The 243793-nt window shown below is 38.8% G+C and overlaps 4 protein-coding genes across 5 annotated transcripts; 3 read left to right on the top strand and 1 right to left on the bottom strand.

Annotated features, from left to right (window-relative positions):
• Positions 1 to 3235: 3235 nt before the first annotated feature.
• On the top strand, positions 3236 to 5483 carry SELENOK (selenoprotein K). 2 transcript variants are annotated; one of them, XM_036391307.2, is made up of 4 exons: positions 3236 to 3286; positions 3838 to 3928; positions 4686 to 4766; positions 5387 to 5483. In XM_036391307.2, exons 1-4 carry the CDS (start codon positions 3268 to 3270, stop codon positions 5481 to 5483), a joined length of 288 nt encoding a protein of 95 aa, XP_036247200.1. In that variant the 5' UTR covers positions 3236 to 3267. The 2 variants fall into 2 exon arrangements, with proteins under 2 accessions (XP_036247200.1, XP_054372075.1); XM_054516100.1 differs by having other exon boundaries at positions 5387 to 5474.
• A 2497-nt stretch (positions 5484 to 7980) lies between these two features.
• On the top strand, positions 7981 to 16506 carry ACTR8 (actin related protein 8). Its single transcript, XM_036391237.2, has 13 exons — positions 7981 to 8172; positions 8346 to 8516; positions 9345 to 9455; positions 9746 to 9850; positions 10497 to 10670; positions 11199 to 11292; positions 12081 to 12213; positions 12547 to 12700; positions 13227 to 13322; positions 13878 to 14018; positions 14442 to 14706; positions 15003 to 15166; positions 15830 to 16506. Exons 1-13 carry the CDS (start codon positions 8050 to 8052, stop codon positions 15971 to 15973), a joined length of 1875 nt encoding a protein of 624 aa, XP_036247130.1. The 5' UTR covers positions 7981 to 8049; the 3' UTR covers positions 15974 to 16506.
• A 3672-nt stretch (positions 16507 to 20178) lies between these two features.
• On the top strand, positions 20179 to 32497 carry CHDH (choline dehydrogenase). The gene is made up of 8 exons (XM_036391020.2): positions 20179 to 20258; positions 22904 to 23701; positions 24105 to 24256; positions 27016 to 27145; positions 27894 to 28028; positions 29160 to 29302; positions 30103 to 30205; positions 30788 to 32497. Exons 2-8 carry the CDS (start codon positions 22957 to 22959, stop codon positions 31204 to 31206), a joined length of 1827 nt encoding a protein of 608 aa, XP_036246913.1. The 5' UTR covers positions 20179 to 20258; positions 22904 to 22956; the 3' UTR covers positions 31207 to 32497.
• Positions 32498 to 35714: 3217 nt separating this feature from the next.
• Positions 35715 to 204383, bottom strand: CACNA1D (calcium voltage-gated channel subunit alpha1 D). The gene is given in 50 exon segments (XM_036391279.2): positions 35715 to 37909; positions 39349 to 39414; positions 39416 to 39670; positions 40328 to 40449; positions 43143 to 43306; positions 44255 to 44404; positions 45285 to 45311; positions 45606 to 45970; positions 47477 to 47593; positions 56971 to 57101; positions 62524 to 62625; positions 63655 to 63757; positions 64886 to 64982; positions 65087 to 65214; positions 66392 to 66551; positions 67601 to 67692; positions 68075 to 68140; positions 68868 to 68996; positions 69412 to 69450; positions 77687 to 77770; positions 78101 to 78184; positions 83575 to 83685; positions 84367 to 84525; positions 85663 to 85864; positions 86540 to 86686; positions 86946 to 86998; positions 87164 to 87271; positions 87724 to 87811; positions 88917 to 89023; positions 93065 to 93124; positions 95984 to 96113; positions 97606 to 97750; positions 98465 to 98534; positions 99131 to 99200; positions 99885 to 99999; positions 100976 to 101096; positions 102639 to 102846; positions 102991 to 103216; positions 103800 to 103960; positions 105532 to 105558; positions 106249 to 106336; positions 114275 to 114444; positions 124225 to 124328; positions 136581 to 136777; positions 137587 to 137739; positions 139080 to 139222; positions 142909 to 143048; positions 199268 to 199373; positions 201848 to 202166; positions 204277 to 204383. Coding segments are annotated over 50 exon segments (6540 nt in total). The 5' UTR covers positions 204314 to 204383; the 3' UTR covers positions 35715 to 37615.
• Positions 204384 to 243793: the final 39410 nt, after the last annotated feature.

Here is a 243793-nt window from a genome sequence, read left to right as displayed (position 1 = left end):
CTAACGTATGCCAAACAATTAAGACAGCTTTTACAGATAACAGAAACACACTATATGCCCTAGCAGGCCCCAGAGAACACATTCAATGCAAAACCTTTTGAAGGAGAGCAGGTTTACTTAGATATGATAATGTCTGGCATTTAAACCACTCTTCAGCATTTCAAGATGCCATTTTCCCCTTCAAATATTTATCTTTTCAGTCTTTAGAGCATCTCTCCCTGATTTTCTAGTACTATCGTGCTAAACAAATCAATACAAGCAAATTTTTGTGTGCAGATAAGACCAAAATCACAGTAGAAGACTCTGACATCAGCTGAAGCCTAGGGTCACCTGTAGCTGATGCACTGCCCTGGTCTGTGGGCTAAACAGTCTGGCAAAAAAGGCAACATTCACATCTGTCTAAACAAATCCATTTCCCTGGTTAATCGTTCCTTTTCATTTTAAAGATACCACAACAGTATAATAACATCATTGCTAGTATCAAAAAGTAAAATCTAGGAGGTGGCAACACCTATACGAAATCTGTAGGTGTGCTTACAAGCTACCTTTACAAAGATGATTTTAAAATAAAGGAAAAGCAGTGGAAAAGGATAATCCATAATGTGAGCACTTATTCTTCAAATTTCATTGTATAGAATTTTACTTTTCCTAAGAAAGGTAAATATTTTTAAAGAATTCAGAAAAAGAAGAAAAACATGCCAAGGTAGGCACTCTGTGTGCGCACATTCACAATCCAGACTCATCAGGTACAGGAAAAACCAAATTCACATGCACTAGCAGAAAGCATAACAAGACAAAGGATATTTGCCTTAAACCAAAACACAGACAGAGTCTGAGACTGCTTTTGCTTCCTCTACCTGACAGATGCAAGTATATCCTCAAGAAACTACATAAGTGGGAGAGTAAGAAGGGCAGTTCTATTTCAGGCTTTGCCATTAACTTAGCACATAGGTTTGAGGACTTGATTTTTATTTGCAGTTGACCCATGTCACAATCATTATTTTTGCTATCTGCTATATTTCAAAAGGTCACTATTACATTCATTTATGTTCACCTTTTTTTCATTTCTACAAAAAACCAAAAAGCCAATTGTTCCACTAACAAAAAAGGATGTTTGCTATCCCACTAATTGGGGGAAGTATGCAGAGTTGGAGAAAAAAAGGAAAAAAACCACGATAAACATTTATTTTAGACACCTTGTTACTGTCACAGCAAACATCACAGCATATCTCACAGTTAAGAAAGCCACCATACAGAGTATCCCCATCCACGTTCAGAAATCTTCAACACACACACAGTAACACCCTACCTCTTCAGAGAGCTTCAGCTGCCTGCCCATACAGAGTAACATCCCCTCACTTCAGGAGGCTGCAGGGGTCTCCCCTTTGTTAGCCCAGCCTTTTATCCCCTCCTGTTGATGCACTGCACCTGTGTGCCCTCTGCTCCCTTTGCTGGTTGGTCAGGGCACCCCATGGCTCGTTACCCTCAATGCTGCTCACCTGCTGCTCACAGCTGTAGCCCATTGGGGATGATGAGGCTCAGCCACAGCCCCACTCCCAATTACCACAAACTCTGCACCTACACATTACAGACACTTTGCTAATTGCTTTCAGTTGTTTGCAAGAGTTTATTCACAGCCATCGAACATTTATGAACACCTGTCAGGAGCAAACAATTTCTTTACTGTGGGACAGCTGCCCTGTCAGAGATGCTGTATTACAATTCCACATTCAGAAAACACTCTTCTGTTATTCTCTCTTAGCAAAGGACTTTACCTCATCATCATTAGGAAAAGACAGGTGTTGCAAAGGAAATATTAAAGTGTTTTTACATATTTTTTTATTGCTGTTTCACATCAGAATTAACATCCCTTCTTTATTAGTTCAGCTTAAAAACTCAGAGAGAGAAGGTATTCTATTAAACTTGCCCATAAAGCTGTATAGTTACCCCCAATTTTACAAGCATGTATTCTCCAAGAAAAGGAATGCTAGCCAATATTTGCAGAGCAAGGTTTTTATAAAAATAAAATAAATTAAAAGAAATACTCAATTTAGGGTTGAACATTCCTACGAATATAATGTACATAGCCACATACTTGTCATTAAATACAGGGCATAAAAGTTCCCTTTGGAGAGAAATGTTAACTCATTTCTGCACTTGGTTGTACTTCTATCATTACTGCAGAAGGCGACTAGGAACACTTCGTTTTTATGAAATCGTGACTATTCCAACTCCTGTTACTATCACTAAACACAGCAAAAAAGCTCCAACAGCACTGGAATGATAAATTATTATTTATTTTATTTAACAAAAAATAATATTTATTTAAATAATAATATTATTTATTTAATAAATAATTTAACCAGACCCGCCCTCCTCGGAGGGAGGAGCCGTTCCCTGAGCACCGCCTGCCTCAGGCCGGCTCCGTCGCGGCTGCCGAGGGGTCCCGGTACCGTAACTGTGAGGGGACCCCTCGTTAATAACAGCGGCTGCCGAGGGGTCCCGGTACCGTAACTGTGAGGGGATCCCTCGTTAATAACAGCGGCTGCCGAGGGGTCCCGGTACCGTAACTGTGAGGGGATCCCTCGTTAATAACAGCGGCTGCCGAGGGGTCCCGGTACCGGGGCTGTGAGGGGACCCCTCGTTAATAACAGCGGCTGCCGAGGGGTCCCGGTACCGGGACTGTGAGGGGATCCCTCGTTAATAACAGCGGCTGTTCAGGGGTCCCGGTACCGGGACTGTGAGGGGATCCCTCGTTAATAACAGCGGCTGCTGAGGGGTCCCGGTACCGGGGCTGTGAGGGGACCCCTCGTTACCAGGGGCACTGGGAGGAACCTGGTTAATAACAGCGGCTGTTCAGGGGGACCCCTCATTATCCGGGGTGCCGAGGGAAAACTCGTTAGTAACAGGGCTGCTGACAGAATCACAGAATCACAAGGCTGGAAGAGACCTTCAAGATCATCGAGTCCAACCTGTTCCCTGACACCTCAACTAAACCGTGGCACCGAATGCCACCTCCAGGGATGGTGACTCCACCACCTCCCCAGGCAGACCATTCCAGCAGGGACCCCTGGATAACAGGCGGTCCTGAGCGGGACCCCGTTAATCTCAGGGGCTGCACGTCCGTGCCCTGAGGCCAGGGGACGGAGAGCCCAGCACGGCCCCTGAGCCGCTCCTCCGCGGGCGCCGCCGTCACCGCTCGCTGCCCATGCGCGCGGCGGCCGCGCAGGCGCAGGGGCGGGGCGGGGGCCGGGCCGGCGGGCAGCCATGGTGTACATCTCGAACGGTGAGGGGCCGGGGCCCGGGGCAGCCGCGGTGTGTGTCTGCAGCGGTGGGGGGCCGGGCCGGGGCCTGGGCACCGAGCGGGGGTACCGGGGCTGCGCTGCGCGGAGCGCCGCCCCCAGCGCCGCCGCTGCCGGGACAGCCGGGCACGGGTCTGGCGGCTGCCGGTGTCGCGTCACCCCGCGCTGCCCTGCGGCCTGTGGCCGAGCCTGGTCTGCTTCTAAAGCGGATTTGGGGACTTTGGCAAGTCCAAGTCCGTGCTGCAGACACCGGGAGCGTCACACGGCAGCACTTGAACCGCTTACGGGGAATCAGACTCTGCCTGGTACTTTGTGTGGGTTTTCTGGACACAGAGCTCCTGTGGCGGTGCTGACCCCTTTAGCTGACGTACTTGGGCAGTAACCTGCAGAAAATGAAACTCCCTGCCATGAAGTGCAGTTTCACCATCCCAGCTGCAAACTCTGGACTTAGCAGATCTGGTTTTGTGTAATGCACTGTTCAGTGTCACACACTGAACATCTTGTATCTGTTATGTTACATCTGTATATGTTACAGGACAAGTTTTGGATAACCAGAGTCGGGCTCCCTGGAGGTTGTCATCTATAACAGATTTCTTCTGGTCAATAGCAGATTTTGTGGTTCTGTTGTAAGTAGAAGTTAATTCTTTCGGTGAGCTTCATTTTAGATTTGACAGAGGTGGAAGTTACACAATGCTATCAGTAACACAACAATAAAAATATTATATTTACTCTCTAGTATTCCAGATGTATAAATGCTTTACTACAACTATGTGGTTGTGTTTATTAAGCACAGTATCCTTAACAAAAAGTGCATGAAAAGTGGTTATAACTTATTGGCATTTCAAATGAGTTTTCTTACATTTCATCTATTTTGATACTGCAAAAAGAAAATACACACTTTTGTTAAAAAGCATCTACTAGCTGTATATAAATAATTGGGCTGTTTGGAGAATTTCTACTGGTGACAATAGATTCTGACTACATAAAAGTAATCACACAGTAAACACAAATTTGGATCAAAGCCAGTTAACAAACACAAAGTTCATGTCGTGTTTTCAACAGTTCTTAGTGATTTCAGTTATAAGTTTATACTTTATGCATTTCTTGCATGTTACCAAGAAAATTAGATTTTATAATTTAAAATATATAATATAATTTAGATTTTATAGTTTAAGCTTCACTGTAATTTGGAATTATTTCAGATTTTAGTTTCATATGTAGGAGACAAACTGCCAAGATTTAAACACCAGTGATCATGAGAGGATACACTGTTCATTCCTGAACACTACTTACTGGTTTTCAGCCATTTCTTACCTTCCAATCAAAATATTCAAAAACTATATCCAGCTGTCAATTCACCTAACCATTGTTTTAATTTTTCAGTTTCCAGAGCATTATTCAACCAGATTTAAGAAGAAGAGGCTACACATCTTCCTCCTATTCAGGATACCATGATGGAAGAGGGTATTTTTTTCATATTCACACTAGTTTTTCCCCTATCTTGGTGAAGTGACATGAATCTGAGTAGATTACAGTTGTGATTTGCATTGAATTGGGTTGTACAGGAAGGCTAAAATGGTTATCTGCACTATTGTTGGTAACAGCTGCAATAGCAGTACAGACAAGCACTCTCTGAAAATATTTTTGAAGCCTACCTAGGAGACAAGATATATCGTTAAAGATAAGACGATATATATATATAGACAAGATATATTGTTAAAATTTTATTTTCTTAGACATGTTTGTACTCAGCATTTGACTTGCATTAGTGCAGTCATTTCTTGCATTACATTACCTAAAGTAAAACACTAGTTTAGGGGTGTCATTTCTATGAACACTGCAGCCTAAGTGTTTTGTAGGACTGTCTAAAAGCATCTGTGTAAAAGCATCTGTGGCCTTCTCACATCACACAGCAGTAATGAAACAGGAGAGGATTTTTGTGATAGTGGGGTTGGGGTTTTCTTACAGCTTTCCAGGTGAAACTCAACTTTAGAGATTCAGACTTTTCCACTACTGACATTTAGAGACAGTTATTGTATTTCATGTTGAAAAGTTTAATGAAGGTAGAATTCCTTTCTTTTCAGGCCTCCAGCAAATCCTCGCCGTAGGATGGGCCGAATAAATCACTGGGGTGGAGGCCCCAGTCCACCACCAATGGCTGGAGGTGGATGAGGAAGGTAATTCCAAGTCTGCTGTATCCTGCTTTGAAGGGTTTGAGGTTTTTTTTAATAGCAGTGTTAATTCAGGGTTAAGGTAGAATGGAGTGTTTTTTCCTCCTGCTGCACAAGTTACCAAAACAGGAAAATAATCAAAATTTTTCAATAATAAAAGAAATAAACGTACTTCTAGTGAAGGGGAGAAAAAGCAGGGGGAAGGGATGTTCAAAAGGATTTTCGTTTAGGAATGGTGGGCTTTCACTTTTAATTGCACAGAAGTTGATGGACAAAGTGCAGCAAAGATTTTTGAGCACAGCTGATAAGTTATTTATAACTTCTCATTTTTTCGGCTGCTTATTTAAAGATCAGATTGTTAGAAAATGATGCTTTGTTTGCATTTCTAATAGTTATATGACATGTGATGGGTTTTGGTTAAAGTTGATATTTCTCAACAGAAAAGAAAGAAAAATATAAAGTTGTTACAAGACAGTAAAAATGGTTTTTTTCCTCCATTACAATGATACAGCCATACCAATCTTGAATTCCAATAAAGTATAAAAATCAGAATTGCTTAAAAATAGAGGTAAAATTAAAAGAGGTTTTACATTTCTTACAGCTGCCTGATATTTAATTCTGTTTAATAATTAGTTTGGCTGCTGGGAGTTACAGCTGACACTGAGTGTATTTACAGTATGGTTTCATTTACTTTAAGACTTAAGTAAACAATGTTTGTTTTTGATCAGTCACTCCTATTGTTACTATAATAAAAGTTACAAGGAAAAAAAAAACAACCCATGCCAGTGGTTAATACCTGTAAACCTTGTAGGAAAAAGTTCATATACCAGGAAACACAGACACCAGTATTTCAGTTCACTGGAACAAGGATAAGCTTCTTCCAAGTGGGAGAAAAACCCCAGGAAGTTGTGGTGTTTTTTTCTTGTTGAGTAGACAAAAGGCCAGCAAAGACTGTGGAGATGGCTTTTGGTTAATCACAGCAATGTGTAACCTGCTCAGAAATAAAGCTAGCAAGTCTTTAGCATGTCTCATTTAGCTAAATTAAAAGCAATATTATTTAAAATTTTTTACTTAATTTTATCTCACAAAGAGGCCTCTTTACATGTACTGTTACTGCTTTGTCTTTCAGGTAAACGCCTGCTGAAGAGGCAGGCACAAGCATACACATCAGCCAGATGAAGAGTTTAGTGGTGGACCAAATGGGGATGTGTATGCCTGACTGGAAACTGTTCTGTGATAGAAGCAGATCAATGAAGTTGTACTGGGAACTCCTTCCTCAAGGATCCGGTGTAACTGAACCACAGTTTCATTAAATATATGTTTACTGTCTAAAGTCTTTGTATAGTTTCTGAACATTTTACTGTAGTTGCAAAGTTGTAAGTAAATTATATTTGGCTTGTCACAAGGCTGATTTTCTCATCATTTTTAGAAACTGAAGAAATCTGAAGTACAATAAGCCTTCTGCTATTCAGATGAGAAAAAATACATATTTATAGTTGATAGAGATGGTCCCTCAAGAGTCAAAGCAGCAATTCCTAAGAGCTTTTATACTCACACTCTCTGGACAAACACTCTGCTGTATTTTCTTTCTATTAATGGTACTCTAAAAGCACTTCAAAAATGCAGCGAACAAATTACTTTGTTTTACAACCCTTGCTTCAGTAAGGTCCATAATGGTTTTTATAACAGAAACACCTCTTGAAAGAGCTTCATTCTCCACTATAAACTTATTGAAACGTGTAAAAACATTTACTGTACAAATTTTGGGGTTTTTTTACAATAAAAATAGGTGTTGTTATTATTACATGAAGAAAAAAGAGGTCAACTCAAATACTAACAGCTCTCCCAGAGTAGTTATTTTCTTTCAAATAGTAACCATCTTTTATCTGATTTACCCTTTTTCAGGATGGGAGTTTCTCATTGCTCTTGCACTGAATGTATTCCTTAGCGGGAATTTAATTAGTCCTTAGCGGGAAATTAATCAACAATGCCCCTCAATTAACAAGGCACTCCAGCAGATACCACTCCTACCTAACACAAAATTCCTCTCTTTTCGACTCGGCTGTACAACAGCAACTTTCAGCCTTTAAAAACCACATCTCCCCCAGCTGCAGTCAAACATCCTCTCTGCACAGTTTATAAAGGAGCTCGCTGCCCACAAACAGGGAGGCCCTTACATGGTCAGCTCCTCACAGCTGTACCACGCACACCAGCTGCACTACAGTCTTGGCATAGAGTATTTTAAGCTGCTGGAGGGCCGTATGCCCCTCCTGCAGCCCCTCCTGCAGCCCCAGCCCAGCTGAGAGCGTTTGGTTGGTGCTCCACCAGACCCGCGGCAGCAGTAGCAGCGGGGCTGCTCCCCAGGCTGCCCGTGCCGCTGCCGGGCTCCTCAGCGCCGGAGCGGGAGCCCCGCACTCCACTCCAAGCGGGGCCATCCCCGGCAGCGCGCGGGAGCCGCCGAGCCCCTCCCGGTACCTGCTGAGGGGCGGTGCCCGGCCAGGGCCCGCCCGCTTCCGCCCCGCGCCGGGCTCGGCGCCGCTCGGGCCCGGCAGACGCGGCTTCCGCCCGGCCGGAGCATGACCCAGGCGGAGAAAGGCGAGGCGGAGAACGGCAAGGACAAGGAGCGCGACCGGGAACGCGAGCAGCGCGGCGTGAAGCGGCCCATCGTCCCCGCCGCCGTGCCCGAGTCGCTGCAGGAGGTGAGGCCCGAGCCGAGCGGCGGCTGCCGGGCGCTGCTCCCTCCCCGCTGGGGCGGGCCCGGCCCGGGCTCGGCCTTTTAAAGGCCTGCGGAGGGGCGGTGTGGAAGCGCCGGGAGGGCCCCAGGTGGTCCCGGGGGCTCGCTCTGATTCCGTGCTCGTTGTGCCACTTTCAGCAAATACAGAGCAACTTCATCGTGGTGATCCACCCCGGCTCCACCACCCTGCGGCTCGGGCGGGCCACGGACACGCTGCCCGCGGGCATCCCGCACGTGATCGCACGGCGGCACAAGCAGCCGGGCCAGGCGGCCTACAGGGACAGCTGGCTCCTCAGGGACGGCCTCAATGTAAGCGGCCCCGCCTCGCCGGAATCCGCCTGTCCATCGCCCGTTCTGCGGCGGTTTGGTTTGTTGTGTGGTGCACTTGTGCCTTTTATCCTTCATGGTTTTCCAGAGGAGAGAACAACTCCGGTCAAACTTCTTTTTCACCCTTTTAAGGACTGTAGATGCCACCTACTGAAGTCAGTAGGCTTGGACCAGTCTGTTTGCGTTTTATTTGATTTGTTTTCAATGAACTAAACCTAAAGAATTGATAGGTTGAGGATTTGTACATGTTTATTTCCCTGTGCTATGGTCTGGTACCACAGTCAGTATTTCTTCTGATGGCATGCCAACAGTAGGATTCGAATCAGACTTTTTCGTTTGTGAATGTGTTGGTTACTAGTGACTTGGGTAACACAGCAAGTCATTTCAGTGCAGCCTGGTCACAAGACATATGTAATAATCTGAATCTGTAAAAATCGAACTAACCTCTCTAATTTTAAACATCACCGTTTAATAATTGAGATCTGTTTAAACATTTTTGCTCCTACTTCATATGTCTGTAGTTAAGTAGATAATGGCCTGAGCACATCACTAGAGATGAAGTCCAGTGGCCACTAAAAGCAGTTAAAAGATTCAAGTTGATTTGAATAGGTGTTGGGAACTCTAATATAAAAAATAGTTTCTTTAAAAATGAGCATAAGTCCATTTTGGATTGTACAAACATCTGTCCTTTCTACTGTCCATCAAAATTTAATTAGTAATGATTTCATTGTTTCCTAACAGCTTCAGTACTACCAGTATACAGACATGGTTTGAAAGTATTTACATTGCATATTTGGGGTTTTTCCTTAGAAACCTGAAAGTACTGAGCAGAGACAAAATGGCCTTAAAATGGTGGACCAAGCAATATGGTCCAAAAAGATGTCGAATGGAGCGAGGCGCATACCGGTGTCACCTGATCAGGTAACTCATTCTAATAAGGTCTTAATAAATTGTTCATCCACACAATCCTTGGGTGAGATGCTATGCTTCAGTGGACAAGCATAGATACCCTTTCTAGACCAAATATGGATAAACCTAAACCAAATATGGATAAGTGTTATTGTGCTACCTAACTCTGAAAACATGAGAAAATTAAGATTATAAGTGTTTCCTCGAGGGCTGGGTTCAAAGGGGTATTTAATTTTTCTTCCATGCATAAAAAGTGACCGGTAAAATATTTATCAAGAGGATTTGGTTTGGTTACATTTCAGGCCAGGTCCTACAACAGACAGATGAGGCCTGCCATTTTGGATCACAGCTCTGGGGCCAAGTGGACAAACACATCAAATCATCCTGAATTTTTGGTGGGAGAAGAGGTAAGATTGATTATCCTGCTCAGTGAGGCTTTGTGTGTTTTAATGCAGCCATGGATCAGTTGCAGTCTGCTATAAGTTAGCATGTACTGAAAGATGTGTAAAGCTAACCAAGTAAACTGAGAAACTTACTGTGGAGGAACTGAGTATTTTTTATCATTCAGCAAGACAAGAGGGTTTCTCCCATTTTGTTTAACAAGTATCTTGGATCCCTTGCTACTATAAATCAGTGTTTTTGCAGGGAGTAGGTGAGAACTTCACCCATATGGCATAATTCAGAGAAAAGGCAAGAAACTGATAAAAGTATCCCTATATGGAATTGCTGCTGAGTAACTTGATAGTTGTGGGTTTCAAAGTGTTTAAATTATTTTAGTTTCTAATATGAGGTAGTGGAAAAATATACCTTTATATTCACTAGATGTCTGTGAGCAAAAACATTCAAACAATTTAGACTATGTATTTGCTGTCTTTTTATCTTAATGGTTTATTATCAAGCCCTTTTACAAAGAAATCAGCTGTACTGCTGTTACATCAGTCTGAGCTCTGCAATGTCTTGTATGTGCTTCTGAAACACTTCCCAGTTGTTTCTCATTTTGTTACGGTTTTTTTTGGGAAAAGCAATGCCCAGGATGTCATCTCTCACTTTCAGGCCCTGTATGTTAATCCATTAGATTCTTATAACATACACTGGCCCATTAGAAGGGGGCAGCTGAATCTCCACGCTGGACCTGGTGGCTCCCTCACTGCAGTACTGGCAGACCTGGAAGTTATATGGTCACATGCAATACAAAAATACCTGGAAATACCCCTGAAAGACCTAAAGGTGAGCTGTCAACAGCACATTTTTGTGCTGTGGGCTGTATCCACTTCTCTAAGTGTTAAAAGGGAAACAACTTGCTGGTATTGGTAGCCTCTTACTGGTGCTTTCCTCAATAAATACCTTCTTTCTGCTGGTGAGCAGGGTTCCCAAGACTTCATCTGGAATTTTGTCCATGTCTTTAAGACAAAAGCTGTTGATAAAACCTCTTAACATGGATGTTTAGAAATCCCATTATAGACATTTCAGTCTTAGTCTTTGTTTGGGTGGTTTTTTGTTGACTGTAAAGGAGGCACCTGGGGAAGGACTGCCTAATACTTGTGTAATTACTTCTCCTTGCCAAGTAGGTGTTTGTCTCATGCCTGATGTACATTTAAACATTTTAATGGCTGTAGACTCTTGGCACTTACTTAGAACCTACTTTTTCAAGTATTAGAAGCCTTCCCCTTTCCTAAAATTTTGATTTTTCTTTTAATAAGTTGTATATCGAACTTTATTGGAGAGCTGGCTTTAATTTACTCTTCTTGTTTTCAGTACTACAGATGCATTTTACTAATTCCAGACATCTATAATAAACAACATGTGAAAGAACTGGTAAATATGATCCTAATGAAGATGGGCTTCTCAGGTAAAATCCATATGAATCAAATACTCAATGATTAATTGCATAAGATTTTAATTTTTTTTTCCTTTTAAGGCACACTTTTGCACATTAGTCCCAGGTTAGCTGGGACTAGCACCCTCATCTTTTGCCAATCACATAGCCTGTCTCTTTTAAAGGGGCAAAATGGTTGGTTAATATTGAAACAAGTTTTTTGGTTTACTGTTATGCATTCCAGCTGTGGGCTTCTCATTCAGCTGAGGTAAAAGCAGCAGCAGTCTGAGTTCTTAAATATTTCTAAAATGCACAACTGTCCAGAAGGACAGACTGGAATCTCTGGTACTTCCCAGGTTTAAGTATGGGCTTGGGACACAAATGTACTCTGTAAAGGTGGATTGTAGGGAAAACAGAGGGTCAGATTGGATCATATAACTACTTAAAGACCTTATCTGAAATACTAATAATAATGCTATTTGAATAAAACCAGAAAAAAATAGGAAAACACTTTATGGACATCCAGTAACCAAGACCCTGCACTACCAGATTAAAAAACTAATTGCAGTTTGGAGATAATACCTTTAATTTTGTAGAAAAAGGATCATTTGACCCCGCCCTTAGCTTCTTTTCAGGACTTTTAAAGCCTTATCCAACAAAAAAAAATCTTTAAGTACCCCCCACCCCATCTTCACTAAATATACAGGCTTTCAGTCAGGCTAGTTGTAGATCTTGAAAAGACATAAAATGTCCTTTAAATGTCAGCAACACGACTGTAAAGTTTGGCATAACTTTAATACAATTTTATCTCATGTTGCTAGGAATCATTGTACACCAGGAGTCTGTCTGTGCTACCTTTGGAAGTGGTTTAAGCAGTGCATGCATTGTAGATGTGGGAGATCAGAAGACAAGTGTTTGCTGTGTAGAAGATGGTGTTTCCCATCGCAACACCAGGTACCTTGGAGTGTGCAGAATTATTAGAATCATGGACTTATTTGCTTACTAAAAATTTGACTTCTAAAAGGAGACAAAATTTCTATAAATATAGGGGTTTTCCTGCTCTGAGGCATTTAACAGAGACAACTGTTACAATATGAACCTTAAAGAATTATCTTTAAAAGAAGAAAACAGGCAGAACTGATCATAACCAATACTGTGTTCTGCAAATCTGTGGAAGTAATGATTCCAACATGTCTAAAATACTCTTAGCATTCCTCTCCCTATTGCTGCAGTCAGCCTGTATTTCAGCAACTACATAAAAAGATCTTTTTCTTCTCTGTGCTTTAGGCTGTGCCTTGCGTATGGGGGATCTGATGTCTCAAGGTGTTTTTACTGGCTTATGCAACGAGCAGGATTCCCATACAGAGACTGCCAGTTAACTAATAAGTTGGATTGCCTGCTGCTTCAGCACCTAAAGGAGACATTTTGTCATCTAGATCAGGTGAGAAGGGGAAAATTGTGTGTTATCCCAAGTAATTTTTTTTTTTCTTTTACAGAGTGTTACTCTGGGGAGCCTTTCTGTGAGTCCAAGTTAATTGTAAATATTTTACTCAGGAGAATACTGGCAAAAGTAGAAGCTTTAGACTTGAAATGTTTGTAACTTGGTTTATTTTTCATCTAGCTGAAAGGAATCCTAACCCTTAGAAAGATAATTTCTTTGTTCTTACTGCTGAAAGAAGCTGGTAATAGTTGCATACTTGCTGGTTTTCAACTTCAGTTCTGTAAGATCTGCCAGCAGGTCTCTTCTTCCTGCAAAACTCTCATTGCAGAGGCTTAGGCATGTAGAAAGCTGTCAGGCACATCATAGTATGTGAAAAGACTTAAAAAAACCTCAAGAACAGGTAAATAAAGTCCATATTAGAAGAGAGTTTTGTTACTTTTTGCTGTTTTCTGTAATTAAATAGATTACACAGCTTGATAAACATAAAAGATAGATACCTTTTTTTTTTGTTTGTTTCTTACCTTAGGATATTTCTGGATTACAAGATCACGAATTCCAAATTCGGCATCCGGATTCTCCAGCTTTATTGTACCAGTTCCGATTAGGGGATGAAAAATTACAGGTGATTTTTAAATTCAATTACAACTATAATGAGCATTCAGACTCAGAGCCTCAATTTGTATCAGTCCAGTGCTACTAAGCCCATCTGATTTATGGATTGTTCTTAAACTGTGCTTGTAGATAAAATTAATTCCTATATGGATGGGTGGGCCTAATGCAGAACTGGTGGATACACAAGACTTTCTAAGTAGCTTTAGCCACAATTCTTGTTACCTCATCTAAATATGATAATTATCCTTCAAGTGCAAAGTGCAAAAAAAACAGTAATTTTGCAAGTTTTTCAGCTCACCGTTGAATTTTCTAATTTTGTAACAAACGACATTGGAGTACTTGTTTATCATGCAATGCTAAATCTGTAAAGAAACTTGTGTAGTTATTGGGATATTTTTTAATTATAAAAAACAGAAGATACTTTAGTATTTTACAGACTACCTGGAAGAAAACCACTTCTATTTAATTTTGAATTGTGAGAAAAATAGAACAAGACTTCTTTTTTTCTGCAGTAAATGCCATAAGAAGGAATACTGTAGTAAAACCATGCCAAATCTCTCCTCAGGCACCCATGGCTCTGTTTTATCCAGCAACCTTTGGAATTGTTGGACAAAAAATGACAATTTTGCAGCACAGGTCACAAGGTGATCCTGAGGATCCTCATGATGAACATTATCTGCTGGCCACACAAAGTAAGCAGGAGCAGGTGTGTGATTGCTGGTTTTATTTTTCATGAACTATCATTTAATTGGGGAATTAAATGAGGACTCATTTGCTCATCTCAGAAACCAGAGTTTCTTACCTCCGTCTGAAGTATTAAAGAATAAATTTAAAGTAAGAAGTTACAAATGCCTAAACAATTTTTTAATTAGAATTTTTTAATTTAATTAGCATTTTTCCAGTCTAAGAAGGGATCCCTACATTATGGGATTGAGCAATCAGATGGAGTTCAAAATAAGCCCTTACTTAGAACATGAGGATTAAAGTGAAAATTAGAGGAGGCAATAATGCAGGGCTTAACCTTGCTGTGCAAAAAGGTGAAGGGAAGTACAATGGTGCTTAGTTAAATCTTTGTACTGGTCTGTAACTTGCTGTGACCTTTTTGCATTTTGGTTTTCTCATTTTTAAGTCTGCAAAAGCTACAGCCGACAGAAAATCTATGTCAAAGCCTGGTGCATTTGAGGGAGAGTTGAGAGGCCAATCCTCAGACATTTCAGAGAGGATCTACCCACAAGAAGTGGAGCTGGGCTCTTCCCAGGGTGACTGTATGATACCTGGCAATGATTCAGAGGAGCCTTTAACTGCACACATGTCCAGGAAAACTGCTATTTCTCAGTTTGAAGGCAAAGCCTTGGGCCTGGACAAAGCCATCCTTCATAGCATCGACTGCTGTGGTAAGAATTACATTTGTACCAGTCTGTGAAATAGACCTCAGGGTGGGTTTATGAAACTCCTGTATTTCACCAAAGAAAGATGTGTCTCTAGGTTTTATCATCTGGAGAGTAGCTACACTGTTTCTTATGCTTGCATCTCTGTTCATGTTTCTTGTGCTATGTATCTAAGGAATAGAAGAAGAATTTTAAAAGCAAACATCAGTTTCTATCTGGTTTGACTTGCACTAAATTAATTGTAATGCAGGCCATAATAACTTTAAAAAACAGATGTATTTCTATATATTCATTCATTCCAGCATCTGATGATACGAAAAAGAAGATGTACAGTTCCATCTTAGTAGTGGGAGGAGGCCTTATGTTTCATAAAGCTCAAGAGTTTCTTCAACACCGAATTCTCAACAAAATGCCACCTTCTTTCAGAAGAGTTGTTGAAAATGTTGAGGTCATCACAAGGCCTAAGGTAACTGTTAACTGATAGCTAAGTAGATAGTAAACTATGATTGGTTGAAATCTTTGAAAGATTAAAAGAAAAAAGTTCTTTTAAAATCCCAGAGTAGTTGAATATCTGAGATGTAAGGGAGCTTTCAGCCTATTTTAACATAGCACTGGCTGGTTAGGGACAGGGAGTTAGAGGCAAAGCCAAGAGTGTGACTGGTGCAGATCACTGAAGTGTTTTATTAGCTCAAGGCCCTATTCTTAAAGAAGCAGTTAGTACTGGCCCATGAAGGTAACCTGTCTCCTCAGCAAGAAATTGGGATTTGTTTTATTTTTTAGTACTATATAAAGATAATAGATAAACAGGCATTGAGATTAATTTTCATTTGGCATTAATCAGGCAAAACTTGTAAATATCCTTCCATCTATTTCAGAGCCTCCATTACTGAAGGCAAGATTTTCATGATGTGCTTAGAAAGCATCTTAAAACAAGAAGTGACTTCTTAAAGCATCTTGAATATCAATTAAATATTTTTATCTCACTGCTTTTTCCTGGGTAATACTGAAAAACTTTTCCCCTACCCCACCAGATTCTAACTAGTGAATAGTGTTGGAAAATAGGATACAACTTTGGAGAATGATGCAGAATGAGACCAATGACTGTGTGCAATGTGTGTTTTGAATTTAGGATATGGATCCACGTTTAATAGCCTGGAAAGGAGGGGCAGTTCTGGCCTGTCTGGACACAACACAGGAGCTGTGGATATACCAGAGGGAGTGGCAGCGCTTCGGTGTCAGGATGTTACGGGAGCGAGCTGCCTTTGTGTGGTAGTGGAGGGGCTTACAGAGGAACCTGTAGGGACTTAACTGAAGATTGCTTTCCCCAGTGCACATGAATTGATCTTCTGCTGATAACCTATTTTTTGTATTTTATTAATATTAACTTCAACTGAGATTTTTCTGGACGTGTTGTAAAAAACCAAAAGACTTACTGAATTCATTTGACTTCAGCTACCCTTTGTCTTTTAAATTGTATGCATTGAATTCTGCATACAGGGTACCACTGTCATCTCCAGAGTAACTATATTTATATTATACAGGTAATGTATATTAAAATTGCACGATGTAGGAACTTATGTGAGAGATGTTAAGCCAAGATTCATTCCAGAAACATGTACACAGAAGCAACGGCTGAAGAGTGCAGCTGTGGGTTTAATGTAATATTCTGATTGCTACTCTGATGTTACCAGGAGATGAGTTGTTATATAAGTGATCATTTGGGTAAAAGTGAAAAGAAGAACTACAACTACAGTCACTCTTTGTATTTTACTTATGTAATAAATTATTTTGTGGAAAGACAAAGAATTTGGAAGTGGAGTATTTTTTTCTTGCCCTGTACTTATCATCAAAACCTCTTAGTTTTTCATTATCCATTGTAGAGTCCACTTTTTTCTTTTTTTTTTTTTTTCAAAAATAAATATAATATACCCAAAAGACCTAGCTGCAGATTTATACAGCCAGCACATCTTGCAGTTCATTCCACCTGAGGGCAGTGAGGCTGCACTCCTCAACCACCCTGCAACACCAACCAAACCTGGTTTGGTTGAGCAGCTGCCTTCAAAACCACAGGACTGGTTTGAACTGAAATCTTGAGGCTGGAGCTTTCTGAACAAACTTGAGAGCATTCCTATTGCAATAATACCTAAATGGCAGTCTCTTTCATATGACCTTATCTAAAAGGATGCTTGCAGCAAAACTACAGAATACAAAAGCTCAAGAAGGTGAGAACTCTTACCTCTGTCTGAGATGGCAATGAGACACAGTCACAAGTAAAGCAGCAAGGAGAAATCACTCACATCCTCCAACTGAATGGATTGTGAGGAGCTCTAAAAGAGAAAAAAATCACTTTGAAACAAGTCTCTAAAAGCTATCATCAGTTATCATAATACCAATATATGGTATGTATGCATTTAATTATTTGTATATTAATAGAATTTAGAGAAAATGCACACTGATTTACTGCAATAATAATTTTCAATGTCCCTACAGTGAAAGTGTGCTAAAATGCAATGCAAAATGATTAATCATCAATATTACAGTTGTTGATTACTTAATTTACTTCATTTTCTTTCCTACTTTGAAAGAAGCAAGGCATATCAGTCTGAGTCTGTTCCCTGCCAATTCCTCCCAAGTCACTGGAATGTACCTCCCCCTGCAACATGACGCCTCATCAATCATCATCTCATCTCCTCTCTTCCTTTTTGTTTGGAGTTTTACCCTGAGCAAGAGCTACAAAATAACAAATTCCTGAAGCACAGCATTACTCTAGTAAGCATAAAACTTAAGAGGAGGAAGTAAAAGGCAAAATTTGCCAATGACAGTATATATAAGTCACCTAAGACCAAAATCATCTGCATCTTGACAGGATTTTAACATCCAAACATCCGTATAGCCAAAACATTCATTTTCCCAGATTTTTGCAAACATCCAGGGGAAAATCTACTGAATATACCTGATAAATACTGTAACAGGAAACAGTGAGTAATTTCAGCTTAGTTTGCAGTGAATACTGACTTGAGAATGGTAAATATTCAAGTGTCCATGCATTAAAGAAACAGCAAATTCACCTGCACAGGAGTCTCAAAATTTCTGTTTAAAGGCCATGTGTATGATTCAGTTGCTAACAAAGGGGTGAGATATCATCATCAATTTCTAGTCTGCAAACCTGTGAAATGCCTGTAGGAGCCCTTACAATGAAGTGGAAACTCCTCTGTTTTTTCACATTCCAAACAATGAACTTAAAATCTGTGCTCTACATCTACCTCTATTTACCTGCTGAAATGGCTCTGTTACTTCATGAAACTTCTATACTCTTATTTAGTGCATGTTTTCTAGAGACTTTTTATTTGCTTACCAAATAACACCATTGAAAGTGTACAAAATTTTTCAACACTGCAAGCACACATCAGTTTGGTTTCAAGAATTCTTAATTGCTGCAAAGATTAAAGACCACTTATATCAAGTACACATTTACTCACAGTTCCACAGGGAACAATTACTCTTTTCCATTAATGAATAATTATTCAGAAGTTTGGAATGTGGTGTTTGAGTGTGAATAACCAATCACCCAGAGACTGTCCATTATCTACTTATCTGATTAAGAACAAAAACATGAACAAGTAATTAAGCTAGAAAATTATTAATGGTTCAATACATTCTGAGAAGAATGGTAAGGAAGGACATGGAAAAAAACCCAGCATCTGCAAGCAACATCAAAGATATTGCAGCAAAGACCATTGTCCTTAGGTGATGTCAGGAAAAAGTACAAGATGTCACAATAATCTTGGTTTGTCTTCATTATATCAGCTTTGTTCTGCCATGAGTATTCTGAAAGGGTAAACAAGGCTCCCAAGATAACCCTCCCAGAGTGGCACTGCCTCTTCCCACAATACCAATCCCTGGCAATTTCTCGGGGAATTTTGAGATACTCTCATTACCACCAGCACGTTTTAATGCAGTTCAGTCTACAACGAGCATGCACTACATTAGCATATACTGGAGATATTCAGAGGAAAAAGCCAATAGAGAAGTAACTTATCTGAGTTCTGTTGTGGAATTATTAGTTCTTCTGCCTACCCAGCGGGAAACTGTTCAGAATTATGATTGAACGCACACTTTTCAGTGATACAACCAAACCCGAGCATCGTCACTGCTGAGGTAACAATCAGTCAGCACGGGCAGGCCCGGCGGGACAGCGCGTTTGCTGCTCTCACTTTAACCGAGGCTTTCTCCTGGGAACACGCATTGCACGGGTAAGGATCACAATCAAAGGCATTGCACAGGTAAGGATCGCAATTAATTAAAGGTATTACACAGGTAAGGATCACAATTAAAGCCCCGAGCTGCAAGTTCCAACTCGGCTTTCAGCTTCGGGCACTGCGCCCAGCGCTCATCCATACAGAGATATCTCCCGTCAGCGCCGGGACGGAGCGAGGCACGGGCACAGAGCGGGGACACCTGGGGTGTCATCCCCAGCCGCCTTACAGTTCCCAGTGCTCCCACTGAAAGCGTTTTTGCAGCCGAGGGTGGGGAAAACGTTTCTTCCTGCCCCGCTAAGAGCGGGGTGAAAAACTTGCAGCGCTCCGGGAAGGAGCGGGGTGGGGTCGCCTCAGCGCGGGGCTGGGTCTGTCCCGCGCCCCGGAGTTCCGCGGGGGAGCTGCCAGCCCTGTCCCGGTGGCACTGGCGGAGCTGGCAGCCCCGTCCAGGGGAACCTGGCAGCCCTGTCCCGGTGGCACTGGCGGAGCTGCCAGCCCTGTCCCGGGGAACCTGCCAGCCCTGTCCCGGTGGCACTGGCGGAGCTGCCAGCCCTGTCCCGGGGAACCTGGCGGCCCTGTCCCGGTGGCACTGGCGGAGCTGTCAGCCCTGTCCCGGGGGAATCTGGCAGCCCTGTTCCGGGGGAACCTGGCGGAGCTGCCAGCCCCGTCCAGGGGAACCTGGCGGCCCTGTCCCGGTGGCACTGGCGGAGCTGCCAGCCCTGTCCCGGGGGAATCTGGCAGCCCTGTCCCGGTGGCACTGGCGGAGCTGCCAGCCCTGTCCCGGGGGAATCTGGCAGCCCTGTCCCGGTGGCACTGGCGGAGCTGCCAGCCCTGTCCCGGTCAAGCAGCGCAGCCGCCCGGAGACTCCGGCGGGATGGGCGAGGCCGAGGACTTCGCCCGCTGCCCCTCTGGGCGCTTTCCGCTCTTGCACAGCCCGCACAGCGGCCAAAGGGTGCATTCCGGCGGGGAAGTCCCAGCCGTGCTCCTGCCCTGCCTCCCCGCGGACTCTCCCGCCGGGGCCCCCGCGCTCCTGGGACCACCCCGGGCTCCGCCCGCCGGGCTGGGCCGCGGCTCCGAGGGTCGGCGGCAGCCCCCGCACACCAGCGGCCTCCCCGGCCTGGGCTGGGACAGACGCGGCCTGTGGGTGCCCCGTCCTGCAGACAGCACCGGGACAGAGCCATCTCCCTCCTGCTCGGGCGGCCGGGCGGGAGCGGCCGCGGTCCCGGTCCGGGAGCCCCCAGAGCGGGGTCGCGGGCAGCCCGGAGCTCACAGACACGCTTGTGCAGAGGAGGAAGCGGCGAGGTAAGTCGGCTTGAACACTTTCAGCCCTGGAAATGAAACTCACCACGATGTTTTTGAAAGTGAATGAACTTTCTCCGTAGCAGGAATGAAGGGAAAGTTAGTCCAAAACATTCTGCAGCAGATACATTTAAACCTGTTACACTCTCTGGAGCAGGGAAAAACAAACAAAGAAAAAGCAAGATCTGCTTTAGCCCGAAGAGCTCTTCCTCCTGCCCTGCACAGTCAGGCCTGACAGCATTCGGTGGCAACATAAAGGGTTAACATCTTGACAAAGCCCCATTGCTCTGCTACATTATGTGTTGGCTGTGCTGTGAACATCTCTGGGAGAGGGCCATGATTTCCATCTGCCAGAGAGAATATTCTTGTTCCTCCTCTGTCAACAGAACAGGGAGTAAGTGTTTCAGGCACTCTCCTTTTTTGTTTCACTCTCCTTTTGTTTCAGGATCAGTTTAGAAGAAATGGGGTAGGATAGTGCTCATGCAGAGGGACCACTGAAAGAAGAGAGTGGATGTGAATCAATGTGGCAAAAAGAATTGTGCATTAGAACTAGTATTTATTCCATTAAAACTAGTGTTTTAATCTATTCAATCAAAACATGTGTGCTAGAATTATATTAAATCAGACTGACTTAATTTTTGACCTCTGCAGTTCAGAACTCAAAGGCACCAAGGTTTGTGAATCATCTACACACTGACTGCCAAAGTCACTTCACTGTTATGGCCAGGACACTGCTGACTGACTTCACTCCCAGCTCTCTTTGCAAGACAAAAATTCTCTCAGGTGTTGTTCTGCCAGTCCTGTTCCATTTGAAGTAAAACGTCAACAAAATGCAAAGAAAACTACTGCAACATTTAGAAGAGTCGGCCACAAAACTGTACTTCCCTACTGGGACAGAGTGTCTTTTCCAGATTATCAGGTCCCAGGCCCGTATTCTGTCAACCCCCCCCACCAAAGTGGTGCTCCTGGATCAATAAAGTCCTGTGGCCCACCAGTTCTGCAGGTTAAACACAGATATTGCAAAACCATAACCCTCTTTCTCTCAACCAAAACAAGTAAAAACCTCCCTACCTTTGCACCTCTGCTGCTGCATCACAAGAAGCTGGTAAACCTTTTTCTTCAAGAAAGAATCCTTTAATAGACTTCACCTGCAAAAAAAAACTGACACATCCCCATCTCCAGCTGGGAACAATTTCAAGTTTTCCATGTGAGGAGAATCAGCTGTGTGAACTTTAGGCTCAGACATATCCCCAGCATCTTTGTTTTTTTTTTTTCTTTACAGAATGAATTGTTATCCATGGTTGGTTGTTCATTCACAAGTTTTGGGGTTTGTACAGCGCCAAACAAGTTTATTACAAGTTTTCCTAAGGAAAGTTTATTACAAGTTTACAAACAAGTTTATTACAAGTTTTCTTCCTTCAGAGAGTTATGCTTCTTCTAATCTGTTTCCCAAGAGTAAAGGAACATACTTTTGCAAATGAATGTGTATAAAATTGAAATTGTGCACGGAAATTTTTAACATTTAGCAGCAATTTACTCCTAATTTTGTTACAGAGGATTCAATGTATTTCAGGAGAATTCTTGCTTATCTCTCTCAGCTGGGCAGTGCTGGAAGAGATAAGTGTAGTGGACTCTGGATAAGCTGCTGTCTCTAGAATGCAGAACAACAGCTTAGACTGAAGTCATGGGCCAGGGAGAAATATTATTTACAGTTAAAGAACACCCCACTTTACTAATTGTTTAGACCAAATGAAATGGTTTCAGGGGGAGGGAGCAGGAGAAATCCTTCAGGCTGGCCAGTACCTGCAACACACAAAAAAATCTGGCATTGAGTCCCTGTGCCCAAACCAGTGCAGCACAGAGCTAAACCTGTGGTACTTCCAGGGCTCACAGGCTTCACTGAAAGTAAAAAATTTGCCATTCTTACTCAGCCTAAGGAGCTGGTGGTATTAGATTGTAACTGTATTTAGAGTACTCTTGCAGGATCTAGGTTTGGTAGCAAGGCAGAAAGGCACAGATGAACAGATTTTGCCTTTCCCTGTGTTAGGAGACACATGCAAATTCAGCAGTTATCACATTAAGGATAGCTGGAAATGAGTTTTTTACACATTTGTTTTGTGGAGACACTCTCTGGCAGAATGTGCAGTGAGCATACTCATCATTTCCATTGTGAATTGCCTTGTGTGTGTGATATCACTGTCACAGACTCACAGGGGAGTTTTTGAAATTGTTGTTGTTCTTAAATTCTTGCCTCTTAGAGGTGGACAGAGAGAGACTACAAGGAATGCAAAAGTTTCTGCCTCTTCTGGGTTTGGCAAATACTTGAAAATATTCATCTGTCTTAGGAACCAGAAGCAAATCAAAATCAGACTACATATAATTTCGGATAGTACATTTGACTGCTGCATAGACTGACTAAAAGAATAATAAGACTAAATAACAATATTAAATTAATTAATAATAATAATAATAATAATAATAATAATAATAATAATAATAATAATAATGTTTACCTGTTTATTGCCATTGTTGTTAACTTTTTGGGTAGTGCAAATGGGTAAAGCATAGCATTGTCACCTGAAAATGACTGACATTTTAGAGGTAGTAATGCTTACATTTTAATTAGTATCTTTGGGTTTTTTTCCTAGGGTAGACCACTGGATTTTTGTCAGAAATTCAGCAAGAGTGACTATCAGTAAAGATGTCATATTTAATGAAAGGATTTAAATGTCACAGTTCTGTGATGTGCAAAGTAGCAGGAAGCCTGTTTAAAGCACACACGTTAAAGAACACATTCGGCATCAACGAACAATTCAAAATTTCACGTGCATCATCCCAGCTGAGCTCTGAAAAGACAGACTCTTATAATTACATCATCGTGGGGGCTGGCTCAGCAGGCTGTGTGCTGGCCAACAGGCTGACAGAGGACCCGCACAGCACCGTGCTGCTGCTGGAAGCCGGCCCCAAGGACACCCTGCTGGGCAGTACAAGGCTGATGTGGAAGATCCACATGCCTGCTGCCTTAACGTACAACCTGTGTGATGAGAAGTACAACTGGTACTACCACACCACCCCGCAGAGGCACATGGACAGCCGGGTGATGTACTGGCCCCGGGGCAGGGTGTGGGGCGGCTCCTCGTCCCTCAATGCCATGGTCTACATCCGCGGGCACGCCGAGGATTACAACCGCTGGAGCAGGGAGGGGGCTCCGGGCTGGGACTATGAGCACTGCCTGCCCTATTTCAAGAAGGCACAGACACACGAACTGGGGCCGGATCAGTACAGAGGAGGGAATGGCCCCCTGCACGTGTCAAGAGGGAAAACAAACCATCCTCTCCATCAGGCTTTCCTGGAGGCTGCCCAGCAAGCCGGGTATCCCTTCACAGACGACATGAACGGGTACCAGCAGGAAGGCTTTGGCTGGATGGACATGACTATACACAAAGGTAAACCAGAAAGGGTCCTCGAGTAATGTCTATTTCTGACCCAGAAATAATGTTGAAATATGGGCAGATAATCTACACTGAATGCCATTTGAATCTTTAGGTTACTGCCCAGCTATGGCACTCTGTATTTACACCCTATTCATCTCTTGCTTGCTATCAATCTACTGTGCACTTCATTGCAAGTTGCATTGGTAGAAAAGTCCTGATTCACAGTTAATTATGTCATTGTGAAATTTGTTGTGTTAAAATAATATCTTTAATTATTATATCAAATCACATTTGCTTTGAACTCTATAAACTCTATGAAGACTTTCCCTCTGTAGGCATCCTGGTGGTTATTGGCCAAAATCTGAAGCGTACTGAGCATGACTGTTTTGATGTTTAATGTAAATATACATTGTAGGTCAAAGATGGAGCACAGCTAGTGCTTATCTTCGCCCAGCCATATCACGCCCAAATTTCTCAGTTGCAGAGAAGACACTTGTAACAAAAATCTTGTTCCAAGGAACAAAATGCATTGGTATTGAGTATGTGAAAAATGGGCAAAGGAAAAAGGTAAGAGATTTTCAATTTTAAGTATGAGAGGTATGAATCAAAGCTAAATTATATATATTTTTTTTTAAAAAGTCTATTAAAAATGGCACTTTACTGAGCAAAATGTTCTCTTTTTTCTAGAGGTTATGTTGTTTCTTACACTATATGATTCCTTGCCAGTTATTTTGCAGTACATTATATATTCCAGTTGTATTGATTTAGAGATTAACTTCATCATCACATTTCCATCTGCCAGTGCTGAGGGGACAGGCCATAACTTGATGTTCCACAGAGTGTTGTGTAAGACTGGAGCCTATGGTGCAACCATGCCCTGTCCCAGCACATTGACCAGAGTGCTGCAATGGGGATGTTTCTGAAAAACAATTCTGGCAGAGGAAAATCTGTAAAAGCCAGATGCTGAAATCTGAATTGCTCAAGGGATAGATGACAAATCTTGCCTTATGGTTGGCTGTGGAATGAATATGTCTCAGTTTCAGTCCAACTCCCACTGAAAATGTGATTGTGTGGAAGGAAGCTTGAATTGTTATTACAAAATTCTGGATAATGGGCTCATTTTATGCCTCTTTCAATCCATTGAACTTTGTAAGACCCACACCATTCTCACTTCCCTTAACAGCTGATTATGGATTAGTCTGTAACCAGGATATTGCCTAAAAGGGGTTTGTATGCTAATAACTAAGATATTTGGTCAGAAAGGACTATAAAACAATTACAAAATGTAATAATAATATCTAGAGGGAGCTGAGTACAGATCTAGGTGGTTTGAGTTCAATAACCCTTATAAAACTCAGCAGCCAAGTTCTGTGACTGAGCACCTGCCAGAAGTTAAAATGCAGTATAAATAATCTGTTCTTTGATTTTCTAAAGCACAGATCAAATCTGTTGCTTTCTAAGTGGATTGGAAATGATAATCATTTTACCAATATGAAACAAAAGTTGCAGAACCATTAACTGATTTCATAAGCTATTAAATTTCTGCAAAAACAGTACTTCTAATTGCTGTTCTTGTGCCATTATCAAGTTCAATTTTGTTGAAGAAAGTCTTGAAAACCCAATTACACACGATCAAAGACTTTCTGAGTACTGGACCATTTAATTGCAAAATTCTTCAATTGCTATGAATTTTCATACATACTAATATATGCATGACTTCTACATAGTGAATAATATATGTTTATATCATGTATTGTAAAAAATACATCTTCATAGTATTTCCCTTCCTTCTTTCCCCCTCCCCTCCCTCCCCCAGCATCAAAACTGCAGGATTAGTATCTGCTTTTACTTTCTGGAATATTTTATACCTGTCAGGATGGAAGAACTAATAATTTTATTGCATTATGACCGTCAAGATGAAGCAATTGACTACATTAAAATGTTTTTCTTTTTACAGTCTATTTTAGATATAATCTCTTTTACATCAGTCATCAGCAAAATGAAAAGATCATCAAACCTGATTCAAAAGTTATTCAGAATGTATTCACCAGCCAATGACTTGTTATTTGTCTAACACTGAAGTCCTAGAGATCTCCCAGGACTCCAGTAAAAGTAGGAAAGGTAGACTGAACATTCCTGGAGTTTTTAAGTTCAGAATCAAGCAGAAAAGTATATTTCTAATTCGTATTTCATATAAAGGATGAAAATGTTTTAATGTATTATAGACTAACTCAAACAAAAGTGTATCAGTCACTTTTTCCTCTTAGCATGTTAGCTGAGACATTATGAAAAACTGTGTGTGGGCCAGCAGTAACTACAGTGCTGACTTTGCAGGGGGTTTAGACTGAGCAAGCACCATTTGAATGCTGCTCTGGTACCAGTTCTGTGTGTACCATAGAAAATGTAAATAAGTAAAATAAGTTTGTATAACATGCAAAATACAGCTCTAAGTATTGATTCAACAGGCTCTGATACAGTGTTTATTAGTCTTAACATGCTAATCATTGCCCAGAGCAAAGCAGTAACAAATACAAGGTAACAGGACTGGCCATCTGTTGGCCATATTGGATGAATAGTGTCAAAATGCTTTTTATTATTATTACACTTGGATGTTACTGTAGCAACATTTTGCCATCTTTCTGTATAGCTGAGGTGTCACTCAAAAAGGACAAGGTTCAAAGTTAATATGCATTAATCTGTTAAAACTCCAAGTCAAAGGTAGAGGAATAATTTAGCAGCCTGTGTCATGACCAGCTCAGGGCTCAGACCAAACCATTTGATAAAAAAACTGTTAGCAAAACAAAATTCAATCTATGCCTGCTACTATTTTAACAGTAGTGCTTTAGTGAATGGTGGGGGGGAGGACTACCATGAGCTAAGAAATCAAAGCTTAGCCTTGGTTGAATTTAAAAAAAAAAAGCTCTTAAGAATTTTTGAGCTACCATGTCTGTGAATTCCAAATCTTCCTTAGGAGTTCCAGTTTTAATTTATAAAGGGTTACTGAAAATGGCAGAGAAGCTTAGCTGCCTGATCTGAGTGCCACAGGTACTATTCCCTGGCAAGGACAGGAGCTGAATGTTTCTGTGCCATACAGTTTGAATGGATTGTAAAGATGGGAATAAATACAGCAATGATCAAAGCAAAAGCTTGATTACTTCTCTCTGTGGAAAATTCTGGCAAGACAGGAGTACATTGAAATGAGGAAAATGTGAGGGAAGGGTGTCTAATCTGGATCAGAACAGCATATTCAAACAGCAGCCCCTGATGTTGCTTGCATTCAGCTCAGGCTTTATAATGTTAGGGCTTTTGTGCTCATTTCCTTTTAGGTTTTTGCCAATAAGGAAGTTATTTTAAGTGGAGGTGCCATAAATTCTCCCCAGCTGCTTATGTTGTCTGGAGTTGGAAATGCAGATGATCTAAAAAAACTGGGGATCCCTGTTGTTTGCCATCTTCCTGGTAATTTTTTTTCTTTCTTTTGTCTTCCTATGGATGCAACAGAATGACAATTAAATTAAATTAATAGTGAAATAAAATTTTCTTTATGTCAAGTTGTGTAGACTGAAACACATGTTGAAAACATGTTTGTTACAAATCAGTGGAAGATGTATTGATTTTATACAAATCAGTGGAAACATGCAGTGATTTTAGAACTAAGCAACAAACTCCTACTCTTTCTTCACCATATCTGACAATGAAAAATGCCTTTCTGAAGGCAAATTTCTATAGTTAAGCAGCACACTTGTCATTAAGAGTTTTGAATTAGTTTTGATCCACTACACATTGTGTAAACTCCCACTGTCATAAATATTCAAATATAGAAGAAATAACATGAACTTTTCCTTAAAGCTAAGGAAGTTAGCACAGTGTTTAGAACCAGTGGCAATTTTAGAACAACTGATATATCTGCCATTTAAATTTCTATTTTCAGTCCAGTTATGTATGTAACTAGTATTGTTATTCTAGTTATATATGTAACTATTTTCATTCTAGTTCTGTTTATGTAAAACCTTATTCTGACACGAGCAAAAGGCTGATGTGACTCGTGGCCTTGGTCTGTGTCACCACTGCCCTTGTAAGAGCTTGGTTTAGTTCCCACTTAAGATGTTCTCTCCTTGAAACATGGTGGGTAATCTTTCTGTGTGAAATAACATTTTCTTTCCTCTCACTTTCTTCTCCCTCCTTCCCTTCTTTCTACCCCCTGCAGGAGTAGGCCAGAACCTGCAAGATCATTTAGAAGTGTATGTCCAGCAAAAGTGCACCAAACCTATTACTCTATATAGTGCCCAAAAGCCACTGAACATGGTGAGGATTGGTCTCGAATGGCTTTGGAAATTTACAGGTATGAAGCAAAGTCTGCAATCATTCTACCACTGACTGATTTAGAATTATGACAGCCTTTTATCTGTGAGTTTTATAGGCTGGGAGCCTTGATATATAATCTTTTGCATGCTCTGAGAAATAACTGGAATTTGCAAATGGATTTGAACTACTTCTTTTCTTCTGTAGCAGAATATTTCAAAGCTTTTATATCTTAGGTAATGAAGGAGATTATTATTAACATTTCTATATCTAATGCAAATAAAAATTCTACATTTAAAAATCAGTGCTACTAAGAAAAGCTATTGAAAAAAAGATGGAGAAAATATTCTATTTTAAATCAGTGTGATGTCAATAAAAGTATGTTATTGAACTGACTTCTGTATAACTGTCTCAAAAGAATTAGTTTGTTGCTCTGATCAGAATCCTTTTGCCCTGTAAGTAAATGTGAATTGGTTTTCCTTATAATGACACATGAATTTTACAGTACCTCAGTCATAAGTTGTACCTTACAAAGAATCAGTAAATATAATCCTTGATGGCAGTTAAATAGCTTGGTCAAAGTTAATCTCTACATCACTTGCTGAATTTTTTTATTATTTGGCAACTTATTCTGGGTATATGAGGCTTTTTACCATGCAAGTAAATATTGAGGGCCAACCTACAGTTTTAAACAGAAGTGAAAATAATATAAGGCACCTTGCAGGGCTTTCATCTTTCCCTTCAGGGCAGGCACTGCAGATGGCTCTGCCTGTTCCATGTGACTGATGGGATAACTGGAGTGCACATCACAGAATGAGCAGTGCAGGAGCATCAGGATGTGCAGCCAGGTCCCTCCACACCTGTTAGGACCCAAATCTGCTTCTGGAGGTAGAGCCTTGGCCTGCCACTGAGATAACTGTAACATCCCATTCTCAGATCAGTGGGATTTCCAAAGTTATGCATATTTACATTTATCCAGGAATTAAAAGGCAGATGAAAGTGGTGCACAGTGCCTAAACTACAAGCTGCTCATAATGGATTTGCATTCCTTGCAATTAACGCTGTACAAATCAATTATTCATGGTAGTGCATCTACAGGTTAAAAACAAGTAAACTTGTTGCTCTTTGGAGGTATTTTAATGGCATCTTCTCCCTCCTTTACACTCCCTAGGTGAGGGAGCCACTGCCCACCTGGAATCTGGGGGTTTCATCCGGAGTGAACCCGGGGTTCCTCACCCCGACATTCAGTTCCACTTTCTCCCTTCCCAGGTGATTGACCACGGTCGGGTTGCTTCCACTATGGAAGCTTACCAGGTGAGGCAAAGAGAATATTCCAGTAAGACTTTGTAGCCATTAGCAAGGAGGTTTATGCTTCATTATAAATGTTGATAATTTGGCTATATACTGGAAAATATTTTGTTCAGTATAATATGAAATAGACTACTTAACCTCCTTCAGAGGAGAAAACACAGCCTTGTTATTTGATATTGCCACCAAAATTATCTTGGCTTTTATCTCTGGGAAAGAAGGCAAGTATTGAATGAAGTATTCACTCTACTGAAGTGCCCTAGTGCTGTGGGTTAGGACACAATTTTGCAATGGAACAAAACTGTTCCTCTGCAGTTGAGACAAAGGTTTAAGTGAAAATGTATAGAAACACTCATTTATTCACTGGCAAAATCCAAGCCCCTTTTTAGACTATCATCTTAATCCAACACTCTGAGTATTAATTCTGGGGAACTGTCACTGAATATACATGTTTTTCCTCACTAATCTCCTTCCTTCAGAGACAAAATAGTTTGATCCAGTTGCTGATTATATTAGAGAGCTCTGATGCTACTAAATTGGAATGGTTGTATTTTAAATGAAAAGAACAGCTGTGAGTTGATGTGACAGGCATATTTTCTCCCTGTAATGGAACTATATATTTGCAAAATAATTATATAAAATGGAAAAATGCTCAATGGTATTTTCCACTATATATTTGCTGAATTTGTAAAGTCTGTCTAAATTAAAAAAAAAAAACAAAAAAAAAAAAAAACACAAAACCAAAAAGCAATGCTGAATTTGGAAGTACTGGAAGTAGACCTGATGGGTTGTGTTGGGTGTTGCAGGTCCACGTGGGACCCATGAGGAGCACAAGTGTGGGATGGCTGAAGCTCAAGAGTTCAGACCCAAACGACCACCCCATCATTGAGCCCAACTACCTGTCAACAGGTAATTGCAGCCTCTCCTTGCTCTCTCAGATTATTTCCTGCCTGTTTCAGGAGCTGATTTTTGTACCTACTCAACACCAGTTCAGAAGTGCTGGTTGGTACATTATTACTTATTTCCATTTATAAAAGTTAACTAGTATGAAAAGAGCTGATTTTACAAAGCACTGTGCAAGCTAGAAGGAATTTCCTGTTGGGGATGAAGTCAGAATTCTCAGAATCTGCTGTGTCTTGCTGTTTGTTTCATCACCCTCTCTGCTTGTGAAGGAATTAATGTATTTTGCTCCTTTGTGCTGAGAGTATTTTCCTTTTCCTAGATAGTGGGCACAGCAAGATAAAGTGCAATTCCTCATAGTTCATATCTTCCATTTTGGGCTAGTGCAATATAAGCAACAGTTTTGTTCACAGTGAATGTAAATATCTGTGACTTTAAAAAATATTCTTCTTTATCATGGCTTTCAGCAACAAGTGAGGGACTTTCCTTCCAGCATTTTTTTTCACAATGCTGCTTTTTTCTGTTTTGCATTCTGTGTATACTGTTAAATTAAATGAGTACTTACAATTTTCTCATTTTCTCTCTCTACAGAAAGAGATATTTGGGAATTCCGCCAGTGTGTCAAGTTGACCAGAGAGATCTTTGCTCAGAAAGCTTTTGAAAAATTTCGCGGGCCTGAAATTCAACCAGGAAATCACGTTCAGTCTGACAAAGACATAGATGCTTTCGTAAGGCAGAAGGCTGACAGTGCTTATCATCCTTCCTGCACCTGTAAAATGGGTCAGCCTTCAGACAGCACTGCTGTAGTGGATCCCCAAACAAAAGTGATTGGTGTTGAAAATTTGAGAGTAGTTGATGCTTCAATAATGCCCAGTGTTGTGACTGGAAACTTGAATGCCCCAACTATCATGATAGCAGAGAAAGCTGCAGATATAATTAAGGGCCTGCCGTCACTTCAGGAGAAGAATGTTCCTGTATATAAGCCCAAGACCTTGGAAACACAGAGATAAATTAATATTCTCATCCTTTCATATCATTTGCTATTTAGGCTTTCATCCACATGTTGGTATCTCATACTGAATATGCCAGCATGATAAATATCATGCAAAACAACATATCCTATTAAAATAGCTATTAATGTTAATATTTTTTTTGTATTAGACTACCTACTGGTCTTTTTTAATCAGCTGGCCTAAGTTCCTTTTTTAGAATCATACAATATGCTGAGTTTCATGGGACCAATCAGGATCATTAAGTCCAACTCCTGGCCCTGTGCAGAACACTCCAAAAATCACAAATTTAGTTAAATATGACATTTTGTGGTAAATTAAAATTTTCTGTTGAAAATAAGCTGTTTCTAAATGCCAACAGCCAGAAATGCCATGTGACTGCATGAGGAATGGAAGAGATTACTGTGGGCCGTTCTGAAAATGATTATGTTATTTGAAGAATTTTAACTGCTATGAGGATTTTACCCAGGAAAACAGCTAGTCAGTAATCACCACATCCTGCAGAGAATTGTCAAGCAAATGTAAGCACTTATGCAATTTCAAATTCAAGAGCTGAATTCGTTTGTATCAGAATTCTTAGGAAAGGGAGGAATCTGCATGTGCTCAGAGTTTGTCAAACATGACAAACATTTCCTTTATGAAGGGAATGCACGGTTTACAAATCCCACTCAAATTTAGATTTCACTGAGCTCATCAGCCTCTAACTGTAGAGCATTCAGGGAGAAGACATACAGTGTATTTATCAGAACTTATTTTTCTAAAAATGCAGAGCTGGAGTTGAAATTTATAAAAATCTACTGGGAAAATGATATTCCTCTTTGTTTTGATTTCGATTTTTTTTTAATAAAGCACTTAGTAGAATTCTGCTCACAATTTAAGCTGATGTAGTTTTACCACTCTAGCAGTCAGAGATCTGCACTTTGTATAACATCCTTAAAGTGATTGGTCTTTGCTCAGATGATTGTTTGCAAAAGATATTTATCAGTAAATATTCTGAATGGTGCCTTGATATCACTCAAATTTTATTTAGAAAAATTACAACCAAACTATATTTAAAATGAAATGTTACTCAAAATAACTGTATAAGGTCAGTTATTGATGATATGAGGTCTTTTTAAATTAGAAGCAAATATCTTATTCAGTGAACCAATGCTATATTCTAGTTAGGATTTAAATCTATGCTTTTTTAATTTTCAGATGTGTAAGGTAAGATACTTGAGCTTTCATGGCTGTTTTTGGTGTCAAACTAACTTTCAGGTATTGATTAAAAAAAAAACCTAAAGAAACTGAACTCACTGAAGGAAATTTATTCCATTGATTATTTTGTATTTATTAATTATTCCAAAGTAACTTCTCACTAAGCAGATGTCAAATCATAAAGTCAAATTTTCTGTAGCCTAAGATTGCTCAGGACTTGTGGCAAAGAGAATAAACATCTTTTCAGCAAAAATTGGAATTTTACACAATTTTAACAGACTGTAGAAAACCTTGCTGAGTCAGATGTTGGCTGGAAGGACAACTGCAGATGTTTAAGGCAGATACTTGTACCTGCTGCTGCTCTCTAAGGCACTGACTGGAAGCTCTGCTGAAGGAAAGGACTTAATTCCTTAGAGCATCTGCATAAACACGAACAAAACCACTGAAGATGGAAGATAACAGCAGTGAACTCTGCTCCAAAGGGAGACAGGTAAACCCTTTCTATGTATGTGATGCATTCTTTTGAAATGAGGGGAAGAACAAGAATATTTCACATCACAGGTGATTGATTAGCTGAGTTAAGGAGACAATTCCTCTGGTGAACTCTTTGAGAAAAGCATGGACTGGGTATTGTGTACCTCCTCATGGCAAATAATTCTTTTTCAGCACTTATGCTTGTGAGATTTTTCTTTAAGGGTATTCAGTGAGCTCTAGTGTCATTTGGAATACAATAAGGATATTTGAAGTTATATATACTGGTAAGACTTACCACAGTCCTGTGCAGTTGAGAAGGGAGGCAGTTTGGCAAGGTGAGACACTGAAGTTCCTGCATTTGCAGATTTACAATGTGGGTTTCCACTCCAGGCATGCAAGATGGGAATTGTTATTATGCAACTTCAGAGGATTAACTGGCCACTGGCTTACATAATTTACCACTGAACATGCACAGACCTCTCTGCTGTTATGCCAAGCTCTAAAACAAGGAGTAAACGGCAAGGTTAGGTATTCATGTGTCTTATGCTCATTGCTGCACTGAGAAATCAGATAATCAGGCATTTCTTCTGAAACATCATCATCTTTTCTTGCAGTTCTAACCATCCACAGACACCTTGCAGATTCCTCTCTTTCTAAACACTTGAACATCTTCATTGCTGTGAGCTGCAGCTGCTTTACTAATTCCAGCTTCACTGCTATCGAGCACCGAGGCTCCCTCATGAGATTCCTGTGATGCAGTGCTGGAGGGTTTGTTGCCCTGGGGAAATCTTAAGTAGCATCAATTTACCATTAATTTGTCCTGTGTTGTACCTGGCTGCTGTTATTTAATTCCTGTTAAAAATTTTTGTGACTTCCAGCAGAGTCAAGTCTGCCAAAGGGTTCTTAGAATGGGTCTAGGTTATTCTGATATATCCTGTGGAGCACTGGCAGACTCACAGCTGCAATTAATCATCCTTTACATCTTACTGGACTGCAGAACACAGGTTGTAATTCCACAGTTTTACCTATTTAACAAAATAATACAGTGTGATTATTCCCAATTCTACCCAGATATAAATTCTATAAATATGCAGATAACATATTATATGTTCAAAACCAGTTAACTGTAAAAGCTGTTTAATTCAAGAATTACTAGACCTGCCAGCATGCTTGGACCAGCAATGGTACTGCAAGAGAGAACACCAGCATCTCCTTGGAAATGGCTTGCTGCAGATGCTCCATGCAGTTGGAGGTCTCTGGCTGGGGACAATGAGATTAAGAAGGAAAAGTGACCAAAAACATTTCTTTTGCACACACATTTCAGCTCAAGTTTTTTCAGTATGAGAAGTGATTTTAAAAGCAACACAATATAGCAGTTTTTGTAAAATTGCATGGTATTCAATTTATGTAAGATTTTGTACACCACAACCTTAAAATCCTTGCCAAGTGCCCACTGTCAATTAGTCTGCAACCAAATTAGGCAGGTATAGGAACACGGGAAAAGTGGGCTTGTAATATGCATTTTCTATAAAATAAATGTAAAAATGGATTTTGAGAAATAACAAAAGCATAAATATATTAAATTATAGAAAGTATAGATATATCATATATAATTAAATAATAATAAAAGTAATTAAATACCTTTTATATTATAGTTAAAATGAAGAGGGAGAACACAAGCATATCTTATTACATTATTACAATTTTTAGTCTTAATTCTTCTGTCAGCCAAGCTCCCAAAAAAAGACTCTGTTCAAATATGAATATATGTTATAGATTCCTTTTTTCAGTGAATTTTCTTCACTGTGGAATACTTACCAGTCTTTAATTCTTTACTAGTATTTTCTCTCATTAAATACATATATAAACAAATTTGGACTTTCATAAATGATGATTTAATTGTTGAGAGAACTTCTAGGTTTTTTGTACTACTTACTATGATTGGTAGTATTCTAAGGGTGCCAATTACCATGTAATTATGCATATATTGATTACTTGTTACCACATATTTCTGTAGTAAAAGCAAACAAGTATTCTTTTCATCTTATACAAATGTTCTCCCCTAAGCCAATAGCTACATCAAATATGGTCTGCAACTAAATTTCCTTCATTGTTTATTTTTGCAAACACTTCTCTCATAAAATTTCTTATCTACCTTAAAGAGTCTCTCATCACACTATTAAAGGCTGAGGACTAAAAGCATGAAAATACAGTGAGGTCAGCATATGGTTTTCTGTCTCTTTGGAGAAAGCACTCATTAAAAATCCTGTCACTCTGCTCAATCTGCCAAACCTGATGTGCTATCAAATGTCCATGCTGGATAAAATACAATTCTGAGATTGTTTTCCTCCTTTTTTTTTAAATTCTAACATCAGTTGCCTTGAAGGTGGTTATAAGAAGTGGCTTTACCACAGAAGGTAGAACATTGAAATCTACTCATTGTTACTTCACAGGGATAGCTCCATTTTGGCCTCCCAGATTTTGTTTTTGTGAGCTGGAAAAGTGTAACAAAGTGAATATTGCTGGGTAACCTGCCCAAGAGCTTCCCAATACAGCATGGAAAGTTTATTTAGATGTTTCGGGGTATTTTAGTCAAATTTTCCAAATCATTTCCATAGGTCTTTCTCTGGAGAAGTAGTAATCCCTTTTGCACATGAATACTCTGATTGTTTTATTTCTTTGTGGTTAACAGCAACCATTCATAAAAGACTTGAATGATGTGACACTGCAGACTGATACTCCATTCTACACATTTACTCCCATTCTTATAACATGGCAAATTGAATTTAACCTTTGGAACTTCTTGGTGAAAAAATATTAGTAAAAGGACTCCCAGGTATAATAAAATTATTACACAGTTTTATTTTGAAGAACATTTTGCATTTGTTTTAATACAAAATGATGTAGGTCAAGAAATAATTTACAAACCTTTAAGTTCTTATCCTGGCATTTGAAATAAGAACAATTTCAGAGGAAGTCTGTAAGCTATTCATAGGAAACTGTCATTATGTACAAAATGTTTATTGACATGTTTTAAACATCACATTTGTAAAAATGTGAACTGGATTGCTATCTAGCATAGGAACTACAGGTAAAACCTGATAAGATAACTTGTCAGAACAAGTCATTGTTATCCAGTGCTAACAAAATAGACAGTAGCTTTCAGGGTGTTTTAATTATCCTCCAAGGTCATTTCAGCCTCAAAGACATTTCAGGGTTTTACTGCATTGTGAACAATATTGAAGCCCTCTCTTGATTGCATAAAAATAAATCTTTGAAATAGTACACATAGAACAACAGAAAGGTAGAGGCAATAAAATAATATATTTTTCATATCAAGGTTTTTGGTTCTGTGTAGAATCATACTATCACATTTCTTCTCTTTCCAAGCAGAGAAAATAGTACTGAAGTAAAGCATTTTCATTTACCTGTGAAGTATTTTCTGCCTCAGATAATTTCTGTGTCAATTTAGGTTATTTGTCAAAACTTGTTGTCTCATGACCAGGAACACCCTGGCATGAACTTGCCAAGGTTTTTGGGTTTTTTGCATCAGGTTATTACAAAAATAAAATTAGAGCTTACTTTTCAGTCAAAAAAAAAAAAAAAGGGAAATTACTTTAAATTTTTAACCTTTCCCAGTATAAGACTGAGTAGTCAATGGTGCATCCCTTTTGCAGAGAGATTCTTTTGACTTAATTATTTTTAAAAAATCTGATCTGTTGCCAAGTTCACACTTGACACTTTATCCCAAAAAGAGATTTACACTGAGAGGTGGCTCTATTTAAATATTTATGCTATAGATCTATATATTCCAAGTAAAAATACTTCTATCTAGAATTCTGTGGAGAGTTACAATAATTAGGGTCCATAAATATTGCTGCAGTTCAATTACGGTACAATAATTACAAAATATAGAACATCTCTTTACAAATACAAATCATTGTATATTACAATTAATTTACAATATTTTCTACTATATAATTTTTAGCAAACTATCTTATCTAATTCTACTATAACCTGGTTGCAAGTGCATTAGTAAGAATGCAATTATTCCAGTATATTTTGCCCTTAACATGATAGTCAGAAAACAGACCATCTGAATGATATTTTCCTATGTAAACTGATGTTACATATGACGGATTATTCTTTATATAACTTCTTTTTCCAACAATCTCTAACAGGTAGAGCATGACAAATCATATTTTAGAAGAGCATTAAGAAAAGAAATTAGGAGGCAAGTTTGAAAACAATGTTAGAATGGATATGCAATGGTAGCTGATATGCTTTGAGCACTGAGGTAATGACATTATTGGTTGTCATCACTCATCTCATGTTGCTGTTTCCCACACAATCCTGTGCCAGACCTATAGAGACATTGTCACTGAAAAAATCCTGCTCTACTAGGAAGGACAGCAGCACAAGGTTGAAAGACAGGCAAGATATTACACCTCAGAATCCTGCTCTAGCCCTCAAAAAACTGATTGTCACAATCTGCTTGGTTTCAAAAGAACCTCATTCCTACAGAGGAACTGAAGATTCCATGGGAGGAGACTTGACCTTACTGCAGCTCTGTTCACATTTCGGCAACCTGGAGATAATAAATTTATTAGTTATGGCTTCCTTGAGGTGCGACATCACTCGTACAAAACTTGGATTGGTTATTCACTCCAGCTAGTGCCTAGCATCTTGAAACTATGAGGCACTTTTTCTGTTATTAGAACATTTTCCTTGCTAAATACTATAAGCTTGTAATGCATATCATTTCATCAGCTAAGTCTTCTTCGTATCGTCCCGTTTCTGGCTCTTCGTCGCTGTAGCCAGGACCAAAATCTTGAAGTTCATAATCTTGTCTGCTTAGAATTGGAAACATATCCCCGTTGGTCCCATTGCTGATATTCCCATTGAGAAGGTTACTTGCTGCACTCTCCATCTCATCAATAGTCATGTCACATGCATCAGCAATCTCGTGTTTTGTAGCCGAAACAAACTTAGGGTCCTTTGCATACCTTCCTAGGCCTTCAGATATAAGTACCTGGCAGAGGGAAGGGGGAGAGTGAGAATTTCAGTGGAATTACAGAACAACAGACAGATCATAGCATTGCTCATTGATGAAAGCACTAGAAACCCCATGCTGAATCACTGGAGCAACCCCCAGCCAAACTCTACAGGTAAATAACAATGAAATAAACAATGAAAAGACTCCAAAGAACACCATGATGTGTGATAATGTAAATGGTGCTGCCGTACATCTGGCACTTCTCCTTAGAGATCTGGCAGTAGTCTTTGCTGAACATCAGTCATCATGCTGATACACTAAAGACAACAGTTAATATATCTCAGATGGTGCAGTTAGAACAGTTGTCTGAAATACAGAATTTTGTATGTTCTTGGTACTTTAGAGTACATGGAAAAAAGATGTTGAATTCCCATTTGCAAAAACATAACAAAATGTGTTATAGCTCCCAGCAATGGAAAGGAAGTGATGGATGGAAGCTACAACATTAACTATGATTAAGAAATGCTGTACACACTTTATCTTCAAATCTTTTTTAATATAAAAGGGAATTCTTAGCATTCTTTAGTGAATCTACAAATCAATCCTTGCAGTTGTTATTCTCCTCTCTGCATTTAGTACACTGATTCATGGAGGTTTTGATCTTTTATTCAGATTACTGCAAAAATGGGGATTTATTTCCACAGAAACAACAGAGAGAACAGGCATATGCACAATCTCTTCCTTATTGCCATTGTGGAAGGACACTTCAGAACTGATGCCCATCTAAAAAACTTAAATTTCAAAATTCTAAAGTATCTTTAGTTCTCTGATTAATCTCTCACTAATGTGAAGATCTGGAGTCATGGCAGTTATGAATAAATTCCCCTCTTTAACTAAAACCACTTTGTGGCTATAAAACTAAAAATCCATTTTCATAGCGTTGATGTGAACTTGATGCCTTGTGAAGGCTGACCTAGAACAGAGACTAGACAGAGCTAAAGAATGAAGTAGATATTTATTCAAAGACTGCAATGGATCCACCTTGGGCAACACCAGAGCCCAGCCAGGGCTACACCCAAGATGAACCCAAAATGGACAACCGGTAAAGGGGTCTCACACTTTTATAAGTTTTGGTCCATTTGCATATTGAAATTAATTATCCAATTATGGGTTTGGTTATGAAGTCCCATCCTTCTTGTTTTTCTCTCTTCAGTCCATGTTGTTTATGCTCTTGGCCCTGAGATATGGGCCACTTGTCCTTGGTTCCCAGCTAGAGAAGGAATGTTTTGTTTCCCTATTCTGTGAAGAGACTATCTCCTAATATGAAGCTCAGAAGTACACACTAAAGCAGTACAGAATCTAAAAACTATAAAAGCTAAAACCTGAGGCATCAAACATAATTCTGTGCTTTGCAGAGTTAACCCAAAACCTCCCAGAGGCACTCTTGGCTGGCTCAGAGGCCGTGCAGCACTCACCGCCTCCACCAGGCTGTCGGCGCTCCTCTGCTTGTCGCTGTGTTTGTGCCGCAGGTCATTGGGCACAGGTCAGGCTGGCTGGGGTGAACGTCCTGTAGGAGATGTCGGGGTCATCTGTGTACCAGGAGCTCCTGTGCAGGGAGGGCAGGCTGCCATTCATGTGCTCTGTGGAGTCAGCCCTGTCCACCTGGATCAGAGGGGTGTAATAGGGGGAACGCTCCCTGTTGGGAGGTGTGGCGGGTGGGGTGGCCCAGGAGCGCGTTGAGCGACTCGGGGAGTGTTTATGAGCTTTGCTGGAATCCAGACCTGCCACAGCCATCACCTGGCAAAGGGAAGCATTTTAGAAGTTAGTGATTTCAGATGCTCAGTCATACTCATTTCTCACTTCAGCAGTTAGCTCAAACCAATTTCTCAGGCAGCAGCTAGGCAAAGTCAACATCTTCTGATGTGTAATAGAGGAACAGGACTGAAATTGGTAAATTGAATCAACAAAATGGTATTTTTTCCATTTTACTCATATCACAAAATCTTTTTGAATATGTTAATATATTAAATAAATATATATTAATAAATAAATATATATTAATATATTAAAGAAAACAAAATAAAGAAATATTCCTTCTGTCCAGGACAGGATAGGAAGCTGTCAGCATTTTCCAAGCTGGGCACAGAGCCTCAGAAAGTGTCTGAGTTGTACTTGCAAATTGTCACAAATGGAATTGAGATAGGCAAACATTAATAGACAGCTGCTGTATTATGCAGTCCTGGTCAAACTTTAGGGCATGAGCACTTTGTGAGCACTCGGAGTCCAAGGGGCAGGCTACTCATTCTGTGTTTTGTACAAGGTAGATGTTTGAGAAGCCTTGGGTCTAGCAATGAATACACCAGTGCTGCTTCAAACAACAGTGAAAGTCAGGAGTGAAATGTAGAGGCTGGAAAGATTTAATTCACTGTTGGTTAAGGAAGAGTTTGGGTTTACCTGCTGTTGCATTAAGTGAAGGGGCAAAGCCGTGCGATGGTGAAAATTAGGAGAGAGCGGGATGTCGTCTTGGCTACTTTGTCGGCGGAGGCATTCGAAGTTAAAGGAAGATCGTCTGTGTGCTACAGGGAAACCATAATTCATTAGAAAAACAAAGTATTTTTCCTCAAAGTCTATTATTTCCAGAATTCCAGGGTGAGTGAGCTGTGATACAAATTAAAACAGATCCTCCAGTAAGAAAGAAGTTGTGCTAATAGAAGCAAGTGGCAGGTTATAAGATAAAGGACAGATTAACCACATAAGCAAAAGCAGTCTAAGGTGGAAATCATAGAAGGAACCTAACATGATAGAACTGGAAGCATCTGTTTCAGGAAACAAGCAGCTGACTGCCTCACACTGATGCAGCTGACTGGCTCAGACTCTCAACTGCAGAGTTTTGCCATAACCTGCTGTGACTTTCTTCTTCCCTCCCCATGGCTTCAAGCTCTCCATTCTAATAAACCAGATTTCCCAAAGGAAATATGAAATCTGCAGTTCCTTGGAAGCAATATGCAATATGTAAAACCATATCCAAGTCAACTCAGGTTGTCAATTCCTGATGGTTATTCTGTTGCTTAGCACAGCAATCATCCACGGTCTCTGCTGTTATGTGCACATTCATGATAGAAAAAAAAGTAGAAATTTGAACTGAATCAAGATGTTTGGCTAATGTGGAGATGTTTCAGCTGACCTTGTTGAAAGCCTGCAGAATGATGGGAAGCACGTGGATATCATTCCCCTCTGCCAGCTTCAATGCTCAGCGAGCCTGGATGCTGAACTGCAGCTGGAATCTAGATCCAGTCTCACAGCTGTAAGCACTGGAGTGGGACACTGGGGAGAACATGGCTGTACCAAATGCCATGGAGTTATGGCACCCCACAGTTAGTATCAGACACTTCATGCTGGTTGCTAAGAAAGAGCCACTGAACTAGAACAGGCACTTCCACGAGGTCATTCTGTCTAACTAAAGCAAACTTTGTCCCTCTCCCTTATCTCTATGGCAAATCCAAACAGAGGGATGTAAGCCTTAGCTTCTGATCCTCATATGATAAAATGTCCCAATACCAAAATGTATAGTAAGCAACCCAAAAAGTCCCTTCATCCAACACAAGACACTTCTTTGCACATGCTTCCCTGCAGAGAAGAGGCTGAAAGAACATCTCATTTGTTCCTCAGTACACTTCTGGAAGCTGCTCAAATACTGTGGAGATGAGTTTGGCATAGAAGCATCCAGAAAGCTTGCTCAGAGCTCAATTTACTGACTGCAGTACTCAGCCAAGGCACTGGATGTTATGTTCACTTGGACTGATTCAGATGCTAGCAGGAGCTGTTGAGTGCAATGTTGCACATTCTTTTTTTTTTTTTTTTCTTTTTTCTTTATAGTGTGAAAAAATCAAGGCTTCCTCCCCAGGCCAAACAGCCCATACACTACCTACAAATAATAGATTTGAGGTTCTTTTAAAATCTGCTCAGATACTGAGCTGCTAAAAATCTCTCAACTCTTTTCCTGAATATAAAATAAATGGTTATGACAGGAGGTCTGACACTGATTGCTCTTATGACATTACATTGGTGCAAGTCAAGGACTTCCTAAATTACCCTTACGCAACTTCGATCAGAACTATGTCCTCTTATCCTAGAATATCAAATAATCTTATCTAGTACCTTAATCAAGTTTCCTGTAGATGAGATAAAAAGCATCATTTCCTCTAAATAAATTACTGCCAAACACTGTCATTTAAACTTTATCTCCAAGACTGCAGTTAGAGGAAACCTTTAACCCTCCACTCAAAACATTTTCATGGGCAGACCCAGGACAATTTTTATATGAAATTTTTTCTCCTGCAATCTGTGGAATGGGTATAAAAAGCACCTATCTATTTCTTTGGCTTAAAATTCCTCTGTTATCAGAGAGGCTTGTAGAAAGATGTACAGGGGTCTCCTTTCACAGTCTCTCCTTCATCTGATGTGCTTCCCTTCTACTACTGGAAGACAGACAGCAGCTTTCTGTACCCTTCAGTACTGTTCAGCTGAGTTATTCGCTCTCTGTGGTGCAAGACTCATTCTGCCCCCTGTAACCCCTAAGGGCAGAAAGCCAAAAAGCAGAGAGCATTGCCAGTCTTATAAGGAGATGAGTGCCTAAAGTGTAGATCCAGTACTGGCAGTATTGCTGGAGAATGCTACATTCATTTTAGAAAAATATATTTTGCTGCTGCCTTTTATCACAGCTTTCTGTAGCTTTAAACAGTCTAAGACTGTACCTCAGATATAAAATTATCTCAATACACTTGAGAATCTCTGAGACAAGAAAAAGCCTTAAAAAGACGTTGCTTTTGCACTCAGAGGTCAAAGCTCAAACCCAAGAATTTTGAGTCTGTGCCTAGTTTCACCAGAGGATTAGCACTGCTAATCTCTGCAGTATGGCCTGGAACATACAAAGACAGGATCGTAAGATAAGAACCAATACTGTTCTTGAGATAAGGAAAAGCCAAGGGATAGATACAAAGAAGAGAAGAAATGAAAATTAAAGAATCAGGGAAAAAAACATCTGTTGACAATGCTAATTCTATCTATAAATTGAAACATCTTCTCCCTCATAAGAAACACAGAATTTTAAGCATCATTCCTGAGATAGCAGAATAAAGTACCAATGTCAATCTGAAATAAGATGCTTAAAATCCAAGTTTAAGAAAAAAAATCCTTTTTAAACTGGAATCTGTCTGAATGTATTTGAATTATTTCAGATTTGCAAAGCAATTGTCCTTAATGTACTTACGTGGTGGTGTTGGAGGTAGCAGCCGTCTCCTAGGAGATCTTTTTGTATCATAACAGATCTGTGAATCATCTTCCTCAAAAAAACCATGTGGGTGATGGTAACCTTTTGGTCTCTCAAAATCTGATTCATGGCAGTGATATCTACAGTGATAATCATATCTATGCCTTCATTAAAAAAATAAAGAAAATATTCTTTCAGTGAGTTTTTATAAGCAGTTACAAAATTAGTTTCCTTCTAAAAGATTTTCAAGTCTACTTTTTCTCCAGCAAGAGAATTAAACACTGCATTCTGTAATGGCACAACTCAGATTTAAAATTCAGTTTCTGTAGGATTTTGAGAGGGCATATACTTCTCTAGTCAGGTCAATTCTCAGGTTAAATTTTTAATCATGTTGTATTTTCAATGAATTTATTCTTACCAGTACAGGCAAAAATGTAAGATCTCAGTCACACACTGCTTAAAAAAGTAAAATAAATACTCTCTTCTACTCCTGCCATGCTCTCTTGACAGCCCTGGCTAAGGTGCAGAGCATAGAAGTTCAGAATGGATTTAAGCCTCTTACATTCTGGATATTCTCATGTTTAAAATCAGATCTTGAAAGGGTGTTACTTGATGCTGACTGTAATACAACAAAAAAAAAATATTGACCTGGGAATTCTGTAAAATTTAGCTTTCATGCAAATCAATGGGATGCAGATTATGGCGCCAATCTCGCCAGAAATCAGCTGGTGAATGTAGCCCATATAGCAGGAGGAGGAGGAGGAGAATTCAGCATGTCTGGCACTTTAACATATCCACTTATGGATCTAAGATAAAATGGCAATTCCTCTACTTCTGGGCTGGACTTGAACATTTTTCAAAAATGGACAGAAGTGGAGATTATATTTGAGATGCTACTGAATGTAGTCAGTAGAAGGGAAACATTCTCTCTTTGGAATACTCTCCTTTCCTCATCATTTCCCATTTCAGCAGTTGTGGAGCATTAATTTCATTCGAGAATTTGCAGTGTGAATGTGCTTAGTGAAGCCTTTACATCTATGTACGTAAAATACCAAAATATTTTTGCACACTATTTTATTTAACAAATATTTTTATTTAACAAATATCCTCACCTGTTTCCTGACAACATACTGTCATCTTCATAATATTCTTCTCCACTGTAATAGTCCTGCTCTGCCAGATAATGATCATCATTGCAGTAGTCTTGCACTTCGTGTTCTTCCCGGCGAATGGTCGGACGGCGCCCGTCACCAGTGTCAGACCTGGAAGCAGCAACCAAATAGGAATTTTTATTCTATTTATATCAATTATGTATTGTTTACAATGTTCTTATTATTCAATTCTTTTAATGTTCTTCAAGGAGGAGAAGAAAAAGACAAGCATTAACAACTCTCTAGTTCAGGATGTGGCGTTACAGCAGTGCAGTTCAGAACGTGAATGATGTACCTGTTTCTTAAAGATGGCCTTCCTTTATTTCCTTCTGGTACAATAGAAAAGCAATAAAAAGATGCTCAGTGAAATCAAATACAATCAAGACTTTTTATATTCTATACATTGTCATTTGGAAAAACACAGCCTCTCTCCAATGCCTGAAGTTTGACAAATGGCTCAAATATTAAGAAGTTTTCACTGAGGTATTCAAAAAGAAATCTGAAATGGGTATGCAAATCTAGACATTAAAACCACCACTGAGCATCCATTTACCAATGCACTTTAATTAAAACAATAGATCTTATATTTTAAGAAGTGCTTAGAAAATATTCAGACAGAAGACCAGGAAAGATTTTGGGTTCCCTATAAAAGGAACTGTACACATTAACATTTATCAAAGCTAACACCAGTGGTTTTCCAGTCTTGGTAAGTCAATTTTTAACAAGGGCTACAATCAGGTGTGATCTTTAGCCTGTTGAAAACTGCAGAAACCTGCTTGGACTTTCAAAAGGGCTTAAATAATTTTGAACTTTAACAAAAGTTTGTCCTTTTAGAATAGGCAGTAAAAAAATAGACTTAGAAATTGTCACTTGAGTTACTGAGCCTATGCATTGTTATACAGTTAATTTAGAAAAGAAACAGGAAAGGAGAGGAAAAAAAAAAGAAAAACTCCCTGTCCTCTTCAATTATGTCAGAACAATATCAACTCACCTAATATATGTTTCATAGTAGCGTGTTCTATCCAGGTAGGCCACAAAAATGAGAAAAATATTTTAAGAACAAGTCATTTAGAGAAACTCTTTGGTGATTACAATGTCTGTGCTGTAACTAATGATTTCACTTCAATGACAACTGCTACTTTCAAACCCCAGTAAAGATTTATGCATTTCCCATTCATCAGTGCTACATTTTAAATACAGCTTACACATTGGTAGGCAACAGAAATGAAGATTCAAATTAATTTCACTTAGCTTAAGTTTCTTATAGTGTATTTATAAGTTTATTTAAAAACAAAGGCATATTTAAGTTTACCTCCTACTGCTTGGCCTTCTTCTCTTCTCATGGTCAGCCCTGGAGTGTGAGCGGTAACCGTTCTCAGATCGGTGCTCACGATTCCCAAAACTTGGGTGTTTTCCATGGACTTTGGACACGTTGGCATTATTGAGATTGGCATTTGTTGAGTTTGGAACATGCTTTCCTACTGAGTTGTGGTTATGATGGTTGTGGTACACAGAGTTTCCTGCCTGATGGTACATGTTTTTCTCAGGATCACTTGCAGAGGGAATTGAAGGCCGCTGGACGTGTAAGGGACGGTGTGTGGTGTTGATTTGGTGAAAGGAATCTCGTCTGTCACTGCTAATGTGGTTTATGTGGTTGCCAAAGAGGGCACCATTCCTCTGTTTTAGGGGAAGAGAAAGAAAGAATTATATCAGAAACCTTAACAGAACATACTCTTGACAGTGACAACTTACTTTTCTCTCCTACATGCATAGAAAAGTAGCAATTCAAGTAACCTGTGATCTTTCTTTCTAATTTTATGATGCTTCAGATGGGATCTCCTGGAGTGACAGAGATGTGATTGTGGTGATGACAATATTGTATTTCAGAGTCAAATCAACAGTATACTGTGATCATTATTCTTTTCCACCCAAGTAAAAGTGACATATCCAGCTTTCTCCACATTTTATTACGCAGGAGAAACCTAGATTCCCATAAATAAACATGCACCAGCTTCCTCAGAAAGAGATGTGTTTGCTTAATTTTTGGGAAGGCCTTGGTGAAGTTCTGTGCTGCTCTCCCAGGGCACGGGTTTGCAGCAGGAGTCACTCAGACAGGATGGAGTGCCATGCAACAGCTTGCAAGCAAATCCCAGGAGGGAACATTCAGCTCCAGTGCTTCCATTCTTTCTTCTCGCAGAGGTACAAGAAAGAGTTTCTGTTTATCAGCCCTGGGAGTGTGATGGATGGTGAAAGAAAGGATGAGGTGCTAAGGTATGACTGTGACATGCAGCTGTCTTGGACACCTGACCCAGGTTAGGGAGCCTCCCTGTCTAGCCAGGTGTGGGTCCCAGATGACAGCAGTCTGAGTTGCAGCTCAATCTAGAGAAGACAGGAGGTAATGATGGTTGGCAGAGAAATGCATCTACTGGTGGCAGCTGAGGCACTGTCTCCAGTGCCACATCCTCCTTTTTTCAAAGGACAGTAGCAAGCTATGGGGCTTCTGCTGTAATTCCTGCAGAAGCATGATTTTACATCTGCTTCTTCTGAAATGATTGGGAAAAAATGTTTCCTTGCTGGCTGAGAAATGGTTTGCAGACTGCCTCTGATTATAACACCAAATTTACATATTCACCATTTAGGACTAAATAACATTAAGAGGAAACCTAATTTTTTTTCTGATTGATTCTTATTGATATCCCTCATGGGATTGGAAATGGCATTTTATTTAGTTGATCTCTGTGTAACCCCGTGTATTCAGTTTTACATATGCAGCTCCGTGTCTGTTGAGGTTTGCTTGCATAGACTTTCATTCTCTTCTTCCTATCTACCACTGCAGAGGTTAAAACCGGTTTTAACCTTGCCTCTATCAAAATTTGAGATGGCAAGGTTCATACCTTTTGATAGGATTTGCCTAAGAAAAAAATAAGAATTCGTGAGAAAGAATTAGGGGCAGGAGAAACATCCTGCAGGAACTGCTTCCTAAATTTATGAAGAAATGCAAGTGTCCTGATACTACCATTTTTATAGATGTATACATAAAATATCATTATATATAAAATATTTCTATTTTCTGATTTGAGGGGTTTAAAAGTATTACTATGTTATTTCATATTCAAGGACAAGGTCATTCTTTACGCTCATATTATACAAAAAACAATTCACATGGTTGTGTTCTGACATTACTTTATAAACATCTTCCTCCTCCTCTGGATTGTTTTCCTCTGGTTCATCATCTTGCAAGTCACAGGAAATAGCTCGGCGTATTTCTGGGCCAATATCATGAAGTGTCCTTAGTCCTGCCTAAATCAATGACAACACCATAATACATTAGGAATGCAAATTCTTTTTTGCTCTTTAATTACTGGTGTTAAAATTATTTTAAAGGACAGTTAACAGTTTTTGTTAATACATCCACAGAGGATGTATTCAGCTGTAAGTTCCTTTACTGATATTAACAAAAAGTTTATATATTCCAGTACCACCCTGGTAGTACTGAAGTGATCATGTCTTTATTATCACAGTGTAGATACTGACTAAAACACCACTGATGTTTATGTACCCCTATAGAAGAAAAATTAATCTTATTAAAAATCGGCAAGAACTATAATAAAATGCATTTCAATGAGATGTATATTTAATGTTCAAAACATGTTTGCAGCCTGTGTCAACAAAGGAAACACAAGGAGATCTTTGCTATAGCAACAGCAATTTTAGCAGAGCTCAGATGGAAAAGAAAGCAGTGAAATAATTCCAGCTCATCTGCACTGCACTGTGATTTGCAGATATTTGGTTTAAAGCTTTAGTTTAGGACAGAAAACCATTGAGTTACAGCAGCAGAGACTCAGTGTACACCAGTTCAGATTCCTCTCAAGTTTGCTACCACAAGCAACATTTAGGAAAAGGGATGAAGCTGACACTGCCCAGGGCAGACCTGCACATCAGGGAGGAGAGAGACATCATACCCACCCCAAGAGCTCAGTGCTTTGCAGGCCTTACTTCAAAAAGGAGAAAATTCCTCCTGATTTAACTCTGCCTGCTATGATCCCAAGCAAGAGTAACAATCTCATTCTTCCCAGCAACTTCCTTTATCTCCTCAGGTTCAGAAAAATCCAAGATGTGTGTGTTTAACCCTTTACCACTACACATACACTACTAAAAATCCTGCACAGCGCTTGGCTCAATTTTTGGTTATAATCTAAAAACCTGACATTCTTTTTTAACATTTTTTAAGGAGATGTGAGGGCTGTCCCAGCACAACACTGACATTGCACGTTACTTGCCCTGGGGTAGCACAAGGATGTGCAGAGAATTTTGTGTTTCAGAGTTGCAGAAGGAGCTGAGAGACCCTGGAGGACCCCAAACATGGCTTGGTCTCATTCATGCTGTTTCCTCACACACTCCCAGGAGCACACCCAGAACTGCTCAAAACAGAAACAGCTTTGCTGAGGAGAAAAATGGCATTTATGCAGTGTGGGCAATCAGAACCTGAAAGGGATAAACCAAAAAGCTTCGAACTTTAATGGGGTAGATTTACTACAGGCTCCACTTCAGGTTTCACTCACTCCAGTATTTCCCTTCCTGAAAAAGGTGCCTGACTAATCACATTACCTACATCTATTTGGCAATTCAGTTTTCCTCCTCAGGGATGAACTTTGAGAGTTATGCTATAATTGAACAAGGCTCTAAAAATCATTTACTAGTGAGTTAATATACAATACTTCATGAATACATTGTGCTTTCTCCCACTTGTTATGCTAATTGCATAGTCAGAACCTCAGCAAGGTTGCTAATGTCATCATTTTGCAAGGTGCTAAAGGAAAGTAAAATTAACACTTTAAGTACAGCTATTCAAGTGGAAGATCAGAGGCTTCTATTGATTTAGCAGAGACAAATGCAGTATTTATTTACTAGAGGACTGCTATTATATTTTGGTTAGTGACTATTCGATAGAAGAGCCACTTGCATTTCACACTCACTACCTGCTGACTTTAGAGCAAAGAGAACAAGAAAGAACAAAAAATCCTCAACTAGCACATGAACATAAAAATAAACTGAGCTTAGTATGAACAGAATACAATTTGAAAACTGCTAAAATAAGGTAATTAGCATCCAGAAAAATACCTGAATAGACCTACACTACAACACTGAACATATAAGATACACATAATAAGAGACACAGCAAAGTCTTGATTGTCCTGAATTATTCTTGCTGGAGAAGCCCATCTCTCAACTGTGGCTGAGTTTTCTGCTCTACAACTGCACAAAAGCTCTGAGTTTTCAGCCAGCCCAGGCTGCCTTTGAGCTGAGCCCTTCTGTGAACACAGCACTGTCAGAGAGCAGCACCAGACAAAATGTAACTCTGACAAAATCTACTAGCTCAAACTCCTGTCTGCCAAATTGTGACAAAGCCCCACAAATATATGCCTGGAAGCTGAGAAAAGCCACGTGTTTGACAGCAACACACTGAATGGTAATTTAATTTTGATTACATTTCCAGCTGCCTTCTGGCTTACTTCTTGGTGAATTACCTCTCCTTTACTCCAGAGAAAGCCAGGCACCCTTTATCATCTCATCTCTCTCCAGTGAAACTCATTTCCAAGTGACAGACCTCTTGCATTTACACAGTCAGCAGTGGAAGAAAGAAGCCTGGATCACCATGTACAAAGGTTTATGTTTATCACACCAAACCCAGCAGATTTATTCACTCTCAGCCAGCACTGAAGCTCTCAAGCAACACCAGTCTACAGAATTGAAATATTCCTCAGTTTGCTCTAATGAATGACCTACAATGATTTTGTGAACTCGCTCCTGAAAATGACTACTCCCACTCACTGTCTCATCTTACCTGGTGCAATCCAACAGCATCATAAATAATCTAACATTATATGGGGAGCACCACATCATGATACAAATGCTCATGCTGATCTCACAGTGATAGGACAATTCTTCATTAGATCAGTCAGTTAAAGTAGGACTGATATAAAACCACAGGAACTGGTACTTTTATGTCAGTAGGAAAATCCCTCCTTGGAACCTTAATGAACACTTAATATCTTCTGCAAAGACTGAGGCAGCATGGACTGATCAAACATTTGACTTCATATTCAAGCACTTCAAAACCAAAGATCTCTAAAACAAAAGAGTGCACAGAAACATCAAACCAACCTTCCCCACACCTCTTCTTTGGTTTACAGGGAAGAAGTGTCCTTCAGATACACATTCTCTACATAATATTGCACATTTTAGTCTACCCAGCAAGAACCCTGGTGACAACGTAACACACAAGATAGCAATGGGAGCACTCCATGTCCTCCATTTTTGAGGTTTTAAAAACTGCTACATTTAAATCAGAGATAAAAGCAAAAGCTGAGCAGATGGGGCTTTTCAAAAAAGAGAGCCTGGATAGTGAATTGTCTACCCTTGCCAGAGGCGTGCTTGTTTCTTTTTCACAAGGACTGCTAAAGTTCTTAGGAGGTGGTTATTGCCCTACCTAGACCTTCATAAGACTTTTATTACATACAGAGATTCAAGATGTGCCACATTCCTGAAGCATCATGTTTTAATGACTTTTTAAAAAATCAAATTTGAGTGTTATAGAGGGATTGCTTCCTCACAGTCCTTGAGCACAGCTCTACTGTTCTACAGATTTCACTAGAAGTTTGCAAAAGAAGTTATTTCTTGTTCAGACACATGGTTTATCCAAAATTTAACTTTTGATTCCTTCTTTGCTTCATCTTTTTTCCTTGTAGGTGAGAGAAAGATGAGAAGTATCAGTCCAAAGGTTTCTCAGCAAAGCAGTGACACATAGAGTGCTGAACAACATAATTACATGAGAGACCCAAGCATGTCTTTAATTAGGCTTTCCCATAAATGCCCAGAATGACTGCAGATGAACATGGTAATTCTGTGCAGCTGTGCTCTGGAGGCACAACAGCACCTGCAATGTTTTCTGGATGGCATACGGCATTGATAAGCAGTGCTGGGTCCTAAATAGTATCTCAAAAGACAATGACTGATGCCCCTGTCTCTGACACACCAGTGAGATGACACAGATGTGTTTTCAAAAGTAGAAATAACAGAAATGTAGGAGTTCCTCATCCTCAGTGAGAAAAGATATCATATGACCAATAACTACCCCTAGACAGGTTATTTAGAGATTTGCCTTAAGAGGCTTGAAAGGCAACTCACACCAAACCATCAAAACATTTGGAAGTTAAACATGTAAACATTATGAAAAGACTGCTTTTAAAAAATGCCAAACAGATTTTAAGTCCACTTCCCACATCTACAGTATGCATAAAAGAGTAACACCATTTTAAATACATGTCTTATATTAAGAAATCCGAGTCTAATGCAAGACTCCAGTCATGACTTTCAGAAAAAAGACCTCAAATGCTTACAAATACTGGAACTACGAAAAATCCTTTTCCCTGTACCTAAATTCAGTCCACAACCACTTTCAGGTATGGTCCAACCTATATATAGATGCAGTTTAAGCTCAGTTTAAGAAGTGCAAGCACACTACCCTTATTTAAATAATATCATTGTCATCTACATTATTTCCAGTGCTCCCTTTTTGAGGTGTCCTAGAGTGGTACCAGGAACTGGAAGACACTGGCAAACTTTGCTTCACAGACAGAGCAATGATATTTATGTATATTTCTATATAAACTCACTAGAACTGGAAAAAAGCAGTCTACAGAACATGAATACTAAATGCTTAGGTTTTCAGAGCTTCACAATCCTGGAAGCCTGGAATGATGCTAAAAACATTCCTGTAAACCACTAGATTATAGGTAAAGAACATGTTTTTACTATCTGTTTATTTTAGAGCAAAAAAAACTACAAAGATTAATAAACCTCAGAGCTACATTGACACTTATAAATAAACAGAGGTTAGTATGAACAGAATACAATGACAGAACTACTTTTAAAAGGAAATAAGCATGCAGAAAAATAGCTGAATGACCTACACTGTAGCAGTGGACATAGGAGACAAAGTGGTCAAGCCTTGATTGCCCAGAGTTCTCCATCCTGGCAGAGCCGGCTCCCAGCGCTGCAGCTGCACAAAGGCTGCCAGGGCTGAGCCCTTCTGGGAGCACCACAGGAACATCAGAGCACAATTAAATGGGACTTGAGCAAGAAATTAACCCCTCAGCTGATGCCTACCAGAGGGTTTGGCTTTTTCTTTTTCTATCACCATTTACTACAGGGTTAATAGTGGTTGTAACATTTGCAGAGAGAAAAAATCATGATTAGTTTAATCTGAAACATGTTTCCAAAATCAGGCTCAGGTCAATAAATCAGTGCTTTTATGTACCTGGGATGTGAAAGAAAATATCCTTTAACTTTTATTTCTGTGTATTAACAAAGAGGGCTATACATAAATAAATATGAAATATGGATGTGTTACATATATAATACATCTATATACAGATGTTACAGTAAGTGTTTTCCATAGGAAAAATAGTGCAGAATTAGTTCATTCCCTCTCTGTGCTAGATGAAAGTAATTAAAATTGTTCATGCTTCGCTTAACATCTATTTTACTAGCAATGTGACCACTGTTTGGCTCAATACAAGTTTCCATCATTACACAAAGACATCCCTTTCTGACCCAGAAAATATATTTGTGGTTGCTGCACAAGTATCAGTCAATAGCACAAGAAAGGCAGTGGAAACCCTTTTTGTTGGTGACCTCAGGGCATGTGTAACATCACAAAAACGGCATAAACAGGTGACTCAAACTGGTCACCCATCATTTCAGAGTCTCTTGTTCTCTGGCCTTCATAAGGGTGTGAATTCCCCTGGGTCTGCAGAACACAAACTGTGGTGTTCCCAGGGATGCTGTTACTGCAGCTCTGAAGATAGGTTTGGTGATAATATGCAAGTTTAAACAAAATGCTGGTTTTCATCTGAAGTGTCCTTTTCTGAGTGAGGAGGAATTTGAAACTTCATGGCAGAAAGACTTCCTTGACTTACCAGCATGAGCAGATAATCACCCCCTCCTCAGTTTCTGGGCTGCTGCCTCCCCTCTGACATACCCAAGCAGCAGCCCGGGTTAGGCTGACAGCCAATGCTACACCCTTGAGGAAAACCTGAGCTCTAGAGGATAAAAATCACCCTGAATGAAGTCACTGTGGAGTAAGAAGAGGAATCCCTGCCTGCTGCATGCTCTGGCATACACAAAGCAAATCCAGTTCTGCAGGGAGATCTGCTCTGATTTTCTTACTCAACCCAAACTTCCATTCTTTCTTCTCCTGCACCAAACACAGCTCAAATCCAGTGTCAGAAGAAGCTGCTTTCTTTATTGGAGTTGGGTGGAGGTTCTGGCCCCCAGACATGAGGGGGCTGCCAGGGATATTCTTGTGACACGGTTCACAAGTTTTGGGTTCATATAACCAAACAAAACTCAGACAAAGGATGCAAGTTTCATTTCCATTTATTTAAATGCCTAAGTCTCAATGGCATAAAACCCCTATTCTGTGTATTCTAGTGTTCAATCACCCTGAAATGAAATGCTCTGGGTGTCTCTCTGAAGATACCATCTAACAGTATTTTCACCCATGCTCCTTGGTCATTCTGCCTTCCTGAGTGTGCGGACTGCATCTTTAGCTAAGTCATGTGGCTTCCAAGGGAAGATTTATTCCCACACCTGCTGAAACAGAACTTATTAAAACAACTACTGTAGGCCATCAGAAAGCCTGACTGGACTTCCTGGACTCACAGAATTTTACTCTATGATATGCAATTCTCTTAAGCTAACTAAAGACAGTGTGGATGGCTCCCTGTCTTTCATACTACACTTTTTCTGGAAGTGCTTTTCTTGCAGCAAATGTTATTTTTATGACCTTGAACTCTAGTTGTAATATTGTGGAGATTTTGTTTTGCAGTCCTAAAAACCCTCGTGATCTTGCATGTAAAAGTTATTATTCTGCTTTTCTGCCTACATACATGTAAGTCATTCTATCAGAGACAGCAGCATAAGAAGTATATGTTTTTAAAAGTTTTAGCTAAAGGCAAGGCATCCAATTTAATATCCTAGATTACAACTAAAGGATTAGTTAAAAAAAAAACCCAAAGTGTAATTCCTTTGGAAAAATAGGACCTTAGGCCATTTGACATTTACAGGATTTCCATTCAGTATCCTCAAAAGTACTGAATGAAATTATTGTAAAAACCCAGCCTCCTGAGCATGAGGAATAAAAGAGGGCAAAGGATTTATCTATATTTTAAAAAAGGCAGTTTCAGTCTCATAAAACAGGTAAAATGGCAGCATCCATTAATGTTTTCCCCAACAGCTGTTCTTTGAATTAAAACACAATAGATTCTGTCACCAGGAGCCTTCTGTCTCACAGGAGCTGTTTACTCTCTGAAGGCAGGGAAGTGTGACACGGCCAACTGTAGGAATTTGCAGGATTATAAAACTGTAACTCACCTCTTGCTTCACTCAAAGGTTAGGAAGGGGCTGTAAATAGCTGAAGAGAATGGCAGATTGTTTTCTTCCTCTCTTGCAAGAGATAGGAGATAAGGAAAGCCAGGCTAGATAACGCAGGAACTGCAGGCTTTATTAAATCCTTAGGAACCATGTTCTTCACTAATCAACCAGTTCATTCACCCCAAGAGAAAGTCACAGGTATCAGCAAAAGTACAGGAGCATTTATGGCTCATGTGGCTTTTGATACAAACTGAAACAGGTGGCATTGCTTTTATCTGCTGGTTTGCTTAAGGATTTTGCAGTTCTGATATCCAGCTCTGTTTTAAAGCTGTATCCTCATATAAGTAATTATTCTAACAGACACAGCATTAGGACCTTGAATTTGACATGCTGCAGCTTCCAGTTTAAAATTATATTATTCATTTATATGCCTGACTGGGTTTTTTCTTCTACTACAGGTCTCAGGTCTCTTTGAAACAGTGTTTCCATTTTTATTTGGTCAATCAAGTTGAGTTCCTACTGATTTGTTAGAGAGACAAAAGCAGAAAAGAGGAAGATGGGAAAAAAGAAAGCAATAATTTCCCCACCTACTAGCCTGGGTCATTTCAATCCCATTGTTTTAATCAGAAAAAAAGCTCCATGCCTCAAATCCCATAGGTCTTTGCAGATTTCTAGTGGAGATTCATGATCATTTTTTTAACTGAAAAATATTTGCCTAATAAGAGAGGAAGAGCTGAGTCTTTCCAGTTCCATCTTGCCCTCAGTCATTGAACAAGAAGCAGAGTCTGATAATAAACAAGAGAGCACACTCACATTTGACAGCTCAGTGGTTCTCTCTATTTTGTTATGTGTGCAATTTCAAAAACACAAGTGGAAACCTGCAATACTGAGGCTCAAAACCAACTTTGACCTCCTTCTGCTCAAATGCTTCTGCAATAAAGAAGTCTGAAAAGTCCTGCCCAAAAGTCCAACATCTTTCACTGCCCTCTCAACTTTTACAGCCTTTTTATCAGATCCATTACCAATAATTTCCTCTTCTTTCTTGTATGCAAATACAGTTAATACATCCCTGCCAAGCCATGTGGGCACAAACCCATAGCAAGGACTGCGGTGAATCCTCCCCTGCCTGTTGCATCTCTTACACTTGTGGTGATTTGGAACACAATGGCAGTCAGAGCTGCCAGCAGAGACTTTCTCAGGAAATGGGAATGAAACACATCACCCACTTAACACAGCAAAGATCATTTTGCTAAACTGAAGTACAAACCAACAGGGTTTTAACAAACCAAGTTAACACAGTTCTCCTCTTTTAGGAAGGGATTTTCTAAACATAGTCCTAAATTTTGGCATTAGAACAAAAAACTATCAGAAACAAATATATTTCTAGTTTTTAGCAAACTGCTAATCATTAACTGAAATTCACAAAGTCCCAATCCAATAAAAATGGTGCAGTGTATGATGTCTGGAATTATTTGAGAACAGCTTTCCATTTGCCTGTTTCAAAGTTCATTCTACAAAGGTACCAGTGGAAAGAAGTTGTCAGAATTTGCTCTTTAGATCACATGTACTCTATGGACTGCTTGCTGCAGGCCTGTTGAGAGACAGAAGGCCAAATCTATTGTCCTTGTTTCCATGTGATAGCTTGTTTTAAGAGATAGACAGAAGTGTGTGACGTTAATGCAGTATGTTAATACTTCCTATGATATAAATTCATGGATGAAAAATTCAGACTTTGCAAATAATAAAAAATTAAGAATATATTTCACCATATCATAAGTGGAAAAGAAAAAGAAAAATGAGAATTAAGAAAAATGGTACTGTATAAAAACCTAATTACTATGAGGTAATGCACAGTAGGAAGTTCCCTGAGAATGGGCTTGTAGCATTTCCGGTACACAAGGAATTGAACAGTTAAAGCAAAACAAAGAACATAAATGATAGCTCAGAACTTTATTTATCCAATATGCAATCAGCAACTTTAGACTGTGATTTACCTGCTAGACTTGCTAAGAAATTTCAAAACTATTGCTACTGTTTGAGTAATCCATAGAGAATAAGTTTTTGCACTTACCTTGTTATAGACAGAACAGCAGGATTAGCTTTTACTTTTCTGATGGATAAGGGCCAAAAGTGTCCCAGCTAAATAAAATCCTGGCAGCACTGCACAATCACCAATATTCATCTACCTGCTATTTCAAGCAAGCTCACAAAATGGTTAGTTAAAAACATAAAACAATCACCTGCAGGGCAATGGTGGTGTTCTTCGCAGGATATTTCCCCACCAGTCCTTGTTCTTTGCGTTTCTTGAATTTCCTAAAGTAGTCCTGTATCAGGAAGGTGGCATAGAACTTCCCCACGGTTACCTCATCATCTAAATGAACAGACCAGACAGATCTCTCCCAAGTCAGCACATTGATCAATAGCCTGTACACTCACATCTGATTTGGGGGGAAATGTGATGGGTGCAACAGGTACTATGCTTCCAACAATGGAGCCCAGCAGGGGCTCAAAAGCAATGTTTCAGCAAGCAGCTTTGTTCAGTTAAGTGAACTCATCCTAATAAAAGAGAAAATTCAATACTTTACCAAGACTTGTGTACTTCTAAGTTTCTACCAAAACCATAAACATGTTTGTACATACATAGAAGCTAAGTACTGGCTTTAATTACTTAGAGTAGATAGATTTAATAAACTGTACTATGTCTGACATACATTGATGTTCATAAGAGTGACTCTGCCTTTTTTTGCCCCTGCTGAACCAATTTTGCTGGTCAGTGTATGTATTGTGTCAGTTCTGTAATGCTGAAAGGAAGTAACTTCCATCAGTGAATTTTATACAATTCAAACAACAGGCAAACAGCCAGGGTAGTAAAATGTAGCATTTTTACAGAGTCACTGTTGTGAACAAAATCCAAATTTGAACGTTTCCAAAGGCAGGTGCCTTGTGAGGACACCAGAATCTCCTGGTTCATAGCAGGTTGAGAATGAATGGGGCTGTTCATGAGTCCATTCAATCATTCAGCTGGGCAAGTTTGATCTCTCAGTGACTAATGCTTGCCAGAAAACTAGAAATAGTTTTCTATCCAAAAACATTGCTTTTGTTGTCACACACTTTTTTTTTCCCTAGAGTTATCTGACATGAAGTTCCACTCCCCTTCCTGCTGTACTGTTCAATCTCCCCGTGTTTTTCAGTATCCAGATGTAGATTTTGGCAACAGGATTTCTGGTTCCTGCAGCACACAAAGAGTGGCTGGTGTGGTTTAGGCATCAACTGTTCCTCTGTCCAGTCATGGCTTGACTGAGCATGAAAATCTAACAAGCCCAGATACATTTTAACATACCTCTATTAGAAATATGGGCTTTTTAAAAACATTTTATTAAAATAAAGAGTCCATGTATCTTATCAATAATATGTGCCAAGTTATCTCACTAAGGATAGTATTTGTAGCACATTTTTACCTGTAATAACTGGGGTTTGTAATTTAAGTTTACTTTGTTCTTTTAGTGATTTGCTCTCATCAAAGAGGGTCGGGAATCCATTCCATGGACAATACTTTTTAGATGTATTTTTACCTCACTGATAAAATTTATCTCAAAATGAAACCTCTACCATGCAAAATCAGCTCCTCTCATTATGAGGTCTGAAATGGGCTGTATGCATGTGAGAAAGCACAACAGGCTTTAACTACAGTGAAAATGCACCCAGAATGTCTTCTCTCAGCAGTTTGTATTTAAATATATCAAAACAAAAATAGTTACAATTGCTTCAAAAGATACTGGTTGGGAGACCAGTCTGTTGCAGAAAATATCTTAGCATATTAAAGAGCCTGCTCTGCCAAACTCCGACAACCCCTCAAGGGTCAGAGCCCCCCAGTTCCTGCCAGGAAAGGAGGAACTAGCAGGAAATATCAAAAACACCACACAAGAAAAGCTCACCAGCCTATGGATTCCATCTCAGCAATAAAAACCTTTTTCATTGACTCCATGAATCTCATTAATAAACTTTTTGTGAACATTTGCTTTGATGTTCACCTGTAATCTTCCTTTGCAGCTCTTCAGGAGACTAATGGAGCACTGTATTAGGATGAGATCTCTTACACAGCATGTAATGCAAACTTGCCTTCCCTAGTTCAGATAAATCCACTGATCTGCAACATAGCTCTGGTTTAGCTCCCCAGATAAGCCTTTCCCCATCCCTCAGACTATTTCATTCCGAGTACTTGAACAGAAATTTTAAGGAAGTGAGTTAGCAAATGGCTCCCAGAAGGAACAAGCAGACAGAAGTGACAGACTGGCTGTGACACACACTGCTGTGGTGGCACTCAGCATGGTCACATCAGGCCACCACACTGCCCCGCCACTGACTATGCCTGAGGTGACAGCACCTGGGACACACCAGGGCGCAGAAATGAAGGGCCCTGACTGGTCACTCTGAACATGCACCAACTCCCATAAGCACATCAGACAAAGGCACTGCCAGTTTGCTGGACTGTGCCAAAGGCTGGCTGTGTCCCCACGGTGCCTGTCCATGACACAGGCACAGTTTGCTGGACTGTGCCAAAGGCTGGCTGTGTCCCCACGGTGCCTGTGCATGTCACAGGCACAGTTTGCTGGACTGTGCCAAAGGCTGGCTGTGTCCCCATGGTGCTTGTGCATGTCACAGGCACAGTTTGCTGGACTGTGCCAAAGGCTGGCTGTGTCCCCACGGTGCCTGTGCATGTCACAGGCACAGTTTGCTGGACTGTGCCAAAGGCTGGCTGTGTCCCCACGGTGCCTGTGCATGTCACAGGCACAGTTTGCTGGACTGTGCCAAAGGCTGGCTGTGTCCCCACGGTGCCTGTGCATGTCACAGGCACAGTTTGCTGGACTGTGCCAAAGGCTGGCTGTGTCCCCACGGTGCTTGTGCATGTCACAGGCACAGTTTGCTGGACTGTGCCAAAGGCTGGCTGTGTCCCCACGGTGCCTGTGCATGTCACAGGCACAGTTTGCTGGACTGTGCCAAAGGCTGGCTGTGTCCCCACAGTGCCTGTCCATGTCACAGGCACAGTTTGCTGGACTGTGCCAAAGGCTGGCTGTGTCCCCACGGTGCTTGTCCATGTCACAGGCACAGTTTGCTGGACTGTGCCAAAGGCTGGCTGTGTCCCCACGGTGCTTGTGCATGTCACAGGCACAGCCAGGCGCACTGAAGACACGAGCACACAGGAGCTGCTGCCTGGCCAAGGGGAGCCATCCTTGGCTCTCTTTTCTGGGTCACACACATATAGCCAGGTACAGACAGCTATAGGAAGGCAGCTAAGCATAACTGACCACAGAACAGACAAATCACTAATTACAATTAGTGACAGCAGTCGCATTCTTTTCAAAACGAAGCTCTTGGAAGAGGCAAAAGGTACTAGGAAGCATTAAATGGATTTGCAGGTGGAGACTGGGAAGTTTAGAGAATGCAGGTGAGTCCTTGGTGAGTTTTCTGTATTTCTCTTACTCTCTAGTCTCATTCATTCATCAAACATTTGACTGATATTCTATGTTTTTGCAAAGCAGTTTCATCTTTCTGTACTGAAAATGTGTTGCTAACTATTAACAGTCTCATTGAGTTATAATAATAGTTATTTTATCAGTACTAAAAATTAACTGTTTCTCTCCAGTGCATCTATTTATAATCCAAGGGGGGAAAACATCTACTACATGGATTATTTTCATTCTGCTCAGCAAATAAGTGTTAAGGAGCCATGGCCTTGGCACACTAGGACCCAGCATTCAATAATATCAGCACAAGTAATACTGGAACAAACTGCTATAAACTGCACCTCCCAATAATTTTAAGTGTGAGTGATTTAACATATTGAATTTGAATGGTTATAATATTGAAGAGAATTCTCCATCTCTTGGGAAATTGTTATTATCAGCTGTCACTGGTGTTAATTCATAGACAATTTTCCATTGAATATTAAACATCAAAACTAATTTCTACTTTACACTAAGCTATTTTACACTCCTATGGCATATGACTGTAAAATAGCTGTATTCCTCTTTTTGTCTAGGTGGTTTACAATATTTTCAATTTTCAGGTAAATCATAACAAAGTATTCAGAGGAACAAAGTAAACTGGAATTGAAAACTCATAAATCTGCAGGAATTCCCAACACATTCCCATTTATACTCGGTTGCCAAAGCCATCCTATTTCCTATCAATTGAACACATCCAGGTTTTCAGCCTTCCAGCTACACTGAAGAGCTACATTTGCAGAATAAACATTTAGCAATGAATTTTAGTACAGCTGAAAATAAATACACAGCTTATACTCAGCAATGAAATGAAGCTGAAGTTAAGAGTGAATCACTAGGTGGGATTAGTTCTAGGAATGTCATCTGTACAGGTTCTTTGTCAGATTGATTTAGGCAGGCAGAGCTCGCTATTCTGAAGCATGCATCTCTATTTCAATAAAAATGTAGGGGAATAAAGTTGGCAAGAGGCAACACTAATTCCATGCCACCACCCTAAAACAGAATTGCTTCAGAATATTCGGAAAGACTCATAGTTGAAAGGAACAGAGGCTGCAGAAAAAGCTCAAGCACAGAGTTACAACAATAACAAAGCGATTCATCTATGCCATGCAAGCACTTAGGTGTAAGGCTAAAAACAACAGAGTAGAACACAAAAGTTGTTTTAAATGTGCAGTATCAGTTCCCCTTTGGAGAGTCAATTTATCCAGATTTTTGGCTTCATCCACACTATTATCCAGCTGCCACCCCACCAACAGGCTGGCTCCTCCAGCCACAGAGCAGCTGCTGAGTGATGCCAAGAGCAGTGCAGGCTGTGCTCCTCCTCCTGGCACCGAGCATCCCCTTCCAGGGCCAGGGGCTGGGTCTGAGCAGCCCTGGGGGCTGCCATAAGCTGTGAAGATACAATAAACTTCAAGAAACACCAGGGGATTACACTGAATCTATGGATTGGATGTCTGGGTAAATATACCCTGGCTATGAGTGACAGTGAGACAGATCCTGCACCTTTAAAACTTGAAAAAGCAAGTAGAAAACAGTCACCTAAACCTACACTACAGCGAATTAATAGAAATGTATATATTGAAAAAGGCTAAATATATATATATCAGAATATATATATTTACAAAGAGAGATATTGACATGTCATTTTATGGCACGTAAAAACATTTAATAAACGTGCCTTGTAGTTCTCACAAATGTTTGGTGTCATTAGAATTCAGATATCTCTTTAAATGGGCCACATTGATATCTCAGTCTTATCAGCATGATTCTGAACCTTTTCCATCATCTGTGGAATGGCTCTGGTTTAAACTAGTTTAACTGAGATAATTTAGCTTCTTGCTTTATTAATTTAGCAAATTTTTTTTGGCTAGCAATTTATTTTTTTCCTCCCAGAAGTATTCAACATATACAAGCAAATAAGCTTTAATGTAGCATAGTACAAAACATGATGTTTTGCTCAATGCATTGAAATCAAGCTAGTTTATTTTGCTGAATGATTTGAAATCAAGACTATATTTAGGTCTAATGAGGTATTTTTTTTCAAGCAAGAAAATAAGCATAACATTTTCCTTTCTCTCTCACTTGGATCTAAGTTTCACTTATCAGCCCTCTATATATTGTCTATTGCAATAGGATATCATTGTCTCAATATTTATTTTGCTATTTTTTTGCTATCCTTAAATTACATCATAATTGCAAAATTTAGCAGTTTTATTCCTTTGGTTCCTGACACTCTAGAAAGACCAACAAGCACAGAGAACAGCACACGGCAGAGTTTATCGGACTGACCGCCAGCGGGAGGGACAACTTGGTCAAGTAATTTCATGCTCGTTTTCTTCCAAATTTTCTTTATGACTGCTCTAAGTTCTTCATTGGCTTGCTCCAGGTTACCTGTGGCAAGGAAATGGCAAAACAGAGGATGGTAATTATGGTTATCAGCTGCAGTGAATGATCCTTTGGATATTAATTAGGTGTATACAATTAAAGACTGTGATAGAGATGCAAGCCCATGCTATGTGATGCAGCAACAATGCCACAACTAAAGAGAAAAAAGGGCACAAGACAGCAAATTCCTGGTGCTTTCAAATCCAGCTCTGGAGCAGTGCAGAGGCCAAAGGTGAGTTCCAAACTTTGGCCTCACTCTGTCACTCCTTCTGCTTAAATTGTCCAAAAAGTGATGACTTTTTCCTTACAAGCCACTTCTTCCTTGAAGCAAAGCTGAGCCTTTATTTACTTAATCACAGCAATTACTCAGTTGTACAGGTTTGAAAGTTCAAATAACTGAGTACTGAGCAGTTTCACCTCTTGCATTGCTCACACAGGAATGCCTGAGGGGCCTTGATCTAAGTTTGTTATTGCTACCAGAATGAAAGCAGTAAAAGATGGCAAAAAAACTTGAAAAATGTGTAAAAGTAGAAAGATCTTGAAACACCCCATTACCTTTTGAAGCCTTTCCCTCTTTAATGTAAATGAGAGAAATCTATTCAACCCAGTCAGAACTGGCCTCGACCAGACTGGGAATGTTGTTTTCAAGTGTGCAAAAGTTGCATCACTGTGGGATCCAAGGCTCTGAGCTAAAAGGCAGCGAGGAAGGAGCACCTTATTTGGGCAGGAAGGGAAATTCATTCATTTCTTGCAGTAGAACTCCTGCTATCCCAGTGCTGCACATTTTTATCTGACCAGATGAAAACATAGAATAATTTCTGAGGTATCTTGGGCTCTGGCCTCACTATTCCCTTCTTTTCATTTTCTAGCAAATCATTCCTACCAACAGTGAATACAATTCATGACCCAAAAGCAAATCAGATTCAGTGAGACCAAGGCAGCCCTATTCACATCCAACAAAAGAAATAAATTATCACTTTTCCTCACTGTGCTTTCTGACAAGGGCAGTGAAGGCTTTACAGTGAAGAACCTTACCTTCTGTTTTTATCTTTAGAGCAGTCCTAACCAAAGCAAATAAAGTAGCATTGAACATGACGGTCCCATCACTGTTCAGTGGCATATTCATGGCTACTAACCTCTGAAAATGAGAGAAGGAAAACAAATGCTGATGCTGCTTTCTTTGGGGAAAAAAAAAAACAAACTCCTGTAATGTTAATTTTTGAAAAGCTGATGTGTTTAAAGAATAATATTATTGAGAAGAATATAAATTATGCAAGTTCTTCAAAACAAAGTTGAGTTTTCCGTCCTACCTGTGTATAATATGCAGCAATTAAGAACAATATTGCTTCTTTTTTGATTTTCATTACATGTATGCTTATACATGTTAAAACTGTTCAGAAGATTTCTTGAGCTATTCAATGAGCTAACTTTCAAACACCGAAGCCCAGTTTTTGACTGAGTCCCACTGTGCCAGTACTAGGAACAAAAGCAGTTATTTGAGGGCATGCACTCCAGCTGCAGTCGTGTCCCAGGCTCCCCAGGGGTTCCTCATGCTCCATAAAGCACCAGAGCACCAGGTCTGAACTGTCCTAGCCCATTCATTCCTCAGTAACTCCTCACTGATGTTATGCCAGCTACTCAGAACTGCTGTGAAAGGGGCTTTTCTCGTTGGGTCAGTCCATCCTTGTGCCAGAGTTCTCCTAGAGCAGCATTGCTGTGACCCTGACTGCCAAAAGGACACAATTTCAGCTATCAAAATCTTTTCCTAATGTCTGACTTGGATTTTCTTCTATTCTAGTTTAAAAGCATTACTCAATGAATAATTGATGTTAGCATATAGACAGACAGAGGTTTGCTTTAAGTATGCCTTGTGACATTGAATTCCAGCCCAGAGGTTTACATGCCAACTTTACCTATTTAGAAAACAGATATACAAGGAATCCAAATGACAGCACTTTGTATCAGTCCTTCAACTAACAGGTTTGATCTTATTCCCAATGAAATCGCTAAAATCTCAATATCCATAATTCTGAAGCCATCAAATAATGTAACAATCATTCAGCTCCTTTGTATTGCATTTCAACTTTTACATTAAAATGCCATTAATCCTCATCAAAATTACACATTTTGCCTGAAAGATCCTATATAATTTTAAATTCCCATTAATTTTCTCTCTTCTCACTTGCTGCTACGTATTGTTACACACTGTTATTCACTCCAGCCTGGTCTATCACCTTGCAGTCAGACAGAATCAGGTGGAACCCACCTTGCAGGCCACTCGGTGAGGGCACAACTTGCCAAAACCAAGCGGTGGCTGAATCCTTCTCAGCAATGTCACCACATCAAGGTGCTTTATCCTTCCCCTAGAACAACACACATCAGTGAACAAACATCCACTCCCAAAATATACACCCTGCTCTGCTTGTTTTTACCAAATAAATGATGTCAGAGAAATGGTCTAACTTACTTTGCTTCAGGGTCATATTCTGACCATATTCTTTTGAATTCATCCAAGTGATGGGGGCCCAGAATAGACCAGTCACGTGTCAAATAATCAAAATTATCCATAATGACGGCCACAAATAAGTTTATAATCTAAAAAAAAATAGTAATTAAGAACAATCTTCCTTGATTATTTTGAATTTTTATCAATTCAATATGTATTACTTAAGAACTCAAGTGAATCAATAGTTTTTGGCAAATATCATCAAATACCGCTGAAAATATTTGCATTTAACTAAATGGAAGTCTATCAAATAATGACATAACAAGAACATGGTATTTTAGAGTACTCCATCTTATGACATAGGCTACAACACAGTTTTGTTTCTCTTCCTCGATTTGCCATATCCCACTACATCAAACTGAAGAATGGATTCAATGCACACATTATGACACAGTGTGTATCTCAGGAATAGGATTCAATTTCATGACAATACATTCTGTTAACACAGAAGGTGATACAGAGCAACAGAACATATGTTTACATCAGTTCACAGAATTTTGTTGGACCACTCTCCTTTTGCAAGGAAACAATTGCTGTGAATAGAACAAATTAATCAGCTTATACCAGACACCTGCAATGAGGAAAAACATATTTCAATTATTATTTCACAGCAAATAATCCATTTCTGCCACAGATTAGGGTGAAAGGTTACTGTTCACTTCTCATGTGCCACACATGAGGACACTTGTAGAGATGCAAATCCAAATTGCACTAAGTTTAAACAAAACAAACAGCATTACTGCTCAGTCGTGGGAATTGCAGCTCCATTATTAATGAATATTTAATGGTACCATTGAGAAATGCATGAAATAACAGCTATGAAAAGACTGCTAACTCAGCTCACTCAGCCAACCACCCTGCACATGTGTGCAGTCAGAAGAAGCCATCACCATGGGAATTTAGAATCATAGAGTAGTTTGGGTTGGTAAGGACCTCTGAAGGTCATGTACACCAATTCCCTGCAACAATCAAGGACATCTTCAGCTGGATCAGGCTGCTCAGGGCTCTGTCCAACCAAACTTTGGATATTCCCAGGGATGGGGGTCATCTACCACCCCTCTGGGCAACCTGTGCCAGTGTTTCACCACTCTCACTGTAAAAAATTGGTAGAAAATATAGTATTTAAGACTCTGTATGAGAAAACATAACCTTGCCAAAATATTTTGGATATGAGATTTTCAGTCATGTTCTCAACACTCTACTCTTCATTCAGAAGAAACCAAAATGCCAAAGCTCATTGCTGTAATAAGCACAAGCTAAACTCACCAAAAATGCACAGAGCATGTAAAAACTGATAAAATAAATGATGGCGAAATTGCTTCCACATGTGTATTCTTCCCCAGGATTATAATCAGATTCTGGATCACAGCGCTTTCCAGGCAAACATGCCAGCATGATTTCCTGCCAGGCTTCTCCAGTTGCACACCTTCATAACAGCACAAAGATAAATTCAGCGTTATTTGATCAAGATGGATTCAAAATGAATTCATTTGTTACATTCTGTACACATGTATACAAGCAAAAATGTGAAGACTATGAACATTTCAGAGAAGGAACTAATTAAAGAAAAGGGTAGAGCAAGTTTTAGAACTGACAAGCATAATCTGACATTGCAGACACATTTTATAAGATAATGTACTAAGGCTTGCATATAAAAACTGTAACCCCAAACTGTGATTTACAAGTTAAATACTTACTGCACTGGAGTTACACTGTGTACAAAAGCAGTGTTGACTATGAAAATCAGTCATAAAGTGACTTAGATCTCAGTGGGTGATGCCTTTGGTGCCAGGAATGTCCTGCCAGCTTTTCCAGCCAGATGAGTAACAATGCACAGGAGCTGAATTACAGAATCTCAGGCAAGAGACAGCTCCAGGTTGTCACCTTTAGAGGCATCCCTGTCCCATGTCATTCTCTCCTTACTCCAGGACATTTTGAAGCACTCCTGGCAAATGTTTGCCTTCTTCTTAAATTCTCCAGAGATGGAAATCCTATAATCCCCCCCAACCCTGAGGATTTAGCTGCCTTCACCATCAGGAAGCTTCTCCTATGGCTCATCTCATATTTCCCTTCTGCAAGTTCCACCCTCTCCAGCAAATGTAAAGAACAGTTTATTTCTTTATATTTGCAATAATTTTTAATTTCTTCAAGTTATCACACAAGTTGCACTTCTAAAGATACCACCAGTAAGGGCAGAGTCTTTTGCAGCTTTCCCCATGCTCAGGCAGGTTGATTCTGGGCTGTAGGCTTGGGCTGTGCCTGAGCGCTGCCCAAAGGAGGAGTTTCACAGGAGCTGGGAGGAGTTAGCTCTGCATCACCCCCTTAGAACCCTCTGTGCCAAAGGACACTCAGCACACAGCCACCAACAGGAGGTGCTCGTTGAGCTGAACTGATTCTCACTTGCAAACACATTTTGCACATTTTTCATAGATCAGTGAAATGGGATGTACTGAGTGAGAGTTAAGGTTTGCTCACCTGAAGAGAAGCAGCACAGCTTGGGGGAAAGTCTGAAAATTGTTATTTCTGTTTATTTGATTGTTGTCCCTCATGGCCACTTTTCCAAATACCTACAATAAACCAGAATTTTGACTCTCATTCCAGTGACCTGTGCTGTCAGAGGCTGTAGACCTTGCAATCTAAACTTCCTTCAGGATGCATGAAATTTCACAAAAAACTTTCATTATGCTTTAGATTTTTCATTATATATACAAGTGCAGTAAATTTATCACATAAACCAGGGAAAAAAAGCAGCACACCAAGTTCTTCTCCTGTGTCTTTTGGAATTTCCTGATCAAGAAAATCAAGAGCCAAATAAAGATTTTTCCATTACTCTGAAAGCTCAGCCTTACACATAGCACCACTATCAAAGAGATGTTTCAATAAGCAACTTAAGCAACAAGTCTCAGACACGTTGTACTGTTGTTTAGTGCTAAAAAAATCTTTAATTACCTGCATTCCAATGACAGCATAGATGAAGAACAGCATGGCTATCAGAAGGGCAACGTAAGGCAGGGCCTAGAAAGGGACAGGTGTCTTTTAATAATCTCACACCATCATTTCTATTTCAATTTGCAAAAGTAATTTCTTGGTTCAACACAGACTTTTCTAAGGTTTTTCTTCCTATGCAAGTGCTTAAAATGTTATTATCTGTCATTCTTAATACTTTGCTGCATGCAATGTGTACCAGCTTCATTGTCTTTTAAATTACTTCTGCCAGCAATCCAGAGGGAAGGATCATCTTTAGTGTTTTTAATTTTACTTTCATTACTGACTCTGACAACACAAAAATACTTTGCTCTATACAGTTAGAGTTTCATTAACTTCACATTCATCAGTTTCCAGAAGCAATGATTCATGTATCTATTTCACTTATGAAATTGGTTTCATGCAAAATATGTGTTAAATTCTTCTTTTCCAGTCATCTAATAAAAATGTGTGGAAGCATGAAATCTATGTATGTCAAACCTATCACATCTCTTTTAAATATGCCAAATATTTTTCCATAAGTACCATCAAAATCTCACAGTAACAGCTGATATTAAATGACAAAGAATGACCCTCAGACTCCCAGAAGTAATTGGTGAAAATAATTTTGGCATTAGTATGCAAATATATTTAAATATATCATTATTGATAATATTAACTTAAAAATATATTTTTGCATTCTACAGGGTATTGCTTCCTAAAATTTGGTGTATAAATGGCTGCAATTATAAAGCAAATTGAAATAACTTGTGCTAACCTGAAATGACTTGATAAATGTCCAGAGTAATGTTCTGATTCCTTCTCCTCTGCTCAGCAGCTTCACCAACCTCATCACACGGAAGAGACGGAAAAAAGTGATGGAGATGCGAGCGCTGTCCTCAGAGTTCTGAAGAGCATCAGGAGAAGTCAAACCAAATACAAACTCAAACATGCAACACTTCCAGAAAAACAACATAAAATGCAAAGGTGGAAGAGGTAAGATTTGGAAATGTCTCAAGAGCCTGTTCACCTTGATAACCATGGTATGAAAGGAAAAATTACATGCTGAAAACACAGGACCTGTAGAAATGCTTCACACACCACATGCATTTCCAAGTTTTCTGGTTTGTTAATAGGATCATATTGGGTTTGTTTGTAATAGACTCCAATAGAACACTGACAATGGATGCAAACCACTGCATAACACCTTTGCAGTCAGACAGGAATGAAAAATACAGAAAAACTTGGTGGAAAAAAAGACATGGTAAAAAGAATAAACTCAAGTATAGGTAAAACCACTGGGGTCACTTTACTGATCTTACCCCAGACTCATCAGTTGTGACTGTTTCAGTTGGCTTTGGCTTTAAGAAATTAAGAACATTAAATATTAAAATCAAATAAAATATAAAAAAAGTAAAGTTAGCTTAACCATAAGCAAAACTAAGAACATTTTAAATTTCTAAATGAAAATTAACATCTTTCAACTCAATATATGTCCTGAATAAAACATTAATTCCCTTATTAAACCATCCTCTTATCTGTTCATGTTGGCTGACTCATAATAAAAACTGCTGGTATAAAATAAGTTTAAAAGATTCAATGGAAAGTAAATACAAAATAAAAGATCTGCTCCTATGTAGGCCAAAAAAAGTTAGCCATCAATTTTCACAGGTTGCATGAAATCATAGCAGGAAGCTCACCTAAAACTGAAGAACAAAACTCTGGGGCCAAACTAGCCTTTCAAGGTGATTTTCTACTCTGCCCTTTTTGAAGATTAGTGACTCCATCACTGGAATCTAACCAGAGGCAAGTAATTTGTGTTTGATACCACAGCAGGAGCTCCCTGAGAGCAGAGTGAATTCACTGAGGTGACTCAGTGATGAGCTCTGGCTGTTGCAGTGGCCAAAAGGACAAAAAGGGACATCAATTTCTCAGCCCCACGCCCTGGGGGCTGAGCCTGCCCCAGCGGTGCAGGGAGGCAGCTCCTGAATTCCCTCCCTGAGCTGCAGGAACAGGATCAGGCTTGGAGAAAGGGATCAGGATTTGATTGATCCTTTTGGGACAGATCTGGGCAGCCCTCAGCAGCTACAGGGAGCAGAGAGGCTCCAAACTGTGTGTGCTGTGAGGAACATCTCACTTTTCTCCTTTTGTTCTCTCTGTCTGATTTTGAAGAAGCTTTCCTGAGAGCCTAAATGGTCACACACTTCTCAGAGCAGGCAGCAAAGCTTAAAGGACCAAAGTTCTGTGCTTGCTTGTGCAATGACAAACTTGCAGCAGCTTCTTCCAAAATTGGAGTGTCTTTAAAAACATTTATAGCACTAGAAAAAAAGGGATTCTGGATGTTAGATCCCAGTGATGAGTCTTACCCTCTTGCCTAAAATATCCTCCTTTTAAAGAGGCACCTTTCAACAATTCCTGTCACTCAGAGCAGCAATGAACACAGTGCCAGCCCAGAGCTGCTCCAGCACCAGCCACACTCAGTGCCACCCTCCACCTACTCAAATCTCACAGGCTGCTGGTACTCAAGATAACACTTGAGGAGAAGGAAGGGAAAAGAAAGGAGCTGGTTCTTCTGAAAATATGTTATGCAAACTTATTATGGTAAAGAAAAGCAACAAGAGGTAGTAGTTTTAAAAAATCAGATCATTATTAAAATGCTAATTGTGTTCTCTATTACTTTTTTCTTTAATATAAAGGCATCACTTGGGGGAAATAAGGTAAAAATAATGGTTTTCTAAACTATGTGACAGTTATGTATGGATAAATTACTGCCCTGCGAGGATATCAATATATTCTGAAACAAAGAATTTTTTAACTGTATAAAGGATTATTAATAAATTTATGCATTAAATTAACAAAAACCCAGATCTCCTTATTAAGGAGAGTATTTGTCAAACTGGCTGTAACATCTAAACTTTCTAAGAACTTATATCAAATAGATGGAAAATCCACTGCTAAGGGAAGACAACTGCTTCATTAGAAATTCTCTGTATATTTCAACAATTTTAAATAAAATCATCAAAATCTAATCAAGGAAAACTTCATTATCACAAACACCAAAAATGTCAAAATATCACAGATCATGGAAGCAATCTTGCAAAGCTGCCTACCTAAATCAATCCCAAACCTGCACCAGTGCACACAGATCCACACTGCTACTGATTTTAGCACAGAAAAAAAATCCTTTTAATCTGAAGCTTGAAAGAAAAAAGGTTTAATTACACCTTCTGCAGATGAAGCCTGAAATGTCATATTAATCTCTGGTGACTGACTCAGGTTGAGCTTGATACTTTCTTAAATAGTGAGCAAATTACTTAATTTGCTTTGGTATTTTGTATGATCAAAAAGTGAACATAGTATTTGACAGATAGAGATCAGATTAAATTACAGTCATCACAAATTGACACTAAAAAAAATGAAATAAAATTTTGGGGTTGGCATTTGGGAATTTTTCCTACTGTGTTTTATGGGAGGAGGATGGGGCCCCAAATAAGTTAGCATGAGTATTAGGATGGTAATATATAAAGGGATAGATAACACCAGAAAAAGGATACTTTGGTCCTTCATGTTTTCATTTAATCACTTTTCCAAATGCAAAATTAACGAGTTTGCATTATGACTTGGTTATGAACAAAAATATCTCAAAAGGAAAAGTCAGTACAAACAATGCTTTCCACATAAAACTCTCTAAGTAATTACTTAATTCTTACTTTTAAAAATGCAGAGGTCAGATTACCCAAACTATGTGATCAGCTCTACTGGAGCTGCTCTGGAATGATGATCCCTCATTTTATTTTTTGTCAGGAGGTCACTGAAGGGACTTGTGTTTGCACAGTGGTGTATGCCCAGGACTGCCCAATGCACACTCCCCTCACAAATCTCTCTTCCTCAACTTCTTTGGACTAAGAAGTTCCAATTGCCTGGTTCTGATGGCTGATCTGACGCTGCTGGGGTGTGCTAGGATGTCATATGCAAGAAATGACAAATTATGGACACTGGAAAGTGCAGGCCAGTAATGAAAAATAAAAACACTCTGTTCACAAAAAGCAAATTGTACAATAATGCCAAGGTGAAGATAAATCTAGAAACAAAGAACATGAACTCCTGAAACAAGAGGAGTTTCTCCTACTGAAGGTGAAATTGTTCATCACTGGGCAAGCATTTTGGATTTGACATCTTAGGGTGTATCTAATTTTTTATCCTCTTTGGCATTTCCCTCTGATAATACAGCAGCTTAGTTGATTTTACCAATACCAATTTTAATGAAGCTAGTGTAGTGATACACCACAAAAGAAAACATTATTCATACTCATTTATAAAGGAAATGCTCATCTGGGAGACAAAGTTAGTTAATGGTTACGTGTGTCCATCCAGCATGAAGCAATGCTCAGATCTGGGAAACTGAGATAAAGATAAGACAATCTTCAGCAACAATAACAGACAGACTGACAAAAACAGAGTGTCTGCTTCCTATAGATAAGAGAAAACCAGAGTGCCCAAGCACACAGCCTGATTTGCAGCACCAGAGACATCTCGTGCACACACACACCTAACAGGGTGGCACATTTTGATTTTGTACCTGTAGGGAAGTCTAAGAATAGACTTGAGACTGAGGGGGACAGGCTGAGCAGAGGGATGGTATCTGCTGACAATAAGGTAACTAAAATCACCTGTGGTCAGACAATCTACCTCCAGTCTCCTCTTTGCTCTCATTTTCCACCAATCATTCCAATGCTGCTTGGTCCCAAACGCTTTGGGACTGGCTGGTCATTACTGGGATTCTCTTGTCCCCCAAAAAGTGGAACTGTGTGATTCCTAAGATGGCAGGTGTGCTTCTGTCTGCTACAAGTCTGGCAATGGTCATAGCTGGAATAAATGGACAACTTCTGCTTTCCCTGCTTGGACTGACAGACACCCTGCAGCGAGGGGAGTGAGCACAGGCACTCCCCATGGCTCTGCCTGTTCTGTCAGCCATGGACCAGTCACACCCAGAGCCCAGGGCAGCAAAGCACTTCACAGCCAATCCCTAAATACTTCACATAGGCAGTGATATATGATTTTAATTTTTTACTTAATTGAAGTGCAACACAACAGTTTTCTTCCTCAAACAATCCCAATCCTCCAAAAAATATAACCAGTGATCAGCCTAAATTTCTGACTCACTGATGAAAATGTTTGCAACCTGCTACCAATTTTGGTCAAGTACTAATGCTGCTTATGAAAAATTTAGCACATTTCCTAAACAGGAACTCCTTGTTACACAAATGTTTGCAACAAATGTTAAAAATAAACATCCTGACTATAAAGAACTTCAGTGTCAAACTGTGAACAGTGTGAAACAGATTGGATCATGCCTTGGAAGCAAACTCTGTGCTTAAAAAAAAATAAACATGGTGAAAACCAGTGATGTTAGTAAATGGTGCTGGTCAAAAGCTTCTTTTTTACATATTGTGCCAAAGGGTCCAAGAGCATGTCAGAACAAATGACACATGATGATAATGTCCTCATCACCATAATTAAAGAAGGAAGCATCTGAATGACAAACACACATGATGACAATAGCATTTATAGCAAAACATTCAGGTTGCCAAAATATCTCCAGAAATGTGTGCTGTGAGTCCATGTGCATAAACACACACAATTTGTTCAGAGAATAGTTACTGCAATTCAGATGTGAGCAAGACATTTTCATTGTCTTATCAGTGCTCTCTATATTCCCTGTTCAACATGAACCAAATGCCCATAGACATTAAGTAATTAAAATTTTAAGTCAATGTGAGAAACTTCTGAAACTATTTTTTAAGTGTCTCTTCCACTGTAAAATATGTATTTAAGTTCTAAAGTCACAATTAATATTTTGTTATTATACTATAACTAATAAAAAATTATTTCTGGCTCCAAATTAGATATTACAACACCGCAGAGATTTGATATTGCACTAAGACTTGACACTAATGAAAGCAAAGCTGTATGAGAACACAGTTTTCTGAGCTACCCTTAAGCCTAAAAGAGAGATGTTTGCAAAAGTTTACAAAATCTATCAACAGTATCCAAAAATACAAATTATTAGCACCAACACCAACACCCAAGTTCTAACAAATGATAGGGGTGCATAAAGTTGTACTCAAACTAAATTGGACTGCTCTTGTTCAAAGTGGAATCCTGACTCTCTTACAGGAGGCAGACATGGGGCTTTACTCCACTCCTCCACACAAGCACAAGATCAAGATTTGGGGCAGATGGGTTTTCCTGAGGGGCTCAGGAGGAAGACATAAATGCTGTTCCTTTAAGCCCTATTTCAGCAGAAAACCTGAAGGGATTTTTATGTCAAGAATAAAATCAGTCCTATAAAGATGTCATTAATAATTTACATAAAAGATGAGGAAAGGGAACTCTCCATTATTTTCTCAACATTTTGGCAGCACATGAATGGTAAAAGAAACTTAAATAAAAAATGTGAATTAAAACCTTCACAACCACTACTGCAACAATGTGATCATGCTTCTGAGTCATTCAGTGTTGGTCATCCAAATGGCTTCTGAGCTGACAATAAGATCATTTCTATACAGTCAGGCCAGATTGAAACTTGTATGTTATTTCCTTTTAACAACTTATTTATTCAGATTTTACTTCCAATTTATTTCTCTCTCATTCTCATAAGTTATTTACCCACTCTCCCAGACTGCACTGACCACACTTTGTGTCTGCCAATCATTACTCTGCATTTTTAATTGAAAAAGAACCATTTCCATGACCACACAAGATCTTGCATGACATGTGAAAGTTTCTGAAAACAAAAGGCCACAGAGCCCAGAAGTAATTTTATAGGTTTTAGTAGTGATTTTAATTTTTTATTGCTACCACATGTATATTTACTTATATATACTTGCCTCTAAAAATTTCTAAAAATAAAATGAACATGAAAACCAATTAGGTTCATAAAAGAAGGAGGTTGAAGAAAGGGATATTAAATGAAAGAGTAAATTAAAAAGATAATAATAGATAACATTTTATTTCCAAAATATATGCTGCTCTGAGGTGGTTCATTTCTTGAATTGGTCACTGATCCAGCCCTTGGGAATGCTCAGCAATCCTGTAAATTGCTTAATACATTAACAACTGAATTCCACAGGCACCAAAAATATTCAAACTATAGTAATTCCCTGGATTATGTGAGAACAGGAGGTTTCTGGATCAGAAGAATCAGCCTCATGGAAGCATATATGTTCTTGTAAAAGGTTAAAAAATTAACAAAATAAAAGAGATGACATTTATTTTCCAGTATTTAATAGGAAATATTTGAATAATAACAGGAATTATTAATATGATATTTCAAATATTAATAGGTGGTATTTGATATTTGGAATATTTGAAATCAAGGCAGTTTGTACCTAGACAGTCCAATCCATTCTCCTGTAAAAACTGGGTCAGATGCATACTTGTGGGCTAGAAGAGCTCACTGGCCTTTGCACAGGACCTGAGCATCCCCAGCGCACTGTCAGGATGAGGCTGAGCTGTTTCCACAGCACAGGGCAATCCCATCTATGATCCCACAGCAATGTTTAGTTCACACTGAGGACATGAAATATTCACACTCATGTCTCCCTTGCACTGCTCAATCTAGATGGTCCTGCCCCTACAGTTAGAGCTGTGACAAGATCTGATTTTCTGCCAGTGCTGGTGATTTACCCTGCTCCAAATCAGCCCTCAAACAAGGCTGAGCTTCCTTAGCTCAAGAAGTTTCTATAGTGGGAATTTTCACAGGTGCTGTTTCAACCATGCTTGAAATCCCATCGGAAACAAAGTCTCATTCACATCTCAACAGAGATGTAGCTTTCCCAGGATCACTGCCAGCCTTAGATAACAAATACAGGTGGAATGGCACAATTCAGATTGCTGAAAAAATACTGAGGAAAAGATTCTGAAATATTGGATTTGGATGACAGAAATTTACACTCAACTACTCAAGTAGGAATAGTTCAGTAGAATCAAAACAATGAAAGTAAAAATCTAAGAAATTTCCCTGGACACTCTGCAACATTAAATGTTTCATGTTGAAAATCGGAAATCAAGGCCACAAATATATAGAAACCATAATAGATTCTCGACTTGCACAAACAAAGCACAGAAAAGTGGCAAGACCAGAAACAGACAATGCTTAGTACACAGAGAGTCTGCTGTGCAAAAGTAAAAGAAATCAAAGATGAGCATATTTTCTCTCATGAGAATAACATGAAAACTAAGAAATGGCAGTGCTGGTTGCTGACTGTGTTGTGTACTTATCTTGGACATCATTACTTGGTCTCCAGAATATTTCCAAGACAGCTGTGGGAATTGCTAAATCCCAGCGTTCTCCCCAGCTGACAGCTCAGTCAGAGTTACAAGGAGTAACACTGCTGAATACAAACACATCTGCTTTGGTCATGGAAGCACCTCTGAGCTATCCCTCAACCTCCTCACAGTCAAATACCTTCTGCAGTTATGAGGGACAGCTATTCTAAATGGTTGGTGCTTTTACTCTCCTCAAATACTGTGCTCACCTACACCAGTACTACTGGGAATGGAAACACTTGGGTAAATTGCAAACACTTGAGCTGTAAGTCTAAACGCAAAACTTTTCTGGGGAAATAAAACAAACCCTAAAGTAAACAAAACAGAGGGAAAAAAACCAATCAAAATAAATCAGAGGCAGCTTTTACAAATGAACTCCATGAAGAATAATTATACTTCAAGAAAAGTCTCAAAGGGACACTGCAGTTCTGGGCTGACTGACCCTCCCTGTCAGCTCAAGTTCCTTCAGTTCACAGGAAGATCCATCCCCACGGAACTGAGAAAAATCAGTCTGAAATCTAAAGGTCAGGATAAAGTTCTTCTGCTCCCATGTTATCTCATCACTCCTCCATTTTCTTTCCAAAATGTCAGTCAGTCATGAGTTTCTCACAGTTTAACACAAGACCAGGAAGCAACTTCAAGGTGAATCTGTTGCCCAAACACCTATTATGTGCAATGGCCATCAGACAAAATTCTGGTAAATTATGGAGTTTTCCAAGTACTTTAAGAGTAATTCAAACTTCCAAGCACTTGCTGCAGGATATAAAAACAAAAGGACTGGGGAAAATTAAACATTCTATTTTCCACAGCATGGAAAGCCTGACTTTCTATGTGGCCTTCTTCTGCAACCTCATGAGATATGAACGGCCTCCGAACCCAAAACTCTCACAGAAAAATAAATCATCATTTGTTAAACCAAGCCACTGAAAACTTACAGAATCTTGAATTATTTTGGTCACATTAGTTATTACAAAAAGCAATGGGCTTCAAGTAAGATAGAAACATAAGCTTAAATCCCTTTTTCTAAATATTTTCTGTGCATATATAGAAAAACAATTTTTATTGTCTCACTGTGCTGTGTGCAACTATACAAGTATATCAATAAATAACAGCAGCTTATACAAACGTCTTTATCAGTATTTTGGTCTTTGATTCCAGGCTTAAACATACTTTTATAAAAAAGGACCTTTTTGGGATTAAGTTTACATTTTCTGTATTTCTTGATGACAGCAATTACTTTTTAGTGCATGAACAGTTGCTACTTACATTAACTTCTGTTATAGCAATATCAACGACGCTACCAACAACAATTAAGGCATCAAAAGTGTTCCATGCATCAGTGAAATAGTGCTGTTAGGACAAGCATTCAGCAGAAAGAGAGCAAGAGAAAAACACAAACAGAAAAAGAGAAGAAAAGGACAGTGTTATAACACAGAAACACTCTAGGCTTCTCTGATGTACCACTATACAATCTAAACTTTCCCTTTCATAGCTAAAAAAGATTGGTAGAAAAAAAAGGCTATTTATTTCCCATATCAACATAATTGACCTATGACTGGTCTGTACTCAAAACTTTAGAAACATCAGATCAAAATCTGTGACTTGTCCAGATGATGGAAATAGTGGGGAGACAGAGAAAGAGAAGTAGGGACTGGGGAAAGTAAGCTGGGATATACTCACATCAGCTTCACTGAGAACGACGTCTACTATGCTGCCAATAACGATGAGGGAGTCAAACGTATTCCAGGCATCACTAAAATAGCCCTGAACAGAGCAGGCAGGGTGCAAACGTTTGTGATTACACATGAAATGTCAAATATTTGCATACTTCTGTTTAGTTTTGCATAAACAGAAATTAGTTAAACAAAACCTGTGGTCTAATGAGAAAACAAAACAAAAACCAAACAATATTGCCTACTGAAGGAAAAGCAACATATATGTGCATGTGTGTGTATATATATAATTATATATATACATGTACAGACACACACACAGACACACACACACTCTACACATGCAGAACACACCATCAGATAAGCACGATGCTGGCAAGCAAGCCATCATCCAAAATTGGCTTTGGGCTTCTAGCAAGGCTGAAATATTCTAACATAAATACCCTAATGAGGACAACAAGGCCCCTTTTATTATATTTCTGCAAGACCAAGCCAATTGAAACCTCCTTATCATCAAGGATTTTGTGATAGTTTTATCTAAGTGGCTGGTAAAAATATTCAAAGGGTCATGTCTCATCACTGGCTAAACATGCACAGTAATTAATGTGAAACTGTGCACGAAGATTAGAGAAGTGACTTAATCTTCTATTCATAAACTAGGTCTAATATAGGAACTCATCCCACATTTGCAGTCAGAGGGTGATTCTGTAGCCAGTGAAGCCAGTGAACCACAGCAACCTGAACAATTTCTTAGTGCTTTTGGTTGGTGCAGCCAGTCCAGTGTCTGAAAACTCATTTTAATCAACTGCTTCACCACTCTTCTGATGTTTTATGCCTTTGAATATATTTCCCACATGTGTGTTCCTGGGACATGGCTGCAAAGGGTTATAAAGGTCTATTATGCAATTAGCTGACTATGGGCATAAAACAGCATATTTGAGCAGAGGTTCTTCAGAAGAATCCTCCAGGCAGGTTCCAGTGTGGAACAAATCAAGATGTATCACAATTGTTAAGATATCTATGGAGACCAGAGGTTTCTGTAGCATGTGGCTTCTTCCTACTTATTATAGAAATCCAGAACTGCAAAAATTACTGAACTTGCCCTATACCTCATTCAAATGTATTAAAGTATCAGTCTACCATGACTAAGGAATGTGCATTAAATGAGAAAAGTTGGAATGTACATTTTGTACATGTACATTTCTTGGTAATTAATTTTAAAATACTAACTTTTCAGCCACTATTGAAGCTCTAAAATAATACATTTAGCAAGAAGTTTAAAATTACAAACGTGCTATTCTAACCTTATAGCTAGTTACACTTTTTATTACACTGTTTGCTCTAAGATAATGTTTTAGCTGAGTAGTTTAAGTTATTACATGAGTTGTTAGCAGAGAAAAGAAAAATCGGTTCCAAAATCGATTTTAGAATTGGACTGATATTTTTCTCAAGGTTTTAAACTGTTAGAATTTCTAGTAATTTCACAGTTTAAAGTAATGCACCTGAGTACATTAATATTTGAAAAAAGGCTTGTTTTGATTGGAAATTTCCTCTTGGAGACTATGAGAGAGCTGCTACAGTAGACAACAGCTCCACATTTTTGGAGAGGAAGCAGGGTCAGGAAAGGCTCATTATGTTTCTAATGCTTTCCATCATTCCTTTGTCTAAGGAAGGGGCTGAAAGAGGAAAATTGATCAGAGTATTATCTCTACAACTCTTTGCACTTCTCTGGTTCTTTGGGATCAACCACCAATACCAGTTTTGGGGCAAAAAGCCAGTGCTCTTGGATTTGGCCTCCTGAGGAAATGCCTTCACTCCTAAGAGCTCTTGCACAATTCCCTGCTGCTCCCTCCTTACCCTTCCTGCTCATGGGAACAAGCAATTCCCAAAGCTTTACTGAGAATCACACTGAATCACCCAACAATATTGAATTTTATAATCCTAATGAGATTAGCAGCTGCCAACCAATTAAAGGGAGCTGCTCTCATCATGTTCTTCCTGATCATTTGCACTCTTTATTTCTAAGCATCTTCCTTGATTTTAGAATAGCAATATTTCTATCTATATATACAAAAAATAAGAGACTATTGGCAAACAGCAAACACATAATCAGCACAATCCTGAGCTGTGCTATCCATCTTCCTCTACAATGGGAACCAAAACAGGTCCTCCAAATAAAGGATAATTTCAGCTACAGAAAAAGTTACTTTACTAGACATGCTACAAGATAAAGCACTGAAATAAAAAAATCACATTGTGATTCAATACAGCTAAAACACTTTACACACTTATTTATTTATTTTATGAAACCTTTTCCATCAGTATAGACAAATATTGTTCAAACTAATATGTAAAGCAAAAGCATACAAATAAACAAAAAACTAAGAGAAAATAAAGATGGTTTTGGAAAAGGGAGGAATGGACAAGTCACAGCAAATAAACATCATGCAAATAAGTTGTTTTCACCACTGCAAGGACCCAAGATCAATTCACTTACTAGCCATCTTTCCTTTTTTCTTACAAAAATCTGATGTAAAACGACATGGAAAATCATTACAAGTTTAAGCAACAACTGGCTACCAGGAGGCTGTACATACGGTCTGTGTGGATGGATAAATTTTGATTCCAAAGCTGTATTTTGTTTTGAATGGCACTGAACCATGCTGAGTAACAGATTTTAGAAAATGTGAGGAAAAGACCTGTTCTTTTAGCTTATATTATGAAAAATTTGCTCATTGAGAAATGCCGAAGGACAAAATCACAAATCCTGGGGAATAGGTAGGCATAAAGAATTAGCAACAAAATATCTTTCCAGACATCTACCACATAAATATTTTAGTTCTTTTAGTACTCTCTTGGAAAATTTTGGGGCCTCATTCTGCAAAGCCTTGTGATCCAATCTCCCAGTCAAGTGTGCCAGACACTCAGCATCACCTTTACTATGGAGCACTTCTCCAGGTTTTATGTATTCCAGAGCTGCAAGGCAGCCTGCAGTGCCTTGGTTTTACACAACACAATATCATAGGAAGAGCATCAATAATTTATAGTAGCCTTAAGTTTATATGACCAGCAAAATCAAAAGATCACCGTTTTCACAGGACTTTTGTCTGCATATTAAGGGGACACTGTCAAGCAGATGAGAAAAAAATTAACAGGTTTTTATCTATTCTTATTTTTACAGAGTTAGAGTTTTTATTTGATGCTTTGAACATCTCTGAAATAACTTTTTAAAGGCAAAAAATTAACAAATAAAACTTTATTCTGTCAGACTAGCCTAAGAGACCCACCCACCAGTGACATAGACATAGAAGAAATTTATCAGTCTTTCCTCATGGACCCTAAAGCAAAGCATTAAGTTTGGTTTCAGATTGTTCCTACTATTATTAAACTTTAATATGAGTTAAAGCCATTAATTGTTGTTTAAAACATGCATCTATTTTGAAATTTAGATTAAAGACATTAAAATTCTGCTTAAGGCTGCTATCTGATTTTTGATTATTAATGAACTATGTAATGTGTTGCCAATAGGTTTTGTTGCAGAGTATCTGATAATTTACACTCTCCAAAGAATAACAGGAACAACCTTAAATATACTTTATTCCTTCCTGCTCATTAGTCTCTTCCAAAAGTCTGATTATCATCATGCTCTTTAAACCTTGTCCTGCTAATTAAAAAGTTTAAGGTGTTCTGCACCTATGGGGGACCAAAATTCAGGAAAGGAGACCTTTCCACTGGCAGTGTCTGCCTTTCACACTCTCAGGGTTCAGATCCAGGGATGTCTCACAGTGAAAGCATCCAGTCAGATAGAAAGCATGTTGCAACAGAATTAAAGCTCAAATTGTACAGAGTCTTAGAGACCAGTTTTAACACATTGCATTTGCTAACAAGTAGGAAGCCCACAGTACAAATGGAGCACTGTGATTTGTACACTCATGATCAGACCACTGTGTTTGGCATTAGCTGCTATTTCTGACTACAGTCACAAGTGCATGGAGAACCATACAAGGATTCACAATCTTCTTTCAAAAAGCAGATGATAAAATGCAGCAAAGTCCTCTGTGCAAAACAAGGATATAGAACAGGAAATACAGATCAGGAAACACAACCAGCATACTCATGACACTGTGGTCCACACAGCTGAGCTATCTCCTCTGGGGCCTCATATTGTGCTATTTTTAATGTGAAACCCTTAGCATTTAAATAAGATAGCTGACACAAAAATACAAATAAATTCATTAGAAAAGTACAATGGACTGGACAGTGCAGAGCGAGACCACGGGAGAGCGGGTAAACGTTCACCCCGAACTCCACAGTTCACATCTCAACACCAGATCTCAAGAGATGGATCACTCCCTCACTTCTGCAGGCAAATAAAGCTGGCTTTAAACCAAGTAGCTCAGGCTGTAGAGCCAATCTCAGTACTAAATACAAGCTGAATAAATAGTTTGAAAGTCTGGAAAGCTGTAGTCCAGCTGCTGCAGCCTGAGCTGTGGGCAGCCGTGCCGGGAGCACAGAACTGTCCAGCTCAGAGCACGGATGGGGCTGCACAGAGCCAGGGCTGCTGCACACCAGCAAAGGGCACAGCTCTGCCAGCCCCTGGGCACATATCCTGGCTGCTTGAAAAGAAGGGCAATGGGAAAGGAAAAGTACCAGCCTTGGATGGTGAGAGCAGTAAACCTCAAATAGCTCATCTGTCTTTCTTCAAATTCCAAGTGTAGCAAGTGAGCACGTTTTACTCATTTACCTCACCCAGAATAAACATTAATTTCATTGTACTAAAAACAAATTTAGTCTGTTTGTTCATCATTAACTTCTGCACTTCATTAATGCAGTATGAGAACTGAACAAAAAGGCAGCATTAGCTGCCACAGGATAGTTTTATCTTTTTTTCCATTTATAGTTACCAGTTTCTCTTGCAAATCTACTTCTGAAAATGTGCCTGCATCATTCATATTGACAGTGTCCCTTTAAAACAAGGAATCAACCACTCAGTTGCCTTCTACCAAATATTATGTATATATAACTGAAAACATAAAAATCTTAAAAGCCTATTGCATATATAAATTATTTATGTGTATGTAATACTTGGCTGTATTTTATAAAATAAAGAAATTATTTTGCATTTTAGAATGGGAAATTATACTGGATACAGGTCTTTACTGGAGATTAAATTAGTGTCAAGTAATGAGTGTAGTATCCAGAACAGGAGATGTGGTAATGTTTCTAACAGGAAACGATTTATCTGATTTAGAAAGAGACATTTTTATTACCTGAAAATATTCCAGATCTCATCAACCACTTTGTTAGATTTTTCTGATATCTGCATTTCGTTCCCTGGAGTTACATTTCTATTATAATTTCTCTAATAGATAAAGGTGGGAAATGTTGATTCTTTTTGTTATTTGAATAATATACAACAAGTGTGAAACTCATACTTAACTCCTGTGGTGATGACCTAATTAAAGCATATCTTAAACTTACCTTGGGTTTGAATGCAATCAGTTTCAAAACCATTTCAACAGTGAACACTCCTGTGAAAACCATATTCATGATGTCCATGGCATCATTAAATAGCTTAGACTGTCCATAGTGCTGTGAATGAAAAATAAAACACTTACAAAAGCAAAGGCTTTAAAATGTGAACTGAAAGCAAGACAGCCTAAGACAAAGTTGACAAAAAAGCAGCATAGGAAAACATTTTCTGGTAAAATTTGTGAAGCACATCTATATACGTGGAAGATTAGCAGAGTCCCTGGTCAAGCATGGAACTGTTTCAATTTATTCTGTTTAGGCACAGAGCAGAACAAAACTCATTCCTTAACATCCTAAGGGAATCTCCAGAGAGAAAATTGTTCCCTCAAAATAGGAGTGTTAGATAACAACATTTCCCCAAACTTTATATGCAAGGTTTTAAAATTTCACAGGCTTGTGTCACACCTGCTTAGAGAGTCTGAAGTATGGTAGTCACAAAATAACACAGTGTGTAGGAGGTATATTTTTAAGAGGACAGGGTATGCAACTATACTGAAAAAAAGCAGAATGATTTTGTAAACTGAATTCAAGCCATGCTTTTTCTTACCAAAATCTGAAATACTAGGGAAAGAAAGAGACAACTAGAACATGTCACAGAAAACTACTGTGATCAGAAGTGCTTCCTTGAAAATTCTACTTCATAAAAAAATACAGGTTGCCATCATTTAAAGGCATTATCCCACCCATACCCTTCCCCTCAAGTTATGCCAACAGCTTCAAGAGAGTTTCTGCTTTTCCTACCTGCATAGCCAAGCAAAGGGTGTTCAGCATGATGAGGACAAACATGATGTATTCAAATCCAGTAGAATTCACCACATACCAGAACTTGTACTGGTAAGGATTTTTTGGAATATATCTGCGGAGAGGACGAGCCTTCAGGGCGTACTCTACACACTGCCTCTGAAAAGCAAATACAGCAAAAACTGTCAGACTACAACCTAGCAGGTCATCAACTGGGAACACAATCATTAAGTGAAAATTGTTAAATATAACTCTCAAAACCAGACTGTCTGCTTGATTTAGGTCCTTTTATTATTAAACAGAAGGAGCTCACCAATCCTTACTTGATTATTTACAACTGTATCTAACCATATCCTCTACTCAGCCACATGCAAAACTCAAATAATGCTCATGGAAATTCTAGAGGGTTTTGCCTTTATACACTAATGTATTATATTATGTATGGGTATAGTACATAGCAAGACTATTAAGTCATCTCTAAACCATGTTTTGTCTTTACTCCCTTGTCAACCACCAATGGACCTGCCTAGCATAAAACCCTAGAATCAGCAAAATAAATACTGAGGAGGAGTTAATTCTAATAGCTCAGTTAAATTGCCCAGCAAAATCACATATGTAGGAACATCATGGATTCATCTCATAATCTATTAGTGCCCAAAATCTTCAGGGCTGGGCCTCCTACTTGTCTCTGAAGGACTTCTTACAGGGCCTGACTAATGGGGCACATGGTGCAGAAAGAATCCTGGCTGCAGTCTCATGCTTGGCTTTCTTTAAATGAAGTCAGCCAAAAATACCCAAAAAATTGTGACTTATGAGTTTCTCAGTCAAAGGATTAAACAGTAAGTGGGGATAGATTTTTGTAATTTTAATCTGAATATCCCCAGTGAATTTCTAAATAAATGGGGGTGAGAAGTGGAACATTTTGAAAACTTGAACTTTGGACACTTTCAGACTATTTGGAACACAAAACTATTTTCCAGTTCTTAGTGTACAACTATCTCTGCCTCGGGGTAACCTGGCTGTATTCTTATTAATGTGACACCAAAAGGCAAGGTGCTAGGAAGCCAATAAGCTTAGTGGACACCTTTCACAACAAAAACACTGATGGGCTGGGCTCACAGAAAGGTACAACAACCTGAATACTCAGTTAAATAAATACCCAGATAGTAAAAAAAATTAATAAATACGAAGCTATGTGTTTGGTGCCCTCTTCTGCCCCAAAGCAGAAAGGATGCTCCTCATGCATAAACAAAAAAAGCTACTTTCAAAACTTAAGAATTCATTATTTATTTTAACCTGATTTTTGTCCAGCTCACAGTTCTTGTACTCTTGTTCTCCCTGTTCTTGGAATGTAACAATCACAAAACCAACAAATATGTTCATCATAAAGAAAGCAATAATGATGATATAGATGATGAAAAAGATGGAGATCTCCACTCTGTAGTTGTATACAGGTCCTACATTCTCGCCATTTGAATCAATGGCTTTGTATAGCAGCCTGAAAAACAAACAAAATTTTATCTTTATTACCATTAAAATAAAAATAGTAAAGGATGCAGACTCAGAGGACAGGTTTCAGAAATGGTCTGATGTTCACTGATGTCTTCTTCTATTTACTGATAGTGCTTTCAAGAATACAGAAACCAGAAGAATCACAGCACACTTTCTTATGTTCTTTTTTTTCCTCAAAGAATTAAGTTAATGACCCAACTTTTGTATTTTTCATTTATTTCCCCAAGTAAAATTTTCTCATTTAGGGAAATAGTGAGTGGCAGTTAGCTCTTTCTAGATTTCTCTATGAGTGTACTGCTGTCTGATTTTTTAGTAAAATGTTTACTGGAAGGCCTAAAACTTTCAAATTAGCTTTATTTAAGGGCCATTGATGGATAGGCATCTAGAATTGTTACTTCCATTAGAGCTGAGGAGAAGTTCCTTATAGCAAATGTAGCAAGACTGGGAATCAAACAATACCAAAAATTCACCTTTTCTTATTTTTCCTGAAATATGGGATAAGTGCCCAGATTCAGGATAATAGGTTTCTTTATTTCCTCCCTTTTTACACCACCACTTAAAACTGCTTTATTGCCCAAAAATGTCTGGTAAATGATAGTGAATTGTTCTGGAAAATGCAACTCTGGTAACAACACTGTGCAAACACAGAGAACCCACTCACGCTGGCCAGCCTTCAAAGGTGGAGACTGTGAACAGGGCCATCATAGCAGACAGGACATTGTCAAAGTTGAAATCACTGTTTTGCCAGACCCTCTCTTTGACCATGGGACTATCAACATCTCCATCCTTATAAACGATGTAAATCCCTCTGTGGGAAAGAAACTGGCATTAGTGAAATGCTGAGCTGACCTCAGGGTAACTCAATGCACCATTCAAAGCTGTTTCTTACATTGCCTCCTCATGTTTGCTTTATTTCCTTGCTAACCTGTGTTTTCTTGTGGGATTAAGATGACAATTCCAATTTACACAACCCTAAAGAGCCTGACCCAAGCACAATGCCTGCCCATGCACAGTTTAAGTTATTCAGAACAAAATGTGGCACATTCTTAGAGCAAAGATCTCCTCACCGGCATTCCTCGGGGTTCTGTTTGGCCTCATCAGTGCACTTGTAGAATTTTCCCTACACATAAAAAAAAAAGCAATGACAAAATGCAGAATATGCAAAATAAACGCTTTTATACTATGATTGGTTCAGGATGGGACCAGCCCAGTCCCAGCAGCAAACCACCAAGAATTCAATTCAGCTTTTCTGTTCTTTATGGACTGTAAATTCTGAGTGTCTTACCTTAAACAGCTGCACCCCAATACAAGCAAACATGAATTGCAGCAGAGTTGTAACAATCATGATATTACCAATAGTTCTAATAGCCACAAAGACACATTGAACAACGTGCTGGAAACAAAGAAAAAAATATGCTTCAATGCAATTTGTCACAGACCATATATCATAAAAGTAATTTCTGCATTCTTTTTAAAAATTACTATTTTTCTGGTGCCAGCATAATACCTAACACTGTAATTTGACAGGTTTTCTAAACCTGTCTGTAAGTTTGTTGACACAGACCCATCAGCACCACTGACTAGACCTCACATAGGCACCATGGATGAAGAACTGAAATGCACTGACAGGCAGTGTGTGTGGCAGCTCCTCCACACACAAACTGCTGTAACTGTGGGCAGAGCCTGGGCTGGCTAACACCAGACATGTTTAACAATCAGTGACTGATTTCTGCCCTTGCTCTGTGAACTTCTGCAGAAAATTTCTCTTGAGCAAGAATTTTTAACCTGAGGCAGGACTGGAGGATCAGGCCACCAAAATATAAATTAAAAAATAAAAATAAACACCTTAAGTCCTTTTGCTCTGTTTATTGCCCTTAGAGGCCTCAAGACTCTTAAAACTCTCAGAATCTTCACGACTGAGATAGCACTTGACCTAGAAGAAAAAAAAATATACCGTTACTGTTAAGGTAACTGGTTTATCACAGAATAACAATATCCTTGCAAATCCCTGAAATGTGAAATTTGAAAAAAATCCCTCCAACTAGAACTCTCAAGATATATTTACAAGGCTTTTCTTTATTCTTTTTATTGATTCTTTATTATTAGAAATAGTATTGATCTCATAAACACCATAAGAATAATTTTGATTTCTGGAGCAAATTTGGAATTAACAGCTTAGAAGCTCATCTAAGACCATAATGCAGCAAAATAGTCCCCACAGTATTTTCCAGTGTTGACAAGCTCTTTTGAAGACACTGAGTAAATCCTGTAAATCAATGAATCCTTCCATTTCCAACTAACCTCAGATGAAAAGATCTCAAATTACTTTGATTCTCTCTGTTTAAGTAGCTAGGACTGCATTTTGAGGAAATAAGAGTGCAGAGTGTTCTAAAGAACACCCTGTGAAACTGAAAGTTTGTGCAGTAGGAGGTCTGGTACCAGCAGGGCTCAGAGTGGGGAGCAGCTGCCTGACACCCTGCCCTGCTCTCCTTGAGTCACTAAGGCTTTCACAGATTATTATTAATATGGAAAAAACACCCAATGAATCAAGAAGTACATTTAGATTCTTTTACTCTGTTTGGTCTGACCAAACAAAATAAAAAACCTCTCTCCACTACCACTTACAAACTGATTAAAGCACAACTTCTCCCCCCTCAAACACTGTCTAGTTCCATATCCCTACAGGTCAACACTGAAAGACCAAGCTCATAAAATCAGATTGCAGGTGTGAGAATGGCTCAAAGGAAGGGATTTAAACCTCCTGCAGCTCCAGGAAATCCCTGCTGTACCAATACCAGTGTCGTGGGGCTCCTCCTTGCTCTCCTGGTAATTGTGGGAAGTAGTAATTTGTTTCCAACCCATATCAGTGATGAATTACAACACCCTCCATGGAAAGCACTCCCTCTTGCCAGCCCATCCCTGAGCACTGGCACTGCACACCCACACACCGTGGGGGAACAAAAGGAGCTGGAACACTGATTTCAGTATGAAACCCCCGAGCAAAAATAAACCATTCACAGGGTAAGTGTAGTACTTACTGAATCCCAAATGATACCAGAGAAACGCCCACAACCAGCAAATCCAGCAAATTAAAATAATTCCTGCAGAAGGACCCTTTATGAAGGAATGCTCCAAAAGCTGTCATCTAAAAATAGAATTGTTACACACTTAGTCTATATTTCAATTTATTCAAATTCGCATTTAGGCTGTTTACAAGACACTTGCCTGGAGTGTGAATGCATACAATACTATCTCACTTTCTAAAATCCTTTGAGATATAAAACAATCCCTCTACATACATTAAATCTTTTAAATCAGAAAAATTCTTCTCAAGCAACATCAATAAATATGCTAATTGTTTCTGATATCAACAAATGTTTTATTTTGTGTAAGAACAGATGAGGCTGAGATCATTACCCTGAATTAATTTGGCCTTTGTTAGAAAAAATTGCTACAAAAAACCATTTGAGATTTCCATGTTTACTAAACTGTAGGGTCCAAATTCTGACTCCTAATTATTCACACTATCTTAAGAACTGAAAAGGAGCTGAAAACATACTGCAAACACCCGAGTGCCAAAGCCAGTCCAGAAGCAGGACAAGGCTGTCCTTAGACAGCACTACAAGGCTATTTAGCTTTGGCTTATGGCAGACATGAGTGGCTATCTTGAAATAACCTGATAACCAATAGAGGTTTTGAATTCTGTCTAATCAGAGGTCCCTAAATTTTGCTGTTCTGTGGGGAATATCAAACGTTGCTCTGCCTTTTGGACTTTCTCTAATTTTTTTGTTTTCTGTCCCTATATTTAAATGAAAAAAGTTTACAAAGTGGATCTTGTATGCATCATTTGCAGGTTTGATTAGGAGCCAGTGATAGAGGCTCTATTAATTATGGCTCCAGCCAGAACCTGGGCAGATGGTTTTGGGTATCACAAAGCTGAATTTGACTCCTAAATCCATCAATTCAACTTCCTACCGTAACTGCAAGTACCAGTTAAAAAATGCACAGAGGAATCCAAATAACCATTAGATGCACAGACTCACCAGCTGAAGAGAATATTGCATAAGTCTTTCCATAGTTATGGATTAAGTCTGAAACACTGAAACTAAAAACTCATAACAAAAACAAGGATACCTCTGAAAAACACCTTGTAGCCAGTTCAGTCACAAGAATTCTAATTTCTTCAGCCTCAAGGTCCTCTTACAGAGCCTGAACACTGAGCTATTCCTCGTTTTCCACAGGTAAGAAAATTTGATTCCATCTAGGGAACATCCCATACTGATCGTGCATTTTAATCCCTTCACTCTCTATTCTGTTCCTGGAGGAGTAGGGAAGTGATTTTATTTCACTTCCCCTCACAGCAGATTGCTGCAGCTTTCAAGAGAGTTCCCAGTGTAGAGCAGAGCTACAGGCCATGGGCATCCCAGTGCACTGCATCCCTGTTCAGTGTGAGACTTTTCCAGGCCTCCTGCATGGCAAAGCACCACCACCAGTAAAGGCTGGACCTCTGCAAAGGAAAGATGGGGGGTTTTGGATGCAAAAATTAATCTCCTTATTCTGTTGTTAAGCCCTCTTTTTGGTGATCAAAATACTAAATATTCCTAAAAGCTAGAAGAGTAAAAATGCTAAAGCTTTAACCTATGCCATGGCATGAGACATATAACATAGTTATAATATAAAATTTCCATTAAACTAGCTCATTCACTTACAGCTGTACAGAGTACATCTAAACTCTGTTGGGAGCTGAACACAAAAATAAGCCTGAAAACCAAACTACCATCTATCTACAACTACCCATTTACATTGCATATGATAAGAGCAGCACACAACGTTTCATATAATAACTCCCACAAAAATTAGGTGCATAATTGACATTAAAGTGCAGGTGAGCTATATATCTCCCCATCTTCACATGGAGACTCGTATTTCAATCACCACAAATCCCAGTGGAAGAATTTTTTACAGCTCTCTAGTAAGTTTAAATGGTGTGGGATCAGCACAGTAAGGGGAGGGAGAAAGCACAAATCCCTAACCTGACCTTTGCTCTGATGTTTGCACCTTTCCCAAGTTGTCCAAACAGCATGATAAACTGAATTTCAATGTCATGCAGGGAGAATCCTCAAATGCTTTAAAGTGATGTTGCAGCTTTTCTGTTATTCACTTCCTCATTCATACCCTCAACACTGTGCAATGTGGAAATCCCTGCTTGAGAGCACAGAGAGACTTCTTACATGCTGAGAGTTATTCTGGTTTAGTGCTTGCTTTTGTACAAGTTTCTTCACTGCAGGTGATAATATTGCCTCTGCTTATCCTAATTTCAATTTCATCTCTTATTTTTTTGCCTGGAAATTAAGGAGCACTATTGTTCCTGCAGGTCTAGTTTTGAATTTTCTCCTTGCAGAGCACTCTCCTTCTGCACAGCTCGGGCACTGTGGGAAGCACAGCAGAGGACAGGGAGGGCCCCAGGCAAAGCAAGCAAAGCCAGAGTCTGGGACAGGTTAGCAAAGCAGGCAGGGTCTGTGTCACCTCCTGACTGGGCACATCTCTATGTACAGTTTATTTTCCTTTACATGTCAGTGCACTACAGAGCTACCTGGAGAAACCAAAGTCAGAAGCATCAACATTTTTGGTTGTGATGTAGCTTCTTGTTTCCTTGCAACCTTTACAATTCCAGATTTCAGCAGCCCGAGCTCTAGAGTTTCCTGCTTCCCTTGGATAACTCATAAATTGCTCAGTGCCAAAATCTCTTGCAGTTTGCAGGAATGTTGCTTTTCTTAACCCATCCAGTTATGCCTCTTTATCCTGCCCTTTATAATTCCTCTGCCTCCTAGAAAAACACAAATGGAACTGCAGGAGCTGGAGACCCTGCTGCTCAGAGCATGTGGAAGTTTACTGCCTTTCTTCTGCCACAGTTACAATGGTAACGTTTTTATGGCTTCCCAAATTCAGAGTTGGGAGCTAGTCTGATTTAATGCTTCAGGTCTTTTCAATGCTCTGTTCTCTCCTTTAGTTTGGCCTTTCTCTAGCAGCAAAACCCCTGGAGATTTATTTTGGTGTGGTACAAATAAGAATAATCAATTCTATAGCAAGCTTCTCACTGCTGAAAATGTGAAATAAGGGGATAAACATTAAGCCTGGGAGAAAATTCACAAGCATAAAAATAGTCTATTACTTACAGAACAGCTTATCTTGTAAACAGCCCAAATATTGCACCAATTAGTAATAATCAAATTGCATTGTGAAGAGTATGCACAGCAATATGAGCAAAAGCTGGGAGAAGAGATCTTGTTAAGCTTAATCCTCAACTGGAAATGCATAGTTTATGTACAGATTCTTAGTGTGCCAGCAATTTTTAAGTGTATAAATCAGGGCTACTCAACCAAAAACTCGAGGTGAGAATAAGCATAGCATGAAACATTTATGAATCATATGTAAATCTCTGAAAAAATACTTTGCCAATTTCCAATGAAAAATTTTACTTCCTTGTTCAGCATTTTGTTTCATGTGAATGCATTTTTTGGTTGTTTATCTTCTTTACCACAGTAAATCTTGTACATTGAATATCTGAGTAACCCCAATAGATATCCTTAATAATCAGTACACAAACTATACATTAAAATGCCAACTTTTGGCTCATGCATGGGTAATACATTTAAGCAAGCATAATTATGCCTGTCTGTGAATTTAAATGTATGCCCAAAATAAATGCAAACTATCTTAGTGTATAGATAGATAAATGCAAGATATCTTGCAAGTCCTATTGCAAGAAAATAGTTATCTACTATTTTAGCTCTGTGGATATAGTTCAGCAAAATAAATGAGAAATTACATGCTCCCTCCTTAAAAGACTGATTATCTCTTTCAGAAATGCCAGAGCAAGGAGAAGGAAAAGCTCATGCGCAGTGATTGATTTTTCCCTTTTCTGACAACTGTAAGTTTAAAAAGGGTAAAAAATGAATTATTAAACTGATGTAATGATAAAAAATCAGCTTCTTCATGCACCCAATGGTAAAAAAATAACCAATCAAACTATGAGGAACTGTCAAATAAAAAAAAATCCTCAAGTTTAAAAAAGTTTAGCTTTGATAGCTTAGAGAAAAGGCAAAGAACACTTCAAGGGCCTTTTCTTGGCAGGTGACACACAAGGAAAATCCTTTTAAACAAGCTTCCTTTAAAAACCTGTTACCTTCAAAATGATCTCAAATGTAAACATACTAGTGAAGACATAATCTGCATACCCTAGGATCTGGAAGGTAAACAAAAAGTTACAAACATTATTGCTAAAGCTGCTTTTGGGCTAACAAGGATCAATTAACAATGCATTACCTTTAACAGGATTTCAACAGTAAAGATGGCTGTGAAAGCATAGTCAAAGTAACCAAGTATCTGCAAGGTATAATATGTGCCACAGTAAGAAATCCATCTCTTAATAATTTTCACAACTTAGACCACATACACAACACCTGAATTAATCTAAGTAGACAGATGGAGGATTTAAACAAAGTAGTTTAAAATTCCAGCTACTGTGCAACAATTTTTATTTGCTTAAAAATTAAACAGATGCCACTGTGCTCAGGTATTAGATTTCTCTCCTTAATCATTGACAGGACCCAATAGGCAACAATTTCTTTCACTTCAGACTTTTCCTCTACTATCTTTCACAGATACTTTCTTCAGCCTTTAGCAGAGATACAGAATCTTAAACAAAGAATAAATACTTATTAATAATATCTGTGGTTTTTACCAAAGTATTGCATCACAAAATAAAACTTCAGTGGCTGCTTCTAAAGTGCAGATCACCCCACATTCTGCTACATTATATTGTTCCTGTATAGGCTTGTGCAGAGTGTCACAAAGCAAATTAATTATAACCAATCACTTAAAATCAGCACCACATCCCCTTTTCCTTGAAGTGGGAAGATACAGCAGTGATTTATTTGTAGGAAATCTAAAAGAACCCACAAGAGTTGCACAGTGCTATGAAGTTTCTGAGAGGATTGTGGCTGTGGGATTGACCTCAGTGCACAAGAACAGCTATTTCAGAAAAACCCAGAGCTGTGGCCACATCACTAACACCTAAATCAGTGAACTGCAGGAGGCTGGGAGTTTAGTCTCAAGGATCCAGCAATCCACCTGGCCAACAGTTGTGCACAGAAGTATCCTTCCTGCAGTTCAGCAACTAACCAAGTGGGAAGGAGAAATAAAATAAAAAGACAACACACAAAAAATTAGTCATAGATCAAATAAGAACAAATAATTTTCCCCCCATATTCCGTTGAATATCCCCATCCTGCTGTCCCTTGGTGTGGCTGAAAAAATAGGCAAATGTTAAAGCTATATGACAAAGATTAATAAGTAACCAATTCGCTCCAGACTTAAAATAAAATAAAAAATTCTTAAAGGCATTCCAGTTTCTAAACTTTCATTCTGCTGCTGACCTGGCTGATGGAGGGAATGTGAATCCTCAAGGCAGTAAAAAGAAAATGAAGCAGGCCTGGGGCATGTGAGAGTACTTACAACAAGAGGGCAACACCTTCCTCAAATCCCTCACACATTTTGTCTGTGTCCCAAACAGTAATAATCTTTTCAGTTACCACACTCTCCACTTACATTTTCCTAATGCTTCTCTAGTTACGAACACAATTATCAGCCCTTGAAGGCATTTCTATAATAACAATTTCAGTATTCTCCACCAGCTCTCTCTTTTTCCTACCCATTAGTGTGATTTATTTATAAGATTCCATTGGTCCAGCTTTGTAGATAAGGGAAGCACACTGCTCTGCTGAATAGTGCATGAAGAGTGTCTTTGTGCTTTGGCCTCTTTTTACCTCTGGAGAAAGTTTTAGCTTTTTGGTTTTTACTAAACTTACTGGAAAAGTGTTCAGAGAACGCCAACAGCCTAAAGAAGATTTTCATAGGTTGCACCAACAGCAGCAAGAACCAGAGAGCAGCCTCAGCAGGGCCACCTGTCCTGCAGGATGCAGAAGAGTTTCTCTGTCTCTGTGACCATCTCTACAGGTCATTTTGTACCTAAAACAGGAAAGGGCTGGAAGTTCTGTCAAAGCATCCCCAAAGTCCCCATGGACCACTACCAAGCTGCACCATCTCAGCCATTTTCTACCTAATCCAAAGCAAACCCAACTCACAAGAATATGAGAGTCTTGCTATGAATGAAGTGCAACAAGGCTAAAAAAGTCCATGGTCATGAGAGTGGATTTATTTTAGTTTCTCTGTCTAATAATTGTTCTTTTGAGTAACAGTTAAGTCTTCCACTAGATGAAGCACTTAAAATGTGCTTAAACAAATTCAAGAATTTGTTTTGGGAGAACACAGGTATTTAGTCCCCACATAAAACTACCATTTTATCTATTAATAAAGACACTACTGAAATTAATGGTTTTTAGGCTGAAATGGCTTCTTTCTATGAGTCAAGGCAAGAGCTGGGCATGCTCTGATCCTCCTCTAACACATGAGTGTAGAGAAAAGTGAGATTTATTGAGTTTCTGATGCAGCCAATCAAGAACCCAAATATTTTTGAGTCCAATGTGGGGGTAACTCAAGCCCCTCAGAGTGGCCACACAAGCTTCCCTGAGAGAGGAGGTAACATCCTCATGAATCCCTACACTCACTGACAGAGGGATCATGCAAGTGCCCCAAGGCCACAGAATAGAGCCAATGAAGAGAGGACATATCAGAGTCTGTTCCAAACATGATAAACAGTGATAATTTTAACTGGCATTTTTAAATCAGCATCAAACCCTGTGAGGTTCAAGAATTGCACATCAGTTACTCCAGCTGCAAAGTAGGGAAAAATATGAAAATTATAGATATTATATTCAGATGGAAAATATTTTATCCTGATATATTTATGGTCACAGAAAAACCATTATGTAAATAATAAAAATTTTTAATACTGATGATGTTCCATCACTAAAGTTAATTGTCTTTAAAGATATATGCTTCTTAGAGCAAAAGGAATATAAATGTATAGCTTGAAAAAGAAGAAGGAATGTTTTTTAACATGAAAATTAAAAACAAGGCACTAGGTCCAGAGGATTGTTTTTGTGAGAGTGTATTTGGCTTCAGATAAAAATGAAGGGCTTACATTATTTCGAAAAGAGTGGCTGCGAATTGGATCTTCTGCTGCTAAGGAAACACTGCTCAGCATGATGAAGACAAGGATGAGATTGGTAAAGATGTGGTGATTGATAAGTCTGTGGCATCCCACTCGAATTCTAAAGAGGAGATACAGAAATACACCATTTTTGCACACAGAATTCAGCAGATGGTTAATACACAACATGTTTTCTGTTACTCTGCCAGCTCTGATGGAACAGGCCAGCAATCAGCAGCTAGAAGCAATGAAAGTCCTGAAGCCATCGGTCTGATTCCTTAGAATGTAAACAAATCCAAAATCCAATTCACCCATAGTGAAGATGCACTTAAAGCCATCTGGGAGGGGCTGGTTTCTATTGGGTTGTGAACACCACGAGTTGCAGTGCTTGTAGCTCTGTGCACATGCAGTCACAGGTCAGAAAGACCAAGGCTAGATAACAAATCATCCCAGATCCCCAGTTCAATTTGATTCTCACTGAAGTTGTCATAATTACTCATCTTGAGAGATGCAGCTTAGGCTGCAGATCTCCTTGTGCTGCTTAGTACTCAAATCAGAATCTCCATGAAGATTTTCTTATAGAATTACAGGACATGTGGGTGTTGGAGGCTCCAGAGCTGTCAGGCTTTAGCCACATGACATGAAGTGTAACTGTGCATATGCTTAGAGTCACTGAGCCCAAAGTAATCACAAATACAGAGCAGGTCTGGGATTAAACTGACAGAAAGGCAGGATCAGGTTCATAACTGATTAACAATGAAGTTGTCTAAATTCTGATAAAGACTCAGAAGGTTCTTGGCTAAAATTTTTCCTCCTGTTATTAAGTAGATGATTGGAGTGTGGTGTATCTTAGTTAAGCAAATTGGCCATTTTAGACCAAGAATGCATAGTGTTAGTTGAAGCTGAAAGCAATTTGAAATGTTCAACAAACTTAATGATTTTGCATCCAAAACATTTTATCCTGATCTCCTTCTAAATTTGATGGCCTCTACCACTGAAAGACAGTAGTCTCTCATGCCAAATAAATATTAAGGACTTCTACTGACTAGTCAAGCTTGCTCTCTTCAGCAGGGTAGAACTCCAAATGCTCTGGAGTTAGACTAAAGTGGTAAAATATTCCACTGCCTCCCCAAAATCCAACTATTAGAGTTCTTGTTTTTTTGAAATAATTTGTCTTTATCTTTGATGCTTGTTTGAATCTGGGAAATGCTGTTACCCTAAGAAGAATATGTGCAATCTTTCTCCTACATTTTTTCTGGTTTCTCCTCTGCAAAGGTTACTAGGGTTACTAGAAATTCTGTCTCATGCAGATGATCTTTTATATCCAGTGACTAACATAGTACATAGATAATACACCTCAAAGGGTACTTTGCAGACATGTGAGAACTCAGACTAAATGTACAAAATGCTATTATCTTAAACAGTGGGAAGAAAAATAAGATATTTTTCAAATTCTTGTCATTTACCAAGTCAAACAGAAAATTTTAGCAGGGAAGCCAATCTCTTTTTGTTGAAGACACTAGATTCCTACTCCTGGTCTCCCTAGAAGGAGGTCTGTTACTTCACTGCTGAACCCTGATGTCTAAACCAATATTTTTCAAAGTCATATTTACGGGTTGGTGCTGCTGAAGATGAAGAAGGCACTCCCTTCAGGGATAGGTGTTATCTTCTCCTTCATGTTGAGCTCTGATATCCTACGGGGACGTGGGCCTGCTGGTACCTCTGGCTCATCCTCCTCATCTTCTTCATCTTCACCTACTTTAGATTGAACATTCTTTTTACTATAAACTAAAAAATATCAAGGTTTTGTTCATAACAATACAAAAGCACAGCTTGTATGAGAATACACACAGGAAATACACCTTCATAGCATGACTCAAAAAATCTATAGACCAATATGTGAACATCCAAATGTTGTCACAAGCTCGCAGAGGGTGCTGTGCACATGTGGGTGTGTGCATGAGTGCATTTACTGGCTTTGCTGGTCCTGAGCAGCCTCACCTGGGGACTGCTGGAGCCCCAGTTCAGCTCAGCCCTGTCCATGCCTGAGCTGAGGGCTGAGCTCTGGGCACTGGGTGAGCACTGTGTGCTCAAAACTCAGGACAGAATTCTGTGCCATGCATCCAGACAGAACTGATTTTTAGATAAGTCTGTTCACTAGGCCAAGGAAAAATTGACCAATCATCAGCCCTGGAATGTCCTCTTTTGCCAAATGTTTCAGAGAAGTTTAGAATTTTCTCCCATCCAGATAGTGTTACCAAAACAGTCCTGAGGCTCACAATATTAACTCTCAAATGCTTCTTCTACTGTCTAGGAAGCTGCAGAAAAAGATAATACTTAGGCCCATTTATCCACTGATAAGAGAGCACAACTTCACTGGCTTCAAAGGAATTGATTTAATGTTCACTAGGAGCAAGTTCAGGATATTTTAGCAAACAAACTTACATGTGTTTCTAGCTAGTATTCACATACCTGGTACATCACAGGGGGGATAGGGATCTTTATCCTCATCCTCCCCTTCTCCATATTCACCAATTGTCACCTACAGCAATGAAAGGGATGCACAGAAAGAAAAATAAACTTTAATATAGAGTGCAAAGCCCACAGAAAGCAAACCAAATACGCCTCTGAAGTCAGAGAAGTGAGTTTTCTGAAGCAGATTAACTCTGAGAATGTAGGAGAGGTGACATTTTATTACTAATTTTTCAAAAATTATTTTTCTATAGTATCCACATTTCTCTGGCTGTGTTAATCACAATAAGAATAGAACCAACACATTTTGATAAAGTCTATCAAGAATGAACATTCTAAGAGTTTATCATTCACTGATCTCACTGGACTTATCAAGCAAAATACCTACAGGGCTCTTAAGAAAAAAAATCACATTCTTCTAACATTAATAATTTTGTTCTCTAAGAGTTTTCCCCTCTCAGGATATCCTGGAACCAAAAGGATTTCTTCTGGTTTAAGAGACACTGTGAGGATGCAAAGCATCAAAACTAAGTTTCCCTTGCCTGGAAAAAAACGTAGGGATGATGGGCTCACAAAAGGAATTGTACCACGCACAATACAAAGTACTCCCTAGCAAAAATCAGCAAAATTGCTTCTTAGAAAAGACACAAGTTTTAGGATAAACACCTTACTATCCTTGGGCTTCTTCTGGTCAGCTTCTGACTTCTCGCTCTTTTTATTTTCCAGACTCTCCTTTCTATAAATCAATACAATAACAATTACAAAGCATGCCATGTAAAGACAGACAATTTTAAATGAACTATACCAATTCTACAAAAAACTGAAAGCCTTATAATAAAATATTCAAAATATTTTGTACATCTGTAGGTATCAGAGCAATAAAATCTACTGCATTTGAATGCAATGATCCATTTAAAAGATTATTATTTTGAATATAATTCCAGAGGCTAATCCCTGAAACATTCAATGCATGATCATTACTCCTTTCTAGAGGGATAAACTGTGCCCTTGGACTCATACAAACAACTTTCATTGACTTCAACAGGCTTGCACTGATTTCAAAAGAAGGTTTTCTACTTGTCTATATAAGGCTTAGAGAACTGATTCCACAGGGAGATGTGCACTGGCAACAACAGATAAATTCTTGTGCTAATTGCACAATAAATCCAACTGTTGCAATGTTTAAATATCAGTTGGTTTATCACTACATTCTTAATTCACCCCAATTATTACCTAACTTTTATCTAAAATTTTACTCTTTGTCTATTATTTTAGTGTCTAGACAAACCCTTTTATTTTTTTCCCAAGTCCAGCACATTTTGAAGTTGGTAAAGACATTCATATAAAAACATCCTTATAGAAGAATTCAATACCCTCCTCCTTCCCTCTCCTGCTGGTTCAACATGCCCATCTATTTTACCTCGCATTCTTTTTCCTTTCCTTTTCTTCAGCTTCTTCTTTCTGAGCTGTATTTAGACTTTCAGCATCTGCCAAGTTATCCACAGCAATGGCCAAGAAGACATTTAGCAAGATATCTATTTCAAATCATTTTAAGGACATTATGCCTTACCACACTTGTGTGGTTTATTATCAGCATAAACACTGACAATGTGAGAGATATAAAACACATGTTCCCAACCTACAGCGTGGAGGTTTGTGATGCTGGAGTGTACTGCAAATAACAGCCATTAATGGACCAGTCTGATACTGGCTGTAAAGTGAGCAGAGATCCATTAGGGTCATGGGTTTTAAAATAGCAGAATGCTTGGGGTATTTTTTTAAATAAATGAAATTCAACTTCATGCTAGCCTGAGCAAGTCCATGAATATGAAATTGTCTATTATATGTGAAGACTGTCCAGGCATTTTGAAAAATTCATTTTTATAATGCACGGTCTTTCATGTCTACAACAATCTATATCAAATTCAGTTCTTCAGTCCATATCAGTTAATCACAAATACTGATACAAATACCATGTAGTACAGAAAATACAATGTTTTTGCCCTTTCATCACCTCCTGACCTTTTAAGAGAGTGGCAGTAGTTTGTTTCTACGTGGGGCCAAGGAGGCATTTCCAGATCAGTGAGGGCAGGGAAGGGGCATGTTGCAGCAGATTTTGTGCCAGCTGTGCCAGGGTGTGTGCCCTGGTCCCTGCCCTGCAGAGGGTCCCTGGCTCACCCTCAGCTGTGCCAGAGCTCAGGGCTGTGCCAGGGATGGATGGGGAACCATCACTGCCCACGGGCTGGGCTCCCGCCCTGCTCTGCCATCACACACAGCAGCAGGGCACAGCTCCCAGGGAAGGAAGAAAGAGAACATTCTCTGCTTTCTGCTTGGTGGTGGCCAGAGATGGCCTGGAGATCCTGCCTCTGGTTCCTCAGGGAGCAAGGAAAGCTCTGTTTAAAGGTGCAGAGAGCCCTTGCCCGTGGCCATTGACCCCCTCCCAGAGGGATTTTGTGGATGTCCCTGGCACACAGCCCCATCAGAGATGTTTCCAGCCAGTGTAAAGGATACAGTTACCACAGATGAAGAGGATAATGAAATATATACAGACGATCATGCCTGAGGATGAGGGACCACCGTACGCCATTATGCCATCATACATGACAGCATTCCAGTCTTCCCCTGTTAGGATCTAAGGAGCAGATATTAGGAGATTAGTAGTAACTCAGCACCAAAAGTAAACAGAGAAACACATTTCCTCTGACCACACAACACACTAACTTTCTGTATGCATAAAGCAATACCATGTTCTTTTCATGCATTGTTTTAAAATTCCCATTTAAACCTCTCCTGAAAGCTTGGGTTTAACTCTCACAGCTTTTATTTTGTGCTATGCATTTATATGACTGAACTTCAAAGGCAAAAATAATAAAAAAGAAATTCTATTGAAATTTTACTGATCTTGGCATGCCAAGGTAAGAGCCCTGGTTTTCAGTAATGCCACTTATGTAGCAATGCCAACAAACGTCCACCACTTAAAAATCAAGTTAGTATATGTTTTAAGGTTCTTTTTTTAAATTCTGGCCACAAATCTGTACTATGATAAAAATTCTGAGTATTGCAATGCAGGCTTTAGGGACACTTCATATATTTCTAAGTAACGTCTTGAAAATTATGTGTTCCATCCTGAGGAAACATGCAATACTCACTCTCCTTCCAAGCAATTAAATGGTTGTTTAAGAAAATAAAATGCATGCCATTTTCTAAAATTCTTTTTTGGGGAGCTAAACTTATCCAGCTAATTTTCAACCAACAGGTTGATTGCTCCTGAAGGTCTTCTAAAAGTGAAGGAATCTACATTCCCTTGAAAATGAGGCAGCCTAAAATCTGAATGAAATCTAACTCAGCTGAATTGCAAAGGTAAGCCTTAAGTTTTTGTAGGGACAATGTCAGGTCAAATGTGAACACTTTAACCCATAAAGAAACGTCTCATTAATATTTCCTTATCTTTAAATCAAATGAAAGATTTTCTGCTTGCTCTGGGAAAACACCAGATGAGACTTCTACCAAAGTGACAGAAGTTGACACCAAGGTAAATCTTGCAGGGTCAGCTTTAACTCTCACCTACAATGGCTGAAACCAAATATTGTGGTAATGTACACAGCCAAGTGTGAAAATGGTGAGCAAGATGAAACCAAATAGCCTAATTGCAGTATCCAAATTGGGAAAAAATAGTTTTAAAAAAGCATCACAAATAAGTGAAAAGTAAACTCTAAGTATGCCCCTACCACTTCACTAGTTTGCCTTCACTAGCAGACAAGTTTGCCTTAAGATTTTAATAAAACCTGGTCTCTAAAGAAATTAATGCTTATTTTTATGTTATAGTGATATGACCCCAATGTAAATGTTACACACCTAATAAGTTAAAGAAAATAAATTGATCAAAATAAATATAACATTCCACCTCTTCTTCTAGTCATGTGTTTGATGGAGAAAGGAGATTTAACTCTGTGAAGTAACACGACAGCTATGTTGCATAGATAGATCAAAGAAGATATGAAACAAATGGTACAAATGGTGCAAAGTTACCAGAGTACTGAATTTAATGAGAAGAATGCTACTTAAAGTAAACTGAATAAATAGTATTCATGATTTCATTTTCAGGCAACATGATCACTTAAACAGTTTTGTTGATCAAAGGTAAAATGTCTCATACGGGATGAAAGAAAGTTACCTGGAATACAGTTAAAAGGGCTTGTGGAAAATTATCGAAGGTGCTCCGTTTTGTTTGAGTTTCATCAAAATTAAATTTGCCTCCAAACAGCTGCATTCCAAGCAACGAGAAGATTATGATGAAGAGGAAAAGCAGAAGCAACAGTGAAGCAATGGACTTCATTGAGTTTAACAAGGATGCTACCAAGTTGCTCAGGGATGCCCAGTGCCTATAAATTAAAATGCGTGTGTTAACACACACCAAAAAAACCCCAAACAAAACAGTAAAAGAGCAGTGCATGATGAAGTATTACAAAACAATTGCTGATCACTCTTCAGTTATCCTTAGAATTAGCAGTATTAGATAATCTTACCTTGTTACTTTAAAAATACGCAGGAGACGAACACAGCGAAACACTGAAATTCCAAGGGGTGACATAATTTCCAACTCCACCAAAATGGTTTCAACAATGCCACCACAAACAACGAAGCAATCAAAGCGGTTAAAGAGAGAAACAAAATAGGCCTGTAGGCCCAAGCTGTACATCTTTACTAACATTTCACAGGTGAATAAAGCCAGAAGAACTTTATTTGCGATATCTGGAACAAAATATTAAAGAAAAAAAAGATTCTGAATTGCCTCATAGATTCCAGTTTTATTTTAACATATCAGTACTATACTTTCTATATGAGTTTGCAGCTTTTTGCCTAAAAAGGAAATACTGGGTTTTTTTTATGTTGGACTGTAGTTGATGCTTGAGTGGCAAAAGTTACCCGAGGATGTAAAGCTTCCTGCCAGCTATAAACTATTCATCTTTCCAATCTGTTGTGCAGTTCATGGTTCCTCAGCTCACAGCTTGAGTCCACGCTGTAACTTAAGCAACCAGCCCACAGCAAGTCCTGCTGTGCCAGTTCCCACTTCCTCCTCATCCTTCAAGCACAGTTCCACGATAAAAGTACAGATATTTACAATTTAGCATTGTCAGGTGTGTGCTGCTGCATTACTCAGCTCTGTTACAGCTATGGAAATCAAACATCATATTCAGTCATTTCTTTTCTCTCTCTCTGGCTGGGCTGAATATCCTTCAGACAGCAAACAACAAAATGGCAAAGTACAAAAGTAGCCACTGATAGAACGCAACCACCCATAGTCAAGACCAGGACAAATAATTTTTGACTGTACCTTGGATCTGGGTCAGCCAGTCAGGTTGATTGTAATGCTCTGATGAGATAGTTAACGTGTTCAAAAAGACCAAGACAATTACAAGCCAATAAAATGTGACAGATTTTACTGCAGCCCTACATTTTCTTCTGTTAAAGCGGTTCCAGCGACGCCAGCGTCGACTGAAAGTTCAAATAAAAATAAATTTATTATTATATGGAAAACACATATGAACTTAAGGAGAGTGTGGTTTTCTTCTGTGTAGAAAACAAGTTCAGTTGTGTTTGTGTGAGCAGGTGTATTTTCATAAATATGTGTAAAATACTTCAACAGCTGTGTAAGTCATCACCAGTTGCAGATTAAGGACTGCTAACGTGTTATTCCTTTTTTAATATTTCCTTATAGTTTTTTAAATGTAAACCACAACATTTGGAGACTCCAATTTCCTGTGACATAATTAGATTAAGCTGCATTTAACATTTCATTGGGTAACAAAGTATAACTAGCTTTCCAAGGCCCCATACACTTAATAGCAATAAAGAAAAGTCAATGAATCAACTCAGAATTCAAATTAAATTCAGTCTAAAAATGTAGGCTTTGAGCTAAACCACAAAGAGAATTCTGGGAGGATTAAACAGAATAGGAATGCTGAGGTCACCTTCTAGAAATCTACCTATAACATCAGAAACCTTCTTTAGTAATTCCTAGAGATTTCTACTGATGTGCACTGAAATTGTGTCAGTGGGCAAATGTCCGTGAAATAAAAAAGAGTGACAAGCTGAGGCTGTACCTAGATATGAGCTGGATTCAAAAGTGAGGACATATCTTTGGACTCATAAAACTAGATTTCTCTGCTTCACTTCTGGGAACTCTGTTCAAGCATTAACTAAGTTTTCTTTGTGCATCTTAAATTTGTACTTGTAGTAAAGGAAATCAATACTGGTTTCAGATATCAGTACAAAGACGTTTCAAGCCTTTGCAGTATTCTAACCATATAAAGGAAAAATATCCTGTCCTGCCCTAAATCAACACAGAATTCAAGACATAACATTCTTATCTTGCCAATCCCCTGCTCTAAGGGCTGTCCATGGCCATCAGCGGGATGCCTCATTCCCTGGGTAGGTTAAACTGACTGCTCTTACACTTACAGAACACCCTAACATTGAAGTCCATGAGACAATAGAACAGCACAAAAGAATACTGAAGAACAACAATGGTGCCATATTTTACTTATAAGACTCACAAGCAGGCTCAAACTGCATAACTCCAAGCTTTCTGAAGCCTATGGGGCTATTTTTTTATTTTCCCCAGAAAGATGTGTGGAGCCAGTGATAGTAAAGTATAGTTAACTGGTATATATATGAATGTGTATGAATAACATGGGCATACATAAACAGACTACAGAAATAAAACAAAAATTCAAAAAGGAGAATAGCACTAAATTTCTCCATTAGTTTGATACAAGTAAAGGCATGCTCCCAAAGATTTACTTCTATTTTGACTTGTAGTGCAGCAGGTAGGCAAGCTTGCAATGAAAAGCATTTTCTATTTTGATCCAAAGGCATTTTGACATTACTTTCAAAACAATATCCTTGATAAGTTATGGCCTGACTTACTTTGTGCTCAAACTCAGTGTACTGACATTGCAGAGTAACATTCCAGAAGCTGGAGTGAGGATCAGCCCAGAAGAGTGAGAATTGGACCAAGATTTTGCATTTACCTTAGAATGAGATTATAAGAGGAAAATACTGACCTGAACTTGGATTTTGAGATGGTTTGACTAGAAGAAAAGGAAAATACATTTTTAAGAATGGGGAAAAAATAATTAATAAATTCATTCTCTTTAGAATTTTGCATTGGCATTACACATATATAAAACAAACTTTTAATAAAATGCATCATGAATGCTGAAATTCTTTTGTCTGTTATTTATTTTCTGAACTACTATTTCAAAAACATTACAAATTTTCTTGGTGAAAGAAAGGAAAACTCCTTTAAAACTCAGTAAATAAACTTTGAATAAACATGTAGGAGCTGCCTGGAAGTCATGAATAACTGAGCAAATAAATACTGAATACCATGGGTTATAGAAATACTCTCATATATTCAGTTATTGTCTAAAAAAATACATGTTCCCCAGGTCATACACAATTTAACAGAAATATTCAGTTTTCCATGTCATTAGAAACTTCTATTCTTTTCTTATAATTTGGACAAAAATCATATTTTACAAAAGCTTTCAGGAAATCACCATTCCACTCCAAGCTGAGTTGAATTGCTTTTTACCACCTTAACCTGAGAATTTTAGGAGCGCTTTAATTCTCTTATCATTGGTGGAATATCAAACTCCTGTGTGTGCCATACAAAGCCTGGCTATTTCAAGGCACTTTTGGCTAAACAAACAGTGGGGAAATAAAGACCCTTGGAAATGCTGAGATGTTCTGAGCTCAGCTCCCAGCCGTGCACTCACCACAAGCTCCCGCAGCACGCCGGGCTCTCCCCTTCCCCGCTGACGTTCTCCGTGTTCACTGACTCGGTCTCGCTGGTGGGCATGCTCGCTGTGGGGACACAGAACTGCCTCAGAGCCAGCCCCACGCAAGGCATGGCACAGCTGGCATCTCCTCACCCATGGCAAGAGGGCCTCCAGCTCTGCTGGGAGCTTGGACAATCTGAGGAGTTGTAGATGAAGTCAGACACTTCATCAGTCCTCCTCTCTCACCAAAAGGAAGCACGTGGAATTCCAGAGAGAATGGTGCCTTTTTTATTTTTGTCGTTTCTTTTTAGTGATTCAAGGTAATTGCTTACAATTCACTGCAGAGTATAGAGCACAGGAAGTTTGTACAAAGAGTATGCTACCCCAGCAAAGAAATTAAACTGAGCTAGATTCTGAAACTTTTCCCTTTGAGAAGTGTTCTGTTAGCACTTTGGAGGTGCTTTTCTGTTGAAGTGCTATTAAAAGCTCGCTGATTCCAAGAAATATCATCAAACTTCTGAAAGCAGGAACAATCACACCGTGGTCACACTGACCACTCTTTGCTCTTACTGACATTGTGAATTATTGAGGCAAGATGCCAGAAGGTAAATGTGCCTGCAGATACTGTGTGAGCAGCAGGCAGGAGCAGGGATGGAGAATGGTCCTTCAAAGCATGATGAGAATTACCACTAATAAAAAGGGGACAAATACATTTGCCACAGAGTCAATTACTGCACACAGAGTGGATCAGTACTGAGTGGTTAGCAATTGGAGCTGATGGCTTTTTAGACAAAACTCATTTTCAGCTGGGTCATCACCATTTGTCTGCAAATCAGCTGAAATATAGAGGGAGAACACCTTATGTCAAAAAGTGTTAGGAAATGATAAACAGCCAAAGTTCTCAGTGCTTCTGAGGGGAGAGCACTACTTCCATGTCTGCAAAGTGAGCGTGAAAGGAAAACCTCAGGAACAAGAAAAGGGTAAATTAATGTTGCTGGTTTATACAGTAGAAATACCATTTAAAGTAGGAAACATATTAGAGGTGCAAGATGCACTGAAATTACTGTAAAACAGCAAGAACAAAAGAAAAACAGAGCATTCTAAAGGTATTCTGGTGTGTACCTTCTACTGTTTTGATGTTTTGCTTGGTTGGTTTATTAGGTTTGGTTTGTTGGGAAGAGTTTAAGCCAATGTCTGTGAATTGAAAGCACTCAGAGCAATACACTGCCAACTTCTGATAGGGAGATCTCACTATTTGATGATATGAGATTTAAGAATCAGACCCTGAATTTTCTGATTTGTGCACAAATCAGGCAAAGAGTGATAAGTGTTAGGAACAGTCTCTCTGCACAGCCTCCATACTGCCTCAACAGCGACATGAAGACAGAGGGGAGTGGGAAGGGCTGGTTTGGTTTCTGTGCCCATCAGTCCCATCCAAGCTGGAGACTGGCAGGTCTGTGCAGGCCAGGTACTCAGCTACTGCTGAGAATCTGTCCCCATAAGCAAGTCACTGTTATATGGAATGCTAAACAGAGTGGCATAACAAAGAAAGATCCAAAATGTCCATGCAGGTGTTTGAATAAACAAAGCACTTCAGGCAGTAAGCACAGCAAAACCTTCTTTCACAAGGTTCTTCTGTTCTGATGTTTCTTTTAAAATATTTCTGTAATGACTTTATATATTAAAACTCTCTGGTTAGCACCTGCAAGTGTCTCAATTCTAATATCATACCTCCCTTTATAAATCAGTTTTAAAATAATGAATTTTTCTAGTCCTGTAAGAACTTCACTGCTTACAGTCAGAGTTCAAAAGGAATTTCACTCAAAAGTAAAGAAAACATTCTTTGATGTTCAAATTCAACTATTAAAATTTCAAAGGGTTAAAGAAAAAAAGAATCACAAATTTATTTCAAGCATAGTCTCAGGGCTTTAGAACTAAGAATATTTATTTTTAAATGCCAGTTTCTTGTGAAATAACTATAAATATATATAAGTATACCCTGTCTGGTAAAGAACTGAACTGGTTGCCTTGTGCCAGGTGACTTGAATGCTGTTAGAAAACATGGCATTACAGTCACCTAATGATGAACATTTCAGCACTTGTGATGAGCAACTGCAAAATAAGAGTGCTGAAGTCTTGTTTCACATATCATTAAGAGCTGCCAGGAAAACACAACTAGGCCTACTTCCATGATTATTGCATATGTGCAATGTGTCCCATGCTTGTATTTCAAATTTATCAACCCTCCTGTCCCCTGGAAGAAAAGGTACCTAGAATCCAATGCTTCATAAAGTGTCACTCCACTGAGTGACAAAAAAGCTACATTTAATGCAAGTAATGCAAGTGCATGTAAAAGTGAAGTACTGTAATTTTAACTCAAGTCTACCCTGACTTTATGTGTTAGCCCAAAATAAGAAATACCAGCCCCTTTTGAACACAATTATTTGAAGAAAAACAAAGTAAGAATATCTTTGTCCCTACTGAAGGGAATGTCAGTTCTGTTAATTATTAAATACATCAGAATGTTACTGTGTTTCAGACACCACAGGGCTCTTGCTGCATCTCTATCAGTGACTTGCAGGTGCTGTATTACAAACAGAAGAGGGAAAAAAGAACCAATTCACATTAGAAACTCAGCTGCCATTATACTGTAATTTATATGTCAAAATTGGAACTCGACAGAAGTACTGAGAAAGGCACCGTGTGGAAGTCCAGCTCCAGCAATGCCAGCAAGTCATCAGGTCTTTAGGCAGAAGAAAAGAGCAGCACTGCATGTCCACATCCACTCTGCTAATGCAAGCAACCTGCCAGATCCCAAAACAACTCAGCTCCATGGCCACAGCTCCATAAGGGCAGGTGGTGTCCATGAGGCAAACACAGCACACAATTTTGAGAGACTTTTGAGAGACTGATCTCAGCAGGGTCAGCTCTGAGATCTGTAAACTGGCAACCCAGTATTGAAAGGAAGATGCCAAATTTTTGTCTTTCCTTTATTCACCTTTTGCCCTTATTTTACTGGCATTCTTCTGGAAAGATTATCTAGATTTCAAGATCTAATAATCTCCTCAAAATCAGCTAACTGGTTTCAAACAAAAGAATGCTTGCATTAGACAAAATAAGCAACCCATACAGCATGCAGCTTAATACTTTCCTGAGTGGATAGAAAACAGGTCAAATACATCAACTACTACATTTTGCTTCTATGGATAAGAATATAACATGAGAAAAACAATCCATTGTATTCACAAGGTACTCTATGGAGTTTCAGGCTTTGGAGCAGGGATTTCCAACTCCACTCCAGGATGTAACATAACTAATGCACAGTGAAGAGCAAGCCACTGTCTATCAGCAGTGTGCCCTTGCCAGCTAGAGTTGGAAGAAATAAATTCCATAATCCTGAAATACAACAATTCAGCATCACTGTAGAATCCAGAAGCAGGCTAAATTACAACCTGAATTACTGAATTGTGGTTTCAAGTATTAATGTTGGAAATGTTTTCCTCTCTAATGTAAATTATTAAAATCTTAACCTGAATCAACTTCAACTGTGCATTTTCACACTGGTGCACGTTGGGCAGCCTTGTGGTTAACTGTGCTGAAGGAAAAGTGCTGCAGAAGTGGAGTGATCTGCACAGCTCATCAGTATTGGCTACTGCAGAGAATCTTGGCATTATATTAAACTGGCAAAATTTTAGATCACTCTTACAAAAAATTACATGTTCTGTTTGCGAGTAACAGCCAACCAATTCCTTGAATTGTTGGTTCCAAAATTTTCCTAATTCTTTCTCAAATTAGTACATGAATTTTCTGAATCCTTTTTACCAAATCTTTGAGGTAGTCAAATGGGAAAACTGAGTGGGAAAAAAAAATCCCCAAAGTGGCAACATTACCATTGCAAATTCATCTCAAATTTTCCCAAGTCTGCTGTATGCCCAGAAAACACTTCAGAAAGAAGTGGCACTATCTCTTCTGACTGTGAAGCTTCTTGGGGTAAATTCAGTTTAAGGAGAGTCTGCTTGGAAGATGTTCTCCATGATAGTGTAGCAAGATATCTTTTTTCATAGTGCAGATTTAATGTTGCTGTAGATCATTCTTATGGGCTCTCTGTTTTTATAGGCAGCCCATGGAAAAGCAATATAAGGCTGGCTGCATAGCAGTGGAAAGAGAGCAAATAAATTGGGTTTTGTTATAGTAGCATCACTGAACCAACCACTTGTAGCCTGAAGGATGACACTGAGAACCTTGGGAATGTTCTACACACATGTTGCTTTTAATGGACATACAGGTAGAGGGAATACAAAGAAAAATATTTATTGTGGGGTTTCTAATCCAGAGACAGTCTAAGCTTCAACTCCTCAGATCAGCATAATCATCTCAGAAAGAAATAAACTTAGGCCATTAATCTGCACTTTGGAAAAACCCTACTCACAAAAGGTGAACCTGCCCTGCCAGGCAGAGGAATCCAAGTGAGTGTCCCTGAGTTTGGGATGCCTCTGACTTGCAAGGTCAGGCACCAGCCATGGCACAGCAGCCACTGCCAGCAGGTGACAGCAGGTGCCAGGCAGTGCCAGGCTGGTCCTCACAGACATCAGAACCTGAATCTGCTCATTTAAGGGCTAGTTCAAAGTAAAATTGCCGTCTCTCACAATTTTTATAGGAAAACTATTTCAGCAGGCAGAGCTGAGTGAGCTATCAGACAGTGATAGGTATATATCTACATGTAACAGCTGCACAAACAATTTCAGGCAGACTCGGTGTTTGTACAAAACAGGCCCCAGCAATTTCTGACTTAGAATTCTGCATTCTCTAAAGTAACTGGATGAGAGTATCAGCCTCAGTTTGGGCCACAATAGGAATTGTTAGGACAGCAAGAAATCCAGTTGGTCAAATAACTTAGTTGCAGACAGCACTAACACTGGATCTCCTAACTACTGCAACCGTGCTCATGTCAAAACAGGACATTTGCCAGTATTAAAACAGGCAGATTCGAAAATAATTATCATACTGTAAACCTCCATCTTCATTGTGGGTGGGGCAAAGTAAAACAAATTACAGAAACAAAACCATCAACAACAAAAGGAAATACAGTAAAAGCTTGTTGTGTTTTGTTAGATTCTACATCATAAGTATCAAAAGTAAATAGTAAGTATTATCATGCTGGTCTAAGCTTACACTATGATGGATTACCAAACTTGTAAAATACTTTTATTACTTTCTTCATGCCTAAATTTAAAACACACTTTTGATCTGGGTTACCTGACTTCTGAAAAAGAAAACCTATTCTTCAAGAACAGCCACAGACAAAGACACTTCAGGGGAAATGTGAATGGATTAAACACTCTGTTTTAGGGAGGTAGAGCAGAGCACCTCTATTTCAAACATGCACTTCAACCAGGAGGAAGGTCTGCATGCACAAGGGTTCCATGCTAGAGGGCTGTGCCTGGGTTACAGAGAAATGCAAACAGTCTGTGCTCCCGAAAGCTACCACATCCAATGCAGTATGGGCACGAAAGAGAAGTTCAACTGCAAATCCGAGCACGTTTTACCATGTTTATTGGAAGAACGGCCAAAGCAGCTAAGTCTGCTTTTCTTCTTGTCTTCCATTAAGTCAGCCAGTGTAAGCCCTGGGGAAGCACATGTAATCCCAGCAGTGACGCGGGAGGTGGCAGCAGTCGCAACGCAAAAAACAAAAACGTGTCCGTACACACAACACAGGCAAGGTTAGGCAAAACAGACTGACATCACCGGCAGCACAACTGTCACAGCTAAACCCCTCACCTCTCCCAGCTCCTCGCATTCTGAGCTAAATTCGCAGTGCTTTGAAGGCAATGGAAGGTTTTTTTCGTTGGCTTCAGGATAATCAATAATAAAGACTTGCAACTTTCACTAAAGGCATGTTTACAATTCTAGTAATTAAAAGGTATTCTGTTATTCAGCAGCATTGAATACCTGCCCATTATCAGCAACAGAGACATACAAATGCATAGGATTTATAAATAAATTACTTAATTACTTCTCTGATTAGAAATGTTCAAATGCTGGGGAGCATTGCAGGAACCTCAACTACAATTTTAAACAATTACGTGAGAAACTATTAATCACTGATTTAATCATCTTTGAAATCTCTGCCTTTGCCTGCCATGGAAATCTTGTGTATCCTAAAGCCAGAGCTCTTCTACATCATTGAGGAGCACCATGGTGTTCATCCATCTCCATAAACCAGAAGTAATCTGATCATCCAGAGGTTTAGATATTCAAAGCAGGGACACAGTTGCCAAGAAGCCTGAAAATTATTATTTTGACTATCTTGGGACCCAGCTGTACTTCATGCTTCAAAGATGGCTCAAGAAAAAAACATCACCAATATATTTCAACTAAATTTATTACCTAAAAATATCTGAAATGCAAGAAGGTGGGGCAACTCGGTAACCCTTCCTCCTTTACAGGCTGTTGCAGTTGATATTTACATTGAACTACCAAGCCACATATTTAAGGACATGTGCATAAATCCAGGAGTGCTAGGAGATTGCCTATTCACTGGAAATTTCCACACAAAAGCATATATGTCTGCCTGAAATCAAATTCTTGGTATTTCCCTTAAAGCTCTTTTAATTACCTTCCCTCTATTTTCACTCTGTAAGTCTTCTTTTAACTTAGCCTAAAATTATGCCTAAGTTAACAGCTTAGACTTAAAAGTTCTTTCAAACTCAGTAGATATGCAAAGTAATTTTGCATATTATCTGTATGACCTCAAAGCTGTTTAAGGAATGCCAGAGCAAATGGGGTTTTTTTGCAGCCTGTTAACAGACATCCAATTTGAACAGGACAAATAGGGTTCCTGGGATTTCACCTGTAAACCCAGTCCACTGGCACCACAGCTGACAAGCCAGTCATCCAACACTCTCAGCAAACTCAGCATCACCTAAAATTCTACACAGCAGCCTTATACAAATGTATTTACTCCATTAAATGTGTCATCTTTCACATCTCAGGCTTAAGATTTTATACTAGTACTCAAACCCAGAGTTTATACACTCCTTCCACACATTAGTAGCAATAACTAAGTATTGTGAAATCTGACTTTTTTTGCTCTGTTCTAGATAAAAATTCTATTTGTGCAACATATTTTCCAATAGACATAAATTATTCCTTTCCAGTGGTGCAGGAATCAACACAAACCCACTATTTCCCTTGCAGCCTCTCATAAAAGCAGTGTCCTTCCAGTCAGTAACACGGTCCCATACTCCCATACTTTGCTTTTACTGTGAACTAAAGGACTCATAAAATTCTGAAACTCAAAGATTCTGAAAAACTACTCCTATCACTGCAATACAGAGAGAGTATACTGTCTATCATACTTCAATATCAAACTACCAGATAAATCACCTGGTTCTAACAGCCTACTGTTAAATAAACAGTTAAATAAACATAAATTATATTTGTTAGTGTCAAGTGAAAATCCCACAAGATTTCATTTATTGCACACCCAGTTAAGACAGGTTGTAAAAAATGTTCTCTATTGTATTCTGAATATCAAAAAGAAAGACACAGAATGTTGTTTTCCTACTTCAACAACAACAACAAAACATCCTCAGTTTTAGCACAAGGTTATTTCTTGACTGTAACTTCGGTCATATTTTTAAGCACTTTATATCATTATTGTTTTCCTTGCATGCACCCACAGGAAAACACATTCTAAGGATTTACAATAAGACTTGGTGGCATATGGCTTCTCTGCACTAACTCTTTCCAGAACACAAATAAAGCAAAGTTTATAAGTCTCAGTAGCGACTGACTGCAGACAGTGATTCATACATGGACACCCCGAGCAGAATTTTGTTGTAAGATTCCAAATTACCTTCCATGACTCAGCATCTCCATATTGACAGACAATTTTTCTGCTAACCAACACTTCTGCAAACTGGGAAAGGGAAAGCACTGTCCAGGCTGCCTTCCCTGCAGTGCAACACCCCCAGGAGGAGTCAAAGTGTCCCCACAGAAGTAGAGAGGAAGGAATACGTACTGTTCCTCTTGCCTTCTTCATCAGCCTCTTCATCATTCTCAGGGTCAATGTCTTCTGCCTGGGTAATCCAGTCTAAATATCCCTTCAGGTCTTCTTCAAGCTGCTGTTTTTCACGTAGCTTCTGGAAGTCCCCTCGGGCCTTGGCTTTTTCTCTTTCTTTGGAAAATTCTCTATCAAATGCAGATAAAGCAGAAAAAAAACACTGATTGACAAACTCTTTGGCATTTTAATCAGTCTTGACACTTCAGATTAGCACAGTGACATAGAAAATACACCAAAGATTGGGGTGCTGCTTAGAAAACAAGGTAGAGGTGCAAAGAAGTCATGGCAAATCCCTACCACCTTACATCCCAACCTTCAGAGCTTTTATGATTTAATCAAAAATTAAGCAGTATTTTTGACACTTCCCATAAGGGAAGAGTATATTCTTCTCATTTAATTACTGTTCTTCTATACAAATATCTCAAAATTTCTTTTATCTACAAATAGAAACTAGCTTGCAATAATGAAGCTATTTCACATGTAAGTATTAAGTTTCAGTGAAAAGCAAATTCTGGTTTTAGAAAAGCCTGTTCTAAAATCCTTCCTCTCCCGGTCACAGTTCATTTGCCATGTCCAAACATACAGAATCCCCCTACTGGGCTCTCCCTTAACAATATCACACACAGGTTCCTGTGCTGTTGGAAATTTGCTCCCTGCAACAGGACCTAGAAGTCCTCACAGATCAGAAACAGAAACTTAATCCTCTATCTCACTGCCCCAGTCTCAAGACAATGTATTGGACTGTCTATCCAGTTTAGTTCATGACTGGGTTCAATCTCTGAATTGTCATGGAATGATAATAGAAATAATGAAATCATGCTCTTTGATGAGGAGATTGAATAAAATGGCCTCCTAAGGTCTTTTTCAACCTGAACTACCCCAAAAATCTAAGATTTCCTGAATGACATATGACTCAAGACAACTAACAAGTATATTCTATGTGCTCCCCCCCAACATCTCACATGCCAACATTACTACAACTTTTGGTGTGATCCACAGCTCCAAATGAGAAACCCCCTCTGCTACAAGGACCAACACATTCCAGTTTATCTGAGTATCAATATGTAGTGTTAGGGGCAGGCAAGGATCTTTTGGATTGTATTCTAAGTACACACAATTCAGTATTTAAAGTTAAGCTTGTTCTGAGTAACATGATAATCATTGAAGGGTTGGGAGGGACCTCAAAGCTCATCCCATTCCATGTTCCTGCAGTGGGCAGGGACCTCTTCCACTACCCCAGGTGGCTCCAAGCCCTGTTCAGCCTGGCCTTGGACACTTTCAGGCATGTGGGAGCCACAGCTTCTCTGGGCAATGTGTACCAGGGCCTAACCACCCTCACAGGGAAGAATTTCTTCCTAATATTGATATAAACTGCCTTCATTCAGTTTAAGCAGTTTACCCCTTGTCCTATTGCTACTCACATTAATCTTACAACAGGGCTGAAGTTAAACTTTAAAAAAAGGCTAGAGCAATTTCATTTTCCACGAATTTGCAACTCCTTGATTTATTGGAAAATTTCACTTGAAGATATTCCCTAGCTAATATGCTCTTAAGGGGAAATGTATTGAACCACTCAATAATACCCTTTCTCGAGTGGAAAATATTATAAAATTCACATAAGACAAAAATATTTTAAGACAGTCAAACAATTAGCAATAAAAATATTGCCCTAAGAAAGCAGAATATAATAAAAGAAAGTCTCCAATTTTCAAAATAATATTACAATTTGGTGATATACACTGTTCGTTTAGAATTACAAAGACATAATCTCTCCAGGGGACATCTTATTTATTTTCACTAGCTGTTTTGGTCTTTAAACACGTCAGAGAAAAAATTTAGTATTTAGATGACATCAGTAAATTTAAGTGTTAAGCTGTTTACATACAACTATGGAGATGCTGGAGGTTTTTTAATGTTATGTTGCAGAAGTTCCACAGCTTTCTGCTGCAAATGCTAAGAGGCAGGCACTGCATCTTTTACAGCTGAGGACTTAATTCAACAGCATTTCAGCCTGGCACATGGGGATCATCCTGCTCCATCTGATGGCACTGTATTGAAGCTGAAGAATGCCAGTGCTTGCATTTGCTACCCTTCATCTCCCATCCAGGACCAGACCCTGCAAGAGGCCATCTCCTCACAAAAATGCCAGTGAGAGAGAGAGAGAGAGCTCTAAAGATCTCTCTGAAAGATAATCACTCTAAAAAGTAACCAGAGTAATTCCACGAGTCAATAAGAAACTGTTTGGGTTAAGGAATGCCAGGTTTAAGCTTCTCTCAGAGAGAGGATTAGAGCCTGTCCTTTCCACCTGATTGAGGCAGCATGCTCATGAGTCACTTCCCACAGGCAGGATCTCTGGAGAAAGCTATCATGGCAGAGGAGGAAATGAGAAGTAGCAAGCCTTGCTGGCTTTTCCTAAGCATTCATGTGTTTTTCATTTAAAGTCCTTCAGGTATTTCTCATTAATTCAAAGGAGATGTGATGCGTGAGGGTGAAGTAAAACAAAAGTTGCTGTTATTATATAGAGTGAAGTGAACGAAATAATTTTTTAATTAATCAGCTGGCAAGGCTGATACTTTGAACAGAACTTCACCCATGCCTGAACTGCTCTTTGACTTCACATTAAAACAGCTGCATGCAGAGAATTAAACCTGGTTTTTATATACACAGCTGATTCTGACCTTTCCCTTTAGTACTGCACAGAAGTCAGATGCTGCCTTGCTACAGGCTGCTGCCATTTATCAGTAGGGGGAGATGCAAGGGTGCTCATTTCCATGATATTTAAAAATTTCAATTTTATTTTTAAAACTTGACTGTTTATAAGGAACTATAAAACATGAGAAAGCAATTTTCTTCAGGGGAGGGATGAATCTGGCTCTATGGTATTTTTTTTCTATCACATCCAAAATGAAGGGACATTCCCTCAGACACATATGTACAGACTTCTTTTAGGGGAATGCCATGGATAAGAAAGGAGAATTTAATAGAATCGGAAAGAAATGGATTTCCTGTTGGCAAAAGAAAAGCATCTCTTTTTCTTTGCCAAGAAATAAGTAATTTGAAAAAGATTATGGGGGTGAGAAGAGGGAGAGATGCTGGCTCTTTAAAGCTTCTGAGACAGACAAAGACATCTGGACAAAAAGATACTTGAATATTTAGGTAAAGATACATAGACATTGGCTGATCTCCTGGAAGGAGGACTAAGACAGCTGCTTGTGCAGCATTTCATGGCTGGGGAGTGGGAAGGGTGGGTCCAGGGCAGAAAAGAAAAGCTTTCAGCTCTGTAGGCAGCACAGGGACTGACGTGGTCAGGCTGGTGGCCTAAACTGGCCTCCCTGTCATCAAGCCAGCACTCAGGCCAGCAGCCTCTGAAGCTGACAGGCTCAAGAAACTGCACATTAATTGCAGTAAGTGGACTTAAGCTCTGTAAATATTTGGTTTCACAAATGCCTGTGCTAAGAGCTAACTTTGAAACACGTATTTCATTCTGGTTTGATAAAATGACCTGGATCTGATATTTGAAACTATTTTGGGCAGGAGGTGCTGCATCTGCAGCACAATAGAGACATCACTTGCAAAATAAAGCATTTTATGGAGACTAATTTACATAATCTCATTTACTTTTAGTGATAACTAACCCACTATATAAAATTCAGGGTTTATTTCTGTTGCCCAAAAATTCCTTGTCTCCTAGCAGAAAGATGATCTCATTTCTCTGTTCAGGCACAACACCATCATCATCAATGGTTGTTGAGGCAGAAGCATATAAAATGCAGGGCTTGAATTCATGCTTCAATAGTCTGGGGCAATCATGCCAGATTTTTCTTTCTTCAGAGTGAAATAACCCCTGCTGGTGTGCATCAGTCAGGAATGGCTTGATGCAACAAGGTGGAAGTGGCAGCAGGGAGTGCCTGCTGGGACTCAATTACATCTCCCTGGTTCTCACACCTTCAATTACAGGCAGGGTCATATTAACCAGAAATCTGAAGGCAATTTGTTGAAATGCTTTTGGTACACTCTCCCTTCTCTCTGTGTACTCACAGATATAATAACTAGAGACACCTCTACCAGCCTCCTACCAGCTGAAAGCTTTCCCATGCTAAAGGCCAGGGACATTTCATCAGGGGGCCTGCACAGCAGCATGAGTGTTGCTGAAATTCCTGTGTGTCTCTAGGCATTGATGATGGGAAACAAACAGGTGCTTTTGATATCAGAGAATAAAGCAGGACACAAATCCTTTGCTAGCCATATTCCTGCCCTTTTGTGTCACTGCAAATGCAGTGGGAGGGAGAGTGAATCTCCTGCATGGAGAGCTCTCTGCACACAGGGTCTGGTATGTGGAAAGTGTTAAGCTAATTCTATATGTAGAACTGCCAACCAGACATCCCAGACTCATTTATCCACAGAGAACAGTCACATAATAACAAAAATGTACTCACACGAGTACAGTGCTGGGCACCAGACTTGCAGGAGAGGTTTCACACTGTGGTAACCATACCAACCAACAAATCAGCAGAATCAAGTCAGAGAACTAAAACTACCTCAAGTGTACAGCTAAGCAGGGACAGCAGCTCACAGCTGGGTGTAAAGTGTAACAGATGTGAAGAGACATAAAAAGGTTAAGTCACATCACATCTTTAAATACAGGAGATTTGTACACATCATGGTCACCCCGTTCTTTTAGGGGGAAAAGACCCACCAGGCTGAACGCTAGAATTACTGTAGGGCAAAACCAAAAGTCCTCGCAGGAATTTTCCTTGAGCAAGGAGCATTGGGCCCTTGATGGGGAAATGCAAGCTGGTATTACCTACCCATGGCTGTCTCTGTGCAGGTGGTCAGCAATTGGCAAAATGTGCATTCCACAGCTCCAGCAGCAGCTGTGTGGAGCAAGGGCCTGTCCAGCCTTACTGTGCCAGAGTGCCCAGGAGTGCCATGGCATCATCGGTAGGAACAGACACACAGGGAACCATTTGATAGAGCACCAAAACTGAGATTTGCTGTTTCAGACCAATGTTAATTAGATCTGCACATTAAGATGTGCCCCTCGTCTCCTGGGTCAAGCCCCACTTGGCCCAGGACACTCAGGATTTGTTGGCAGAAGGGGCAGGTGTGAGCCCCGGAGCAGAGGCTGCCATGCCCTGACATCAGTCTGTGCCCTCTGCATGGGGTTTGTGAAGCTGCCCTGTCTTGTTCCCTGCCAGGGGCTGCCCAGCAAGCACCCCATAGCACTCATCCCTAAAAAACCTCGGTGTGGTGAATTCAGACAGGACTGAAATAAAATCAGTTTCCCTCCAAGCTCTTACTCAAGACTACAGACCTGACCTGACTTTAGTGGTTTCTGTCTAAAGCAATCAGTTATTTACTGCTGTATACAGCTGAAAGTATTTGCTGATTAATTATTGTTAGTATAGTCAACTGATTGATCAAATATAACATTTGCTTTCTAAAGGAAAGTTTTACTTTCACCAGGACACAGACATTAAACTAGCCTGCTTCAACTTCCTGAGGTCTACAGCTGAAGCCCCTCTCCTTGTTTTCAATGCATATTCAGTTTATCTATGGGAAGGAGTTAAATTTTCAGCAATAATTTTCATTTTCTGTTTTTCACTAGGCCTTCCTGCTGCTGTGAAAAGGAGCCCTGCCAGAACCAGTTCATTTTCCTTTTGCTGAAAGGCTATGGATGACAGTTTACTGCCATTTTCTATTTGGTGAATCATTATTCAAATGTCTTTTTCTATGATTTTTTTCCATATATACTGTAGACAGCAGTTCTTAGGTGTATAAGCTTATCTGCACCAACATCATTTATATGACACTAATAGACAGATACTGCTGGGAGATTGGGGTGGATGAGCACACACCCTTAGATTTTAGAATCACTATGTACATACATTGCAAATTTTGCTGGGGAAAACGATAACATTCACTTAGTAACCTGCAAGATCACATGCAGGAGGATGTAAGGACATGTCAAAGCCTATGTTTTGATGCTCTTTTGCAAGGCAATAAATTCAACTTATAAATTTATTAAACTGTGTTTGAAAGGTTTTATTTGTTCCCGTGGCTACCCAAAGAAATGCTAATGCCTTGAGCAGAAAATGCCATCAGCAGAACCCATCTCCTAATGATAAGGACTATCTTCAGGAATAGATTATCATGCATCATTAAAAGCCATGCCTCTTGGTAAATAATTTATTTCCTCTGTTCATAGCAAACCAGCTTAATGCTTGTTGAATTACTGACATGCCTATTTTAACTCCTTGGGTTGTTTTTTTTTTTATTTTTTTACACTTTAAGGAAGGATGAGTATCTCCATCCTGATCTTTATTTGTTAACTTTCTAATAACCTTAACCTTATAATTGCTAACTTTCAATTTCAGCTCACTCTTTTGCACCAATAGCCATTTAGGCTCTTGTCTTTCACACTGGAATATCTGGAGGAGGCCTGTCCTGAGCTCCCAGTTTCTATGCCTAGTGTTTCATGCCTTCAGAGAATTCACTTTTAGAGTAACGTGAATACTTCTAGAGTAAAAAAAAGTAAGAGTAAAAGGAGTTTTCTAGAGTTTTTTGCAAAAGCTGATTTAACTCAAGCCTATGAATTCTCTCCATCCTTGTTATTCAATGGAATTACTTTGCAAAAAAATCTCCACAGTCAGCTTCCATGCAGAAATCACAATATTTACCACATGCAGATTCCATACACACATTGTTTCTGTTCATTTACACTACTGATATTAAAATATGAACTGTATTTTTAAGAATGTCACCTTCTGCAGGCAAGACTGACATGGATCACCAGGAAATACTCACCTTCAGAAAGAGCTAGATGTAAAACAAAAGATCTGCCAAATCATCATTCCCATCCATTTTACAGTATCTAAATACACCAAACATGCAGTGCACAAGAGGCATTACAGAACTACAAAGGGGCAGATGGTCACAGAATAACAAAGGAGTGCAAAGAGAAGAACTGAATATTTTACAACAACAAACAGATCAAAAACAGCAAACAGATTAAATGTACACGGCACAACCTGATATAAAGGAAGTAACACTTTCATACAGAAAAGGTATTAAGCATTCAGATTCCAATTTCAAAATCTGTATGCAGAGCCATGCTTTTCAAGTAAGTTGGCATAATATTTGCATTCTTGATATTTGATTGGTTTAGTAAAATTTAACTTTATCTGTGGATTAATCATAAACCAAGTTTTCATGTTATGGTTTGAAGAATATAAAACATAAAAGCTAATAACTTTTAAATAAAACCAAAAAAAAAATTATGGGTTATATATTCAATGCTTGGCTCAGAATGAAAAAATATCTTTCTACTAAGAAACAGAAAAACATCCATTGGATCTTACTAGTACATCAAATTTATCCATAAAATTTAGACTTGGAGCTCTAAACAGAAATTATGGGGGAAATTATTTATATACAACTGTCATATACTGCTTAAAATAAATCAGAGTAACAGTATTCCACACTGGCCCTTGTTTGCCAGAGTTTCAAACAAGTATTCCAGGACATTCTCTTCACTTCTCTACCAAACATCAGTTTGCTATGACTGGAATCTTTTAGGAGCATCTCCTCAGACTTTCTCCTTGTACTTTCAATGTCAGTCCTTGGTGATATTTATACATCACATGTCTCAGCCCTCCAATGTCATTGTCTTCAAAAAGAAAACAAAAAATGGGAGTTTGAGGAAGGCTCTTTCATGTATTTAGGGCAAACATGGATTCAGACAATTCATCAAGCACCCTGAGCACTCAATTGACCCTGGCTGAGACTATGGCAGAAAAATTAATTTAGCAATTAATGGCTTGATGAATATAAGGAGATTTCACATCCACTTTTCACTGCCATTTCTGTGCACTGAAAGTCCAAGGGAAGCCAGAAAGGATTGTGAGGAGCATTAGAGCTCTATGGATCACAAAACCCAGAAATCCCTGGTGATTTCTTGTCTGCAGGAAGGAACACAAGGACAAGGGGACACCTCTTCCCTGCATTGGAATGGCAGCTAAAAAACTACTCCATATTCCAAAAAATATATGCATCATAATGTTGAAAACTTCACACAGTATTTTAAGCTTATTAAATCAAATGTTAAGCTGATTCATGAGAGTATGTCTAAATTTCCATGACTTCAGGGAAAGAAATCAATATGTGCAACAAAACACCAAATTTGGTGTTGCTTTCCCTGTAATTTTTTTATAAAAACAGAAAAGACTGAAACCAATAACAATTCAAGTCATGGAAAGAAAAACAGGAATATTCATTATCTGTTACCAGACATCTTCACAGGACAGGAAGAAAATTAATTGGTGCTTGTGATGTTCTTAAGGGCCAGAGAAGGAACTGTGAGAGCCTAATCCTGTAATGACTTCAGTGGAAAGGCCAGTCACACAGCAAGGTTAGGTAACAGCACCAAAAGAAGAAATAAATTACACTGCAACTACCATCATTTATCTGTCCTTCTCCTTATTTCATTTTCCAGGGTGACTGAAAGCTGGGCCCTTAGTTTTGCAACAATTTACACATTTACACATTTGTCCTTGGAAGGACAAGGTTAAATCTAAAAATCAGCAGTTGTTTTATCACTACCATGTTTCTTTTAAACATTTGCTTTATAAAGCAGGTAAAACTATGCTTTCCCTGGTTTCCTGTGTGCAACTGTAATCTATTACAGACAAATGGCTGAATATTTTAAAAAGCACCTTGTAAAACCACTCATTAAATCAAAGTGCTCTTGTAACAAAGTTACATCAACACCTGGAAATCTTGTTTGCTTATCTGCTTTCCAGGAATATAATAATCATTTTATCATTTCTTTCAGATACAGGTTGGGAAAACCAGGAACAGGGCTGCAGACACTATCAGCATCCTGATGGCACCATCACCTGCACTGTCAGGCTGTTTTCCACACAAGGGAAATGTTTCTGTTGGCCGACAAAGATGGCACAACTTGCCTGAGATTGCCAGAACAATATTTTTTGCTGTATAACTAAAACCTAATGCATACGCCATAATAATTTTCTTTTCAGCACTTGAAGGATATCTGGATCTTTTATATATTTATCAAAAAATATCTTTACCATAGACTGGAGTTTCCCAAGCACAAGTGTGTTAGAAATCAGGAAATGGCAAAGGAAATAGGGCTGTAACTTCACATAAGGGGACTTTGTAAAAAGAAAATCTGGCAAACTCTTGCCATAAACTACAGTTTTAAAGCACATTATACAACTAGAACTGAAATGGCTTTACTTCTTGGTTGGAGCCTGGAGTGCACAAACCAACAAAAAGCTGTGACAACCTCCCACTGACAGCTATATTAAACTGATACATTACTATTGATGAATTTACAAGCTCCTGGTGCAGGTTGTCACAGCAGTTCACAGCTCTACAACCCAGGAACCACTGAACACTGTTGAGGTAGTGCAACCACACTCTGTAAGATAGGTCTTGAAGCACTTATTAAAAATATTTTGTCATATTTTGAGCAAAATATGCAACTGTTAAACATAAATAACACTCCAATTGCGCTACGACTATTTGAAGAAAAGCAGAAGTTGGTCTTTCAGAAAAAGGCACTTGTATATAACAGTAGGAGAGGATATTTGTATGGGTGCACCACCCATCTCTGTGCACAAAATCTTTTTCTCTGCAGGAATATAATAGAATAAGGATATTAGTGCCTCACTGAATGAATATTTTTGGCAAGCATGGTGAACGTGATGTCAAGACAGATACAGGCACTCAAATCACACAGTTCAGTCCAAAGAGCAAACACTGGTAGGATGACATAAGAATCTCAAGTGCATGCAAAAAAGCCATTGCTGAGAAGCTGGAGTCAATGCAGAGGCCATCTTACAAGTAGCAGTAGCATACACAATGTTAACTCAACTGCTTACCCACTAAGTACACCAAGAACCAGGTTAAGTACGAAAAATGAGCCAAGGATGATAAGACTAACAAAATAGATCCATGGCCACTCACATCCTATTGCATCATTTACCTGTAAAACGCAAGGAAATAAGTTATGATTCAGTCATTCATTAAACAGCAGAGTCCTTTGTGCAGCTGCCAGATCACGTAGGTTCAACATAAAATTTATGGCCTATCTCAATCTTTAAAAAGTGGATTAATAATTGTTTAAATTTACTTACCCAAATTTTGTTGTAGATGTGACGCTTTAGAGGATTAATTGAAATAACATCCAAATGAGTGCATGAGAACTTTTTGTCTTTTTTATAACATTGCCAAAAGGACATGAAGAGTATATACTGGTATGTGTAAACTCTGATTTTGGTGTTTGTATGTTATTTATAGGAGAGCTACAAGAAAACTTTCTGTGCTGTAATTAGAGGAGGAAGAAATAGAGGTTTATTAAAAGATGTCATCCCAACTGAAGTCTCACCTGGATGAGATAACCTGTGTGTTCATGGCAACTGGATTCAGGACTCTGCCTTCATGATGAAAAAGGTGTATGCTTACCCGCTCAATACACCAAGAACAAGATTTAGTACGAAAAATGACCCAAAGATGACGAGACTGACAAAATACACCCATGGCAATTCAAATCCCATTGCATCATTCATCTGCAAGAAATAAGATGATCTTATAGAGTAGATCACTATATTAACAGCAATGAAGTCAGAGAAAGGAGAATTTGATCATTCAGATTAGATAACATGCTATGCATTCCTTCAGAAACCAAAGAACAATGAGAGCAAGAAGGCACTGGCCACATTCACTTTGCATTTCCAACACAAACCCTAAAACAAAATGCTGAGTGAAACTAGCATTCGGATCAGAAATATTATCAAACATAAATGGAACACTGCAACAGTTCTAAGCTTTTTCCCTGCAGGAATATTACAGAATAAGGAATATTAATAATAATAGGAATAAATTGTTAATGCTGAGAACATGAACTAAATTTCAGGTCTCCAATTAAGACAATGACCACAAAGTATATTGAAATCTTAGGAATTTTAGTTCATTTATATCCTGTCTACATGAATGATTATTTGAGAAAATAAACAGAAATCTGTAAATCAACTGTAGAAGCAATGTTACTTTTTGCAACACAGAATTCCCACACTTTTTCCTGAAATAAAGCAGTCAAATGCAGTCAGACATTCTAAATCAATTCAAAAAGAAATTAATGAGAATGAGTCTGTGTAAAAAGCATGAACACAATTTTAGGAAAATGAAAATTTGAAAACAAATTTTAGAAACACAATGGAAACATGGAAACATTCCAGGAAAACTTCTGAACATGAATTATATATCCAGATCAAGGCTGAATAAAATTTAAAAGGTTTTAAAGTGATGTTGAAGTTACTGAGCTTCCAATACACTCTTTATAGACTCACACAAGGTTTTTCATAAAGATTTCTTCCACTTGCTATTCTTAGCCAGCTCATCATACCTATCAAAGGATGGACTTGTGAAATACACCCATAGAGATCTAAGAAGGCCTATTCAAAAAAATAGATATTTTAAAACAGGGAAATTTGGCTTTGTGTGTAAGATTCAGGTGGAAAAAGATATTTTGATAACTCGCAAAAATAACTTGGACATGAAGCTTCTTAGAAAGAGCTCTTCTTGAAAAGGAATTATTCTGGCCTTTGCATTAGATTCCTCTTAAGATGTTTTATAGTCATGAAAATTCAGCAGGCAATAAAATTACATATGTTACTGTAGAACAATCTAATTGCAAAACTGTTTTCTTTTCTGTGAATGCCATTGGGTTGTTGTATCTGAAATTTGTGATTAGGCTTTGAGCTCTACTGACAGTCAAGTCTGACACCTCTCCTTAACATCTCTACTAAACATGGGAACAAACATTTTTCAAAATTATTTCTTTTATTTTTTCTTTTCTTGTCTTTTAATTAAACATCATAATCTCAGTTTCTGCAAGGGGACCCTATGGATGGTTAGGCAGAAGCTCTAAGTCTTTGCAGGTTAAGGCCCAAAGGCCCTTCTCTTCCATGGTGATAGCACCAATTTTTACTTACTAAAGTAAACAAACCTCCTGAGTAACCAAAACAAATGAGTTCACAAAGCTTCTTCATGCACCTTTTTAAAGAGTCTACGTATCATCTTTTAGAATGCTTTTTTGATTGAACTAAGGTACTGAAAAGTAACTTACAATTACACTTGCTACAAAAATAGAAAGAAAACTTGAAAACACATTTGATTTGGATTTCTTTTCCTCTTCCAATAAAACTGTATTTTGGAGAAGTAGCCATTCAGCAAGATTGGCTTCATTACTTCAAGAGATCCCAAGCTTTCATTGTTCAGTTCTGCAATATTCACATGGGGAAGCCTTTCACAATGCTGCCATTGTAGCTGCCTACTCTCCTGGGCAAAGTTTTCAGCAACCCTTGGCACATCAGGGGCTTCTCTTAAGGACAGTGCCTGTGAAGTTTTGGGTTTTATCAGCCACGCCCACTCTGTCAAAGTGAGTCCCCTGTGTTTGGGAAGTTTAAGCAATGAAGCCCCAAAGTTAATGAGTAGAACGCATCCCATTGCCCAGACTGAATTTCTGCCTAGTCCCAATGGATGCTGCCCTTTGCATCTTCTTTCAAGCATAGGCATCTGGCCTTATGTTTTAAAAGTAGTATTTATTCAATTTTTTTTTAAGTATACTCATAATTATTTTATTACTTTAGAAATTAGTTTGCTTCATAGACCTGACTCATACCATACAGGTCAAGTGTTTTTCTAGCAATAACTGATCAGGGCAAACATTTAAATTAAATTTCAAATGCATTTGAATGTATTTTACAGCTAAAAACTATACAATTAGCAGACAGTTGTTTCCAAGTCACCAGAGTTCAGAGTGCAGATATAAATTCATCTGGTATCAGTGCCAACATTTTTCTGCAATGTGTCATTTTGAAAAACCTCAGAGATTAATATTTGCAATTTTACTTTGAGCAGAGCTCAAAAAACAGAGCTCTGGCAGTCACTGCAATACAACTCCATGCTCTCATTTTGCTCATAAAGAGAACATTTTTAGACAGCCAGGCACTCTGCTAACTTAGTTACCCAGGAGCAAAGCTGAACTTCTCATGGTCTGACACAAAGGCCCTGTTAGTACGTGCAGCTGGGATTTGTATGCACTTTTTAATGTCTAACATATTAAAAAAAGTCTTTCTCATTTATGCAGCTGGATTTCAAGCCCAATATTTTAGGCTGATCTACCTAGGACTAATGCTTTGTGAAGCAAAAATTGGCCACTGCAGCTAACCAGTACTAGAAGAAATGCTTCACTTTGGGCAGATGCTGAATTATTTCAAAAGCATTCCTTAACTCAGGAACACCTGAACCCAGCAGAATACCTTGGAACAAATCTAAGATTGAATTCCTCAAAACTACTCAACAACTTTACCATTTAATTCTGGATACAATTAAACCCTAATCAAGTAATGCATTGTAATTTCTATTCATGAAATAATATTTCAGATTGCATTAATACCAGAGATCAAAGTACAAGAAGAAGTCCTTTCCTTTTGGAAAACTTTGCTCCTTATTTCATGCATGTCAAATGGCATTTTCCATAACTTCCAATTAAAGAGAGATTAAAGGAATTGATTTGCCTTCTGATTAAAAACAGAGACAGAGCTTGGTTAATATATTAGAACAGGAAAATCTCCATCCTCAAAACCAAGATATATTCATTTGAAGGGATTAATGCTGACTTCTCACCCAAAGTGCAGAATGAGTTAAAGTCAGAAATTTCAGATGTGCTAAAGTAACACCAGGAGTTCAAGGAGATCTCACATCTGAAATTCTCAGCAAAAGCTCTTGTCTCCTGCCCTATGGCTCAGGGTGCACTCTGCCAAAGGAGGTGTCAATGGACCTGTCCTGTCTTTTTGAGGCCATGAGGTTCTTAAGCCTTCCAAACACCTATGGCAAGCACACCACCAAGCACCATTCCTTCTTGTCCTTTTTCCTTTTTAAAGGTCTAGTCTTACTATTTCAATGTCAGTTCTCAGCAGTTTGTCCATCACATCAAGCAGAGGGCTGATGAGATAATGGAAAATACGAAGGAGAAAGATTTCTTCAAATCCCTTCATTCTGTTTCACCATAACAGTAGATGGGTGCTACACATTATTTATTTGGCTCTTTATGTTTATCCATATATGTTGGTGAGTCTGAAATCTTGAAGAATTATCTTGAGCTGATTGGACAAACTTGATACAGTCTGAAACTGCCTCAAGTGGCATTTGGAAGAATTATCTTGTGAAGTGTGCTGTAGTTGGAGCCAACTATCATCGCAACACAGCATAAATTATCAGAGACCAAGACTTAAGTGAAACAAGGGAAAAAGTCACATTTACTGCAGATATAACCTTAGTATTACACAGCAGCAGATGGCACACTTGAACATAAAACATCAATTAGAAATCATTAAAATATTATTTATCCTTATCTATGGTAATTGTGAGTAAAATCCTTATATGCAATTGCATGAAAATCAAGGTCTTAACTTTTCTGTACACCTGGTATTCTTTTATTGAAAATTGTTGCAAGCTCAAATTGCAATCAATATAAGCTCTACCTGGGGTTAATGATAAAACAAAACCTCTAACTCTGCATTTGTAGCATTACAGATACAATGTGCTGATGCATGAACCTATTTTGATTGTCCACAGTGTTTCAAACTCTCTTAAATTTGTTGAATTTCTTAGCTTCCTTAGGTTTTAATTTTACCTCCCTCTTTTCATAACATGCCAACAGACTCAGAACTGGTGGGTTTACTTTGTGCTACCTGTAATCTGCCTCATCATCTTAAAAATTGTTCAGACTGACAAACTCAGTCTCTTGACAGGTGTAAAAATTCTGCAGACATCAGTATTTTGTGAAGTGCGACTATCCCTGCATTCTTGGAAGCCTGGAAGGGAGGTTCACAAAACCCCAGATCAGCCTATTTATTCTACCCAGTGAGGAGCACACCAGAGAACTCTTCAAAGCTGCCTGGCTTCAAAGGTTTTGTCCTGAGATATTCTTGGCTGAATTGGAGTTAACTTAAAGCTGATTTAAAACAGGCAGTGCTTGAAGCACAGCACCCTCCAGGCTGATTTATAAAAGCATGGGATTTTATATCCAGTGTTCTGGAGTCAAAGCACAGATTTCCCTGGCACTGTCCTGCTTGGACAGACTCAGCCCTTTGTTGTGCTTCTGACACAGAATATGGAGATGCACTGGTGGGGTGTGCACTGAGATCACCCTTTGTTGAGCATTTCAGCTCAGCAGCACCTGGAAAAATGAGAGTTCCATGGCACAGGCAGCAAGGTAGGGCCTACAGAGAAAGAGATCCCATTGAGAAGGGTAAAATTGTCACAGGGTATAGAGAGCCTCATAATTGCTTAATCACCTCTTAAATTTGGAATCTCCAACTGTACTGTGCAATTGCATACAGGAAACATCTAAGTGATCCTCTCAAGTTAAACCTCAACTTGGAAGACTTTGTTTCAGCTTAATGAATTTGACCAAGCTGAACAGACCTCATTTTCTTCCTTCTGTTGGTTTCATCCATTCTTAGCAAATGAATTAAAACATTTTGGTATTCCCATAAAGCATTTACTCTTCAAAACGTGATTGTTTATAAATGTTTACTATGATTGTTTGGAAATTAGTTTAGATGCAGGTCTTTCATTCAGACACTGAATTCTGTCTAAGACTATTTTAGCTAATTCCTGTTAGTGGCATTCCATTAATCAGCTTACTGTCATTAACTGGGAGGAGGGGCTGGGTGGAAATCAAGTCATTGTTCCAAGGAAAGCCAAGATGTCAAATGTGAATGTTAAGAAATTGTTTTAGCTTTTTCAGATAATTATGCATCCCTGCTTAACCTGCAGAGCAGATGGACAGAACCATAACGACATGAAGAATGCTTCCTCTACAAAACAGTAACCTAGAGAAGGTTTCCTGTTGAGCACTACCAGGTTTATCAAAATCTGTATTCCAGATATAACAAAATCCAAGTGTTTGACTCCTCTCATGAATAGCATTATGTTAATTTCAGATTAAGAATTTGTCAGTGCTTGTACCTATTTACCTGTGTTGCCCAAACTAATGTCACAAAAATTTATAAAACCTATGCATAGATTTGGCTTGTTAAATCTAAAGGCTCAAAAAAACTACTAAAATTAAATAACAAATGTGATCAATAATGTGTTTATTTTTTTTTTAATGGTTAGCTATCATGTATGAAAATGAGAAGTTATAACATCTACACAGGTGTTCTCTACTAAACACCTTTCTTTTGGAATCTGCTATTCCACCTATATACACCATACATTATACAAAAATTGGATTGTTATAAAATAATTGTCGGCTTCTTGTGGCAAAGTTTTTGGAGGAAACTCTAGCTGATGCACTAGTGGAGTTCTTGCACTACCCCAAGTTTAGCCTCTATTTCCCATCCAGGTTTGACCCAGTTTTATTTAAAATTTCTGGGGAGAAATAACAGGTTCTTCTTTGTATTTGCAATGATCTGTGACAAGAAATTAGTTCCACGTTTTGACTGCAGTACAGGTCAGCAGTCAGCTGAGGCTGAGATACCAGATATCTTGTCAAAGTCAATCAAGTTCACCTCATGGGAAAGATATTTCCCTGTGAGTTAGTTTAAAATCCTCCTCTGGTGGGGTCTTTGTGTTAAGATGCTAATTGGAAAAAAATTATACTATAATCATATATATATATATATGTATGTATGTGTCTGTGTGATGTGTGTGTGTGAGATACTTATAGGTCACATCCTTTTTGATCCTAACGCACACTTTTAATCTGTACATTCCTTGGCTTGGTAACTCTGTTTGCCAGATCAAAATGTCTGATTTTGATCATTCCCTTTTTTCTCTTTCTGAAATTAAGTTCTGTCTCCTTGCAATCCAAAACTGGATGATTCAGAGCTTTTAATAACAAGAGAATATAAAAAAGCAATTAATACAAATCATTACATAAAAGGCAGGGAGGGGGGTTAATCTTGATTTTAACGTGAAACCAGATTCAAGTAGTTAACACTCAAACAGAAAAAATTCTGCCTGCAATCCCTGACTCTTTAGGGAGATTTATGCAGTATATTAATGCTGTCAGCCAAAATTTCTATCACTCTGTCTCCAGCTGCACATCATGTGTTAACTTTCTGCTATGTAGTCATGGAGGGCTGGGAGCTCTGTGCAAGCAGCACATGGATGCCTTTGGGGATGAGCTGACTTGTTTCACTCCAGAGCCTCCCTCAGATGACCTGTGAGTGGTGCTGAGCAATGCCAGCACAACAGCACTAAGCTTTCCCTAAGTACATAAGAGGAAAAGGCAGGAGTATTACCTAAGATTTTTCGGGCACAATTCCTCACAGTTTTTACATTGCTAAATATCTGCAACTGATTTACAAATGGAAAAAAGCTGTGAAGCATTCTTTGACTTCTCTCAGACAATAAGCTGAAATTCATTGCTGACAAAAATTGCTTGGATGCAGGAACATGCCTTCCCTTTCTGCAGGTGGAATGGGACTAACATGGCTTAAATCACCCTAAGTAGTTGATTCCCACTTATTAAATCATTCAATTCAAAGTTCTAGACTAGTATTGCTTATTCGACTCTTGGTCATATTTTTGGAAAGATATTTTTAGGAGACTCCTTGTCAGCACTCTGATGACAGTTTTGGTAATACTTGAAACATATTTTGCAGTTTTTTGTTTCTAGCCTATTAATACATTTTGTGCACGAGCCAAGGGGTTTTCTTGTGTGATATGTATTTGTAAAACATTTGTTTGTGTTTAGGGAATATCTCTAGCTGTACATCAGCTGATTTCAAGTACACTATATCTGATTCCACCCTTAAATATTCTTGAATAGAAGAATTCTAAAAGGCATCAGGAGTAGAGTTTGAGCCCTGACCTGATTGACATAAATACACTGGATGTGCAGACACTTGTGCAAAAGTGCATGTAGACATACACAAGAGTGCAGTGCAGCCTGAACAGTCTGTGTTACAGAAATAATGGACTTTTTTCAGATGTTCTAAGATGGTTCAAGGAGTATATTGGGGGATTTAAAGCTCAATTTCTTAAACAGGAGAGAGGTTCTTAACTGCACCCTTTTTTGTTATAAAAGCATAGGAACAATGAATGAAGAATTTCTTTGATGATAATATATGTTATTAGCAAAAAGTACTTACAGTTTTTTAACACTGACATATCAGTAAAAGGTATATTGAAAAAAATCTGCCATCTCTTTCCTTAAACCTTATATGAGTTTTAGGTATATTTTAGATTGCCTAGACATTTCAAGTAATGATTTGAGTATTTTAAACAAGAATCCCTCAGAGAATATCTTTTTAACATATCAGTAGGTGTATTAATAGGCAAAAACATGTAAGACATCAGTGTACCATTATTCAGCAATTTTAGCTCGAGTGCTTCAATCTCAGAAATCTTCAGATCGATCTGAACAGTTCTAGACAGGTATTAGAGAACTGGGGAGCTTTAAAACTGGGGTTAGTGATCCACCATCTGACCATAAAATTGACCTTGTAAAATTCAGTAACCACTAATACATTTGTCCTATCTTTGAAGCAACTTTGAAGCATCCCCTTTGATTCTCAGAGGCCCTGACCATCTCTCATTCAAGCTACAACTGGATTATGCAAGTGTAGTAAGTCAAGATAACTTCACTATGGTAAAAACAAGAAGAATTAAATGTGATCATTTTGGTGCTCATGGGAAAATTGGGGGTTTTGCTGGCAAGTATCACTGCTTGTTATCTGTGTTCCCATGTATCAAGTGAAGCAACTAAAAATAAAAAGCAATTTACAAAATACATGTTTGCCATTAGGAGATTATACATCGAGATGTTTCAAAGGCATGGGAAAAATCTGGAGCCAGATATGCAAATTCAGATTCAAGTTCTGCAATTCCTGAGAGCTTGCTAGCACAAATTGGAAATGAGGCAGTGAGTACTATGCTCTCAGCTTTAGAATGTGAGCCAGAGTGTTAAAAACTTGGGCACACAGAGGCTGCCACTTGGCTGATAACAAGGACTGCACCAGGATCCAAAACCAAAAGCATAAACCTTCAGTGAGGGCTCCAGAGCAAACAGAAAGGACATGAATGGGAATAAACATGGTCCCAATAGAAAGGGAGAACACACACAGATGAGCAGCCACAAACACGATTTGGGAGCACACGTGATGCACTGGCTGCTGAGAACAAGGACAACACCCCTTAACCTCCCAATTCAAACCTTGGCACTAAGGAGTCACAATTTTTGTGGATAAAGCATGTAATGCCTGCTATGCAGTGAGTTACAAGTGAGTTAGAGAGGAGAGGCCAGATGAAGACACTAAAACTGGGATGGGATGGGATGCAAACTGGTGCACACCAGGATGCCCACGTGAGTCACCATGATCTGAAGGGTGCCCAGCAGCAGCAGAATCGAAGCCTTGACTCACAATAGATATGCACAAGAGAAAAATCATTATTGGTGCTTGGAGAATTTTCAAAGCAGTTTACTGTCATTAACCAGGTGATAACAAGCTGTGCCAGTGAGGGCTGTTGGAAGCTGTCATTTTCAGCTGTCATCCTTGCTGACAGAATGCCACTTAACACAATGCAAAATATTGCACAGATTTCACCCACTCACATTACACCTGCTAGCAAGAGAAGCATACATAAGTTTATATCACTGTTCCCCCAGTGACCGAATGAAAAATGAGAATTTTGTGCCGTTTCTAATATTTGTGGGTTTCGTTTTATTTGTTTTGTATAGAACTCATTCAGTCTGTGTATTAATAACAGAGTTCTAAGTAAAAAACAACCCACAAACCCCATGCACATCGAGCTAAAATGGCTTCCTTAGATTCTTTTATTACAATTTGGTATCCCCCTAATGCTTTTACAATTTTCAAATTAAATGAAATATTTTCCAATTTTTTGCTAAATCTACTTCAGCTTGATCCAGTGATAAAATTCAAACACATAAACTGTCATTCCTCTTGTCCTCAGCAAGTAATTTCAGTTTGAGAATGGGCAATTTGTTGGTCAATAAGATCAAAAGGATCTGAATCTATAATTTAACTATATAGGCATCAGTTAAGATAAATCCAAAGCCACCTGAATACCTGATTCTGATTATATTTCACCAGGTCAATAAATATTTGCTTCACTGTCTAACAATCCCAGTATCATTTGTAATAAAATGAAAAATGACACCGCTGTACCTGTAAATACTTTCTACATTGGAAACTCCTTATAGAGAAAGAAGCAAAAACAACTCATGTAGTTATCAATCATTTAGCATTTTCTTATATTTTCATTTTGTCTGATCATGAAAATATTCAACATCCTACCTTACTGATTTTATTATTTCTGCTGCCATTGGAGACTCTGCAAAGGGCAGCAGATTAATTAGGGCATTAAAGCCCAGGGGAAAAAATATTTAATTCTGAGACATTCAACTTAAATGGTTTCTATATGTTTTGTAACAATTGTATTCTAAATACAGCAACTCTCCAAAGCTTTTATATTCATTTTCTTTGAAAAAAGTTGGAGGAATTATCAGCTCCTGAAATGTGGGTATACTTTTGCCTCAAAAGATATTAAAGGTGTAATTTTTTTCTAGATAACCATGGCACACCTCCCCTTTTCAGGGAGAATTAAAATAATTGCCATCACCATGAACACAAACCATAAAGCATTGCTAATTCTACATTCACAGTGTCCTAGTAAATTAGGGAGAGCTGGAGTGCAAACTAAGGAACTGAAAAACCTTTACAATGGGAAATCATACAATAGCCTATATGTAGCCATACATGACTGTTACTCATTAGTGTTGAAGGTTTGTGTGTTTCTAGTCAATTTTTAACTGATAGCAGACAGCGGAAGATATTCAGAGTTGCCCTTTTTTTTCTTTCAACCCAAAAAGAATGTCATTTTACCTTCTTAAATATCTTTAACATTGATATTCTCTTAAAAACATGTCTGTATTCTATACTTCAATATCACAGATTTTATCTGAGATTACAATCCGTGCTTTATGTTTTAGCAACAGCTTATTTCACCTTGATTTCTCATAAAATCATGTGGTCATTTACTGACTAATATCACATTCTTAAATGCATCCAGTACTCCACAACCAATGCACTGTTAGTAAATAATCCCACTTGGCCAAAGAAAATTCAACAAATTCACAAAGAGAGCTGCTCTCAGCAACAACACCTAAAGTTCCACTCAGATACTCCTTGAGGTAACTCAACCCTTTTAACAGCTTGCTAACAGTGATCCTTACCAGTGATCACTTCTCTTCTTCCATACATATTTTCTAACATTTGAACAGTTTGAATTGTGTTTTTTAGTAAGGTCCTAATAGCTGCAAAGAATCCCTGCTGAGTACCAGGTAGTACAGAGTATCCTCACTGACGTCCAGCACCTGTGGGAGGTTCTGTCACAGACTTCTTGAACGCCCTTGGACAAATCACATCAGATATTGAGAGACTCCAAGAAGATTCACAGAACGATGTCATGTTACTTAGAGTGGAATGGGGTTAAGCAGAGAAATGTCTATCTTTGATTTTAGGTGACTCTACTCTTTTAAAAATCTGTATGTTCATTTTCCTCTATCCTTCAGTTTCCCAGTCTGTGTCCAGCTGACTGTAGATGTTGCAAAGCTCTGGAAGCACCATACCTTAAACCAAAGGAGCATTTAAATGTGAGGACTTAGGGAGTTGGGTTTTTTAATACCTTTTGCTGCTTCCATGGAGATGCTATCAGGGCCATAGTTCCTATAAATCTGTAGTTTCTGAATGGTTAACATGATTTTAGTCCCCATGGCAAGCAATGTCAGTTGAGAGCTTGCTTTGTTCTAATTTATGTTAACATTGTGAAAAATTCTGCACAAATACTGCATAAAGAGAGCTCTTAAGCCTAATCAGTGAAGACATACTTAATATCTGTAGGCTCACACAAAAAAAATGCTAGTCCAAAGGACATAAATGTACTTTTACATTTATCCAAATGGAATAGGCAAAAAACCCCTCAAATAAGCAATGAATAAATTTATTTCTAAAATGTCCTTTTCGCCTGAGAAATCCAGTAACAGGCTGTGACTGAAACAAGTATGCAGCTGAGTTTGTCTCTGCAAAACTCACCAAGATTTCCTGTTGATGGTGCTGTGAAACACAGCTCAATGCCCACTAGAACAGAGAAGCTTGTTTAAAAGCACACAAAGCTCAGTGATTTATGAACTCACCCAGTAGAGCACATCAGTCCATCCCTCCATGGTTATACACTGGAACACAGTCAGCATTGCAAATGCAAAGTTGTCAAAGTTGGTGATGCCTCCGTTGGGTCCAACCCATCCACCCTTACATTCGGTGCCGTTCATGACGCACTGACGGCCGTTCCCTGAGAATGCACAAGGTGCTGGATCATCTTCAACTAGAATATCTGCAAAAGGACCCAAAAGCCACAGCTCTGAGACCTCAGGATTTCATGATTTAACCCTTCACATGAGGAAATAGAAACGCTGTTGCGAGATAAATCCAGATTTCACGCTGAGAAAGGCAACACATGAGAGCTTTGGAGGTTTTAGTCTTACTCAGATCTGGGCCTTACAACCTCAAGAAGAAGCTAATAAAAATAATTAAGCAATGGAAAGAAGCACAATGTAATAATACATCACTTAAAACCTCCTCATGCTGATTTTTTTTCCTCTTTACTGATGCTACTTCACTTCAAGGCACTTTGCACCAACACATGGACTACTAAGGAAAAATGGATTTAATTCCTATACAGAGTTGTCTTCATTCCTCAGCTGAAAGAAAAGCACCTTTAGCCAGCAGATAAGATGGTTTCACTCTTTCAAAGTTCTCCCACAACACACACTTCCATTTCATTATTTCACCTGGATGGAAGAACACTGTTCTCCACTCCTCACATTGCCACAATCTGGATTTGTCCCTTATAAGTAGTCACCCATATTTTCTTCACTGCTGGTACTTAAGCTACACATAAGAGAAATGAAAACCTATTCAGAGCATGGTCTAGTCTCTAAGTAGTTTGATTTTTTGGTGACTTTGGTATTGAGGTTTTTTTTTTTCATTTAATGCATGGTACCTAAAATTGTGAACCACTGTAAACTGGGGTAACAACAGCTTAAGTGCTTTGGCCCTTAGATCTACTTCAAACTGAAATCCCACAGATTTAAAAGAAAACATAATCAAACCCTTATTTTAATCAACAGTTTAATGACTTACCTGAATCAATAAGAAAACAAGATTTGTGCATTTTTCCAATAAAAAGTTCCAATCCTATAATAGCATAGATTATGATTACAAACAATACCAAAAGGGCAATATGGAGGAGGGGGACCATGGCTTTTATAATGGAGTTCAGGACAACTTGTAAACCTAAAAAAAAAAAAATTATACAAGATATGAACCATATTTCTATGTCTTACTCTGTCAAATTTTATATAATTACACATTATTAGGACTTGATGATACAGACATGCAGAGATAATCAGATTTTTTAGAAACATCTATTACCCAGAACCACAAAATATTCCTTTAACATAAAAATCTTCATAAGAATCTAAAACTTTCTGTCTAATTAGTTCCTCTGTTAATAAAGTTTATATCATAGAACTCAGTGTTTGAAATGTGTCACAAGAATCTGTGGGTGCTTTTATCAAAACGGGCACTTAGTCAGTGTGTGCCTGTAAGTCACTTATATGACCTCGAAGTTCTGTGCTAAAACAAAGACTTCTCAAGTTCTGAGAAAATGTGCACTCAGCCAATCGTAGAACTGTCTTCTTATTCTGGGAGAAAAATATCGTTAACTGGGAAAACATATTTTTAATCTGTACAAACTTATTCTTTCATCAAAACTGCTCTTTTTTTTTTCAATTAAATATTTATCCAACTTTTGGCTTTACCAAGATGATCTGATCCCAGAATAATGGAGCTGCCACAGTACCAATGAGAATAAAATATGCCTCTTTTTTTAAGGACTGCTTCTGTCCTTAAAAAGCCCTTTTGCCAAAAATCAATCATTTCCCTGTAACAATCCACAATATATTAAACACAAAATTAGCTTTCTTCCTTTGAATGCCTTGGAAAGAGCTGAACTGGAAGTCGTGAACCTTGTATAGCCCAAATTATTTCAATAATTAATAAAGCATTCAAAGAAAACAGGAAATATCAGAAAATTCAATTGCTTTCTTAAACGATATTGTTCTACTTTTTAAGCTTCCTAATTTATCTGTTAGCTCTGTTGAGATAAACAGAAGGCATTCATGTGCATTGGAGGGGGCAAGAAACACAAAATGTGAAATGTGCTCTGGCACACACCAACATATAAACTATTTTAAGACCAGCTACACTTTCAGATGCAGGGGTTTAGAATTAAAAAAAAAAATCTAAATTTAATTTTCTGGTGTATTTGCATTTTAACATGCAATTTACTTTTTATATAAAGCTTCTAAAAACGAAGTGTACGCCCCTGTCTGCTTATTGAACTGTGTAAGGAGATCATACACTGACTGAATTCACAATGCCTTGTTCAACTTGAAATGGGGTATCACTCATCTTGAAATTCACTTTATATACATAGCCAGATAACAAAAACTCAGCTTTATCCCATCTCATTTCTCTAGTGCCTGGAAGAAGACAGTTCAACAATGAGAGCAGCCACATTCCTGATTATTGCAATAAAGAGAAATAAAGGAAATAACGAGAGCAGAGCTTACTGGGCACTCCTGATACGAGTCGGAGAGGTCGCAGTACACGAAAGGCTCTTAGGGCTTTGACATCAAAGCCACCAGGTTTGCCACCTGAGTGGCTGCCACCGTCTGTTTCTTTGGTTAATTGTTCCAATATTACACTAAATAATCTAGAAAATGAGATGAAAGGTAAGGTCATCACTGTCTATTTACCACACAGTCAAAGATATTACTTTGGAAATTAGTTGAAGTGCAGATCATTCTGCAAAGCTGTTCAGATGTCAGACTGAGAGGTATATTTACACATTAAATCATGACAGACAGAGCTATGAAGTGCAAGACTTGATAATCCCACTAGAGAATGAGGATCACACAGTTTCCAATAATTTAGCATTCAGCTTATATATACTGTTTGCTATTTTTAAATAGATGAAGCTGCTTTGCCACTTTTGTTCAAACATTTTAGCTTTAACATTTGGAGAATTAATCTTCCCTTTAGAAGAAGAAATAGATAATAACTAAAACCATCTGGTTTAATTTTGGTGGAATATATGAACTCTAAGTGGCACAGCAGTACAATATTCTATATACACTCAGCAAAAACTGAATATTTTAAAAATAATTAGAGTTCACCATTTAATAACACCAAAAAGATTTGTTTCTTACACATAATACCTCTGAGGAAAAATATATTCCCAGATGGCTCATTTATTATATTGTAATTTTTCCCCGCAGAAATGAATTAGTCATTCATTAGAACAGTTTGCAAGACAAGACTTTTATTTTGTTTTCCCACTTTTAGCAGCAATTTAAAGTGATGCATGTTCTTGAAATCCAAATTAATCTTAGGTTTATTTTAGTTTGGAGCTCCATCTCAGATGCATGGGTTTCTAGACTGCCACTAGACCACACAAACTGTGTTATCCTTTGCACAGAGTCTGTATTTCAATAGCTGCAGAGCCTCACTTCTCCTGAAAGGATTATCAACTTAATAGAGTTTTGCAATCATGAGAAATGTTTCACACTCGTAAACGATGCCTGAAATGTGCAGGGCTTTAGTTTGGTCATGACAAGTTTTCTCAACTCTGGTTAAGAACTCTGTCACGCTGGATAGTTGCCTGAAATCATATATTATTTAATAGGGTGCCTAAACTCGATTATTGAAGGCTTTACGCTCCCCCAGTAAGCAGCTGACCCACATCAGTCCATACCCATCCCTACACTGCTTCATTCTGCTCCAGAGAAAAACTCAGCTCCAAAGACTCTACAGATGTTAAAGGGAACGTCAGCAGCCCACACACTGTTCCACCAAATCCAGATTGCTGAAAAACTAACACCTCAAGAGTGACTATTTGTGCTCAAAGACAGACATTACTTAAGATGCTTCTGAATCAAGTCCTGAATTCAGAGAACCTTTCAGCCTGTCAGGTCATACAACATTCAGAAAATTAAAGGACATGGGCAGGTGCTATGAAAGCTTTCTCTACCAGGACCTTATTCTTCCACAGGAATCAATGGAAATTACATGAGAGACCATGCAGCTGAGCAGACTACTCAGAGTACATTCACACTCTGATGGGTTACAGAGAGAAGTGACAAAGAATAGAAAGCATCACATTCACAGCTCTGTCTACAGCTCTGTCATTTTGTGTTGTCCAGCTGAAACCAGGACATATGTCATTCCAAAAAAGCCATTAAGGTATAAAACTATTGATCTGCTTTATTGAAATTTACATTCATATTCCTCTACAGTTTATCAAAGTTTAAAGGTTTAAGATTTGATCTTAAAAACATCTCTATATATATTTCCCTTTTGCTTGTAGAGATTTCTTTAGGTATAATTAAGATTAATGGAATTGGACTGACTGCAGTCTCTGCTGAGAAAGCAAATTTCAATACATTCAATATAGGACATGATGGCAGCTCTTTCAAGCTTTTAGAATACCTAATGAAATTTCCCATTGAAGCTAGTCAAATAGAATCAGGTCCAGAAGTGGTTCCATATCCACCTTGGGTTATATATGAAAATCAATTTTTCACTCTACTACTATGTACTAATTAAATAAATGGCACTTATGCTCGCTTAATCATGCAGGTTGTGTTCTTATTGAAAGAAAAACCTTGCTCACAATTCTGTCAGTGTGTGACAGGTTAGGAAAGGTCCATCTTGTCTTACAGGTAGGCTGCTGACAACCTGCACAAGAGTTTATATTCCAAGCTTCTGGATTTAAATTAGGACTTAATCTTACTGTGATATTTTAGGCATTTGATAAGATTTAGTCCTTTTTTATTTGTATTTTTAACAAATTCAGTGTGAGCATCTGACCCAACTCCATTTAGCCTCCAATAATGAGTGTTTTAGGAATTAGTGGAAAATTTTTTAGTTATCATGTATTTAGGACACAGCCAAAGATAGAGGTCATGTTAATTAGACTGCTCCAGGGTTACTGTAACTCCATGGTCACTTGACAAAAGAGAAGAGGTCTATTCAAGGGACTGCTTGGCAAGGGAGCAGAGCTGTGTGTGACAATCTCCAACCTGCCCACCAAGCTTCCCCTTCAGGCACAGGGACCAATCTGTTGAGAATGACCTGACCTGATGAAGAATCTATTTATACACAAATTTTAGTCCTGGACCAAAACTGCCTGCATGCCAAAGGACTGGCCCAAATACAGCCTTCTCAGTAACATTCAGTATCTCATAATCAAATAGTTACAAATCAGGCATTCTTATATTCACACTACTTCCCCAAATTTAACAATGCTTTACCATTAATTCCTTTAGTTAGCAAGTCTTTCTTTCCCTTAATGCAGTGACAACTTAAAAACAGCACACACTCTAATTTCTGAGCCTTTTCAAATACAGGCAACCCCTGATATGGTTTGAATTTTAAAATGAAATTAGAAGTGCATACTGCAAGCTAAAGTCGTGTTTGTTACAACACACAAAGTTATACATGGATAATGTTCTCCATGTTCTAGATAATGTATACTTTTAGCAAACAAAATTTGCAGTACTGGTTAAACAGCTGTTTAACATAATCATCACAGCATTTAGGAAATTGGTGAATATACACCAAGATTAATTCCCTAGATAACTGAGGGTAGGATCTAATGAAGTAGCACAGCCACTGACATTGACTTGCTAACACAAAAATAATTTGTCAATAAGTAGGTGCATAATGTAAGTTCCACTCCTCTGAACCTTCATAAGGCCCAGCAGTCTCTTCTCTGGGGCAAAGAACAAACCCTCCAAGGTTTCCTGGTACAGCAAAGTGCACAGGGTAAAGAAAAAAAAGGCATTTTTAACATACATTCAACCCCAGGGAAATCAAAATCATATCTATATCTTGGGGCTGACATGTAGCACCCAATTTTACTCAGATTTTGGGAACATCAAGGAATCACTGTTAATTCTGTCTCCCCAGCCACTCTTCTCCACTTTGAAACATGTGGGTCCTCCCAGCGGTCTTTGTGAAACAGATGAACTCCACATGACTGCAGCGAAGGGTTAAACAAATACATTAAATAACAACATGCAGCCCTTAAGAGATCAACATATGGAAAGACACCAGGAGTTTACCTTGAGAAAATTCGATGGAAAAGCTTCTGAAAAACAACTCTGGAAATCTCCAGCAGGACTCAGAATTCCCTGGGAACTTATAAATGCAATACAGTCTACAGCCAGGGATAGCACTGAAAATTTTAGGACTTTTAACATTTTTTCACTCAGTTCATTCTTTTACTCCAAAGAAAGAAATCCAGCATAGGCTGCTACTCACAGACAAACAGGCCTATACTTATCTCACTGTAAATAAAAGTTTAAATATTTTTATAACGGAAGATAAGCTACTTACCCTACTATTACTATTACAAAATCCAATAAATTCCATCCATTTCTAACATATGCATTGGGGTGTAATAATAATCCATATGCTATAATCTTCAAAAATGTTTCAACTGTAAAAATTATCAGGAAGGCATATTCTACTTTTTCCTGTGGAAGACAAAAAGAAAGTACAATGAAAGACAATGAATGTAACAGCTCTTTTTACTATTGACAATTTGCAACAAGTGGGTACTGATCAGGACTAAGGAAATACCTTAATGGCAGTTTATTTTACAGGTTTTAATTGCATAACACTTAATTATAACTATACTGACAAGGTTATAATTATATAATTGCACAAGGTTTTCTTGTTTTCACATTCTGTGAGAGGAAAAAAAGCTGTTTCTGCAAACATTTAAGCATACAGTACCTTTGCTTAAGCAAAGAGTCCCATCCAGGTCAATAGGATTCTCTGCATTCATTATAACCAGAAAATGCTGTAGAACAGAGCCTCAGAAATATCCTTGAAAGGTAAGCAGTGGTATATTTCCTTTCACTATTAAAAAATTTTAATTGTTTAATATTGAATTTTACACTGTCTTGCAACATTTTCATCTTGCTGTGGAAGCTTGCATTCACTTCTTCGCCCTTCCACATTACCAGAATTTCTTTAAATTACCCTATGATGTTTGAAGAAATTTTAAGGTACTGTACCACCACCATATCATTGAAGCTCCAACATCAGATTTAATGGTTTATTTAAATGCTATTAGTTTCTGCATTTTACCAAAATTTTTATTTCAGAGCTATATACTGAATATCTTTTCTTAGCTAACTAGATACTCTAGAAAGAAGAAACCCCCAAAAATATTATTAGCATGTTTGACTTGGTAAATTGAAGAAGTCACCAGTATCAAAACAAAGCAGTTAACACCTGTTCTTTTTACCTTCAGACATGATCATTTCATTATTTTCTATAACATTTGTTTAGTTATCTGTTGCTACTCAAATATTACAGCCAAGAATAAAATGCACAAAGAGTATGATTCATTTTTTAAACTTGTTCAGGAACACATGATGTTGCTCATTTATCACATACAAGGTTCATTACATGACTGTAATTGCTCAGGCAGGATTACCATCTTCATTACTCAAACAGAGCATCAACATTACATACAAAAATACATTATCCTTATTTGTTACACAAAAAAAACCCCACATTCCTTGTTTGTCACACAGGTTGGCACTCTCATACACAACCAAAGGAAAAACCAAACCTTAATCATTTGCAACTTAAATAAAGACCTTGATATTCTTATGTGCAAATCTTTAATTTGGGCAGTCAGATTTCTTTTGCTGCCAAAGAGGCCATTTAGGATGGTTATGTATAGGATGTGGTATTTCCATTTATAAATCTGGCACTGGTGATTTAATGGAGGCACAGGCTTGTCAATAAACTCCTCTCCAGGCCTTTACCTGCAGCAAGCAGCACCCTGGGGTCACTGGGCAGGTCAGGCACCCTCATTGCAAAGCAAGGATTCCTGGATCTCACCTTCTGCTCAGCTCAGTCCTGCACCCCTGCCTTTTCCCCCTCTTTAGAGTACACTTCATGAACACTGTGGAGCTTCATCCAAGGCTCCTCAGCTACTTTCCATTTTGGGTGAGATCTTCCAGCTCAGTGAAACCAATGGAACCTCCAGTGAAACCTCCTTCTCCTAAAACCTCCTAATACTTCTTTCAAAATTGTCCCTCCCACTTACCCATCAATTTATCACCAATCAGCCAGGACAGTTGCCAGATAACAAGAGTGAAGTGGCCTCATACAAGAAATGTGAATGTCTTGTGCACCAAAATCCATCAGATCCCTGTGGCTAGAGAGCACCACTGAGATTACAATAATATGAATTATCAGCATTCCTGAGAAACACACTCAGACATGCTTAAATACAACAAATCCTACCACATAGACATTCCACAATAACAGCTATTTCTGTCTCCCTGCATGCAACTAAATTTGCAGCATAGTTACAGGAAGATAAATAATGAAGGAAAACATAAGGAAGACAAAAATATTACAGTTGTCATTTGCCATGGGCAAAATATATATCAAAATCATAGTAGTAAAAGAAAAAGTGAGACAAAATATGTATGTTTCATATATGCCAAATTTCAATAGCTTATTTTCTTAAAAGGAACACTGGATCGGATCTTCTGAGCCAAAATAACCTCATGGGTCCCTCAGTCCAGAGTTTTATAGGCAACCATGTAATTTAACTCCATCCATTAAAGTACCAGTTCCATCCTAAAAACCATCTTTGCTCTTTACTGCTCCCCTTCAAAAATATTCCAATGCTCTTCTGCTCTCTGGGCTAAACACCAGCTCCAGTGCTAAAGTTACACAACTTTGTTAATGTCACACAGCCCTGCAGCTTATTTTAATGGGACAGTTCAAATCTGAACAACTCTGCCCTATCATTTCCCATCCATCCTTGAAAAATAGTATTGGTGTCCATCCTGTTTATCTCATCTCTTTTATGGAAGCAGGAGTTTTTATTATTTCCTAAACAGTATTGCAAACATTCCATTAGAGCCATATGGAATGTAGGACATCTCATTTTTAAACCCACCAATGGGCTCAAGGTCAGTGTGTGTCACTTCACAGATAGACCTTGAGAGCTGCACCAACAGAAGCCACATGAAATCTCAGCAAGGAAAAATGGGAAGTGCTGCACCTTGGCTTAAATAATCCCACACCAATATGGGCTGAGAAAGGACCTGGCAGTCACACATCAATTTAAATTTGTGCTCATTTAAATCAGACAAATTCCATAACTCACTGTTTTATTTTCCCTCCCTTCCTGCTTTCCTCACTTTCATGCTCTCACACACTCTATTTATTTATTTCTTTTTAAAGCACAACCTGTGTTTTCCACGGAGGCCAGATGAATGACTTGGCCCCATAGTTAGTACACAAAGTACAGGCTGTGCTTTCTTCACAGAATGTTTGGCTCTTGAATAAGTAGGCACCCAACAGATGTTCTCACACAAACTGCAGAGCTGACAACCTGCTCACCCTCAGGAAGGTTCTGGTGGTCTCTTCTCACACTTGGATAATTTCTTGCTGGTCCCTATGGACATCAATTTTTGCCTCTGCAACCCTGATACATCTGTAGGCCACACATCACCTTGTACATCCAGAGCTTAAGCAGCCACTACTCAAGAATAAATAACATTCAATTTTCAGTATCCATGAAAGAGTTGCAGTGGCAGGATTGGTTTGGGAAAATAAAACTGAAAAAGTAAGAGATAAATTCAAAATACAGACTCAAGACTGCAATTTTAGCAGGATATGATGCACACATTTATCTAGTCTCTTTCCTCCAGCGGTGAAATCATATTTTGTTCAAATTAGTTGATATCTTGAAATGAACACTTCATTCAAAATGGCAGTAGGTACACTAAAAAAGTAGACAGCTAAACAAAATAATAAGGAAATACCTAAGAGTATGTATTGAGTGCTTGCAAAAGAAAATCTATTAAGGGAAACCAGGAAGGCAGTTTTGGTTCTAAGAAACTGCAGAGATTATTGCAGAATTTGCACACAATTTCTAATATCTATTATTGCATTTAGTTCTACACTTCATCATAAAATTAGCAGAAAAAAGTGACAGCTGTAAAGCTAAAGAAGATATGAAGCCCAACAATATGTCTGCGTTCTGAAGGATCTAATCCTGAGGCTGTATAGATTAATAGTGGTTTGCTCACTGATTTGATAAAGCTAGGTCATCTCTCCTCACAGGCAGCTGATTCCAGCAAGGCTGTCTGACACTTTGGTTAATGCTGCTCAAAATCTTCAAGTCTCAGCAATCTTTTTCTGAATATATGATGCAACAGGACTGATAAGATAAACTGCCTTTCTCATGGAATCCATGCAGTTTGCCTTTGGTATTGATCATGAAGCACAAAACAAAGGCCACTCTTATGCTATGAGTTTAGGTGCCATCATAAGATCCTCATTTTCTCAAAAAAAAAAAAAAGAAAGAAAGAAAAAGGAAAAAAAAAAAAAAGCAAGCATTTGCTTTCTTATTTTAAGTAAATCAGCTTAGCAGAAACCCTGTTGCTCAGGAAATCTTTTTTCCTCCACCCTAGCCAGATGGTGTACATTAGTCACCATTTATTATCTTCATATTTTCAAAATCTCAGAAAGAAATATGCAAAGCTACTGTTACATGTCAGAAGGTGACACACCAAAATTCTGCATTTACGTTAAGATGTTTCACAAGATAACTGCTCCATGATAGAAAGTCATTCATTTGCAAAACCTTAATCTATTATGCTAGGTAATTAAGTCTTACTATATTAAAATTTCTATTCCCTTAGCATCAGAGATGGTAATTATTTCTTAACTGAAGAAATACATTTTTGCATCCAGACTAACAAATATGCATCGGAGTAAAAACTGCCTAGCAGATAAAGTGACTCAATTTAAGCAAATTAAGCAGACTGATCAACTTTCTGAAGCTTAGACACAACACAAGATACTTTGACATTATTGATTTAGGGATCAAAAAGAACAAAAAGAAATCAGGTGCTGTTTAATAAGTTGTGTGACTGATGTTTGGACAACACATATAAAGCCATTTATCTTTTTGACAATCAGCCATTTTTTCAAGTTCTGGCACTGGAAAAACACTCAAGTTACTTTTCTGTCTTGTAGATAGAGTTTTGAATTTTAAAATATAATTATTTAATTTTTCACTTTGTATAGCTGTATTCCTCTGAAAATCCTCTCTGACGTGCAGCACAGTAACAATGGGAAAGTAAACCTATTTATTCCCACATGTGAAAAAATGTTATAGCAGTTTCCCAATACAAAAAAATGAAACACAAATGGAATCCATACACCAGGCAGAAAGAAATCTATATACTTGCCTTTATTTCATCAACTTTAAAAGTAACGTACTACCAAGATTAGACATGGAAATTGCTCTCTATTCATTAGAAGAATGGGAATTATTTATCTCTCAACAATTTGGATAACTATTGGATTAACTGTGCCTTTAGATACATAACAACAAACAAGGAGGGCGAGTTTAAAAAACATGTTTTAAGGATTCTTGTCCTGATCAATCCAAATAAACCATGTTTCACCATCCTCATCAGTCCTGACCCGCTGGAGGGAATACAACCACTGCTCTCTACTTTGTCAGATGGCTGCATTACTGTCCTTGTAAATGCAGCTTTGCTCTGCAGCAACTTTAGAAAATATCATTATGTTCACAAAATTACTCTTTAATATAGGCCTGGGCAACAAACCTTGTTTCCATCCTTCAAGAGCACATTTCACGTACATGAGACGTTTTATGTTTGGATACATTGAATACATGTAAAATCCAGGGCAAGACTGGGCAGGAATCTGGCATCAGGCCCAGAAACATCTCCAGTCCTTTGAGGGGCTTTACAGGACAACATCACATTACTGCAGGTCCAGATGCTCTGGCATTTCAGGCTGGTGCATCTCATGGCAAGGCTGACACTTGCAAGTCAACACCAAGTACAAACTCCATACTTAGGAGTAGAAATAAGCAGGTGTTACACAGCAAGAACATTCTTACACCAGTTCAATATTAAATGAACAGGATTTCACATTCCTAGTACCACTGCCAAGCAACAAATCTCACTCAACATTTTTACTGTTTTCAAAGAGAACACAGAATCCTTTCATCTTTTTTGAACTGAGGATTCACAATCCCATGGTCTGGTCACAATTAACAACAGTTGCACCCTCCAGATCTCAAGCAGGCATTTGTGTTTGCAGGAACAGAGAATAAGAACATCTCAGACATTGAGCACAGCAAAGGAACAAAATGGATGTGTAAGCTATACACTGAGGGGCAATTAAAATTAACTGCAATTAAGTTTCTTTAAGTCCCTTCTTATCAGGTAGTCTGAAGGAGCATTTGAATAACTTACATCACTGAAATAGTACCTCAAGCTTCAAAGACAGTTTTAGTTTTACTTTCATCTGACAGGTTCTGGCAGCCAGAGGTAGAGGAATAAGCAGAGCATATTTAGCAGTGATTACTTTTTTCATTATTTCCTGCAATCAGTTCCTCTAAATGCACTGTAGACCTGCATTTGATCTTTGAGTGTAATTGCTTCTTACATGTATTTTGCACTTTATGTTGTAACACAATAATGGAGATGTAAACACCTCTGTTCTGTAAATAACCATTTGTACGGAGAGAAAAATGTTGCATCCAAATTAGAATTTTTCATATGGATTACAGGCTTCTGTGTGGAGCCACATTGGTTTTATTCATATAATAGTTCAACTTAGTACATGTTAAGTATTTTCTGTCCATAAATAGAAAAAAATCCAACCTCTATGTCTGTTTTTTCCTCCTTTATATTTAGGCAGAGCTCTGCTCTGGGACAGGTAATGCAGAGCTTTGCTGAGCAACAGCTGGGGAAAACAACAGACATCCACTCTGTGTGTACATAATTATTAAATCCACTATTAGCACTGCCTTGCACACCCTCACAGAAGCACAGACAACCCTTCTGCTTCTACTGCTGTGAAGAGATGAGACAAATGGTGTGGTTTTGAAAATTGGATCATAAATAACCAAAAGCAAAACAGAACTCCTGCAAATTGACCATCTACTAAAAAATTATCAAGAAAAGGCCCACAAACATATCAATCACTTGGCAATGACTGCATTCCTGCAAGGTATGAAAGGCAGGTTGTAGAAATGCCAGCAGGCAGAAACATGTGAGCTTCAGTCCTAAAACCACTTGAAGATTGAGCACAGTATTCCAAAGAATTGCACACATGAAAGCTAGTCAGCTAAGCAACAAAGAATATACCTGGAATAAAATTCAATTTACTTGGTTGCCTTTCTGCCCCCATCTAACTGATGATATTCAGGAAAACAAGGCCAGCACAATTAGTAGAAGAGAATATTTGTGTATACTGGCACATGGTTTCATAATTTTCCTTACATAGTTGAACAGAATCAGTGTCAAGTGGTGAATTAAACCTACATCTAGTCATAAAACAGCACTAATGTTAAATATATATTGATACCGACTATCAACTTTATTTATTTATAAGACACCAGGTTTTGGCCAGAAACCAGGGTATGAGAATATTAGTCTCAGGTCTCAGATACCTTAGTGAACATATTAAAATTCTGAACATTTAGAAATCAAGAGAATTTTTTAATCCTTATAAATTCATTCTGACCATGCAGAAATCTATGAGTAGAAAGCAGGCAGGAGCACTGACAGCATAAAATCCTCTATTGAATTTTAGTGCAAGGTAGGTTTAAAAAAAAACAACTCCAAAAGCTACCAAAAAAATTATTTTTTCATTAAAAGAGAAAACCTACAGACCAAAATCTCACCAATCACATCAAACTGTAATTATTTTGGCATTTCACTATGAAACAGATGAAAAAAAAATCTGCTTTAAAAATACTCCTGTGTGAAGTCTTCCTGTATGTTTTTGCTAACCATACTTCAAAAGCACATATTGATAACCACTTATGTGTTTCTTAAAATGCTGCCATAAAAACTTTCTGCTGTCACAAAAATTTAATTACTCCGGCAATGCTGCAATAGCCTGAATTTAAACCTACCTACAAACAATGTCCATTTTTCCAACCCATCTAATTCCTTCTTTGACCAACACAATCCTGAAATGCACAGGAGTGCTCTCACACCAGTCCTGGTCACTCTGCACTCAGCTTTTGTAGGCAACCTTGCCAAAGCAAGAGTCTGTCCCAACAGACAATTCCAAGCAGCTCTGAAGGAATATGGCATCCCAAATGGAAAGAAAGGGAAAGACCAAAAAGGTCAGGGTTTTTGTGTGTTACTTATTCATTCACAGCTCTATTAAAACACAGCACTGGATCATTATAATGTCAAGGACTTTCTGTAAAAAAAAAAAAAATCAAACATGAAAACAATATGGAGAACAGATTGGGTCTGTAGTTCTGTTCTGCACTGGCAGTGTCAGCCAAGAAACAGAACAATAACATTCCTTCAGTAGGTGTTTTTTCCCTTGATTTATTCATCTGACTGCAAATCTAATTTCCATTTTCATTACAAAAGAACTGGACAGAACTGATAGAATAATTTCATCACAATGCTTTACTCATTAATCTGCCAGATATATGACTCCATCAGCTCTTTGCTTTTGTCAGTTTAAGAACTACAGAATGATTTGTTAAGAACATACCCAATGAGACAGTTTGTTTTCCTAAACACCTTTAGTAGGGTAGAAACTTGCATTATGTAAAGCTTAATAATTTCATTTGGTGGGGTTTGGTTTGAGTTTGTTTCATTTGTTTGGTTTTGTGGGGTTTCTTTGTTGGTTGGTTTTTATTACAGTGGAAATGGTTTGACACCCACCAACAAGGTTTTCAAAAATTCAAACACACTATACTACCCCATGTCCTGGTCTGACCTTGAGGTGAATACAAAGGGAGGACATGGTTAGGCCTGGTATTCATTGGAATTTTTCTAATCATCCTTCTCAAGTTTGAAACAGAAGAGTCCCAGACCAGTGGTCAATCTGTGAGCTACATACTACACTTGTGGTCTACTATTGCCCCTGCAAACCAGCAGCATCAAGAATATTTTATTCAAACCTCTGCTTTTGGAGGGTGGTCAACTTCCATGACCAGGATTGGGTATCTGTATCAGGACTGGCTACAGAATTAAAATATTATTTTTAAAAATTTCAAGGGCTTTAAAAAGTACTAGAGAATGTGAATGCCTTATATTGGTATAACAGTGTTAAGAAATTTCTACAGAGAAATCTGTATTTTGTTCTTTCTTCTTAACACATCCTAACATCAGCTCAGCACTAGAATTTCATACAGAAGACACTGACTGCAATACACAACGTGGAAATGATGATTCCATTCTGAGAGGAAGGTATGATTGCTAAATAAGTTCCAGTGTGAAATATCTAATGCCTTTCTGAGAACTACATGCTGCTCACTCTATTACCCCTTCAAAATTATTTTCTTTTAGAAAGAATTTCTTAACTCCTTAGATAGACTTTGATTTACTCTATATATTTGTTAACAGGTAAAACAAAGTATTGCACTAAAAAGCACTCCAACAAATCTAGAAAGTTGCATTATTTATGAGCACACAACCTGCCAGAGCACTAGAAGCCATAAACTACAGAAATGTCAACAGCAATGTTGCTGATGAAATACATTTTCAACTAAAAGAGAAGACAGGATAGAATATTCTTGGTAGATGCTGCCCAGAACAACAATGTGGGGAACCAAAAAAAATGCATTTATCCAAACTGACAGGAGAATGGTCTGCAGTAGCCATGAAAATCTTAAAACACAACTTTATCCTTGAGTGTCTCAGTTGCTGAACAAATTGTCCTTTGCAGTTTTCTTCTCCTGTGGTAGCTTTTGAGCCACATGCTTGAGCTATCTCTTTAATAAGAATTTTATTTCAAAGTCAAAAATCAAATAGCACACTAATAAAAGACTTTGTTTTGAAAGAATATCTCATAGTAAATTCCAGATATGTGAAATATAATGTGGCTGTAGAAATTGGTATTTCCCTGGAGCAATAAAATGCAGGAAGATTCCCATTTTGTGTATCCACTAAGTATTTGGATAATTATGAAAGTCCTCTAAGTTCTTCCATCTTGAACACAAGGCTAAGTGAACATAGAAACATCATCATCTGAGGGTTAGATTGCTCTGTTCCATAACAACAAAGAAAATGAGGATCTGTAGAGAAAATACAAGGGAAATGTGCCATGACATTATTCAATGGAAGCCCTTTGCTCCACTGCAAACATAGAGCTCTTGGACAAGAAATATTAAAAGCTGGAATGGCTCTCTATCAATATGGAGGAGTTGCAAGAAAAATTCAAAAATAGCATAGCTAAACCAACAATTTTACATCCAGTCCACAAACAAGACCCATGATATACCAGCTTTAATTTCAGCAGTGCTCAGGTACAACACTGATCCAACTCTTATGAAAATTCATTAAAAATTCAAGCATTTAGCTGGTTTCTCTGCTAATAGCACCACCATGAAGCTTTCCTGTTTTCTTCATTCTAACCATGGTAGGAAAGCATTCAAAGTAACCCTAAATGTACCAATATTGAAATAAAGAAAGCCATGGAATACTACTGACATCCACTGCTAAGGTATCAGGAAAACTTGCCACAGTGGAAACAACTGAAATACCTGAATAAAATTGAAAACGTTTTTGTTCATTTCCTCTGATCTGCAGATCAAACATTAGTGATAAAAATCTTAAACTCCTGATAGAAAGTAAAATATGAGTCTGCCTGCCCTAAAGCCACATTTCTTGTTTCTTTATGGATGAATCAGTTTTACCTCTATCTTGTGGAATGTAGCCAACATAATTTAGGGTCCCTCCAGTGCCTGCTACAATTACAATTCCAGATTCTGCAAATGCTTCTAAGTGCATCTTTGTAATCTCTAAGTTACAATGCAAAATCATTTTCTTCCTTTCATTCCCATACCATTTGGCATCCCAGGAGATGTATTTAGGTTCTGAATGTCTTATTGCATTTTCCACTTCTCCACACAGAGCACTTGATCAAGAAGATTATTTTATTATTATTCCCATCTGAACTGCATCTAAGCCTGTTTTAATTTATTCCCCTATCTGGAATATCAGTTTTGATTTCCAGAGAACTCACTGTCCACAACAATATATTCCTAAGTGCTCTGTCACTGCTTCAAGTTCACTTCTGTTATGACTATAAGACAGTTTGAGTACACCAACACTTGCTTTTCTTCCACCTATAAAACTGCTTTCCAGCTGACATAGAATGCCATAGTCCCTGGGATTTTTCACCCATCTATTCACTGGAATAGCCCCTAAAGCACATGTACAAACATTGTTCTTCAAAGTAATTACATGAAACGAGAGCCATTACCTCCCTTTTGGAAAAATTAGGCTTTCTCTACTAAAGAACCAAAGTCTCTACTATCCTCAAATAGGCAAGAACAATAAAATATATTATTTTGGTCAGATAAAAATGCCAGAGACCAAGAGCCTAAAACGAAAATAATTTTTTGTTCTCTTTCAGTTATATGCACAGAATTCAAAAACCATGCATTTACTGAAGGTCACGGAATCATCAAGGTTGGAGGAGACCTTTAAGATCACCTGGTTCAAATATCAACCCACCACCACCACAATCACCCCTGGACCATATCCCCAAGTGCCCCTTCCAGATGTCTCTTGAACACTCCGAGAGGTGATGACTCCACCACCTCCCTGAGTAGCTTCTTCCAAAGCCTAACCACTCTTTCAGTGATTTTTTTTCCCCCTAATATTTCATGTGAACATTTCCTGACACAATTAAATGGCCATTTCATCTTGTCCTTTCTGCTGAGATTTGGTAGAGAACAACAATCTCTTCTAAGGGAGTTGTAGAGAGTGGTAAGGACCCCAACACTCCTTTTCTCCAGACTAAACAACCTCAGCTGCTCCTTGTAGGACGTTCTAGACCCTTCCCCAGCTTCACTGCCCTTCTCTGGACACACTCCAATGCCTCAATCTCCTTTTGAAATAAGGGGGCCAAAACTGGACACAGGATTCAAGGTAATTTGATTGCCTAAGTAAAGATATTTCACAGCCAGAAGAGCTGAACTGAAAATTCTATTAATCTCCCACTGTTTCAATGATTTGAAGACAGCTCTAAAAATTATTTGATTCTACTTCAGTGAGTGTAACTAAAATACAAATCTTTGTACCTTAATGGCCTGGGAGCTGATATGGGAGCCAGTTTACAGTGCATATGGGTTTTTAAAATGACCACTGAAACACCTACAAATATTTTCACAATCCACTACTGCATATTGAATGGCCAGTGAAAATATTGGAAAAATGAAGGTCTGAAAATTAGTCCTTAACATGGGAGGAAGACTAACAGGAATTTACACTCCACAGGCTTAATTTGGAATCACTTTGGAGTCAGCAACCACCATTTTTTTTCTTCTGTGACCTGACAATTTGACGTCACAAGTTTTCTATTCTGATTCCAACACCAGTACCTCAAATTTGAAAGAGGGTCTTCATCTCTGCACAAAAAATGCCCAATACTCTGCAAATAAAGTCCTCAAAGTGCAACAAAATGCTTTAATTAAGTATTTACTTTGCTTAGTGCTATTTCTAATTTATGATTTGCCAAAGGCACTGTTTTACTCATGTTAAGATGGAATACTTAGCACAGCGTGAAATAGATGGCATCTCCTCTGTAGCAAAAGTGAAAGGTTGACTTCTGCCCTGGGCATCTTTTATTTTTTGTAAAAGCTTAGAGGTAGAAACTGAAGCATGATAATTGAACCTTGAAGAAAAAAGTAGTGACATTATAAGAACTGCTTCTGTCAAGTGATAAATATCCTGTGATATGATATATTTAATTTGTACTAATAAATTCATAGTGTCAATAAAGATTAAAAGGTAGTTATGCCATACAAAATGGGAAAGGTTGGACATGCTGACAGATAGGGCCCACTTACCATTCCAAGTAATCATGCAGGTTACTATCAGATGAAAATCAAAAGGATAATTCACCTAATCTTGTTTAAAAAAATAATTCTGCATTTACATTTATTATACACGGCATATTTAAAAGGTGGTTTTCATATTCTGCAGCACCCAGGGCATAAACCTGAAAGTGCCAGTGGAAATAACAAATGATGTAATAGAAGTGTGTAAAACCTGAGGCAAGAATACGTCGCAGTCAGAACCCAATGGCTCTGCTCAAGTGACACACACATTTGCACTCAGAAGTTTTGCCTTTTTTTTCATTTTGGTTAAAGCTACCACAGCAACATTCTCCAAGTGAGGTGTGTCAGAACTAATGCAGCTGAATGTAGTTCACTGTAATTGAAAGTAATTCATGCTGTCACATTTACTGTAACGAGGGGTCACATCTCCAGGGCCATAAATGTTGTTCACATTAATCGTAACTGACACCTTCCTCCTCCTTCAGGGAAATTCAGCCATATTACATGGCTTACTTCACATCCTTTTTAAGTATCTGAACTTTTTTATGTTTGGCTGGTTTTGTGGTTTGTTTTGTGTTTATTGGTTTTTAAGCTAAAAACAGGCAAAAACACCAGCAACAAATTCTGCCTAGTGCCTGGATATTACAACATCTCACAGAAAAGTATGTAACAATAATTATAATTACCCCCATCTCTAAAAATCCTACAGATGTGACCTGAAAAAAAAATTATGACCTGAAATCTGGCTATTTTGGAAACAAAACCAGTTCTTAAATTATAAATACATATAGACCATATTCTAAAAGAGGAAGTAAAATACAACACACTCCATAACTACCCCCTGGACTACATGCATTAATTTCTTCCTAATACATACATATATTTATGATTTAGGAATCATAAAACCCCACAGTAAACCATGTTCTTATTTTGGAACAGTTAAATTCCATACTGGTATGCCAGGGAATGGCCTCCATTCTCATCATGACTGTATGTTTCAAACCTGATAATTCAACTAGGACACCATTTCCTTTATAAATATTAACCAGTTATTTGGGGGGTTAGGGCATGTAAGTCTGAATCTTTTGATCCCTATTTAACAAAGCTACACACCTGAAGAAAGCCTTTCAAGGCACTGAATGCATGTGCACTCCAGAATTAACACAATGTACAGAAAGTGGAAAGCTTTTCATCTGCATGCTTAGTTTATCCTTAATTATGGTTAAAAGATGAGAGATGTTGAAGCAGAAGTGCAATGTAAAAACTCACTGGCAAGAGTACAATGTGCTTGTTGGCCAAACAATAATGTAAGTTTCATTGTTTTGTTTTGGTTGGGTTGACGAAGAACCTGGGTTTTCTCCTTGAAAATTCAGTGGTATCTTAACTCAGAATTAAAAGCTTAGGGTTCAGGTTTTTTCTAACAGATCCTTATGGGAACACAAAATATAAATTTTCATTTACTCACAACTACAACTGATAATATTAATGAGAAAAGGTTTCACTGATGAATCTCAGAATTATCTATTAAAGAAGTGAAGAACATAAAAATAGGAGGACAGATTCATTTCTATAATAGCTTGGAATAATACTATATTTTGAAAGGCAACGTAAAGTTAAAATTAATTGAAATTGATCATCACTCCTCAAGAAAATCAGTTGTTTGATTTCCTTTGGTATAACTCAGTAATAACGCTACTGAAACCAAATAAATTAGATGAGTTTATGAATTTTTGAAGAATCCATGTTGAAAGACTCCAGACTCGCTATCTATCACAGAACACAACAGGCATAAATAAAATTGTTTCTTTCAGAGTCCAATTTTTGTGTTGTCTGACAATGTCATTTAATTTTGGTGAGACATCCAGCAATTGTGCAATTTCCCACAGTAGCATTTGGTGTAGAGATACACAAAACATTGCTGTGAGCCCTGCAGTAAAAGTTTGCTGAATGACCTGAAACATCAAAACAACAAACACATGACCTCACTGCAATAAAAAAGTCATATCATGCTTATTCTTCTTACCTATAATTAACATTAACTATTATCTTTTTAGCAACATCACTCAACATTTCACAGAAATAATTCTAGGTTGCTCTTCCAGACAGTCAAGCATTTCATGTTTCAAAATTACCACACTATTGCATCATATTTGTCCTGCACCAGTATCTACAATAGCCTTGATGGTGCTTGTTGTACCAAACACATCAACAAGGATAAAAACATGATTTACATTTCAACTAGTTCCCCATCTCAGCCTTAACTGCATTACAATTGCATCAGTTTCTTGCTCCGTAGAAAGGTATTTCAGCACTTCTACCAAAGTACCTCATTTATTCCTAATTTCCAAGGTTATCATTAATCTATATTTTTCCATTATAGTATCACTTAGGAAAATAGCTCAAAAGTCATAGAGAAACTATATTCCAATAAATCACCATTGCCTTTAATACCTCAGCCTCACAAAAAGTATACTTAATTAAATAACCATGGGCTCTTTTAACCAGGGAAGTGATTTTCCCTTAGAAATACCTTCTTTCCTGTTCTATAAAGAATAAGGAGGAATGTAAAAATACATTTGGATAATAAAACATACACTCCTATTGAGCCTTATGAACTACAGCTGCTCAAAGCAGTTCTATTATTTGCTTAGGACTCTTTATGTACTTCAATAAATCATTAATCACTAATTTCAATGTTTTTGGTGAAAAGAAGCAGCAGCACTAATTATTAACCAGTCTGCCTAAACTCTGAACATGGTTTTGCAGATATTCTAAAGCTCATTTTTGTATAATAATTTCACAAGGAGTATACAGTCTAATATTTTATTAGGATTGAGGGTAAATCAAGGCAATATGACAGGGAATTCAAATTTTCCCCCTTTTCCTACTTTACTTCGTCATTATTTGCTGCACTCTTTTCCAGCAGATTTGACAGCCCTGAGACGTGGAGTTGTGAGGCCAAATCCTGCCAAAATGAATGTCCTGTTCACTCCTACTGGAAGTCTGTTCCCATATCTCACCCCTCTGGCATTTAGAAAGCTCTTCTAATCACTAATGTAACTTTACCCACAGCTAGTTGATACCCAGCTGTTCTTGTGCCAGCACTACCCTTTAGCTAGAGCAGCTTTCCTCTCCCCCTCATGTTCCCCCACTGAAATTCTTTCTCATTCTTCAATTTTCCAAGCTAAAAAATGTCATGCTGTTAGTTCCCTCTTATGAAATAAGTTTAGTCTACACAGTCATCCTATTATCCTTCCTCTGCACCTATTTATTTCAATTGATCCACAAGAGGATGATTAATTTACCCTCTGTCAGAAAGCAATTTCCACATTGTGACGAAGTAAATCTGTTACGTAACTTTAAAATACAAATTTCTTATATGTCTGTTTCTATGAATCTCTTTAAACTCCATACCTTCAAATCCTTACTTTAGGGCTCAAAATTGTCACCATTGAACTCCACCAAAGAATCAGCACTAGTTTCTCCAATCACTTCTGATTGAAATCCATTACGTTAGTTTTTGAAGCTCCCCAGACTTCCATTTCAGTAGGGCACCTTGAGCATTTATCATTTCTATATAAGCACATTGAGCTTCTTAATATTTCACATGTGGGGAGCCCTTCCCATAGGAATGCTTAAAATACATCACTTTTCTTGGAGGAGAAAAGGATTATTCTGGTAGGTTCACATAAAGCCATCTTTTCCCTTGTTACATAAGCCTTGATGTCTGTGTTGTCAAGTGGTTTTCATGTCCAGAGTTAAACAGCATTGTCTTTTAAGTCAAAAGGAGTAGGCCTGAACCCAGAATCTGGAAAGCATCCAGCTGTAGTAATGTTTTCTTTGGATGAAATATGTTGAACAAATGTAAAGCCTTTTTACTACTGCTACAAAATATGGTTGGATTAGGTCTTGGGGCTACACACTTTGTCATTTCAATTCTGTGACAGCAACAAGCCATGAGAGGAGCAGAGAGAACTCAGGCAGTCAGCTCCTGTGATTATTAAACACTTGACATTTCTGTAAAAAATACTTCACACTGAAAGAAATAATCATTTTCTTAACCTTTACTTGCAGTCTTCTAGAGGTATGATTAATCAGGGGCTATGCTCTGTGGCTGTTTATTTTTCTGGTTTTTACTGCATGTACTGGCACAGGTCATTTGAAATGCTGTCACTTGTTCTTTGCCTCTCTCTTGAATGTGCACCTTTTCACCTTAACTTGCTTTCCCAAAAATAATAAACATACTTCAGACAGAATCATTCTGATAACACTTAACCCAGGTGAAAGTACATATTTTGAAAGTTAGACCATCAATTATTACCTCTGTTATCCCATTTGCTAAACAGGAATACTGGAGTATTAATGACATTTTATGCCTCAATTAGATTTTGGTTCATTACATAAGAAAGGGCAGCACAGATGTGTTATCAAATAAAATTAAATTACAGGATATACTTTAATTCTGAAAAATTACGTGTTCAGACACCATTTATTCTTCCACTCTGGAAAAGCATAAAAAGTCTCAAGAAAAGGCCAAGATAGGTTAGTTTAGCTCCTGAGTGATCCAAGGTATTCTCCAGACCAATAGCCCACCCCTGGCCAAGCAGAGCTCTGCTTCCTTGGAAGACCTGAGACACCAGAAGCCAAGTCTGAAGTCAGGCAGCAAAACATCAGTACAGTAATGGCACAAGGAAATTCACTTGACTTGCTCAGGACAGAAAACTGACACTAAGCTTTTGTCTCTCTAGTTTTCCTTTACCTCCAAGTTTCACCAAACTCCACAAAACATCAGTGCAAAGCATGTTTACAAAAAAGAAAGTAAAAATACACATAATTGCTTATACACATTCTTGAGAGTGCTTATTCTAAGCTGGAGAATAATATTTTGTGCTCACTTGGTGTGACATTGCTTTAGGCTGTCTGTGACACAGGTATTTTATTTCTAAACTCCCACTAAGCTTTGATTACATATTTAATTGGTTCAATGGAATAAAAAATAATTAATACACATGTATAATATAAAATGCATCAGGGAAAGATACATGCAGATGTATTTATCTTATAAATAGCAAAGTGACCATAAGATGAAAAGGCAGATAAATATCAAATGGATCTAGCTGAGAAATAACCTTAAAACTGTCGGAGCAAGACAGCAGCAGAAGCTGGTAACTGGTAACCTACAGCCTGAGAGGGAAGTCACTGACTCTGCACTGATCTTCCTGCCCAAACCAGTGAGCTTTAAATCCACTCTGCCTATTCTGTAATTAAACCTCTGGCTGTAGTGAGCACCAGCTGGACCCAGCAGTTTGGCAGCACCATTAAACCTGGTATTGGCTGGCAAATCAAGCAGTCTGAGCCATGAGAGCATTCTGGCTGTCCAGGGCCTCTATTGCAGCACCCAAGAACTCTTTACACAAACACAAACTCCAGCACTGCACACATGGCAGGGATGAAATCATGAAATCAGACTCTGCAAAGGAGAGGGGAACCCAGCCCAACACCACTCTCTGCAGCTGGGCCAGCTGAAAGGCTGCTCTGTGCCAATTCTACCTGCATCTCATTTGCTTTCATATTTTAATGGTAGCTTAGAAAAAATACATAATACAGAGCCTGTATATTGTGGATTATGTGTACACACAGCCTGCAGTCTGCTTACGTGTCACACAGTCTGTACAGGCAAGGCACAAACCACTGGCACGGTGGGGAACAGAAACTGCAACCCTTCCCAGCTGGTGTGAGCAGCAGTGACTCCTCACAGCAGCTCCTGCTGAAAACTGGGGAGAAAGGGACATTTCAAGCCAAGCCCCTCAGCTGGGCTTGTTCCCAAATCCATCTAAAGCACACTACAAGGATAGGAGAGCATTCTCCTGCCCTTCGAAAACAAAGTAGGTCAATATGACCTGGCTGTTTCCTGACATGTTTATGCTGGCCAGCTATTGCAGGGAAGACATTTCAAATATACATCCATCAGAAACTCTTCCATATGTTTGCTATACCCTCACATAAAGAGCCAGAGGAAACAGGTAGAGGTGAGAAACTGAAATTGAAGATACAGAGCTATTTTTATTTATTTATAAATTATCTGTGTCCTCATATTAATCTAGAGAATATCTCCTTGCCAGATCAATATAATGCTGATGAATATTTCTTTTTAAAAAATTGTTTCCTTAATTTTTACTTTCTACTATATTATCTTTTCTCTTTAAAAACAAAATGCAAAAATAAATCTTCCCCACCCCAGGTGCTGTAAATATTAAAATGATATTATCCATAGAAATTTGCATGAAGTCTGATTTTCAGCACAAAAATTAGCAAAAAAAGCCTGAAAATCCTGTGTGTGCTCAGTTTAGGATGAACACAAATACAGAAAGTTCATGTAAGAAAAGATTAGTAGAGGATTAAAACTTTAAAACATAGGTGAAGAGAAGGTTAAAACAGGATATAGATCCTACCACCTTTCAATCATTTGTTTAAACTCTGTTTGGGTGCATAAGGGTTGAAATTGGATTCTTTGGATGTTCTTCTGCAGCTCCAGTATAACCAACCACCACACTCACAGCAAATCCTGCCATGAGTGCCTGCTAAACAAACAGCTGGACAATCTGTTTGGCAGAAACTGTGGAAAAGCCAACCTCAATTTACTGACTGAACTGTGGGTGAAGTTATTTTCTACTTAGCAAACATTAACTAAAATTAAAATGTTAATATACACTGAAGTTTAGATACTGCATTTAGCAGTGCAAATATCCAGATTCAGTGCAGGTAAGGGACTAAATAATGAACTTGAACTGAAGTTGAAATAAAGGATCATACCTACATTTACAAAAAGAAAAACTTGGTAAATCATAACTGTTTATTTCCTGTTCTTCTCTGAAGCACAATAACTGCAGAATTCAAGGAAAGAGTTGAATCCTTTTTCTATACTGAGTGAGATCTGCCCTAAATTCTGGATTACATGGCAGGAACCATGTAACCCTTACACTGTGTCTACTTGGAAAATGTCAATTTAATAAAGTTTAGGTCAAGTTCTTCAGAATCCATCCTTATATCTGCCCTCAATCACTTGCCCAAGCAGACCAAGTTCTGAGTAGATAACAGTAACTACAGTACTTGAGGCTCACAATGAAACATCTGACAGCTTCCATGAAGACTGCCTGGATAGTATCATTTTGTAGATAAGGAAGTTCAGCCTGCTTCAAGCAATAAATTCACTTTCCATAAAGAATGCAGATGGTTAGATACCAGCAGGATGAATGCTGTACTGGCCTTACATGAAAGATTTAAGCAAGCAGCTTCTCTATTCATCAGCTATGCAAGAAATTTTTTAGCATTAATTTGCAATAGAGTACTTATTATTATGGGATCAGACCTAAATTCTACATATTTCACTGTTTCACTGTAATAAACTGTGCCAGCTTCCTTGTGTTCTACCTTACCTCAATTACCTCAACTTAGCAAAAAGTGCATTTAAAAAATTCATAAAGCCCTTATAACATTTAAAAATGTAGTTTAAGACTTTCCATCCCTCAATAGTACGACAGATACTAAGACTACATCCTTAACTTTTTATAGAATTGATGTTCTTACATTGATTCTAAAATCATACTGTAAAAAATCCCAAAGTGTTAAGCAGAGATGCTCTCCCCTCAATATTTTCCTAAGTACCCCAGAGGAAAGCATTACCATGCCTAAACACTGAATGCTCTGCAGCACTTGTGTAGTCATTACAATACTTTGAGTCACTTGACAACTGCACATAATATTTGTACTCCCAGTGGCAGAAGAAACCATGATAATCTACTTGCAATCAAAGTGCCAACACCAAAAATAAGTTCCAAATTAAAAGCATTAGACTACAAAACTTGAAGATGGAGGAGAGGGGGAAAAAGGATTCAAAAATATTGATTAAAATGTTATGCCTCCAAAGCATTAATTTCACTGTAGTTTTGGGGAATATTTTTGTAACATTTTCACATTGATTCATTCAAGCTCCAGAAATCCACAGCTGGGAGATCTGTACCCACAAGGCCCCATGTTTTTCTCTTCAAATTCTGCTCAGAGAATCCAAATCCAGGGAAAATCTGGGGGCTGAGGCTGTACATTTACAGTATATCCATGCCAGTTCAGACAGCAGTGAAAACTCAATTCACATCAAACATGGACATGATAATGAATATCTTCAATTATTCAACTTGGAGCTCATTAGAAAGTTGGACTTCTAGAGGATGTCAGATCCCTAACAGGGCAAGGAGGCAATACCTGCCATGGCTGAAGCGTCGCTGAAAAGAAAAATTTAAAAAATAAAAATAAGGGAGGAGTTTCAGAAGAGTAAGTCTCCATATAAAATAAAAAATTACACAAGAAAGTAAAACAGAAGATATATTTAACATTTTATCTGGGAAATTGCTAAAGAAGTATCAAGAGCTGGATCCTCTAAGTAAGTTCAGCAGAAGGAGAAAAGAAGAAAGAAAATTCAGCTCAATACCAGACTTCATCCTCCAGGAATTTGAAGAAGGGACCATAGAAGTTACCAATAACATCAACACAGCTAAAAGCTCAAGCAGAAATCATCATTATCTGATCTCACCCAACAAAAGCCTAGAGTGCTTTTTCCAGCCTGAAATAATGACTGCCAAAAGCAACCCAGGGAAATGCTTTATAATCAGACAACTTTATTGCTATAAAAACAAGAACAATTCAACTCAATTAATAAAATCTTTTCCCTTTCTCAGGCCAAAAAGCAGTGCCCTTCAAGCAACCTAGAGGAAAGAAATTAATCTATGAATAAAGAAGTGTCCCTTAATAAGTTTAGTAACTCCATTTTGCCCTCCAAACATACCTCTGACCAAATCTGCTCTTTCTTGGCTGAGATCCTATGTAAACTTGTCAGAAGAAAAGCACAACACATGAAACTGTGCTCAAGTATTAAGAGTGAATACCAGAGGCTCATGTCATTCACTAAAGAGCTGGGTCAAAAGCTCTGACTGGTCCCTAAACAAAGATTTTCTTCAATTCCAAGAATGTAGAATTTCTTCTGCCCTCTTTGAGCAGCAAAGACCATCCCACCCAGACTTGCAGACTGGTCAGATGCACATGGGGCATCTCCTGTCACCTCTCCCACACTGCTGTGGTGCTATTGCTCAAAGATTTCACCTCACATCTCAAACTTTGTACAGCTTCCCCATCCTGCATCAAGATATTAAGTTTCTCTATATCCAAAAGGTTTAGGACTTGACAAAAGCAAGGTAATAATCCAACCCAAGTGTTTCTGGCCTATCCCGGACTCTCTCAGTTCTATTCTATGTAGGCATTGATGGATCCTAAAATGACCTTCAGAACTCTAACACAGAATACACAATAACCTACCTAAAAACAAAAGTGGAAAGAATTACAAGATTAGCAAAGAGCTGCATGATAAAATGAGAGATAATGCAATTAACATTAAAGAGGATACAAATATAACTCTAACTAGACTAGAAAGAAAAAAAAAATCTGATTAGCAAAACAAAATGTAATGAATGAACACAGTTAACAGTAGTCACAACTAAGTCAGCCTACACAGAAGTAAGTTTGGAAGAACTGAGTGAGTCTACCATAATTTTGCAGGCAGTAATTTGCTCTAGACAACATCACGAGATCTAAAGTATAATGGGAACAAATTGGATTAGCACCAATTGCAAGAAAATTAAATGCAGGAGTACTCAAAGAGGAAAGAGACATGCAAATTGCTTTCATAGCAATGATTTTCTTTGGGACTGCAGAGATTAACCCAGCTTGTTTCAGTAAATGCAGGGGTAGTCTTGTTTAAAAGAACCTGGTTTTAACAGGGGAAAGTGAACATTTTTAGGAAGACTTTCAAAGCTTTTTTAATGCTTAAGAAAACATGACAAAGATTTTTACAGCTCCATTGGAAAGCAAAAGTCAAAAAATACAAGACTTTGACCAAATTATTTTTCCTTTGAATTGTCTTTTTTTCGTTTCCCAGAAGTCCTTCAGGTTCTCTTTGCTCCTACAGATATCCCTCAGGGTAACCTTGTCCAGGCTTCTAATCTCACAATGAAGAGCTCAGCAAAAGTTCACTTTACTCAAGCATACAGTTCTTTGTTTCATACTCAGTATACTCAAAACCACACCACAGAACATCAAAAAAAGCCAACCAGTGACATATGCTGCATGTTCTCTTTACAAACAAATTTTGCACTAGAGTATTTTGCTGTAACAAGTTTCTTCAAATGCATGATGAAATAACCAGTTTTTGAAACACTGTGAAATCACTTGCAGCTTGGTTATACAGTACAGATCTTACTTTTTGAAACCAGCAAAAACTGTTGAAAATCCACTAGATTCATGCTAAGGAGACTGGAGACTCATTTTAACAGCTTATACTAATACATCAATATTTATGTCAAATGGCCTTAAGAAAATATAGCTTTGTTTGTTCAATATTATTTAAATAGAGATGCTTTGTTTACTAGATTAAATTTTATTAATCCTGTTCTCCAGTTAAATGAAGTTCTTATAGCTGTATGGGTTTTTTAATTCTTTTAATGCAGATATTTTCAGTAAAGCAACTGCCCTGAAAACACACATATAAAATTCAAAATTGATCAGAATTAATTTCTCTCATCTCTCTGCACCATTAAAATACTAAGTGTCTAATACTGTTTCTTCTTCCTATAATGAACATCCAAGTACAAATAACCAGAAAGATTTGCTCACAAATGTGATCAAAACACCTTCCCGAGAGCTTGGTGCAGTGGATATAAAACAAATTCTCTGGAGGCTCTGCCCAACAGTGAATTCTGCAAGAAATATGGAAATCACCTGTCCCCAGAAATTATTTGTAACATTTTTTAAAGCTTGTTGCTTAAAATACAGCAGGTTAACAAAGCCCTGTCAGGAAAAACATGGTGCATGTAAATCACCTGCTTCCAGAGCCTTCTCTTCTCATACAGCAGGATTCTTATTTCCCTCCTTACAGCCCTGGAATAACTTTCTAGCGAGAATTCTGGCAGGGCTTTAGAAGGTCATGAGCCCCAAACTATTTCTTGTTGACTACAGACACGTTGCTCAAAGAAAAGTAACACATTCTCCACTGTGATCACAGTCCCTTCTAAGGAAACGATCGAGAACACGATGGAATCCTAAAATATTTAACAAGGATGTATTTTAGACACTGCTGCTGACAACTTTACTATTTCTGTGAGTATGTTTTACAGCATGACTTCCTTCCAATTTTGAAATATTACTACCTTATTTGGGAATACTGAGATCAAAATCTTACATAGGAGAAAAGCTCCTAAACCATACAGAATGGAACGTAGGTAAATGCTGAACATTCTTTCATTACCTATGAATTTTAATTTACAGCCTGATGACAGAAGTGAAAACTTCAATGGGCTGAAGAACATGAGTACAAGTTACTGCAACACTAAGGTGGGAAAAAAGCCCTCAAAAACCTGTGCTTTATCTGCATGATGGCAGTGCAGAGAAATACACTCCTATCATCACCTGTGTTAGGCCAATATCAAGGTTGATATCAACCCCTAAAACTGCCTGCTCAACAAACCATCTCAGCACTGTTACATTTTTCGTCCTCTAATTTGATTCTAAGAAGCTGAACAAGTCACCTCTCATATTTCTGCAAATATACAGCTATAGATGTGTATATATATATATATATGTAAAAAATGTCCCTGAAAATCACCAACAAGCTCAAGAACATTGGCAGTGGCCATATTAACTGAAAAAAACAAAGAATGTGTACCTGAAACCAAACAGGGATCTGAAATGTCTTTGATTACATTTATGTTCAACTCTCACATCCCTGGTCACATCTAATGATAATATAGTCTAGAAAATTCTCATCTCCTGATAGTCACATCAAACAAAAAAAAAATGCTGCTATTTAATCTACACTTTAGAATACCTCCAGAGTAAGGACTCCTTCCTCTGTCAACATACTGGGGTCCATTTCCTTTCAGTACTATGTAAGAATATAAATATTTACTAAAAATAGCTCAGCATGAAGATGAGTCACATCATCATGTCCTTGGAGACCAATTAAAAGTGGAGTCATTCTGATCAAGTGTTACAATAACCATCTAATAATCAAAACAAATAGAATTACACCTTGAGTAAGTACTATTTAATGCAAGAACAGCTGAATCATACCATAAGTTTTAAAAGGTTGCATTGTGTGCAGAAAGAATTTCATTACTTACAATGGATTACACATCACAACAAGGCTTGAAATACCAGTTCTCACTTTTAGAAGGAAGTTAGAATGTGTGGGGGACCTGAACTTAATTAAATTTTGCTAAAGAATCCACTTATCCCCACTCATTTGCTGCATATCATGAATAAGAAAAATTGGCAGGAGTAGGTACTGCTCCCTTTGGGAAGGAGACCAAGCAAAGACCAGTCTTGGGGAGAAACTTTTTTGACCTTGGCTCACACAAGCCCATAGGACCGTGAGCCTGGTATCTCATGTGTAACGCTAGTGAATAAAAATGCCAGCAGAAATATTCCAAACCATAAACCCCTCCAGTTAATACCAAATGGCCCCAAAGAATGGTTAGAACCTGCCCATTGGAGGCAGAGTGACAGAAACTGGACACTTCCCTTACAGGTACAACTTTAACCCTCAGATTAACTGGAGTAAGACCAAACAGGATTTTCTGGGAACCACAAGGGCAGATACAGAATGATGCTGGGCAGCCACTCTGCCTTTTACTTCTGCCCAAGCCCAGAAGCAAATGCTTTTCTCTCTCTTTTATTAATTCAGTGCAAAAAATGTTATATTTAATGAGTAACATTTTGATTTCCAGCTCAATTTTCAGAAGTTCCTCAATTTCAGATACCTAAAATCAGCAACCACCTTTAAAAAAACTTGTTCTTCTTTGCAGAAGCACTGCTCACAATATTTAAAGAACGAACCACTGATACCTTAGCAGTACATTCCTACACAAAAATCTAATTTAGGAATTCTGCATTAAGACCTCTTAATGAGCCTAGCCACAAGTGAGGGTCCAACAGGTCAGCATGCTTTCAATGAGCTCCTCTATCACAACTGCCAAGATGAGTAAAAATAATTCATTATTAAAGTCTTCCCCAAATTGCCAAGAGCATTCCACAATATTTGTAATAAAATCCTTTTTTTAACATTAGTTTCTTCAAATTGATCAACATGTCCTTATTTGGAAGGGATATGGAATATTTACATGGGATTCAACAGATACATGAATGCTTTATTTGACATATTCTGATATTCACAATACTTCAAATAAAACATGGCAAAAAACCATGTGGGGAACAACTGAAAAACAATAGCCAAGATTTTTGACTGTATTGCACTTTTTGTTTCAAGAAGTTATAAACAAGTTTAAGAACTTTTTCTCTATACTATCCCTACTATAAAAGACTTTTTCAATCATCAATGAGAAAGAAAACTGTCAAGATCCAATTCCACTGTTGTGAACTCTGTATGACAACCTGTTCTTGCTGTTTCTCTGGATCAATATTCTGTCATTATTCATGCCAGAAAACTTTTCAGACACCTCAATTTAAATGAACACCACAATAACTGAGTATTTGGAATAAAACTGGCTGAAATCCATTTTCATGTCAATGTGTGCTCATAGACTGTGCTTCTGTATCCATTTGAGTACTTGTCCTGATGACTAAGCTAAGTCCTATAGAAGCTGTCTTATTTAATAAAAGCAGTTCTAGCAATTCTAATTAGGAGCATTTGTTATTCTACAGAGATGCAATTTACAGTAGGGGTCATAAAACAAATCACGATAAAAGCCAGGATAATGTTCCTCTACCACCTCAACTTGATAGATATTGTACACATGAGTTAATATTTAAACTCCTTCTCCAGCAGTAATAGCCATACTCCTGCTTTAGCTGTTTTCATGCACAGAGAAAAGCCAAAGGCACTAAAAATGGCCAGTCCAGGTGCAGAATTTTCTTGGTTCAACTCTTGCTACAATACCCATAGTGCTGCCTACAAAATAAAGTGTAGAGCAGTAGCCAAAGTTAAGTGTGCATACTTGAGCACTAACATTACAAATCTGGGGGCTTGCTTGCAAAATTGGTTAACACAATGCTGAAGAGAATTCTTGGGTGGGTGGCACCTTTTTCTGACCACCTCTCCTCTAAATTCAAATTAATACAGTATAGTAAATAAAACCAGGGTATCTTTAACTATGACCTAACAAAATATTCTGAATCGGTAAGTAGTGAATAAACAATAAACTTGCAATTGAACACTGAACGTATTATTCCTAAATTAATAATTTATCTATCAAAATACACCTCTACCTCACAATTCAACATAAATGTACCTTTTCTACCAAATTCCTGATTTGGCCATATGTTCTACTCCTTTGACAAAAATCCAAACATATTATACACTGGAAGCACAAAAGTAGCTTAGAAAATCTAAGGGATAGTAAGCAGATCAGTTCCAAGATTTCTCCTAATCTGGGCTAGACCAAAAACGTACAATGAGATTTCAAAATATAAAACTAATACTGCTGCTAGAAAACAAAATAGGTGACCTATTTTTCATAAGAATAATTTAGAGGTCTTAAGCAATTAGTAACTGTAATAACGCTTCAAGAGCAAAGAGTCATCTGTAGCAAAGTAACATTTGAAAACTGCATCTAAAGCAACTTCCCTTACATAATTAATATGGGCCTGCTTCCTAGATTAGTACATGCACAAGGGAAGTTTTCTTTATATGGAGCTCTGATTACAAGATTGCAGGAAAGGTAACGAGTTCCCAGGGCATGTGACTTTGGCATTCATTGTCTTCGTCTTCTAATCCTCCACAATGCAAACTTCTACACAGTAGAAGTACTGAAGGAGAAATGCAAATTCAGACCAGAATACATTTAAACTATCTTTGATTTACTATGTCACTAGATAAAGCAATTTTTATCACAAATCCCTGAGAGTCTTTAAAAAGTATCTAGATGATGCCCCTGCAACTTCTTAGCTATTCATTTTCAAATATACAGAAACACAAAGCTCAAAGCATCCCAAAATGTGGCTTTTCAAGTGCATTTAGAAATCAGAAAAGGATTCTGTCCCACAACAAGAAACATGCACATGTCATGCATAATCTTTTTTCTAGGATAGCAACATGTCCTCTTTCTCTTACATTAACTATTATTAATAGTTGCCACTTGTATCACAGTTTTCTGATCAGAAGCTTAGTAATGCCTTAAAGCCTATAAGGTCCTACATGAAATTATTGCTTCTGTTTAAAAGTGTTTTTTTCCCATAATGACATGTTGGGACCAGAATTCAGAGATTCTTATTTTCAGGCATGAACAAAACCAAGAGATTCACACTTCTTATTCTCCCAGTATGTGTTAAAAGAGTCCATTCCAAAATATTGAATAATACAAAGTTATTGCAGAAGGAATGACAGTTTTATACACATTTGTGACCCGTGCTACTATGTATTTCCATTGACCAAAATCTGAAAGTCTTCCTGGAAAATTATGTCTTTGCCAATGAGCCAAATCAGTTTGGATTCACATGCAAAATATTCTTTCAATTTTACAGTAGTCTGTGATTAAACCAGGATTATATAATTGCATTCCTGGTGACTGGCTTGCAAAACCATAAACAAACAAAAACCTAAACAACAACAGCAACACAACAAACAGAAAACCCAGTTAAAAGAGTACATTCCACTGAGAGCAATTTCAACTGCTGCAACAGCAGCCGTCTTTGAACTGCTCAAGCTTCCCTAAGAAATGCCTATATGCTGTGTAGAAATGCAATAGTTTCCTTCCCACTATTTTTTTTTCCCATCACAGGCTTCTTTTTTCTTTTAAGTTCTTCCTAATTCCTTCTTTGGACTTCTATATCAGACACAGAATTAACTAAGCTGATAGACCTGGCCAAAATAGAAAACAGAAAGGGATCACTTGCTTTTCAAGTCACAATGATGAGTCATATGGGTTTTCATAATTCATGGCTGTATGTAAGAAAATAATGTCAGAAGATTTGGGAAAATATGAAGTTGTAACACTTTCATGTACAAGTTTAGTGTCATACAGAAGGGAAATCCAGTTTTGCAGAGGTTTGTGCCCTTACATGAGGTGCAATTCACTTCCTTAAAAAGATAGCCTGACCAAAGGTTAAAGAAGAATGAAATAAAATTCCAGAAAAAAAGTGTTCTGCCAGTGAATCACCATGCCAGGCTGCTATGACACTCCTTCCACTCTAATTAACTTTACCTTTAATGTGATTTCTGTAATTGTACAGAACTTTATAGGCAGAGTCTGTAACAAGAACTCAAAGCCACCACTTCCCAGCTCCTGAGAAAATACAGCATGTGAGAATGCATAAACCAAAACTATTTCAACATTAATATCTTGGTCCACAGTCAGCAGAAATTGTATGGATCACATCACTTGAACACAAGTTATTCAAGATGATTCATTCCTTCTTCTGATACAGAAATTCCAATAGAGACTTCTAAATATAGGTACCCAGTAGTTTCCAAATCATTTTGGAATACACTTAAATTTGAACTAAAGCTACTGGCATAAACAGGCCTAGCTTATTTATTTGGCAATAACCACAGTAGTAGTTATAGCCCTTGTTTATTGATCTACCTATTCCAGCTGAACAAAGCAATTACTTGGTTGTTTTTCATTAAAAATGTAAACAGGCATTTTAAAAATCCTAAAGGATAATGCTGCTAATTAATGGCATTCTTGAAAAAATTAAACATTAATCTATTTGGTTATACTACCTAAAAAATGATATCTCACAATTCTTCAGCAATATAAAGAAGGTTCAATGAATGTACTGACAAGCTTTCCACCAGCCTTAAAACATTTCAGTATTTTCACCCCCTATTACTACAATAGCATGGAAATCTTCTATGGAGGGGAATTACAGCCCTGGTAAGGTCACAGAAGACAAATTAGGGAACTGTGTTTATAAACACTAGGTACTATTTTTTTATTTGAACTGTGAAGTTTTTCAAGTTTTAATTTTGTCAGTACTCATTCAGTCTGCAGTCATGCACACCACACACACATGCATGCACAAAGATTTCCTCTTTCTTCCTGCAAAGTTTCAGAGTTTCCGCATTTTTTTGCTCTTGAATTATCTGGTGCAATAAGATGGACTTTTATTAGTAATCAATTTTGCCATTATTCTTGCTAGAAAAAAGACACTACTTTTGAGAATGGGCTTAGGAAGCAGTCTCTTCCCAAGCTCATATTCTTCTTTTTCTCTCTGTGACACTGAAACAAGACTGAGCTCAGACAAGAACCAGTCCTAGCCAAGGAATGGCTGGATAAGGAACAGGGCTAAATAATTTACTTGCTTGAAGAGAGAAATCCTGTAACCTCATTTCATTTATGAGAATTTTCACAGTGCAGCCCTTACAGTGTGTAGGTACCACACATTTCATAAGGACAAAACCACAGTATTTGATCCTGCAAATAATCATGAGGGCAGTCAACAGATGAGAGGACAACATTTATGTTGTCTTGCGTGTTGTCCTTCTGCTCCATGTGTACATCCAAGCCTCTGAGCACATTAAACAAAGAAGTAAACAGAAACTGACAAATGAAACAACTGCACATAAGAACCCTGCTGTATTTCTCATCTTAATTTCTTGTACTCTGACTTTTGTTAGAGAACTGAAAATTCATCCCATTTGAGCAGCGAACACCAAAATTTCTGCTTTCTGTCATTTTATGTGCATTTTAGTTTCTTTGTAAGATGAAGAATTTGATTATCACACTAAAAAACTATGAGTGCTCACAATTTTAATTTAGAAAACTATTGCAGCAACACTAGGAAGATATAGAGTTATTCAAGAATAACATTGCTGCTTTGAAATTAACTTTATATTCAAGTAAAGAATCTGAGAGTACCTAAGACTCAACTGTTCTATTCATCTCTGGATCTCTCTGAAGCAAATTCAAGTTATTGCCTTAAAAATGTCGGGACAGATACCTGCACCACATGTTAGCCATCAACTGTGCAAGGATCTCCTGGGCACTCTGAAACCTGTATTGAAAGTGAGAACAGATAGGCTGAACATGTCAGATTTCACTGTATTAGCAGTTGGCTCCCAGTTAATATTTAAATAACTAACTAGGAAGTTTTAATCATTGCATTTGCACTGCTGTGGTAGAAAATATTTCCCTCAGAGAGCCCCAACAGCATGCATTTTGCCATGAAGATATGCCTGCAAATCTGAGGAAACAGGACAAAGATAAAGAGCAAGAAATAGGATTATCTGCTGCAAGCTATTCTTGCTGAGGGTCATTCTCTAATCAGCCTCCCCACGTAGCCACTCCTGCATCACCACAGCCTCAGTGTGTCAGTACAAAGCACTGGTCCTTTTTTCCTCCCTGTGTCAGTACAAGGCACTGGTCCTTTTTTCCTCCCTGTGTCAGTACAAGGCACTGGTCCTTTTTTCCTCCCTGTGTCAGTACAAGGCACTGGTCCTTTTTTCCTCCCTGTATTTAACTGTCCCCAAAGGCACTGACCCAAAAGCATGTCCAGTGTTATCACAGCACATCTGGGAGCAGCAGTCACAACCTCACTGCATTGGTTCTAAACTTTTCTTTGCAGTTCACACACAGGCACTGCATGTCCAGTGTAGAACTCCTAGTAGAAAAAGAATTTATGTAACATGGTAGGAGTTTGTACATTTGTAAACCCAGTAACAACTGCAAGTGCTTGTAAGCATGTACTCCTCAGAGCATGCACACCCCTCACCAGTCCCAAGCAGTTTCTCATAAATGAGAGTTTTGGGAAAGCATTTACTGCCAAAGTAACTCACACAGTTCCTCACAACCCCCTCTTTGAAGGAACACTTTGGAAGCTGTACAGGTTTGCAACCACAAAAAAATTTCAAGTTACTCTTATGATTGCAATCCATTCTCATATACCAACATTTCAGGATTACTTTGACTTCTCTGTCACACCACAAAGACAATTATAGCCCTTTAAACACAGTATTGGCAATGGCAGGGCACAGGCTCTGTACCCAGCGTGCTGGGTCTGGACCAAAACTTGTCTCTATCACCTGATGCCTTCCTTCCACTTGGTTTAGCTCTAAAAACCATTTCTAACAGCAGGTAGCCATGCCTGGTTTGCGCACCACTGAAGAGCACAATCTAAAAGTACAAGCAAACTTGTAAAAATTATCCCCAAGCAGATCCTAGAATGAAAAGAAGCCATCAAGCAGCCCCTGGCTTACACATGCAGTACCAAGTAAGCCTGAGCTCTCCAGTCCCAGGGGAGAACTGCCCCTGCCCTGCCAGTCAGCAAAAGTTTCAGCAGCATAAACACACAGAAAGTGCCCAAAGCCTGACATCCCCAGTACCTCAGAATCCACATTGCAAATGTAATAAAATATTTACCTAGCACAGAGGGGCATGGAGAGTAATCAATAAGACCCAATTATACATGGTATTTACAAGGTCCCTGGTGGCACCTTCCAGCTCTGCACACTTTGCTTACACATCTAGGAGTGAGCCCATGCCATGTGGGCACACACCTCCACTCTCCAGGCACTGCTGCAGCACACCAGCAAAACTTACAGCTCTCCAGGGGAAGGGAAAGAGGTTCCTGTGGCCAGATCAGCTTGGAGGACCACAAAGTAAATTTTGGTAGTGTTTCAGAGAGTCTGTGCCTTGCTACCTAATAAAGAACACTGCCAGAGCTCTTTTGATTACCAAAAAAGCAAACTGGAGCTGCTTTTGATTACCAAAACCACTCTAACAAGAAATGTTACTGCTACTACACCATTTAGATGCAAGATCTGACAAGAGACAGATTATTACACAATAACTTAAGGTCATATGTAATTACAAATTAACATTTTAATTAAGCACAAAACTCATGTCCTATTTTTCCTAAACCTGTTTAATTAAATACACCGTGACAATGAAAAAGCTCTTCTGGTTTACTATTAAATCACTTTGAATGTTGTTAGACTAAAGCAGAGACTGGTGACAATTTCTCATTAGGAAGGAAAATGTAGTTTCTTATGCTTTTCATAGAAGATACAAATTCACATTCATTTCTGGTACAGTATTACTAGCAATGCTTTCACTGGTACAGTAACATATTTTAGTTTCCTTTCCTCTAGGAGCATCAGCAAAACAAGACTAGCAAAGTACATTTTTTGTGTGTGATTGGCTTTGACCACAGCTCTGCTACATCAGCAAAATGTCACTAAAACAAGACAAGAACAGCAACAGTTGATCACATCCCTTTTTGCTGCACATGAGGCTCTACTCACACTGCCCACATTGTACCTCTATACTCAAGTACGCAACCTGAGAGTATCTAAGACTCAGCTGTTCTGTTCATCTCTGGATTTCTCTGAAGCAAATCAAGGTTATTGCCTTAAAACTGTCAGGACAGATACCTGCACCACATGTTAGCCATCAGCTGTGCAAGGATCTCCTGGGTACTCTGAAACCTGCATTTCCTGAGCAGCTCCCATCTAAGCCCTCCCAAGTGCTCCTCTGCATTACCCAACGCTGTCACCTCTGTGATAGAATCTTTGTGAGCACAGATCTCTATTCCCAAGGCCCACACTACAAAGATGAGAGAGTTATCCTGATGATCAAAGACAGCCAACTCACCACAAGTGTGTCTGACAACACCTTTTATATTTTATGATCAGACTGGAATACTAGGAGCTCTCAGATCTCTGAGAGTAGTAAAACCAATGTGCAAATTCACCTAAGGAAACTACAAACAGTTTTTTATAATCAGACACGTCAGTGATGGCAAAGACAGCTCACAAACCACGTTAGAGACAGAAAAGCTTTCCCCTGCTCTTTGCTAAGGAGACAGGAGATCATAATACCATTACTGACCTCAACCTCTGACAATGTCAACAGAGAGCAGATGCTCAGTTACTGGCACAGCACTCTGCTCTTTGAGGTAACAGCAGCTTGACACAACATGCTTTAAATGACATCCACGCTTGTCACATGGAAGTATGCAGGCTGTTACAGGCATTTGTCGGCTTACCTTTAAAAATACCAAAATAGAGAAGCTGCTCCTAACTGAAAACCTCACATGCTTAATAATGCAGAAATCAAATAAAATTAATATAAAGCCCCCAAAAACTCACTTCATTGCATGTATGCTTCAAGCATTTTTCACTACGGGATAAATTAAATTCAATAATTAAATCATCTGTGTGCATTGGGTCTTGGGTGAGGAGGGAAAAGACACTATTTTTCAGCTGCTATGTTTATTTTTTCCTCCCAAAGCCAGGACTAAATTCAGATATAATTCTAGAACGGCAGAATTATAGTCACAATCAGTATAACTAAAATAAGAACTTGGCAACATGTCTCTTCATGCCTTGTATGGCATTAAAGGTACCATCTGTGTGCTTAACAAATTGATAATAATGTCTTGTTACCAAATGCTGCATGCTCATGTATGTATTAAGGCTTCTACTCTGAAAATGCATTGAAGCATAAAAAGAGACATTAATTCTGAATTACCTGAACCAGTACAATTAACATTTTGGCCATGTGCTAATCTAAGCACCATTTATCCACAAAACAAACAGTCCACAGAGGGTAAAACAAAAACAAACAAGAAAACCCAGGTTTCCATTCCCAGAACTTCAGTTCTTTTTCTTTACTCATTCTGAAATTGCATCGCTCCACAACTGAAGGACCAGCATTCAAATGCCATTGTAAATGTATTGGAAAACTGTAGACTGCAATCCATCATGTGAAATTTCATGCAAGCCCCTTGCTCAAGTACTTCTGCCTGCTTTGGTGCAGTCCCTGCTGCTGGGTGATAAAAAAGCTCTCAACCCCACTTCCCTCCTGTGCTTCCAACAAAAGGAGGGAGATTCTGGTTGCACAATCCCTCACAGAGGGGAAAAGCTGCCAATATTGTATGTCAAACTTGGAAATGAAACTGTGGGCAAACATCTGGAGCCAGCTGAAGAGCAGAAAGGAGAACCCAATTCAGGCTATTCTCAGCTCTTCATCACTGCTTAGTTTAGAAAAAGAAGTGAGGCTTATAATTGAACTATTTCAATTAAGTCACTTTGAAACATGAGGGTAGGGAAGAACCACAGTGACAGCTCTGGGAGACAGGAGAACAAGTTCCCTCTAGCAGGGAAGAGGAGACAAGATCTAATGATTAATCTGGTTTCTAATATAATTCAATACATTTTTAAAACTACTTATAACATTTCATATGTATAATTAAACTTGACTTCAAATCTGAACATCAGTCTTAGGTTTCTCCATGAGTTTATACAAAAGACATTTATCCCACCTTTGCCAATGTTATTCTACTTTTCCAGCTAAAGGTCATGTTAAATTTTAGAAGCATTTGGATGTCAGAAAAAGAAGTAAGGCCTTCCATAAGACAGGTCTTCTGAATATGCAATCATAAATGCTTTATGTAACATGTGTATTTATAATATTCATAATGCAAATAAGTCCTAACCTTTTCAACAATTCTGAATGCTTTGGAAATGTTTAGGGTTTTTAAAATTTAGTGGTTTTTTTTCTTTCTGTGCTTTCCTCCTCAGCCCCAGAAGAACATTGAGTCAATATATGGTCATTTAGTTTGCCAAAATTGAAACAGGAAGCCAGGGATTTAATAAGTAGTCCTCCTCACTGCTAATCAAAATCCTTCCACATCTCTGGTTTCTCAGCTATGAAACTCCAGACTGCATTCCTGAATCATCCATGTCTGGAAACTTTACTGGTATAATATCCATTTACTCTCCTGAAGGGCACCCCCCCTTCCTTGCTGTTCAAGTAACTTCACATCAACCAGTGAAGTCAGAAGAGGCCCTTCACTGTCCCCATAAATGCTTTATAGCACAAATGTGATATTTATACAAAGTAACCCAAATCTATGCAGGCACATCTGGGCCTTTTAAATTGAATTATAATGGTTAATAAAGCCAACACCAACAAAGACTTAGCTCAGACAAGAAGAAAATATTTTTTTATATAGACATCTCCTGAATAAATTCCTATTTTATATGACTACAAATGGAATCAATCCAGGTCTTAACTTCAAAAGGAACAACCCCTTGTCATATCAAAGTAACAAAGTTTATATAAGAACATAGTTACTTCCCACTACATGCCATGCTCCTGATTAATACTTAAATACTATCAATATTAAGATCTCTGCTGTGCCTTTCAACACTACTCATTAAAAACATTTTCATTTCAACAGCATCATGAACTGGGACATTGCCCAGGAACTGAACAAAATATCCAAGTTTTTTTAAAGCCTTGACTTTCATACCCAAGAATATTAAACACAGTTCTCACCAAGTATCCAGGCACAAATTTAGATTTAGTAAGAATGTTAGGTTGGAAGCAATACATTCAGCTTGCTCTGAATTCATTCACAAATAACTGTGTCAGTCTCACCTCTTATCATCCCTAATTCCTTATCACCCATTTATAGGCTCTGTCCTCTGTTCAGCAAGGAAATCTAATGTGGATCATTTTTAATCATTTTTAATGTCCCTGAGGCTCTGGACATGAGATTCCCTGGCTGTACAAGCAGTAGAGTTCTCCTGCTGGCCCTTCTTGGTCCCAACCTCCACTTTGCCAGAAGTGTCACTCTCAAAGACACAACAGGGCTCCCATTCTCACAGCTTTGTTGCATTAGCAAGTGAAGTGCTTTTTCAGCCAAACAGCCATTACTAGTTTCAGACTCACTCGAGGAGAGGAGTACCATAATTTATATAAATATCACTAATCAGAAAGAAATCAAATATCAAACAATAGTTAGGAAATGCCAGTAAGTAAAACAACAACTGGGATCCCTAAATTACATGTACACAAATCCAGCTTATGTGGCACAGCTCAACACCTGAAATCTACAATTACCTGATCGGGAAATCCTAAAAGTCCAAAAGCAAATTCAACACCATAATCAGAAAGCATTTACACCTTGAGTCTGGCAACATTCTTAATAAAAGACAGATTACATGATTCAAGACCATTCCTGTTCACTGTCTCCACTGTCAATCAAGTATCCACATTTCAATATCTTTCTATCCCCCCTAACTGCAGGTTCAGGTATTGAAACCCACTGAAAACTTGCATGTCATTGACACCTCAACTGTTGAAAGGTGATGAACCACATCCTCATCACAGCTGGGTAGCTGCAATCAGCTTGCAAATTGAAGACTACACCACTGAGACAGAAATTAATATGCATTTACTAGTGACTTTTTAAATCCTCAATCATATATTTTAGAATGAACTACAACATAAAAGCACTTGCTCTGTGAACTTCCAGCCATGAGCTCCCTTTTGCAAATTACTAAACCTCATGTTTACTATTTAACATATTATTGCCCTAGTTTGCTGTATGCAGTCATTGTCTAAATATGAAAATGATGAAAATAAATTATTATATCACAACACATTTTTGCCTAATAATGTTCCATAAAGCAACTGAAGTAGCAAGCAAGCTCAGTGACACTAGTGTTGATTAAAGTTGGCATTAAAAATCTAACTTTAGAAAAAAGACCCAAAGAAAGAATCACAGGACACGTACACCTGGCTATAGAAACCTGATATTTCTTTACAAGCTATCCAGAAAATCTTCATATGGGCCAAAATTCTGACTGAAACTAAATATTTGAAAGTGTTCTGGTCCAAAGCAAAAAGCTTTGAGACTACAATTTCAGATAAATGAATTCTATATTCACCAGGGGGTTTAGTGCATATGACTTTAATACTAATTCCACATAAAGCATCCACTAAGGACTCAGCTATTTCCTTCCCCCTCTGCACCCCAGACAAAACTGGATTCATGCACAGAATTTGAGTCCAAGCTCACTGTGCAAAACAAGGGATAAAGTGACATTATGGTAGATGAGAATAACACTAAAAACTGCTGCCTTATTCTTCCAGAGGTAGTCAGCACACTTGCAACAGATAACTAATGCTAATGTGACACACTAAACCTTCTACACTTTTATGGAAGACAGGCAACAAAGCAGGACTTCTCCTCAGCCTGAAAGAGTCCCTCTTTAATGATTTTTGAAGTATTTAGCAATGAAAGCAATGAAAGCTTTCAGCAGTGAAAGCAACCCAGAGCGTGCCTCTCCCAGCTGTTGTCTCCATCTGAAGATAAAAAAAAGAGGTACAGCTGAGTGATGAGCTAAATGAAAAGGCTTTTCTCACAAGTACACAAACTGTTATAGACATCAGCCTTCAGCACAGAATAACTTTCTACTTCAAAAAAAAGAGGACGAGTTGTACTATATAAAAATTACAGTATCAACTTCAAAAGTTGCACTAACCTGCATTTTGGAGGCTGACAGAAAACATAAAAACACAGAATAGAAATATGAATGTGCTATCAAACACGCTAATTTATACAACTGAAAATAGTGTATGACTTCCAGAATGTATTTCCTCATTTTCCTGCCCCTCCACAGAATCAAAAAATGGTTTGGATTGGAAGGGGCCTTTAAGACCATCTAGTTCCACCCTGCCTGCCACATTTTCACTGACATTTCACACATTGACCACTGTTTCGGGTCAAAATGAGATCCCAACATTAACAGTCCATTGTGCTGTAAAGGTTATTGATGGCTGTTTTGCAAAATGTTCACCTCAGCAAGCATCACCATCACTGCAGGCTGCCAGCACAAATGCAGCAAGCATCTATGGCTCCCCTTAGACCCCATTTAACAGCTGAGCCCCATCTCCTTATCCCCACCACAGGAGGACAGGAGATGGTGCTGAAGGAGAACACCACACTGTCAGGCTCCAGCTTGCTCACCCATCTCCAGGTAGAAGCCTGTGACCTGTGTAGAACAGGAAAACCATGACCAGCTCCTCCCAACCTGCCCTGTGGGGAGCTCATTTTGGGGCCTTTCCCACAGAGACCCCCCAAAGAGCAACTGAAATGTGTAAGCATCCTATCCTGCATAGAAACTTCCTTTTAAACTGCATCATGCCAATATTATTTTACCAAAGTCCTGCGCCCTGACAGTGTGGGCATAGCAAACAGAGCCAGGGAGCTCCCCGACCCCTGTCCTGCCCCTTAAGAAATGTGCATTTAGAAACAAGTAAATTTACAGGAAAAGCCACAAAGCTCAGCAGAGAGGATCTCTGACAGATACTCCTCACTGAGCCTGCTGACTTACACAAGCAATGGAGCTGCTCATGAGATGGCTCCTTAGGAATCTGCACCACTTGGAGACAAATTCTCCTTTGGGAGCTCATGGAAGTTCTTATCAGTGATCCAAAAGCATCTAATGGAAAAAGAAATTCCTGTAACATAGTTTCATCTTTACTGTACTGATTACTACATACTTCAGCAGCAGCAGCTAAAGAGAGCTCTTTTCAAGAGAGTAGAATAATCTCCCACTTAAATTTTGAGTTGCATTAAACAATTAAGACAAGGAAGAGAATGCATGGAGGTATGCACCAACTGTCCCAAAAAAAGAATCCCACAGTTTTAGCTCCTAGAGTTTGGAAGATTTTGAAGTTAACAATTTTACAGAGGCATACTCTCAGACTCTATTCTTTGCTTCTTATCAGCTTCTCTACTTTATTGCAAGGGAATAAAGTTCTCAATCAGATTGAGAAAGGTTCTGCATAACAGAGAAATTTGCAGTCCACCCCTTCTTAGCATCTAGGAGACCTGAAGGCTAACATAACTGCTGGACAAGCCAGGAGAAGATTTAGAGTGGAATCATCTGTATTCACTAAGAGGACAATGCCTCTTTTCATATCTTGGCTGGATATCTGTTAACACCAATGCAACACTGCAGACAGACAACATTTGGCCCAAAGGCCCTGATAATGAAGGCTGCCCCCCAGAAGAATTTCCATTCCTCCTTACTGAACTGCTCCTACTAGAAAATGTAGCATCATCATAATGAAAAACATGCCTAAACATGACCCCAAACCTCTTCTGATGAATAATTATAAGCATTCCATCAGTTTACACCTCATAAAGAGACTTTAGTCAATCTCACTGGAAAACAGAAGTGTGATGTTATTGCTGTCATCATCATCTCCTACAGGACTGGGAAAAGAAGAGTTTCATGAATCAGGTTTGAAATACTGTCCCTTTCCTGCCTTCAAGACTTCTACAAGGATTTTTATTTTTAGGGTATGAAGAGCGAGGAGAGCTTTCCAAACAAAACAAGCAAACACATTTTCAGACTATGTAATTCCAATTAAACTGGTTTTCTGCTGTTTAAGTACAATGTCTTATTTTCTCCTAGATACTTCCATGCTCACTTGATTGATTAATTCACCATTCATCAGGTAATGAAGACAACACAACAGCTGATGGTGTTGCTGGTGCCTACTGTTGACCAATTTCATTCCCACCATGTTTTCCTCCTACTTCACTTAGAATCAGCAGCTTTTTTTCACCATCTTTCAACACTAAGAAGGTTATTGATTTTTTTGTATATATACGTTCGCTCAGTAATCTGGTAATAGAAATTTGTTTTCAGGAAAACTATAAATCAGTCAATTATGATATAAAATTAGACTGAAATCTTGGGACAAGAAAATAAAGCAAGAGATAGTTGTGTCCACCACACATTTTGATTTGAGAAAATTGTTTGGATATTCTATAGTTTACTTCATCACTACTGGCTGCCTTCTTCACAGAAAACTCCAGAGAATGTGAATAAGTTTATGGTGGCATGATACAGAATATGTTTCTATTTACTAACACATAAACTAGAAAGATATTTATAATACTGTGATACACTTTAATGAGAAATACTGCATGCAACAGTAAACTTAGCAACAGTGCTCTGAGCCAGCATTATGTGTAGGCAATATGTAATGTGTTATTGCCAATAATGTACAGAAATTATGTTTAAATATCTGCAGATAAGCTGATTTACCTGAAGTCATTACTAGAGTCTGCTGGCTTTAATTTCTACCAAAGAAATGACTCAGAAGTGCTACAATGAAATGTTTGAATCAAAATGAGAAACTTGTGGCAGTGTAAGATCTGAAAGGCACAGCTGACACAGCCTTAAATGATGTTTTAAGTTCCACATGCATATTCTGTTTACTTGTGGTAAAAAAGCAGATGTATTATTATCACAGCTGCTACACTTCTTCAAAATGCACCTTTCTTACCAACCTTTCCATTATACAAGAAACACCACTACAATTCAGAATCTCAGCAGCACAGAACATGAAATGTTGGGGGCTACTTGCCATATCCAAAATGTACCTTAAATTGGAGGTGTAGCTGAGGGAGGAAAATGAGATTGGTATAGGGAGCAAATTTGTTGTTGGCTTCTGTTTAACACCTGACAAAGAAAACTTTGACTACTTTGAACTTCAAAGTTTATTTGCCAAAATAAGCATTACAATAAAGAGAGAAAACACCGTTGAATACAGTTTTTACAAGGCATCTGCTAACAGAAAACATTCCATTAAAAACAGTATCTGATCCTGATTAAATAGTATTTATCCACTACACACTAAATGAGACCCTAAATGCTTCACAGGCAGGAAAAAAGCCCAACAACGTTCTGGTAACCCAGATCACTACTTGGTAAATACTGGGTCAGACTCAATCTGATGCAATACTCCAGTGTGGCCCAGTGTACATGACAACACCTCAGATCATCTTTCCAATGAACCAAAAAATCATTGTGTCATGACGTTTTCTGATTAAAAACATTTTTTCTGAACAATACCTTCACAGCAATCACTGCATTCTTAAGTTTTACTTCCTGACAGAAAAGAAAAATATCTACTACAGTGATATAAAAGGAAAAAATAGCTTGTTAAAGAGAAATAGAAAGAGTAACAAATAAAAAAAAATCACAGGTGAGTTGGAGACTGCTCCACAGCAGAAGGTTTTTTAATAGGCAAGATGTTGGAATATTTGTCTTTGCTGAAGCATCTCTACAATCAAAATGATAACAATTAAGCACAATGATGAGATTATGTTCTCTCAAAGCATTTAAACAAAGTATGGTGTGAATGATAAAGTGTGATGTGAACTGCCTCATCTGGAACCACTGAACACAAAGGCCCTACCTCTAGCTCAAACTTCCTGAGCTGAGGATTACTGGATCCAGTACTGGGCATTTATTTTGTTCCCTAGACATCCTCAACTGGCCAGTGTTGGAGCCAGGATCAAGGGGTTGATCCCACAGGTTCTGTACAGCTGCCATAATTTGCTGTTCCTACACTAAGGAACATCTTTATAAAACAAGAGTTGCTTCTAGCATGCCCAAGTTAATTTTGGGGCACAGATAATTCTTGACATTTAGCTTCCAAATAATTGCTTAAGTTATTGATAAAAATAACCTTCTATATCTTTTCAGAGGTGTGAAAGCTTTTCAAATTTACATAAAACCCATATATGCCAACTAGAAATCTACAGCTCAGAACAAACACCTTGCTCTGTTTTAGGCAAATATACACACACAGAGTATTGTAAAATAGAAAAAAAACTGAGTGCTTTGCTTGTCCCCTTTGGAAGATCTGTGTCTGCCCAAGCTGAAAAGGTCTCCAATCCCTATGCACAATTAGGACAGCAGAATACAGGCCAGATTTAGCCCTCCAAACAAAGAATTTCCAAGCATGTCTTTGATTTTTATTTTTTTCCTGTGATTTATCCAACAACGAAGGTCACTGCAAACCACAGAGTGCACATTTTACTGCTTGTTACAGCTTATACAAAACCACAGCTAGCAACACCAAGCTAAAATACGTGCTATTTTTCTTAACTCATGCAGAGCATGCTTGCATAGATATAGCACCAAATTATCAAGTAATCATCGCCTGTGGCAGCATCCAACTATTTCTGAAGTTGTGGGAAATCATTCACCAATTTTAACATCTTTCTAAGCGTTATTATTTTCATCATCAAAATATCACTGCTTATAAAAATCTTTTAGTATGGGAAGAAAAACTGTATTGGGAAAAGCTTTAGAATAAAATGTGCCAGAATCCAACTGTTTTGGTGGAGTGAAGATACACGCAACACATGGCTAACTTACAAATGAGGGAATCAATTCTCATAAATGTTTATCAACCTAACAGCTACTGACAGAGTAAATTCCATTATGAAGTCATGACATTTATAAAAATTAACCCACTCTGGTTTTTGTACAAATTTGCTGCAACATGTACTTATTTATAGGCTTCCAAAGATGAGTGAATTCTTCAATAAATTTCTGGGGACCACAGCCTTTTGTCTCCAGCTTTTGGCTTAGGAAAGAGTTCACTACATGCAAGAAAATGGATCCATGATGAAGTTAATACTACATGTGGGAACATACCAAGTTAGATAAGCTGCTTCTGATTTGAAAACAGGTACAGTATTTAAATTACAAAGCCAGGTACTTCAAAAGGCAGGTTCTCTGTATGATATCTACACTCTAGGCTTGGCTTAAAAAAAATCTACAATCCCTTGAGACTCTACATCCTACTCAGAGTTATAACAATTCTAACATTTAATTAATTACAATCTGAAAGCTAAAAACTTCTCTGCTCCCTGGGAGTCAAGTATTTTCATGTGATCATAAGACCACAGCAGTTTATCACTCATTAGCTAAGTCATTATATTTTTAGTGTTCATGGTTAACACCTCTAATCTGCAAGTAAAATGCATTCACTTAAAATATGAGCAGCCATGGAAAAGTGGCATTAAGATGATTCACCCTGCAATTGGGGTTGTCTCAGAGCACCACCTAGTCATTTCTAATCAAGTCAATACACGAAGAGAAATAAATATAAATCGGTCTTTGCGTAAGGACACACAATTTTAGGATAAAAAGATCAGTTTTTTCTTCTAGATAAAATGATAATGATAAGCCAGTTTAGCTTCCCTCTCTAAGTCAAGATAAAGGCTTCTAATTACCCCTTTTTAATTTTCAGAGAAATAAATATTCCACCACAAACTTAAATTTGTAGAGTAACATTCAAATCCAAGGATTCAACTTGAAGGATTTTCTTTCATTCCAGTAGGGCTTTAATATGCACTATGCATGACTGAAGTCACAGCAAGTAAAAACAAGGCAGCATTTGGAGGTTTGTAACTCTTTTCTAAAATACACAGTCAGAGCTTGATAGGAAAATTCCTGAACTGTCTTTGTGAACAGTAAACCATGGACTTGAAACTCACAGACTTTATTTCTCATGGTTATTTCTCCAAAGTTTTAGACGGAGAGGATGTGCTGTTATATTCTTAAGATCTCCCTCTCTTCAGGCACTGCAAGGGGGTGCCAAGTTGTGCAGTGCAGGAATAGCTGATGTTCCAGGGTCCCCCTGCTCAGCACTGACCCTGCACTGGAGTGTCGGGCACTCTGAATGCTGCCTGTCAGCCGAGGAAATGCCTCCTGCAGACAAATGTGAGCCCATCAATCTGCCCTTGCCCAAGAAACCAAAGCATCTCTATTATGAGTGACCTCTCTAATAGGTTACCAAGGAGCAGGCATCAGCACCCTACTCTGTGATTACAGAGACTGCAAGTGTGCACACAATGACTATGGAGAGACAGCCAAATCCTTTAAGTTCATTGATAGCTGATGAGGTTACCTTTCAGTTCATATCACTCAAGATCTAATTCTCAGAAGAACAGCTTCCCACTATTTATCAAGGTTAAAAAGGATATTATTATGTGAAAACAATTTAGGGCTTCTACTACCAGCTTTCTTCCTGTGAAAAATGAGAAAAAGGGGCAGAAGGAAATGAATAAACAATTCAGTGGAAAACAGCCTTAGTACCTGGACCTCTGGCACCTTAATTTGTCCTTCACACTTGCCAGGGACTTACTCTGAGATTACTGGTTAATAATAGCTATACATTCCAAACACAAACTCTTCAAAATTTCACATGGGAAACAAGAGTCTGATACAAAATTCTTTTGTGTTTTGTGGGACAAAATGAATATGCTCACTTGCATTTTAATAGTCTGAAGAATTAAATAAGATTTTTGTGGGTTTACACTTTTTCTTCCCCATTCTGCAAAAATGTTGTTTACACAGCTGGTTGAAAAATTTCATAATCTCTTCTAAAGAATAAATCCTCTTCACATGACAAATATCTATCTCCCAAAAAAAAAATCTGAACTCCAAAGATCCCAAATCCAAAGACTGAATTACCTACATGCAAACTTTGTTCTGTACTAGAAGTGAAATTTTTTACTAAGAATATTAGAAGTTTTGTTCTTCTGCAAAAGCAAATTCAGTGCCATTTCATTATTTCATAGTTGTGAAATACAACAGTCAAGTATTTCCCAGCTTTAGTAGTATTCTACAAAGCAAAATATCAAATAATATAACATTTATTCTGTTATATTCAAATAATATAACATTACTGTTTATTCGCCATCCCTGGAAGTGTTTAAGGACAGGTGGGATGGGGCTCTGAGCAACCTGATCTACCACAAGGGACATTGGGACATCTTTAAGGTCCCTTCCAACCTAAGCCAAGATTGTCATTCTATCTTTTTATTGCTAAGTGATGAAATGCAGAATTCAAACATTTCTGAAGACAGAATCTTGCAATTCAAAAACACCTTCAGTGGTACCATTCCCACCAGTTGGACAGCTCCCATCCTTTTTAACACTCAAATTATCACTTTTCTTTGGTCATGTGCAATTTCTGCTGAATGGGATGCAGCCTGCCTTGGCTTCATTGACAGATCACCTGTTCAAGGAATCACTGAACTTCCCAATTAAATACTGAGGGGTGCTTTTGCCGCCAATATAGCAAATAGAGGCTTAACATTAGCATTTCCAGATACACATGAGACTCTGCCTGGAAGCTTACTGTATCTTCTGAGACATCTAACATTAACTCCCCCAAATTTCCTGTCCTACTGCTGTTTACCTAAATGTCACTGCTTCTGCTGTATCACTATGGGAACAGTGGCTGTTCCTTCTGTTCCCATATTGCCACTACCAATCACTTTTTCTTCGCCAAAATTTGCTGCCAAAACACTCTACGTACTCAAATTTAAAATATAGCCTCTAACAACAAAATTCTCCAGAAGCACTCACCAGAACGTCAGCCAAACCATTTCCAGACAAAGACAAAGGAACTGTTTTAAGAGAATTCCCTAGATATCATTCCACTCTCTATACAAACTCTATTTACCATTTCTGGATCTTTCACAGCCTCAAATTTACTTTTCCTTTTGACAACCTTTTAAAGCAGAAAGCTATTTTATAAAATTCCAGAAAGATAAATATCCTGTCCAAGAATACCAAGAAGTTCAGGGCAAACTAAAACATTCAGTGCTCATCCCTGAAGTTCTTGGCTAAAGTCTTACCTATGTTCTCTTACCCTTTTTCCTTATAGCACTAAGCTTGTTGACTTTCTTAGCCCACATAGTCCAGTGCTCCTTTTAAAGAAAACAACCAGTTCTGTAAGCATGAAAATTAATAAAGCCTGATCCCTTCAGCCTGCCATTGACTGAGTTTTGGGATGACAAGTGGCCTGCATGTGGGGGAAAGAGGAAACACAAAGTTCCTCTCCCTTTTCTCAAATATCATATAAAAATAAAGTAGAAACAAACATTTCCAAGTTATTTGGTAGAAATCAGATGCTCTCAGAAGCTGAGGCTAAATCAGCAGCCCATGCATTTTCCATCCACACTGATACACACTGAGCCATGCAGTGCTCAGGGGAAACAGAGATGTGGGAAGCAGTCCCACAACAGGAGACCAAGTCCTTTACTAAAAAAGTCACAAGTTTAACCTGTGCTGACAGGCCAGGTCTGGGCTCAATCTGCATTAACTGGGGTTGTTAAGACTGCAAAGCCTCCAGCAAGTTTGAGTTCAGGGTGAGGTCCTCTTATGGCATTAGGAATGCAGATAGCACACGTGCCTGGCTTAAGGTGGGCTTGCACCAACACCCCTGTGACCAAACAGACACACAGCAAAACAACATGGCCTTTGCCAAAAACATGGTTTAGTGACTTTCACTTCAATGAGATTTAATTATACTAAAGAAAAGATGTAAAACATTTTAAGTACCATTCAGCTTGGTACTAGAACAGAGAGAAGCTTTCTGGTCCACACTATGCCTTGAGAACGGGAGCTGCTCCACCACCTCAACAGGACCAACAGAGCCAGTCACAGACTTTGTACCTGGAACTACTCATCTCTAACTTTCAAACATGGAAGCATCATTTAATACCATGAGATTTATAGGTACAGTTCAGTTAAACCTTGTTCCTTTTTATCACTGAATATTTCACATCATTTTTCTGAATCAAGAGATTTTGAGACCTTATTTTAATAAACATACAAGAGGTATATAATTTGGTGGGTTGCTTTCTTTCAGATTTTTCCTTTTCTATAGCAAATACAATATGATGTAAAGTTACTTGAACTCAGAACTACTAAGTATTCTTGTGATGAAGATAAGCATATAATCACTTAAATATCATTTATGATGAATAATGTTAATGCTACACAACATTGCTATGTGTTCTAAAGGATTCTGGATGAATACATGAAAAAAAACCAGTAACAGCATCATAATAAACCCAACAGAGTGAAAACTGCACTAACAAAATGTCTGATAAACATAATAGAGCTTTGGGGTATTTGCTACTCAGTTCCTTGGAAGGACTGCATTTGTCTGATTAGCTGAGCTGCAGAAGATGCCGTCTTGCTGGAGGCTGCTGCACTCTGCAGCCACCGTCAGCAACCCAGAAAAGTACAATAATTAAACTACTGAACCTTATTAACAAACACTTCTCATGCTCATATTCTTATCCTGTAAAGAGATTTCCTTTATGCTGAACAAATGTAAGCAGCTCTGTGGGCTCATTTGTGCCACTGGATCTCCCACAAGATTTTACTGAAATGCTGCCTGGTAGCTCAGCACAACATACAAAACCTGTCAGGTGTGATTAAACCCAACATATCACCTGGCTTGTATCACAAGAGAAAAGGACAACTAAAACAACTGGGCAAATTAATCTTCAGGCTGAACTATTTCCGTCAAACTAATATTTGATGTATCTTAATTACTGGAAAATTTGCAACAAAAATAAATCTGAGGACGAAATTCTGAGCTTCTGCAGGTTCTTTGTCAACTGTGGTCCCTTCACCTTTACCAACCCTCACAGACCATGGCTTGTATTATCTGATTTACCACACTAACAAATAGCAAGGTTCAGGTCCTTAATAGCAGCATCACCCAAAGGAAGAATTCTACAAGAATGCAAACTGGTAACAGCTCTCTACCCCCTTGAATAATGATCAGGGTGAAAGAAATTGTAACGGCAACAGACTTAGACACTGCCCAAACTTCTAGCCATGCATCTAAACAAAAAATATACTGGCACAATAACTTTTAAGAAGGGTGGGGAAAAAAATCTTGATTCAGAACTAAACAAACCCATGCAACTCAATCTGCCTATCATTTCAAAGTTTAATTAATCCCTAAAAACACTGAAAAGTCAAATTATGCATCATAGTCAGCCATGCTGACTTATTGAAAAATCACAGAATTATGAGCATACATTTCAAACCTTTATCTAAAGTTTGCTTCAAATACTGAAGCCAAGCACCTGCATTTCTGAGAAATACCACACTGTGCCATCAAAGAATTCTTCAAAAAACCAAAGGAGCTCTAAAAGCCCTTTTCTTCATAAAAATAACCATGAAAAGGATCACAAACAACTCTAAGTGGCTAATTGGCTTTACCAAGTGAATCTTATAGAAGCAGAAACAACACTCAGTCTCAATCTCTTCTGAAGCAGGCAGTGGGGAGGAAATACAATGATATTCAATTTGCAATTCATTAAATGAAAATGTTATCACAAATGATTACACAATGTCCAAAACAAAAAAAAAAATCACTTCCATCCTAATTAATATTCTCCCACTATCACTATATATTCATTTAACCTTTCTTTGTGGCCCTATTCTTACAGATGGCCCTGCAAAAGAAAGGTTTTGGTGCATGACAGAAGGATAAACAAATCTGAGTTCTTGCAAAATGAATAGCAAACCAAATCACACATTCAATTAACCATGACCAAAAACAGTTTGTCATTAAAGCTCACCAGATTAGAAACTGCATTTCAGTTGATTTAACAGATACATGAATCTTTTTAAATACTCAGGGACCAGCTTTCTAAAAGCACACAATTATTCCAGTTCTGCTCCAATTAAGCAAGCCATCCTTGACCAGCCCTTGAAAAACCATGGGTTCCAACTCTGGTATTCCAAGACACAGCACTCACACCCAAACCATGCTACAAACAAGCCCAGTTCTCAAAGCCTAAGATACATCTGATCTGAACATCTTTTTAAAAGAAAGTAGACACCCAAACTCTGCATAACCTAGAGTTTTAAAACAGGGTTTATAGAAAAAATCCAAGTAATATTTATGGCAATCTGCATTTGGTGTGGCTTTAATTCATGGCAACTGGAAAGCTTCTCAGTTTTATGGTGTTCTGTTTTTGAGTAAAACTTCCAGAAACAACTTTCAGGATTTCCTTTAGCATAGCAGCTATTGTCAAGGAACAAAACCATAACTAGTGTTTTGTTAGGTTTACATACTCAATATTGGAGTAAACAAGAAATTCACATGCTTTATGTAAAAGTCAGGAAAATAGTTTTATCACCAGGATTTTTCATGGGTTTTTTTAGAGTATTTCAAAATCTACTTTTACTCTACTTCAACAGTTTGCGTATAAAGTACAGACTTCCCCCACTCATCTTAAATGCTTAATTTATATTTCAATTATAGCTATTTTAATACCAAATCTAACTACTTTCCCCACTGGCCACTCAAATGATACAGTAACTAATATGATTGTTCTATATTTTTAAATTAACAGGTTTACTTTTATTACAATCAGCCTATACTTAAATATTTCACAGACATATCTTCATCAAGCAGGGAGTAAGGGAAAAAAGAGAGTGGGGAAACACTGCTCTCCACATAAAGAAACCCAAAAAAAGAGTTTTCTCTACCCGTGCAGCACTATTCTGTCTGGGGACTGACTTTAGGCTCTAATAGCAGAAGAGCCCTTTCTGCTGTGTGCTCTCTCCCCAGGCAGCTTGCCAGCAGTGCACTACCAGCAAACCTCTTGAAGGAGGGACAAGCCCTTTGCAGGAATTCCCCACAGGAACAAGCTTGCCACTTTGAACATGGAAAAAACATTTCCTTTCAAATGGGAATGATTAAGTACATCTTTTTGTAAGACCTTCTGGTCTGGACAACAGAGAAGCTCTGCCTTGCATATTAAAAAAAAAAAAAAATAAAAGTTTTGTAGTGTCATTACCTGAAATCTGCAACACCAAACTGCAGATCTTCACATACCCTTATACTCCAAACAGACATTTTAGGATCAGCTACTTCAGCACAGATGAAGTTGTACTGGGACACACAAAATAAACTGAACAGGAACAAGGACTTGACTGTGTGACTCCCACACCTCTACAAACGCAAATGACCTTTCTGCCAGTTGGAAATTGCCAGTCATCCTGGTCACAGCTTTCCTTTGGGAATGTCCCTCTTCCTACACCAGAGTGAAATATAATTTCTGTTTCATTTACAGCTAGAGATGGACTTGACACATGCAATTACATTCACCAGAAAAACTCAAGAGCTATGTCACATTACTGGGGTAGTGCAGCACACAGTGCACAGAACTTACTGCAGGATAAAGTGGGACTGAAACTCTAACTCAGAATTTTCATCTGTTTTGCAGAGGTGTGCATTGCAACGCAAAGGAAAAACAATTTCCGAAATTCAAAATCCGTGTTGAAAAATCAAAGTAACCGATAATCATTAGTTAATGCATGTTACTGGAGTTTTGAGCTAACAGTAATATTAAACAAAGAATTGAAATTGAAATAGGAGATAGGGATGAGTACTAAATTACAATACTTTTCTATAATCCCCTTGCAGAAATGTCATCTCTTGAGAAATTCTTGCAAATGTACAAAGGTTACTGATGCACTCTCTTTCACCTAATAACCATGAAATAATTTTATTATTCATTTTCAGAGAGATAAGGCATGTTGTTCTTCTAGTTAAATAGTTATTTAATGGGTTCTTGAACAAGAAAATACATGTCAGGCTATCAATGTACATGAAAAATAGCAAAAAACATTATCAGAACTATCCCTCAGAGCATATGCATACAGACAAAAAAACTACCCAAGTCTCCTATTTTAATTTAATGTGTGGGGATTTTTTTTTTTTTCAAAATTGAGCCAATGACTTTCTCATGGGCCCCTCCTATTCATACACAGACACGTAAATACATTTCATTGACTCGAATCAAGGCACAATATAAAATTCCTGTGGTGTATCAGTTACAATTAGATCCCACATTTTTTAATCTTTTTCAGATAAAACTTAATGATATTTTCTCTTACAACAAATTAATCTGGTATCTTTAGTATGGGTAGCTTGGCTAAGTGTACATAAGTCATTCTAAGGTCTCCACCATGTTTTCCCAAGCAAAGTGAAGTATTTTCAGTAGAGTCCAAATTATCTTGCATCTTTCCTCAAAAGTTTACTTGGGTGACTTTGATGCCAGCTAACAGGGACATTAGGAGAGTGCATTAGCTAAGAATCCAAAGATAGAAAAATATCAGAAACACAATATCAGAAAGTTATTTAGATTGGAAGATTTCTCTAAGTGAGTGGAAAGAGAGCCAGGCCTTAAAGACCCTTGAAGTGAAAAAGTAAACATGGCAAAGACAGTAGATAAACACAGAAATCCTTCTAAGATACAACATTGAGCACTTAGCAATTAAACAAAAAATTTTTAGAATTATTTACTAAATGAGATTAACACTTATAGAATTCTACAACAATATTTTCAGATAATCTCCTTATAAAGGACAACTGGGTGCCACGTAAAAACCAACAACCTTTTCAATGGATGGATTAATTAGTCATGTGGCCCCAGAACTGAATGAGTCATCGAGTTGCTAATGAGATAAGGACAGGAAGCTTGACACCTCTAAGTCAAGAGTTCACCCGGTTCTCCTCAGAGCACTCTCCTGCTGTGCCCTACATTGAAGGCACAACACTGGCTTTCCTCCTGCTGAAGGGACTCAAAGAGCCCCACAAAGCTCCTTACAGAGGAAATCTTGGCCTGAAAGTAGGACACAAACATTGCCTTTCTCCAGCAGTGTCCCCCACTAAGGCTCTCCCAGCCCTCGGGATAAAGAAGAGGCATCCAGGAGCATCAGCACTGCCCTGCTCTGCAAGCACAGGCTGAGAGAGACATGGCCTCCCTCAGAGGCTTCCCCACTGACAGTGGCACTCAGACAAGGCTGAAAAATCCTGTTATCAGGGGTACAGAGACCTGTCATCAACATTAGGGGTCCTTTGTGCACTACAGGCAAGTTCTTTCCTCATGGGACTTGGGCAATTTGCTGTCATGTACGCAGCTGGGTCTCCCACCAATCTCTGCTCAAGTAGAACAGATTGTCACCACACAAACCTTGGGGGTCTAGACACAAGAGATGCAGTGCAACCAAAAATTCAACTCAAACTTCAGGGGTGTCATTTCCAGCAACTCTGGATGGATGGATGCCTTCTGACTGTTCATATTTACTTATTAAAAGGAAGGAAAGAAAAAGAATATCCAACAATGTCTTGACCAGGGCCAAAATCCATTGGAGGGTGCTGGTCTGCCTGCACATGATAAAGAAAGAAGTGCAAGTTGGGCAATAGGAAAGGCAGCAGGAGGCAAAGCACAGAACAGAACATGGGACAGCAGGATGACACCAGGAAGACAAATTGAGGTGGGAGAAGGAGATAGAGAAAAGCATGCTGCACAAGAGGACAAACAGAAGAGAAAACACAGAGGGAAGCCAGAGGGTAAAGGCAAAAAGATAACAAGAAATAAATGAGTGGGAAGTTAAAGACAAGAGATGAAGGGAAATAACATAGCACAGATGAGGAATAAAGGAAAAGACAGAAACAGAAATAAAATATATACACAGGAAGCCCTTCCTGCTAGAAACTGTTTCTTATCAAGCTTAGACAAGAAACACTTCCAAAAAGAAGAGCTCAATTAAGCATGGAAAGTTCAGATCACCTGAAACTTCTGAAAGCAGATGAAAGAAACTACCTTGAATTATGAAGCAGGATTTCATCCCAAAGTACATTGCCCCTGCTCTAACAGAAAACTTCTCAGTTCCATAATACTTTCAGCCATCTACTTGGAGAAGAACAGGGCCCATTTCTGTCAGTACATTCAGTGATAAGAGACTAATTATTGATGAAATAGAATTCAGGCTTAAGTTCATCACTCTGTGCTGCAGTCCATGCAATATACACAGCCATGAGAGAACTACTCCAGTTAAAATACCAAAAAGAGGATCCCTTTCTCCTTCCTCTCCTGGCACACATCAAAGACACATCAAGGTGTTTTAGACAAAGGATTACACAAAATTTCCCATAGAACACAGGACTGTAACCCTTGGCAAGTGGTCAAGCACAGCCCAGTCTGAATTTGATTCTGCACTTCTGCTTTGTTTGAATGCATTGTTTTGTATCACTCACTACTCACACCTCTAGCCTGGCAGAGTATGACCATGAATCCCCTGAGGAAGGAGGTAACTGTACTGCACCCTTGATCCCAGGCAAAAAGGCCAAACACAAACCAGAACTTGTGCATTCAGAACACAAACATATTAAAAAAAACTAATAATGAAAGGGACTCCTATTCCTACATCATTGCTTACCATTACCATCTGCTTAATTCAGTCACCAATATACTGAAAAAACCTTCTGTTGCTTCCCCAAATTATCATAAATATCTCATAGCATGCTGCTGGCTCTGTCACAAAAACATCAGTAATCACAGCTTGCAAATCAAAGACAAGTGACCAACACAGAAACACACAGTGGAACCATCCTTGCACCACCAGTTTTCTATAAATAGTCTACAGTTCCAAAAGGAAGGGTTTGGAACCCTCTCACAGACCTTTATCTTAAGATATTTAGGATTAAAGATAGATTCATTTCCAAGAATAAATGATACCTAAGATACAGATGCATTTGATTCACTATTTTTCTTAAGACACATATACCTGTTTCTTACAATGTTTGTTATATATTTGGTTCTAAAATTCATTTTGCCATTACTGCTGCAACATTTAAGTGACTTTGTGTTGGAGGCATTAATGAGAAAGGGAGAACATGGCTCACACAACCAGAGTTTGGGTGGTTGATACAGGGCCAGTGTTTCACTGGCTCAGCCACAGGCAAAGACAGACTCAGAAACCCTCTCAGGTTTCTTTTACAAGTCCTGGAAACTCTTGGAAACTCCATCATACAGGCTCTGCCTTTTCCCTCCCACCACAGAGAGGAGGGAACACCTGCTCTGCACATACACCCTGCACTGAGGTCGCCATGCAAACTTTCCAAGTCATAAAGGATGAACACTTGGCCTGCTCAGATTGTCACATATTTACCTTCTCTTGAGCCCAACCAGAAATGAACAAGTTTACATTTCTAGTTCCCATTTACCAGTGTTCCACTGTTTTTTCCTGAGGCTGATTACAAATTATGTCTATTTCATGTTCATAGAAAAACCCCACATGTATAAATACTTCATTTTCTGTTTACAAATGTAAAAAAACAAATGGAGCCAGTTCAGCTAGCTGATGGAAAGCAATTCATCTATTCAATTCAATGTAGCAGCATTGAGAGAACCAAGCCAGATATAATATCCATATGCAAACTAAAATTTATGAACTTGAATTAGAGCCAAAGTGGGGTCTCCTAGCAGGACCAGGGGAGCCAAAATCCTGTCAAAGGTTCAATGATGATTAATATTTGGCCTGTTCACAAACCAGAAGAAAGGTCTGAACATTATTAACAGAATAGTCCCTATTCCCATTGTAAGACTGTCCTCTCTCCAGCACTTATTGACACAAGCACCTCAAGCAGCAGGAAACACAGGATCCAGCAGGCTCCCAAGCAAGCCTGAAGATTTCTCACTCAGCTCTTCTCCTGTATTCCCTCACAGTGCACTGGAATCCACACTCATCAAGGAAAATTGTCAGTGAAATTCCAGAAGAGAGACATGGACCCAGACCACTGGGTAACATATTTCATGGTAGAGAACCCCAGTTATAGAAAAAGCCAATGCTGCTCATTCCAGAACTATTTATTTTATTAGACTAAACACACAGGATATGTCTGTGTGCTCCCTTATTGAGTTTAAATCTGTCCCAGCAGCTCAAAGTACATGGCCAGTATAAATTCTGCTCTTTGAGAAAACTTAGTGGAATGACTCAAGTTCAGGATAAACAGGATGCAAACTTAAATGAGAATTTGAGATCACTTAATGGCCAACTAAACTTTACATACAGAAAATTGGAGGGGTTCAAGAGCCCTTCTACTTAAAATCGATAAAGTTTAAGAATCTCTTACTATAAGAAAAAAAAAAGACACCAATTATTCCTTAGACTAGACTGGCCACATCAAATAAGAAAAAGGGAAGTCAGCAGGGATGAAAATGTCCATTGTCCTTCTAAACATTAGCACATTGTAGAATTGAAATTGGCTCAGAAACACCAGACAGTAACCTAACAAAACTAATGCTAGAAACATTTTTCAAAATGATTAGCCTCTGACACAAGTAACTACTTTACCCTTTTCATGTAATGCTTTCTGAAATTGGTTATTAGCAGATCTCGGGGTGGACTGACAGCTATGGAGATTTGTGCCCTGAATTTCTCAGGGGAAAAGAAAGAAAATCCGTTGGTTGGCTGGATACACAGCTGCATAACTCTTTCTTTACACTGACCTGAATTATTCTGCCTTTCATCAGCAAATTTTATTGTCCATATTTACTTAATTGCAATTAAAAAGTCATCTGCACAAAGTAATTACTTCTAGAAAAATAAATATATACACACCACAAATTACCCAAATATATTCATAAAATAGAAGACCTCATATCAACCCTAATTTTCCAGGTAAATGAATACAAAATTACCTACTTCTTGGAACCCAGTTCTTTATTTCATGAATTTCCTTTCCCATCCAAAGAGTCACATGCAGATTATGAGAGCACAAAACCACTCTACTATTTCAAGATGGAACTTCATATAAACAACAAAATCATTACAATGTAATTCAATATTACCCTTGACAGCCTTTGTAAGTTTTAGAGAATTTTAAAAAATTAGTTTCCATTTTATCTTTTCAAGTACAACCCTAGTATACTATTTTCAACCAAAGAAATACATCTCTACACACCACTTACTGCAATACCATCCTTTTTTTGAAAGATCATTTATACCAGCAGTGACTGCTTTGAAAATTCACATTGATGTTCCTATCACTTTAAAATGTATTAATGCAAAATCTCCCACCATCCTCTCATTAAACATTAAAATACCCAGTAAAATAAACAGCCAAATAACACCATTAGAAACTGCAGAGTAGACAAGTACACTAGGAAAGGCAGTAAACCTTCAAGTCTGAAACAAGTGCCAGAAACAGTAACAGCTAGTAAATGCATGTAATCAATATGAGCAAAGAAACAAATTAAAACTATTTTGCCACACAAATATATGGACATACACAGCATATTAATGCACATTTCTTTCCAAAGAATTTTACTGATAAAAAGCCAAATTTTGAACATATGACAAAGTAACATGTAATACTGGGGGGAGGGGGGGGGGGTGGAACACAAAGCAATTCCAAATACATTTTGTATAATACATATATACCAAATTCTTTTGCTGAAATTACCTATGTTTGCTGAAATCTCAAATACTAGCAGTTAATCACATTAAAAGCACAGCAAACAAAAAATTAAAAAATCAAGATTACTTACCAAATTATGATTAGTGGAATTAGAATCATCTTCTGGGAATGGGATGTAAACAGCTAAGGCCACACAATTGGCAAAAATAGACAGTAGTATAAATATGTCAAATGGTCTGGAAAATCTCGTTAAGGAACTCATGACTTATGAGTATCTGCAAACTTTTAAGTCTAGTTCTCCATTCCAGCATCAACAATGGTAAAGCAAGTCTTTGCTTTAAGGCAATCTTTTGACTGATAACTCTGACAAACACTCCATCACCTTTAGTTATAGCACTATATATACACCATATTATTTTCCATCACAATGATCCTTCAACGTCCTCTTCCTTTTGAGAAGAGTGAAAACTATTACTCATGCTGTCACAGAGCACTTTACATTAAATTCCAAAGATGAATATAATTATCCACTCTTAAATCTACATGCAGGTCATCATAATGGGCAAGGAATACTCATGGAGCTCTTCTGTCCTTATATAAAGGTTTCATAAATATACATTTGTCCAAAGGAGGAAAACCATTGGAAATAGAGTTCATAGCAGGATATGGGAAAGATTCTCAGAAAACCACAACTGTTCTCTAACAGGAGAGCTAGAAAGCTGTGCAATTGACACAGGAAATTTCCGAGCCACTCCACGTCTCTGACAGTTGTATTCCTGAACCCTGGCTTTGGCCAAGCCAGATGAAAGATTAGGTGAGTTGAGTAGAAAATAGAATATAATAGAAATAGAATATGGCTGGCTTGGCAGCCACACAAAGAGAGGCTACAGACTTCCACACTGACAACAGCATGGACTGCAGCTCTGCTTTCTATACTAGGGCTGGACAACAGCAGTGGGAACCTGGAGATTCCTTCTGTCTTCCAGAAAAAAAATGCCTTCCTTTTCTTAAAATTCATGATATGAAGTTCATCCTTCAGTTCATCATTGATTTTCCTTTCTCACAAGATATTTTACTGTTCTCAATGACCAGGAACATGGAGGTACCAAGATGAGCCCATCTGTGGGAGCTTGGAAAATAACTGCTTGGACCTCAGCTACAATTTTTGGCATCCTTTGATGCACAACTTCTGGATATGCTTCCATAAGAGTCCAATAAAAGACTGGGGGTAAGAGTACTAAATATATTCAAAAGCATATTTTTGTCAGTTTAAAAAGTTCCCTGGGAAAAAATAGGGGGGAAAAAAAGTCCTACAAAGCCCATATGTCCTAAAGGTGTGTTACATTTTGTTTGCTGGCCTATTAAAAGTTTGTCATCTTGAGGGCCACTTTTATGTCTACAAAGCTGGCCTATTAAAAGTTTGTCATCTTGAGGGCCACTTTTATGTCTACAAAGCAGATCAACATGAACAGCTGCTACATTGTGTACAAAATAAAGTTAGAACAGCATTTTCCAGCCTGGATACCATCACAAGACTGACAACCTTGTTTTATGATGTGGTGCTGCTGGGACAAATTCTCGCTGAGTTATTCCACTCCAGATCCATAGTAATTTCATTTACCTGACCTTAGCCAAGGAGAGGCCAATTTACTGAAATTAGTTGGACTTCTACCAGTTTAAATGAAAGAAGAAGCCATTTCACTATCTTTAATTTGCAATTGAATTTTGTACAAAGAACTGAGAAGCACCAATGAGTAACAGCTCTTATTGCCAGGTTGGCTGTTCTGTTTATAGTAACAAATTGAGTTTTACTTCAGTAATCTACTGTCTTGAACAGCTGTTTCCCATTACAGGGATGTTGCCATGGCTAATATGCTAACATTTTTCTCCTTGTACCCCAGCAAAACTATTTTCTATTTCAAAGCTTTTCTTGGTAATTAAATAATACACTAAACCAACACGCTATCCATTCTGCCAGAGAAATGCACATATTTCCACATCATAACCACTGAACTAAAGGATTTCCCATCACACAAGTCATCATGAACACAAGGCAGCATCTCTGCTCTCCCATCTAGATGAACTTGCTTCCAAATACGTTTGGTGGGAGACATAAGTTGTACAAGCTCAGAAGATTATTGTATTTCAGACACTTGTGTGTAGTTAGAACAGTCCCTTGGCTTAAGCAAAAATTTTCCCTTCTTCTAGTATTGGGAAAACAATCTTTTTAAAAAGATTTCTACATCTGACTCATTTGCCCTAATGGCAGTACCCCAAATTGCAATATGGAAGATATAGGTTTGACATCTTTGGCCATCTCCCTAACACTGGATGGCTAAATACATTCCCATCCATTCTTCCTTATTTGGAAAGGCAAAAAATGCAATGCAGAGATTTTGCTGGAGTATGATGTTAGCTTGAAAATGTTCCCCAACCTCTCCCAGAAAAAAAGAACAGCTATGAGCTCTCCTCTGACTCCGAGCTGCCTACTTCAGTAAATGATATTCTGTGTCAATATGACACAAGAGACTATCTTTAACAGCAACTGAAGCCAAATTAACTCCCATTGACATTAATGACAGTTACCCACACATACAAGTGATGTAACATGTAAGTTGTGATGCTCCAAGAGATCCTATAAAACAATCCCCTTTATATGATCAGAAAATGTAAAAAAAACACTTAAAAAGCCAACTGCAAGAAAGGATACTTCCATTCTACTAGACTAATGCAGGCTCTTCGTATTGGATTGTTGAGGGATAAACAGAAAAGGGCACGGGGTGGCCGACTATTGGACGTATTACCCTGTTTTTTGCTCTTGGCATATTGCTGGCGTTTTCTTTGGGACAGAGATCCTACAGGCTGGGCTGTGGTGGTACTCATGTTTTGGGCAGCCTTTGCTTGTCTAGCAGCATCGATTGCAGCTTGCCAAGATAGAACAGTTTGCTTGGATGGTGCTGAACTGTTTGACTGAATAGCTGGTCCGTCACCAGGGAGAGGAATCCTGGTGCTACTTGCATAGTTCACCTCTGTGGGACAAAAGAAAAAAGTACTGGTTACAATTGCTTTACACTAAAATGGCTCCAATACAAAAAGATTGTTCTAAGACCTCCTGGCAGCATGATGTTTGCATTACATACACAGATACATATGCATACACTTGTGCTGTGGTATATGCAATTGAACAGTAGAAAATATGCTTGGGAATCAGTTTTACAACTTCAAGATTGATCTAAGTATTAACACACAAACACTTCTCATTTTGATTCTTCCACTTACAATGTCTTTTTCTAACTGGATGGAAGCCTTCCTGTCCTTGTGTTTATTCAGTAAACCATACCCACCCTTTAAGATCAAGTTTGCTGTAGCACCTTTGCATTTACTACTCTCTCAATTTATTTTGGTCAAAAGAATAGTTGTTCCAAATTCTTACACATTGTTCAATTAAGAATAAGCAGCAAGGTAGAGGGGGAAGTTCTGTAAGCAAGTTAAATCTTGCCCTGCTTTGCATTCTCAAAGAAAAATGCGTGGATGCCTCCCACAAGTGAAGATCCAATACTGTCTGTGATAAACACGTTCACAAAGCTCTGCTGTCTTGTGCACAAGGAATCACAACCACGGACCCATTGTAAAAGGATTAGCTCTGGTTCTGTAAAAGGATGGTGTTGGGTTTTGCTTCTTGATGAGAATTTAAAAAATAAACTGCACCTTCCAAATAATAAACGAGTGCTCTTTATGCAGATGACAGCAAAGAGGCAAAACACCACCTCCTCGCAAGGATCCTTCCTCGCGAGCTCTTTGACTAGCGCAACAGTCTACTCCTACATGCACCTGTAGGAAGGAGAGGCTCCTGAGTGCGATTCAAAACTTGATGCCTGGGTGGGGAAAAAAATGGAGGAACGGCACAATATACGTGCTGGGAATTCGGGCAGGCAAGAGAGATGACTGTGAAACCGATCTACCCAGGCAGGGGAGGAAAAATCTCTCCCCGTCAAGCAGCGGAGAGACAGGGAAAGCACAGCCCTCCCGCTCCAGACGGGGGGCACAGACCACGGGAGCGCCGTGGACGCGGCCGAGGGCGGCGCCGGCCCCCGCTCCGGGGGCGCGGGAGCCCTAAGATGCAAATGCCCTAAGATGGCTCCCCGGGATGGCGGCGGGGAGTGGGGGGGTCACGGCGGGGCCCCCACGGAGCTGCCGCGGGGAGCGGCACCGGCGCGGCGAGCGCTGGCCAGCGGCGGCGCATCAACAGCTGGGTGACACGGGGGGCAGAGCCGCCGCGGGGGCAAAGGTGGCACAGCTACCTCCAACATTTTCCCAAAGCATCCCTGCTTCCCCTCCCGCCCCCTCTTTTCTTTTTTTTTTTTTTTTCCCTCCCCCAGATATAAATGCAATGGCACAGCCATCTCCCCCGCCTTCCGCCTGCCCTTCGGGATGCCATGAAACGTGGCTCGGCGCAAATAAACCACCCACCTACTCATCTATCTATATAGCCATCGTCTTTTTAAATGGATGCTCGAAAGGGAAACAAAGCCCGGGTGACTGCGTTCCTCGGGGGCAACACAAACTTGCTGCTGATTGAGGAGGGAGGAATCATTTATAAACAACAGCGGGGGCTGTGGCAGCGCCGGAGCCCGTCGGCGGAGCGGATTAGCGGCGCGGAGCCCCGCGTCTCGCCCCCGTGCGCCCCGCCGGGCAGGGGCCGAGCGCATCGCGCCCGCCGCCCTGCCCTCGGCCCCGCCGCCCTCCCGCCCGGCCCGGGGCAGCCTCCGGGAGCCGCAGCTCCGGCCAGGTTGAGCCCCAGGTACACACGGATGAGGCAAACGCAGCCCCAGCCGCGTCCTCCGGCAGCTGATATTAATGGCCCCAGGACAAGGGACAGACGCGCATAAATGCACTCGCACGCTGGTCACACGCCGAGGGCAGCACCTTGTCCCGCCTTCGCCTCAGCCCCTGCCCTTCGCGGTCCCTCCTCGATCACAGCCGCTCATTCCTTTCCCATCCCAAACCGACCCCATCCTCAACCCCTTCCCTAATCCCCCCAATCCCCGACTCCCAAATCCCTCATAAATCCTCCCCCGCCCCCACCCTCCCCTCAGCCCCAAGCACGCCGCTGCCCTTGGTGGGCGCCCCGGCTCTTACCTTCAGGGTGCTGCTCGGGCTGCGGCTGCTGGTGCATTTTTCTCACTTTCTCCAGCGTGTGAGAGGAAAATGAAAAAAGAAAAAAGGGCAGAGACGCCCCCCAACCCCACCCCGAGCCAGGTGCGCGCTGCCCCTGCGCTACCCGCTACCCGACCCCCATGGTAGTGACTAGAGACGTGCGAGGGGCTGCTGCTGCTCCTCCTCCTCCTGCCGCTGCTGCTTCGCCGCTGCCAAATCCCTCCGAGTTTGGGCCAACATGACACTCACATCCGGGTGACACGGGATCTCTCCATCCCTAGCAACCCGGCTGCTGCTGCCGCCGCCGGCTCCTCGGTCCCCTCCTGCCGCTGCTGCCTGCTCCCCGGTCCCCCTCCTCCCGCCGCCGCCTGCTCCGCCTCGGCCCCCTCCTCCCGCCGCCGCTGCCGCCGCCCGCCCGCTCGCTCGCAGTCCCCCCTCCTCCCGCCGCCGCGGGCTTTAACTCCCTCGCTGCTGCCACCGCCGTCACCGACACCTGCTGCTGCGGCCGGGCGGGGGCGCGGGGCCGCTCCGACCGCCCGGAGCTCCGGCACCGCCGACAGAGCCGCGCCCGCCGCCACCTGAACCCCGTCAGCGCCGCACCTGCTCCCGGGGCCCCCGTCCTTCCCCGGCCCCGTGCCCAGGGCAGGGACAGCGACAGCGCCCGGGGCACCGACCGCGGCGACAGCGGCTTTAGCGTCTCCCTGTCCCCGCGCTCCGGGCACCGTGCCCCGCTCCTGGCGGCCCAGGGCTCCCCGGCCGCTCCGTCCCTGCCCGCACCCTCTGCCCTCACCTCCAGGAAAAGTCCCGAGCTATCCCAACGCCGAGCTCTCCGCTGACCTGTTGAAATGCTGACTTCAAGCTAACATAGGATCTTCAAAGTTTATCCAAATAAATAAATTGACTCGGGAAAAAAAATCATTTCGGCGTTACCTTCCACTGCAGAAGCCTCAAACATTCATTTCGGTTTTGTCTCGTTGGTGGTGAAGCTTCCCCAGAAGGGTGTCTGGAGGGACCGTGAGCTGCTACCACAAAGGAGCAAACTCGGGACAGCCACCCTCCCTTACGGCGAGGCAGTGTTTCAATCACGACAAAAAGTGATTAATGAAGTCTAGTAAGAATTACAGACATAAATTCCAATTTGAAAAAAAACTGATGCTTAAAAATTATAGTTTGTTTTCTCTGCAATGAACATTTCCCCATATTTTTTAAGAGTATTTCAAGCCACAGTCAAACTCGGTGGGTGTGAACCCTTATCTTTGACAAAAAGCATTAAGAAAACTTTTCCATTAAACTATCTCTACTACACCTTTCCTCTGCCACTTTTGTATTCATGTGCCTACCCACTCTTTCATCCATTCTTCATCCACAACTATCTCCATCTAATTAATAATAAATAACATCTACAGACAGTAATTAGAAGAAGAGCAATAAAACCTTAATACTGCTGATATTCTCCAGGGATCCAGTGCAGAATGCCCAGCTAGCAGCTTTATAAGAAGCCCTCCGTTAGGTAGAGCCTATCTTTTTTGGCTTTACCTTTGTTAATTGAAGAATTAAAAAAATAATTAAATAGCATCAAGGCTGATTTAGAGAGCAGCCTTCCACAGATGCTTCCTCTTTTCCAATTTCCTGACCTGATTGGCTCAGCTGTTGGAGGTTTGGTTGATTTGGGAACCACCACACCCTCTCACAGGTGTCATTACAGTGCAGGTGTTTCCAGTTTAAACAATCTTAACGTACTTAGGTACTTGCCTTACATGTCCAGAAATTAACTAGGACTTCTCAACAGCCAGATATTTATGCTTGGTAGATTTTTCAAAAGTATCTAAATCAAGATTAGTTGCCTAACAACCACTGCAGGCACTGAAGAAGGCACCTCATGTGCTTAGCAGGAGTCAGTGCCTAACCCAAGTACCTAAGAAGTATCTTGGCAAAGCTGGACTCCAGCATCCAAATAATTTTTTTTAGTTAGGCTCATTAATTTAACCACTGAGAAATTTACATCTGCTAAGGTTTGGGTCTAACACAAACAAAAACATCCCCCAAAAAACCGCTCCCCTTGCAAATGTTTTCATAAATTTCCTGATTTTGGCCTCACCAATGTCTATTTTCTAACCCCAGTCCTTATAATGACCACAGCAATATGAACCGAAAGCTACCAAATACTCCTCAAAATCAATAAAACCATTAAACAGAGAAAAAAATTTCCCAGTTGGTCCAAACTTGTAAGCACACAGTTGTGCATATTTCAAAAGCTAACTGTCCCTTTATTGCTAGATCAAATTACCTACTACATTTTCAAAACAAAATTAGAGCTAAGAAGAAAATGGAAGTCTGTTTAGAAACTTTTGTGGAAGTATTCGGGAACACTGATAGTCTTTAGTTACAAAAGTGCTAATTACTGAAGCCATCAATTCTCCTCTGAACAGTTTTCCCTTCTTCTAGAAACTGGTGTCCAGTTGTTTCTCTAGGATTGCTTCACTTTTCTGTCACTTTGACATTGGTTGCTCACTCCTGAATTAAATGGCCAGCATTCTGTGGATGTTTTAGAATATGTCCCAGCTACTATAACAAGTGATGACATTTTGAATAGAAATAACCATTGTCCAGAGAAGAAATAAATATGGATGTTCCCATGTGTCATACCTCTGTGCCACACCATACTCAGTGTACTTCATTTATATGTTATAGATTGGTAGAGCAGGGAGCAGATACATTCAATATTATAATACATTTATTGCAGATTTCCAGCTAAATAACCATCATTCCCCTCTTGATAACATTTACTGCTTCTCAGGGATTTATTCTGTGTAAGGCAAAGAGGCAGATGAAGAAACTGACTCAGGGATATTGCAGAGAGCCCATTAAGAATTTTGGGGTGCTGTGCAGAAGGATAAACCTGCTTAACCAAAACTTCAGCCACTATGAACTGGTGGAGTGGAGCACAGCAATGCTGTGAAGGAGATCATTGCAGGAAGCAAAGCCAAATCCAGTTGCAATGCATGTGGGAGGAACTTACCTCACAAATACATAATTTTATAAAAAATGGGAAGCTGCAGAAGTGACCTCATCCTTTACAAGGGAGAGATTCTCACTCATGCAGGTTAATCCATTATTAATTCTAATAGTCCAGCAGAAGTTATTACTATGCTAATATATACTAAAGTATTACTATCCTTATTCATGGGAGGAATATTTTAAGGAAACATGGCTATGTTGCAAACAAGGATTTGCAGGATTAATTCTTGTCCATGTACTGCATTTCCTTTTAATTTTGTATATGTTTTCAGGTGCAGGCTCTCTTCTTGTCTACAGACTTATATTTTCATTCTTCTCATCTAAAGTATGATGGAGCTACAGTTTGAATTTGAAGATTTAGTTCGAATTTTTATCTAAAAAAGACCGTGATGAAATTTAAATATGTTCATATATTGTTTATGTCAGATCAGTGAATATCACCTTTCTGATGTCACTGTGAGTAAGGGTGACTCTTTAAAGAACTTAAAATAGCACATTGTTATTGTGGATGTAATTTGCATAGAAAAATATAAAAAGTACAGACTTCTGAAAACCCATTAACTTGGATCTCAAAAGTAGATAAAAATGTACATAAATGGATTTTAAAATACATTAATCCACTATAGGATAAAAACGATGAGAGGGAGGCTTAATTGTCCGTGTTATTGACCTTATTCACACTTGAGATTTAATAGGTAAAAGAACTTTCACGAGGATAAAATGCTGAATTTTCCTATGTCCTCTGCAAGAATAGTCTTTTATGGTTTTGCATCACTGGGTTTTTTTACTAATTTGCATGAGCAAAGTGTCCTGATACTAAGCATAACTTTTATTTTCTTCTCTCCTATTTATCACTTAAAAAAAAAATTCCAGATACAAGAAACCTACTACACTGAGGTCTTGCCATGTAATCATTTGCATATTAACTCACCAGAAATACCAATTTTTGAAAGGTGAATATAAATTGAGTAAGACTACTTCAGTCTAGCTGGAGATTTAGCTCTATATTTTGTGAAAAAAATCTCATCCTGAAAATTTGCACAAGGACAGGGAGAGACAGAGGGAGTGAAAAGGAAGGGAAAGAAGGAGGGAAGGCAGCAGGATGCATGGACAATGCTCTTTTCATTTGTTTGCCTGAGCTGAAGCTTCAAGTGGATGAAAGAAATGGATGATGCTCTCCAGTATTGCTCACCAACTCAGCAAAAGTCCAATGTATTTTGTCCATTCCCTCTGCAGAAGTTCATAGAATGGTACCCATAGCTAGCAAGGAACAACTGCAAACATGATTTTGAATTAAACGTTTCTTTTATATATGACTTTAAAAGACATATAGTCTGCAACTATATTTTTCATTATCTCTATATGCAGTGTAATCTGCTCTGAACACAATGAAATCTGTCAAATCTAAAATCCAGTTGGACTTTTTCAAAACAAATTACTAAGAATGTAATGAAATGTGTTTTCCTGACTAATTAGATTCTTTGGCTTTGTGTGGCTTCAATTAGGATGCTATTACTCAGCAACACAGTTTATATTCTTCCAGCAGCTCCCTCTTTTAGCTGCAGTTCTTCACTATTTTCAGTGTTTACCACATCTTTTCACCAACTTGCTTTGACTGAAAATACCACTAATTAAAAGTTGCTGGATATTCTGTTGTTCTTTATCTCAAAGCTTCATTTCCTAGTCATCAAAAATGAAAAAAATCATCTTCTCCTTGTTCCCCTCTGATCTACAGTCATGGGTTGTCCTCACATTTTTCTCCAGGGATTCCCTGCTATTAATAAATACTTTCCACTCCATATGTTATCCACGTTCCAGAGCGCTCTCATGCCTGTGCCAGTCCTGCTCCTTTGGGACCCAAGTGATTTGGCTTTGGTGGGCACCAGACCAGGTTTCCAGCCAGAAATTATTTCCAGCTCTATTACTGTGCTAGCAAGGTGAATTGAAATGGTGACAGCAGGACTACATCACCTTAAATTTAGAGTATCCATATTTAGGATAGAAAATATTTAAACTGTTGACTGCAGGAACACATTTCAAACTGTCATTTAAGTAGATTCAAAATTTTCTCTCAAGAGTTTCATCTCTATTTTTAGTGCTCGGTAGAATGATGATTTCACAGATGGGCAACATAGCCAGCTACCAAAAAAAATTCCACTACACATAATTGTGCTTGAAAATGTCACAGCAAAATGGATGGATGACTCACAGTATCAGCACATGTGCCTCACGCAAACAAATAACTTTTATAAATACAAGCCACACTCCAGGTTTTTTCAGAACGTTCTGCTGGTGGCTTGTGATGGAGTATCAAAACCCCGCACCGGAGGCTGGAAGACAACTAAAAACTGCACAGACTTTAGGCAAGCAAACACATCCGTGTGGGGGCTCTCCCCCGGCGCCTGCAGGAGACAGCAGCCAGGCAGCTGCAGCCCCGCCGGGGCCGGGGGAGGCTCCGCCAGCGGGGGCGGCCGCTCCGACCGCCCCCCCCGGGAATTCCAGCCCCGGAGCTGCTCCAGGCTCTGCCCGACCACCCCCAGCGGGAATTCCAGCCCCGGAGCCGCTCCAGGCTCTGCCCGACCGCCCCCCCCGGGAATTCCAGCCCCGGAGCCGCTCCAGGCTCTGCCCGACCGCCCCCCCCGGGAATTCCAGCCCCGGAGCTGCTCCAGGCTCTGCCCGACCACCCCCAGCGGGAATTCCAGCTCCGGAGCCGCTCCAGGCTCTGCCCGAGCGCAGCCCAGCCCAAAGGAGCGCACAGTCCCTGCGCTTCCGACAGAAGCCCTTTGATTTCTCCTCCGAAAGCCCAAATGAGCCCTTTGAAATGTAAACTTGCTTTGCAGTTTTAAACCAACTCTATCTGCTTCCTACCTGGGAGGGGTTTTGCCAGAATAAGTGAAATTTATTGGCTCTGTATGAAATATTAACAAACTGACACAGATATTAGGGAATGTGTAAAAATTCAAGTGTTTTAACATTTAGCAGAACACAGAGTGAAATCAAATTCTCAGGTTACTAGTCAAATTCTTCAGTTACTAAAATCACACATTACCTGGGCTTCAAAAATTATTTCTCTCTTGGCAGATAGAGGAAATTGAATTTAGCAAATTTCTCCGTAGAACCTTTCCCAAACTGACTTTAAACATTACTTTGAGAGACATTCCTTGTCATAAGAGGACTACAGCTGCATGGTTGAGCACACCAAGGTCAAGAAATGTCCTACTTCATTCTGGGGCTGTGTCATGACACAGTTTCACATGATCCATTCTGCCTTTTGCAGGAATACGTGCTACACCATATGCAGGACAGCCAGCACTTACAGCCAGAAATGAAAGGTAAATACTGTCATATTTATCTTTTCAAACCATTAATTAATTTATGTATTCAGCAATGGATATGACACAAAATGTATTTCAAACTTATTTTGTTGGAAGGCAATTTTCTACTGCAGCAAAAGCACACAGGATTTGCCCATACCTGTTTCACAATGAGAAATAAGCACAAACTGGTTTTAAAGTAGGAATTAACAACAGTAAGAAGAAAGCTTTCTCTCTGTGCTAACTGGCACCTACTGGGGGAAATGCAGACATGGCTCTTTGCTGGCATTGGCACCCCAGACTGAAACAGGAACAACAGATAATGAGAAGATCACAGGCCCATAGAACAAGGGGAGACACAGTAACCACATTAGAGAATGGGGGAGGTAAATATACAACACTCCTGAAGAGGAACACAAGTCTAGATTTCAGATCTAGAGCAAGTGTTTGAGGTAATTTTTATTTAAAATCTGTCAGTCTTACAAATAGATCAATGAGCTGCATTACTCACAGGAGTAAAAGACTGTAGTTAAATAATTTAGAAAGTGTGGTGTAATCTCAATACTAAATGATATGACAATAATTTTTCAAGTGCCTCACCAGGTAGAAGAGGGACTGTCACGCAAAGGCTCCGTCTTTGGCTTTAACATTAACACCTTGAATGAATGATCAGTCTTTGTTTTTATGAGTATCTAAACACATGTATGAGTTATGCATTATTCAAAATTCCTTCCCCTGTCTCTCCAAATGCTGTAGGATGTCCAGATTTCTATCCTACCGAGAAGTTTTCTTCCTGGCTTTATGGTGACATTGAACAAAACACAGGACCATGTCAGGTCAAACCCCTCACAACAGTGCTTTCACTGGAGTTCAAAGAGCTTGAAAGGACAAAAACATAAATGAGGAAGCAAAGTAAATATCCCATCATATCATAAGGCTTTACTGTGTAGCTCTTGACAACACAAAGACCAGCTTAATGGACTAGGGAAACAAATCCCTATAGAAAAGCACTGAGGGATCACGTTAGTAGTAGACAAGGCAACAGAGGAGCTTTCAATCAGTAATAGAGGAGATGCAAATAACAAAATTCTTCAGCACACTACAGACTCTCTTTATGTGTTTCAGTTAGCAGGTGCAATTACCAAAACGGGCTTGTGAAATCCACTTTGTCACTTAGAGGGTTTGGGGATTTTTCTGTCATCAGAGACATCACTGCCCAAGCACATCAAATGAGGATGTGCTGTGATGTGTTTAATTCCATGGAAATATTCCAGGTTTGCATTGTATTGATATTTCTAAAACAACTAACAAATCCTGTCACACTTTTGCTTTCTTCTGCATGCCCTTGAAGCTAATTGAAAATCAGCCAGTGCAGCCAAATCTCAATATTTTATAATCACCTGCCTCACACAGTTGGCTCGTTGATGCAGTTCACTCACAGCTTTGAACTCATGTGTAAGGCTCCTTTCAATGGCAGTGGAGCTGGGGTCTCAAGGCAGGGTGCCACTTCCCAGGGAAGGGGGTGTACCCCACCATGGATATCAGCTTGAGACAGCTGACAGACCTGTCAACACACTCTGCAATTTCAAACACAACAGAGCTCTCTTATGCATGCAAAATAAAACTTAGGATCAGGTGGATTAGGTCTTGGGGCTTTTCCAGTTTGTTATTGTAGAGAATTCTCCAAGCATTTCTCTGTGCAGGAACCTAGCTAGGCAAACACTGGACACTAATATTTTCAGTCATTTAATATATATGTTGCCTTTTTTTTTTCTTTTTTCTCTTTTTTTTTCTTTTTTGGCCCTGGGGTCTTTTATTTCCTGTCTAATAAAGGGATTATTCCTGAAAATGACTCTCACTAGATTCAGTAAGATTTTTATCCATTTCTACATCTGAAAGGTTTGCATCATCAAATAAGAAACTAGAGATTATGGCTATGAAAATATGTGAATAAAAGCAAAGGGACAGATGCCGAATCCATAAAAATTACTAAGGCATAATCTGTGCTTGCTGTTCCATAATACACAGTTAAAAAAAAAGAAACCAAACCACAAACAAAACCAACATAGAGTAAAATCTCAAAATTCATTTTCAGCTTCCAGCCGATTTAGTAGATGAGGGGGTTTTGTTTTGTTCTCTACAAAAGCAAGTGACTGAGCTTATTTATGGGCATATTTTAATTCTTTAAAGATACAGACTGCTTCCTCTTGCCTCATACTGAATTTAGAAAATTGTCAACAAACCAAATGGTGAATTTCCCTTAAAGGTTCAATTTAGATAAGTTGATTTAGGTTTAAGGCCTCTGCAAAGCTGCAGCACATTTTGACCTAGTTTGTGTACAATACAGTGGGTTAAATAACACTTGATGGCAGTGAAATAATTTTTAGCATTTTTAGCCCCCTGAGAGCTAATATAGCTAATATAGTACTCAGCAATATAAACCACATGTGTGTGCCCTATCATACAAAATCCCATTCTAGAGTCACACAGTGTGGGCAGGTTACAGTTGTACTTTGTATCCTACAGTCTTTCATAAATGCCAGCATAAATATATTTAAGAATTCAAGGTATAAACAAAGTTGAAAGAGAAAAGCACAGTTCTTTCAAAAATTCTAGGAAAGACTTTGTCTCAAGCATCACTATTTTTGAAATTTTTCTGTCTCAGAGGAACCTCAGAACTGCTTTAGCCCTCAGTACACTGTGTTCTCAATGGAAATTCAAATGGCTGTGACCTTTGCCAAGGAGATGCCTAGCTAACAATACAGTTTCTTAGCATCTTGCAGTCAGGCATGCACTCCAAGGTAAATTAAAGCATGTCAAATATTAGACCAGCCCCTAGATGTAGTCCTGGACTGCCAGAATGTGAAGACATACACAAAGCACCTGTCTCCATCCCTGCCATGTCTCCACAGAGCAGCTCTAATTGAAGAACAAATTGTAGTTGAAAGTTTTCTTTCAGAGTGGAAAGGAGAAAAAAGAGCTCAAAAATATTTCAGGCAGTTTTGACAACAACAACTTAAAAAAAAAAAATAGGACTACATGTCTTACACTGCTTTCAGTACCTGGCAGAAGAAAAGGAGGCTGATGCTGCCTTCCCCCTGCCCAAATTCCTGAACTGCAGATCTCACCTGGGAACACACAGAGTTCAAATCCACCCCACAGGGACCCTCACTCCAGCCAGGGAGTAGCTGATTAAAAGGAGGCATTCAACTGCTACTCATTTGTGGCAGTGAGATGTGGTGCTGCCATGCCTGGGAGGGAGAGCTTCAGAACTCTGGAGAGAGCAAATGGAACAGGGCCTTCCAAAAAGGGTGGTTGTGAACATATTTTTTAGAATAATAAGCTGTTTGGCTACATAGAAAACATAGGGAACAAAGCTACACAAAAACAGACAGGAAAGCTTCTTCGTTAGGTTGAATTTTTGTCAAAAGTCTACCCTGTAAACCCATGTGAATTATTCTTTTTCTCCATCCTTCAAATCTAATTTTATTTTCAGATACAATGTTGCAATGTTATAACTCCATCAGAAACACAAATTAAATTATGTTCATATACAAAAGTTTGGAGTTGGAGCATGTGCACAGAAAATGGATTTGATCTGATGGAGAGGTGCCCACTATAAAACCAGGTGCCACATTTCATAGTGCATTAGCTGACACACTCTGCAGAAGGATGGGGTTTGGCTTCCTAGAAACACAGCACATAATCTGAAAAACGCAGCAGTTGATTTTTTACCTCTGCCTCAGCATCCTGCTTACAGACAGATTTCCCTTTTGGCAAGCAGAATCTGTATCTTTTCAGCCTGTGCCTGTTGCATCAGCAAGCACCACCTTCGCTGCTGTGCAAATGAGCCAGCAATGCAGCAGTGGCCTGGGGGCAAAGGCTGACTCAGAACCACTGAAGCCAAACATCAATGCTTCCCCGAAATAGGCAGACACTCAATATCATTGACTTCCATGAGATCTGGTACTTCTTTCAATCCAGCCATACCCAGTGCTAAATAATGGACAAAGCAGGAGTTGGGGCAAGGAAGGGAGGGCAAGGGATTGCAAGAACATGAGAAAGATCAGCTATTCTAAGCATAAAAGAAGGATGAGACTGATGTGGATGACTAAGAATGTCAAAAGAGTTCTTGAGGAAAAATAGAGGGTATATGACACACATAAGAACATGAAATCCAAAGAGGATTAAGAGAATTATGAACTGGAACTGAAAGGATGCAAAAAACCCCCAAACCCAACAGCAGCACTGTATAAGGCTGCCAGAATTCACAAAGTGAGAAGACTGCAAAGAAAAGCAATAAAGGATCTCAAAATACTGAAGTGATATGAAGATCAACAGGCAAACAGCTCCTGAACTGTTAACAGAACCTGTGCACGACAGGAGTTAACAAAACAATGAGATAAAGCAAGAAATCTAAATGCCCACTTCTATTCAATATCTGTGCAGTAAAGAGAAGTGAAATGCCGGAAAAGAGAACACAGCTTGCAGAGGAGGACACTGAATAAATAAGATTTTAAGAAGAATAAAATAAGTTATAACCTTTGTGCCATCTAGAATAACCAGTAACACAAGGAAGCTGTGAGGATAAATTATTTGCCACAAATATACGTAAAATGTTAAACAACAATGACCCTTCAATGGTGATTTTGCAGAAAGAACTCAGGCTGAAAACAAAAAATAAATAATGTTACTCCAGCCTTCAGAAACAGAATCTGAAAGAGCTGGGAAAGCAGAGATGACTCTTTATAACCTGAGTGGCCATTGATCCTACTGATATTAAAGCAGAACATCAGTAACCAGGTATGGCACTAGGAGAAATAAAAAGCCTTCCATAGCAATCCACAATGGGACATCCTTTGCAAATATGGAGTGTTTGAAATTTCATTTTCCAACTTTACTTTGAAGTAAAGTCAATCTGAGACAACAGTTTGCAATCTTCCCCTGATTTCTGTCTTTTTTCCCACAGAAACCAGTGGCTCACTACTTAGGCAGAATCAAAGCAGAGCAGCAGTACCCTTATTTTCAATGGGAATCTTACTAAAATATGACAGCAGATCTGAAAGAATGGGTGCTTCAGGATCTGTCATGAGCTCTATTTCAGCACCAAAAAATAACCCCAAAGCTGAAAGTTCTTCACAACAGGGTATTTATCTTATATTCTACTTGCTTTTTGTATAAAAGGTCAGCAGGCCTATTCTGCATCAGATCACTGGCCTTAGATTCAGCAGCAGGAAGGAAGGAATTCACTGACCCTCTTAGATTCAAAAGATAGCAGACAAAATTAAATAATGCAAAATGTGTTTTGTAACTTAAAGTTAGTTTAATGAAACCCTTTGTATCGAGTAAACAACTCAGTCAACCAGAGAAAAAGAGAAGCTGGTGCCTTCCTGGCTTCTCCACACCTGAGCATGCAGTAACACTGTGTAGCTTCTTTGATTAATTCACACATTTTCTGCTGTGGAGAAGTTGTTGAAGTAATAATGTCTGAAGCCTAAGAACTGCCAAAAAAAAAGGTTGCAAAATACATTTTATCCAACCATTCTCTTAATCAGATTCAGAATAATTCTGCCCAGGTTTTCCACACTAAATAAACTCACCACCATTCAAGCTTCATTTCTTTTTCTCTACATATACCCCATTTTCTGAGTGCACATTCAAACAACCTTGTAGCTTTTCACCTTTATGTCATTGAATGCTGCCTGATATAAATGTCTGGACATGCTCCTTATCTCCTGCCTGACCTTCCCCTGAGAGCCTCCACTCTCCTGTGTGAGGCTGTGCTGAAGCTACTACAGATGCTCGATTTGATGACATTACATCAAAGAGATCCATGCCAAAGCTCCTTGGCCACCAGCAGCACTGCTGATGTCAGCATAGCTGGAAGAACAAGGCTAGTTAGCTAATTGCTTTACAGAGCAATCACAGGCAGTGCAGAGCTTGGAGCCAAGAGTTTTGCTGGGGCAAGCAGGCAAAATGCCACTGAAGGCTCCTATTCCCTGGGCAGAACTGCCCCTGCAATGGCAGCCAGCACAGAGGTCTCTGGACCTGCTTCTGAAACCAAGGAACAAGGTTTCTGTAGCTGTGCATCCCGCAGGAGCACAGCAGTGATTGTCTGGTTTAATTACAATGAATCTGATCATTTGTGGGCATCCCTCCACAGCAGCTTTCATTGCCTTGTATTGATTTTATCAGCATCAGGAAAGGTTATGCATTTAGGATAAAATCATGGAATTACTGAAAGCAGAGGGAGCTCTGCTGCTAATTTCAATAGTGTTAGGACTTTCTGCTGCAGGAACCATTCCAGCAGTGCAACGAAGATTAAATGAAAGACAATGTTAGGCAGCTACTCAGTGATAGTGCAGTGAACATGCAGGTGGAATCAGATTCCTATTTTTAATAGTCTTATTTATAAGACTATGTTATAAGTTATAACTTATATGAGTTACAACATATTCATAACATATATAATATATAACTTATATAAGTTATAACATATTCTTTATAACGTGTTTATGTTATAAAGAATATGTTCCATAAGATTTGTCATGATAGATTCTCCACACTATAAAATACACCTTGATCCTACTGTTTTCAATATAATCACTATTACAAGCAGTTGTAAATACAATAAATCATGTCAAAATGTATTATTTTAATGAGATTAAAATGGCACATTTTAATATTAAATCGTTTTTTCATGGAAAGAAGAAGGAAAAAGTTAAATACTTGTATGATAGATTAAAAGTGAAAAATTATGTGATGCTACCGAAGTAACTTTGAATGTCTTTAAAGACATTAAAATGGGCACAGAAGTAGAATCAAATTTGTTAAAATAAACCACCAAATCTTCAGGAAAACACATTGTACTGAATAAAGTAATACTTTTTATTGGAGAAACACTCTTCTAATCATGATACTTCTGCAATGAAGTTGCAGCCATGAGAAACATTAGAGCTTAGTTTTAATCACCTACTATTTAGCATGGGATGTAAAGTATTAAAGTAGTAACTCTCTGGAATTCTACAGAGAAATCTAAGAGACAGCATATTCCTTTTAGAAGCTTCCTAAGTACTGCTTTTCCTCTTTTTTAATAGTATAAGGACTTTATTGACTATAAAGACATTCTCACTATGCCAATGTATTTTAATCAAAGCACTACTAAAATTACCATTTGATTTTTTTTGCATCTGCAATAAAGAATGAATGGGGCCATTTCAGAAAAGTCCTCAGTAGTCTTTCACTTCTTTTATATTTAGAAATGCAATGCACACGTTGATAAACCAGACTGCTCTCTTGAAGGACCTTCTGAATTCATAATCAACCCATGATGGTTTTGAGTTCTCATGAGCACTAATTTGCTTTTGCAAATTACTTAATAACTAGCAAGATATTTTAACTTGCCATCATTTGACCTCTAAATAAACTTTTATGCAATAATACAACCTATCACCCCAACTTGCCCTCCTGTGTGCAGGAATTTCAGGGCAACAAAATCATCCTATGCTCACTGGCTGCTGGGTTAAGCAGTTCAAGAGAAAAAGTATTCAAATTCTAACTGCACACAAGTAATTCTTACCAAAAGAAAATCATATTTTAAGTCATTCTCTACTGCTACAAGTTTTTCCTTTTAGATGTAAAGCCTAATTATATAGAAAACCATTTTATATCTCAATTACATATGCTTGTGGTGTCAGGATGTGAACAATACAGTATCAGATATTATTTTTAAATTTTCCAAGGACAGTCTCCCAGCTTGGAAGGAGAAATCAATATTAAAATTCAGCTTTAGAGAAAAAAAAGCTAAGTTGTGCCAAACAGTGTAAATGGAAGGGCCAAGGTAATTTTATGTCTGTCAGTCTGACAGCAATCCTGGGCAAAATAATAAAAAAGGCAGCACTGGAGTTTTTAGTAAAACTAAGGAGGCAACATGATTTATAAAAGGTAGCATAAGGCAATGGAAAATAAATCTTTCAGACCACCTTGCCAGCTTTTACCCTTTGAGACTAAGAGGTGTCTTGGTAAAATTATATTTCCATTTCTCTCTGGTGTTTGACATGTCCTTTTGGTAGCTAAGGCAGGATGATATCAGTGTGGCATACAAAGGATTAAACATTGTCTGATGTCCCTTATGAAGGACGTGCAAACTATGGGCCTGCACAGGTCTTTGCATCACTGTCTATCTTCCTAAAAGCTCAGTTCTCTCTCAGTCATTGCCATTGGACATACTACAATGACTCATTCATAAAATTACATCGTTCAGAATAGACAGTCACAAGAATCTCTCACAAGTTCAAAATCTATACTTTATATAATCTCATGTAGAATCACTGTTAAGTGGAGATCATTCTTTTAATATCTTTCCAAGGCACAAATTAATAGCTCATGTATCAAGTATCACACATTCAAATGCTATTACTGAAGGCAGAAAAGGCTATTTGTGGGCAGGTAGGATTGTGCTGTTTCCTAAAAAACCCTGAAATTTCTTCTTTGAGATAAACATGTATTGGTTTGTATTCTGAATGTCAGAAACTAAATAACCTTAGCAACATTATGAATTAAGAAGGAAAATAGGAAAAAAAATTAATAAATAAATATAGGTAATGCAGTAAGTCTGATAGATGTATAGATCTATATTAATGCATCAGTATCAACAGAAATCTTGTTTCTTTATAAGAAAATATATTTATCTTCTAGAAAGCACAAATCCTAGATCTTGTAAGATTTTATGGAAAGTATTCAAAAACACCTAGGGAAAAAAAGAGGTCAGTTCTTGAATAAAGATCCTCTGTTCCTCTTTAATGCCTACATTAAATCATTTCAGCTCAGCAATCAAATATTTGCCTCAGCCTGTGGAGCTCTGGTCTAACAACAGATATCCACTACAAAAGCCAAGCACGAGGCCACATAAGAAAGCACCTGAAGTCATTCCATGTGGCTGTAGAGCTCCCAGAGTGACTCCGGGAAGGACAGACAGCAGTCTCAGACAGACAGCATTCCACTCAGCTAAGCCAGGAGGAAGCAGAAGAGCTACAAGGCATCAGAGGCAAGAAGCAAAGGAATTATGAGCATTAGCACAAGTAAAGCTGAGTGCAAGTGACAAAGTGCCTGTGTGCTCTGTGAGGTTAAAGCACATTCACATTTGTGAGGAGACAATAAGAGCTTTGCTGGGAGAAGGTATTGCTCTCTTGTTGAATTACCTTTGTTGAAGAGGTTTCCATCCAGAAGGCACAGACCTCCAGAGCTGTGAGAGCTTTCCTTCCTAATAGCAGCCTTTACAAACCCCTTTTGACTTTGGTAGGTTTGCAGGTTTTGCACTTTAGTAACGCCCCATTTGTTTATAGAGTATCTACTCTGCATTGTACTTTATTTGCTCTGTCTCCTTTTTTATAAAAATATTCTCTTTAAGGTTGTCTAAATTTACTGTAATTGTCTAATTCACCTGGGGTAGGTGTCTCAGAAGTAATTGGTTTCCAGCTCTGGAAGTCAGAGTATAAACTGGATTTTTGCAGGTGCCTGCAGCTAAAGGTATGGCTCATGGCTTTGCTGGAGACTGCCTGCATCTGTGATTTGGGATTTACAATTGAAAAACGTGCTGAAAGAGAGAGAAAGGTGTCATATGACAGCCATCTGGGACATTCTCCTATCTGCTTAAACTGGCCACTTCACTCACAGTCCTGAAGGCACAAATTGATACATCTGAGCACATTAATGCTGAGCTAGGTTAAATTGATTTTTAAAAGATCACACACGACATACTTATTATACATATTATACTTTTCTTAAAGTAATATTCAAATACAATTCTCACCAAATTTATGACCACACACTGAGTGCAAAACTAACTAGAAATAGTTTCTTCACATGTAACATTCTTAATTCCCTTTACTCCTGAAACAACCAGAGAATACAGTTAATTGATTTCCAAAAAGTAGCAAATTGTTGCTTTGTGACCACACCTTTTTCCTGTTCCCAAAACAGCAGCAATGCTACTTCATCTGCTTCTACCTACTCTCATTTCCAGACTCATATTTTAGTGTCACAGCAATAGGCTTTTGCAGAGGAAGTAAAAGACAGTTTCCTGAAGGCATCTATTAGGAGAAGCTTTTTGCTGCACAAATTCAATAAAAAATCTGTGAAAAAAAGAAGCAACTATTGAACTTCACATCATTTCCCATAAATGTTATCCAGTAGTAAGTAACTGAAGTAATAAAACTTTAGAAACAGTCCTAGACAGAAAGCAGTTAAATATATGCAGGAGTAATAAAATGTGACTAAAGTTTTCCTTAAGTTTCTGTCCCTTTCTGGTAATTTTTCACACCATAAACACTCCTTTCTTCAAAAAATAGTTTCAGTGATAAGGAGTCAATCAGGGTAAGAGGGTTAACAAAGTGGAAGCCAATATAGGTCTGCTCAGTCTGCTATGCCTTTAATTTCAGAATTGTTGTGGTGTATTTTTCACATTTTTCAAACACAGGAATATCCCACAAAGCAATTTCTGTCATCTGGATACATCATCAGTTGTTTCCCAGTGCTTATGTAAATCTGGGAATTAACAGAAAATTGCAGGGTTTAAATTCTCCATCAGCTGTTAATTAGTATCTATTGTGAGTATCCAATAATTTTAGAGTATTTTTAAAGTAGATGTTGTCTATGTGTTTTCCATCCTCTTTTTTCTATTCTTTCTCACACTAAACAAGACTCTCATCCAGTTTATGTGTATTTGAGAATATGAGTGTGAGGGAGATAATAACCCACATTATCATGCAGCCAGATCACAACAGAAAAATGTCTCTCATATAAAGCACATAGATGACTGACATTTTGTTAGCTATTAAATGGTTTCAGAAAAGTTAAATAACTATTTATTCTTCCTGCCCCTCCAGTCCTCTCTAGTCATGGTTGCTTAAACTGCATCCAGAACAGCAGTTACAACTGGAGCTCAGTGTGTGTGTGTGTGTGTGAGAGATTTTGGTGCTTAGTTACCATGAGAAAATTATTTCATCCATTTGGTTCTCTGAACTTTGCTTCATGCCCATAAAAAGAAGCCTTTACTGAAGAAATTAAATGTTCTTGCTCAGTTTAGTTCCTAGAGGGTTTTATCTGAACTAGGAGTTCATGCAGAAATTTAGGATTAGCTCTGACACCAGAGAAGCCAGTTTCAGAGCTGGCCATTTCCACTTATCCTCTTTCTGAACTGGGTTGAGAACTATGCTTAAAATTGCAATGGGCATTTGATTTGGAGCTCACCCTGCACATCAGCCTGGATGGAAATACAATGTGCAAACCTGTGCAGCAGTCATATGAATTAAACTTTTCTTAACTGCCGGGAGGAATATCTCAAAATCTTCCCTGAGATGTTTTTTTTCAGCTCAGCTGACAAAATAAAGCCTGACCTGACTAAAGCTGCTGTTTAAATCAAGAAAATGCAAAACTCTTAAAGAATTGTATTTGCCAGGAGATGGACTCTCACTTCAGAAGCAGAGTGACCACAACCCATCATTTTTCAACTGGCACTGAGAGGCTCACTGCATGTAAGAAATGAAAGTATGAAATAGTCTTTTTTGGGTTTGGCTGCTCACAGAATATATTGTATGGCCACTCACTAACACTCATAGTAAAGCACAATTCCACAGAGAAATGAAACAGATGTTTGCCAACTGGCATTTGTGAGTCAGGGTACAGTTTGAATGGCACTGTCAAAATACATTTTCACTTTTATGGCCCAGGAGCACAAGAGTGACTTGAAAGCTGAACCACCACGTTCTGCAGGGTTTTCAGTCACAACACTATCAAATGGGTGCAAAAGATATAACCAGAGCTGAAGCTTTTACATTTCCTCAAACATAAAGCACTAAGAATTTTATATTAAAATATGGCATCATTAGGAAAATTATGTGGGTTTATTCCCTTAAAGATGGGCTACAATTACCATATTGTATGTGTGAACACAACACAGCATCCCAAGCTCTTGCACACCACATACAGTGCATCTAATAGTTGTAGGAGCAGAAAGATCAACAAATAATTTATCAAATTCTCTTCATCTGCCTGCATCATCTGAGAAGTGTGAGTGTCTGTAAACACAGGAGTATATCAGTCACTGTGTCACAAGGCTTTATGCAGGGAAAAAAGTGTAAGCAAGGCTGGGCTTGAAAATTAAACAAATGAAACTTGTATGAGACTGATTTTTACAAACCAGAAAAAGATCCTGAAGATCACATTTGCCACAAAACTGTGTTTAACTTCAGAACATTTGGGATAATACTCATGTATTTAATTTCAAACTATACAGAACAAATACTTAACTTGTTTCTCACATACCAAATATATACTTGTCAGAATTAAATGTTCTGAACAACAAGGATCCTTCTTCTGTTGTTCTGCACTGAGAGACCTCTCAACAGATGGATATCAGGTCTTCACAGGGAACACAGAAGAGTCTCAAACTCTTCAGGGAGTGGAAAGCAAGCATCTCAGTGGTGGTTGTCCAGGTTTCCAGATCTGCCACCAGAATAATCTGGAACCTGAGTGCCACTGGTTTCCCCATTCCTTCACAAGCACAGCTCAATCTCAAACTGCTGAGGAAATGGCGTGGGCTGACCTGCAAGATCTTTCCCTCAGTGAAGTTTGCAATTCTGTGCTCTCTGCAGTGATGATGAGAGAGCTAATTTATGAATGGCTGGGTCACAAGAGAATTAATGTACCACAGCAATGGAGCACGATATGCAGATCGGAGAGGGAAGAAGAATGTGGAGCTCAGCAAATCCCTTTTTTCTCATATAAGCTGATGCTCAGCTTAGAGAAAAACCATACTAATGATGCAGCTGATGTCTTGTTAGAAAACATCTGAACTGTGACCAATTCTTCTTGACACGAATTTTTATTCTGTATAAAAATGAGATGTTTAGTCATACAGAAAGTAAAGACTAAATTGGTGATGAAATTTCATTCAATGATGGAATTTCAAAAAGGTTGGGTTTTTCCTTTTATTATAAAGAAAATCTTTAAACAAGTCTATTGAACCAGCCCATTAATAAGCTGTTTCCCATCAGTATCAAAAGAGAAGTGAGAGCACAGTGCCTAGAGGATAAACAAGAATATAAAACCTTTCCTCACTGTTTTATAATTCAAAGTTTCCATGTCTCTGCATAAGGCTGTATGTGCATGTTCATGCACAAATAAGAGTGACAAGCAACAAATATCCTCAACAATTTTTAGCCTCTTTCTGTACATGAAGGAAGGGCAAATATAGAAGGAAATGTAATGTGTCAGACATCAACACACTTCTCCCTGCAAGATACATGTGAGTTGAGTTCTCCATAGGGAAATCTGCAGGAAAGTAATTCTTAGAATAGAATGCAGACTTGCTGATGATTTAACACATACATTTAAGTGGGGGAAAGGGAAATGAGCTAAAGTAGCTGGGACAAGTTTCAGCAGCAGTTAATCCAAGTCACTAAGTGAGCCCTGAGAACGGGAGGCAGAGGAAGGGACTGTTGTCTCCCACAGGCCTTTGCCATAGTCCCTCTGAAAATTAATTTTTAGTTTTCCTTTAGCATCTAGTGAAAAGGAGGCTGCCAGAAAAAGGTCACTGGGCAGAGGTGGCTGAGAGCACAGCCACATACCTGGCTGTCTCTTTGCAGGGCAATTCTTTCCATGGCAGTCTGGCTAAACCACATATTTGCTGTCTGTATAACCAAGAGAGATTGACACATTGCCATAAATACCAGAATTTCCTACTGTCAAATATTGCCTCTGTATGCAGGGATGAAAAATTGCATTACATATATATATGTATATATATATATATATATGTATATGTATTTGGTTTTCTAAAGCTTTCCACTTGACTTAACACTTTGGACTTCCATAAGCTATTTGGAAAAGCAGTACAAGGGCCAAAAAGTCTAGAATTTATTATAGTTATGCTGGTATTTTTGGAAGTTTTCTTAACATTTACTAGACACTCAACAAATCAGTATTTTTTTATACATCAGATCATATCTGTGTTTCAAAGTGCAATCAGAATGAAATCAGAATAATGCTTAACACTCAAATCACACTATTCATTGCATAACTTTGGTTCTACACTCAAGAAAATAAGTCTATCTGTCTCCTGTATGTATTCTCAGCTCTGGAGTCACTGAGATCATCTATCTGTTCTGGAGGTGCTGTATAACTTCTGCCAAAGGCTCTTTATAAATTCCTCATGTCACACTGCAAAACAAGATCCCAGAAAATCATTCAAAAAGACCCACACCTAGATTTTACTACCATTGCCACCCAGCAGAGCAGGCTCTTAACCAGCAAACCTTGGACTCCCATGTCTTCTTCTAAATGTTTCAAAATAATTTACAAAGATGAATGGATTAAGCTTTTAATCCTCCTTTTCAATATTAATCAAAACCACTGCATTTTACATGGAGATAAGATGAGGCATTGAGAAGCATAAACTTCCCAAATTTCTGGCTTTTCTTCACCTGCTGTGATCTGCCCCAGAGTACAATGATGGTAAAGCCTAATAAAGCAAGGAGGTTACTTGGGGGTTTTCCCACAAGTTTTCTTTTTCCCATATGCTTATGACCAGCAGAATGTTGTCAACAAAGAGCCCAGAAACCTGTTTTAAGTGAAGGGTGAGGCATAACCCAGAGAAGGCTGTTATCATCTAGTTTGCAATTCTGATTCTCAGCAGCTTCTCCTGAAGATTTTTTACCTTCTTTAACCAAACCTGACTCAGAGAATAATGACATCACCCCCACTGCTGGCTGTTCTCACTCTTGTTAGCATTGTCCCTCAAAAGACTGTTAATGAATAACTGGTGGTAGCTGTCAGCTCAAGAAATCAAGTGTTGCACACAGTTGTAGGGACAATGTGTCTGTGTGTCTCCTTTAGGTAGTGAAATCTTTAAAGACCAAGGGGAGTTCGAGAATGATCTGAAGAGTTTGTGCTGTTTCTCATGGAAAGCAGCTTGCAGCAGTGTTCCCCAGGGCTGCACTTCTATTAACACAGTTCCAGGAACCCCACAAGTCATACATAATTCCAGGGAGCCTGAGAAGTAGGTGGAAGGACCCTGATATTATGCTGTTGTGTGTGAAAAGCAGAAAAGAAAATAAGAGCAAAGGTAGGTAAGATGCACAATCATCTCTGTGAATCAACATCATTTCCATACAGTAAAGCAAAGGAAAAGTGGGAGGATTTCAGACAAAGCAGGTGAACTTTTGAGGCATAAGCATTTTGATTCAAAGATTGTAATAAAGGATGAGAGAAATACAGATCTCACAGTGACAGGGAAGCACAGGAGACCAAAGGAAAGATTGTACCCTAACTTTGCTGACAGCAATGAGTTAATTTGTTGCTGGTACAACACACTTGAAGGGTCTGCCTCAATGATCCTGTCAGAGCTATTAATTCCCTGTAGGCAGCTCTAAACAAACACTGGTTCAGTAGTTGAGTCAGAGTCACAAAAGAGAGGACAATGATTTTACCACTAATCTTTCTCCAATGGACCACATTGGTAGAGCAATATCAGCTGAGAAGGACCTCTGAAGTCACCTGGTCCTATCCCCTGCTCAGAGCAGAACCATTTTGGAACAGAATGCTCATGGCCTTTCACAGTCAAGTCTTCTCCATGTCCAAAGATGCAGATTTCATTTCCCTGATGGAGAAATGGGGCTGAGCTTCATAAGGTTTGTATCACTGGATGTCTGTGGGCTGCTAAAATCCCTCTGCACATACACCTTTTATCGTTTTAAATATTTGCATACCATTTTTACTTTGTTCAAATTACCCCTCAGCTAATCTCAGGCAGTATGGGGAGATGTATGGTGGAGCTAAAGGGATTATAGTTCCCTCTTCTTTAGCATTACCTGGTCACATGGCAGAAGAGAGCCACACATCCACCCACATGCTAATTGCAGCTGACTGGAATCAGGCAGAGGCGATTCCCAGAGCCAAATCCTTGTCTAGTGTAAAATAGCAGGGCCTATTCAAGATGAAACAACTTCTGCCATTTTAGAAAAGCTAGAGATATAATCCAAAAGGCATCTGAAAAATTTGTTTCTGCTTTCACTGAAATCAAAGGAAAACTCCACAGGATTGTTACTTCCATTTCTGCAACATCAGGTACAGGCAGACAGGGAATGGGCACTGTAGTACAGATTCATATCCAGTCCATACATTATTTGTTCTGTGTAATGTCGGAAATGTTTTGGACAACATCTGCTCACACAGGAATGCAGACATCCAGCTTCAAATTACTTACAGGCTAAAATATTAATGCCTACAAGATCAACTAATACTTCTTTACTATAAGCTAAATTTTCTCACTCTTTGAGGCTTCTTTTTTGAAGAATCCTGTAAATTCTTTTCCCGTTTACAATACAAAATGTGCTGTTTCTCCCACCTCAGAGGAGCCTGGCCTTACCTCAGCCAGTGTATATAAAATAAGGTGCTGTTAGAGGGAGTGATCACAGTGGTCAAAGTTGATGGCAGTGCTGGAATGGCACTGCAGTATTGACCATCTTGCTGATAGTGTTTTTCCTTCTCAAACCTTGAACTTTTCCACACCTCTAAAAAGAAGGTAGCCCCCAGAGAGAGATCCTTCCACCCCACTGAACAACTCACTTAACTGCACAACTTCTAAGCCATAAACCACTTGAGTAATCCCACTGCTCAACACGGGATAAAAGGAGAAAATAGCATTAAAGATTTAAAGTAAAGAACACAGCAAACTCCAATGATAGCTGCACCATTCACGTCATTACAGCTAAGGGTTTGTCAGCACTTTCATTATAATGCTCATTCCTCTGCTGTCACTCCAGGCTGAAATTTGGCAGAGCATAAAACTTAAAGCCCAGACAGACACAATAAGAACACAGCAAAAAGGAAAGCAAAGGTTTCAAGGACAGCATCCTAAGATACCTTTACATGTCAGGAACAAACAGTGTCTTACAAAGCATGATGCAAGAAATTAAGCCAGGAAAACTCTGTCTTCTCATTAAGATGGTGTCATGGAGAGGGGATTGAACTGGAGGCTCAGTGACACATATTGTTATGAAACTACTATGAGTCCAGAAGGGTAAGTATTACTATAGTAATTTCAGTTGGATTTATGCTGCAGTACAAGGGAAATAAATAAGTTAGAAAGGCAGACCACTTACAAATATTACATCTGAACAGAAGAAATCAGACTTCACTTTGGGTATGTAGGAAAATGTGTCTGTTTGGACTGGTTTGGGGTGCCAAGGCCACCAACATGAGCAATTGCTCTCAAGCACTGTAGAGTACCTTCCTCCCTGCCTCCTTTCAGCATTGAGATTGTTGCTCCAACAGTCCAAATGTCCAAAATTCAAGAAAAAAAGAGGATTAAGCATAGGACCAAATTACCTCTTATACTCCAGCAGTAACCCTTACATTATTGGCATGACTTACTTGCCCCTCAATTCCCCTCAGCTCCTTTATCCACCTGGTCCCCATGTGGAGCCAGAGTAAAGAACTGAGACCAGAACTAAGCTCTGACAGAGATCAGAGAGGCTTAGGACCACTTCTTGCAGTAACAGAGATAGCTAATGCTAACTGTAAACAGATTACAGTATTAGATACTATTTTTTTGAAGTTTTTAACGGGGCTGATTAAAAAAACAACAAAGATAAAGTTGCTGTTGCAGAGACTTAGTGCATTGGATGGTTTAATCATTCCCCATCTTTGTCAGTTGGTGCTGTGGGACTTATCACAAGACTTCTTAATTTTGTTTTGGCATCAATGAAGATGCTTCTTATCTTTAAAAAGCACTTAGAGATGAACTGCACTATCTATACAACATATGATTGCTATTATTATCTCAGTAAATTTTTATGAGGATTTGAAGAATTCCAGTAAGTCAAAAAAGAGTGTGCTTCTTTCTCCTGTTCAGAATTAGTTATAAAAAGACTGTAAGATAACAACTATATAGGTCATCTTATCCCACTGACTTCATTAGGGTCACATCTTCCTTGACTTCCTAAATGGGTGAGGATTTGGACTGTAATATTCTCCCAGCAGCTTTTGAAGGAGGGCAGCTGTGCATCCTTCATAATAAACATTCAAGAGCTTGAGAAAAGTCTAGTGCATCATTCTTAGAGCAGTGCTACTGCTGAACATGTAAAAACAGCACTGTGCTCATCTTAGGAGAGCTCTGACGGCTGTAAGGAACAAAGTATTAAAAGCAATGTTAAAACAAACATCTGCCCCCACAACATGAGTTTCCTTTGGTAGCAAAGGCACTGTAGTAATTTACAGTGCAGGTGCCTAAGAACCACAGTCTGTCATAAGTTTGTCAGGTCATGCATGCCTGCTATAATATAAAATTTGTTGTCATTTGTCACAGGGAAGAGGTGGAGCTCCACTCTCCTGCTTGCCTGTGCTGTCAGGGAAGGGCACACTGCTTGCACAAGATACAGGTCACACCTTCAAAAGCATTTTCCTGGCACTCTCAGTCTTTTGCCTTTGTGCAAAATGCTGCTGCTTTTGAGATGCAATGATTTAGTGTGTCACTGCACTGGCAGAACAGATGGCACAGGAGAGTAGAATGAACGAACAATGGCCATGTTTCACTTTGTTCAGTGTGCAATCTTTCAGCACTCCTGATACAAGATATCTATTATTCACTCTTTTTTAACCAATCTGCTCCCTTTGGTTAACACTACCCTGTTAATAGTGAGATACATCTTTTGAAAAATTAGGTAAAATCTGAGTGCAGCATGCAGAATTAATGGGAGAAGAGTCAGGACTTTTTAAACATGAGGTCCTTCCTCCCTTCAAGCAGGATTACCATCACTGATTACCTTTCTTCATTGTGTGTCTGACCACAGAGCTCCCTGAATCAAGCCCAGGTATTTCCTGGTCCTCTGCAAAGCAAACCCTCCTGTGCCACTGAAGCCCCAGCAAACACCTGAAGCCAGGTTTTACAGGAGGTTAAACATTTTTGGGCCTAACACAGACTGTGTGATTTATACAAAGCTAAAGCAATACAAGAATAAAACTTATGAAAAGAAATGGAGAGAAAAGGTTGAAAGTCTTCAAAGCAGTGTTCACATGAGTGGTTTATTTATTTATCATATTTATCACCTCACAAGGAGCAAAGATGGTGGATTATAAAAACCTGTTGTTACCCACAGATAAATCAGAAATGGCTGCAATATGAAATGCAAAGAATAACTTGTCTCCTATGGGTCAGAAATCATCGATATCCAGCAACATTTTGTCAGACCTCAGGCAGCTGTTTCACAAATTTCAGGGAGTACAGAAAGGAAAGAGTGATACTCCTCAATACCAGTGTGTATGCTAACACAGGAAGTGGATGTATCAGGTAGAAAATGAATTCTAAGCTCTTCAAGTGTAAGTATTAAAGTATCAACCTATGAAAAGCACTGCAGCACTCTGTAGTAACAGGACAAATATTGCAGTCTAAAAATGCTACAGAAGTGTTTACATAACCGGATCTAAGGACCTAATCCAATGCTCATGGACTTCAATGAGACTAAAAATCTTGATACAACTTCCTTTTTTCTTTAAATAATCCCTTGGAACTGTAAAAACTGTTCTATGCTATATATTTGGAAACCAAGGGGTTTCTGCTGATAAAAATCCCAGAAAAGCCATTATTTTCTGAAACTACTACTGTCTCTGAAGATTAATTAACACTGGCTGACTGAGTTTTAAGGTGAAAAGAAACATGATATTTTTGGTCTTGATTTCTTTGATTTTAACCTGTGTGTTACTGATAGACAGTTCTCACATGCTACACATTTCTGCTCATCTGTCAGCTCTCATGCTTTGATCATCAAGACTGCAAGAGGAAGCATGCTGTGTAATAAGGACACAGATCCTACTTCAGGGAGCAGTGTGGCAAAACACGCTTAGTTAGAGAAATAAAGTGTCTATCCTTTGGAAAATTCAGGCATTTCAAAGTTTATTTCCATCCTTAGTGGATAAAAAATTATTGAAACCCCAAAATGTTCAGTGAAATGTAGACTGCACTCTCTTTTAATTTGGAAATACCAGCCAGGTCCTGTTGAAATATTTTTACAGTAATATTGAAATGTTATAGCTCATACAGCTAAAGGTTCGCACAAGAAAAAATATCCAAATAAAAAATAGAACTACACTGTTCAATTTCCTTTTTAAAACATTCTGAATGGTTTCCATATCAAAATCTTGACATATTTTGAATTAGGTATTTTTCAAGAGTAAAAGATCTTTTTTCTACAGCTTACTGGAAATTTTAAATGTTATCAGCTTTCAAAGAAGCAGTAAAATAAGATAGAATCATTGAAGCTGTCCTGACTTTAAGGAATGTGTCTGCACTTGCATATATTTTATAAATTGTGCAATCTGCATCTGTGATCCATATTCAGGGAGAGAAAAAAAAAGAGAATAGAAACAGCTGCTATTATTTTAATGCCTATACCAAATTCACAGAATTTGAAGTTTAAAGGTGTTAAAAAGCCAATGTAGTGGGCATTTTCTAAACTCAATTTTTTGATATTAACAGAAAAATCATTACAGTAACACTCTTGAAAAGATATAAACAAATACTATTTTTTACAAGATTAATCCTTGTGAACTGCCAAAGACACCTAAAAGTTGTTTTTATCCCCAAAACAGCTTCCACATCACTTTTTTTTTTTTTTTGCATAATTTCAAAGACTTAAATGACCTCCAGCCAGTCAGAAACATGTGTCAAATTATGCAGTACCTATTGCTGTACTGCTCTCCCAACCCCAGATTTTTTATTGGAATTTTGAGAGAACAGAAGACATTCAAGCATGAAGTCTGGGCAAGGTCAGCATGCTCTCTGCCTGAGCTGGAAATGATGTTGGAACTTCCACTTGGTTGGTCTCAGTGCAGTTTCAAAACAGTGCAAAAGGGATTTGAGAGAAGCAAGGTCATGGAGAGCACTCATCCCCAGCTCTGCAAGGTGGGAATCCTCTGCTGAAAGGCACCAGCAGCTTTTCCTGCAGTGCACCCAGACTCATAGCAGGGAAGCCTGGCACATCCAGGGATATGGAACAGCAGCAAAATGACCTCATGGGGGATGCTGCAGCCACTGCTCTGTTCCTGCTCAAGTCCACCTGTGGCCACAGGAAAAGGAGCCACTTCCATGCAGAATGCAGGGATGGAGCCATTCCACCTGCTTGTGCAGGAGGTGACACAGCAGAGCAGGTGCCTCTGAGCCAGGCTGAAATACAGACACTTGTCCACTAATGGATGAGGCAGGATGGAATTTTTCATAATAGTTTGGCAGTTTTTGTCTAGTTGAAAAATTATATTCATTTCTTCCTGAAGGTCATTATATTAATTCTAAGGGTTTGATCTATGAAGTAGACAAGAACTAAAGTGAAAAAATTAGGGGCCAGAATGACCCTTCACTAGTACATACGTGGAGATTAAAGGCAATTTAACCTCTGCAATCAGTGTGGAGGTTGTGCAGCTGTAAAACCTCTCACATCCAACCCTATAGCACATCCTAAACCAACACCTTCTTTAGGCTGATCCCTCAGCAGTGGACACAGGCTGGTTTAAAGGCATCTTTGATCCCTGACAAATAGAAAGATCTTGTTGAAAAAATAAATTAAAAATAGATATGGGCCAGGACTTTGAAGATAATCAATTCAGTGGAGAAAAAAAAAAAGCCTCCTATGCTTTGACAGGTCTTTCTCATACATATGGAGTGTCTGTGCATCATAAAATGTATCAGCCAGCATGTCAGTATTAATGAATAGTGAGAGATGCAAGGGAGAAGGCAAAGCCTGAGAGCAAAGGACAAGGAAAGCTTCAATGACTTTTCTATCTCTCAAGTCATAGGTGTGCTTTCTAAAATATCAGAATTAAAACTGAGTTACAAAGTCTACTGTGCATGGTACAAGTCCTGTGCAACATCAAATATAAGGAATCCATAAAACTTGCTTCTCTCAAACTAATGATCTTTATATACACTGCTGAAACAACTGAAACTGCATCCAGTCAGTGTGAACAACTCAGGATGAAATAAAACTTCAGCTTCTTTTGCAAAAACAAAATACAGCAACTCCAGTGGCCAGAGAGGCACAGATCTGCAACAGTGATGAACAATCCTCCAGACCTTCCCAAAGAGCAAACTGGACCCTCCATCTGAAAGACTGCTGAATTATTCAGGGTAACTCTTTATCTAATTCCACTCAACCATTTAATTTTAATGAAAGCATTCTAAACAACATTTAATAACATTTTAGTAAGAAGGCTTATATAAAATAAGAAAGGCATCATCATCATTTTAAAGTACTATTACTAACCCCTTCTGCCTCAAAAACTGACTACTCCTTTAAATGAATTTTCTAAAATGTGTTTTTGGGACCATGGGGTCTTGCTTCTCCTTTACCATTCAGACCAGTTCAGTTTTGCTGTTCATATGAAAAATGTTCTGAACTGGCTCAAGGTCCAACCTGCTAAAGCCCAAAGATGATCTGGGCTGTGTTGCTCACACCCTTTTACAGACCCAGATTTCTGGCTGTAACAACAGGACAGTGCCATGCCAGTTGATATGGCACTGTTCTTTAAATGTTCTTTAACACATTTTGGTCCTGGTGTGAGTTAGTTGCCTTCATTATGAAAAATTCCTTTTCTGTGGAGAAATGGAATATTCTAATACTGTGGGATGAAACAGCACAACTTCCCCACCACAAACACCTCTAAAGAAGGAGCAGGTGTTTAGTCAAGGAAGAACTAACAGACTTAAAAATATATCATTTTGGTCTCTGCCTATTATATATGAATATTTAAAATGATCATTTCTTTCTTTGTACCATGCACATTTCACAGAAAACAAAGCTTCGTGGTTTAACAGAAATTCAAAATGTAGCAGCAAAGTTCTTTAAGAAAGTAAAACATAAATTATTTTTTAAAATAAAAAAATTGATGGTTTTTCATGCTTTTCTATGACCATACCGTGAAATACAGTTATATACATTTAAACTAGACTTAGCAAGTCAGGCCCCCCAGTTTTATTACAGTTACTTGTAATGGGGATCTCTTCTAATTAATCTACAGCGCATTAAGCTATTCAGTACACTAAAATGTGGAGTTAACTTCAGGGAAACTTGGTTTCCCTGAAGGAAAAAAAAAAAGCTGCAACAGATGAACTACAACGCTGTGCAGAATAATGTTTAACACTAGTAAAAGTGCTGAGTTCTGAAGGAAGCATGTAGTGGAAAGGAGTTCCCAAAAATAGGAGTGTGCTTCCTCCCCACTCAGCAAATCCCAGCATTAAAACTGACTCTCAGTAATACCTAGGAAACACCTGTGCACACCTTTTGTGTAATGAGATGTCTTAGATGTGCTGCCAGAACTGGTCTTAAAACAGAGTTAGACTCAGCCCTCAAATCTACCAACCTTCCATTTTCACTATTTATACAGTAGTATGCTTTATAGACCAATACAGAAATCATCTGATAAGACATTAAAAGCAACAGAAAGCCTGTGCTTTTTTTACAAATTGCTGACAAGAATGACTATGGTACAGAGCCTCTCTTTTCAAAATAACAGCTGCTTGTACCCTGCAGGAAAAGAAGAAAAGAAATTGGGCTTTTGGATTCCAGCAGGGTTCAGCAAAAGGGATAAAGAGCTGGCAAATTTCAGAATGCTGTCTTAACACATACCTGCTACCAGGAGATGTTCTGTTTGTAAAACAGCAGCAAAAATTAGGGGGGTGGGAGGGTGTAATGATGTGACTAGAACTGACAAATGAGGTGTTGATTCCAGACCATATGTATTAAATTCTCCCCCAGAAACCCGAAGAACAGTCACAAAGTCCATCTGCTCTCTGTGCTGCAGAACAAAGCCTCCTTTGCTCGGAGCACTCAGTGCAGCACACGTGTGAGATTCAACTTCACCTTGCTGTGATTATCTCGGTGCAGTCCCCAGCCAGTTTGCCTTATCCAGCTGCCCAGGGATGTGGGCTGAGCCCAGCGCTGTCCCCAGGCAGTGGCACGTTAATGACAGCAGCAGTGACAGGGCAGTCCCACGCTGGGCTTATCTGGCACCTCCTCTGCCCACTTCCCCAGCCTCTGCACGAGTGTCAGCACTCAGCAGAGCTGATTCTCCCTATCTAAGCAGCCTTGCTGAGGCTGTGACAGGGATTCCTGTTTGAAATGTTCTTCTGCATTCCAAACCAGGCCAAGATTGCCTTCCTGACTATCCTTTTCTTCTCAGCTAAGTCCTGTAAAATGATGGCCACATCCTCACTTGGAATGACTGGGTCTAATTCACTGAGCTCTGTGCTCCAAGAGAAAGGTGTTAAGCAGTGAGAATATATGCCACGTACTTCCTCACAGCTTTTTTGCTATTAAATATATCAAGTAATAAGTGCTTTGTTACAAAATACTGTTGAGGCTGCCTGAATAGACTTGTAGTTATTAAATAAATTACTCAGCAATAGAGTGAATTTAGCCAGGCATCCACTGGTGAGGAGACTGCTAATTAACTGATATCCAGGCAGGCAGCAATTACCCTTCTCCTCCCAGACAAGAATATCTCTATTCCAAATATGTGTTGGGAAAGAATCAAGAACTATAAAATATACATCTCTTCCAGTAGAAAGTGATTTGGAATGGCATAGCAATCAACCTAGAGATTTCAAATTGTGTGAACTAAACACAGAACAAGATAAAATAAAGAATCTGTGCTTTATGAAGAGAGTGAACTGGCTTCAGAAATAAGTTTCCAGCTGGGACCAGATTGCAAATGCCTTTATTCACTCTGCAGGAGTGGTTATTCATGCAAACAGTCCCTGCAAAGCCAGGGAAACAAACTCACATGAGCATGTAGTCACAACTGTGAACATGAAGCTTGCCATCTGACCTCCAAAAGCAACAGAACCTTGTGATGCTTTTACTGAAAATACCAAGGGGACCTTGGGGCTGTGTTTATCTTCCTTAGACATGATTTTGCTGTCATTTCATATATCATGTTTTAGGAGGAAATCAGCTGATGTAATATTAATTTATGAAAGTTTTTAATTTTTACACATTCGGTCAAATTTCCAGGTTGGTATCTCAACAACAGATTTGCAGCAAACAGGATGCTGGGATTTATCAGGCTTGCATCCCTTTTGGCTCTCTGGATGCCCAACCATCAGGCAGACCTGCCATGGCCAGCTGGGGCTGAGGCTGTGCTGGTGGGCACCCACCCACCTGCACATCACACAAGTGTGAGCACAAAGGAAACCAAGAGACTCCCCATGGTGAGCAGGATCAGGGATTCCTGGAAGAGTGTCCAGACAGCTCTGCATCCTCTATTTAATGAGCCACAAGGGAAGGGATGCATTTAGAATCGAGCTGTTCTGATTACAAGAGTTTTACATAAAGGCTGAAAAAGAAATGTAACAAGTACAATTGGTGCCCTAAGGGGGAAATTTCAAAAGCACATATAAGATTTAAGTGCCAAGCTGCAAGAAGCTGTTAGAGCTAATATCCAAAACTGGAATCCAAGGCTAGGACAAGAGGTGATCTGGCACCCAAGGGCCAGCAGTCAGGCTAAATACCAAAGGTCAAGAGCCCAAGCCAGAAACCAAGATACAAGCCAAAGGTCAGGACTGAAATAGGTCCTGGATGCAAGCCAGAGGTCACAAAATGAGCACTTTCAAATAGGCACACACCTCAACCACTGAGTAGTCAGTGAACAGATTTAGATGCTCCCTAAACAGCACTGGGAGCGTTCCTGGGCTCAGCCACCAGTCCTACCAGCCATCACTGAAGTCACTCTGAGTCAGCCACATCCAGACTAAAGCTGGGAACAGCTCCCCTGGATCTCACAGACGAGTGAAGCCCATGATAGCCACAACTTATCTGCAGTTTCCATTGGAAAAATTAAGTTATACAGATTTGCAAAGTTCCTCTCTTGCATAAGCTCAGTGGAAATGCAAACAAAGGCAGTTCTGGATTAAATGTTAAAAAAAAGAAAAAGGGTCCCACAGAGACTACAGAAGCCTCAAAAATCCCTGAACTAACAGAAGATCTCGGTACAGATCTACATTTCAGTTGCCTTTTTCCTCTATTACCTTTTTGCTGATTATAACAGAAGTCCTGCTGCTACTGTATCCCCTTGCCTAAATTCAGATAAGCAAGACATTCACCTCTGATAATTTTACAAGGTAAACACTTTCTAGTGTTAGCTTAGTCTATAATGAGAAACAAGTTACAAAAGTATAAAAAAATAACCTTCTAATGTATAAATTAAAATAAAAAATTCATCCTGATGTCCCATTATATGCCTCATCAGTACGTCCTCTGAAGAGCACTTGATGGTTTTGGGAGCATTTCAAAAGCCAGCACAATTCTGCTTAGAACTACAACTAAGAGAAATCTTAAATAATAATCTCAGTGAACAGTTGGCAAATAGCCCATATACCAGAATATGTTTTTGCAAACATTAATAATTAAATTCCAACTAGAGATCCAGATGAAAAATCAACTTAAAGAGACAAAATATAGACAATTTCCTTATCTTCCTCTCTGATATTTTTTAAGGTTATAAAAAACTGATGGAGATTGAAGTAAGTTTGATAAGTCTCTCTGTTCTTCTGACACAATGGTAATAAAATACCATTGTGCAATTATCTTTATTGCTACACATTTATTTTTTTCTTTGTCAAAGTGTATGACAAAGTGCCTCTATTCTGGCAGTCATGCTTTTCTGGTAAAGTCAGTGTTTCAGTTACCATCTTTCACTTGCAGTGGATTTCCCTTACTGAGCCTTTAATTGTTTAAACTCAAATAAATAGTTACTACCCTTCAAACATCTCAGCAGTTGGCTTGCTGCCACTAAGCCACAGGCAGCACTTTGCAGAAGTGTGACCACTAAAGAAGCCCCATGAAGTAGGCAAGAGCCTATGAAGGGAATATCTGAGGCTGGATAAAAGTAAAAATCCAGATATTACACAATATTAGGGGGATTTTCTAAAGGAACAAGAATAACCCTTTGAACTTAAGCATTCCCAACAGCTGTTTGTAAGCCAACAGCATTGCCTGGCTCTTGTGTCACAGAAGCTCATGGATCACACAGTGGCCCTGAAGTGCTAAATCTTAGAGCTTTAGACAGCCTGCTTGGCCAGCCCCCACTACAGCTGGAATTTAAGAACAAGTCCAAGAAAACAAACACTTAAACAGAATATAAAGGGAGAATCTTATCAAAACATATGCCCATGATATTCTCAGTTAAACAGTCCCCTTCCCACAAAAACACATTAGACACGCCTGGTTTTGTGTCCTAGACCTTCCCTGAGCTCCCCTGCTGCTCCTGTGTGGACACTTGCTCCCAAGGGCAGGAGGAAGAGCCTTTCCCTCAGCTCCCTTTCTGCAGGAGCACTACCAGCTCTCCTCTGCACCCAGCCTCCCTTCCAGACACAGCACCCCTGATCACTCACATCCATCATGAAAACAGAGCTGATCAGAATTTTTCTTAATCCAGTTCTATCTCAGAATGAAAACACTTTACAGAGGCAATGCTTTGCTCTATGCTTTGGGAGCTGATTTTGAGTCTCTTTCTGTTGGGTAAATGGTGGAGTCTGGCCATTCCTGCCCTGTGGGACAGCTCATCACTTGTGGAATTCAATTCTCCTGGCTCACAGGGCTTTCTGTCATGGAATGTCAAGCTGTGTAACATTGCCCTGTCTGTGTCTGAGCAATGTCAGGTGCACACAGGGACAGCAAAGGCCAGCATGGCCAGCTTCACCTCCCCATGCCTGCTTTCTGTGCCAGCTGTCAGCAGCCACAGATTGCACTCAGGGCAGAGGGGGAGCTGGGCAGGCAGGCAGGCACTGGGACTGCAGGGCCCAGCTCAACCTGCCAGCTCTGCAAGGAGTCACAGCAGAAGGAAAAAGCAAGAGGAGATGGGGTCCTTCAGCTGTTGGTGCATCTGTGCATTGTTTACACTGCAGCTCTCAAAGTCTGTTCCATTTAATTGTTTTGAAAATCACATGGTTTGTACAGACTTTAGATGAGGTAGTAATTCTGAAAATGAGAACTAGTTGTACTGACCATGAGAGTCTTGAAAGAACCTATTACAGCCTGTCATGAAAACTGGTACTCAAGAGGTCTTGAAATAATTATTTGAGATTACTACAATCTATTGGAGAGCTATTCATCAGCGTGCCAATCCTTACCTGACAAAATCTATCACCTCTACACAAACTCTTTATATTCAGCATTTCCATGCACTAACTCCACATACAAAAGTAATTTTATTATGATGTACCTTTGGGAAAGAAATTGTCTGAATGCAAGGGATGGTTTAAACACACAACTTATTTCTTTTTCCCTTTGAAAACACACCAAAGCAAGCAACCTAATTTGTAGATTAATCTCTCAATTTATACTTATTTTCCAAATGAAAATTCAGGTAATCTGTGCACAGGATTTTGTAGAAGATTCCATAGGAAATAGCTGACTGCCATTTCTCTTTACACATGCAACTGCACACAACCCACTTGAAATTAATTAAATAAGATGCTGCTGCTTTTGTTCTTTAATACTTCATTACTATTAGATCATTTATTTTCTAACACCAATGTCAAGGGACGTGAGGTCCCAAAATTAAAAAGCTGCAATTGCACTTCCACCACAGCCCTCAGGCCTGAACTCCAGCTGTGTCTTAGCTAATCTTTGCTCCAGTTTGGTTGCAAATTTCCACAGCACCATGTGTGAATGCTTCCCCTGCAATGGCCTTCCTGAGCCACTCCTCACACACCTTATCCACAGAGCTCCCCTGGTGATCCTCATCACACAACTTTATGGCTCTTTTCTGAGTGAGTGCAGCAAAGGAATTCTCCATCAGCCAGAACTAAATTGGAGGAAAGAGGCCAAATAAGAGGTGAGGATCTCATCCAGTTTATTCCCTTAGTCATGATGTAACAGTGACTCCTCCCCACCTCTCCCAGCCTGCCCTCCTCAATCCTTGCAGGAAAGCCATCCAGAATGGGTGCCTCTACCTCAGAACTGCATTTCAAAGCAGGAGCACGTTATGGATTCTTGACTGAATCTGACAGAGGCAGAATTTAGCACGTGACACATGCTCAGTCCTCGTGGTTTATGTCTCTGAATACTCTTGGACAAGATACATCTTGGAGAAAGCTGCCCAAGCAAAGAGCAAAGATCCCTTGCTCACAGCAGGAATGAAGGGATGCTGTGCTCCAGGCTCTCACAGCACCTGTTTCTGTTGCTGTTTTCAGCCCACAGGAGGTGTTGGCTGACACTGAGGGGCTCCAGGACACCCACCCAGCCAGAGCAGAGCTCCAAAGCTGCTCCTTTGTCCTGGTGACAGCACCCAGTGCAGCTGCTGCCTCACCTTCCAGAGAGGCTCTGTGATCCCTCAGCATCCCACCAGCCCTTCCCTGGATGAATCAAATATCACCAGAATGCCTACTGCTCATACTGCTCTTCAGAAAGTATCCCAATTAAATTTATGATGATGAGTAAATACATTGCACTCATTTTATGGCTGGGAAATTGAAGGTGGAGAGAGCTGCAGTGGTTTAATAACCTCTGAAAGGAATGCAGGTTTGTCGAGTCCCATTCCTCTGACACTGGAAAACCCAAAAAGCATCAAAAGCAGCCCAAACCACCAGGCTATTTTACTTTTTATTTGTTTTCAGTCATGTCTAAAAAGCTCTAGAAGCTATTTACTCTCAAAATCCTGCTGCATCTTCATTATTAGTACAGTACCACACCAAGAAAAGCCCATTGAAAAATACACATTTGCTCATAAAAAATTAATCTAACCTATTTTGGAGATGATTGCTCTGATATGGGCATATTTTGAAAGAAGATAAAATACTTTAAAATGAAACATTAAAACAAGCTATTAAAACAAAATATTAAATGAAAAATACTGACAAATAAAAAATATTTATTAAAATATTTAAATATTTTAAAGGAATACTGACTTGCTATTTTACAGCAAGGCTTCAGAGATAAAGCAGCATAGAAACCTACATTTTAAAATTTATGTGATGGCCCCAGTATTTAAAGGGCCAGCTACATGGAGCCATCAAATGTGGCTCAGGAAAAAAAAGGTGCTTTAAGAAGACAAAAATATAAGTACACAATAATGCCATAAAGCTGACACTGTATATTTAAGGTAAATCACTCAGTAATTAAAAACTAGCTGAGTTAAAAACTAACATGGTTCTACTAAAGTAGCTTTCTCAAGGCTTAGGGCTCCTACTACAATGCACAATTATTCCTGATGTATTTCTCAGTTCTGTACAGAGCAGGTCCTTGCTAATCTAATTATCTTTTTCTTTTCTTTTTTAACTGTACAAGGAGACCTAGGGGAACAGGCTATTCTGCTTGCAATAGTAATTGAATATTTTTCCTAACATTATTAGCAATAAAACAGCAACTATGTGCAAAATGAAATAAGCATTTGAAAATCACTGATGGGGCACTTTTGCTACTGCAATATTTTGACCAATGAATATTTGCAATGGAGCTCATTTTCAGCAATGAAATTAGCACAGCCTAATATATTCAACAGCAGGCCTTGAGGCTACAGCCAGATAAAATATCCCAGAAGTAGCTAAAGATGTTTGTTCAAAGCCCATGTATCACATTATGCACATCCATCAGTAAAAGTTCGGCTGCACACCTGCATACAATGGACTTACAGAGGCTGCCATCATTGAAAGGCTTGCATTCAAAAAGAAGCTGTATTTCAATTTTTCTACAAATTTACTCAGGAAAAACCCATTGCTGGACATTATGCAAAATGCAGAGTCCCAGGAATTACATTTTCTCTCTAGTTCTGATTTATGTCAATGATAAACTTCTCTTTCCTCTGTCAGTGACAGATTCTAACTAAGGGTGAACATGATACAATTTGGAGCTGAACCTCTGTGCCCTAGTTTAAAAAAAAATCATTTTACCTGTCTAATTTCACTACCTACCTTCATCAGAGAAGAGCTGTCATATTTTGATGCAAATTCCAGCAATTTACATGTTTCAAGCTGGCAGGCAATGTCTTCCTAGAAAAACTTACCACCCTTCCACAATCTCCTGTGAAATGGCAAACCAGGTTAGAAAGATAGAGGAGATTGGATTACCTGTCTGCACCAGATCATTGTTTCTAGGAGATAATCCATAAATGATTAAGCCTTCTAATGTTATTGAGCAATGTAAGGAGGGCTGCCTGTGACCTATTTCACCTTCTTACGCTGTTTTTGTGGGAGTAGCTCTACTGTATAAATCAAATTGAGTGTTTTCATTCTTCTGTTTTTATTGAATTGTAACTGTAATTTCATGACTTCTCTGTTTCTTTCAATATTATTTCAGAATCTCTTGGAAGGACTGTAACTGTTGGTTAGACTCATATCCAAAATGTCAGTGGACACACAGTTGGCTGACTGCCTTTTTTTCTGTCGTTTTCCTTGCAGTTTATTAAGCTATATTACTTTAGAAAGGGATTTTTTTTTAATGTTTCATGCTTCACATGTTCTAGAAGATTTTCCCAATTGTAAAAGGAGGCAAAAAAAAGAAAAATAAAGTCATCCATTCCTTTACAGAATCATTACTGCAATTATTTCATTACAAAGAAACTTCAGGTGAAATTTACATTTCAATATTGCAACAGCTGAGAAACTCAGATGTTATGCAAAGCAGTTCTGTCTTATCTCTGTTTTATACAGAGCATGGAAACAGGAAAAATCCCTACCTACAGTTGGGTAAGTCAGCAGTCCCAGAACAATATTCCTAAACCTTGTCACTCCCATGTGATGACCTTGCCAAACCTGGAGTCCCTTTACACACCATCCTGTCCCACCAATTTGAATTGTTTGGATTAACACTGTTGCCCTATGGTACTGTTAATATGCTGCAATTTGGAAAACTTTCCTCTGAAAGAGGAAGAAGATTTTGCACAGCTAAAAACAAGTATCTGTCACCATGAATATGCAATAAGGTACCTGTGGCTGCAGCATTAGTGCAGAGAGAGCACAGTGCAAGCTGGAACCCCTAGGGAAGGCTGCTGATCCACTTGGCCACCCAAAGAGCAGAACAACTGCCAGGGAAAGTAACTGTAGCAGTTTATACCATATTTATACAAATGAGGAAAATGCTCAAGTAATACCACCTGTGAAATAAAAGGGTTTTTCAAATAACATGTCAGCACTTCAAAAATTCTAGCATCCCCTGTCCCTTGGTTTTTATTAAAATAATTGAAATGCAAAATAAATGTTCATTAAGTTATTAAGGAAGTTATGACCAGGACATTTTGTCCTATCTAGAACAGCCCAAATAAACAGTCTGTATAATTACAGCCATTATCCTGAAATTTAGGGTACAGATAACAATGCAATTATTAATCAATAGCCCAAAACTTGCCTCCCATTAAAAAATGAGGAAAGCATCTGCAAACAAACCAACAGGAGCATGTCATTTGCAAAACAGCTCATGAAAACAGGAATATCTGGCAATTGTTTTGAGTGGAAAACTGTACAGATAAAATACAAGCTCTGTGAGTCACTCAGATTTGCAGGACTCCCTGGACCCTAATTCAGCCTGGAGTAATAACAGGAAGTGCACTGACTGGGAACACTGGCTGCACTTCTCCCTCATCTGAACAGCAGCAATAAATCTTTTGCTGAGGATATTCAGCCAACAAGGGAAAAAGAAAAGGACTGAAGAACAAAGACTTTTTCTGTAGGAAGTTGAAAGGAGTGACCATTGTCATCTTATCACAGGGATTCCATACTGTTATTACCTTATCACAAAAGTTCCATACCTTCTTGGTGTTTCTTGTGGGCAGCTCCTCAGAGCACTGACTCTTTCTTCTTCACAAAGCAGCCAACTGACTCCAGTTCCCTTCCCAAGCAGCCACCCCACTCTTTTATAGACTCTTCTCATTGCTTACAGCTGTGGCCTGTTAAAGTCAGGCCTGCTCCTAATCCTTGATAATTGGCCCAGCTGCAACTCCTTAGGGGTAAGATTACTTTCTGTACTATCTTTATTTTCTTATATCCTATCCCCCTAGAAGGCTGAGGACAGGCTGTGCATCCCTTCTGATACAAAATATTTTATTCCAATGCAACAATGGTGAAGACAGGCAGGGAGAATAAATTCTCTGAAATGCAGAGCTGGAATTAGCAGATGCAGGAGGAA

Source organism: Molothrus ater, chromosome 11, assembly GCF_012460135.2.
Source record: "Molothrus ater isolate BHLD 08-10-18 breed brown headed cowbird chromosome 11, BPBGC_Mater_1.1, whole genome shotgun sequence".
NCBI classification, from domain to species: Eukaryota; Metazoa; Chordata; class Aves; order Passeriformes; family Icteridae; genus Molothrus; species Molothrus ater.
This window is presented reverse-complemented; position numbering and strand designations above follow the sequence as displayed.

What these genes read in the sequence shown, in the direction of transcription:
- SELENOK (XM_054516100.1), top strand. An exon ending in GCAGATTTTGTGGTTCTGTT is followed by an intron (nt 3,929 to 4,685) that starts GTAAGTAGAAGT and finishes TTAATTTTTCAG; the next exon opens with TTTCCAGAGCATTATTCAAC. An exon ending in GGATACCATGATGGAAGAGG is followed by an intron (nt 4,767 to 5,386) that starts GTATTTTTTTCA and finishes CTTTCTTTTCAG; the next exon opens with GCCTCCAGCAAATCCTCGCC.
- ACTR8 (XM_036391237.2), top strand. Translation starts at nt 8,050, where the DNA reads ATGACCCAGGCGGAGAAAGGCGAGGCGGAGAACGGCAAGGACAAGGAG. An exon ending in TACCCCTGAAAGACCTAAAG is followed by an intron (nt 10,671 to 11,198) that starts GTGAGCTGTCAA and finishes TCTTGTTTTCAG; the next exon opens with TACTACAGATGCATTTTACT. An exon ending in CACAAAGTAAGCAGGAGCAG is followed by an intron (nt 14,019 to 14,441) that starts GTGTGTGATTGC and finishes CTCATTTTTAAG; the next exon opens with TCTGCAAAAGCTACAGCCGA.
- CHDH (XM_036391020.2), top strand. Translation starts at nt 22,957, where the DNA reads ATGTCATATTTAATGAAAGGATTTAAATGTCACAGTTCTGTGATGTGC. An exon ending in TGTTGTTTGCCATCTTCCTG is followed by an intron (nt 27,146 to 27,893) that starts GTAATTTTTTTT and finishes TACCCCCTGCAG; the next exon opens with GAGTAGGCCAGAACCTGCAA. An exon ending in CCACTATGGAAGCTTACCAG is followed by an intron (nt 29,303 to 30,102) that starts GTGAGGCAAAGA and finishes TGGGTGTTGCAG; the next exon opens with GTCCACGTGGGACCCATGAG.